Source organism: Cotesia typhae, unplaced genomic scaffold, assembly GCF_013202065.1.
Source record: "Cotesia typhae breed Kobodo isofemale line unplaced genomic scaffold, CoteBio_Ctyphae contig_4, whole genome shotgun sequence".
In the NCBI taxonomy this organism is placed as follows: domain Eukaryota; kingdom Metazoa; phylum Arthropoda; class Insecta; order Hymenoptera; family Braconidae; genus Cotesia; species Cotesia typhae.
The window spans coordinates 5,787,895-6,076,252 of record NW_027423748.1 but is presented as its reverse complement, the minus strand read 5'-3'; the positions used below and the strand labels follow the sequence as shown (position 1 = coordinate 6,076,252).

At 29.6% G+C, this 288,358-nt stretch overlaps 6 protein-coding genes and 1 long non-coding RNA gene across 8 annotated transcripts; 3 read left to right on the top strand and 4 right to left on the bottom strand.

Annotated features, from left to right (window-relative positions):
* Positions 1-56,072: 56,072 nt before the first annotated feature.
* LOC141527144 (uncharacterized) lies at positions 56,073-90,297 on the top strand. The gene is made up of 4 exons (XM_074242463.1): positions 56,073-57,186; positions 79,916-80,088; positions 86,794-86,997; positions 88,135-90,297. Exons 1-4 carry the CDS (start codon positions 56,811-56,813, stop codon positions 88,900-88,902), a joined length of 1,521 nt encoding a protein of 506 aa, XP_074098564.1. The 5' UTR covers positions 56,073-56,810; the 3' UTR covers positions 88,903-90,297.
* Positions 90,298-103,331: 13,034 nt separating this feature from the next.
* Positions 103,332-105,353, top strand: LOC141527626 (uncharacterized). Its single transcript, XM_074243197.1, has 3 exons — positions 103,332-104,139; positions 104,304-104,900; positions 105,088-105,353. Exons 1-3 carry the CDS (start codon positions 103,956-103,958, stop codon positions 105,351-105,353), a joined length of 1,047 nt encoding a protein of 348 aa, XP_074099298.1. The 5' UTR covers positions 103,332-103,955.
* Positions 105,354-106,186: 833 nt separating this feature from the next.
* Positions 106,187-113,253, bottom strand: LOC141527113 (uncharacterized). Its single transcript, XR_012479142.1, has 3 exons — positions 111,241-113,253; positions 110,902-111,132; positions 106,187-110,828 (listed from the first exon to the last, which is right to left on the bottom strand). It is a non-coding gene; the product is annotated as an uncharacterized LOC141527113 (long non-coding RNA).
* A 28,504-nt stretch (positions 113,254-141,757) lies between these two features.
* Positions 141,758-287,848, bottom strand: LOC141526937 (uncharacterized). 2 transcript variants are annotated; one of them, XM_074242096.1, is made up of 8 exons: positions 287,057-287,848; positions 276,517-277,044; positions 222,853-222,967; positions 192,561-192,685; positions 148,628-148,866; positions 147,205-147,337; positions 146,606-146,936; positions 141,758-143,256 (listed from the first exon to the last, which is right to left on the bottom strand). In XM_074242096.1, exons 2-8 carry the CDS (start codon positions 276,752-276,754, stop codon positions 142,881-142,883), a joined length of 1,557 nt encoding a protein of 518 aa, XP_074098197.1. In that variant the 5' UTR covers positions 276,755-277,044; positions 287,057-287,848; the 3' UTR covers positions 141,758-142,880. The 2 variants fall into 2 exon arrangements, with proteins under 2 accessions (XP_074098197.1, XP_074098198.1); XM_074242097.1 differs by having other exon boundaries at positions 287,169-287,848.
* Positions 188,988-191,324, top strand: LOC141527339 (uncharacterized). Its single transcript, XM_074242760.1, has 3 exons — positions 188,988-189,595; positions 189,657-189,839; positions 191,229-191,324. The coding sequence occupies exons 1-3, from the start codon at positions 189,188-189,190 to the stop codon at positions 191,322-191,324; spliced, it is 687 nt and encodes a 228-aa protein (XP_074098861.1). The 5' UTR covers positions 188,988-189,187.
* LOC141526938 (adenosine deaminase 2-like) lies at positions 205,580-209,732 on the bottom strand. Its single transcript, XM_074242098.1, has 3 exons — positions 208,771-209,732; positions 207,279-207,870; positions 205,580-207,103 (listed from the first exon to the last, which is right to left on the bottom strand). Exons 1-3 carry the CDS (start codon positions 208,994-208,996, stop codon positions 206,383-206,385), a joined length of 1,539 nt encoding a protein of 512 aa, XP_074098199.1. The 5' UTR covers positions 208,997-209,732; the 3' UTR covers positions 205,580-206,382.
* LOC141526939 (uncharacterized) lies at positions 233,524-235,830 on the bottom strand. Its single transcript, XM_074242099.1, has 2 exons — positions 234,102-235,830; positions 233,524-233,739 (listed from the first exon to the last, which is right to left on the bottom strand). Exon 1 carries the CDS (start codon positions 234,627-234,629, stop codon positions 234,108-234,110), a length of 522 nt encoding a protein of 173 aa, XP_074098200.1. The 5' UTR covers positions 234,630-235,830; the 3' UTR covers positions 233,524-233,739; positions 234,102-234,107.
* Positions 287,849-288,358: the final 510 nt, after the last annotated feature.

Genomic DNA, 288,358 nt, shown 5'->3' with positions numbered 1-288,358 from the left:
ATGAAATATGGACATAGGGACTCATGTTGTTACATAAATCGAACTCCAGCAATGCCTTTATATTGCCCCGGTGACCGTTGATGCGTTCTAGTGGTGAATAACGTGAAAATAAATAAATAAACATGATCGCGGTAACTCACAATTATTTATAACGAGTGAGGGTCCATGAAATTGCGGGGTTAGAGTGAGCGAGGCTGCTCTGTATGAAACCGTCACTTTTAATTTGAGAAGCGTGCTATACCATGTTTGACATATTTTAATTTGCGATTTATGGTATTACTACCAAACCTGTTAAAAGATCGATGATTAATCCAATGAAATATTGCTCAATTTTTACCTCTCAATATTTATCTTCCTAATTTTTATTTATTTGTTTTTTCATTTTGTTGTTTTTTTTAGCATCTATTCTGTGAAAAATTTTTAGGAAAATGTCAACTGTGAAAATTTTTTCACCAGTAGTTTTTTTCGTAAATTTAAATCATTACATAACCACATAGTTCATTAATTTCATGCCGTAAGAGTCACCTTTCAGAAACTATGACACTTATTGCTTATTGCTAGGATTTATAATGAATAAATCCACAAACAATAACGACAGACGATTGAAAATAATCGAGCAACCAGCGATCAAAATTTACAATAATAATTTTAAATTTAACGCTCGATTATGCTCGTACCTAGTGACATTTGGTGCATTAAAATCATAATACCTTATCTCATCGAGCATTTATAAATTCATATATATATATGAGTGTCGAATTCGTACCACAATTCATGGACTTCTTACATACGGTGATATGTGATGTGTAATAGGGTGATGCGTATGTTGCGACACGATGCATCTATAACAATAACCGACGAGGGTGGGCGGCGAAAATACGTGTCTCGACAGAGGAAAACAGAATTGTAGACATATATAAATATAATATAACGGGTGTACGCATCGACGAGTCCGGGTCCAAGTCGACGCAACTAAACGAGTGGCATATGAATTTATCTCCTGGCAATCTCAACGCGTTTAGAGAATAGGAAACCGAGCAGAGATAGTGTGTACTATACAAAGAAATGGACAGATGGTCGGTAAACTCACCGACGGACCGGGCAATAGCGACAGGTTGGTCCACCAGGGCACTGCCAGTATTTCGTGGTTCATTTGCGGTACCCAAGGGTCCCATTTATTATTAGAAGAGTAAAAGACAGAGTACTGCTTGTCGAAAAAGACCGAAAGTCACGTTACGAGGGTTCCAAGAGGACTCAGAAAACCCCATCATAGCATTCTATATGTAATATACTAACAGACTTTAGTATTAGGGGTTGTTTACACTGCCAAGTGTCTCTCGATTTAATTCAGTGATTATTTTTTAACGAGTTCATCTTTCAATTTTAACTACAACTGCTTTTTTTTTTTTTGATAAATCATTTTTAGATAGTGAAAAAAATTTATCAAATACATTTTTTAATCTAGTTAATTTTTTTAATCGTTACGACTTAAAAATATCATAATTTTCGAAAAAAAATTCTTAAATCAAATTCGAGGTTTTAATTTATTGATTTGAAACTTTCCTAAAGGTTTTGATTGATAAAAGTCTTCCTAAATAAAAAGACGAGATACTAGTGAAAAAATTAGACGGTAAAAATGAAAATAAAAAAATAAATTATTATAATTTAATTTTTGAATAATTTCTAGAAAATTTTAATCGTGTAATAAAAATTATCTTAGTGGGTGATTAAACTAAAAACCAATGTGAAATGAAGTTTAGGAAAGTCAAAAAATTATTTTTAATTTAGAAATTTACTTTATCGATACATCGATATTTTTTATCCTGCCACATCAGAAAATTTTTTTATCACTAAATAATTAGGAAAACGATTGACCCTGAAGTCCATTCCTGCAACTTCCCGGTAATTCCATATACCGAGGCGCTTAAAATTGCACTTGTGACGATTTGAGCTCCTCGAGATCAAAAATACAATTTATGTGTCATTTTGAGCTTTTCGAGCTAAAAAGTCTGATAAAAGTTTAATAAAACACTAATCTTAAAATTTTCAAATTGCATTTACTTGTGAATCAATAAACTGATTTTCACGCTGTTAGAAGTATGTTCTTAGTAAACATGCCGACGGTTTTTATGTAAAAAATTAATTAAAAATCTGTATAACTATCCAAACTTTTAAGCTCTGTTTGTATATGAATTTATTCTAGAATTTAAATTCTAAAAAATTTTGTTCTGAATTTCATAAATAAAATCCCAAAAGTTGAAGAAAGTTTTAAGAAACTAAAAAAACTTCCTTCGATTACATAATAATTGAATTTGATACTTAATTTCTTAAAAATTTCGACAGATAAATTTGACTTGGTCAAAGTTTAAAGAAAAATTAAAATTAGTAGATGATAAGTATTAAAGTGAGAATAGTAGCAAAAGCATTAATGGAATACCCACATAATCAGAATGCATATATAGAGCCCTATGTACACACGTCGCATAACTTAGGTGTCCTGAGAGATATTTATGTAGTCCCGCGAGCCGGAGGGATAAACTCGGGCTCAGCCACCGTTAATCCTCAGCACCGTCCCATCTGGTCAAAGTGCCGATCATAATGTCCGTGGACTATCACCTATAATTTCGGGTAATATATTACCTGGTAATTCGTTACGTATTGATGTAGATGTAACGCGCAATTATTAATCGACCCTCCAGCCAATTCTAGGCACATCCACAATCCACCATCCACCACATGTTTGCTGCAATTCAGATCCGACTATTTCGCTTCGCCAATTTTTTTTATCCATCTTTTATTAAGCGCCTCCTTATTATTTCTTATTACTGCCCTTAAATTAACATCAAATTATTTTAATCGCTTATTAATGTGCAAGGAACATATAACGTATAACATCAAGCTCCAGTTAATTATAATTGTAATTTATCAAACACTGCTACAAGACTATAATAATAAAAATAAAGTATGATTTTATTAAATGACAATAAAAGAAAATAGTAAAGAGCCAGCAATTAGATGCGAGGTTAAATACTTAGCTGGCCGAAAGTTAATCCGATTGGTGCGCGCCTGAGACAGATTAGACTCGTAATAAAGTGCTGGGGGTGTACTCACCGTGGAAACGGTCCACCAGGGAGCCACTAAGACACCACCGTTGGAAACTGGCCCGAAACAGATTTAAACTCGTTTCCTCAGGGCTCCGGAGAGGAACTTTGCCGCCTTTTAATTAGTTACCAGGCACGAGGACTGCCGCTGGCTTTTACACCGTGTTCCTACACTCTAAATGTATACATGTAATATACCTATTTTATACTGTACTCTACTGTATACATACAACGTCTTATTGTTTTTATTTCTGCGGTGTCTCTTCATCAGTTCTATACTTTTCGTTGAAAAATAAATACCTCAGTTTGTTATAAATTATTAGAGAATAATTGGGCTCGTTCAAGTTTACAAAGCTCTTGATAGATCTTGTATGCTAAAAACTAAAAGTGACTACATTCTTTCTAAAGAATATCTACAAGAAAACAATGCAAGTTATACTAATAATCTAAGCTCAGTCCAGTTAAGTACTTAGCAAAGAAAAAAAAAACTGGTTTAAAATAGTAAATATTTCCGTTCTCTTATGGTTTATCTACAGATTAAATGGAACGCACTCTGAAATGTTTTTAAAAAAAATCAAGATGATAGTACAGCTGTAATTAAAAGTAACATGCAAAATAAACCATGTTTCAGTAGTTTTTTCAAGTTAAAAGAGTAATTAACGTATTTTATCCCGCTATAAATGAAGATTCAACTCAAAATAAATACAATTGTAAAATGTACTCAGAAAAATTTACATTTGCATGAAAACTCATCTATTTTTTTTTACAAAAACAGGAAGTTTTTCCAGATCAAAAAATAGCAATTTTTTTTTGCTTTCTTATGATTTATAATTTAGACTTAAGGAAACATATTCGAAGACTTACATAAAAAAATTTATGTGATTTTATCGATGTAATAAAAAGATACCTGAGAGAGAAACTATTTTTCAATAGTTTTTAATTGAAAAATAATAAGAAATAGTAAGAAAAAAATACTAAAACTATAATCCAATACAATAAAAAAGTCTAAATGAAATTATTCACATCGTTAATACAAGATTTTTGTTTTGAAAGATTAATAATGCGCAGACACTTGAATTAGTCACGATCTTACTATTTATTTAACTCATAATTTAAAGTCGAGAGATATGAGGTAAATAAAATGTATAAATAAAACCTAGGTTGACTAATGTCGCGAGTGTAGTAGAGTAAAGTATGGTGTGTGGTATTCTATGAAGATCAAGAACAAGAACGAAAAGTATATTATGTTCTAAATAAAGTTGATAATGAAAATGAAGAAGAGTATGTCCCCGGTGACGTGAAGGTTAGGCTCGCCAGTGGAAATTACTTAACTCTCGGATGATACATAAATTAAGTTTAAATCGTAAAGGGGTCGTACCAGAGTCGCAGCCAGTTAGCGTTAGGGTGCTCCAGGGGGTCGTACACCCATCCGCCACTCTTTCGCGAAAGTACACGTTTTACTCCACTATCATTTTACCTCTTTCTATCGTAAGCTCTTCATCTACCATTATCTCGAAGCTCATTGCAACGCGACTTCATTGTGTCTAATAGAATTACCGCACTTCGTGCTGCCTTTGCTTAAACATTTTCCGATGTTATTGAAAATGTATTTTTCTCTTGACTCTGTTTTATGAGGTCTATCATCTTTCTCCTTTTACCAAGACTTAAATTTGAACTTCTTGTCTAAGCACGTGGCGTATACTCACACATAATTTTTTTTTTCAGTGTATTAAACAAAAATTGGTATTTTAATTAATCAACCAAATAAAAACCAATGTTAGATAAGCCCTTCAAAAAAGTGAATAAAAATTATGTTTATTTTAGAACTTAACTCTTTTGTAAAGAGACAATTTAGCGATCATGCGCCTCCGTTGGAAATTTTTAACATTACCTCAGGTTAAAAAATTATGCGCGGACGTGAATGACTATATCAGAACAAATATGGTCATATTGTTGTATTACATTTCAAACCATGTCTGGTCATCTATTAACAAATAAAATTTTTTAATATAGCCATAAATAAACATATCAGGTTATATCAGAAAATTTTTTCACGAGATGTAACTGAAAATGTAATTTTTCTTCACTTACTTCTTACATTGCACAGCAGAATTTTTTCTGATCAAATTTGAGTCGAATCAAGCTTGAGAAAAGCAATTACAAATGATGAAAGTATAAGGCTCGATCTTTTTTCAGTAATAAATTTTCTTCGGATATCTCGAGACAATTTCACCCCCTTTTTTGTCTTTTATCTAAATCCGGTGGTCGGGAATGGGGGATGGGAGTGAGAGGCATTACTCGCGATTCGTGGTGGAAAAAATTAGCTTATCGCGTATGATAATCCAGGTCCCTTAGGAAAACAACCCCGAAATGGGCGTGCGGCCATGGATTAGGGAACATATTTCGTAATCCGTACGACGAGAGATACCGACTGGTACTTTTGCCGGCGCAACCCCATCCGGTTCACTTGGTTGCGCCACACCGAGAATTATTATCCCTAAAGCATCCCTGTATGTATATCTCGATGATACATCGCTTCGCACGGGACTTACCGTTTAATGGACTCACGTTACCGCTGTATCTGTTCATCTACAAGTATTGGCGTAATCCAACCCAGGTTTTCGTGTTACACGAGACATCTTCAATCTTCACACGAGCATTTGCGTTATACTTTATTTTACATTATTTCTAATTCCCAAAATCACATTTTTCATTTTCGACTGTCAGTTTTTGATCACATTCCGTTCAAGGATTTATCAAACTTTTTACCCGAGAGACTGATAGAGTGATAGATAGATAGATAGAAAGCAAATCAGTTCAATAGTTTCAATGTCTATCAATACTTCAACTTTAGATCTGATTGTTAAATTCGAATCACGTTGCTAAAGTATCCAATTGAATTCTTCAAAAAAACAAAAAATATGCCAAATTATGAGTCACTTAATTTCTCGCAGAATTTAACAGTCAGGGTTCCAGTCCATGCATAGGTAAATTTTTTAATTAATTATTTATAAACAATTCATGTTCTGAGGCCAAGAATATGATTTTTATGAGTTGAATATTTATTTTTTGAGCTGTGAAAAGTATGTTTTAAATCACAAAGTTTTTTTCTACATTTTGCAGGAATAATTTTTTCTTAAAACTTTCATTCTTGTTTTGAAATATTTAATTTTAATTAATTTAAGAAATTTAGTAAGACTCTTTAATAAAGAGGAAAATTTCTTCACATAAAAATTTTACCAATTTAACGAAGCACTTTACTATTTTAAAACAAGATAATTTATCCATGAAAAAAATGACTTGATAAAAAGAAAAAAATTCTCGAAAAAAAAAATCGTTTTTAAAGTTTTATCGTTTTGATTTAAGTAGAAAAAATTTTTGAACTGAAATATTTTTCTTGGTTTAAGTAAATTTAACTTGAATTTCAAGAATTTCAAGTCGTGGTTCGGGATAATGAACCTACAAATCAATTTCTTGGTTCAAGAATTTTTCTCGGGAATCGAGTTAATTTTTGTAAGATGATTTCTTTTATTTTCTATATCATAAAAGATAAGTCTTAATACTTCCAAAATAAGATCAGGTAAAATATTTTTTTTTTTTTTTTTAATAAAAATATTTTTTTTCTAACAAGGTTTTTTTTTCAGTGAATAAAAATAAAACACAAATTTGAAAAATTAACGATTCCTTCACATAAATATTGAAAACTTTTAAAACTGTTTCATTGAATAATTTCGTTATATTTAAAAAGTTTTAGTAGTCTATGATCACATATGTTCAGACATTGCCAAAACATCGCGTACGACTCAAACATTTTATTATTTTAATCCAGCCTCCTTACTGCTCAGTAATAAGTAAATTTACATCGATAAAGTTTATGTAAATAGCGACAAAGCGTTATACTCTCTAGCGAAGTACTCTTAAATCTTATCGGCCTATTTTCTGTACTCCATCATAGTCATCATAAAAGTAATATCCACGAGAGAAGCATAGAAGTAGAGAGTGTATAAAAGTTAGCTAAAACTAAAACTAAAAGACAGAAAAAGAGGACGGGGTGAAATAAAGGTTTGGAGTGAGTGAATAAGCAGGAGATGCCGAGAATTACGAGGAAATAAATGGATGGTATTACCAGAGCTGCATACCGGCACTTTGGAAGGTGTTCAAAACGTCTGTGGCACTCGCGAGACTAGCGATATCTATATATATATATAGATATACATTTGTCAGTAATGTGAGTTTTGCAGCCAGAGGAAGAAGAAGACATCACACAGGCACGAGCAAGGAAGAAATTAAAAAACCAACAAAACTGTCTAGCCTGGACGATCTTTCTCACTTTGCAGAACGCGACCTTACATAAAGCTGTTTTCGTCTCGCTCGTGGGAAACTTACCTTGAGTACATGTTTCTCGAGGAATTCGAAGGAAAGGATACAGCGCGAAAACTCGTGTCCTTTAACCTTCTTATCCCGAGACACGATTACACTTCACGTGTACAGACTTTACTATCTCATATATGTGTGTGTGTGTGTGTGTGTGTGTGTGTGTGTGTGTGTGTGTGTGTGTGTGGGGTGTACAATCTTGGCTGGATGGAGAGTTCACATTCAATGTCCTAGTCATATCTCAAGCTTGGAAGACACTTTAATGAAAAATCATGCCGTGAATCCACGTACCGTCGGGGATGTAGCCCCGATATTTCACGCGAATGAGATTTTAGACGGAAATAAATAAGAAAATGGGATAGAAATATTGCGGCATAAAGGGGAGCTTGCAAACGGATTTTTATTTTTAAGGGAAATTCAACGAGCCCTGAGCTCTAGGGAGTTTACGCGTGGGCTTATGAAAATTTGAGGTAAGAAAGATCGCGACAGTATCGGGATGCATCGACATATTTATTATTGTTGCCGTTCGTTAAATGTAATATAAATGGTGTGGAATTTTTACGACTATGGCGTTAAAAATTTTTGTGAAATTATAAATGTTTTACAAAATAAAATCTAAGTACAATTATAAATCAGTGTATGGTAGGCAATTGGTAATAAAAATTTCCAAGTAATTTTTCTGGTTATACTGCGTAAGATTACACTTGATATAATCCGAAAAAATATCCCGTATAATTTGAATTATACTCAGTAGAATCTTGGATTATATATTTTTTTCAAAAATTGTGATATTTAACTTTTTTCTTTTTTAATTTATAAATCTTTTTAAAAATTCGTTAAATTTGTCAAAATTGTGATAATTAATTTTTTTTTTAAATTGTTCATTTTTTTGTGTATTTTTCAGAAATGCAATGCAATGCAGAAATAGAATATTTTTAAAGAGCATCTAAGCACAATTTTTCCGATAATTTGGGGTTGAAAAATTTTTGGTAAATATTTTCAAGTGGGGTCACCATTTAAATTTTTATTTTTTTGAACAAAATCTCTATTTGATTTTGTTGATAGATTTTTTTTTTGAAAAATAGGAGAAGGGGGGCAAATGGGCTCCTTAAAAAAATGTTGAAATCCTTAGTGTTTTTAGCTGGTTTTACTTTTTTTTAGTCCTTTGCTAAATATTTGACCTTAATTTGCTCTGTTCATTCGAAATAAAAAATTGAAAATGTGGGGCAAAATGGGCCACCTTCACAAAATTTTTATTTTATAGAAATAATAATTTTTTAGAATACAAAGAGCTGCAGCATATAAAGAAGGAAGCGTTTCAATGTGTAAACAGATGATTACAAGGTGTCAAAAGTACAAAAGATCAAATATCCACTCGAATGGGCTAGCTGACGATGAGTGTCAACTCATCATCTAGCTCTAGGCTCTTGACTCGACCATTTCCTTCAGCAAACAAAACACTAAACACTGCTCGTCAGAACTTGTACTAAGGATGAAGAACTCTTAAGAGGTGGCTCGTTGTCGCGGGTTCCTTATATCAACAATATAACAGTCTCGGCTTGTCAGTATGGTTACTACCTACTTACTGTGTCACAACAGCCACCACTCAAAAGCCCGGAAGTCAGCTAATGTGTTTGATCAGGGCACAAGGTACCACGAGGATTCTTATTTTTTGATTTCGACAACTCAATATCCGCTGTGAATTTTAAGCATGACTTTCGTTTTATGTTGTTCAATTGTGTTATTCAAAAGTAGATATCGTGATTAAGGCATATCGTCAGAAAATTATAAATTTTTGTATTCTTATTAAAGACATGATGATACAATTACCCTAAAAATTTGAAGTCGATTGACCACCTATAACCCGAGATGAATTCAATTAAAAATTGGATCTTTAATATTGATTGTGCATGCTATCTGCAGTTTTATACCAGTTTCTTAGTTATAAAAAAAAATAACTATCAGAAACTTTCAAAAAGCTGACAGTCTTTTAATGTTTTTGTTATGAGTTTAAAAAAAAATTTTTTGATCGTCTAATTATTTATAAATAACGGATTAAAGTTCAAGAATTTATGAAAAATTATATATCTACAGAATCGGACAATCTCTAATTTTTAATACCGTATATTCTCTAATTTTTTGATAATATTGTACCATGACAACTACCTTAACCTTTACTCTGAAGTCCCAATTTTTTGCTTTAGGAACGAGATATGATTTGATATAGTCGTATTTAAATTTTTGACTGAAGTTACTGTTGAAAATCTCTAATAGAGGGTGCATGATTACTGAATCGTCTTTTTACCAGATAGTTAGGTTTGAATTTTTATTATATATGAAAATTTGCCATACATGGCCATACCAGAAAATTTTTTCACGGGTTTTTATAATTAAAAATATGAAATAAGACACTTTACATTTATTGCAATATTTCATTTTTACGGCGATGTAAAATAAAAGGACAATTTTTAAAAACAGTTACAAAAAAATAAACATGAGTAGTATTTTATAAGGTAGACTGTAGATTGTAGGTGAGCCAATTTAAAAGGCTAATTCCAGAGCAAAAACTCACGGAAGCAGCGTTACGGACTCTGCGGGAGCAGGGAAGGGGAAGACATCAAGGGTGGCAGACGAAATTAGGCTGGCTGTTTTTTTACCCGGACGTAATTCTCGTTCTCTTGGTACAGTAGTAGGTTGCCAGCCTAGTAAAGCTATAGTATATATAGGGGTAGCTCGCGCTTCGTTCAAAAGTAAACCAATTTCGTGGCTTGTTTAAAACCCGAATACAAAGGTAGAGTGCACAGCGACATACAGTCGTGTAACTCTGTCCCTCGAGTTATTTCGCGTAGGTAACGCGCCGTGAAATTACGATGATACACGAATCGATGGAATCTCATGGGATCACGGAGACGTCGGAGAAGAAGAGGTCATTTTTTATTGAATTATTTATTTAATAATAAACAGTTATCAACTTTCTCCTTATAAACATTATTTATATCAGTCGCATCTTCGGACGCTGGCTTTAAATTTATTTCAATAACTGCTACCCGAATAACTTCAACACCACAATTGATAAAAAATTCGGTCAATTGTATCTTAAAATTCATGTGATCATTTTTAATTAACGTTGTATTTTTTTCTGTAATAACATTTTAAAAAAATTTTTCTTTTACTGATTTTAAGGACATTGTGAAACAAGCAATATAAATAAAATATATGACTTATTTTTTACATTAATGCATTTTGTTCAATAGTAATAAAAATAAAATTGATTTCTGGTCACTGATGTATGAGTAAAGCCCCACATTTTTATCTAATGTTCCTACCTTATGGTTCCAGAAAATTATGATAAAAATAATTAATATACAAAAGAGACTCTATTAGAATAAACCGCAATGTAATTTCTACCAAATGACCGATCAAATTCATTTGTTATAATTCATAATACAATCGTATGTATTATTCGAATTTATTATATACAGAAGTCAATAAAAGTATTAGGGTGGCATTGCCCTTCTATGCATAGTAGTCTTATTACATATTTTGTACAAACTCATGATTGGATTTAGTTATCATCATCAAATATGATTAATTGTCACCGATTGTAACAAATTACTGACTCTTTTTATCCTTTAATTTCATTTTTCCTCTAGAAATTTTGATGTTTCATTAATGTAAATAATGTTAAAAAAAAATACTTAGAATCAAATTTTTTTTCTATAAAATTTTTCATTACTATTATTATTATTATTATTATTGTTAGAAATAATAAAACTATTTTTTTAGTGAAATTTATTTGTGGTAGTATCCTCTGTCCATTTTAATAAAGAAATCATAAGATAAGAAAAACATAAGCAAACCCTCATGAAAAAGAAAAAAATCAGTGACACTTGGTATCAGATGCTGAATCGGTACGCGAGATGCATAACTATGTTGTATGTTGAATTTTATTTTAGTGTAATACATATACAATGCATTACAGAGTACAGGACTTGTTTGATTAGGGAGAGAAGTTGAATCGACGTGTATAGCCCGCGGGTAAGGTCCCAAGGGTCCCATAATGTGCTCCGACCTCTTTCTCTCCCTCTGTAGCATCAGTTATCGGTTTAGCCATATGTATGAACGCATGCAAAATCAAGTTCTAGAATTCGAGATATCCTAAGCGATATACCAAGACTAATGGCCATCAATTTAAACGAGTAAATAATAAAATTTACGAGATCGGAGACCTCTATATTATTATTATTTTTGTGATTATCGTGCTTAGAGTCAGCTAAAAGTTAATTTCTCAATTTGATGGTTAATATTTACTGGTGCAGATAATTTTCTTTAACTGTTGACAAAAGCCGTTTGTTTCATGCATGGTATTTAGACTGCATTCGAAACTGCTCCATCTCTAGATACATAATTAAGAAATGACCTTGTCTCTTGTGAACTATTGACATTTTTAAAGATATAAACTCATCCCGATGTTACACTCATCAAGAGCTTTCATTTGAGTACCCACATCATTTTTTTATATATTTATATGTATTATATATATGTATATATGAAAAATATATGAAAATGCATGTGGGTACTCAAATGAAAGCTCTTGACGAGTGTAACATCGGGATGAGCTTATATCTTTAAAAACATCAATAATTAAAAAAATACAGTGCAATTTACCAAAAGTCATTAATTAATAAAGTAAAATTTTATTTATTTATAGTTCACCAGTCACGGCAGCCACATAGTAACTGCAAGGTTGCTAATAAACAGTGATTAGTAATTCATAATAAATTACTATTGATTAGTAACTATGACAACTAATGACTAGTAACTAGTCACTATAACAACTAATTTTACTAACTTCTATTTTTATATTCATACGAAGATGGGACGAATAAAGTGCAAGCTCAATATGGGACGTTTAATAATTTGTCGATCGATTTAATAATAAAATAGGAATATAATAAAAGTATAAATGATATAGACCGAAAAAATAGAGTATAAAAAGCATTCATATGTATAAGAAAGACGACATCGCATACATATACTCTGGAGGGTACGTCCGAGATAGTTATTTTTATTTATGAGGAAGCCACCATGAAAAGGGAGCAGTTCACTCGCGCCCCGTTACGCTTCTGCCCCTCCGGTGGCAATATGTTGGGATTTCCACAAGTTGAATATCCACTAGGCGACAAATTTCTCGGTCTCTGTATAGATTTTTAGGGGATTTTTTCCCGTGCTTCTGTAATTGCCTTCTTTAAACCTCGAGGTTAATACAATTTAGTATTTTTAGTATGCCCTATGTTATATGTAAAATTATTTATCTTATTAAATAAGAATCAGTATAGTTATACATCATTAAATTTTTAAATTTATAAGCCTTGAAATTAAACAGAAAAAAATAAAAATGGCCATTCATAAATTTATCAGGATATATCAAAAATTTCTTTACGAAGATAGATGAATTTGATAGTATTTGGCCCTATTTTCTTCAACCCTATCATTTGTGCAGGTGTATACAAAGAGGTCATGTATGCATGAATGTGTAGCCAGTGACCATGCTTACCGCGAGATAATGACCTAATTAATTCGATCACTAATTGCCGCAGCAACCGCGAGCGTGTTACGGATAATTGGTGTGAGTTATAGATGTTCCTTCAACTGTATTATCGCTTGTGTCCTCAAGTATTCCCATTAAAATCGACAATAAGATTTAAAGTATTCAATAAATAGTCAGTACCTGTGTACAGAGGGTGAAATTTTCAGTATACACAGAAAAATAGGTTCCTTGAGCCAAGAAAATATTTTTCTTCCTAATTATTTTCTTGAGCGAAAAAAAAAATTTTTTTTTGACACAAGAAATTTCACTTATTCCGACAAAATTAATTCTCTTGTTTTAAGAAATACATATCTTGATCTAAGAAAATTTGTTTAAGTCAAGAAAATCTTCTTATTGTGAGAAAATTCGGCCTCTTGCTCCAAAAAAATTTAATTCTTGATAAAAGTAAATTTTCTTGTCTTGAGAAAATTTCTTTCTTGCTCCAAAAAATTAAATGTCTCGATTGAAGTAAATTTTAATTAATATTTTTATTGATTAACATGTCACATGGCGAGATCAAATAATATTAAATCATTTTTTTTCATCCAGTATGTATAATTGCACGCTAAAATAATATAAAATGGGTATCAAATATTCAAAAGAAAAATTTTCTCAAGGTGAGAAAATTTTTTTTCAGCTAAAGTAAGCGGCGCTGCTTCCCTAAAATATCTAAAAATCTTGATCAAATATAAAAATTTATTGTTTCAAGTATGTTTATGATAATTTGAATTAAAAAAAAAAAAAATTACTTTCACCAAGAATAGAATTTCAAGAAAAATTTTTACTTCGGCCAAAACAATTTCAGTCTTCCTCCAGGCACCCGAAAATTTTCTTGAGCCAAGAATTTTGTTCTCCAGTCAAGAAATTTTCCTTTCTGTGTAACTTTTATCTGATAGAAGGACAAAATGAATATACTGGTGATAAGATGAGATCAGCAACAGTGTTGGGATGTTAATAATTTACAAGGTATTTATGCTAAGGAAATCCCAACACCCCGGCAAATATAACGATCAGTGAGGTTAAAAATATAGTATCATGGTTGGAGGTATATATGGACTAGGAAAAGCCCATGCGAACGTAGATCCTCGGTAATGGCCTCGTCGAGTGTGTCGAATCGAAAGTCAAAGAGCCACTGTGATCCGCGTGTAATTCGTTCGGCAATAAAGAGGGTGAGAGAGGATACAGAAAGCATTGCGGTGTATTCAGTACAGGGGCTCTTTGACAGTGGAAGCACTCAGCAGTCGGGAGTCAGGAGTCGGGAAATCACAGGCGGAGTGAGCGAGACCCCAATCCAACCAAGGGCTCGAAACGTCGCCATCTATCGTTTTATTTGTTAGCAGGCTTAGCAAATCACCCCAACGAGCTTACGTGGTACTTGGGTACGAGGGTGCTAAGCCCCCGATTTGCCACCACCTTCCTCTGGTGAAAATACCGGCAGCCAACCAATGTCACGCTCACGATATATCTGCTAATTTTCTTCTGACGAACTGCGTCTTTTATTTTGGATTTCCAATTATTTTCTCCCTTAAGCTATAAGACACTAAACTGGACATTTCTATTTTTTTGTTGAGGACATAGGCTGTGTTAGTCTACTTAATGGTAAAAGACATCTGAAGAGAAGAAGAAAAGAAAAACTTCAAAATAGGAAGACGAAAATTTATAAATGAAGAAGAAAAATTAAATAAAAAAAATAAATATAAAAATTTTTTAAAATAATCCGGAAAATTTAAAGAAAACTAAAAAAAAAGGAAAATTTGTAATTAGAAAAGAAGAAAAAAAAACAAAAATTAACAATAAAGAATAGGGAAACTTACAGAAGGAAATTTAAAAATTAGAACAAAGAAAAGATAAAATAAAAAATAGAAAAATTTACAAAAGAAAAAGGAAAATTAAAAAAACTAACGGATTTCTTTTTTTGAAATTCAAAAATTGTTATTATTTAAACAAAAAAAAGCTACTTTGAAAATTTTGAAATATCTTAATGACGAAAAATTTAACACGAAATTTTGATTTTTAAAATTAAAAAATTTTTTTAAAATATATTGTTTATAAATTATTACTTTTTACGTATTCCTAAAAATTTTCTATAAAAAAAATTAAAGTCAAATCCTACACGGAAAGAACAAGATGACACTGAATATCGTCCTAAATTATACTGAGTGAAAAAAAAATTCAGATAGTATAATCCAGATTAAAATAAGTATAATCCAGATATCGAGCAGTATAATCTGGATTTTTATAGCTATTATCTGAAATTTTTTTTCACCACAGATATCACTGAGTATGATCTGGGATGATATTCAGTGTCATCTTGTTTTTTCCGGGTATAAATATAACAGTTTTCGAAATATTCGAAAAATAAATTAAAAAAGGAGTAAAATTTTGAATTTATTTAACTTTTGAAAGAAAAAAAAAATTTTTTTTTCTTAGGTAGTATTTTGTTTTATCATAATAGACATCATCTGACCCAAATTTATTCAGACCTTAAGGAATCGATTTGACCTGAAATCAGCCTCCATACATATATAAGCTTTAATTTTCCAACTTGACAAGCTGAGTTGAAAAACATCAAAATTTTCCAAAAATTGTATCATAAAGATAACTACAGTATTTAGAGTCAAAGAATCTAAAGAGTTTAATGAAAACACTAAAAAACTAAAAACTGTCAAAAAAATATAAGAAAACAATAATTGAAAATTTCTTTGTCGGATAATTAATAACAATTCAATGAAATCGACCGATGTAGTGACGCCGATAGATTTAAAATAGTCTAGAGAAATTTTATCGAATTTAAATGGGGTGTAACAATAACTTTTGGAAAGCTCATGATGCTCATAAAATAATAATTATAAAGGATAAATTCAGTCGTTGATACAATACACTCGGATATATCATAGAAAACAAGTGAGTATATCTATAGTATCTATAGGGTGACAAGTGAGCATGTGGCTCAATACCCTTATACGAGAATATCCATAGTATGTATGCTTGCTCTAAAACCAAAACCAGAGCATCGAAGCCCGTGAATCAGTGCCCAAGGTGCTCATAAATCAGTCCCCGTGGAGTAAAAATTCAACTGTGCACCCTCGTACTAGTACTCGCACTCGTACTCAGCAGTTACATACCTTCTATACTTGTCTCACTCGGTGCTATTGCTCTTCAGTGGCAGCGAAACCGCACCCCCGCGAAACTTGTCCAATGAAAGCCTCATAACGTTGGCGAACAAGTGTTATGGCATCGGTATGGCTTATAAGTGAATGCTGCGCCCTCTAATAGGAAAATACGAGCTGAGCTTGATTGTAACATTGAGGGTTGAGGGTGCCAAGAATAATCTCTCACTTTCGCTTTATGGATATTTTTTTCTACCCCAAAAACTGCGGTTTTTATGGTCGAATTTGTAACTTTAAATTGAGGTCTCCCCTTATAACTGCTTACAATCAAATAATTTTATTTTTTACGTCGTTATTCCCTAAATTTTTCAAGTTTTACACAATACAATTTATCCGAACGATTCTATTAAATTTTTAATCGATACATCGGTAAATAATCCATTAAATAACACATACTAGGCTTACAAAAGTACTTTAAACATTTTATCGGTATAACAAGCAAATACATTGTCAAAAATCACATAGTGGATGATTTATGATTGATTTAATTCCTTCAAAATTAAATTCACTTCGAGAAACAATCTAATTGATATTACCAATAAAAAAATTAAGAGGAGTTAATTTTTTTTTTTTTGTTTTAAATCAAATGAGAGTAACAAAATAATTGTTATTCGTTTAAGTATTACAAAACGCGTTCTTAGAGATTCTAAAAATTAATAGATTTTTTTTTCTTAGCTTTGTATAATAAAAAAATTTCAATATTGAAAAAAAAATTGCATCGATATTATTTTTTTAATTTTTACAATTATCATTCCTTGAAAAATTCTTTTTATTATAATTTATGAAATTAAAGTTAACAGTCATTAAAGAATTTTTAAATTTTATTTAACAAAAAAATGATTTAAAAAAAATTGGATTTTTAATTTTTTGAAATTTCTAAACGTCAATTTTTTTGCCATAATTTATTTGTTAAAAAAAATTCTAAAAATTATTAAATATCTGCTAAATTTATTTTCATATAATTTATTGTGAAAGAAATCCTAAAAATCTCAAACTATTAAGCAAAAAAATTTAAACAGCATTGTATTTTAAAATTTCTCGATAGATTGACTTCTTTAAAAGTCCTTCAGGATTGAAGTAGAATTGAAAATAAATATTACTCATTTGTCGTTGTTGATTAACTTTTTTCCACTTGATTGAGCACTTGAAAATTCTTTATCAAAAATGATTTTCATTGATTAAAAAAATTATTGAATTTTTGAAAACTTAATAATGAATTAGATTTAATTAATACTCGGTTGAAAGTTACTGTCTCTGCAAAAATTCGTTTTCATCAAACATCAACAATACTATACTTAAAAATAAATTGATAAAATTTTTTCTCCAGACGAATAATTTTACGTCATTTTGCTTATAGCCTTGTATATCGTACTTGTACAGGACACTAAAAATATTGAAAAGTGATGGAATTAACGGCGATAATGGCAATAAGCATAAAAGGAGTAATCATTACTAAAGTATGAAAATAAGAGTAAAAATTTCGAAAATAAGAAAGCTGCGAAATTATATATCATGACTGGTAACGATCGAACCTTATACCCGAGAATGGCGCTCACAAATAAGACGTTTCATTCCCGCCTTATTCACGAAACATCCTATTATAGGCAGTCACTTTTTATTAGGGGCATATGATGACACCCGACACAGATATATAAAAGTTTTAAATCGCCGGTGTGTGGTCTCTTTTTTTTTATTTATTTATTTTTTTCATTTTTCATTGGCTCTACTTTATAAAATGAAATGTAATTCGGATGCGGGATATATTTGATGATTACTCGTGTTATTTAATGACAGGGTTTTATTGATTGCGAAAGTTGCGTGTCTCAAATTGACTATAAAAACATCTGTCTTCAAAATCCTTATTCATTAAATACATATCAACATCCCTGAAAACACTTTTGTAATCAATATTCTTACCGGGGAAAAGCCACATTATTTTTTATTATCATTTATGGTTGAAGAAGTGAATAAGAAACACTGGACACTGGATCTGATTTCTTACTCAGAAGTACTCATTTAATAACACTTGAGTAACAGTATTTGGTATTAATACATACTTTCATCTCACCTCTTCAATTTTTTGTAACTCCATTTGTAGGTTGTACGATGTTGTTGACTTTTCGTGGAAAAATGTAAATAAGAACGTGACTAATGTAAATAATAATAGTAGGACTCCGGATACTCGGTTACGAACCCTAAATTTGTAATGAAGTCATTTTATAATAAACTCCATGTATCGCGTTACTAATGCCAAAAGGGCGCTTAAAAAAATTTTTTTTCAATCCAACTATGCTAAAAATGTTTATTTCAGAAGCAAAGATAATGATAATGGAGACGGCATCGGAGTAAAGCCTAGCTAAATTGATATTTTAGTTTCTTCTTTAATCAAATACATATTCTCTTCAAATAAAATGAGTAGAAGTCATTATTTTTACCAGTGTTATAAATGTTCTTTTTTTTTTAAGGTTAATAATTAATTATTATTAAAAAAAAAATTACATGCTCTTTTAGCTTTAAAATTTTTTTGTCAGAGCCAAAAGAGCGTATACAAAAAAATTTTTTTATTTACTTTTCTTACAGATCTAAATGTTATAAACATTTTTAGATCGGTTCGAGGAAAAAAATTGTTTTTATACGCCCTTTTGGCTCTGCAGACAAGTTTATAGAGAAATAAAGTGAAAATTTATTTTTTTATTCTTAAATATAGCCTAATGTGGCCAGTTATAAAGATTGGCTGTGTTAGAAATTTAACTTCTGAACCAAGTATAAAGAAATTTTTAATTAAAAATCCTGCCCAGAAGAAATTATTAAGGTAGAAAAATCGCTATTTCTCAAGATTACTTGGTTAAATAAAATGTATTTAAAATCAAATTTAAAGGCGTGATTTTTGTGAAAAAAAAATTACTTGACCAAATTGAAAACTATTTTGTCCCCTCTCCCAATGATTCATTTTAATGAATTTTGATATATGTAAACTAACTTACAAATTTTTATAAAAAATTATTTTTTTTTGTCCGATGATATATAGAGCCTGATCTAACCATATCAGAAATTTTTTTCAGAAATTTTATTCTCTTTTTAGCGTGCTTTTATTTGCTTGACATACGAGAATCCGTCTTGTAATTTTCAGTGATTCTTAGACGTCTAAGTAATTAAAAATTTGCACACGGATTAAGCACCTACGACGATACAATGATTTTATAATTTTAAACCTAATGTCTAAAATTCCAAAATATTAGAACAAAAATGCATAACTTTTTTCCTTGAAATAATCCTTCTGATGAAATTTTTTTCCAAGCTATCCAAGAAATACTTGAAAAAATAAAAAGAACGAAGCGGAATGAGGGTGTGAAGACAAACCAATTAGAGTCTGGGCTATTGAATTATATGTAATGTAATGATTATTGTCAGTCGAGAGATATATTGTATATTGTATGTAATTTTGTAAAGAGTATGTTGTTGGAAAGATGCTGGGCAGCGCTAGTGGCGAGCTGGCGAGTGTCAAGTCGAGAATGGAGGCTAGCTGTAACAAATGGATATTTCCTCGAGGGGTGCCGTTCCAAGTTCCACGGCAACGTCTAACAAGGTGTTGGACGCCCCGGGACGTCGTACGAGAACTTTCATCTCGACCGCGCCACGGTGAATTGACTTTATCTTCATCTCAATCCTCTTTTACTTCGCGCCTAGTCTACCGAGTGAATTACGTGCTCGAATTGATATTACCGCTGGATCTAATCCAATCTATTTTATTCTTTTTTTGTCCTTAGCTATTACATTTTCGATCTATGCCTTCTACAACAGTCGAAATATATATTCTTATTAATTATAAATGATAATCATCAACATTCATTATGACGACACATCTTTTGATATTTTTAAAGCGTCGAGAAGCATAAAATATTATTCAATTTATTATTAAAAATATTAATTAATAATAATTTTTAAAAAATTGTATAGAAGTTTTTTTTTAGCAAAATTATGTTTTTAAATTTGATTTAAGAAAAATAATATTTAATCAAGAAAATTGTTTTAAAAAAATAAATGTTTTGGTCAAATTTGACACAAATGTTTGTGTTACTGACTGTTTTTACAAACTAATATTAGTTCCACATTCTAGTGTGTTTAATCAACCCATAAGAATGTAGTTTTACACACTAGAGTGTAATATTCCACAAAAAAATTTTTACACGTTATACAATGACGAAAAATTTTTTACAGTGCGTTAAAGTGGCGATTTTCTGATAGCGACGATATTTCGATATAAGCTTTAGGTTTGTGACGGGAAGGTTCAAAACAAGCGTAATTTCAACCTCCGAGAAGAAGCCAAGGACGGAAATTTAGGCTCATTTTCGAACATTCGCGTCACAAACATTAAAGCGAGCATAGAAAAAAGTTGTTGTTAAAATCGCCACGAAACGGCCAAATGACATACAATATTTTTTGTTATTATCACTCCAAAGTTTAACTTTTGAGGAATAGAAAATAAATAATGACATATTTAAATTTTATGAAGTTTTACAAGGACAAAAAAACTTAATTTTATATTAATTAATTTTTTATTAATATTTATTTATGGCGTGGTTGTTATTTTATTAACATTAGGTCCTCTTCGTAATAAACTGCCAGCAGCTAGATGATTAGTGCCACTCAATAGTAACTAAGTTTAAAATTTACTTAAAATCATAATAAAAATTTCGATATAAAAAATTTTATACTATTTAGAAAATTTTTTCGATAGAACTTGCGAAAAAAATTTATTATAATTTATATAAATACTTTTTGTCCGTGATTAATTTCAATTAAAATTTACATTAAATTCCACTTCAAGGCTTAATAGAACAAAATTCTTTAAATATCGAGCAATGGTTTAATAATTTTTTATAATTTTTTTTTAAACATCTTCGAAATGGACTCGTAAGCTGGCAATTTTAACAGACAATAAAGAATGACAGCTCTCGTTCGATAAATGAATAAAATAATAACTTAATCAGAGTAGAGTTAATGAGTTCCTTGCAGCCGATAGCTTACAATATCCTTATGAATTAGTTAAATTATTGTTTCACCATTACATTATATATTACAGACATTGTGTAGTTGTACAGTATATTAAATAAGTAGGGTACAGCAATAATGATTAGCAATAAATCGTTAAAAATTAAGATGCCAATATACTAGAGGCTGACACCTTTTTAAATTTGTATTGTGGCTTTAAAGCCGTAAACCATTCACATTTATATGTACAGTGGTATTATATATATATATGAATCGAATGTCCGACCGTTGTGGTTTAAGTTAAAGGAAACAAAATGAATCATAAAATAACAGTAATAACAATAACGTTTGTCGGATGTAAAGAAGGAGTATAGATAGATATGGAAAAAAAAAAAAAAAAAAAAACCAAGTGGAAATCGAATGTACATGAACATTGAACATTGAACATCTTACTAACCAATTTATTTTAATTTGGTGTAATTTTTTAGTCCTTTATTTCTTAACTAATTCGTTTCAACTGGTCCATTTATCTTCCTTAATGCCCTCACTGTCTTGAATTTTATTACGTACAGTAAGTACCGCTGTATACGGGCAGCATATGAGAAAATAAAATTACAAAAGCATAATCTTTATATTATTCTGAAAATTCAGGAGTGTAGTGCAAAGAAATATTTTTATTCGTTAATTTAAGTTCACGTGAAACGATTTAAAAGATGAGAGAGACACACTGTAATTTTGTACGTACGATGGGCGTCAATGAAGACCCCATAGAGATGAACAAGAGCAAGAGTGTGGTGCAGGCTCTCAAGACTCGAGACATTAAAAATTTTCTTGGTTTTTGATGCACTGCAATGTGCCAGATTGGGGCATAAAAGCTACTGTAGTAAGTCCCAAGAGCTCACTCACTCGTTTGCTTGCTCGTATAACGTTTAACATTTAAGCCTTTAGAAGGTTGTAACGACTGAAACCCCCTGTAATTATTGTTCAGGCGCGGCGCCTTGAGGTCTTCATTACGTCCGGAAACATCCTTGTTATTTCTCTGTACGCCGCGCGAATCATCAAATAATAAAACTACACTTACTCTCTGCTTTAGCTTTTACATCACTCGCTTTTCGGTGGGTTGTATGCTTCATTTATTTATGTTACATTCTATGGTAATGTCGAGCAAAATGTATGCTGATACATATTTATGTAGGAGGAAATTATTATATCTAAAAATTTATAAACTGGGTAAAAATTAGCTTAGGTCGGTCAAACTAAAAAGTTAAAAATATTAATAGACCAAAAAACCGATTTAATAGAAAACCAAACAACAAACTAGAAAATAATTTTTAATAAGTTTAAAATAAAAATAGAAGTTCAAGATATTTTTATAATGACTCAATTTTTACCAATATTCGTTATTAAAATATTTACTAAAATTAGTTTATTATTTCAAAAGGAATTTTTGTTAAATTTGGTATCATTAGAAAGGTCTAGACAAGAATTCGTGGCTTTTTACAGTCTTAGATATTTTTTAATGATGTTTTTTAATGATAATTTTTTATGTTAAGTTTTTGGAAAAATTTTGAATAGTTTTTTGGTTCTCTAAATTTGTTCCGTCATATTTGCCTATTAAACTGTATATAATTGATCATGTCATAACACTATAATTTTTTTAATTTATCTAAAAATTCTCAAACTATGTATAGTGTGATTATAAATATTAAAAAATCGTTAAGCCAAAGTTTTCTTATTTATAATCCGTAAATATCGGCAGTCACATAGTTATTATTACAACCCGTGCTTTTTTACGATGAAGTTAATCGTTTTGTTAATCACTCTATTTTAATTTTTTCTATTGAAGCGTGTTTTTTAGTTATTTTTTTTAATTCACCTTCAATAAACGATATCAAAATTGAAAATAATACAGAAATTTTCTATCAGTGATTTTTTTATACGAAATTTTAATGTGAATTAGTGTGTAATGTCAATGCTTAAAAAAATGATATATATTTAAAAAAAAAAAGTTTATGATAGATAAAATGAAAATCAATGTTCAAATAGTAATACTATAATATGGAAGATACTATATAGGAAAATAAAGAAGATAATAACGAATCATTGCAATTCTTGGTGTTTGTCGCAAATAATTTTAATTTTGTGGCTAATAAAAAAGACGTTTCCCGGTGGCAGTGAAATCGAATCAAAATGAACCTCTGAGGATTGACGTCGGAATTAATTTTCCTCGGTTTTAGCTCGTCCTGGGTCGTCCGGTCCTCTCGGAATCGATAGTCTCGCTTATACACGACGGCTCGATAGGATAGGAGACGCGAGGACGAGAATGAGGACGGGAACGTACGAGAGGTGGAACATTTCTCGTTCCTCGTTCCTCGTCTCGATTTAGTTCTCTCGCAAAGAGAGCAAGCAAGCACGAGGAGCAGGAGACGAAGGCCGAGCGAGGAATTCGTACGGGACGCCATATTTCAGTTAAAGCGCGCGAGGGTGGCGTTCAATGCCTCCGCTCGGGGTTGCTATGGCAATTAATTACCTTCATCCCTTCCCGAGCTCACGACACCCTTCTATAACGGGCACCACAGAGAAATACCGACGCGCACAGCGAATCAGGAATTTCCTACTCTGCTGCTGTACGTGGTAATAGACGTCTCTCGCTTACTTTATACTTTATACTATATATACTAGACCAAAGTTATCTACACTCAATTTCCTTTCAAATTTCTACGCTATGCTGCTATAAACTTGTCCTTGTCGAATTTCACTTTATTCCGCATTTATAACTTAATTCGTATAATTAGCTACCTTAAATAATTATTTTTTCTGGTTTTACTTCTTATTTTATCCTTATTCGTATGTCATCAAATATTTTAAGATGGAATTCCAATTACGAATATTCAACTACAGTGTTCGACTAAGAATGATAGTTTGGTGAAAAATATGCTCAAAATTAGCAACATATAGACATATATAGCAATATATAGAAATTTATGACCATTTGTGATAAATTTATGGCAACTATAATAGTGTAAGGCAATAGATTGAAGTTTATGGCTGATATACGGCGATATATGTGCACAAAAAACAAATTTCTTGCGTCAAGAAAATTTTAAGGAAAACAAAAGTTATTTTGGAGCAAAAAGAAATTTTCTTGGCTCAAGAAACTTTGACTTCATTCAAGAAATTTTTAACCGTCCTTAATATTTTCTTGATTCAAGAAAATTTACACTCCAGTCAAGAATTTTTTTTTCAGTGTGCTAATATATGGCAATTTATGGCAATACATGACATTTATGGAAAATGTATGGCAGTCTATGGCAATATACGACCATTGATTGCAAACATAGAGCAATATATGATAATTTATGGTAAATGTATGGCAAAATATGGCAATCTACGTTCAATATTTAAAAGTATGGGACCATATATTACAATGTATGGCAAAAATGTGACAATATATGGTATTTTGTGTTAAGTATATGGCAATATGTGGTAATGTATAGGATTTTCAGAAAATTTATACATTCTCACTGGAGTATTATTGAAACATTATCTAAATTTTCTGAAAAAAAAGAACCGAAATTTATCAAAGGAAATAAAAGAGAATTATTTTTATTTAGCGGGGTATTATTTCAGTCCACTAATAGTAAAGTAGATGAGATCGTAACTTTTCTTGTATTGTAGGCGCGGAGATAATAGTGTAACTGATAGCAGTGGCTAACTGTGTATTCTTCTTAACTAGCCCACGGCATTTCTATTCTTCCAATCTCCCCAAAGTTAATTTTCGGTTTCCCTAAGCTATCATCGTTTTGCTTCCTGGATTTACGTTGATGAAAACAAAAATATATTATCTCCTCTTCCGAAGACTTACGCGATAAATCCCTCCTTCGCCTTCGCTCATCAAATAATCAATACAGAAGAGAAGGCAGATAAAACAACTTTCAATTAGACATAATTTTTGGCGAAAAATTCATAACTTTTTATTTATGATTGACGAGACATATTCCACTTTGTCGTATAAATGGTGGAAGCGAGAAAGTTGTACTATACAGTATATATAGAAACATCTAGTGTTCAATCACCATAAATAACTCACTTGAAATCATTAAGAAGAATATGCTTTCTCCATTGTGTTTTATGTGTTTTATGTAAAAGTGGAGCATGATTGGATGTAATATAATTTATTTTACATTAATTTCGACGACATAATTAGTTCTTAAATTAATTGTGTCTGTTTTATAACAATAACAAAGTTGGTTTTCATTGTTGGCATTCAGATGTTTATTGAGAATTTTTTTTTATATTAAACAAATATCCGTGAAAAATTTTTTTAATCTGACCATATATACACTGATAAAAAAAATTAACTTGACTCACGAGCCAAAATTCTTGAAACAAGAAAATTTTCTTAGACCAAAAATAATTTTTCTAACTCAAAAATTTATTTTCTTGACTCAAAAAAATCATTTTCTTAAAAATGGTATTCTTGGTTCAAGATTTTGGCTCTTGAGTCGTTAATTTTCTTATCAGTGTAGACATATCAAGCTCTATAAAGCCAGATATTTTCCTAATATATGGCCTAGTATATCCTGACACGATTTCATTTGTCCATATCCAGTCTGATATATTCATCAATGCCCATATATAATTTTTTTATCAAGTTAGTGTTAAAAATATCCAACAGAGGGCGAATCATCTTTGAATTGTCTCCTTACTAGAGAGTTCACTTTTAAAATATTAGTTATGTTTTCCATTTATTCTGAACAGCTTGTCTAACACTGGTTTTTAACGTAATGCAATTCTAAATCAATTTTTGTATAATATGGCATGCTCGTTGACGCAAACATGACCAAAAAAAATTGTAATAAATTTTTATCAATGTATATTTGTTTATTGTTTAATGGCTGGGGAGTCGAAGCTCTAAACAAAGAGAAAATACAGACAGGTCATGCTTAGTCTAAAAATGAAAATACAATTATATATATGGCCATATTTAATCATATACAAAATTGTTTTTCATAGAAATAAAAAGAAAATGTGCAAAAATATTCAACAATTAGCTAAACTATTTGACCTTTTTCAGCGAAACATAATTGAAGCCTACATCTTAATAATTTGACAAAAGATTTTTCTCTTCCTTGTCCACATATCTAAGTAAAAGTATTCGCGGTTAAAGTCGATAGATACATAAATTGTAAAAATCCGTGGTGAGACGACGCTATCTCGATGAAGAGCCAAAAGGGAACCGCCGGCGCAACGTATCAATCTAAATTACAAATTCCACCGCACAATGGACTCGGTTAGACGTGGTGCTGCTAGAGAGGGAAGATGACAAGAAAGGGGGTGTGTGAGTGGGAAGAAAGGATAAAGAGGAGGAGAAGAAGGAAGAATAACGTTAATACAAAGCCTCGAGGAGGATTCTGTTGAAGCGCTCACTCCTCGCGCTGAGTGAGGAGTGAGGAGCATATTAACTTAATTTATTTGTCTTTTATTTGGCTGTCAGACCGCCGACAGACAAGCAGTGGCGTCACTTCTGCTAGAAATCTTTATTTTCTCAGATGCCGACAGAAGACTAATGCTAAAAATAATTTATCAAGGCTTATCACTATTATGTTATTAACGTCGCTGTAAATATTGTGTAATAGGTATAAGTGCTTTAACTTCACTTTGTATGATGTAATTTTGGAATTAACGAGAATATACACTCATACGAAGAATATGATAAAGAATCCGAGGATAAGATGGAAATATCTTGCAATTCGAGGTCCATAAAAGTCAAGTTTACGCCAATAGCGATAATGCTTGTAATCCAAATATAATTCTTGGTGAATCAGGACCCTTCTTCTGTTACAGGAGTTTGTCTGAGCAGCAGGGGATCTTTTTCACCCTCATACTTTCCGAGTGCTTGTGGTTGGCTTTTGTATGCCAACGTGTTACTAAGCCATCAGCTAGTATGTATTGCATTAGAGTCATGTATATAAGTCAGACATCAATAAGGGTGAGTGTGTTGTTGATTCCCCGCGACGGCGATGGGAGAATAAGTGACGAGGGATGACAATATACATATTATAGCCGATTTAAAGCTTAATTAATACGTTTGCTGGTGAGTGGTAGTTGTTTTTATAAGGGTAGTATTAGTGGTATAAAATTGAGAGCATTATTGGTGATCAGAATAGAATTTTTGATAAGAAACTTGAGACAAGAGTGGGATTTTTTTGGAGTAACTTATTGCTTTTACATAAATCATTAGAGTGGTTAAATTTGATCGATCGGTCGAAAGAAATTGAATTTCTATCATTCAAGTTTGTAAGTATTATCCATAGAAACTAAAAAAAAATTAACAATTTATACTTAATATATTAATTATTTATCATGAGTAATTTTTGATTTTTTTAATTTGGCTTAGAATTAATTTTTATTTTATTTATTTATTTACTCATATTTAAATGCCCAGGCAAAAAGCCAAATGGCAATATAAGTGAAATTAAAGGCGAACTTAGATGAGTATTTTCTATAAGTGCAAAATTTCTATAACTCGTTTCTTATTTTTGAAATTATTGATAGAAAGAAATTTTGAAAAGGATTGATTTTCTGAAAAAATTGATAGGTATTTTTTTTTTGATTCATTTGTATGAAATTAGTCAACCTATCACCATATGAAATACATAAATTGAAGATATATAAAATCATATCAATAGAAAATCAATCTAACTTTGGAACAGAATTTAATTACTGTTTCTAATGCTCTGCAAGTGATAACTTTTGACTACCTCCCGCCATCTATCGACAGTCACGAAACTTAATACCAACAAAAAAAAATAAATCAAAGATTTCATCAACTATAAGTACTATTATAAATGATGAATATCAAACCGGCTTTGAGTTCTGAAAATATTGTTTTAACAAAAAATTGTTTATTGTTATTTAAAATGTCTTCAATTTTTTTTTTTTTTTCCAAAAAAAAAATGATTTAAAATAAATACTAGAATTTAAAAAATAAGATGAAAATATTTTATTCAATATTTTTCAATCACTGATGATTGATGATAAATAGTGTTAGATTGTTTTCATGCATGGGTACGTAAAAAATCTAACACGTATTTCCCCGGATCATTAATAACAGCCAAATATAATTTTAGTTTTTAGTTATATGATATAATCATAAGAAATAACGTTTTTACATTGTGATTCATGATTTTGAATTCATAAATGTCTTAAGGCCATAGTTCCTTGAATTCAAGAAAAGTACTTTACACGTGTGATTGCGATGAGTATGACTAGACGCAAAATAAAAATACGTGACCGATCACCTTCTCTGAAAGGACAGTGAGCGGTTGGGTTGATGATTTGAATCTTTCAGCGAAAATTCATTTCCCTATTATTTCAGGCCGTCAACCCGGAGACGTATGAATCGTTTACAATCTCACCCCGTCGAGATTGTTATTAAGCGATCTATACTTTTAAGATGACAATGTGAGAAAAAACAACCGAAAATCGATCGGGACACTTTAAATTTATTTATGCAACGGTGTATACCCGTGTCCTTAAACTTTTCGTCTCTTTGTGCTACAATGGGTATCGTAGGCGTGCCAGTCGCGTGCCAAGCATCCATCATCCCTTTAAACGATGCTTCGACTCTTATATACAAGTGCTCCCGAATGGGCATGTAAACTAATGTGTCAATGTATACATAACAATAATGAGTCTGGATAGTCTTGTATGAGAGAAAATTAACACAGGGATCACATCTATAACATGGGATTTCAGTTGTTTAAGATAAATAATAAATAATGCTGCTGATAAACAATGTTAATGATGTTGACGACATGGTCACGTGCGGGGCTCGAGGACCAAACATATCCTTTAATTCATTGGTAAATATTTTGATGTACTGTATATTTTATCTATAAATACAATAAATATGAAATATTTCTTTTGCTGTTTTACGGAAAATTTCTCATGTGTTTTATGATGGAACACTTCGAAAAATCGAGAGTAAGTTTGGAGTAAATATTTAAATTATGGAAGTTAACAAATAAAACTGTCTGTTTAGGGAGAAAATCTGAAGTTTTTTCTCTCATCCGCGGACTGACTTTAAAGTGAACGCCCAAGTATAAAATTTTTACACTATAAAATAAATTTTTATTTATCTGAAACAAGTTTTATACGTCAAATTGCTAACAAATAATGCTTTAAACAATTTATCTCAAGGTTTAGTTTGAAAATATTAATTATATTGCCCACTTCAAAAGCGTAGCGTATGAGGTGATGTTCTACTCTCTATTATATCTTACAAAAACCAAGTGATTTTTTGGAATAAAATGGTCTCTACTTATTTTTTATCGCACTTGTAGTATAATATTTACAAATAAATGTCATAGAAAATAATAGTTTCAACACTTATGACCTTTTGCTTTTTAAATAAATAAAAAAAAAAATGTTTTCGATAAATCCTAACATAAAAAGCGAAAAATAATGAATTATTGACTTTACTTTTATAGTACTAAAATTATATGACGCATGGCAACTTTTAGAATTTCTTAACAAATAATTTTTTATAGAAAAAAATTTATCAAAAAATGCTACTTGATGAAATTCAAAAAATTCTACAACTTCGACCAAGAATATATATTACCTTCGATTTTTATAGTTTACTATCGTTTGTTAAGTTTGATTAAAACATTCATCTATACCTGCTACTAAAATGTGTTTTGATTGGTCAGTTATAGAAGGAGAATTTGGTCAAATTAAAGAGAGTAGTGAAATGTAAAGTTAACAATAATTTAGTTTTCTCAAATTTTGGATCTCCTGAATTTAATTTTAATTTCAAGAACTTTTTCTTTCACATTTAATATTTCCGATTTAAGAGACACGTATTTCAAAATATATGTATTTTTTAATTTCTACAACATCGCCGGATTTTGACCTATAATATTGGTATGAACTGTTTTTTTTTTTTTTTTTTTTTTTTTTTTTGAATAAATTTAACGGTATTCAAAAGAATCTTCACCAATTTTACTCTAACTTTATTTACGTAAACGTCATTTTTTAGACTTATTTCATTTTACAAAAAAAGTGCAAGTACAAAATTTGTGGAGAATCTAATTTCTTACAAAATGATTCCTTGATTTTATATCGCTAAAATACTCAGTTTCAAATCGTGCAAAACGATGCAAAAATTTATTTCACCATTCTAGAATGTTTGTAGAGAAAAACCTTTTAGCATTGAAATTGAGGGATGTATGGGACATATGAGATGTGAGTACCGTTTGTATTGAATTTAACGTAAATCTCGAATGCCCATGGAAGGTGAATTTGGACAGAAAACAAGTTCCGTACACGTAGAAGGAAAAAGGGCCATAAATATAATTAGTAGGGAGAGTAAAACGGAATTAAATTCAGGTGGATTCGAGGGCTGAATAGTGTTCAGTTAATGTAAAGGAGTGTGAGAAGGGTTGCTGGAAGAGATGAAGGGTGGCAGTGCGCGCGCAGGAGATAGCTACCAGTGATTTAAAATGACAAGCGCAGCTAGCGGGGGCAGTTCCCGGGGGTGCAGTGCCTCACGCTTGGCTACCTCTGCCTGGTTTCCATGCTTCGCGATTAAAAAAACTTTCGCCCCGGGCACTGCGGAGTCTCGCGAATTTATTAGCTATGGCCCGTAACCCCTCAGTTTCTCTCGTCCGTTACACGACCACGAATTTCGACGATTGCACCTGCTTTGTTAATTTCTCATCCACTTTTATTTACTTATAAATTTACACGATTGTCCAAGCTCGCGATATCATTCATAATTTATAATTATAATCAAATTTATTCATTTAGAATGATAAATTGGAAAGTCGTTCTCACATCAACATCAAAGGTCTCCTTCGACTCGACCTCACTTCCTCCGATAACGGCGTCGTTGAGTCTACCATCATCTCATTGACCAGCTATATCCGTCTTCGTTCTATCATTTTTCTCTACACGCTGCTTATTCTTACTCACATTTTTATCTTTTACCCATTTATTATCCCACATTTTATGAAGAATATTAATTATTCTCTCGATAATTACCGCTATCAGTATCATCCTCATTCAACACCACTTTCTGCTTCTTTAATAAACTCTTCATCATCACGTGATGCTCGATGCAACCGGAAATGCATATTTTGCAATTACAATGGAAGATAATACTCTAATAATAAAGCAATGAGGATGATACACAAATATGTTTATATTTTATACTTGGAATCGTTCAAAATTCAATAAAATAATTGATGATAGTTTAGTATTGGATATAATGTATAAATATTATTAGGTATGAACATATGAGGAGCTGATTTTCAAAAAGGTATCTTTTCATATTTTAAAAAAGCAGTTTTTTGAACTTTTTAATATTAATTACTTCAATAATTATAAAGATTTCGGACTAAAAATCGAATTGTAGCTTTATAACCGATAGCACTTTGTAGCTAAATTAAAAAAGTTCAATAAAAATATTTATAATTGAAGATAACCAGTTTTTTATCTCGATTAATCAAAAATGAAAAGATACCCTTTTGAAATTCAACTCTTCATATATGATCCTATGCATTGTTAATAAATGTTAAAGAATTGACGCATTATAATGATTAAATTCAAATCATATACAGAAAAAAAAGTCTTGAGTCAAGCGTGAATTTTCTTAAATCAAGAAAATATTAAGGAAGATTGAAAATTTTTTGAACGAAGATAAATTTTTTTAAGCCAAGAAAATTTTTTCTTGCTCCAAAATAACTTCGGTCTTCCTTATAATTTTCCTGGTTCAAGAAAATTTTTTTTTCTGTGTAAGTAATCAGTTTATCGGCTATGTAGGAGCCTTATGTTATGTTTATCCGTGATCAAATAATTTATTGAATAGTACGATTTACATTTAATTTAAATAAAGCTTCTGATTTGTTCAATCATAACAACGAAAAAAGATACAAATAATTTTCCATTAAGAAATAAATAAATTAAATAACTAATTTCAACAAATACTACAAATAAGAAATTCTTGTCTAGACAATATTTTTTGTTTGTTTTAGAATTATTATTATTATTATTATTATTATTTATAGTCAATATACAATGTATACTTTTTTTGCTTATTATAATTACAAATAAATATGTCTCTCAGAGTACAAATATAAATCCATTTAAAAATATAATCTCATTTATGACTAAAATTTACGAGTTGTAGCAGTAATAACATATTGTAAAACAGAAACAATAACAAAAAAGCAATTGAAAGTTAGTTTTATGTTTGTAAATCAGCATCCCGGTTAGAGATATTACAGTTAACGGGAAAACGTCAATATAACCACAATAAGATAATACAATGGGTTGGTGGTTGGTTTACGATCGACAAGACGACGTAGCAAATAGCTTAATCGCAGCAAAACCAGGAAGAGCCCCAGGGAATTCGTTTAAAGTCGTCTGCGTAAATCCTCAACTCTCGCGGAAGCTGCAGCTTTCATTTGCAAGACCGGATGCCTTTAGCTCACACTTGTATTGAGTTTACGCTGTCCGACGTGCATACTAAATGGGAATATATCTTGAAACACGCCGTAGGGCTATAGGATTATCTCACCAGCAACATTTACATCCAGGACAAGAAGTTGTGCTTGCTTCTATATAAACCGGGTCTCCTTATTCTATTCTGTCGAGCAGAGGTGAAATCCAAACTAAGGGACACTCTCTGGGGGGCCGTACATTTTCTCATTCTGGCCCTTTCTCTGTTTCTGTTTTTCTGGCAATAGTTGGAGATGCTCCATTAATCATTAATCATTCTGAACAATCATTGCAATCAGATTATCATTGTCCGCAGATTTATAAACCGAATTTTATGTGTTCGGATTCAGGGTTTCCATTGTCGTTTTTTCCGAGTCAAAATAGAATCAATTTATTATTTCAAATATCCACAGATTATTGGGTGCTTAGAAAGAGGAACTTGATAATATTAATATAGAAAATTGCCACAAAATTATTTAATATATAAATTACATCCCAAATTGTGTTGCATCATTAATCAAAAAAAGATTTAAATTTAGGTTTGATAAAAAAGAAAAAAATTATTACATCGCGTGACAAAAGCCAAAAGCTTTAAATTTACAAAATATTGAAACAACAAAAAGGGGGAGAAAGACGGGCTGGCAAAAAGTCATAAGGAAAAACAAAGAGAATCAATTGTTATCGTTATTGTGATTGACAAAAAAAAATTAAGTCAGTGCTAGTTGGATAATATGAAAAATTTCATTATTTCATGCGGGGGCGTGAACAATGAAAATCTCAGTTTTAAACAATAGTTTCTATGCACTCAAAGTTTTGCTTGAACCTTTTATTTATAATGTAGAAATTATCTCCAATAGGATCTTACAAAAAGTCCTTCCCAACATAGGAGTGCGAGAGTAATAATTGTCAAAAAATTGACATTCTTCAAATACAATTCCTACAGATATAAAATTTGATAGAATCATAGATAAAAGCAAAATTCGTCGCACTTTAAGCTAGGCCGATTTCAACTTCACTTATGAAACCTGCAATTACTTTAACTGAAACTTTCAATGCTTATGTTAAATTTTTTTCTTCAAGTTAATTATTATTCATTTTCGGAAGGAAACCACGGGAATGTTATAGTGATTGCACGTTGAGAGTTACAATGAATATTAGCTAGAATAATCACATGGATAAAAGGTACAGGCCAATCCGATGGAATTTGGAATCTGTGCAAGTCAAAACAATACTCCAATTTAATTTCAAGTCTAGATCTAAAAATACAATTCTATTCAATTTTAAATACAATGCTAAGTGTCCAGCGAAGCGGGCAGGTAACAGCTAGTAATAAAAATAGTTGCTGAAATGAGGCGAATAAATTATTTCAATTATAAAGCACTCTCTAATGCTTTGCATCATGATGTAAAAGTCGTGCAAAATTTAATTTTTCTCAATTGTGTTAACATTAATTAAACAAGTCAGATACTTTCAATCATTAACGTTAATAACTTGAAGGACATGCATTGCGAGAAATGGGTGTTAATGAAAACTTGCATTGATATGCATTGTCTTCGCAGAAAGAATTCATGACATTACAATCTGAATCCTCAGCGCAATATCCACCGATAAGAGACTTGCATATATTAGTCCCGAGTGTCATTGAATTAGATTTACAAACGCATTTTTTATCAATGCTGCATTTTCTACGCATTTCATCGTCACAATCCGCATTTTACAATTAACAGCTGAGTTTTCTGGAAACAAAAAAGTTTCTATATAAAAAGTTTACAATTTATTTACTGCTTACCTATTTTCCAATCGTACCTAAAATACATTGACTGCTCGAAACAGGCACATATTGATGTTTACATTCACAACGATTAAAAATACAGATTGAATTGGCATGTTGACAATCTTCGTGACTCCGACAACTTCCACCAATCAGCGATAAACCCGCAGTTTGATTAAGGATTAATTAAGGATTCCCTTGAGTGCGCAAATTTTTCAAACTGTATTTCCGAAGCTATTACTCGGATCGAATTGAAACTTCAGGACAATGTTTCAGAGATATAGAATTTAATGAGACAACAAAAAAATCGATTTTTTGAAACCATGAAACCCATCTAACCCCTTAACAATAAGAGTATTTGATTGACAAACATATTGACCTCGAATGCAGTAAAAATTATAACGAATCTAGATTTGTAAGATTTCTATTTCATAATTTCTGGCACCCATCATTCACTTCGTTAGTAAAAAAGATAAATAAGTAAGATTTAATTTTTTATTTACTTAGCATACACAGTTCACTAGATAGAGCCAGCAAACCGGATTTACATTGGCAATAATGGTTGGAACAATATGAATTCCTAGGCTGACAGTCATCGTCAGTGACACAGAATCCATCAAGAACTGGAAAGCATGTTGATTCATTCACAGAGATGTGATTGGGCTTATAGATACACCTCTTATCACGAGAGCATTCTTTGTGTTCTTTATCTCTGCATTCGAAATCAGCATTGCAATACCTTCCTAAAGTAACTGAAAACAAAAGCACGGTTTGATAACTATTGTCGGAGCTCAGGCATAGAGAAGAATGATTTCTTACCCAATCCACACCTATATTGAGCCATGGGAGCGAAATTTGTTTTGCATTGACACACATTGTCAACACAAACAGAATTATCAGGTACGCATTATCCATCATTATCGCAATAGCCTCCCAAAAGTGGTGCACAAAATGTGTCGTTCAATCTCATAGCATTTTCTGTGCAATCGCAAAACTGATTCAGATAACATTCAGAGTTCCTTATATCACCGCACTCTGCATCATGTTTACACGGTTTTTCCAAGTATACTGAAACAAAATTTTTTGTTAACTAAAAAATCGAGCCCGCTTCAGTCAAAATTGTTATTATCAACAATTTAATTAATTTTTACTAAGTTTATGCATTTATATTGAAACCGTTGCCATGGTAGTAACCGTTGTTAAATTGGTTACCATTGCAACGAAAAGCGACCACAACGAAAACGTCACATCAACTTTTTAATAAAGGATTAATAGGGACAATTATATTAATTGAAATCGTAAGTACCATTTGCTTGAGCAAAATTCTTGTGAAAGAACCTTGTGCAAAACCCATAGCCACTATAGCGTCTTTTTATATCTACGTAGCTGACACAAGATTTTTCAGCAAGAAAGTTGCTCAAGAATTGTGCATGACTTGATCATGGCATCTGAAGCATGAATGTTGAAGACACCTCCAATATAATACATTTAAAGAGATTGCCATATATTTCTTGTACCAGAATCTTGCAGTAAATACTTGCGCAATACATTTTCAAGGTGTGTGATACTCATCACTCATATCATTCCTTCCTCGCCAGTTTTATCTTGAGCAAGCCATGCACAAGGTACATACAGCATGATTCTGTTGATAAACTTCTTCTAGAAAGGAATTAAGAACTTTACCAACAAATATGTGTTAGAACGTTGACAATTGTCTTTCTAAATGTTTTAGTCATAATCTGGTTCAAAGTTTTTGTATAAGACTGGTACAAGTTGAATCTTGCAGAAATATTTGTGGTAAGACCTACAGTCGAAAAATGACGCTAGCTTCTATCGAACATGAGATGGATTGTTGAATGGGTATAAATATAAACATAACTGACAAAAATGGTAAAACTTACTATCGGTACAATATTTATCTTCGATATTTTTGAATCCAGGTCCACATTTACATTTATCATCAATGCAAAGAGAGTTTTCGATAGCGCATGGTTCATTTTTCCAACAGAATGCATTCACTTCTGGTAAGCATGCTGAATCATTTACTGCAATATTATTTGGCCTACATACACATTCGTTGTCTATAGAACATTTTGCATGGACTATGTTGTTACATTCCTCATCTTTCCTACAAAATTTGAACAATTTCTTTGGGAAAAAAAAAAAAAAAAAAAAAAAAAAATTGAGAAATTGACAGTTTCTATAACAATGATCGAAACCTAAACTAAATCAATATTTTCTGGTTCAAGAATACTAACTTGGTTCACATGCATTAGTTAATGTTGGTTAAAAATCAAATTTACATTTACATTGAGAATTTTTGCAAATGGAATTATAAATTAAACAATCACTATCGTACAGACAAATTTCGTTTAACGGCGACATGCATTTCGAATTATTGACTGCAACGAAATTTGATTGACACCCGCAGATGTTTTTGCTCGTACAAACAGCATGAAATACTTTCTAACAGTCCAAAGAAGATTCGCAGCTATCACTCAAAAGCACTGGAACATTTCACAATCCAGTTATATTAATCGCTGAAATGAGATCGTTTTGCAATTCCAATATCGAATGCACTGATGTAATACAATTTACGACAAAGTTTACCTTCTTTGACACATCTATATTCGTGTTGGTGTGGACCCCATCCTATTTTCAAGCATTTATCCAATTCAATACAACATGGGGATTTAGCGTTTATATCACGCTGAAGAAACATTAATTAAGAATGCGTAATTTTGTAACAATTTAATAAGTTTTTCAACAATTGATAATACTTACTTGCTCTGTATGGTAAGCGCAAAAAATACTCTCACTATCTTCATAATTACTATTGATAATTTTGACATTTATCATTAATGTAATGAAAATCCAAAATAAAATTAATTTTAACAATGAAGTTTTACTCGCCATTCTTTACTATGATTGTAAAAAATTATAATTAAATGATAAATTTTTAACATGAAAAATGTATTTCATACACGATGATTAAAAGCGTATTATCAAGTTACTCTCCACATATCAATAATAATAAAATTAAAAAATATCAAGTTACTTTGAAAGATAAAACACTAATGATAGTACTTAAGGCAATGATAATAATGTGTACAAAAATAACGAAGTTTCACAGTTTAACATGTATTATTTGAGTCCAACAATTAAATACTTGTGTTTCAAAATTCAAAAATGAATCTTTACTAATAAATAAAGAAGTGTTATTTTTTTGTTAATTCTTAATTAAAAAAACTACTAATGGGCCAATGCGTTTATATGCAAGTATACTTATCAGTGATAAGTTATCACTCTGATGGTTTAGATCGTTAATATGTTGAATCAATTTCAAAAAATTTAGTGGGCGAGAAATATTTATCATGAAGTAAAATTTATTTTTATATCGTAACGTTCTTTATGCATCTTAAGGGAGTAGAGGGTTCCAGATTAAAAAAAAATTTTTTTTATTAATTTTTTTGAGAAAAAAGTTTGAGTAAATTCACGAAAACTTTTGTTCATTATTAAGTATGTTTTTAAGAACATTCTGTAAAATTTTTATTTTGACAGAAACCCTCGAGGAAAAATGTAGGAGAGATTCCGAAGGCTGCAAAAACCTCAATATTTATTCTAAACTCGATTTTTGAAAAACGGAGTAAAACCAATAACTTCCCAACTTTTGGAAAATTTTATTTTTGGTCTGACAAAGTATTCAAATAATAAAAAAAGGAAGACGGACTGATAAAAAGTAAGAAAGGTAAAATAAAGGATATTGACTATTATCGTTATTGTATTTGACAAATAAGTCAGTAATATATTGAATAACATATAAATTTCTTATTTATAAATTTAACTTTTGATGAGGTGCTCATCTCTTACTAGATAACATTTTTTTTGATGAACGTATACGTCTATAGACTGATATGTTTCTGAAATTATGAAAATTTATTATTTTTTTCATACGAAATTGAAAAATTAATTTTTTTTTGATTGTGTAAACAGTAAAAAAAACAGATACGTACTTTCATAATTTACGTTAGTAATTTGTAGGACATAGATTGTCTGATATAGGTGTTAATGTAAACTTGCATTGACATTGATTGTCAATGCAGACTGAATTAATGACAGCACAATCTGTATTCTCAGCGCAATATCCGCCTACAAGAGAATTACATCCATGAGACCCGCGTGCAATTGAATTAGATTTACAAACGCACTTTTTATCAGTGCTGCATTCTCTACGCATTTGATCGCCACAGTCCGCATTGTTTCTGCAATCAACAGCTGAGCTTCCTGGTAACAGAAAATTTTTTATTTAAACACTTGAAAATTCATTTATTGCTCACCTATTTTAAAATATTACCCAAGATACATTGATTACTCGAAACCGGCACATATTGGAGTTGGTACTCACAACGACCAGAATTACAGACTGAATTGGCAAGTCGACAGTCGTTATGACTCAGGCAACTTCCATCTATCAGTGATAAGCACGCAGTTTGATTAACAGCAAGAGTATTTGATCGACAAACACATTGACCTCCAATGCATTCTGAATTGTAGAGATTCTTGCAACCAGCTTTCGACTCACAAGCCATTCCCAATTTGGTTGCGGCTAAACTACAATTGTCACTGCTCGCAAAAAATCCAGACTTACATCTGCATATATTTTGAACACACCTCGAATTTTTTGGCAAACATTCCGTGTAAGCCGAACATGCTCCACCCAATTTAGGACCGCATGAAAATTCATCCAACATCATTGAGTTTTTGTTGCAATACAACGTTTGTTGTTCGAACAACATTCTCCATTTACTATTTTATCGCAATCACTGTTCACTTCACAAGGTTTTCCTAGGTACGCTGATACAAATAGCAAAAAAAAAAAAAAGATTAAATCGGAAGATATATAACCAAACCTATAATCAAGGAGATCTGATTGTTCATGAAAAAAATTTTCTGTTATGCCTTCGTATGACTTCATATGACCACATATGCTCATAAATAATTTTTTGACTTAAATGAGCCTTAATACTAGTTTGTATCTCCTTAAATTGTCTTAAATTTGTTTCTAAGGCTTAAATTAGTCTTAGACAAATTTGTATTGTCACGTTATAGAATAATAATTATTTTTTGACTCTCTTGAAGAACTTATCTGACATTGATTATTAATAGGGCACGGATGTTGGCATATGTTCAATTGTTTAAATTTAAAGTTAAACATACAACAGTCATTTGAACGGTGGCGAAATTCTGGGCCCTACTTTATTCAACTACTAAACGGATTTTTTTCCGTGTACGGAAAAAAGAAGATTAACTGGATCTCATGTCTGATGAAACCTAGTTCCATCTATAGTGAAAAAATTTACAGGTGAAAACTACTTGTATGTTGATTGTCGTGGGTATAATCTTCGTTGAACTGAGTTTCATCTGGATTGAATTGAGTTCAACGAAGATTTTACCCACTATAATCTACATGGAAGTAGTTACCATCATTTTAGGAGAAAATTGAAAAATTTAATAATATCAATTATTTTTTTAATCCTCAAATATAGTCGGACATAAAATTTTTAGGCTGTATCAGGAAACATACAACCTTAAAATCGTGTTCCAATAGGGAAATCAATTATAAATGATCATATTAGAAAATTTTTTTACGAGCAGATTTGATAATCGTAAGCTTTGTTGTGACATTGAAACTTACCTTGAAGGCACTCGTTAATTTGAGGTGAGAATTTGAATCCAAGTTTACATTGACATGTAGAATCGATGCAGATAGAGTTTTTAGTCGCACAAGTTTCGTTTTTCCAACAAAATCCGTTTACGATTGGCAAGCATCTTTCATTCACGGCAATATTATTCGCTCTGCATACACATTTATTATTGTTTTCGCACTTTGCGTGCATGACATAATTGCAGTCGTCGTTCGAAGCACAAAATCCGCTTAATTCTGTATCATGAATACCAAAATAAATAATTCAATATTTGATGTTATCGAGGAGGAGATTCAATTAAAACTTACGTGGTGATGAGCATGTTAAACTGTCAACTACAATTAATCCTGCTTCACATACACATTTATTATTTTCTGAACATTTTGAAAAGCTTATTTTATCGCAGTCGTACGCCGATTTGCAGGATCCTCCCAGAATTGCTGAAACTAATTTTCCGCATTATTAAATAATATTCTATCTTAATAAATAGATAATATTTTAGAAATTAGCGATTGTTTTAAGATTAATTACTATAATGTATTATACTTGACTTGAGGCATCTTTTTTGAAGGCGAAATGCTCCCCTTCCTATTGATTTGCACACATGTTCAGAGTTACAACACTGGTGATTCGAATCGCACTGTAGGAAAAATGAAAGTGATAAAAAATATCAATTCGTGATAAGAAATTTGCGACTAGATTGATCAAAAATATTATTTAAAAAAAAAGTATCGTGATGAATATGATTATAAATAAATGCTTACATTTTCCATGAGCTCAGCGCAATGCTGGTGAGAGTTTCTAATTATCTCACCTTTTAATAAATTGCTGCACATAATAATTGACGTAATTAATATAGCGAAAATCCGACGTTGTAGCTTAAATATCATTTTTCTTTTGTTGTATAAGCAACTGTTTTTTATAAACTAAAGTTATTCTATTAAAGTACAGGCTCGTTTGTGAAGGATTTGAGTAATTATACTCTTATAATTATCTATTTAATGAAACACATTTGAGGAAATACTGTTATAAGACCAAAAGTGGTTTTTTTTTTTTTTTTTTCAATTAGTCGTTGTATTTTAATTACTTTGTTTTTAAAAAAAAATTTTTCGTAATTACCGACACAGAAATGACTAAATACTTATATAATTTCATATATATTTTTGATAATTTGATTCCAGTCAAAATTATTAAACAGCGATTATATTTCTAGCTAAAATTTGTCATTAGATGGATTATAAAAGCGTCTTCTCCGATCGAGGTGCTACTAAACGCATGATATAAATATATATGAATATAAATATATATACCGCAGACCCTTGCTATTTTGAAAACAAACTCACTTCTATTCAGGGGGTTAAAAACTCACACGAACCCCAAAGAATACCAGCTGCGTGTCGAATTGCTGGATCACCCCCACATGGCACCCTTCTTGCAAGCTTATATGAATATCACCATATATTTTGATCGGTAAACTCTTGTGGCGGATACGCAAATAGTCTCCAGACTCCACTACGAGCATATTAACATAGATATCCCAGATCTCATTGATGCTCCTTACTTCCACAAGCTTTTCCGATGCAATGTATATTTTCTTCTGCACTGCCGCGGGGTATATTTGTATTTGTACGTTCACTTATATTACTCTCTCTTTCTCACTGTCTCCCTCTAATGGAGCTTATAACACGTGCCGGCACGTGGCACTGGGTTAAGTAAACTATCGATTATAAGATTTTACGCTAAGTAGCTATAGGATTACCACTGATGATTGCCGATAAATCTACTGGATTTGTTGCTCTTTTCAGTCGACATTTTGTATGTTAACGAGATCGGTTTGTATATAGACAGACTTGAAATACCGAATCTTTAATCTTCTTGGTTGATCTAGAGCACGACCTAAAAAAAAAAATGTATACATTTTTTTATCCAATAGCAAAATCACAATACAAATTATTTTTAAATATATCACCTATAGTATTAAAAGAATAAGCAAAATTTTGTGGCCAATGTAATGATATGATAAAATGGATTTTTATGGTTAAATTTGGTATCGTTGGAAAAGTCTCGACCTGGAGTTGTGCCTTTCTATGATTTTATATCATTCTCACCAATAGTCAATTTATCATGATAAGAATTTAGGCTGCATTCGACATTGTATCTTGTAATCTATTGACATTTTTAAAGATATAAGCTCATCCCGATGTTACTCTCCTCAAGACCTTTCATTTAAGTACCCACATCATTATTTCCTATATTTATATATATTACATATATGTATATATGAAAAATATATGAAAATGCATATGGGTACTCAAATAAAAGCTCTTGATGAGTGTAACGTCGGGATGAGCTGATATCTTTAAAAACCTCAATAGTTTAATAATTTAATAATGTAAAATTTTATTTATTTATAGTTCAATGGAAAATGTGACAAGACAAATTTATGAATCAACAAACTATTTAAAACAGCTCCAAAAACTTAACACAAAAAATTGAATATCTCTTAAAAATATATAAAACCCCAAAAAGCACAAATTTTTATCAAGATCTTTATGATGATACCAAATTATATATAAAAATTCCTTTTAAAATAATAATATACTTGTGACAAAATCTTTCTTAATCTTTTAATTTTATTTAAAGAATAAATTACTTTTGCTGAAAAAATATCAAATCCAATTCACGTCGATATACCTGTTACAAATTTTCTTCGCTCTTTTAATTACATAGATTATTATTATTATTATTATTTAAAAAAAATTATAACGTATTATAATCGATGAGAAAAGCAAGAAATTATCCCATTCGATTATGAAAAAAAATAATCTGCATGACTAATGTAGTAAAATAAATATTCATTTAATTATCCATGAGTAATCGGTAGGCACGTTTCTATACCGATCAATTCATTATTACGATTTATACACATAACAGTATACAATCAATTCGAATTATACTGTTTATAAAGATAGATGAAAATAAAATGAAACAATTTTAACGGCGATTAGAATTAGTGCACGAGGCTTTAAGTGTCGACGACCGGGAGTGTTTTCCCATGACGCAAAACGGGCCGTAGTGAATTGCGTGTGCCGTAGATTCGATGTGGTTACTGGAAAGCTCGCTAAATGATTTGGGAATTGATCTATTCTGACACTGTTTATTTTTTATCTAGCACTGTACTGACACTGCTGCTGCTGCTGCTGCTGCTGCTGCTGCTGCTGCTGCTGCTGCTGCTGCTGGATAACTATTTTTTCATTCAAGCCGGTCATGAGAAAAAATATAACTACACACTGACAAATTCGATCTATATTAGGGTGACATTTTTTAGAGCTCCTACAAAAAAGTTGTTTCCTTTAACCATTAAAAAAAAAACCAATGCAATTTTAATTATGTCGATTCATAATAAATAATAGATTCTAATTAAAAATTAATAAATTAATAAATTAAGAAACATGTCTATATTAATATCCATTGAAAAACGTAATTGTCCCGATCACACCTGCACAGGTGATATCTAAATGGACAAACTAGCCCATACATACGTGCGGGAATAATTATTTTCATCGAACACAAACGATACTCGAGTATATAGATAGCAGATGTAGAGAAAGTTTACGAGCAAGAAGCAAATTATGTTGCTTAACAATCGTATAATGAAATTATTGCTCTTTGACATGAATGTATAACGATTAGTGTGGGTATCGGATAATAAAAAACCCCGGCCGATAATGATAAATAATAACGCTGAATGCTGAATCGGAAAGATATTAATTTAATTTTCTGTTGTGTGTCTGTGTGAGATATATAATACGGAATTCAATAGTTATTTCATTAAACTCGAATTCTGTTGGACAGGATGCAACGGGTCACTTAAGAGCTGACCTTGCGGCTACGCTCAAAGGTCTTATCGTTCTTTTGCGGACCCTTCTTTACATTTTTTCCTCTTATACTCCTCTTGTCAGTTTGTCTTCTCTCATACATACACGAAAATACACAGAGCATACTCCCAGCACACTATGAGTAATCATAGGATATTAATTTATGTGCGTGTGGGTGTGTTTATAATGAGAGAAATTAATTGAACTCCCGTCATAGTCATATCAGTCTGAATATATTATATATTACTCACTTGTGAATATGTTTTCCATTATACTTCCTGCTTTTGATACCGAAATAGAATAAACATATTTTTTTTTTTTTTTCGATAATAGAATGACCGAGATAAATAATTAATGAATTAAGATTTATATTTATAGTGGAAATGTAGATACTGATATGACTAAACATTTCAATCAACGTACTATGGATGGGATAGCTGAATTATTTTTGCGCTAGACATTTCTGGCAGTCTTATTTTAAAAAATGGTGAATGTAAAATTTATAGATTTTTTTTTCTTAAAAAAAAATTTTTATTCTGAGCGCTTAAGTATGAAATTAGCGGGTCAACCACTTTCCTAATTTTTTTATTAATAAATCTTTTATGTATAATTCGAATTTTACATAAATATGGCAACCGATTTTCGCCATAGTTCCCCATAAACTCTCATTAAAATCAGAATAAATTTAGAAAAATCGATTGACGCAAAATCCAAAAATTTGATGGGTAAAGTTCAGGTAATTTTCGACTCAAGCTCTTTCTGCAAAATGTTATGATCACCTTCAGAAAAAAAGCTCAAGGGTTAGCTGGCTGTCCGTATAATCTTACGATACGAAGGATGGTGCCATCGTGTGGTACGTTTCAGTTAAGTATATATTTTATCCATAACGTGTTCGCCATTACCCTACACAACAGTGTACCGGGGCCACGGGCTAAGTAACGGCCCGACGAGGACGAGGACGAGGAGTCGAGAGCTGTAATGCGATGTGTGTGCACCATAAGTGGCCATCAGCCAACATAAACAATCGCCGTAGTAAGTATAAGGTGAGGAGTGCCCTCTCTTTCCCCTATCCTCTGCAGTAATTCGCCTTCTCCTTTTACTTCTCAGCTCCTTTGCTCTCCCAACTTATTCTTGTCTCTCTCCCTCCCTATCATACACTTTATTATTCTTTTAGCATGTACACCGGATATACCGATCTCCCTCGAGTTGACTGTAATGGAGCCATTATCGCTGGATAACTTCATCATCGAGCATTGGCGTCGGCTTTTTCGTATATTTATTCTAAACGACCCGGTCAAAATATTTTTATACACTCAATATATTACCCTCGGGTTTTATTATCTCCTCCATTGTTTCAAGATGGTATCCTTTTATAGATCGAAGAGAAGAGAAGAGAAGAAAAGAGAATTTTTATGTTACAAAGATTGTAATAACATAATTATAACGATTTCTGAGACAAACCCAAGCCCACTTCCCGGACCTGGACCGGCGAAATTGAAAAATTCAGATAGTTGTTTCTTTACGTCGTTATCGCACATTCAATGTCTGATCGCACCGATTATCGCCATCGATTTTATATATAATATAATATATATCTCGTTTCAGATAAATTATTATAATCGTTTTTGTGAAAATAATATTCTGCGGTCGTTTCAATCGCATTAACTGGAAACTTGTGGTTTCAGGCGAGTTAAAAAAAATATGTAATCAAGTAAATGAGAGTGGTTTATTGCTGAAATTATACAGTATAAAAATCCAGCTGGTGAAAAATATAAAATATATAGAGGGTAGATTGATACATACAATTAAATTGTAAATTAAGAAAATGAGTTCAATTTTAATTGATAAATTATTTCACTTTTTTGGGGTATGCTGATGAAAAAACTAATTCTTTAAAATTATTATTATTATGGTTCAAAAACGTTTTTATACTAAAAAAAAAATTAACCTGATTAAAGAAAAAAACGTCTTGAAAAGTTTCATCGTCTTGAATCGAAACGAAAAATTATAAGATAAAGATACATTTTTTAGTTCACAAACTTTTCAACTTAACTAAACGCGACAAAATTCCTCTAAATTTTTTTTTTTTGTTTTCTTTTTAATCAGTGTTTGAATAGATATATAATAAATGTAATGACATTTACTATATAAATTTGTGAAATTTTTGCCAAATTCGAGATCGAAACTAGTTTAATTTCCAAACGATTACTAATAAATTTTTACTTAAAAAATAAGAACTGCCATCTTCTATTAATTGTTTAAAAATTGGCAAATGCGATGAAGCTTTTCTGATATTTAATAGAACTTCAATATTTATAAACCTGGACAGATTAAAAAAAAATGCCATTCAGCCACACCTGAAATGGAAGGTAGATTTCGAAGAGCTACCATTTCTAAACGTATTGACAATTTTCGTTCATTTTAGGGCTCATGCAAGCTAATCGTCCAAGGAATCTATACAGTAAATTTCATTAGGATCTGTTGAGAATTCTTGATAGAATAACATTCATAACTCGGTTGTACTACACATGGCCTGACAATGATTCAATTACATTCTTAAGTCAGATACAATAACGAAAGATTGTCAAGATGTCAATTAAAGGTAATTTCATGAGCTTTCGCATGAGTTTATTAAAAATAAGCCACCTCTTTTCAATCGAAAGTTATAAATCAATAAATTCATATGCACCAAGTTTCACCATATTTTTGAGCCATACTCGACTTAATTTTGACGTAAGGACCAATGCAACAGATAGATTTCAATTGAATCTACCTAATAAAATCAAGTTAACTTACAACGGGATTTAAAATTAATTGCGCTCACAAGCTCGCATCCAATTTATATAGCTATTAAGGCCGTCTTGGTAAAAATTTCTCACATATGCCTACGTAAAAAGTTGTTTTGCAAACGAACGCGTATTATATGTCATTTGTCAACCTCATACTTTTTAAAAACAAAAATAAAAAATTCGTCTTATTTTAGTACCCTGACTTAAGTCGTCTATGGAAGATTGACCACCTCTGATGGTAATGGAGTCGTGATTACAAAGCACGGTACACGCTAGCCCAGCCCCCAGTTTATATCAATATCTTCTGTTCACTAATACTAATTCAATTCTTATCGAATAGCAATCTTCAATGTACCACTCCTTTATATATGTTATATCTCAGATCGATTTACAATTAACGTTTTAAATCGAAAATTAATAACATAATTTTGGTTACGTAATCATAAATTCTAGTGGGTCTACAATCAAATAAAAATTTGACTACTTGAGTTTATTCAGAGTCCCACGGTGATTTGCAAATCAAAAGTTTTACTTTTATCCCAGGTCTCTTTATTGACTGGATATTATTGGAGAAGAGGTGGATTGTAAAAAACTCCTATGGAGATGTGGCTCGAGAAAAACGACGAGTCAGCACAAGGGCTAAGAAAACGAGGGAAAAAGCGCGAGGGAGCTACCACTAAGGTGAAATAAACTGTATTGGGTATTTTATTTTCTTCCAGTACTATTGGTTAACCTCACGTTCGATTCGCTGATTCTTTTTTTTTTCTTTTTCTCTATTTTAAGTTAACTTCAACCATTTTATTCACACGTCAGCTTTTCGTTAGTTTTTACATACACTTTCTTTGGAGTTTTAGTAGAATAGGGGTGATAAAGAAAATGATATGAATCTGAACAATTTAAAAGATATTGCGGTTTATTTCTTTGAAAAAATTTTGAAAAGTCAGAAATTTATTTCTTAGAGATTGGTTTAATTATTTAAAGCTCTTAATTAGTTATTTATCGGGGTGATTTTATTTTGGCCAAAAATTCCGTTTTTTTCTTAACTCCAAGTAGATTAATAGAAGCGTACTGAAAATGGCGTTTGGTAAAATGAAAAAATGATTTTCTTTTTAAGAACTAATTTAAAATTACAAAAATCGAGACATAAAAATAAATTGACTATACTTCAATTTTTGAAGCTTTGAGCGCTTCTGTTAAAATTTTTATTATCGACAATTTAATCAATCAATATTTTTAAAAATTTAACTCATTAATATTTAACCGTTGCTATAGTAACCGTTGCTATGGTAAACGTTGCTAAAGTGGTCATCATAGCAATGAAAAGCGACAATAATGAAAACGTCACATCAACTTTTCAACAAAGAACTAAAATCGTAAGCCCGTTGGGTTACAAAAATTTGGTTTCAAAATGTTTTTTTTTCTTTTTTAGTAACAGATCGTAGAAAAATATTAAAATTGAAAACAGTATCTAGCTTTTAATAAAAAGAAGTCTATTCGAATTTATTTCTTGTTTTTAATCAAATAATTCTTACAAAACAAGTGCCTAAGTACTGAATGTTTTTTATATTTCAAACTAATTTTAAAATATGTGTGTTTATTTCCAGTTATGAAGTCATAATAGAATTTATGTAATTTTATGATGATCGATATTACGAAATCATCACGAACTCCTATCATTTATCTTGCAAAAAAAAAAAAAAAAGACAAATACTTCCTCTTATTCACAGTGAATTTTGCTCCAGTGATAAAATTAATTCGTGTTATTATGATGCTCATTCTAGCGTAAACGATAAAAATCTCACTGGAAATACTGTAAATTACAATGTTCATACAAATCCTATAAATTTTGCATTTCGCTGCTCACATCACTATATCACCATTTAAGGATAAATTCTTTTCTTCTTATTCGATCTTACCCATACCAGTCATGTTCAAAAATAATCTTCTTCTCCTTACTCTTCAGTAGAAAAAAAAAAAAGTTAAAGATGATCGTTTAGCCCCACGTTCCCTCGACGTTTAAAGACACGAGACATGAATGTTAATTATAAAATAATGAACAATAAAATTAAAGATATATTGAGTGTATAATATAATAATATAATAATATAAGCAGGATAATTTAAAAATTACAAGTAACTCTTAACGCCGTAAAAAATATTTTAAACTTTGACCCTCGACTCAACTGTTGGCTGTTGGAGTTGGACGTGCAATAGCCACAGCCACGACGTAATAAGAGTGTGTGATTAGCGTTATTTACCGGCAGTTAAGTATTAACTCATAAATCAAGTTAAGAATGTATTGTACATCTACGTGCTCTATCTCTATCTGTATGCTCATATCTTCTTGCTCATATCCACGTACACATCTTCATCTCCGGTTTAGTTCTTCATTCTTCGAGAACTTGCTTGATATACTCTCCGATTCTCCGCAGTATATATTTAAGACTGCCGTATGTATATACCTACATAAGTATAAAGACATCTGAATAAAATACCTACCATCATGCATGAAGACGGCTCAAGTCGATAAGATAGCTTTTCTAGGGTGATTTTTACTTTTTTTCGACTCATGAGTACCAAGTCGTTATACCTCGTTGATTATTAGTTGCAAATTTTTTAACAGGCTCACCATCTTAGGCAATATGCGATATACGGTCTGTTACCTCGAAGGGTGGTTTTCCGCTTATATTTATACCAAGACGAGCCTAAATAAATATCTGTATGTATGTGGGCTGCATGAGCGACACTGGTGTTTTAGCATTCGAAGCACGTCATCTAGCCAGATGTACATCATTCGCCCTGCCGCTAATCAGAACTAACCGTCGCCGCGTGCTCTGGGTTGTGATTTCGTGAATAAAAGGCCACTGAGAAATATGTTGCATGCAGAGTTGTATTACCGCAGCCATCTTGCGGTTTTATTGATGCTATAGTGGGTGTTACTAAAAGATTATAGTCTACACTTTGGAAATACTGAGTTAATTAATTAAGATAGATAATCATCTGATGTTTTCCGTACATAATTTTTGGAATATGTTGATGTGTCCATGTATAGCTTGATATGAATAATTGGTCATATCAGGTAGATTAATTAAATAGACATATAGAGTTTAATATAGCTTGGTATGCCTACATTAGAGCTGTTATGGTCATATGCCCATATATGATTTTTCAACCAAAAGTTGTTGACATTTTCCGATAGATGGCGCATGATAGTTAAATCTTTTCCTTACTAGAGAGTAAAGATTGGTGTTTTATGTTACAAAATAAAAATTATTGTTTTTAACCTACCTCTAGGGACTATCTGACAGTTATTTTTGGTACATGTAAAAATAAAAAAGATAACGATAAAAAGTAAATTATAATCTAAACTTTTGAGACTTGCTAATTGACTGAATGTTTACATAGTCTCAATGTACCTCAGTATTACACTAGTACGATTAACGAGAGCGGCAGTTAATTAGTCACGGACTCCAGGACACTGCAAAAGCCCCAGGCGTACTTCGTCACTCACTTACCCTCTTTCTCTAGTACTATTTAAAGTAATACATTGCCGCTGTACATTAATTCTTAGTGATTTACACAGTTAACTTACCCAGCACCGTAGAGGTAATCTTACAACTCAGTGCATTTAAATCCGAACAAACCACCCCTTGATTGCCGATCATCCCTTCTCTTTTAATGAACATGAAAATGGCTTTTTCTTCACAAACGCGAAAATAAAAAATAATTAAAATGATATTAAATGAAATTTAAGTGCAATAAAACTTTAAGATTAAAATATATAATTAGTTTTAATGAAATTTCATAATCTTTTAGCAGGCATTTATTTTTTTACGATCCCGTGAAGAACTTTAAGATAATGTAACCCCCACTTTAAGTGTAATCTTTTCTTCTTCTACTACTTTTACGCGAGCTAAATAATTTAAAGAATAATAAATGAATGAACAGTTTAAAAACTCTTTTAAATTAATTTTTATTTCTTGCAACATAAATGTTTTTAATGACATGACGTTAATTTTTAACTTCCCGCTCAGAAAATTGAAAATTTTCAAAAGTTGGGAACTACGGTCATCTCCAAATATCAATTTTTAGTATTTTTAAAAAAGTCAAAAAAAGTAGTAAAAAAAATTTTTTTTTTTTTTTTTTTTTTTTTTCAAGCAGTCGTCATTTTGTGAAAAAATTTTTTTTCAATTTTTCCCTAGTTCATGGCATAGCGACATTACTCTAGACTAATAATCTTTTTTATTTTTTTACTTTAGATTGCTAGGAGGGTTGGAATCGTGAGCATGGTCACGTACCAATTTTTTGAGATTCCCCACTTTATCAGCTGCTAATTTTTTAAACTTGTATTCAATTTTTTTCATTTTGTAATTTTTTTTTTGTATTTTTGTAATATTAATAAATAATTTATAAAAATATTGGATGGTAAAAATATTGGTTACCTTTTTTTTACGGCATTCAAAAAAATTACCTGAAATTCATACTTCTAGATTAGAATTATTTTATTACAATCATCTCCTAAAATTAACAATTTTTGCTTAATTGAATACGTTAATAGGCATACAAATTTTTAGACAAAATTGGAAAATTATGATAACTTATATTTTCATTCTTAAACACAGAAAAAAAATTAACTTGAATCAAGTGAAAAATTCTTGAACCAAGAAAATAATTTTGAAAAGTTTCACTGTCTTGAATTAAGACGAAAAATTCTTGAATCAAGAAAAATTTAATTAAACCAAGAAAATTTTCTTAGCTTAAGAATTTTTCTACTCAAACTAAGAAGATGAAGTTCTTCAAAATTATTTACTTAATGCAAGTAAATTTTTTTTTCTGTGCATAAAACCTTACATGGCTTTATATGTCAAGATCAAATTATATTAGGCCATATATTGCCAAATCAGCAAATTTTCTTTCAAATACATTTTTGTATGCTGCATGATAATGTGATGGCTAATTAAGCTCCGTTTTTTTTAGTTGACCTTCAATAGATTATAAAAATTATATTAAGGTTTTTAATGAAAAGTAGTCGTAAATTTTAAACTTTTAATTCGAATAAAAGTTTAAAGACTACACTAATGTTTTAATATCATAGTTAGTCAATCCTGAATATTTACCAAAAAAATGCGCATACTTAAAAATTTTCCCCTCTTTGTACTTATAATTTACGAAGTAACATTTTAACTATAAGTATAAGCATAAGTATCCAGACGGTTTGTTCTTTATACTTTTCTGTACTGGTTCTTGGTAGTTACCCTTTTAACCCAGCATTTCTCATGCTGCAGAGAAGTAAACTTGGACGACGACGACGATTAAAACGCTTTAGTAATTAACTAGGTCTCTTCACCTCGAGCAGTAACAGTTATCGTCTGTACCCTCTCTACTCTTTACTCTAGCCAAAGCACTTCTGAACCGGCAAAAGAGCATCACCGGCAAAAGACTCTCTTTGCTCTTCAACCCCTCGAGAGACTAGCTGTAGATATATAGATATATTATACATATATATACTAGTAGAAAGAGGCTTCTCGAGGCTGGTGAGCATCCCCTCTTGCTTGACTCGCTGCCTATCTTCTGACGGTTATTTAGGGGTGGCTTGTGGTTAGAGGGTTGCCTGGGCAACTGCAGAGGAGCCGCTCTCGCGTTTCCACGGTAACCTACACCTCGCCCTCTACTCATTCATTTTTTTCTTCGCACACCTTATCATCCCTCCTCTTTCTCCTATTGCTTGCTCCAAGCTTACTCAGGAAATTCAATTCGAAAAAAAGATCTACATCACAACTTTGAATTTTTTTTTTATTTTTATTTGACAAATTGCTGTAAATAAGGAGGCTATTAGAGAAAAATTATTGAGAGTAGGTTTATGAAATAGTGTTTTTTTTTTTATTTTAAAATTTTATTGAAAATTTGTGATTTTTATCAAAAAATTAGCAAAAATATCGGTTCTATAATTCTTGATCCTCCGACAAAATATCCCTGGAGAAAATATCTCTAAAGTAAATATCCCTGGACAAAATGTCTTTAATAATTAAATTACCAATATATAAGCTCGTTACCGTGTTGTGCTCTTTTATCATGGATTTTATGTGATATTTTGTCGCGGATATTTTGTCAGAGGCTCAAGACGCTTGGTACAAAAATATCATAATGGGCATAGTTAAAAAAAATTCTATGCTATAAATTTTTGCATAGAAAATTTTGCAGGAGTAATTTTTAAAATCGTGTTTTTTATAAACAATATTTTTTTAACAATAAATTTTTTCTTCATTCATGTTAGAACATCAATGTTCGCTAAATACCAAAACTAAAATAAAATAAACTGAATTTTACTTAGTTAACACGGTTAAATTTTCTTGTTTTGACAGCCTCTTTCTTTTTTTAAGTAAAGAACTGTCAGAAATTAAAAATATTAACAAACACTTTGGTCACTGTGTAAACTCACATTGTTTTAAAGCTCATTAATTTTTGAACAAACAGCTGCTTTTTACATTGCAATTATCAATATAGGGTAAAAAAGAGGAAAATGGTGGTGCTCTCATTACTTTTGCTGTGTACCTGTTTCCTGCCAATATAATAAGAATATACATTCTCCATGGAAGAAGACTCGTTCAATAATGCATTATATTCTGGAAAAAAAGAATTGTTATTTATTTGTTTAAACACATTAACAATCAAGTTACTTTTAAAAAACTCATGAATTTTAAACTCACGAAAATTTTGTTTATTTAAAATTTTTTCGCTTATTAATAAAAACTAATATTTTTTTTTAAATCAAAATTAATGTTATTTTTCACAGCTTGGTAAACACTCAATTTGTTTTACTTTTTCTTTATAAAAGTTAACATTCTTACAATGCAATAAAATTAAACTGAATTGTAAAAAGTCACTTTAATTTCTAGCGTATTAATAATATTGATATCGCTGTTACATCATTCATGAGTGTAACTATATTTATACCCATCCCTCAATTTTCTGTTATACATTTCTCAGCCTTCCTTCAAACTAAAAATGACTTGTCATTTTTCGAATCACTCCCATTTATAAAATAATGTAGTTGAATTCTATAAAAAAAAAACATAAGGGTGTTTGAGTTTTTTAAATTGAGAAATATATAAAATAAAAAGTGAACAGAGAAGAGTACTGATGAAGAAAAAGGATGCTCGTATTATGTATAAGTTAGAAAAAATTTATCGAGCGCAATATTTCACATTTTAGGTGAAAACCCGGTGAAATAAAACAGGGCACGCGCTTGCTATACATCAAATTTCCGTGGAGACTTGTTCTTTCTCTTCACTACATGTATATAACAGACAATACATATTATATATACTCCAGTCAAGTCTTTATGTTGGCTTTATTATAAAACTTAACAATACACGTCATGACGGAAATGGGAAATGCGCTTATGAATATAGTGTTTCTCCCCCCACTCTAAAATTGTACATCATGCATAAGGAAATTATAATATTATATACATCTTCATCAGTTTATTCAGCCAATTATGTTTATCATCGTTCCATAAAAAATCTCAACTGCCTACAATTTAATTTACAGAAATAATAAAAATTATCATAATCATAACTATTTGTATACAGATGTATTTAATCTGAGAACATAAAGTAATACACGTTATACATTTATATGTAGGAAGGGTCGAGCAGGGTAGAAGGGGTTGGAAGTAAAGAATGAGAAAAATGAAAAACAAGGGTTAATTTTAATTTCCCAATTTTTCTCCTCCGTAGCCTCACGGACGCTCGGGATTCGGGGCAAGGGGTAAAGGTAATTTTCTCCCCAGAAGAGAATAGACGTAATTACTTAACGCCTCCGAGCCACCCTCAGCTCCCTCCACCCTCCCAACCCCTCACTTATTAAAAGAGGATCGTACCCTCGAGGCTCGCTCCGAAGCAGTAAAGAGGTGGTATGTATACGCCCCTTCACCAGAGAATCACAACAAAAAAAAGGTTTTTTTAATTTTACAAACTAAAACTTTATTCATTTTTTTTATGTGCACTCTTCAAAGAACGCCATAATATTTTATGGTGGAAATTTTTAACTTCCTGCTGAGAAAATTCAAAATTTTTGAATTTTCAAATGAAAAAAAAACATCAAAATATATCATTTTCATAATTTTTATCATTTTTATTATAAATCCGCCGTGAAGAAGAACAGTTTGAAAAAAGATAAATTTTTCGATTTTTTACATCATTTTAATTTCATCTAAAATAGGTGGAGCCCCACTTCTCTGTAATTACCAAAGGTTTTTTTAGAAGAAATACATTTGTATCTTGTTTAAAAATAACAGAATAATTTAAAGAAAAAAAATTGAAATTTGAGAAACCTACTTTGAAAAAAATTTATTTGGTTCAAGAAGATTATTTTTAAGAGAATCGATTGTCTCGATTCAATAATTTATCGACTTGCCTTAGCTTAGAAAATTCAAAATCTGAAATAAAAGAGTATATTTTCTCAGTAAAATATAATCAAATTCTACAACTAAGTAAAGCAAACAATAATTTGTTTTACCTTCACGAATTTTATATTCTTATAAAAAAATTTATAAAAAAATTATAAAAAAAAAAAAAAAAAAAAAAAAGCCCAATAGACCGTGGGTAAATAATTTTCATTCGAAAAAATCAATAAAATTAAAGCATGTAATACATTGAATTCTAAAGCAAAGTGAAGTCCGGAGCAGAAAATTTCTCAGTCTGTAAAAAATATCACTGGGATTTAAACATAAACCCGAGTGACGGAGGGTGATTTTGGTCAGAACAAAGGTGCCAGGGAGGAGCCATCTTGCGGCTGAATTCGGGGCACCCGTCAATTGATTCACCCCACCACTTTCCGGTATCACGATGCACCGGTCATGTATCTATACAACACGATATACTACATGCCCACTACACCTCGAAAGGAGCCGTATCTACACTGAATAGGCGTCGATTCAATTCACCGTGAATAACAAAAAAAAAAACAATCTCCGGGCGTGCCACAATCGGGAACAGAGCTCCGCGATTGGCCCGGAAGATCGCGGATCCCCGGAACCCGCGAGCGGCTGAACCAATCGAGAGCGACTCGGGGTGGAAGCTCAAACGGGTTTTAATCTGCCGAAGCACTCTGGTGGGGAATTATTCAGTCCGGCGTCTAGTCAGATAGTATTGTGCCGTTGGCTCGTGCCCCGTGTACTAGTGGTCCGATCCTGGCACACAGGACTCATTTACACTCTGTTGTCAATCCTTAATTATGTGTCAATTCAGTTTTATTGGTAGGATAACAGTAATTATTTAATTTTAAATTCTCATATTTTTACCAGGACTAAGTTTTCAGTGTTCAGTTTATCAAGGATTTATTCTCAATTGTCCAGTGATTTTACCTCCATGCCATTGATAATAATATTGATGGTTTTTCAACAAATAAATTAGGAAAATAATTTACAAAATTTGTTGTTAAATCTTTGGTTAAATTCGTTGAAAAATTATAAAATTTACTAAGTGAAATTAAAGTGCTAAATCGTGCTTGGATTTTACAAACATGGAGTTATTATTTATTGTTTAAAAATAATAATAGTAATAATAATGATTGTTGATTTTTATTCGAACCAAAAAGATAAATAATTCTTCAATTGAACAATTGAAGTTTTTAGTGGAACGGAGCACGTGGTCTAGTCTGTAAAAGTGACATCTGTTCTAAGTGCGAAATGCTGGTGAACATGTGAATTTTTTCCACGTACCGTCGGACGGAACTGGAAAGTACAATCGATGGAGACCAGGATATAATTTTTGAAAATTGATCGTTTATAATTGAGCAGAACTAACGAGTGGTTGAGAAATTAAATGTTGGGAAAAGAAAATTCCTCGAAAATCGTTTGATCAGAAGTGAGTCGATAGATGCGAAGGATTTTTGCCGGTTAAGATAAAGGTTGTCAAGTTGGTGCCGAATATGGTCCTGGAACCAGGAGGTGGCCTGTCGTTTCCACCGCCTCCTGGTGGTGGAACGCCGGGAACCGGAGCGTCTTTGCTGGCCCCGGCAGCGAGGCTGTTCCAAAGGGCGACCCCGGTCTTCCCGTTCCATTTGGCGGGATGGCCCCCACACCACTCGGTATTGGGCAATGTGCAGAGCCAAGTCCAGCAGACAATGCAGGCCCAGCATCAGGCTGCCGCGGCCGCTGTTAGGTTCCTTAGTCATCATCATCCCCACCACTCTCATCCGGCCTTAGGTAGCCATACGCTTGTGCCCGGAATTAACGCGCACCATCCTGCGGCTCATCATCTTCATCACCCCGGTGATCATCCGGATGACGATGACGACAAAAAAGGTACTTTCTTCTTTTTGGTTATTTATTTGTAGAGAGGAAAATCTTTCAAAAGTTTTACACATTTTTTTTTTATTTTAGAGGTTATAAATTTTACTTAAAAAGGGTTTACACTTTTTTCTCTCTCGCCCTCTATTGGTCAAACGGAAGTATCTTTTTTATACTTGTACAACAAATGGAATCTTAAATCCATTTTATGCATAAATAAATTAAAATTTTTCAAAAAAGCGCATCGCTCTTTGATAGACAATTAAATTATCTATCGAGCGAAGCGTTTTTGTTGAAATTTCATCTTATACATAAGCAAAATATGTTTGAAAATTAACTATCAACCGTTCTTAAGATATTCAATTAAGTTCGATAAGCTGGAAGCTGAGAATAGTGAAATTTACATAAATATCCAAAGAAAATTTTGGAGAACTCTAGCCGGGAATCGAACCCACAAACTCTTGAATATATATCAAGTGTTTAAACCACTGAACCACCCGGTGATATTAAAATTAATTCTATTTTCAAATTCAAAGTGTTTTTTATAAATCTAAATGCACAAAATATTTTTCTGACAAATATTTTTGGCTTAAAATTTTTCTCTTGGATCAAATTAGTTTTTCATGCATGTAAATCATATTTTTTTGAATTTTTATGCACATAAATTCAAGATTAATATATGACAAAAATTAATCTAAGAGAGATTAAATAGTTTCAGAAAGTGTCAAATTTTTTGTTCTCACAATAAATTCATCAAATCTAAAAAAAAAAATTTAATTAAATGCTTGTTGCCTATGAAATTTATTGCAATCATAAAATAATGTTAAAGCTATAGTATAGGAATTTAATGGGAATGATTGTCATGAACCTCTATCTAATGGTTACTATACATCAGTAATTTTAAAATGTCAAGATGATTGACAATAATCGCAAGTACTTTCCGTGGAATAACAATTACTATCGACAATTTAAATAACCATTTGCATAATTTGCACCAATAATTGTATCCTAGCTGACAATATTTATTACATCGATGGTTACCGGGGCTCAAAAGTCACTCGGCACTTATATTTTAATATTAACTATGAGGTGAAAAGTCGAATCAAAATACCCTTCATTCAACAAACATTATTATATACAAAACAGATCATTAAAGATTGTGATGATGACTACTATAACAAAGTGACTTTCACCGATAAATATTATCCTTAACAATTAAAAAAAAAATAATATTTCATTCGTGACTTGTAATTGAATCCTGAAAAATTTTCTGAGCAAACTTTGATCTTCTGATATTCATCAACTTTACAGACAATATAATAATTAATAATAGTCTATAATTACAATTTGTTAGTAACTTTCTTACTTAAAATTTATAAATATGTAAAATCATCAACATTACTCAACACTTTTATTATAATATAATTATAATTATGATAATTTTTTCGGTGAATAAAAAGATACAATGAAAAGAAAAGTAATATATACCTGATACTCAATAATAGATGAGACCATTAACTCGAACAATATTTGTCAGAAAATCAGCAGAACATTGTTCGCCCAGAAAATGCTCCCTTGGGATTCTGGTAACATGGTCAATCATAAGATCGTTCTCGGTAGCCTCAGCCTCTTGGGATCACTTACGAAACACGGCTCCCTATTTACACTATCCTCCTCTTACTCTCACTCTGGATCTTTTATTTTTCTTTTCTTTTTTCTTGCTATACCTTTTTTGCTCTTCAGTCTTCAGCCGCCGACGGACCGGTCGCTGAAATACGAGGGTGAAAATAGCTTTTTTACGTGATCTCATTTGAGCTTCCTTAACTTTTATTTTTTATATATTTTATACATTTAGATACATGTATCTGCTGAAAAAGTTTAACCACAAGTTAACCTCATTATTTTTTATTAATCATCGTCTATTGTTCATTTTTAATTGTTAGTGTTTTACCTTCTACATCGACTTTTGGTCCGTAGAATTCTTAGAGTTTGAATTTTCAGATCAATGCGACAAATTTTTAGTATTATAATTAATTTCATTCTTAAATGGATATCTTAGAACAATTATTTGCCTTTTAAATAAGTATTTTAATTTTTTTACAATAGTGTAAGTGAAATTTTTCCGTTTCCAACGATAATATCGCAAAGTTAAACTTCCTACCACTAAAATATTTCTTGTTCTACCACACTGATAGAAGAATTTCTTAGCATTTAAGAAATCATTTCTTAAATATCATTTCTCAGTATTTAGAAAATATTTCTTAGTATTTTAGAAATATTTCTTAATATTTATAATATTTCTTAAGTACTAAGAAATATTTTTTAAATACTAAGAAATGATGTTTAAGAAATGATTTTTCAAATCCAAAGAAATCTTAAATATTAAGAAATCCTTTTATCAGTGCATTGTCATTTTATTTTATTATTACATCAATATTTATTTATTATTATATCAAATTTATAAGTAATCACTATACTGAAAAAAAAATTCTTGACGGGAAGGTAAATTTTCTTGGCTTAAGAAAATATTAAGGAAGATTGAAAATTTCTCGAATAAAGTCAAAGTTTTTTGAGCCAAGAAAATTTCTTCTTGCTTCAAAATAATTTTTGTCTTCTTTAAAATTTTCTTTGTACAAAAAATTTTTTTTCTGTGTATATGGCTGTTGAGAAATTTGAATTATGAATAATAGAAATTTGGCTTAATGATATTCCGATATATTTAATCACAACTTCAAAATTTGGGTACTTTTTGAAATGAATGAAGAAAATAATATTGTTATGAAAGAAACAATTACCAATTATTCAATCGAAAATGTGACGAAACAATTTTTTAAAACAAACAAACTATTCAAAGCTGCTCCGAAAACTTAAAACAAGAAATTCATTATCACAATAAAAATATATAAAATAGAAAAAAAAATCTATTTCATAATAAAAATACGTCCGTTACAAAATTTTTCTTATTCTCTTAATTACATGGTTCAATACTAGACATTTAACCACATTTATACGGTGAAAATAAAACAAAAAAATAAGCAAGTTTTATCTAGCGCAAAATTCGAATTTATTTAGAACTATTTCAAAAATTAAACATTTTTATGAAAATTCAACAAAGATCAAATTCATGATAGAAAAAATTTTTTTTACTCTGAAATGTTATGTCAATTAATATTATTTGTTGAAAGAAAATCGTTTTTAAGTAACCGTAGATCCTTATTGTTATTATTCTAACTATTATGAAATTCATAGTTTAAAATTGGATGTTTGAAGAGGAATAACATTTTTAGTTGTTGTTTATTAAATAATTCAAATACAATTAAATGGTGGAATTATACAAATTATTGTTGTTAACAAATCATACTGAAAGGATAATGGCAGTTTATTGTGTATGAATATATATTGTATATGTGTATATGTATATATTAAATAAAATATTTCAAAATTATTAGTTTAAGGGTGACTCTCGTCGTTGCGTGTTTTCCCATCCATGCCAATTACTTATTATATTCTCTCTACTTCTCTCACGTTAATAATTTCTTAGATTACCTATCCAAAGGCATTTTGCTTATTATGCGATCAACTTGAGAAATATATTTTACTTTAAAACCGAAATTTTATCCCTCGCTTAAACATAGTTATTTTCATTACTAAATTGTCAGGAGTGCCGATTAAAATTATCTCTTTCAATTATTCCAATAAATGTAATCCGCAAATCGTCTGTTTTATCAATTTAATAATAATATTTAAAACATTTGTAAGTGTTCTGAATTTAACTTCTCAAAGTTATTCTTTTTTTTGGAGGTTCAAAAGTCCAAAATTGAAATTTTTAGTTTGTAAAAATCAATTTTTTAAATTTATCTTGACGTAAAATTTGAAAATTTTTATAAAATTATTCTTTATTAATATTTTTCAATCATACTTAAAAAAAAAAAAATAATTTCTTTATTAGACTATTGTTCATTCAAAATTGAAATAAATTTTCAAATTTTTTTTCAACTAAAGCTAAACTCATCTTTTCGACAATTTTCATCAAATTAATTAACAAAAAAATTTTGAATACAGTTTAAAAATATTTTCAATTTTTTTGTTTATTTTTTCAGAGCAAAAAAAAAATTAATTTTGAGTATCCAAAAATTAATCCTTTGAATTATCAAAAATTTGAGTGACTATACCATTGTTAATAATTTTAAAAAAGTAATTCATTACGAAAAATAATTTTAATATTTTAGAGCTCTATAATTCCACTCGGAAATTAAAAAAAAAAAAATATTTTCAAACGTCTAAAAAAATCAAACAGGTATTTAATGCACCATCAACTTTTCTAGAACAAAAATTTTTATGAATTAAAAAAAAACCAAACAAAATTAAGTGTAACTAACACATGTGAGAAAGCACCTGCCTAGAGAAAAATAAGATGTCCGAGAATTTTCCGGTCCTAATCTATAATTTTCCATTTAAATTAATAAATAGACAACAAGAGACTCAAAATTGAACAATAAATCAAGCAACATTTTAGTTTGACACCAAAAAATCCAGTTAATTATGTCAGTATTCCAGCGTAATATATTAAGTCGGAGCTTCAATTCTGACATCCTTTGTTAATTCATTTTGAAGTCTCTATATATTTATACCCATACCTATATATCTATATAATAAATAAGCTTTCTACCGTCTCTTATAAAGCCTAATCGTTAAATAATGACAGGATGCTCCCACCCTTTTAAATATATCACCTTATAAGTAAACTTAGTGAGCTCAACAAAAACGGATTCCAATGAAATAAGATTCCAGATTGAATTTCCCTCGGGATCCAGTCATTACTTTTCCATAACACACATATTACATATATTGATTGCTACAAAACACTCAAAGCACAATCAACACTAAAAAATAAATATGGGATTTTTATTTTATTAATTGAGGATGACATTAAGCCTCATCAAGTGAAACCCAAGAGGCGCCATCGTGTTTTTTTTCGCATTCCTGTTTTTTCTAAAAATCCAAGTTCATGCACCATACAAAAGGGTTTGATTCCCGCTGTGGCGTGCATTGTGCAGCCGTTATTGCTGGATTGGTGTTAGGTTATGTTAAGTTATGTTATTGTTGTTAGTAGTGGTGGATGCTGATGCTGGATGCTATTAATGTTGCGAGAGTTGCGGGGAAGAAAAATCTTACAGGAAGAACAAAACAAGCCGGCTCGGGGGTAATAACTTAATTTAAACTAAACTACGGTTTAATAATTCTTGGCCAAGCCGTCCATGGAAGATGCAACGGGCAACCAGCAATTTAAGAGCCGCCGTTAACTGCCGGTCGTTAGTCCCTTTTCAAAACTTCTTTCTTTCTCTTTTACCTTATACCTTATATCTACCTTATACCTACCTATACATTTACTGGGTATATACGTACCAGTTGTATCAGTGTATAATGTATGGTACTCAACCGTGTTTATGTGCACTACACACATAACAGAGTATCTTCATATATTGAGTTTTATCTTTCTTCAGCACACAGTAATTTATATTTATATAAAGAATCCCCTCACTCTTAAGCTAAGGACTATGTACATTGTACATAATACTTATGGTGTACACACGGTGTCTCTTGATCTTTATAGTTTATTTGTTTTCTTTTTATTGTGGTTATGATATACATTGTGAAAATTTTTAGTTCATTTTTGTACATACTGTTTATGGTATTTTTTTTTTTTTTTTTTTTTTTTTTTTTTTTTTTTTATGAGTTATTGGACTCTTTGAGACTTTTTCATGATTTTTATAAAAATTTATTGAGTAAAATTTGGAATTCTGCGAGCTTTTTTGAAGGTAACTATTTGTCTTGGTTCAAAAAATTTTTGTCTTGAATTTTAACTCTTGATTTAGAAGATTTTTAACTTCAATCGGTAACTATTGTAAATTGATTTAAAATTATATCTCCAACAATTTTTGGTTTTGAGAACATCGTTCAAATAAGTTGGTAATATTTTGAACCAACGTTACTGCATATTTTCCTTCAAAAAAATAAATTTGTTCCAGAAACTTTCTTTTTATCCCAAAATTACGTTTATTGATTCAAAGTGAAGTTCTTGATATTAAAAAACTGCATATCTTGAAGCAAACGTGGAATTTTGAAGAAAATATTTTTCCTTCAGTCATTAGTCGTAGTTTTTTCTACTGAAAATTTGGTAAAGATTATTTAATAGAGTTACTACAAAATTTGAGATCAAATGCATGAAAAATGTTCAAAAAATGTTAAAAATAAGCCTTAATTTAAGAAATTCTTAAAAGCGTTAATTTCACACTAAAATTTGGCACACGAAACAGTTATAAATATTATAATATTTTCGTAAAATTTTTTGGTGTTCTTATGAACACAAAATTTATGTGAGAATCAGTAATATTCTACAACAGATCCAGTGTATTATACCGAGCTAATTTGTAAATGCCAGTTGCGTGTCTCTTGTTTGCGCCCTTGGGCAGTGAATATTGCCCCCGAGATCGGCAAATTGAATCGTTGAAATCTCACCAGCAAAATTGTTACTAACGATGAAATAAAAAACAGGATCCTGTGTCAAAGCTAGACATTGTAAGGATTCTGTGTGGATATTATTTATAATTACAACAAACACGGAACATCTTATTTTCGTATTATTTTGTCAATACTCCATATGGTGTTTATGTATGAGGTACGAGATGAAGATGGTAATGATCATTCGATGATGGTAATAGTTATTGCTATTATACTAATTTTCTATTATTTTCTCGTTATAATCTGGTTCTAAGACATGACATCGTTATTGGAAGACAGGTGGCGTGTATTTTGACAGCTACAGGTACAGGTGGTTATAACACACGCACTCAATTCCCGATGTAAGCGATAGCTAGATTTATTATAGGGCATACAATGATAACGTGAGCTATCACCAGCCGCTCAGAGGAGAGAGTAATAACAATCGAGGGAATATTTGGATTTAGATCTGCATGTCAGATAAATTTAGCATGAGACGAGATTATTAAGAGCCTTCGAATTTCTAACTTAATATTAGGATTCGGATCGAAGAAACAAATTTTTATAATTATTTGAGAGAATAAAAACTTACTTAAATTTTAGTGTAAGGAAAATTATTTTTTTCTTATTAGTTATTAAAATTTTAAAGAATAAAAAGTTTAGGCTTTATAACTTAAGATTAATCTTAAATTTACTCATCAAAAAAAGAGCTCAATAAACTTCAAATTGGAGTAGTTCCGCAACTACTTATAATTGTAAGCTTAATTGCATTTTTTTCTTTAAAAATATTTTTGTATACAATTTTTGTTGCAATAAATTTTGACAATTGCCAATTAAGTAAAAGACTTATAAATTAAAAATTAGAATAAATTCGTTTTCGTATGCGACCTATATCTTTAAAATTTACTTTTTGGTACAAAAATATTCTTAAAAATCGGTGGACTCTATTGGATCATTTTTGTGGTGCGGCCGAAGATTATTTTTACAGATTGTCTTAAGTAAAATGATGATAACATTTATTTGGCTCGCGAATTAACTGACAGATTTTATTTCACGAACAAAATAATTGTTACATTGTTTTTTTATTTTTTTGTGGTATGAAAAAAATTGTGTCACAATGAATCAATGATCAACTTGAATAATTTTAACGTTTTACAAATTTTGTACAGCTGAAAATTTTATAATCTGTTCTACACTTGATTCAATTCATGCTAAATGAATTTGATACTATTGAATCAATGACACCTCGGAATTTGCATGCGTAAACCAGTAGCTTAGTATAGTATAGCAGTTTCAACATTCTATATCCAGTAATATTGAAAATAAATATTCTATAAAAATCCATTAGAATATTACGATAATAAAGAATTTATAAGCATACATATTTTGTCTATCAAAAGCGATAACAATTGAAACTAACTGATTAAAATCTTTTTAAAGCAGGAGTACATAATTAATAATTATAATTAAAATCCGATTACTTTTTAATAAATAAAACTTATTTCTTGATTTAAACTTCTATTCACACATAAGTTTTTCAAATTAGTTTTTCAAATAGTTAATATTTCATACTATTCATTTTATGTATCACATACTTTATAATTATGGAAAATGAACTTTTTCTATTTACAACGTTCAAAATTTCGACTCCATTTTTCATGTTATTATTAAGAAGTAATTATTCAAAGAATAAATTAAATAAAAAAAAAAACGAATTTTCTCATCAAAGAAAAATTAACAAAAATACTTAATTAACATAAATAAAATGAAATATTATATAAATTAATTTATTTTTGAAGTGACCGTCACTGCATAAAAATAATACAGTTGTATATTATTGTATCTATTGCCAGTAATTAATCATTTTTTATGATAACTTTTTTTTCCCCTTGATCCCCATGTCGTTATATTATGTTTTGACAGTGATGCCGATGTCTGCTCGTCTAATTTCTTATCGTGTTCACTCTCCGTGACGAACCAGCTCAGACTCTGTATACACTCGGGTAGTGTGCGTATCCATATTGGATTATAATATGTTATGTTATGTTATGTTATGTGTTATGTTTTATTAAGCACAGTGGAATAAAGAGCCTGAATGAGTATATTATAAACTGAAAAATAAAAAAAAATTAAAAAATAAGAAACTAATACAGAGAAATAAAATAAGCCAAGGAAAACATTAATTAAATAGTCTGGAGCGCGCGCACGCGGGTGGGTTTGTTACGCCCGACGGAGCATAGATACGGTGTATTTATATGCTCCGCTAATTGTCTTTAATGATAATGATCTTGAATTACAATTGTTCGCGAATTCGCACCAATATATAACAGAGAAAGAGTCAGTGAGAGTGAGATGTGGATGCATATAAATATATACACGCATAATGTTAGCTTATATCAATTCGAGTCACGGCGGAAATTAAAACGAGTTCTACGAAGTACACTTCTTCGATTTATGTATGACTCTGTATTTAACGATATATATTAAAACATGTCTCAAATATTATTTATTATATATTTTACCGATAATTATACGCTTTCATTATATTTGTATGTGTGAGGATGTATAGGTAGATAAGTGATATATTTTTTACAAATTATGTTACTTTTTAATTATACAAATTTCTTTATCATATTTATGGGAGCTGTTTATTTCATAAAATTAAATAAAGATAAGTGAGTGTATTTATGGAAACGACTTCAAACGCTCGTTGATACAATATACAATATATAATACTAGTGAGATTGTGATAATTTTAATTTGACTCATATTTAATTAACTATTTTCTTACTTAGTGATTATCTTTAGCATTTTTTTTATTTAAATAATGACAATTTTCTAATAATTATTTTACTTGTTAAATAAATCATCACAAGAATTAATTTTGAATAAATTAAAAGTTTGAATCGATCTTTGAGGATGCATTGAGCGAGTAGTTCCGCAGCAGCTCATAGGTGTCGAGGAGTAGCCCAGTATTTTCATTTGCAAAGCGATAAATTAAAAACTTATAAACCGTTCATTTAGCTTTCTAATTTTTGTTCTAGAAATTTGGAGATATATTTTTCTTATTAATTAGGATTCATTACATGTAATCGATCATCGATTCTTGATAACTATAATTATTTTTGACTAATTTATGTCTATAAACCACTTTGATTTAAATTCTTACTGACATACTCTAAATTTTTAGCATTTTCACGATTTTGACAGGGCAAATATTTATCTATGAGTGAGTTGAAAGTAAATTTTAGACTGTCTAAGCTGTCATTTGGAATTATTCCAAAATTAAGTTTTCCATCTTTGTTAAAAAAAGCTTAGGGAAATTATTAAAAATGCAACTAAGAACTTTTAAAGTTTACTCTCGACAACGTAATTATAAACATCCAGAAAATTTGACTCTGATAATTTTCCACAAAGCAAAAAATTTTATTTTGACTCTCTCATCTTCAAGAAATATTTCGGTTTTCTTTTTATAATTTAGTTAAGACTTTAAATTTATCAATTAACCTAGTTTTCTACACGTATACTAAAATTGCAGAAGATTGATTAAGTATAAAAATTTATTTCATCTTTTTCATAACGAATTGCAGTTAAATTTCAACTAAAAATATTAGAGCAAATGAAAATCGTTTAAATTTAACATTCAATAAATTAAATGAAACAATTATTTTACTATAATTACAATGCATATAAAACCAGTTTAGATATCTTTAATAGATAATAATGATAAAATAGATTAATTCCAGATTCACTGGTATTTATTCAATTATTCTCTTACTGTATGATTGTGTATGTCATTTTGTTATTAAAATCAAAAGGATTTTTGAAAAAGTGCCTGACTTGTTAAATAAAACCGTAGAAAAACTAATTTGTAAGTAAAATGAAAGCTGAAATTGTTTTCTAATATGCATTGAGCATTTTGAACAATGATTTGAGTTCATGAAAAAATTCATTACATATGATATATCATATTCTGGCAAAATATTTATATTCTTTGGCTATTTTGGACTGAAAATCTACAATTAATGAAATAATCGTTAAAATTTTGAATGTACTTAAAATTAAAAAGTAGTATTACATGAACCTTTGTTTCCATCATGAACATAAAACCAGTCTGAATATTTTCAATACATTTTATCTAATGTTATTGAATAAAAAAAAAAAAAAAAAAAGAGAGAGAGTAAAAAATACAGTTATCTCAACAACTTTTATTCAATAAACAATATTTTATAATTATTGACTCTTTTCTCAAAGTAACAAAGAATGCCGTAAAATTTCCGTCACACCCTATCTCTCCAACTTTTCTGATGATCATTCAGTAATTATAAATATATATATAATCTCATATATGGTTACGAGTGTATATGTGGATATACTTGTATAAGGAAGGAAAATTATTATATCGACGTGAACATGAATGTACAAGCGTGATAAAATTATCTCGTAATTCTTTGATTGAAAATTAACATCTGCTTCTGTGCATGAATAAATAAAGATGAACACTAAATAAATATATATGTATATATTTATATATTTATACATATATTTATATCGATAAAATAAAATATTTTTAGCATTTAATTGGTATAATTAAAATTTATATTCTCTGGTTTAATTAAGAGATAAAAAATACAAACTATTTCTTATTCTATCCATATTTAACAGCGGGTAATTCGCAATACATTTACATTCATAAAATTAATTATTATTTACGTAACGCATTGATTCGGTAAATTTATTGAATATTAATTACATACAATAAACATTTGATTATCTTATTTATATGCATATTATTAAAAATAATTATAGCTTAGTCTATAGTTTTAATTACTAGCTTTAATTAATAATCAAAAAAAGGTCACAGGAAAAATAAATATACAGCAATACTTTTATAGAATTAACTAAATAGAATAATATGACAAATGGTTATTTATTAATGTATACACGCCTACGAAATAATTTTTAGTTTTAATAAAAAATAATCTTCACACATACACACACTTATATGTATGTGTATGTATGTGTCTGCTTCACCCTCAAAGCATTCAATAATCATTCACGTAGGTTTTATGGAGGAAAATAAAAAAAAAAGACTCGAATGTGCACGCGATTCATGTCGAGTGAAAAAGTGAATATAAAATGAAATGTTATAAATAAAAGAGCGAAGAAATAAAATTGAGAGGATAAAAATATTTTTTAAATCCAGAGGCATGAAAAGATCAATATCGACATTATGTTGCATCGACTGAGCAGTTATATGTACAAATGATCCGATTTTCTCGGATCGATTCTGATAATGATGCCACTAATTTAAAACAATCGGCCGCGCCAGCCCGTGAACGCGCGCGATACTCTAGAGTTATTGGAGTCAAGCTCACGCAATGGAGATAATATTCTTTGGGAAATGACACGCCAGGGGGTAACAACCCATAGTTAGTAATTGGGCTATCCGAGTCACGGCACGCAATACTTTCTTTAACCCTTCAAGTCGCTCTCGGCAGGACACGGTCATTTTTTAAAATCGCTAAGAAAATTTCAGGTGTGTTGTGAAAAGTTTTTTATTATTGAATAAATTTTGGAAGCAAAACAGTGATTGAATTTAAAAAAGATTTAACGATAAAATCGATTTAACGAAAATAAAAAAAACTATATAATTATTTAGTATTTCAAAAAAATTACTTCTAACCCTGCCGCCCCAAAGTTCACTCAGAAAAGAAAAAGTACTGTGCATGTATTGTAAATGAACTTTATTAACTCAAGAAATCGCTTGATTTTTGTAAGGCGAGTGTACACGGAAAGAACAAGATGACACTGGATGTCATCGCGGATTATACTCAGTGATATCTGTGGTGAAAAAAAATTGCAGATAGTAGTTACTATAATCCAGATTATACTGGGTGATATCTGGATTATACTCAATGTAATCTGGATTATACTAGCTACTATCTGAAATTTTTTTTCACTCAGTATAATCTGGGACGATATCCAGGGTCATCTTGTTCTTTCCGTGTAGAGCACAACCTCATCCGCTTCGGTTGTAAGGCGTGCAAAAAATCAGCATACTTCCCCTACATTTTCATAGATGGGTCGAGTAAGTAGTTCTGCGACGGCTATTAGGTGGCGACAGATTGATAAAAATTTCCACTTGCAAACCAGTATATCCAAAAAAGACCTTTGAAAAAAATTACAAATGCAATGGTCAAAAATTTGAAATGAAAAAATTATTGTCAAAATTGTCTTTCATAAAATCTATTGTAATTTTTGATAGTTATAAAATTAAATTTAAATACCAGAAAGTTAAAAATTTAAGAAAATTCTTTAAAAAATTCACTTAACATTAAAGTACCTTTTATTAATAATCGATCTGTCGAAAAAAGGTGAAATTAATTTGAAAAAATTTTAATTTTAAATACCGTAAATTTGAATCGCCCCAATTAAATAACAATTTATAGTTTTTTTATTATTATTTTTGCTCTTCACTCGAGTGAGATTCCTGCGTGCTTGGGTTAAACAACGACGGCTCAATTTAACGCTCGAAAAATGTAAAATACTTTGGCCATCAGGGAGAGGCTGAGGTAAAACTTAAAGAGGTAGTAGGTAACTCCCCCTGGGCATTGCAGTACCGACGACGACGATGACGATGACGTTCTGAGTCTTGTAAAGCATCACACGCCATTCGCAGGCATTAATATATAATTAACTGGTTCTCTTGTAGATGGTATCTCGATAATAAAAAAATAAATAAAATTAACTGGCTTATCGTTCTACTCGAAACTTTATCCTCGTAAAATTACATCAATGTATTGATTGCTCAATCGTGTAAATTTAATTCATTAATTTACAATATATAATATCATACCCATAACCGGCTCCTATGTTTATAGATAGAGATAACTATTTAATTATTGTCTTTCCTAGTGTTGTTCTGGCAATTTAATTTACACGTCAACTTTTCACGGTATTATATACTCGCAACTATATTACTTTGTGATTTCTATCTTTCAATTTTTTTAAATAACCAAAACAAAGTCTACATGACAATGGATTATCTGTTTTGTTAATTTTTTGACTTAAGCAGATAATTTTTTACTCGGAAAATATCCACTTTTGATCAATTTTACCATATATTAGTCATACATGTCCATAAATAATTTTTTAACTAAATGTAGTATTGAGAATCGCCGACAGATGGTGCTTGATCGCTAAATCGTCTCTATACAAGAGTTAGTTGTTCTAAAATAAGTGTTATTTTTTGGACTTTTCCAAGGAGCTTATCTGACATTGGTTTTAAGTTTAATCAACTACTAAATTAATTTTTGTTTCATGAAATACTCTAATTAATGTACACATTTCTAAAATTTAAAAACAATTGAAAAACCATAAAAAATGGATAACCTCTCTAATCTAATCAGATCTAAGTTTTAATAAATTCTTTCGAACAAAAATTTATTTACACACACAACTCGAATTTCAAAAATTAGACCGAAATCAATAACTTCCCTTTAATGGAAAATTTTCAATTTTCTTAGCGGTAAGTTAAAAATATACATAACATTTAATATAAATTTTTCATGTATACCTACATGTTCTCATGAATATATCAAACAAACATTTTTTTTCCATAGACGTTCAAACCTAAAAATTACTTTATAGTTGAAAATCTACGGTCCGTCTTTTGATTTGTTTACCTGATATTTCTCATCAACTCCGATATTCAAAACCAAAAACAAGAGTAAAACCAAAGTAGTTTAAAAAAAAAGCTAAAACCAGGTGTACCGTGTGACGACGTTTACACGGTGTGTACCTGAGCAACCGATGAGGGGAATATGACCAGTATATAATTACATAGTGACGTACCGACGTTCTTTAACGACGCTCAAACGAGAATACGGGAGATAAGGACGCGAGATCAACAGACGGCTGACTACTACACCCAGAAGTCTCTTTTTTTTTATCTCCTGGCGCTTGCACACTGTCTACTCTTATTATTGCGTGTTAACTACGTCTGCAATGTTTGAATATCTATGCAGGCATATGTGGGGTGTAGTATTAAGGACGAAGACCATCATCACATCACAATCATAATCATAACGATCGTTTGACACTAGATGATTGTCTTGTTTCTGCTGGCAATCATCATCCTCATCATCCACTTTGTCCCGAGGACAAGTGATGCTTCTCTAAATATAACTCTACTTGTCCTCTGTCCACTGTTTTCTTTTACCTGCAGTATAATGCTCAAACTTTTTGCACTTCCGATGAAGAAACAAACAACTAAAAAGGATGTTTATGATAATCTATCGAGCTGGATGGATGAAGCTCGTAAGATGAGCTCTTAATGGCATGGTAGTGGTACGGATGGAAGTAGCTGCCGGCAATAGTTTCATTAGCTGGATATTTAATTCAAACTCATCGGCGCTGATGTGATAGAGGCCCGAGGTACGGGTTGATGGACAGAAGAGCAAGTGAGCCAGTGAACTAGTTGCGAGGTACTGATAGAAGGGTAAGGGGTCACGGGATTCCTGGTGGACGTAGATTATACGTGTGTAAGTGGAAACAAGTGTGTGAGCGAGGGGCATTCGTGCCTGTACTGAGAGGGGGTTAAACTGGGCGTCAGGAGGATTGATGGTGTCTAGATGCAAATGCAGTCTACTTGGCACGCAACCCGATCCGTGTATCCCACCTACCGACGCCTTATGCCAGTTAACGCCTTACAGCTTAATAATCCCTTCTCTAACTCCTCGCACACTAGCTTTCTTTCTTTATTTTTTGAATTAGTTATTACTACTTTGGTTTGATGGCTCGTTTTTTCGGTCGATTAGGAGATTCGAGATCCGAATAGATCGTAATGAGTGACCATGGATTGTTAATAATATCTTTGAAGATTTTTTTTTTGTCAAAGTAGATTTTAAGTTTGGTAAATCGAAAGTTTAGAGTTTAATTGTTTGAACGATAATGATTTATACACTGATGAAAAAATTAACTTGACTCAAGAGCAAAAATCTTGAACCAAGAATACTATTTTGGAGAAAATGATTTTCTGGAGTTAAGAGAATAAATTCTTGAAACAAGAAAATTAATTAGTCAATATAAAAAAAAAAAAAAAAATCAGAAAACTTACATTTGAAAATATTTTCTTTAGTTATGATAGAAATCATGAAAAGTCAAAAAAAAAAATATTTAATTACAGTTTCGTAACTTTTAATGTTGAAAATACAGAGAAAAGTAATTTTAATTTTGTATCTGATGTATATTATACACTTAACACTTACTACACTATGGCACCATAAATACTAAAATTTTTAACAGTTAATAGTATTGAAAGTATATTCCAGCTTTACAATAGTAGTATCGTAAATTTTCCTAGAAATTATTTTCCGTCTAGAAAATTTTTATTCAAAATAATCGCATTTAACATTTCCATAATTGTAATTAATGCACTGGACAATAAATTAATATAAAATGTTTTAAAATGAATAGAGCAGCCTATCTGTACCAAAAATCATGATGAGAATTTAAATAATAAAAGCTTGAGAATAATTGTAATAATTGATCGTGAAATTTAGCATTGTCATGAGCGGGAACAAACGCAAAATGGCGAATTCAGAGGTAAGGATGTAAGGTGTATTGTGAAATTGTTGGTGCTGGAGTACATAACATGTAAAATAGAGATACTCTCTTAGCTCCCCCGAGAGCTCTACTCGAGGATGTCGTTTCGCTGCTAATGACTTTGTTGGCTCGCGCTTAACAAGACTACCCTCTAAACGTGCAGTCGACACTCTGCTGGCACTTACGGGTCTCGGGTAAATCAGTGATTACCACCGGCATGGAAACTGTTGGCTTATCTTTACCCCCAAGACTCCGTTAACCACTGGAATATATATATGCACATACAGAATTTACACCCAAAATTATAAACTTACTGAGCGCATCAGTGTACTGCTATAATATACTCGAGGTTCTATCCTCTAGTCTATCGAGCCCCTAGTCCGGGTGTTTATTCAAGCCGTGCCAAAAAAAATGTTTTTTCATTGTATGTTTCATTTTTCTAGTGACAGTATATCTTTTTTATCGTGAGCGATAAAACAGTTATGAATTTACGCGTATCATAAATATAATCCAAATTTTTATGTTTATAAGTTCTTCAAAAATATTACATGGAGTATTTTAATACACTAAAAAAAATTGCCCTATTTAAGAAAATAACTCATGCAAAAAAAATTAGTCTAATGAATTTTATTTTAAAACTAATATTTCATTTATTCAAATGAATTCATCAACAAAACCATCTTAATTTTTTATAATATTTATAAAATTTCACTTTTGCAGGTAAATGTTTTTTGCAGCAATAAGTTATTACAAAAATTAATTTTCTGCAAAAAAAAAGTATTTATTACTTGACCATTTTCATATTTATTTTATTATTACTTTACGATTTTCAAGGCAAAAAATTCTTGAATCAAGACAACGGTACAAATATGAGATCAAAATTAGAATAATTTGCTTAACTAATGTCAAAATTCAAGCGTTGAATTCTAAATCAACTCTCAAATACCTAATTGAAAATTTTGAAGCCCAAACTTGAATTTACTTTTCGACTTCAAAATAATTTTTAAAATAACTAGTTTTTCTTTTCTTTTTCACTGTATTTGAGTAACTAATCATATACCATTGTTTGTTCTTCAATTAATAATTACGATTAATCTTGAAAAATTAATTACATAATAATAAATTTTTCTGCGAAGCCGTAATCGTTAAAATAATAAATTATTTTAGACACTATTTTTCACTCCTAATTAAAGCATTATGAAAAAAATTTACGACAATAATTTCAGTATAACAATAGAGACATTATCTAAAATGAATCATGAACATATTATAATTAATTAAACCTCACCTATACCGACTGACATAATCGACTTATTTGCGATAAGAAGTGATCGTTAATACAAATATTAACGAACAATCGCACGTGGTCTATGGGTTTGCTTATATACAAGTACACACGTTTTTACGTGATCACAAAACAGCGTACATAATCTATCGCGTGTACACGCGACACTTACTAACTTGCATTTATATGTAAGACACACACAAACTAATGCTTATTACAAAGTCTCACTGACATTCTTGAGTTTTTCAAACGAAAACACGCCTCAGTAATTTTTCTTTCATCGATGCTTGAATTAACCATCAACTTAAAAATAACAAGCGATTTTTACAAAAAATGTGAAATATTATTCTTAGAAATATTTAATTATTATTCCACATATTTAACCTCTAGCGTGATCGCAAAAATAAATAATTACAACATATCCATATCACACATCTGATTTAAAACATTTCACGCCAAGTTTAAAATTTGCCATGCGTTTACCTTTTTAATTCATAATTTGTCTCCTTATGTTCGGCAACAAGATTATATTTATATCTATACGTATAAGTTATTATTTTATTCTCTCTTGACATTATAAGCGATTTTTCAGCGTCTTAGGTAAAAAGTAACATAAAGGTGTGCAGCGATGTTGGACTAAAAAATTTATAAATTTACCTCGAGGGTTTTCTACCCACGAGACGATCTCTCAAGCTGCCACTGTGCGCCTGGTACCGACGATGTCTCCTTTTGGATTATGGATTATCAATAATGAGAGTCCCGATCGATATCCATCGTGTGGTACTTGCTGGTTACGACTTGTTTTACAACGAGCACCCGAGATCAGTGTGCAAATAAATCGTGTCTAATTATCAGGATTAATGTAGCTCATAAAAATTTTTCATTCTCACACATAACTCTTAATGCTACGGTACCACAGTGCTGCGGCATCTGCAGAATCCGAATCAACGATAATGTATGTCTTTATAAAGACATGTATATAACGTGTAATAAGAGACAGTGGTGTTATTATATGGCTTATGCTCGTGACTTATCACTTTTATGTGTTTTGCTTTAAAGTTTTATGAAGAGCTTTTTTTTAGTTATTTAGGAATTTTTTCAGAGATTAAAACGCTAATTTGGTATGAAAGCTAATAAAAAAGCATGGCTTCATATAAAACATAATTTTTTTTAAATAATGTTATTTTTATAAACCTTATGTATGATCATGTGTAACTCATGTTTATGGATCATATATGATTTATGTAGAGATGATATGTGATCAAGCACGATTTCCTATAAAGCGTATTTTTTTATCTGATGAATTATTCATAAAAAATCATATATGGTTAAAGTATCAATCATATATGATTTACATATAGATCATATACAGCTTCTGTATGGATCATATTTAATCAAAAAAAGTTTGGAAAATCCAAAAGTGCACGACTCATAATGCTCATTTAATTACGAAATATTAATAAAATAAAGAATGAAAAAAAAAATATATACAAATCTATAGATCCATTATAGTGGATTTTACAGACAGTAAAATTTTTTGAACTATTTTGATGTTCTTTTCCGCTTTTATTGCAATAAATCAATTTTTAAAAAATGTAAAATTAATCTCCATTAAATTATCTTGAGAATAGTATGCAAAATATATTACATCGCACCATGAGTCGTGCAATGTGGTTCGTAATAAAAAATTATTTTTTTCACCAATGGTTGATTGATCATGATCTTATATGATTTTCAGATAGGTCAAACATGTTCAAGTATAGCTTTACATAAAAAATCATTTTTTCTTAGATATGTGTTATTCATGAAAAATAATATTTGGTCATATATGACTTATGCATGAATTATGTATGATTCTCATACAAATAATATGTGTTCAAACGAATGAATTCATTTATAAAAAGCGATGTTTTTACTCATGCCCAATTTATATAAAATCGTTTATGTTCAGATGTGATTTACCAATAAATCATTCTAAATGAAAAATGGAAAATTTACATGAAACTATTTATGATTTTATATGGTTGTGTATGATTTATAGAAAACACGTAATATCATTCGGAAAAACTATTTGTATTCAGTAGTTTTTTTTCTCGACTTTCTACTCATAAATAGTAATGTACGTTCAGATGTAATCACATATGAACCATCGGCATTGATACATATATAAATTCCATACAACTTCAGATATGATTGTTTTTGATACATGTTTGAACATATAGATCATGTATATTCGTGCAGGATCATATTTATGAAGAAAATTGAATTTGTTTTCAATTGTACATACTTAAAACTCACATAAGATCATATAAAAAAATATTTTTCTGCTGCCGAGCAGTTTATAAGAGAGCATTATTTTTGTAAATAATAATTTAATTTTTCACGCTTTATTAAATTAGCACATCTGTACATTATTTTAATGAATAAGTTATTAATTGTAAATAACAACATAATTAAATGAGAAATAATAACTCCACAATTACAACGGTAAACAGAACAAATAATATAATTAATTCATTATCAAAGATACGTGTCAGCTCTTTAACATTTAACATATAATATAACTGAATGTGTCATATTATTAAAAGAACAAAAAGGATGTTATGTACTACTAAAAGAAATAACTAATTTATTTGATTGGAGAAAATAGCAAATGAAATTGAGTTTCCATGATCTATAATATTGCCAAAGTTAAATAATAACTCAACTTCCATGACATTCTTATTGTTATTTTATCTGCGTATCACGTATATATAAAACGAAAAATGTACAATTTTATTATGTATCTACTACGCTTACTCGTTCTGCGCGATAAATATCGCGCATATTTTCGTGTCGCCGTCGCTATCTCCATTTAATCTCAATAAAAGATTTTCCGGTTGTTATTCGATTGCTGTTATTGTTTGTACATTCATATGACAACGAATAAAAAAAAGAAGTAATTGTTTAAAAATTTAATTTCGTTAACCATTAACCGCATTGCTATTATCTGTAATTTAAGTAACTATCGACGACTTACAAATGGCTAGTATCAACGATTTAAATAATTTAAAGACTCAGCTATTCCAATTATTTATAATTATAACAATTTTCTACTGCTATAAAAACTGTACAATTTAACGTTTTTGCAGAGTTAATATTTAGAGCATGAATAAATAAAATTGTTTCATAAAGTGGCAATTTTTTAAATAAAACAAAATGGAAATTTTCTTGTTTATTTTATTGCTGTTATTAAATCAAAAATTTAAATAAAAACAAATTTATGGACAAAAAAACGTGAATTTTTTTTTTCATATTTTATATTTAAATTTACATTTATTTTTATGCTGAAATTAATTAAAAAAATTTTAATCTTGTAACTGCAATAAATTTTTTCTTCACTGAAAAAAAATGAACTTTTTTTAACGGTAAAAAATTTGATAAAAAAAAAATTATTTTAAACAAAATTTCAGTTTGATTCAAGACAAAAAATTCTAAAAAATAATTTTTTGACTAAAGATTCTTTAAATTAAATTTTTAATCACTGTTTGCACTCAGTGGAATCGTCAGAGGGAAACAAGAAATAATTATATCAGCTATGAATTAAAATATAAAAAGACTGATTAACAGGAGCAATAAAAATGAATGATAAAATTGATAACTCTATCCCTTGTAACAACTTTGCCTCTCAACGTTAATACCCTATAGTACTCAAAATTATGTTGATTTGATATTTAATGGTTGATTTTTTTGTTAGATTTTTATTTAATAGCCAGAAGCGCCAATAAGAATAATAAAATAACCGGAGAGGGAAAATAAAAGATATAAGTCCATTGGAAGCTGGGGGTCAATCATAATTCTCAATCTTTTATTCAATTCCCCGTGCCGGCATTAGCATACATATGAGAGCAAAACAATCGTCCTTTCTGAGATCCCCCGACATTGATAATGCCTCTTTTCTGGACCCAAGTTGATCGTATTCATAAAATCATGAAATTCCATGTTTATTCAATATAAAATAAGTATAATACATGTATCTTCATCTTCATATAAGTATAGATATAAATCATCTACATATGCATACGAGATAGAAAAGTGAGGTTTGTTATTTTTTCAATTGTTACATATTATATCGTTTTGTCGGTTATCTAATCCCAGGGTCAGGTTTTATTACACATTAATTCTTAATGAAACTCCGCCGATTCACTAAAATCCTTTGTCTTGTTCTACTTTAATAATCATTATCAATTTTCTATTATTTGTTTTCTGATAGTGATATTGATTTTAATTAAGCAATTTAACTAGCTATCCAACTAATTATAACTTAAGATTATCTCGGAAAGTTTCCATTGTAAATTTTAATGAATTGTAATTGAAGTTTTTATAAAAGTTATATTGAAGGAAGAATTAATCTTGAGTCAATGAAAAAAAAATAGACCTGAGAAAATTGTTTTCAAGAATTTCTTGAATTGAGTTAGAAATTTTTTTTTAACCGGGAAAAAATTTTATGATATGGTCAGATAAAGTCTGATCTGGTCATATATGGCCATATCAAGCTATATGAGAATAAGAAAATAGTTTTTTAATTTTTTATTTATTACATTGTAATTTGTTTGATTGAATTTATTTATTCCATTAATTACATTATTAAACTTACAATGAATATCACATAAGCTCCGTAAAAGAGTAGAAAATGATTTTTATTTCGTAATTTTAAGACCTTAAAATCAGCTCTCTTATCATGAGACGATTCAGCGATCATGCGCCATCTTTCAGAAACTTTCAACACGACCTTCGGTCGAAAAATTAATTTTGCTCAAACCAGTAACATTTTCTTGGGCTAAGATTTTTTTCTATTAAATTAACTTAATTTTTATGTCAAAGTTAATAGTTGATAGTTAATTTTTATTTTAGTTACATTTGATCAGTAATATGCTGAGTATGCTTATCCCTAAGTACTTGAAAATTTCAGATTTAATTTATTTTTCTTTAGAATCGTGCGTTAGTTCATTTTTTAATTATTGTAATGTAACCTTATTTTGAAATTGTGATAATAAAAATTTCTTGAATTCTTTAATTTATTTTCTAAAGCATGTTATTAAACTTAAAAACAATTTTAACCCTACTTTACAATATTGAATATTCTGAGCTCATCAATGAGCTTATTCTCCATTATCATACACTTATAGTGTGTTTTTGGATAAAATCCAACAGGCTATGGGCCCAAGCCTATTAAAAATAGCTAATAAAATTAATTTAATTCTTTTATGGAACAAAATTCTTTTATGGAAAAAAAAAACTATTTATTTTAGGTTTTTTATTTTTTTTTTAAGTAAAATAAATTAATTTATTTTGTTATTTTTATTGAAGGATGTGATGCCGAGTCCGATGAGGGTGGAAGCAAAAGAAGGAGGAGTCGAACAAATTTCAATAGTTGGCAACTGGAAGAACTCGAACGTGCATTCTTGTCGAGCCATTATCCAGACGTTTTTATGCGTGAAGCGTTGGCTGTTAGACTCGACTTGAAGGAGAGTAGAGTTGCTGTAAGTATTTACATATAGTACGGTTACTTAAGCTTTTTTTCCACTTCATTTGTAACTACTGTGAACAAGATTCAAACAAAAACAAAACAATTATGTCGTTAAATTAATAAAAATTATCTGTGCATTATAAGCGTAAGGTAAAAACTGGGTAATAGGTAATATGTAATAGCTGATAGGTGCTACTTTAACGTTACCTTTCACGCTTTAAGATTTATTTATCGTTATTACAATGTTTTCTGCATTCAATTACCAAACAGCTATGTGTAAAATTTCGTTTAACAAGATTGTAAATTGTATTTTAATTGTTAAAAGATTTATTCGGAATGGGAATGAAAATTTATCTGAATAATTTCGGAAATAAAATTGTTATGACAGATAGGAAACGCGGTACTTGACGTGATATTTTCTCATCAGGACTGCAAGTGAAAATGAAATAGCGGAGGGCTATTTTTCCACCGCAATAATAAATTTTATTTATTGTAGTTGGTACTCATACTAACTGAGGCATTAAACATAAAAATGTTGGATTAGCTTTAGCTTATCATAGCAGAACTTGGAATTCATGAAATGCTACTTAAAATGTATAAACTTTAAATTTAAAAACTTTCAACTGCGTAATAACGTTCCGTCATAAAAATTTTAGTTACTTGTATGTTCACCGGTCATGCGGAACTTAATTTTCAATGAAAATCAAACTGAAGAATTTTTGTACAAATGTACACAAAAAGAACAAAATTACATTGCATATCCTCCTATATGTTACTCAGTATTATCTGTGGTGAAAAAAAATTTCAGATAATATCAAATATAATCCAGATTAGACTAAATTATTTTTTTATTATACTCAGTGTAATCTTCGATACGAATCTACGAAATTTCTATTTGATTTTATTGATATATTTTTTTTTTTTGAAAAATACATAAAAAAATGAATTATTTAAAAAAAGATTGATTATCGCAATTTTCACAAATTTTCAAAAAAATTTAGAAATTAAAAAAGAAAAAAATTGAACATCACAATTTTCGAGAAAACTATATAATCCAAGATTCTACTGAGTATAATTCAAATTATACGGGATATTTTTTCGGATTATATCCAGTGTAATCTTACGCGATACAACCAGAAAAATTACTTGATCAAATCGGAGATTACACTGAGTATAATACAGAAATAATTTAGTCTAATCTGGATTATATTTGATATTAAGAGTCCGCTTATGAGGCGTGCAATTGAGAACAGAACAAAAGAATTTTTTTTCAACTTTTAAATTAAAGAACTTATTCTTCATAATTTTTTAAATCTGAATTTTAGATCCGCTAAAATAAAAAAAAATTAAAAAATAGGAATAAATAAATTTTTTTAATTTTATGATAAAAAATAGATAAAGTTACTTTTGTACTTCTATTGATATAGCGACGCAGTCGTAAATAAAACAATAAAAAATGCCATCTTTAATTTAAATACCCGTCAATATTTTGACACCCAGAAGATGAATAGACATTTAATGCTCATTAATAACAAGTAAAAGATTCAGCTCACACAAAATAGACATAGAGAAAAGCGAGATGGGTCGATGCGATACGCGATAACTGATGATTTTATTCGGGACTCGATTATAGTGTTCAAAACTAAAAGACTATACAATAAAACTAAACTGAAACTAACTCTATAGCACAGATTGATGCTAGAGATACGAACAGACTTAGGGGTAACTTTGGCCGTTCGACCCTTAACCTCGAGGTGGGTCCCGATTTTTCGGGCTATCTCCATTGCTCATTGCTCATTCTCTCCTGGGGGTAGTTGGTCCATCTGCTCGACGGGTGGCTCAAGTGGCTCGAGACTTCTGTACTCCGTCATATATACCTCGGAAAAACCAAATACCAAATGTGTCCGAGGTTCCGAGGGTGTTCGAGTGGAAAAGGTCCATCCGGGTTTGATCCTGCCATGATAACATACATACACTCACTATACTCCGGATCGAATAAATTCGATAGAGACCTTCACTTTTATTCGGCCCCTTTTCGTAACAATACTATTTTTTCTACTTGCATTTCAGAACAACCGCAATTACACATCGCTGATTTTCTGGTTGATACGTTCGATCAAATTACCCTCAAGTACCAACTTTAATTCAAGTGTAATTCAGCTTTCAACTTCAAATATCCGGGAAAAATTTTTGTGATATGGCTAATTTTTCTATCTGGCTAAATATGAAACGAAACTTTTTCAAAATTATCAAGTCAAATTTTTTATATTACAGAAATGTTATCGTTCTATATCTCGAGAAGAATCAATCTTAGCGGTTCGGTTTGAAGGGCCTTTTTTATAAAAAATTAAATTTCTTGTGTTTGTCTTTTGGATTCTTTCACTTGATCCAAGAAAATATTTTTCTTCCTAATTATTTTCTTGAGCGAAAAAAAAATTTTTTTTTTGACACAAGATATTTAACTTATTCCAACAAAATTAATTTTCGTGCTTTAATAAATACGTATCTTGATCCAAAAAAATTTTTTTAGGTCACGAAAATCTTCTTGTTTTGAAAAAATTCAGCCTCTTGTTCCAGAAAATTCAGTTCAGGTCATACATGAACATATCAGGACATATCGGAAAATTTTTTACTGTTATTAAAAAAAATAAAAAGTAAAATTTTATCTTTACTCGTACTATTTATTACAGTTTAACTGCATTATAAACTCAACAATTTAACTATCGGTATATACATCCTATAATTGCAATAATGGGTGTACTATTAGACGAAATAACTCTATAACCCTACCTATTTGCTTTAAACTCTTTCTTTCCCGTAAGACAAGTAATAATAATAACTATATAAACTCTATATATTCTCTACTCCATTTTGCATTCTTCATAAGCATTGACTTTTTTGATTGGTTGTGAGTTGAAGTTTAAAACAAAATACAAGAATACGATGGACGATGACATTAAGGCAAATTTTAGACAGAGATCAAAATATATTCATGTGTAGAAACAGTACAGGATGCAGGGCGACCCTCAATTTCACGGCCGGCCGGGTGAGGTTTTATTTCATTAAACATACATCAACCCACGATACGATAAACTTAACATTATCAGTCTAAATGTTAGTATTAGTAGTACTAGTTCAGCACACATATTATTTTGTTATTGCTTTAACAAGACGTATGGCCTGAGTCCAATCGCCGTGTGTTCATATTATTAGACACGCTTTGAGGACTCAAAGAAAAAAAAAGAAAAATCTGCTCTATAAATATTTACTATTTATTTACTTGGTAAAATTATGGCAGAATTTATATAGAAAAAAAAAATGCTTGGCTCAAGAAAAATATTTTTTTGAAATTTTTAGTCTTGTTTTTTTATATTCAGTTCGAATTAATTGAAGAAATTCACATGCAAATCAAGAAAATCAAATTTTTAGACGATATGTAAGTTATTCAGAAGAATTTTATTCTCGCGCATCATTTAATAATGTTTTTAAACAAAATGCAACTGCACTTCGCTGATGAATTTCTATCTTTTAATAAAATACACGGAATCGTTTGTAACAGACTTTACCGACTTGTTTCAAAAATCTCGATATAATAAACAAATTCTCGGATTTCTGATACTTCTTGTATCATTATATTAGAAAAGTTTTGATTACTTTTCAGAATATCTAGAAATAAAAACTCTGAGTTTTTTTTTCAATCTTTCTCAGTGTTTTGGATTGAAAAATTAGTTCTTGAAGCAAAGCTATACTTACCAAAAAAAAAATTTTTTTTTATATCTATTTTTTATAAACCTCATAAAAAACAATGTAAATGCTCAAAAAAAAATATTTAACATTATAATTATCTTCCTAGGTTGAAGTATTAAAAATTTTGAAATTAAAAAATTTCTATTTTATATATATCGACTGAAAATAATATGGTATAAATCGTCACAATAATTACTGACCGAAGATATGAATTTTCTAAGCCAAGAAGTCAAAATTCAAGTAAAGAAATTCTCGTAACGAGATTTCAAAATAATTTTGTTTCTTAGATCAAGATTACTTTTCTATTAGTGTACAAAAGACTGCAAATTTATTGAAAAAAAAAAAAAAAAAAAAATAATAACCCATACAAAGTTGCCGTTAATGGAAACAATCCCAACCATCGGCCGATATCTGGCAGCCAACGATTGGCCAGTTATAGGGATATGTCAACGGGCCATACTTGGTTAAACGCTGGTCGCCGTCTATTGCGGACATTAATGTTTTGCAATTAATATCCATTTATCGCCCAAAGTCTGGCTGTTCTTGGCCAATTTGTTATTTTATAATAACACAAATTTGGGTTTTCGGAGATGCATTACGCGAAGTATAATATTTAAAAATGAAAAAGATATTGTAATGTTTATTTAAGATTATTATTGATACAAATAGAAGTTATATATAAACTTATATAAATAAATAAAAAAAATATATAAACTTTTATACAAGATTATCGTAAATCTAAACAAAAATAATGAGTAAATAAAACAAGACAATAAAAATTTTAAATGTGATTTTGAAGTTTGACTTGAGAAAAGAATGGCATAATTTTTTAAACAAACATATAACTATTGGAAGGATCAACTATCCCTTATTAGAAAAAGAGATTTAAAAAGATTAAAATTGTTTGAAAAAATTGAAAAAGATTTGATTTTTACTACTACATAGATATACACTTTACATTGAGGTAATCTTTTTGAATCTCTTTTTCTAATAAGGGATTAGCCTAAATAGGTTTGGTGCAAATTAAATTTAGAATAAAAAAATAATCGTCTTCAGACATTTAAAAACTTTATACAAAAATCGACAAAATTGAGTACTAATAAATTTCATAATCTGTATATGCAGTAATAAAATATATTTCAATAATTCAAATAGCTAAGTAGAATTTTTCAGTTAGATTCCAGCATGCAGCGCAGCCGGTAATGATTGAGACTTTCACGCAGACGAACCAGGTTCGATTTCCACTTCCACTTAACCTTCAAAATTTTTTCAGAATATCCGACTAGGATCGATGCTCCTGTGCTACATCTTCTACTACTTGACTTCATAACGCCAATACGACTATAGGAATCAAAAATTCTACGGCATATCGGCTAAATTTTTAATTTTTTTTTTTTTATTTTAACATACTCAGCCGATGATCAGCCATTAACGGCCCGATAACTTTTTTTACAATCGGCCGATAATCAACTGCCGTTAATGGGCCGTTGTTATCATTTGGACATTCAGCCGTCCGTGGGCCATTAAAAGTCGCCAATGATCGGCCGTCAACCAGTATCCTTCGCCCGTCGATGGGCCATCCGAGGGCCGGTTTTCGAACTTTGTATGGGAAACTAATTAATCTTTTGATGCATGTTGATTACAAAAAATTTTCAACAATTTCTAGTTGTACATAGTAAACTTTGCGAGTGGTAAAAAAACCTTAAAATTTTTTGCCACCTCATAAGTGAAGGATAATGTCCATAATATGACAAGTCAGATTGTCAAAACGTTCTTCTGAATGAATGAAGGGGTTAAATATAGTAGAATGAATAGATTACTTGACTGACAAGTAGTACTACACTAAAATACAGGGACGATCATGAGCACGGCGATTTGTTTGTCACGAGTGGTGACATGTAGCCGTATGTCTTTTCTTCGCAGCGCTATCTCGATCAACGGCATCTAGATTAGATACCAACCAGATGGACTGATCTTTAGCGGAGATATCCTGCATAATAGAGTCGGGTTGATTGTACAATAAATCGTGAGTAGCGAGCGTTAATTTAGATGTCCAGTCAGTGGTGATAGTGTTTAAGGAATAAACCAGCAGCTCCTATTAGTCAGTACGAAATTAAATGGTTTTAGATATGTATGTATAGACATATAAGGGATAGTTTTAAGTTTTGAGAAATAAAAATGAACACGGATAAGGAGTGTTGAGGAGACGTAGTGTATCGATCGGGACTTCGCGTGAGACTTGCGCTGCTGGTACTTACTTATATTATACATTAAGCGTCGACTACATGGACAAGCAACCCTCTCTTAGTTAGAAGTAATGTCTTAATTTTATTTTATTTTCTATAACTATTTCCTCACCTTTTATTTCACTCAATAGAGAGTAAATTTTTCACGCCCAGTATCAAAATACTTACACACAAAATAATCCTTGCTTTCTAAAAAATATCCTGATATGGTTATATGTGGCCTGATGTGGCTAAATATAAAAATGAAAAAAATAATGTTCATTATAATTTTTATTTTTTTTAGTTATGAATACTTCAGTTAACTTTTTATCAAACAAATTATATTTTTAATTCATTTAATTAAAAATTCATGTCAGATAAGCTCTTCATGAAAATCAAAAAATGATTTTTAGTTTAGGAATTAATTATGCTTCAAATTTAACTTTCTTGTAACGAAACGATTCAACGATCATACGCCATCTATTGGAAATTTTTAGCACTATCGAAAATTATCAATAAAAAATGAGTCTATTATTCATTTAGTAATTTTCAAACTGCAAAATAAATAATCAAACATTAAAAGCCAAGAAAAAAAATGAAATTAAGAAAATTTGGCGATAACTTAATTGATTGAGGTTATTATGGCCAAAAAATGGCAAAGCTTCTTTTCTCATCAATTAACTCTCGATTTTTTAATATTATTGTTGTCATTGTACTGATGGTAGTCGTTATTAATATTGTTTTAGGTATGGTTTCAAAACCGGCGCGCCAAGTGGAGGAAAAAGGAGCACACGAAAAAAGGACCTGGCAGGCCGGCGCACAATGCACACCCACAGAGTTGTAGTGGTGAACCGATCCCCCCGGAAGAGTTGAGAAGAAAAGAACGCGAGAGGCGACAAAAGAAACTTCTAAAGACTCTCGAACGTCAGCAGCGAAAACTCGCCGCCAAGGTACGTCTTAAAACTTTTCTAGATTTTAAACTTTTTCATTTGTCAGACATTTATTCCCGTTTTTTTTTTTTTTATCATTTTTATGATGATTATGATGAAAAAAATTATGATTTGACAGAGCAAAAAAATGGAAATTTCTGTTTAATCGTGAAATAGAAATTACGCTTTAATTGTTTTAAAAAAAATTTTGACAGCGAATTCTCTTATTTATTAATTTATTTTGAATTATGCAATGACAAATCAACTTTTAGTAATTAATACATTTTAAGAATTAATTGGTTTTTAAATTATCCCCGGTAAATACTTAGTAGGCCACATGAAATTAAAATGAAGTAATCATTAATCAATAATTACATAGTTGGAAATAATAATTAATTGCAAGTATGCTAATAAAATAATTGTTTGCATAAATAAATAAATAATAACAAATAAATGATTGATCAGTTGCACATTTGATGTTTTACATTGAACTAGATTGATGGTAACGCTATTTATTGCTATTTAATTATGAATATCAATGCAGCTTAATTATTGATTAAAATTTGAAAAAACTCGAGCTAATATTTATTTTACATAATTGAATATTTAAAACTGTTGTAATTGATGTTAACAGGGATCTTTTAATCTACAGAAATTTTTTGCCATCCATTAATTACACAATAGTTGTTGACATTTTAGAGTGTATGCGATAAAAAAAATTAAAATTTTTCGAAGTTAATAACTTGACAAGTTGAGAGAAAACTGAACGCGGTAAATATTTAAATCATCCCAGATTATATTGGATAAAAAAAAATTTCAGATAGTAGCTAATATAATCCAGATTACAATGAGTATAATCCAGATATCACCCAGTATAATCTGGATTATACTAGCTACTATCTGAAAATTTTTTTCACCACAGATGTCACTGAGTATAATTTAGGATGATATCCAGTGTCATCTTATTCTTTCCGTGTGCGTCAAAAAATTTTGACGCATAATTTTTTAGTTTGTAAATAACAATATTTTTCTAAAGCTAAGATATCTTTTTCTCCGCTCTACATAAAAACACAGCTGTTAAGTTCATAAAAAATTCAAAAAATAAACTAGTAAAAATTAACAAAAAAATAATTTTATCTGTTTCTCTAACAAATCCAGGGTATCACAGTGGACTTAACGACCTTGAGAGCCGAATGGGAATCCCGAAGTGCAGCGAACGCCAGTGGAAATCCTCTAAGTGGACATTTGAGCGGTTCATTTAGTCACTTGGGCAGTTTAAACGACGGTAGCAGTGTATCAGGCTCAGGGAATGACGCTAATGAAGAGATCGACGTTGTCGGTGGATTAGATTCATGCAGCGACACCGAGAGCGAGCGGATGGACTCGGCGGCAGACGGCTCGATTGATGGGGAGAGCTATCCGAGGCTGAGTGACCAGAACGACCCATCAGTAATGAGAATAACAACGGCAACGACACATTCATTAAACGAGCATCAGCGGTCTAATGGAGCACTTAATCTCAATCTAAATCTGGACTTGAATCATCAGCAGGGAATCCGTCACTGGGGCTTGAGTCTTCTCGAGCGACGGAGGGAATTGGTCAGCTTGAGCGCCAATGGTCTGCACCGTTCCACGGATAGCCCTCGCGGGTGTCTCAGCTTGTTAAGGGGCCAAGTCGTGGATGTTACCAACGACGACGAAGTCCAGAGCGGCAGCATTGATCTCTCGGTCAAGGGTCGCGACGAACGACGGAGATTGAATCCCTTTTCTATAGACAGCCTACTTGGTAATAATAATAATTTACGGTCAAGCACTTCTCCCCAGAATCGCTCCTCAACTCCTTCTTCAACTTTGTCGAATGGCAGACAGTCAACCTCCCCGACTTCCCCGGCCGTGTCTCTCACAACCTCACCCTCAACGACGTAGTCCCCTTCCTTCAAGTTGTATATAATTAACTTTAACGTATAAATAAACAAGTGATCAACGACAAAGATTGGAGACTGAATAATTATTATTATTATTAGTTTTTAATTCTTTTGGACTTTGCTAGTTGATGGTTTATATGAAAATCAACTACGTGGGATTAGTAGTTCTGAATTTTTTTGGGAAAACTAATATACACACTGAGAAAAAATAAAAAAAAAAAAAAACAAAAATATTTTTCTTATCAAAATACAAAGTATAAAATCTTTATTTTGCTCAGATTAATACCGAGTTTAGTTACAAGAGTAATACACTGCATAAACTGAAAAAAAAAAAAAAAAAAAAAAAAAGAATTTTAATCAAGAAAAAAATGCTTTAATCAAGAAAATAACTTTGAAGACTTTCATTGTCTTTAATCGAGACGAAAGATTTATTCAATTAAGAATTTTTCTGCTAAAATCAAAACTATCGACTTCTTTAAAATTATTTTCTTGATTTAAGTTAATTTTTTTTTTTACTGAGAAAAACAATACTTCTATTAAGAATTTATGCTCGTGACACTAGAGTACATATTCGTAAAAATTTGTGAAAATATACTTTTTTATCTAAAGAATTTGTTGTTCAAAAATTGCGAATCTCGGAAAAAATAGACCCGGAAAAAATTTTAAAGTTATGAAAAATTCACATTATTTCATTAAAATTATTATAAAATACAAATTATAACAATAATAATATTTTCTTTTGCAACAAAAAATGGAGCAATCATTTTGGGGGTGCTTGTTTTTCAGGAAAATTGTAGGTGTGATATTTTATAATAATTTTAATGAAACAACATAAATTTTTTATAACTAAAATTTTTTCCGGCCTATTTTTTCGATTACCAAAAAATTGCATAGAATTTTAAACTGATGAAACAGTCAAAATGTTAATTTTAAATTTGCGTAAGATACTTAACTAAAAAGGAAAGTTTTTTACTGTCAATTAATAATAAATTTTTCCGATCTAAAAAGACTTATAGGGATTAAATAAACGCTTTAAAAAGTGATAGGATAAAATATTTTACAGAATTGCTTACATAACCAGAAATTGCACAAAATTTTCATCTTATTTCTGTCCTAAAAATTGATTTAAAGTAAATTATTGCTTTATGAAGCAAAATTCGAGTATGTAAATTGGACAAGATGTAAATATAACAGAACTATTTTTCCCGTGTAATTAAAATTAAAGAAAAAAAAATAAATATTATCAAATTGACATATCTGAGAATTAAATAAAAAAATGTATTTATGAATGAAACCAATGAGTCTTAGTTTTCATATAAACCAAGTAGTCAACTAGTTATTGTTTTATCGACATGTAAGTGTGCAATAATATAGAAGGAATGAATGAGTCAAGAGTTTATTATTTAATTAAAATAAATTTATGGATTACAAGATTTAAATCTTCGAATATAATTATAAATATATATATATATATATATATATATATATATATATATATATATATATATATATATATATATATATATATATATATATATATATATATATATATATATATATATAAATGATAAATATATGATATAATTATTATAAATTAAATTAATAATTATAATAATATTAAAATTAATATTAATAAAAAAAATAATAATTATAGTGAACGTCAGAGATAATAACAAACGACGAGAAATTGTATTTATAATGTAAATAGTAATTTAATTTAATTTTCGTAATGAAATAAAAGTATTCATGTATTTAGTACATGGATTTATATAACAATGCGAGGCATCATTATTTAAAGCAATAGAACACGAGACACATGAAGCCTGTTTTCGAACGTTTTAACGAAGTTGTTGATTTCGATCGTTAGTAAGAGTGATTTGAACAAAAATAGATAATAATTGTACTAATGATATTGATTATTATATTAATAAATAAAACAGTGAAATGTGTTGATTTTATAATTATATATACGAAGACAATTGTAAAATAAATTTTTTGACATTTAATTCAGAAGATGCCATAGAAAATTGAGGACATTAAAACAGATATTATTTACCACTATATCCGTTATAAATATATTAATTTATTCTAAAAAAAAATTAAACGAAAATTTAAAAAATAAGTGCTTTGAATTGTCTTATTATTTACTTCCTTCATTCCCAGTACGATAATTTTGAAATTTAAGGGTAAATTTTAGAATTTAATTTTTTAAGCCTGTCATTTTTCAGGATTCCTATTACATTTTTCAATCATTTTATTCTTAAAATTATTCAAATAAGTAGAAAAACAACAAAGAACACCTTCAAATTTTTGTAAACTTTGGAAATACATCAGGTAAATACTTCTACGGTGGCCGATAGGTGGCAAACGGTAGTCCAACGTTTTCACTTGCAAAGCGGTAAATTTAGTAGTTAAAAATTGTTGATAAATTTGAGTTTTTGGTATATTTAGTAGATTTCAGAGAAATTTAACCTTTGCATTTGTCCTAATGACGAAACTTTTGAAAAATATTTCGTAAAAGTTTTCACTTTCAAGAAATTTCCAATCTTCCTTAAGATTTTCTTGATTTAAGAAAATTTACGCTTGACTCAAGACTTTCTTTCTTTTTGTGTGGTATTTTAGTTTTAACGCTACTGTTAAAGTATTGAATTTCATTTTAAACACACAAACAGAAATAATAATATTCAGTTCCTGAAATTATTTTTAAAATAATCTCTGAGTTGTTCAGTTCTAATTTTGTACAACTTCTTTTATTACAATTTTTACAAGATTTCGCATCTATTTAATTATTAAAAATTATATTTATAAAAAAATGAACTTTTTTTACCTGAACAAAAAAATAAAATTTTCTGTTTACTTTTTTATTAAATTAAATGTTTTTATTTTGATACCAATGAGTTGATTAACGATTAAATCTGCTTTCATTTTAAGTATCATTTATTATTTTTGTATTGCTAACATCAAATTATTAATCTCATGAGACAAAAAGTCACTTTTTGTGTTATCAGCTATCAACAAATAAATAAGGTTGGTTAATCAAAATGTCTTTGTATTCGCCGTCATAATACGTAATCAATAAGCTTCTTATTAATTCTCGACATTTTTATCTAAGCATGATTCGGCGAAGCATTTTCAGATATACATTACGATTAAACCAATTAATATTTTGAATTGAATCTCTTCAATTAATTAACATTAATTACCATAATCATAATGATCAACCATTAAATAAGCTTGGATATAATTAGAATTTTCTTTATAAAGAATCATGGAAAATTTTCTATAAAATAGAACAACATAATTCTGTAAAAAAGTCTACAACTTTAACAAACAATTTTTTAGTATTTAAAACGTCAGATAAAATAATTTCATTCCGAGTTATAGTAAACTTTAACTTAAACACTTGCAAGTGTTTTTGCTGATAATAAGCTAATTTAAAGTATTATGTATCAACTTAATAACACCATTTTAAAGAGGCATTAAGAAAATAATATTTTAACGTCAATTTTTAATTAAATAATTATTTAAAACTTGTTTTACGACTTTATCAATTATTGCTTATTCAAATGCATTGAGTCATCAAAATGTCGCCATACTTGTGATCACATTATTACCAACAACATTTTAATTTGTAAATAATATTTCATTTTTTTTTTTTAATTTCATACAAGTTTGTGTATATACTTGAGTCACCAGAATAAATTAATGATTGAACTTTAATATTTTTTTTATCGTAAAATCTCACAGAAAATTTTAAAAATATTTATTGAAAAGTTATTTTAATTTTTTTATTTCCAAATTTTTATTCGATTTCGCTTTCCCTTTTGTCTTATAACTCCTTAATTAATTTTTGAAAATGATATAACAACAATAAAGCAATTTAGTAAAGTGTAAACTGAACAATAGGAAAGGCTGGTTAAACAATTTGTAATTTTTTCTATTTCTTCATCAAAAGCATCATCAGAGAGATGAAGATACACGAGGGTACTACAGAATGCCAGCAGATGAGGAGCCAAGGTAATTGAGTCCTTAACAAAGATATGCTCGTAGCTCTTGTAGAGAATAGTGCTTTAAAGCCCTTCTCACTCTCTCTAATCTCTAGTCTCTTGTCTCTTGTCTCTACCCGTGTCTCTTGTGTTTCACGTGTGTCCATGTACACATATGTGTGTGTTTACCGTCGCTTCGGGCAATAAGAACAAGCGTATTATGTGAAATACATGTACAATATATATGGCTAATAATATTATTGCGCGGTTATGCCTTGAGCACAATGGGCCTTTGTCGTGGCGTCACAACACGGCCCGCGTAAACTCTCGATGCTGTATACTTCGCTGGCAATCGCTCTAACCCGGACGTAAATTACAACCAGCAACTCATTGTATGCTTGTATGAACATTCCCTTTACTGAACACCGATATGATTAATATGGCGTATTATACAGGCATGTGTGTTGTGTGGTGTTCACATGTGTGGGTAAATTTCATTACTTTTAATAGAATAAATGCGTCTAAAAAGGGAAATTCACTGTTTTATCTCTACAAACAATTATTTTCGACGTTTCTAAATTCACTCTGACTTTTTTAATTAATTGATGTGTTATTAATTAAATTCAATATCTAATCGATTGTTGGATTCGATCCATAGAAAAAAAAATCGTCTTATTATTTTTCGCATCAATGTTATTTGTTTCAGTTTAATAATTGATTTTCTTATTCTTAATAAATTATATTAATATAAGCAAAGCCTTATTACTTGGAAATAAATATTTGTTTCCACTAAATAATATTTAGTAGTAGGTACTGAATATTTATTTGGTGGAAATAAATGGGCTTTAATAAATGATTTAGTAACTATTACTAAATTTTATTAAATCGAACTAAATCCTTCTATCAGTGATATAAGCTGTATGGAGCGTCCATGCCAAATCAGACGGTTTGAAAAATTTTGATTTTTGATTTTCTCAATTTTTTTAGTACTTATCATAAAACCCACCCGGGCAAATTTTTTTATGGCTCATTTAAAAAATATCAAATTATTAAAAAAATTGCTCTTCTTTCGGTTTTTGACTCTCAATTTTTCTACCAATTTTCTATTCAGAAATGTTTTGTTATTTTCAAACTTTTTTTTTTTTTACGTAGTTTTCAGAGAAAAATAATAAAAAATTATACACGAAATGTTAATGCTGTGTTTCTGAGATACTCGTACATAAAAGACAACATAAAAAATTTTTCAAATTTTTTTTTGATTAAATTTATTCAAACAAATTAAAAACTTTTCAAATGCTTACTAATCAAAAGTTCAAACACTGTAAATTAAATTAAAAAAGAAATGATGTCGAATAAAAAATAGGTATAAGTAAAAAATAAATAATATTGTTGATCTCCGGATATTTAATCCGGAGCGCATATATGTGGGTGGTGCCACCCGAGCAGGTCCTGTCGGAGATCAAGACTCTTGATAGTGGATCTGGGAAATATCCTCTGGGAAATATCGGTATCGACAGTCGATCGAGCACAAATGGTTTATGCGAGCTCGCGACCTCCGACCCGTTGTAATAACTGCGCACAAGCCCCCAACGATCCTAACCAGCTTTAACATCATCTGCTCGTTCATCTGTAAGATCGAACTGGATCTCCTTAACTTTGATCACGAACCATTCGGGCTGGCCTCTCCCTCAAGTTATAAATCTTCTATAAACTGTTCCACAAAACTTCAACTAAAACAAAACAGTCTAAATCATCATCATTATTATTATACACATAATAATAACAGCAAAATAATTCACATGTGAATTGACTGTAGAATTATTCGTATATGAAATTTTTTACCAGCTGCTGAAGTTGTCTTTAAATATTTATAAATTTTTGTCATTAATGTAAAAAAAGGTACATTGAAAAAATGTAGACTCTCACTTACTGAAAATTTATAATTTTTTATTGAAAAAAAAAATTTCCACAAACCTTAGACTCACATCGCAACATCGACGTTGTACGGAAAATCGTCCCTTTGCAGCCTAATGATGTAAATAACTATTCTCGACCCAAAAACACGTTTTTTCAAACCAAGAACATTTTTTGGAAGATCTAAGTTGCAATGGAATGAGAAGGAATTTTTCTCGAGGTAATAAAAATTTCTTAGCTCAATATAACTTTCCTTTAATAGAATTTTCATTTTCCCAAATATTATTACAGTTACGCAAAATATTTATAATCAAAGTTTTAGCGGTAAAAAATTGTATGCAAACAACGCACAAAATAAAAATTAACAAAAAAATATTAACTTCTAGACTCCAGCTGTAAGATGATAAAATTCCTAACCTGGCTCTGAGACGCATCATTATGCATATATTCGTCGCGTCATATCGATTTCTCGTTCATCGAACTATCGATTAAACTTCTAACAAGTTCAAAGGATTACTTAATAATAATGTGTATGCAAAATGAATGTATATATAATGGAGAAGGGCAATAAAAAAGTGAATTTAAAAGAAAAGTATCGAGCGCAAGTCCTCGATGGATGCAATGCAAATTACGTTGCTTATTTTTTTTAATACATATATAATGTATATTTAAAGATTCAAAAGAAATTGCCCAGAATTACGCAGCAAAAAATTAAATACGAACTGTCAAAATTTCAATGTAAATTAAAGAATTGAATAAATATTAATAGGCGAAGAAAAAATTATTTTATTTTATGTTAAATAGCCCGGAGTTATTTAGCTCAAGCCTTACGAACTACGGCGTAAACATTTAGTATCCTTTGCAAATCTATTTGACATAAATAACTTGCGAGCTATTTAATTAAAAAAAAAAAATTTCATTGCGTGCAGTGTTCTCATAAAAATGTTAAATATCACTTGAACTCTATAATTTTATGTCTACAAACACGTTAATGATTTCAATATTATTTTTGAAAAAAAAAAAAACTAAAATGGCAATTAGTTTTTAATGTGGATTCATTTAATATCACTGACAAGTATGTAATTCAAGTAGAGGATATAAATAATGAAAAATGAGTTACCAAAAAATTCGTACTTGCAACTTTTTTTTTCCAGTATTGAAAAAAAGTAAAATGTATATTATCTCACTTCTTTAGATTTATTCTCGAATTCTCATTCTTTCTTCCAGGGGCGTACAGATTAAAGATAAAAAATTAATAGCCACTTTCGGCTTGAAGCTATACAAAACCAAGATAATATAATATTTCTCCCTAACTGGTGGGAACAAATTTTATTACATAAAATTTCATTTACCCTCGATATCTATAGATTTAAGATACATACAAATGCTCCACTAAGTAATAAACATATTAATAAAATTTTATGAAAATCTGATTTTTATGCATTATTAATTTTCAAGTAACAGTAAATTGAAACAATAACAAAACACTTGAATTAAAAATCAGAATAATTTTATAAATGTAAATATATTAATGACTCATTTTATGGATTTAAAAATTGAATTGATTTATCACTTATTGAAAAATTAAAGTGACGTTTACATTATTGTATTTTTTCGTTGCTATGGTAACCCTTTAGGCAATAGTTACCATGGAAACGGTTAACATAGCAACGATTACCATAGCAACGATTACCACAGTAACGATTAGATAATAATGAATAAAATTTGTAAAAATTTTGATTAGTTAAATTGTGGATAATAATCACTTTGACAGAAGCGTGCAATGCGCACTCGACATTTCTATACAAAAAAAAAATTAATTTGAATCAAGAGAAAAATTCTTAAACCAAGAAAATAATTTTAATGAGTTTCATTGTCTTGGATCAAGACGAAAAATTCTTGAATGAAGTAAAATTTATTTAAACCAATTTTTCTACTCAAATCAAGAAGATGAAATTCTTCAAAATTATTTAATTGATTCAAGTAAATTTTTTTTTCTGTGTAGTATGCACTGATAGAAGAATTTCTTAGCATTTAAGAAGATTTCTTAGTATTTAAAAAATCATTTCTTAAACATCATTTCTTAGTTTTTAAAAAATATGTTTTAATATTTAAGAAATATTTCTTCTCAGTGTGATGAATTGTTCATAAGCAAAAACAGGTAAAAATTTATATTTTTGAGAAGAAAAGTAATCATCTGTTTTATCACTGTGTTAATTATTGACATAGAATACTTAATATTATATTTTTTTTTCTGCGAAATTTTTCTTAAACACATTTATACATATTTTTTACATAAAAGGCATCAATTATGGTTACGATCTCTCAAATTATACGATAGAAACCTATTTCATAATAAAATTCAAGCTCATTATGATGAAAACAGATATCCTTCTGTCAAAAAAAAATTTATCAACTTGTACATTTTAACAAGTTCGTAAATCGAGAAATAATTGGCTGGACACAATAAATATATAAAAACAAAAAAAAATTCTTTATCTTTCATATCAAGGGTCAACAACACTATACAAATTAATTTCGGGTTCTCTGGATTGCAACTTTTGACTTTTTACTCTTTAACTATAAATTATATCTATACTTAAAATAATTTCAGTAGTCGAACACTAGAAGGTTTATTGATGTTATAAATTAGAGATTCTTCCAGAACAATCCAGCAACTGTCTTAATTTTTTTCACACACGCCATTAAAAAGTATTCAAAATTTTTAAGTAAAAGAATTTTAAGATTAAATTTTTATCGTTTAGGCAAGTGATCAAAATCCACCACAAACAATGATTATTTATTCGAGTAAATAAAAACTAAACTCGACATTTATCTCGAGCAAACTGAGCGACTTACGGCGTGATCGATTACGGACCTTAAAAAATAATCGGAATCAATTTGCAGTGTGTGTTGCCCGGAGGCTTTGGATTCTCATATCGAGCAATAAGCCAAAGAAACACGATTATTTTCACTTTTGATCGCTTAAACCGTTTTACCAATGAAATAAAAATTTAATATTACCACCAAGTTTAAGTTTCTCTGCAGACAGCAGCAGCATCTTCAATAAGATTTTAAAGCCCGCTAAGATACGCTACCCTTGCCACTGGCTCTCTTCTTCTCCCTCTTTTCGTTTTTGTCCTGCTCTCTCTCGTTCTCGGTCCCTCTCGCGGGAAATTCTGAACTGTACCCTGGGTAATATTAACGATAACTATCTCGAGACGATTCTCCGAGGTTCTGCACACGAGAACGGAGAGTAGACATATATATGTACGTAATAATATTTGTATGTGTATGTAATGCAAGATCTACAATCCTGTGCATGGTGCACTCGTACCTTGATGGCGGCCAGCCAGAAGTAAATCTAAGGTTTACGAGCCAGTACCGCCTCTTACTAGCACCTCCTCGAGTGCTGCCCACAGTTATACACGCGCCCTCTAACTGACCAAGGCTGTATAAGAGCAAGAGCTAAGAACCTTAGACGCGATATATATGTATATATATTTCTTATAATAAATCCTCTGGTTCACACCACGCCACATCACATAACGTAAAGGACCATGCCACGAATATTTCACTCATGTAAAAAGTCATTTACATTTTTTTCATTACTATTATTATTTATGAATTTTTTGTTACTTTGTTGCAGCCCGTTACGGCTAAAAGTTTAAATCAAATGAATAATAACATATTGTGTGCCTCAAGCGCCAAGTGTCGAGGCTATGCTCTTTACTTACTCTGCACCCGCTTTTAGATCGAGTTATCGGCTTTGTCGTGTTAAATTGTATATCGTATGTGAAATTTGTTGTATATTATAGCTAAATGATATAATAACTACACATAGTGTATATACTTATGGACAAAGTAATGATCGATAAATAAGTTTGATAAATTTTTAAAGTGATGGTGTTATCACTGTAATTTTCAAAAAGAAAATGATTTTAAAGATAAAAAGAGGAGTTATCAGTAAAAATTATCGTACAATTACTGTGTTGCTGTCTTTATTCAAAATGAATGATAACTGCAAAATTTTCGGAACCAATTTTTGCAGGAATTATCGGATGTTTTATTGATTTGAGCGCACAATTTGATACTTTTTTTCTCTAAAATTCCTGTGTGTGAGATTCTTCTATTGACAAATCGATCTTTAAAAAAATCTAGAAAAATTTACTGTGTTTTAAAATGGTAAGCTATTTACGGTCGGATTCAGTTATTCACAATGTTTTTCTCTACTAACAAAAAAAATTGTTTGACATTAAAAAAAAAAAATTGTTCTATATTAAAAAAAAAAAAATGTCGATCAAATGTAGAAAGTTTGATTATGAGATTTTTAAAATGAAAGTTTTTATGGTTGAACATACATGAAATTCTTTTTTTTTATAATAACAAAAACTTTATCGAAGAGGAAAGTAAAGACATTTGAAAATAAATTACCTTAATTAAAATGAACTATTCATTGATCGTCCTAATCTTCGTCAAGAAAATCCTGCTAAAAGAAAAAAATAAAATTTGTTTTTAAAAGTTATGTAAAATTAAAAATTTCACTCTTTTTTTAAGTTTTTTAATTGTATCTTTTAAAAATTTCGAAAACTATTATAGCTACATAAATAAGCATGACTTAATTTCAAAAAGAAGACTTAGAGAAGCAGAAAAAAATTTTTCAAATGATTGTAAGCTTGCAGAACTCTGGAATTAAAAAAAAAAAATGTATAAATCAAAAGTCAACATGAAAATATTTGGCTCAATTTTTTTTTTATCATATTATCCATTCAACTGAACTTAAAATACTTTTAAGTTTACAGAAAGATGTTGTTTTTTCTCGTAAGATATTAATTTCTGAATTTTGATATGAGAAAAAGCTTTTCTTTTTTTTTTTTTTTTTTTTTTTTTTTTATATCTTCTAAATACAATGAAGCAAAGCAAAGCAAATGTTTGATGTTCTTGTCTATTAAACAAAATCTGTACATTCCACGTTTCAAAAAAGAAAAAACAAGACTACTACAACAATCTTGTAATTTATTGACCTTCTGATAATTTAAAACTCACAACCTTATTCATATTTGAATTAACAAAATAACATTGTATTACATAGTTGTACAAAACAGATTAGGTAAATTATTGTGAATACTTTATCGGGTTTACTGTACATTAAATTGATGGATGGGCAGGGCAAATATAGGAAGGAATGGATCAACATTAAAGAAGGGAGTTTCCTGGATATTTTAAAGAAATCTCACGATGCGCATCAGAGACTCTTGGCGTCTTCTTTCTGAAGGTTCGTAATATTGGATCTGAAGAGTGTACATGTCTACAGACCACCACATCCATGATAGAGTTTGTATTGTAGAAGACAAGAACGCGTGGTCGTATAGTATGTGCTTGAGTAATATAGTTATTATCCGACAAGGGGGTACCCCGAGGCTGGAGAAGAAAGCGACGAACCCCGCATTAAAAACCAATTTTTAGTCCCGAAAAAACCTCCGTCCTAACGTAATAACAGGCTTGGTAATCTATAGTAGGTTTTCTGTCCTGAGACTACATACTACATACTGCATACCTATACTAGCGCTAGTACTAATACTAATACTGATACAAGACGAGGCTCGATACCAATTCTGATACTTATATATCGTCTTCATATATTCGCGACATATATGTATACGCTACGCGTATGTGTACACTTGGCTCTCCAGAGAGAGTTTAAAAGGATAATCAAGCGAAATTGATGCTCCTCCAGCCTCCGGTCCTCACTTTTTTCACTTAAAAATATACACAATATATATATTTTAAAGTTATTCCGAACAGCTGTCAAACGTTGTAGTTTCTTAAGGCTGGCCATTTTTTTCAGGAGCTTCATTTGAAACTACCGGAACACTAAGTAATAAGTGAAAAATTGTTTTATCGTTAATTCTTGAGGGGACATTCGTTTTTGCATGCATCATTTGAGATATAAGTATTTGATTATAATGTCCATAAAATGAAATGCCAATAAATTGTTTTAATAACGACTTAATTATAATAAAAAAAAAGGTTTAAGAAAAATATTCTCTTTCAAATTTTAATCTTATGCTTTGAGTGATTCGGTTCTATTAAATTAGTAGAATTGAACTAAGAATTCAAAAATTTACGAATTGAATAAAGAAAAAATTAAGAATAGTGAAAAAAAAGTTGCTAGTTTAAGAACTTTACAAATCACTCTTCTACTTTTAAACAGAATAACCCATACGTTAGCCAACAATTTATTTTTCTTGAATTGAAATAATCACTAATAATTATTCAAGATATCACCCATTTGGTTCACGAATATCAACAGTATTTGGAACTTCGTTACTAATAAGGTCAAGTAGAACTTTTTTTTTATATTTTGAATGAATAAACTTGTTTTTAAATCACGATTATGAATTTTTTTAAGGAAACCACAGTTATTGATCATTTTGGGAAATTTCGCTTGATTAATCTCAAATAAGCTCCTTAGCTTTTATATTAAAATTTAACTCTCTTGTAAAGAGAAGATCCAGCGATCATGTGTCATCTGTCGGAAAGTGTCAGCACTACATTTTATCGAAAAAAAATATATATTGGCATATCCGGTCATGTCAAGTCAACACTGAGAAAAAAAAATACTTTTACTCAATTAACAATTTTTTGGTTCAAGAAACTCGATGACGATCGAATATTCTATAATTATTAATTATTAATTTCTGAAGAGAAGAGCATCAATATTTATCTTTGGATAATAGATAAACAAGAGGATAGCTTTATTTAAATTAAGTAAAAATTATTTCACTCAATTTAACAAGCTCTTGAAAATTTTCAAGAACATAAATTCTTGAAACAAGAAAATTTTCTTAATAAAAGTGTTTTTTTCTCAGTGAAGTATGGGCATATCAAAACACATGTAGATATCAAATTTTCTTATAGTCATACGTGAACTTTTTTATGCGTCGGAACAAATTTAAGTCAAAATCTTTTCTATAATACTAAATTTAATGTGAAAAAATTTTCCTTATTCTCTCGACTCAGCGGATAAAAAATTTATTTAACAACTGAAAATAATTTGAGGTGTGGATTTTCGAGTTGCCCAACCTATCATCTCTTTTTGCCATCAACCATGCCTCTCAGAATCATCTATTCAATTAATAACCGCGAACTTTAACAACCGGCGCGCAAAACAATTAAAATGATTAAATTTATCGTTATCGCGTTGCATAATTCATTGGTATGAGCGGCTATTATAGAGTTTCTATCGAATTCGGATTGTTACCGAATTGGTGACCGGACAAACAGTAAATTTCTATTAACAGCCACGTTGGCTGGCGTTCGAAACAATTGCCCATTAAATCGAATGCTCCCGCGGTAGATAATAACTAGCAATAATCGTTGGGTCACCAATGGGTCGGTAGACTTCTCCAATACAGAACACAGAATAGAGTATTGTTAAAGTGAAAGAGATAATCAGATAGTCTCCAGTTATCCATGTGGAAGAGAATAATAGAGAGAAACTGCAATAAGTTTCCTATCCCGGATAGGACGGGAACGACCGAGGAGAATTCCAGCTCTACCCTCAACTACTCACACTCATCCATACATTTACACTCACAATATATGTATACATTTACATTAACATTTCTATTCTCTCGACTGGATATGTTGGAGGTATATGATAGGAAATAAGCGAGCATCGGTAATGAGAGGCCAATTAGAACACCCCGTCGATGGAATTATCCCTTGGAACGTTCGAAATTCAAACTGGCTGCTGCCGCGAGAGTTGGTCACGGTAATGTTTGTTAGGCACGCAAACTTACCTACTAAACCGGCCCGCTTCTGTATAAAAGTCCATCACCCTCTGCATTTTGCAACACTCAAAACATATATCTATATATTAGGGTGATTCAAAAAAAAAGAATATTTTTTTTTTCGTTTGGTACTCTGAAAAATAGGTTCCTAGACACCTCTAAGAAAGCCTCTCCAAGCATGAGTTCTTAATTGTAACGGGAAGGTCCTCCTTCTTACAGTTTTCTATTTTTTCTTATTATCAGATAGAAAAATTTATATCTCGCTTCCAACTACTTGAAAAAATATCTTGTTCCTTAGATTTTGTAGGAAATTGAATGCTCTACAAAAAGGTCTCTTACGATTTTTTTCGTAAACCCAACCGTTTAAAAGATATTAACGGTTAAAGTTTGATTATTTTTGGGAAAATTTTTTATTTCTTATGAATTTTATAACTCAATGAAAAAAATCATTATGAATGATGAAACTCATAGTTTTGTAGGAAATTTACTGCTCTATAAAAATGGTCTCTTATGATTTTTCGATCAAGTTGAGCGTTTACGAGATATTCATCGTCAAACATCAATGCATATCAATTTTTCTAGTTTTTGATCAATAATTCGAAAAATTTCAATTTATTCTGTGAGTTTCAAGGAAATTTAGACAAATTTGAGTTTTTATTATAAAAGCAACTCCTATAGATGTTTTCTGTTCAAAAATTCATTTGAAAGTTTTTATTCTAATAATATTTTTTTAATTTTATCTTTAATAATTTAAAATCTTAATCGCGTTGTCATTTATTATTATGAAATTTGTTCAGTGCGTATTTTTAAATTGTTTTTCACAAAATATACATAAAATTTTCGTTCGAGGGGATTTTTGTTTTGAATTCCATTTCTTCTTCTGTTTGTCTTCTGAAACTAACGCCATCTATGTTTTTTACTCTCAACTATCTTCAGTATCTACCCATTTAATACCGTATTTTCAGTGTTCCTAAAACTGATCATCTTGAATACGTAATAAAATAATTCATTTTAAATAAGTCTTATAATCATCACATAAATTTATTTATCATCAATTAACCTACAATGAATAAAGAAATACGTTTTATCGGAATACCTCTACAAAGAATTTCGGAACGTAAGTTACCAAAAGTGAAAGAGGTTATGCGTGTGTTTTTCTACCAACTTAAAATTTTAAAGTATTCAATCAAACAAAGTGCTAAAAATTCAGTTGACCAAGTTATTGAACTGTGGAGAAAAATTAGATTCCAACTAGTGGAGCTCATAATGCAGTCAAAAAATTTCTTCGCTATCACAGTCAATGGTTAAAATTACAAAAAAATTTCGATAAAAAGAATTCAGCACAAAACCAAAAGGAAATGAAATTTCAGACTGATCTTGAACAATTATTCGACATTGTGAGCGAAAAATCCTTAAAAGTGCTTGATGATAATATTAGAAAGTTGTATTTGGATAAAAAATTCGGTACCCATAAAGAGATTCTTTCTAATAATGTACCTGTATCAAACTTAACCACAACTATGATGGGAATAGATGAGAGTAGTAAGTATCTGAGATATTTAATTATTATAAAGTCAGGTAGTAGTGTAACTTTTCATAGATGACTAGATGACATTTGACTAGACAATTTTTGGAGTCCTTTCTTAATTATTTGTCATCAAAATGAATAAATTCTATACATTTTCTTCGTTTAATTTATAAAACAGATCTTATTCCAGACTTAGATCAACCGTCTACCAGTCATGCGATTGTTCCAAGTGAAAAATCGGAGTCGTTCTCTACGTATACATTAAGTGGAGTTACAAATTTTGGATCTGATTCAGAGTATGAACCTCCAATTCCGACAAAACGAGCAAAACTTGATGTCTTAACTCCTGAAGTCATTTTTGGACTCGACCGAGCTAATGTCAGCAGTAGAAATGCGATGTTTATTATTGCTCCGGTTTTACTAGCAGTAGGTATTAAAATTGAAGATACAACGCTCAGTTATAGTTCAATTCAACGAGCTCGTATGCTTCAAAGAGAAGACATTGCTAAAGGACTTAATGACAACTTTAAGACACACGATAAATACGTTGTGCATTGGGACGAAAAAATGCTGAATGACCTTGTTGGATCAAAATCTGTGGAACGGCTACCAGTTATTTTAACTGCATTTGGTACCGAACAATTACTTGGGGTTCCAAAAATGAATTCTGGGACGGCAGACAATCAAACATCAGCCATTTTATCGACATTGAGTGAATGGGGTATTACTAATTATGTTAAGGCGATGTGTTTTGACACGACGGCAGTTAATACAGGTAACTTATCAATGATAATTTAATCTAAAAAATATTTAATTATTAACGTTCTAGTTTAATTTTTATTGCTTACTGAATTTCACTTTTGAAATTATTGAGAATTATTTACTCATTTGGATTTTAAATATAATCTACTATTTGTTGAAAATATTAAATTTAACGATAGTTATCTATTTTCTTTATACAGGAATTCATAACGGTACATGTAAGGCAATTGAAAAGACTTTGGGAAGAGAGTTAATCTGGTTACCATGTCGTCACCACATTTTTGAGATCATATTGAGAAGTGCATTTGAAGTATATTGGCCTGTGTCATCTGAGCCAAACGTACCAATGTTCGGAAGATTTAAAAAATCATGGGATGAAATAAATAAAACTAATTATAAATCTGGAATTGAAGATACTGTTGTTGCTGATATCATTTTGGATAAAAAAATGAAATATCTAGTTTAATTGCACAATCCTTACAGGTATGATTTAACTGCGATTTTAAGAAAAAAAAATTTTCTTGTTTCTGACAAATTTTTAATTGTTTTTGATAGTTACTACAACCCCGAGATGACTATAAAGAATTGTTGGAATTGTCGTTGATTTTCCTTGGAGAAATGCCTCAAGAAGAAATTTTTTCAAACGTCCTGGTGCAATTCATCATGCTAGGTGGATGGCGAAGGCAATTTACAGTTTAAAAATGTTTCTATTCAGAAATGAATTTAAACTTTCTAATAAAGAATTGGACGGTCTTCGGCAAATTTGTATATTTATAGTTACACTGTATTTAAAAGCTTGGTTTTCATCAACTTCTGCAACAACTGCTGCTAATCATGACTTGCAGTTTTTGAAAAATTTATTCGAGTACAAAAATATCAATTCATTGATTTCTTCAGCAACTTGTGAAAAAATGATTTTGCATTTATGGTATTTAAGTGATGAACTTGCCATTTTATCATTATTTGACGATACCGTTTCATTGGAAGTAAAAAAATATTGTTGGAGCTGTTAATACTCGTAACGGTACAGATTCTAAAGCTAAAAATTTATAATTGATAAAAACGATTTGAATTCATTAACGCAAAAAGTCTGAGTGACTTTGTTTCTAAAAAGTCTTTAAATCTCTTTAAAATCTTTGATTTACCATATGACTTCCTTGATAAAGATATTGAATCGTGGCCTACTAATGACAGTTACATTGAAAATAAAGAATACTTTAACCAATTGAAAGTTGTTAATGATTCAGCAGAACGAGCTGTTGCATTAGTTAGTGAGTATAATCAATGCTTGACAAAAATGAAGAGCAATTCCAATACTTATTGCAAATTATCAAAGAACATCGAAAAAACTACCCAAACTGCAATAGAGGAAATTATTTACAGTAAAAGTGTACCGTTATGTTGACAATATTGAAAATTATATGGCAGTTGATAATTAAATAAATAAATTCTTCGATAAAAAAGTGAAACACATGTGAAACACACTAAATTGAATTATATATTTAAAAAAATGCACTAATTTTTTGTTTTAATGTAATCAAACATGTCCAAGACTAAAAAAACTAATTAAAAAAATAGTTCATAACATATTTCTATTCATAGAAACTCAAATTTGTCTAAATTTCCTTGAAACTCACAGAATAAATTGAAATTTTTCGAATTATTGATCAAAAACTAGAAAAATTGATATGCATTGATGTTTGACGATGAATATCTCGTAAACGCTCAACTTGATCGAAAAATCATAAGAGACCATTTTTATAGAGCAGTAAATTTCCTACAAAACTATGAGTTTCATCATTCATAATGATTTTTTTCATTGAGTTATAAAATTCATAAGAAATAAAAAATTTTCCCAAAAATAATCAAACTTTAACCGTTAATATCTTTTAAACGGTTGGGTTTACGAAAAAATCGTAAGAGACCTTTTTTGTAGAGCATTCAATTTCCTACAAAATCTAAGGAACAAGATATTTTTTCAAGTAGTTGGAAGCGAGATATAAATTTTTCTATCTGATAATAAGAAAAAATAGAAAACTGTAAGAAGGAGGACCTTCCCGTTACAATTAAGAACTCATGATTGGAGAGGCTTTCTTAGAGGTGTCTAGGAACCTATTTTTCAGAGTACCAAACGAAAAAAAAAATATTCTTTTTTTTTGAATCACCCTACTATATATATATATATATTTATTATGTGTCGTGATTTTTATTCATTGGATCTAAAAAATAATTGCTTAATTCATTCAGTTTTATTTTTATTTAAAATTTATTACGATTAATTAATTAAAAAATTTATGTCCAGTAAAATAATTAACAAAATGTATATACAAAAAATAATTATGGTAATTATTTTTTCGGGTTATAAAATAAAATGAAACATTTTTTTTTATTGACAAACATAATTTAAATTGTTATACACATTTTGATTAAAAAATAATTTACACAACCCAACTAAATTTATTGTTAATAGTTTTTTTCGTTAATCTACCGATCTACTGCAATAACTCAGGTGTTTTGAGTTTCAAATAATAATAAAAATAAATAAAATATTGTACCAAGCGAAAAAAAAAAAAATAAATAAAAAAAGAAAAGAAGAAGCAGTTTTTAGTGGTTAGTGGTGGTGATGTAATGTATTTATACATGTGCATGCGCAGGTATGAAACTACTTGTTCTTTTATCTTCTCTCATACTTGCATGGGCTTGTTACTTCTTCAGTTTCGCTCAATTTGCACTTGCGTATAATTAACCGTAGTATGAAAAATGGTCGGCCACGTGCTACTGTACCGACGCCGAGCTAAGATTTATAGTTATTAATTTTATAATGGACTCGTCAAGCTCAGGACGTTCTTCGATGGTAGTATATCGTGTGTAGCGTAAGCTAAAGTGGAAAGAGTATGATGTGGTTCTCTGGCTGATCGCAAGTACGAGGATAACTTGTACACACGCTGCCAACACATATGACCCACCAGTTTAACACCCCACGACTAATAGAGACATTTAACTGCTAAATCACTCGGTTAATTATTATGTACCGCAAGCTATTTATAAATATCGACTATCTGATTATGAGATTACTTTTTTGTAAATAGAGCGCGATTAAGGACTGAGTAGGATTGGGGATCAAGACAGGAAATTAAGAGTGCGGAATTGTTGCTGATAAGAAATTTTGATACAAATACGATGATTCAACGATAAAATTGTGTTGCAGTCGATCAATTTTACGGTTCTAAATTTTTTGTCTTGGATTCTGATTTCTTGGCTTAGCAGATTCATATCTTCGATAGGTAAGTATTGTGACTCTTTAAAACTACGTTACCTTCAGTCGATATAGAAAATTCTTCAGCAAAGAAATATTCTTGAAAAATAATAGTAAATTTATTTTTTTACTAAAAACTTGTTACTTTTAAATTGAAAAAAAAAATAAACTTTTTTTTTTTTCAGAATATAATTTTTGATTTGGCCTGATATAAAAATTTAACTGTATCAGGCCATACAGAATTTAGGATTTATGTTGTCTAGAAATTGGTTGCCCAATTCCGTGCCCCTCTGCCGTACCCCAATTCAGTAAAAAAAAAAAACTCTTAAAAAAAAAAGGTTATTAATTAATACGTATACAAAAATTTCGTAAGTACAAAAGACTTGATTACAAAGAAAAGAAAAAAATACAATAAATAAACCGAAATGTTTTCTGTCGAAGAAAAGAGGCGGAACGAATTCTCGGAATGAAATTCAATCGCTGACTCGCTCGAGTTCACCAAAAGGACCAAATTAATTATGATCTACGGATGGATGACGGATCAATTTAGATATATATGTCCAGCCCATAAGCCTCAATAGGCTGCTTTGTTTATTTTTTGTTACAATAATTATGTTGTTTTTTTGCTTAGTCAGGTAACCTACGTCCTACCGCCACATATGTCTGCAATATGTAATATGTTATGTCAAATTCCAGTGATCCCACGGTAGAAATTGCGAGGGTTTAAATTTTAAATGTCTGACCATGATCTGGACTATATCTACTTCCGCTTTCTCGGTTATGAAACATTATACATTATAAACAATAACCCATTTCCGGCTCAACAAAAAATACTTTTTATTAAATATTTACAGCTATTTATATCTTTATAAAATTTATTAACGACCGATAAATATATATTTATATACATTATTAAATTTTTTTTAGACTTTTAAGGTAAATATGTTGCGTAACACATAATACTGTCTAAAATTTTTGTGCTGTTCATTTTTAAAAAAATGTCCAAAAAATCGAGAATAAAAAAAAAATAATAATAATAAGAAATTTTGATGGAAGAAAATACAATAAATACCGAGAAAAAAAGTAAAAATGATGACTCGGAAAAAGTAAAATAAAAAATAAAAGAAATGTACGAAAAATTTTCTCAACACAGGTGTGAACTATTTAAAGTAAGGTGTCGGCTCGTCAGCACAACAGGAGAGATGATTCTTAGGTGGTTATATAGGTGTTGGTAAGGGGAAAAGAGGGAGTAACCAAGGATCATTTATTATCTCAAGATTGAATTTCTCCTCGAGGTCCAGCTTGAGAGCCGCTTCGGTTTTAATTAAAATATCGTTATGAGTAGGCGTGGATACAAACTGTGGGACTATTCTCTCAGTAATATTTTTTTTTTATTCATTTCTCATTTTTCAATAATAAAATCAAAAAATGAAAAAGCAAAAGCCAAAGCCAAAGAAGGAAAGAAAATACAGAGATAAAAAATAATAATAACAAAACTAAACTAAACGAGAAGACACACAACAGAATAAAATGTCTGATGAAATTTCCGCGAAGCGAATTATTATAAACGTTTATTGCTTTTTCTCGCGATCGTGGGTTTAATTAAAAATTAATCGCTGTAAATTAATTTAAAGGCAAAAAGAAGGGCATGAATTAAGAGGTGGATAACGATTTATATGTGTAAAAAATCTATATGTATACTAATATAGGCATACTATACGTATACATAAGTATAACGGCGTTGGAAAGGGTGGAGCGGGCATTTGTAAGGGGCGTGACTGTTAAGTTAGCCGATCGTTGGTAAGGCAACGTGTTCGATAATCGAAAAACTCTCAGGTCGATATAAAACAAAAGACCGGCTGGTTATTCTCTCGCTCTCTCACTCTTTCTCTCTTTTTTCCCTTTTTTAAGTCGTTAAGAAGCTCCATCGGTGCCTCCTTGTCTCCCTCGATCATAACCATCTTAGGCCAGAGATTAAGAGAGAGAAAGTGGTAATATGTTTAATATATAAACGATCTTTATATTGAAAGAGAGTAAAAATTATGTTAATGCGAATTTGAGGAGATAAAACCAGACTATAAGGTATCAATATTGTGTTGGGCTAAATAATATCAGTTATAATATCGTGTGGAAACGAAAATCCGAACAAAAACAGTTTCACTGTTAAAAATTGCGCTAAGTCCACGTTCATAAAACTCATCTTAATAACATCTGCACTTTGCAAAAAAAATAAGACTCGTTACAATAATTTTCATTCTATACAAAAAAAAAGTTAAATACAAAAAAATACCAAGAAACCGTCATAATGTTGAAAAAATTGAAAAAAATTTGTTGAAAATTTAAAAATTAAGAAAAAATTTTTTTATCGTACTCGGCGCGCGTCATTGAGTACCCCAAATTTTTTCAGGATACAAGAACATCCTTTTAATGTTTCAACATTTATAAGTAAGTCAACCTATAAAATGCATAAATGTAATTAATGAAATATTATTTTATGATACGTTTAACAAAAGTTAGGTAAAATCAACATGGCATACGTATTTTATTTGAAATTTTTAAATTCTCCGCACATCGTTTATGATTTCAATAAAACGCCCTCTCCTGTTCGGTTATGCAATTTGCTTACAAGTGAATACGCCTGCATACGTTGACTCTGTAGTGGAATCACTGCGAAAATTGAGTTGACTAAAAAATAAAACATATGGCCGACTAAATTGAGAAAATGCGGTGTGATAGCCAATCAAAATGTGTTAATTACAATTAAACGAAGCACGATCAAGTTTCTTCATGAAAGCTTAATGACGGAACTGAAAAAAATTGAATTAAAAAATTTTGTGTTATTTCAGATATCTTCACCAGACTACCATATTGACAGTTATTTTCACTAAAAATCTGAAAAAAATTTTCGAAACGGATTTTTTCACTGAAACTGATATTAATCCAGTAAGCAGTGTTTTTAATTCGTTGAGTATACTTCACTGATGTGAATCTATAAACATAATAATGTATGAAATCATATATTATATAATTAGAGCTGATAAGATATAATATATATATATATATATATATATTATATAATTATACATATTTACATTACATAAATTCAAGCGAAATCGTTTTTTCTCGGGTTGAAATTCGTTCGAAAAAATTTGGGGTACTCAATGACGCGCGCCAAGTACGATAAAAAAATTTTTTCTTAATTTTTAAATTTTCAACAAATTTTTTTCAATTTTTTCAACATTATGACGGTTTCTTGGTATTTTTTTGTATTTAACTTTTTTTTGTATAGAATGAAAATTATTGTAACGAGTCTTATTTTTTTTGCAAAGTGCAGATGTTATTGAGATGAGTTTTATGAACGTGGACTTGGCGCAATTTTTTACAGTGAAACTGTTTTTGTTCGGATTTCATATCTTTTTGTTAAGTGTAATTTTTTGCTCGCCTCTTAATACATTCTTAATTTTAAAATGGAACTTTTCCCGCGCAAAATTAGAAATATGTAAATAAATTAATTAATGCAGGTAAAGCTATTATCATATAAAAGGTTATTTTATCGTTAATTTTGAAAATCAAATCCTAACAAAAAAATTAAAATTCTGTTTCTCTCATAGTAGCTAGTAGCATTAAAAAACTTAACGTGACTGACCCGTGTAAACTCTTCGGTTTCAATCAATTAACTAGCTTATCAATGGGGATTTAAAATTTTTTATGTATATATAGTTAAAGTTTAACATTTTTTTAAATTAAAAAACTTGTTAATCTAGATTTAATGCTCTACTACACATAAATTTAACAATAACAATAATTATTTTGGTAATGATAAACAATGATAATGATACTTTTAACATCAATTTATCATTACCGATATAATAAATTTCATTTTTATAATGATTATCATTGTTATTGTTACAATGACATTATTGTTAATAAAGGGGACAATGCATCATACGCATAATTGTAATACCTATGGCCTAAAAATTACAATTATTTGAAATCCGCTCAATTGAATAACAATGCCACCTACAGGCAACGACTACAAAGTCGTAGAATGTGTACACTATGCAATGAGAATTGCCTAAATCTTGAACTGCTGGCCTGAAGGAAGAAAGTAAAACTCAAACAATCTTTAGCCTGTTGTGTATTTAGTCTAGTTAATAAATGAAATTCAATAGAAAGAATAGGTTTGAAAACCATCCACATATGAAGTTGTTTGATAGTTTGTTCTAGAAATTTTGTATTTATAAAGTATTTTAACATTCTTAATTTCAAAATTAAATTTTTCCCGCGCAAAATTGAAAATTCATAAATGAATAAATTAATGCAGGCAAAGCTATTCTAATATGATAGGTTGTTTATTCGTTAATTTTGATAATCAAATCCTAATAAAAAAATTGAAATTCTGTTTCTCTCATAGTAGCTAGTAGCATTAAAAAACTTAACGTGACTGATCCGCGTAAACTTCGCGGTTAAAAGCGATTAACTATCTTATTAATAGGGATTTTACATTTTTATTTATATACAGTAAAAATTTTAACATTTTTTTGAATTACAAAAGTTGTTGATTTGGATTTAATACTCTAATACACATTAATTTAATAATAACAATAATTCATTCAGTAATAATAATGATAATGATATTTTTAACCTCAATTTGGTATTACCGATATAATTAATTTCAGTCTTATAATTTTTATTATTAGTGTTATTATTATTATGACATTGTTGTAAGTAAATGACACAATACACCATGCGCATAATTGTAAGACTTTTCACCTAAAGATTACAATTATTTGAAATCCATTTGATTGGATAACAATGCAACCTATCGGCAACGATCACAAAATCATAGAATGGTACACTATCCAATGGGAACAACCTCTGATTATGATTGTTCATGTACAAAAAACCTTTGTTCCAACTTCAAATTGTTTATTTCTTGTTTAATTAACATTTTTAATAAGCTGAATATTTGTATTCTAAATATTTGCACTGCGCATGCGTCAACTTTACGTTTAGACTTTCAGCGCGGACTTTTGAAAATTATATTGACCAGCACAGTGATTAGAGTAAGTGTATTTTTCTTGTAATTTCAATTATAGAGGTCACAGGACAAAAGGGCAACGTGTAGTTTTTAATAATTTTATAATAAGTTTTATTTTAATAAAGTAATGAAATTTTTTGTCAATTGTTATGGATTTTTTTTTTTTTTTTTTTTTTTAATAGTTCGTAGTATTCATGAAAATAGAATTGATGAAAATAAAAAAAAATGTACATGCATTGATTAACAATTCTCTCGATATTTTGAAAAAATTTAGAATGAAATGAATATTTATTAGTTATTTATTTATTTACTTAATGACATTGATATTGGCTGACGTCTAACAATTTTTTTTTAATTACTTGAATTAATTAAATAGTAATTCCTAAAAAATTACACTCGTAAATTTTTTAATTTTTTACACATGAGATGTGCTTGTCACTATAATTTTCAAAAGACCGCGCTAAAAGTCTATATACGTAAAGTTGACGCATGCGCCGTGCAAATATTTAGAATGCATACATACAGCTAATTAAAAATGTTAATTAAACAACAAATAAAAAATGTGAAGTAGGAACAAATGTTAAATATACATGAACAATCAAAAATAGAGGCTTGATGACCCAAATTGCTACCAAAATATTAAAAAATGTGACAGGGGGGCTAACTTAAAGGTACATTATTAATAAATTCTTTTTAAAATAAATAAATGGAAAACGATCAAATGTTGAGAGTGAATAATAAAGAACAAACGAAAAGCTGAAAACGTGATAGAAGAAAAAATCAAAAATTAAAAGAAAAAAATTTGGGATTCTAACTTCAGTGAGCTATCCCGTTGAATCTACAGTTTATGTAGAAATAATTCCAGTGCACTCTGGAGGTTGTAGATGCAAGCTGTGAATTAACTTTTTTCAGTGTAGTTGCGTATCTATAGTAAGATTACTACACATTTTTATTTTATCTAGTCTGTGGCGGTGACTTTTCTCCATGAAAAAAAAGTCAGGATCGAAATTTCTGGGCTTAATATAGTTTGTGCTGATAAAATTTAATAATTTTAAGTGAATTAAATGTTATAATTGATTATAATTAATTAATATCAGTAAAATAGAGTATGACTTACTTTTATGATATATCATTTTGGAAAAAGGAGTACCATATAATTAAATAAAATTTTGCAACCTCGAAATACCATTCTGCTTACAGTAAACACAGTCGGTAGTCTGGCGCTCCGTTTACAACGGAATTTTTGAACGGAACTTGGCGCCAGATTCTACCGAATCTGTGGATAAGAATGTTTAGTAGTTTATACGAAAAATTTTGTATTCATATAAAAATTTTAACATTATTAATTTAAGGTTTGTACTTTTCCCGCACAAAATTAAAAAGTCACAAATAAATGGATTATTGCAGGCAAAGATATTATTATATAAAAGGTCGTATGTTCGTTAATTAAAGAGCTCAAATCCTGATCAAAAAATTAGTTTTTTTTTTATAGTACTAGTAGCATTAAAGAACTTAATATGACTAAGAATCGTTTAATCTTCAGTTTTAATCAATAAACCAGATGATCAATGGGAATTTTAAATTTTTTATATACATAAAGAAATTTTTAACGCTTTTTTTTAATCAAAAAAATTGTTAATTTAGATTAAATACGTCAATGCACAATAATTAAATAATAACAATAATTATTATAGTAATAATAATAATAATAATAATAATAATAATAATAAATATTAATATTACTATTATTTGTAACATCAATTTATAATTACCGATATAATTACTTTTAATATATTGTAACTATTATTATTTTTAGCTTTGTCGATATTATAATTTTAGTATTATAACTATTATTACTTTTGGTTTTGTCGATATTACCATTATTTTAAATATTACTATTATTATTTTTATTTGTTATTATGATATGATTACAATTGAGGAGCTGATTTTCAAAAGGGAATCTTTTCATATTTTAAAAAAAGCAGTTTTTTGAATTCTTAAATATTTATTACTTCAAGAATTATGAAGATTCCTAAATCAAAATCAAATTGTAGCTTCATAACCGATAGCACTTTATAGCAAAATTAAAAAAGTTCGATAAAAATATTTAGAATTGGAGATAATCAGTTCTGTGTCTCGATTAATCAAAAATGAAAAGATACCATTTTAAAAATCAGCTCCTAAATTATCATTTATTATTATTATGATATTGTTGCTAGTAAATAAGACAATGCATCAAACGCATAACTACAATACGAATTATCTAAAAATTATGATTATTTGAAACCCGCTCAATCGAATAACAATGCCACCTACAGGAAATGACCAAAAGATCATAGAATGTACACACTGCTTAATGAGAATTCTCGAGACCCTGAACAGCTGTTATATCCGAAGAAAGTAAAACTCAAACAATGTTTAGCGTATTATCTATTTGGTCTGGTTAATAAATTAAATTAAATTAGAACAATATGTTTAACAACATACACATAGGTTGTTGGATAGTTTAGTTAGTAGTTTACTCTGTAAATTTTTTTGTATTCATAAGAAATTTGTTTACATTCTTAATTTAAAGTTTGTACTTTTCCCACGGATATGAAATGTTCATAAAATTATTATAAAAATAAATTTAACTTTTATTTTCCGTAAAGAAACTAGTAGCATCGATAAAATTTCATGAAAATTAGTCACGTATATCTTTTGGATGAGATTGATAGACTTGAATTATCAATCATAATATTTATATTTTATAAAATCGTAGGAAAAATTTTTTATATTTTTAGTATTTTAGGAAATTGTGAATTTGGATTTAATACCACAATCCTTAATAATTTAATAAAATAATCGTATTGTTCAATATTATGAATGCAATTATTTTTAACATCAATCTATTGTTATCATTATAATAACTATCAGTATTATCTTCATTTTTATTGTTATTATTAGCATGATCATTTTTATTACATATTATTATTATCATAATTATGTTGTTAGTAAATAATACGATTCATCAAACTCATAATGAATATAAGCATTATGTACAGAATATTGTCGTTTTGAATGTCCGCGCAGTTCGGTCGCAGTATAGCAGTGCCACCTATATCTGTAAAACACTCGACCAGAATTACTTAGGCAATGATCAGCTGACTATTACATAGAAACTAAACCCAAACAATGTGAGCTCTTGTAGATATTGACTCTAGTTAATAAATAATACTTAATTTAAAAAAAAGTTAATTTAAAAAAATTCATATGTAAAGTTGATAGATAGTAAATTCTAGAGATTTTATTTTAAAAAAAAAAATTTCAACATTTTATGTGATTGAAAAAATTTTCAATTCAAATTATGTACTTTTGCCGCAGAAAATTAGTGCACAAACAATTGTAACAATAAAATCACGTTAAACTTTTATTTTTCGTAGAGTAACTAATAAGCATTAATAAAATTCCATCAAGTATATCCTTTGGTTTAGATTGATAGACAAATTATCAATCATAATATTTATATTTTATAAAATCGTAAAATAAATTTCCATGGTTTTTGTAATATTGATGATTGTTACTATTTCTTTTATTTTCGATTTCGAACTTTCTAACTACAGTTTGTGTTAGAGTAACATTGACGAGCCCTAGTGAGTATCGACGCAAGCTCATAACTTTTTTTTTTTTAACTGTAGTCTCCCATCTAGTAGAGAGTTACCATACATTCTCGAATTATTTAGTCTGTGACATGTCACTTTCTCCATAAGAAAAAAGTCAAAATCTAAAAATCTGGGTCGCTATAGTTTGTGCTAGAGAATTTAATTAATTTTAAATAAAATTTATTATTTTCAATGACCATTATCAATTAATATTGATAATATAACATATAATGTATAATTATAGAGTAATATTGGAGGAAAAAAAAAGTTCTGTAGAATTAATAAAATTTTACAACCTAAAAATATCGTTCTGCTTACGGTAAACACATTCGGTAGTCTGGCGCTCCGCTTACAACGGAATTTTTGAACGGAACTTGGCGCCAGATTCTACCGAATCTGTAGATCTACCAGAAACGGTTCGTGGTTTAGTTATTATATCTACTCATTTTTATGATGGCTTATTTACAGTGGAAAAGATTTAATCAATTGACTATTTAAAATTAAAGACATATGTTAAATATCTTATTTAAGAAAAATGTATTTATTGAGAAAAGTATTCATATTCCAAGATACAATTAAAGCTGATATTTCTTGAAAGAAAATTTTTGAAGTTAAATGATTAATACACAGAAAAAAAAATTTACTTAAATCAAGTAAATAGTTTTGAAGAATTTCATCGTCTTGATTTAAGTAAAAAAATTCTTAAACTAAGAAATTTTCCTTGGTTTAGGAATTTTTTTCTGGATTTTCAGAAATTTTTGTGAGTCTATCTAAATAATTTAAAAAAACCAAATCAGGATGTAGTAGACTAAATAAATTCATGTTTTCTTTTATTTATTCCAATTAGCAACGTTTCGTCAGTATAATTCTGACTTCATCAGACAACCTATGCGTAACATTTAATAAAATTAATTAAAATAATTACAATGAACTTATTAAAATATTATAAAAATAAAAAATTAAATACCTTGAAATATTTAACAAAAACACAAAGTCATACGATACAAAATATTACGTCTGACATCCAGAAAGTACAAACAATAGTCATAGTCAAAAACCGTGTCTTGTAATTGTCAATAATTACAATCTCCTTCAAAAATTCTTAAATCTATATAAATAGTTTGATATGTCCAAACATAATTTTTAATATATTCTTATATACCCATGACAATTGGCCGTATCAGTTCATATATGGTCATTTTTGGCTCAATATGTTCTGATTTCACTTAAAATTCTCATATCAGAGTTGATAAGGTCATATTTGTACTTATATTATAATTTTTCGATAAAAGGTACTGTTAAAATTTTCCGACAGATGGCACATGATCGCTAAATTTTCTCCTCACTAGAGAGTTAATTTTTTTGAAGTAAAAATCAATTTCTTTGGTTTTAAATTTAAATACTATACCAATTTGTAATTAACGTATATATTTACTTTAAAACAGATACAAATTAAAAAAAGAATTTTTTTTTCAACTCAGATCAGAAAATTTTTTCAAAGGTAGTAATAATGAATCGATCAATGTCAAAAAATAAAATTTTTCTCCTTACATATTCAACTTGTAATTAAAGATTTGAATTAATAAGTTATTTGGTTACTTAATTATTAATTTTAACTCTAAAAATTTATTGAAAATTATTCCAAGCATTAAAATAATACCTATAAATCAAAATTTAATGATGTGCCTTAAAATTCTGAAGACCAAAAACAGATTTAATTTTTAAAAACTATCAAAAATGCAGTTATTAAATATATTAAACATACAGCTTATTAATTCAAGTTAATTTATTAAACAAATATGTTTATCTATATTCATATATTAACGCACCAATTTTAAAGGTCTTCATAACCTTTTAATGTCTCATATTTATACATGTATAAACTTTCTTTTCTTACATCTTGTTTCATGTATAATAAAACAGCCGCATAATAATGATCAACTGCATGTTTTGAAATTACTTCACAAGAGGTTACATTTATATTTGTAGCTTTTTCTTTGTTATTTTTATTTAAAACAAACTAATTTTCCATGACTACAATCATAAACAATTGACTTATCTCATTTCAGAAATTCGTGTCGATCAACTCTGGCATTAAGTCGCCAAAAAATAAATCACTGATACTATAAGAATAATTTGATGAAAAAACTCTTGATCCGGAATACCCAAATTAATGTAGAAAAATAAAAAACTCGAGGATTGAATTGAATAGTAGAGTACAAGACGTATATTAAATACTAGCTCTTATAATAACATATACTTAGCGCGTAAAATCTAGTAAATATTGTATAACTTTTTTCTAGTAAAAGATAGAAAGATCAATTTACAGATTATTCGGTCTGTTTGCAAGATACAAACCGGTGAGAATCGAGTAGGTTTCGCCTCTCTTGCCGGCGGCACCTTTAACGCCCCAAACGATAACGAGGTATTAATAATCAACCGGACCAGTTCCGCTCGAGGTGAGCCTCGTGCTCTTCTCTCTACTCTTATTCTGATCAACTCCACTTGTTTTATATTATATTATTTATACTATTTCTATATCGATGTTGTAATAGTTTTATACTGGCATGCTGGAAATTGAACTAATTTAATCTGGAGAAATGAGGGTTATTTGAAAAAATATGTGTTATATTCAAAAATGGCCAAATAAAAATCAATTCTTGAGGTGAATTAATAATTAAATAAAAAATTTTTTCGAACTAAAAATATTCCCCACGGAAAAAGTATATTTTCTGGAATGTATTCTAAACATATTCCGGACATAGCCTATTTTGTCCAAGAAATACACTAATAAAAAAATTAATTTGACTTAAGAGCCGAAATCTTGAACAAAAAATACCATTTTGAAGAAAATAATTTTCTTGAGTCAAGAGAATAAATTCTTGAAGCAAGAAAATTTCTTAATCCAAGAATTTATTCTCTTCCGAAAACCTTATGATATTATCTACTCACACAGAAAGAAAAAAAGTCTTGAGTCAAGCGTAAATTTTTTTGAATCAAGAAAATCTTAAGCAATACTGAAAACTTCTTGAACGAAGTTAAATTCTTTTAAGCAAAGAACATTTCTTCTTGCTCCAAAATAACTTCAGTCTTGCTTATAATTTTCTTGGTACAAGAATTTTTTTTTGAGCAATTGGATAATGAACAAATTTAATTATCGTAATAATTTGCACAATGTCATGATAAAAAAATGAATGTTTACCATACTGAACGAAATATTCGCACGGGTTGGCTATGGTCTAAGATTTATTCTAATAATTTTTTTTATCCAAATATTTTGTAAGACAGACACAAAAAAAAATATACAAAAACAAAGTGTGGATTTGTTGTTACTGTGGAACCAATTTTGTATCAGTTTTTTACGAATGCGACTTGAAGTATACTTGCATAAAATAATATTTTGCCAAAATACAAACAAAATTAAATTCAAAAAAATTTGTGAGAGATATTAAGACGCAGAATAATATTTTGAAGCGAATAAATGAATTTATTGTAAATATAAATATTTATTTATTTAGATTGTTTTATGTTTAAACGAGGCAATCAAACAATTTATTTCTTGTTTGTGGTAATGAGCCGAGATATATAACGGGAATTGTTACCTGAGAAGACTTATAAAACACGCGATCACCCAAAAAGACCCGGGATTCTTATCCGCTGAAGAAAAACACAAGGGTAAAAAATAAACGTGAAAAAGAATAAAAGTAAAGTAGAAGTAGAGGAATGATTCGTATTATTCGCAGTTGGATTTCGCAATATACCAGTCAAGAGTAAAGAAGTGAAGGTAAAAGAGGGTGAAAGAGAGAAAGAGGGCGAGGGGCGTGGTTGTGGGGTGATTTAACGTTCAAAGATGCGTGTCTCTATCGGTATGCCACAAAAGGAATACACGTGGGTCTTTTTACTTTAACCTACCCGAGTAAATGCGAACTAAACAACAGAGTTTATATGTATGTATACGTGAAGATATAATGGTTTACTACACACATTTTCGGACGGCAGCTTTACAGCCGTTTAGTGTTTTATGGCTGTTTTATGAACACTGCGCTTTCTTTTTCACCAACAGAGGAACAAAATATCTTGGATAGAGAAGAAATAAAAATAATTAAAGTAACCAAGAATTATTTCTTCTATAACTCCTATTTATTATGTGTACTCTTATTACTCCTTTGGCTCGTGATTCTATTAGAACGACAGATTACCAATTCTTCTATTATTGATGCAGGAAATAGAATTTATGTAATCGGTTTTCAAATTCCGGCTCCTAAAATATAACGCGGTATTGTCTTTAATGTTTATATGTGCTATCAATTCTTCTAAATGTCGGCGTTTAAATACTTTTTATGACGTCCAAATTCGTGTTATGATAATTAATTATTAGTTTAGAAAGCTGGAATTAATATTTTAATTATGATTTATCCATCGATTTTAGTGTTAGATTTTTTTAGTGGGAAGTTTTGTTTCTTCTTAAAACTCACAAAGGTTTGAACTACATTTTATAATAAATACCTCACATTATCAATGAATTTGTTAATTATAACAAAACCACACGTAAAAAATATTAATGTGGCCTCTGTATGAGAATAAAAAAATCATTTTTATAAGTAAGAAATTTCATAAATTAAAATTTTACTTACACCGATAAAAAAAAAATAATTTTTTTTACAAACAAAATTTCAAACTGTATAAAGGTTACTTTGAAAAATTTGGTAATTTTAAATTAAGCAAAAAACTTCTCGAATTAAATTAAATTTACTTAAGCCAAAAAAAATTTGTAGCTTATAGAATTTTTTGCTTGATTTAAGATTTCTAAAATTTTACAAAACATTATTGTTATTTCAAGATTCTTTCTCTTAAATAAAGTTAGTATATTATAATATACTATGAGAATTATCATTATGAGTCTAGACTGAATTTTCATCGATAAAAATATTGAGTTTTGTAGTAATAAATCAATTGAAAAAAATTATACTTTTTTTCCAATAATTTAAATATTAAGTAGAATATATTTAATGTTGAAAGTAGGTAGTTTGTAACTAAAAATTTATTATATTATGATTTATGTAGCGATGTAAAAAAATCAAAATATTAGTTATATTCAAATCATTTGAATATCATATGAAATATAATAACAAAGTAAACTTTCGAAATTTTCTTTATTAAAAAATAAATAACAAAAAAAATTTTATCTTCAATGTTTTATAAATTTTGTCGGATCAAGCTTGTTTCATCTAAATATAAAATAGAGTAACAACAAATTAATTGCATGATAATGCAATGCAAAAAATTTAGGTGATGCATTAGAGGATCTAGATATGCGGGATCGAATTCGATTAAATTCTTTTACTATTAATAAGCTATAGTCATAAATCTATCATATACAGTACAGTAATGAATCTTGTACATAACATAAATCTAAGTGTGTATCTATCGCCTATAAATTTTATAATATAAATATTGCGATAACCTAGCACAGATGATGAACTTTAAATCACTTTGATACTAAGTAGTCCAATCAATATGCTATTAGTGTTTATAATTATTTATTATTGTTTTGTTTAAGCTCCGGTTTATTATGGATGGGCTTTTACAAAATTTCTTTAAATTATAACAATCGTAGAAAAAATGTCTGGCTCTGATAACCGCAGGATCTGACGTGTAGTTGACTGGAAACTCGTTCGGAATTGAGGATGTTGATGACTCAGGTTGGTACGTCGGCTGGTAGGTCTGATGAAGGGAGGTTCAGCTCTTCCTCGGAGGTATCTGACTCGATCTCTGGTCTGGACTATGTTAATATGCTCGTTCAATAATTTCCTAGGAATCGAATCTCACATTGTAATTGATTTGCATGAATTATCTTGAAGAGTAGAGATAAGAATCGAGTGGACTGTATGATATGGAAAGAAGTAAGTTAGCAGTTCTCGAGGTTCCTCTGGTTGTAAGGCAGAGGAACCCAAAAGGCCAGGTAGTGTTTAGGTGGACTTTCCAGAGGCGGTTCAGTCAGAGCGAGGGCTGCTGAACGAAAACCTTCCAAATAACTCAGTATTGTATGTACGAAGCATTGCTCCAGAGGCGGTTCAGTCAGAGCGAGGGCTGCTGAACGAAAACCTTCCAGATAACTCGTGCATAGATAATTGAATACATTGTTCCGTAAGCGGTTCAGGACGTTCGAGAGCCTGAGCGATAAACTTACAGATAAACAATGATTTTGAAAGAGATAGCGTGCATTTCAGAATAATGAATAAATGAATTGAGTGCGTACCTTTTAGTATTTTTATGCAATAAAAATACTATACCAAATTATGTTTAGCGAAACTGCTCCTTGATGAAAGATTGATGAGAGCCGGATGATATTTCTGGAAGCTGGTGGGCTCGTTGGCTGCTAGTCGGGTTGTATGAATGGACAATTGTATCTCTTTTGGTCAGCTTGCAGATCGAGAATGTTATTGGCACGTTTGAACTTACACAAAACCACTTGACGATTTGAACGATAAAGGAAACTGGTGTGTGAACCTTTTATTGATTGATTAAGAGTTGCTATGGTTGACTTTCGGATTGCGAGCTTGGTGGGAATTGACGTAGCTGTCGCTAGGAAAGATCCTTTCGGACTGACGCTTTTGGACGTATATAGTGTACACAAGAGTACGGAGACTCTTTTCATTTTATTATTGGTGGGATAGTTCCGAGAAATATTATTAAGAAAAGTACGTTGACAAAAATATTACATATATAAAAAAAAAGGGAAAGTCGCAACGGAAAATATTCGAATGTGAACCAGATGAGCGTTGGGGTTGCGAAGAGAACAAGAGGTTGCATTCATACGACCTCAACGGCCAGAGAGTCATAAAAGTAGGTACTTGAGTCTAGCGACCCGCATGCAGGCATCCAAAACTCATAGGAGAAAATAAAGATGTTTTTAACTTTACATTTATTTTGAAGGCAAACGAATATTTTAGAAAATATTCAATTTGAGTAAATTGGTTAAAAAATTATAACTTATGAATTTAGCTGATAATTAAACAATTATTAATCATTCATTACAAATTACACTCAATGAAACTAATCTCAAATTAAAAATAAATAAACCTAGACCAAAATTAAAAACTTTTTCAATAAATGATCTAATTAAAATTTTCCACAAATTTGTTCAAAAATAAATTGTAAAAAATTTCCACCCCAGCTCGACTCGATCCCTCTATAATCAATAATTCCACCCGTATAACAATAAATAATCCCATAAATACGATAATAAAAATAAAAAACCTAAAATATTGAATTAATTACCTGTTTTATTAACGAAATAAATTTTTGGTCGCATAATCAAGGAATTTAGTGCCAGCTCGCGCTCATCCAAACAACCAATCATCCGTTGTTGCTCGGGGCAGTACCATGCACAGAGCGGGTAGAGAACGAGGAACAGAAAACAGAATCCCGAGGTACGAGGTAGAAAAGTCCGGACCGTACATGTATGACAAGTGATAAAAAGAGACAGTGAATAAGGAGAATCCCCAGGAACGTAATCTTACGTATCAATTAGCCTCACGGTCTGAGAGGCCATACCCCCCGCGGGCCTTTGACCGGGTGCCGCAACCGGCGACCACGGTTATAGTCACACACACACACACACACACACACACACACACACACACACACACACACACACACACACACACACACACACACACACACACACACACACACACACACACACACACACACACACACACACACACACACACACACACACACACACACACACACACACACACACACACACACACACACACACACACACACACACACACACACACACACACACACACACACACACACACACACACACACAGAGGCAAATATTCACACATACGTTTGTGTTTACTTGCTCTTCCGAGTTATTCACTATTACGCTCACTTTTTAACAGTGAAGACATTTGTGTGAGTGTTATGAGTTATAATATAACACCCGTAGGTGCGAGAGAGATCCTTTGGGTCGAGGTGTGAGAAGAAACGTGAAACACACGTTGAAGAATGTACACACACGCTTCCAAGGTGTATTTACAACACCAATGTCTTTATTGGAATTGAAACGATGATCAGTCTTGTGTTATGTTGTGTTGAGGGTGTATATGTGTTATATGTTGTGTGTTATTATTATTGGATGAGTAGTAAAGATGTTAAAGAACAACTCACATCTGGACGGATTAAAAAAAATTTCAAATGTTTCCCACAACAAAAATAAACACCCATTCCCAATCTATTGTTACGCGCATTATAATAAATATTAAATCCGTGAAAAATATTAAGACGGAGGTAATTGTTACGGTTCGTTAATGTCTTTATTATGAATGATTGAAATAGTCTGAGATTTTTATGGTCATTTATTTTTTCAATTTAATATTAAATTATTTTTTTTAATTAATTATTTTGTAAGATTTTTCGGCGAAATTGAAAGTGAGAAATTTTGAGAATTTGTTTCGAGGAAAAATTTGAACAGAAAAAGGGGTAGAGTGTGGAGAGGAGAACTGTGAGGGAGTGGGAGTTGGGGCAAGGAATTGAGAATTGAGTAACTTTATTATGCGGCACCCCGCGGATTCTATATCAACTTTTTCAGGTTTTATTTAGTGAGTGTATTATAGTGAGGTATATAATATAATGTAATATAATGCTGAGGCTTTTTTCTGATGACTGGCGAGTAATATATCACGGCGGTAACACCTGGATTGACCTATTGTAATAAAGATATTATATCTTTTGATGGACAATAAAAAAATTTTTTGAATCACCGATTGTGGCTCTTGTTAACATCTCTGGAATAATTGATTAATCTTAAATGAGTCGGATAAAAACACTTAGCTTGAGAAAAAGATATGCTTTATTATTTTTTGTTTAAGTTTTGTGTTTCGGGTTCATGTTTACGTGGTTAGTTAATAATTTAGTTTTTTGAGAACTTTTTTTAAGAAAGAAATAAATTGATATTGAGACACTATTTTTTAGGAAGATTATGTAATAAATTTTTATGAAAAGTAAATTCAATATTTGAAGAAAGGAATTTTTATTTTTGTGAATCAAAATATGGTTTGATAACTTTGAATTAAACGAAAAATTTTTAAATTCAAGAGAGTTAAAATGATTTTGATCAAGCATAAAAATCAAATCCAGCTTTTTTGGTATTTTGGATCTTAACAGAAAATCAGAAAATCATTGAGTAGATTTAAGCTAGTGTAATTGTGAACGCTTGATGAATATCAATTAGGAAAATCGAAATTCATATATGACACTTAATAACGAACAATTTCAAATCAATCATCTTCCAATTGAACTTTGACTATTTTAAAAAATTACTTTTTTGCTTTCGACTCAAAAGTAAATGTAAATAAAACTTTATGAACTCTTATAAGTGATAAATTTATTCTTCGATAGGCAGTGTGATATGTATAGTCAGTTGATAAACTCTTCTCAATGTCCTCAATGACAACTTTATTTTATACCTACCTGAAACGTCTCTATACACCAAGTCAACTCAATCTCTGACAGCTTTATCGAAATTTCTTTGGTTCAAAAATAAGTGACCGGCATTGATCATAGCATAAACACTATTGAACGTTTTTGATAACAAATTATTGAGCACGATAATTGTTGGAACAATAAAATTTAAATTATGATTGATTAGATAATTAACCATCATGCTTGATAAAGTAACTTTAATCTTTTTGATTTACATTTTTTTTCAGACACTGAAAGAATTTAAATCGAATAATTAATATGAAATTAGTAACGACTTTTTCTAAATTTGCTTTGCGTCTAATTATGATCCAATGATGAATTTTAAGAATATAAAGAGAAATCTTGTAATTTTTTCGTAGATCTCTGATAATGGATTTGAGAAATTTGTCGAGGGCCGAAATTCTTCCTTTTGTAATTAGTAAAGAGATAGTTTTAGTTTTTTCTTAAGAATTAGTAATTTGGAAAAAAATATTTTTAATTTTTCAGTTAGTTAAGTAATTATAATTCTATTATTCTTAATAAATCATTCTGAAATTTAACATAAGTTAAATGGGATTTGACGGATAGAAACATTTTTTTAACAATAGCCACCAAATAATTTGACCTCTAAATTTATAATATGAAGAACATAATATTGTTATGATTCTATTTTTCAAAAAAAATTCGTCATCAAATTTTGTAGGTTATAGCATCTAAGAACTTCCGGTCAAATTTTGAAATTTAAGCGGAGATGCCAAAGCTTCTGTTAAAAAATTCTATGAAAATCAAATAAATCTCTTACACCCAAAATATTTCAGGAAATGCCTTAACACAGCTTCTGTTAAAAGTAAAACTCAAAATTCCAATTTTAAAAGGTTTCTCACGGAAATTGAATTTTAGTACACCTTAATATGTAATTAAGGTGAGAGATAATTTTTCATGAGGGTTATCATGTATATTTTGACATAATCACAAATTTATAAAAGCATATACAATTCTTTTTCCAATTAACTCAGTATAAGCTCAAATGAATTACTTTCAAGCAGATTGCAAAAAAAATTCATATCCCTTTATCAAAATAACCCTTCTAATTGATCAATCAATCACCGTATTTAACAACAACGAATTTAGTAAAAATGAAAACATCCGGTCTTATTCACCGCCTGTAAGCCCCTCTGTAACCGCAAAAGAGCTCGTTTACACTTCGAAACACCTCACATCTCACGCGAAAAGCATTCTCATGCAAAACACAAAATACAAAATACAAAGTAATTGTAACACCTATAATATAATACTTCATAACATATTTGAGACAAGCCCAGGGGATGAGCCGATAAAAAACCCCAGAAGAGCCGCGAAAGGGTGAGGAGGAGAACACAACCATAATATTAAGGTTCAACCCATGAACACTGGAACAAGACAGCGAGCGGTAGAAGGTGTCGGGCAATACTTTCTAAGCGTCCGTCGCCGCTTGACGTCTTAATGCACGTCGAGAATAATCTCACCGCCAATTTATTACACTCTTTCTCATTTCTCCCCCTCCTTCCTTCATCCCTCCACCTCCACCTCCCTGTCTCCTGGTTCTCATTCCTTACTATACTCCCTTTTCGGCCAGCTCTCTTTTCACACATTATTTCTTCGCTAACATCACACGTAAGGACACTTGCTTCTTCTTCTTCTTCTTCTTCTTCTGTCTCTCTCCTTCCCCTCTGCTGCCAGTCCCGAACGCCGCCGCAGGCTCACACCTAATAGAATACTCAATTTGAATTTTAGAATAATTCCTAAACCACAACACAAAGGCTCCAAAAAAAAGGTATCTCTTCGGTTTAAAAACAGACGTCACATCACCGTTGAAGAAACACACAAGCATGATGCAAAAAAAAAGTAACCCGTTGTCGTAATAAATTTATTAATTTTATGGGATTTCGTCTTGTAAATATTAAGCCTTAAGCTTAATAATAACATAAGTATTTTTAAAAGAAGATTAGGCGTTTTATAAAATGAGCTACCGAGCGAGCGTGGATTTTCTTTAAATCTCTTAATATCCCCGAGATAATACTAAATTTTTTAATATTTTATAAAATATCATGCAAATCATTTATTTATTGATAATTTATTTTTATTAATATTTAATATTTAAATTAAAAAAGTTATTTATCACCGAATATATACATATACGCTTACGCTATTTTAAAATTATAAATGTATACTTAAAGATAAATGGACATTATTATTTTCGGCGCTTTAGCTCCTTTTACGGCATATGTATAACGTCTTATTGAAAAAAGATAAAAAGAAAACTAAAAATTAAATAAATCAAGGTTAGAAAAAATAGAATAAGAGGGCGTTAATCCTGTCGGTCGCTTAGCCGGTAAATCTCTCGCTCGTATAATAATTTAATAACGGATACACAGGCGCTAGGTATGCGACCTCGGCCCTGCTGGTGCTTCTTTACTTATATTAATCTTATATTTAGTTCTTAGTTTTCTATTTAGTTGGTTGTTGCTTCGGTTGATACGCGGATAGTCGATGTGGATGATGCAGATAGCGGAGAACTCTTGGTAGATGAAGCAAAGAGCTGGTGGATGGTCGATGAAGATGCAGAGGACGACAATGATGATGATGATGATGATGATGATGATGATGATGATGAAGATGATGAAAAAGAATAAGAAGCTCAGCTGTTATTCTACATCCATAAATAATCGTTCCTGGATTAAAAAGGTATAACAACTATCGCGGTATGGACTCCCAGCGCGTCGTTATCCTCCGGTCCCATGGCCAGTGAGCACTGAAATTATTACCCTAAAATTAAAACAAGGTTTTTTTGGTGGAATAAATAAATAATTCTTTTTTTACAATCGGGATTTGATAATCGATTGCTTGAATCGTCATTAATGAACAGGCGGGATGCGAGATGGTAGAAATTAAAAAAAACAGTACAGAGAATTTTATGTTACTTTTACATAATTTGTTTTTGTCAGCAGTAACGCGGATTTATGCTTCTAGTTACGGATATTTATAGCTGAGTTTTCTAGAATCGATCCATAAATTGTAACATTTAAATGTTACATCAGAAATAATGGCAAAATAATAGTTGTACTGAAGTTCATCGGGAGATAAATGTACATTTAGTTGACGCATGAACACAGCTGAGACTATACTTCTATTATTTCACTTTTGAGTGTTGTTCCAAATCGCTAGGTGGCGCGGTAGTTTGGTTTCTCGCAAGTAAAGTCGAACTGTTTTCAAATAAACTTTTCAAAATACACGGAGAGATTATTATGGCTCCGTCAATAATCTTTGTATTATAGTTTTAATAATTTATGTGATAGTAATTCTTTACAATAACGTGATTGTAAGATTTTTTACCCAAATGGTTACAACTACAATAGAATGTGGTTAAATCTAGAACTCTTTCAATTGAACATTTAATTATGACCATCTAATTATGAGTTACAAAATTTCAAAGCTTAGAAAAAAACTTCTATCAGCCTTTTAAGCTCGAAGAGTTCAAAAGTATAAAAAAGCTATTTCTCTGAGCTCGGAGAGCTCAAAATTATACACAAATTGTATTTTTGAATTCACAAAGCTCAAAAACGTCATAAGTGCAATTTTAAGCGCCCAGGTATGAAATTACCGGGAAGTTACGGGGATGGCCTTCAGGGTCAACCGTTTTCTTAATTTTTTTTATAAGATTGTCTTTATTTATTTTCTATCGCACTTGTAGAATAACATTTACACATTAATGTCATGGAAAAACACTAGTTTCAATACTTACGATATTTTTAAAAGACATTTTGCGTTTTAAATAAATAAAAAAAATATTTCAAAAAATTACTCTGTGGACTAATTTAATCAAGTCTATTTTTTTTTATACGCTTCAGTATTATTTAAAACTAAGTACTTTTGAAGATCACGGTCTAATTCAATGTGGTTTAATTATGATTAGCAATAAACTAAAATTCACTTGTAAATAAGGTTCGTTTACAACACATGTAAAGTACCTTTCTTTTAAATCTTTCGAAAGATTTAAAAGTATTTGTATTTTATTTCAATCAATTCTATCATGGAAAATGAGATTATGAGGCGTGCACTTTTAGATTTTTTAAACTTTTTTTTTCAATCGACTTTCATCAGGTAATTTAAAATTGAAAATATATTGAGGTTCTAAATGTCAAATTGTTGTATCCCAAACTCTTATTTTGAATGAAATAAAAGAGATAACAGCTTTGATCATACAGGAATATACAATGCTATACTAGGTGCGAAACTCAACCGTATCTCTCAATAAATATTAAAATTATAAATAGAACAATATTGTTTCCAAAAAAATAATTTTTTTCTCACAAAACTTGTTATCTGTGTAAATATTTTTGATGAACTCGAGTACAATTGAAAGAGTAGGATTTGATCCCAGACCCCAGACAATGGAGAAGAAGAGCCGGCAAAGAAAATAAAAATGAGGATGATGAGTAAGAAAAAATAGTAGATTAAAAGAGTGAAGATAGAGTTTGAAAATAAGCGAAGGCAACGACGCGGCAGCTGTTGGGCAAATTAAGTGATCATCTCGTCATCATCAAGTGATGCCGCCTCGAAAGGAAGTCTCAACATCATATATATAGTTTTCTCTTTCTTACATACTTGTTTATTATCTTTTAGACTGGACTCTGTCCCATGTTTGAGGCGGTGCCGAGCTTTGTGAAATTAGCATTGGAAGATCGTAAAGGAAGAAGGCACTCCTCCACCACCTCCTCCCAACTCTGATGGTTTATATCACCGTTCCAGTCCTCAGCATTCTGCACAAGAGGTAATGATAACGTAATCGATATAAAAACTTTTATTTATAAGTTTTATTACATGGATAAGGATGAATAAAGATAATGAATTAAGGGATGAATCCAGATGATAATAATTGAGACGTTTGATCAAGAGCTTGATAACAAGTATTTATATTTTGTTTTTAATTTATTTAATAAGCACCAGTAAAAGTGAGATCGTATTATTTACGAGCATCGAGGAATTATTTTTGTAATTACACAGAGTTTCATTTAACGAACCCGCTATTTAGGATTTACTTACCTGCTGTTTAACGATGGCTGTTAGTCAGAATCTGAAATCGTAAAAATTCATTAGCTATCTGATTGTGAGTAATTTTGTTTAGGGTTGTGGAAAATAAAAGTGCACGATAAAATGTTCATTGAATTTTTAATTAAAAATAAAATGCATTGATAATTTATGGGATGAAGGAAAGAAAAAGAGATTTTTTATTTTTGACGTATTTTATAATTTAAATATTTTGCGGTATTACGGACGCCACCCAGCGCTCAAAAGTTGAACTTTTGGAGCGAGTATAACAAAAAAAAAAAAAATTTTGTTTTCAAGAAAAAATGTTTCGTACTACAGATATTTTTCTATTGCTTCATAAGTCAAATTTTTAGCTTACTTTAATGATTTTTTCATTTCTATTATCCTAACTAAATTTTAGAAAATTCTAGAATTAATCTTTATTGAATTATATGTACAATAATATACAAGTTGTGTTTGTTTAGTGTACTAATAATAGTATAAAAACATATAAATAGTTACACAAAAAGTGATTGAATGACAATGATATGTGAGAGAAATAAAATCACCTGCTCTATGAGGCGTACAAAAGTATATTTGATGAAATGTTAAGCGTAAACCTTGATCTTTTTATCTGAAATTGTGTTTTTAGGCAATATATTTTTGGTGATCTATGTGAGACAATTACCCTCGAATCCCAGTATACTACGGTGTGTATAGCAGCAAGTTTATTACACCCTCAGCAGGTCCGTAGACTGACAATTCCCGTCATTCTCTAGATGCTTTACAAAGCCACAAGAATATATGTTCAACGACTTTGTTCCTTTAGCCAGGCTAAAAAGAACCCACTAAATTTATCAACCAATTTTCGAGGATCAGACCCACTAAATCGTCAGGTCACAATCAAATTACTCTGCTACTGAAAATTTTGTCATTTCAACACTTGTTTTGATTTTTTTTTTAAATTATATAATTTTTAACTCGAAAATTCAAACTTAAAATGTCGAAAAATTTTTTTTAATTTTGTAAAACAGAAATATTTTTTTTTTTTCCATAAAAAAATTTTTTTGATATTATTTTATTTATAGCCATATACAATTTTTTTTATGTCTAGATATGAAAATCAGCCATATTTATCGCCATAAAATTTTTTTTCACTAGCTGCTGTGTCTATAATATTTTATTTCATTCGATTTAAATTTACATTCAAAGGAAAATAAACAATTTATCGATTAAAAATTTTGATTGCCTGGGATTTAAAAATTTATATTTAGACAGATAGGTTCGTGAATAAATATATATGAACCGATTTATTGAGATACTTTTAAATGGATACAAACAACATTTAATACTTTGAAAGAATAAAAATAAATGGGAATAATGCAAACAAAAAATAATAAAAATGGCGAGCACCGAAAAGAGTGGCCCCCTAGAGGGTGTACAATTTCACGGGTTGAACCCGTATTACAATTTTTAACGCACGAAAGGGGATGGACTGTGGCTATCTCGATAGCTCTTCTCATACCAATATAAACAAAAAACACATATCAAATACATCCAGCACACATGTATCGCGCAATCATACCATATACAATACAAGTGAAAGAAATAATAGTAAAAACAAAATAAAAAAACAAAAAAGACACCTTCATATTACACGTTCGTCAGTGCTCGGAAATTGCACGCGGGTACCGCTCGTTCTGGTGCAAAAGGCTACGTGATAAGCGGCTAGTTTGCGCTGTCTGCTGAACGCCACAAAAGCATTAAAAAAAAAAAAATAAATAAAAATGAAAATAAATAAAAAAATTGAAAGATAAAAAGTGGTTGGAAAAATCCACCTGAACGATGAAGTTAAAAAATGAAGAAAATTAACAGCAAGAAAGGCCAATTGTAAATACGAATGCTGGCAACAGATAAAAAGTTTTATGCCAAGATAGACAGAGGTATAGTCGGTTGGTAATTTATACAGATATAAATAGTTATAGGTGGTAAATATGTTTTTTTTTTTTTTTTAATTTTTTTACTACGGTTATTATTAATGATATAATTTAATGAAATAATTATTGTTTGAAAAATTTACTTTGACATTTGCTAATAAATTAAACAATTGATCACTGAAAATATTTACATGCTAACTGATAATAACTACGAGATCCCATGCTCCGATAGTAACACGCTTGCACCGAACGTGTTAAATAAATTTCAAATTCATCATACTTCAGTACTATTGCAGTCACATTTCTCCTCGCAACTGTTATTCATTAACTAGTTGTATTATCGCTCTACTTAACACGATCATTAATATCTCTTAATTAAAAATGTCATGCTTATTTCAAAAGAAAACATTGGCAGGATGTAAAGAATGTATTATCATGTAGGAAAAAAATTTAAATAAAGAAATGAATTTGGGGTTTATCCGTAGATATATTTTTTCATAAATTGTTGAACTTTATTTCGTTATTTATAAATAATTAGACGTTCAAAAATTTTTTTTTGAATAATAACAATATCTTGAATCAATTTTCCCGGCCTTAAACCAAAAGAAAAAAATATTTGAGCCAAGTAAATCTCGACCTTGCTTGAAAGCGATTATATACTCTGTCGGCTAATTTTTTCGACTTAAGAGGATGTAAATATTTTTAAACTAGACTAAAATTTTGAAGAAATATATATCTGCTTGAACGGAATTATTTTTTGTTTCTGTGTAAAAGTTTTTTCAACTGACGGATAAATGAATCCCTTAAACTTATCTCAGTGTCGGCTTAATAAAATAAATTTATCAGAAGGTGAGGAAAAACTCTTTACTGAGAGTTACTATGACAACGAGGATCGGTAAATCCAGAGAGCAAGACCGTCTTGTTCTATATTACTGCAAAACCTTTTAGCAGCCAAGTAAAGAGCTGTATGAGAGCCAGGACAAAAAGTAGACGAAGGGAAAGAGAAAAAGGCTCACACGCTAAGCCGAGAGATTTGTACGGACCACGTTGGTTGGTCGGTTCATTGTTTCAGCATTGCAGCGTCAGCCATATAACTCTCTGCTCTCTTCTGCATCGTAACCATATCTAGTGCCTCTATATATACCAGTGTAGGTGTAATATTCTACGCTTCTCCTTTGGCTGTCTTTTTCTGACAGACCCAAGACCAAATTTTGTCCTCACTAAATCCATTTTTTCTGACAAAGATGGAACTAAGTACCAAAAACAAGAGCGAGTAGTAAAGCTAGATCCAAAGCGAGCCCAAAAAACAATGACAATGAAAACGCTGGTGAGGACCAGACAAATATACACTTTAGTTAAGTTTGCGTATACACGGTTAGGTATTATATAATATAGGTGTCGTGTAGAAAGAGATGAAATACAGGAACATTTGACAGTCGTTTTTCTTAAACGGTCGATGTTTCAAGCTCGATGAATTCAACATCTAAATCGTAACTCGCTATTGGCTGCACGGCGATAAAACTAAAGTGGAAAGCTTATACGATCACTGGGAACTGGCAAGTAGTCAGATACACAATCTTGAATACATACCATACCATATACCTTACACCAGCACCAGTAACAGTACATTCGGATGTCTGATGTGTGAATTCACCCTCCACGATGGCTGAGAGAAGTCGTGTCTCATCTTACTACCCGGCTTCATCAGTTTCAAGGCGTCGTAATTTTTAGTGTGACAATAATTTAATTTCCTGACTCTCTAACGATTGCATAAGCTCGTAAATATAATAACGATTTTAGTTTTACTGCACTGAGAGAACAATTTGTTCGAATCAAATGAGACTCGTTTCTTAAAAAGAAATCTCTTATTTTTAAATACCACCAACTGATAATTATTTGAAGCAATTGAATGCATTTATTCGGGTTTATTCAGTGTATCTATTTAAATGAAATAGTTATTTGTTTATAGTTGACAAATATTTATATGTTTCAGTCAAATCAGATTTATTAACTACAAACAATTGTGATATTTGAATGTTACACTGATAAAAAAATTAACTTGACTCAAAAGCCAAAATGTTGAATCAAGAATGCCATAAAAATGTCTTCATTTAAAATTAGTAAGCCGATTAATTACATTAATTAAAGTTGGGAATTAATTTATTTGAGATAGTATTGATAAATTAAGTGAGTGTTAAAATGGGTACAATAACAGTAAGGGGAGGGGGGGTAAACAAAGAGCAAAGTAAAAGTATATAAATGAGAGTTATCTACTTGTCAGCCAGCTCAAATAGTCTTGTCTACTTTTTAAAAACATATAATTAACCGACTTGGTTAAAATACCACCGAGTTTTATTTTTTTTTTTTAAATAAATCAAAATAGCCACCGATTCACTAAATAATTAAGATGAGCCATCACTCTTAAATGAATAATGTACCCTAAATTTTTTAAAACAAAAAAAAAGTGTTACGTAAATTATAAATTTTGTTATTTCAAATGGCCGTTAAAATTTTTTAAAACATCAGCGCCATAATTTTATTTATTTTATTTATTTTACTTCTGGTATATATTCTATAGAGGTGCATGACACCTATGCATAGACACCAGAAAAATATAACGATATTTAATAGGATATACAAAATAAAATAGTATTAAAGTTTAATAATACTAAAGTTAAATAATAATGAGTCAATGCAATGTACATAGTATAAAGTTTTCCTAAGATTGATTATACAATAATTTGCAATATACTACAATATTTCAATTTATCGTTCAATAGATCTAACCCACTTCCTAAAATTCTTGGTGAAAGAGATCTAAGTACCCTTCTAGTGTAAAGAATGTATGTAAAAAATAAAATTAATTTTTAAATTAATCAATAACATTTTTAAGGAAATTTCCGAAAAATTTACTCATTAAATAATTATTAACATTTGTCTAAATAAAATGACTAAGGTCTTCTAGCATTTGAAAACCCGCGGTTATGCGCCGATCAACTGCGCAAGCGATGTTGCCAAGTCAAATACAAAACTTTAAGAACGGAAGTTCTTCGTGATTTTTCATAAAAAAATATAAAATCTCTCCGTAATACGTTCGGAAACATACTTTTTTTATTATTTTAATCGAAAGTTTATCATTTTTTCAATCAAATTCAATGAAAATAAAATTGTTTTAATATCGATAATTGCATTAAATTCTTAACCAAATACACGACTGGTGGAATTTCCATTTACCTACATGTAAAAATTACAATCTTCAAACCTAATTGTTTTATTAAATATCCCGGAAATATACTATTTTAATTTTTTTATTATTTATTAAGCTATGTAGATTGAATGTACAAATTTTTAGGAAGATTTAAAAATTTGACTACTTCGCGTGGATCTCTTTAATAACTTTTTTTTACAATCAAGAGCTTTTAGATTATTGGGAAGTAGTGAAATATTTTATTGCCACAAAAAATGCATTTTTAGGACTTTAGAAGTTTTATTATTTTTTGGTAAAATTATCTGTCTATTTGGTGTATTCATCAACCTCTCCGAGTGCATTAATTTACACTCAAGAAAATAATAAGTTAGCGCATTCACAACAAAATACTGATTGATTTTTAAAAGTACTAACATTTAATTTTACTTATGAATTTATTCTATAAATTTACAATTTTATTTTATTGAATTGATCGTAAATATAACAAGTGTTAATTATTGATTGTAGAGCGCTGGTAATTGCAAAAAATATGAAATAATTATTAGAACGATGTTATCTAGAGACCGAAAGACTGAACGTGCAGCAGAGACATAATTTATCCATTTACTTATTACTAATAAATAAAAGCAACTGAAGAGAGTTCGGAGAAGAAGGATGAAAAAATAATAATAGCTTAACCTATTACGGTATTTTATTTATTAAGATATATTACCGATTGTTGAATAGATAATCTTATTTTAATTAACTGTATAAAGAATAAAGTAAATGAAGGAGAAGGAGAGAGCGAAAAAGAGATGAAGTAGAAAATAAGAAGCAATTTCCTTGAAGTGCAGTATGCCGCGGTAAAAGAGAGCGAGAGATAGAGATAGAGAGTGTGTGATAGTGTGGGTTATTGTACATTCATCACGAGTTATTAAACAAGGTAACAAAAGGAGACGGGACTCTCGGGCGCGTAAAAAAGGCGGAGAGATAGAATCGCCTAACTAGTATACTCCAAGCGATGATAGATGGCCCCAGGATTAAGCATCATGGCCTCCACTCGGACTAAACTCCGACTTATTCGTATTCTCTCTTAGGTCTTACTTTCTCGCACTTGCTTTTATCTCCTACACCTTTTCTCCATCTCCAAGACCTAACCGCCTTTTGCCCTTAACGGTCTCAGATCTATTGCCCTCTACTACTTGTTTATATATTATATTATATTATTTCTTATTCGTTGTTCCAAGTGGATAAAAAACTTGATAAGACCATAAGCTAGGGATTACTTAAATTATATTGTAATATATTGGATGCAAGCTCTGCAACTTCTTACTTCGCATCGAGATATATTTCTTGTCTCCTCTTCTAATGCTCATTTTTTTGAGGTGAAAAAAAAAGCATTTAACGTTGTAGTTATTATTATTATCGATAAAATACTTGATTCGAAAATATTATAGAGCTTTTAGAATTAAATACACAGTAAAAAATTTTTCGTTATTGTGTTGAGTGTTAAAATTTGTGTGTAGAATTTAACATCCTCATGTAATGATTTAACACACTAGAATGTTAAGTTCTACACATTAGAGTGTAATATTCTACACATAAATTTTAACTCTCTACACAATGACGAAAATTTTTTTACTGTGTAAGAAATTAGTTATTTCTTGCACAGTAAAAAATTTGCGTCATTGCGCCAAAAATTTTGTGTTAAAAATTTTTCTGTTGAACATTTAACACTCTTAGACGTAAATTTAACATTTACTGTTTTAAATTAACACACAAAAGTGTTAAATTAACACAAAAAAGTTTTAAATATTTAACACAACATTTTTTGACGCATTGACGCAAAATTTTTTACTGTGTGTCATGAAAATGAGCTTAATGTAATTGACAAGTTCAAGAACCATTAGCTTGTATAGAAGAACCATTTTTCGATCGTATACAGCACAAAAGGCGTCAAGTTAGCATTGACACAATCCATTGTGGACTGAAATTATTATTAATTGCTCGGAATCTAATCAAGCAACACAATTTAGCACGATAAATAAATCTTGTGCTTGAATAATGAGTTAATGCTTGATGGACGAGTCGATGCTAGCTTAATAGACCTTAAAGCACTCTTATGCTTCTCATTATAAGTCGTGTGATATTTAGAAAACGGTTGACTCTGTAGAGCATCCGTGGAAATTACTACTATTTTCGAACTTAACTACAATATCTTTTGAACATATTATTTAATTTGAATTTTTTTGACAATATTTAAGAACGTATTTTGAGTATATAAAGTGAATACGGTTTTAAGTCAATTAGTAATAAATTAAGTCAGTTAGTAATGAAATAAGCTTGGCTAAAATATAATGTGTATAATTTTTTTTATTATTAAAATCACTTATTTTAGTAATTAAAATTAATAATAATAATTTGATAAAAAAGTAAATTATTCATGAAATAAGTATGTTTGATTTTGAAATAAGAAATATTGCGTACACTTAATGTTAATGTTGCATAAATACAAACTTAATCTTATATATATTCATAAAAACTTAACATCTTCATTAATTATTATTTAATTACTATTATCGTAACGATGATAATTTTAATAAAAATTTAGGTCGATCAGCCGCGGTATCTAAAAAATTCTGATGGCCTGAATAAGACATCCGGTTAGTTGGTTAGTTCTCAGTCTACTATCGATTTCACGGGGTAAAGAGACAAATACTTATATATCATGTATGCTTCCTCTCTCTTTTTTTCTTATTTGTCTAAGTTTACTATAATTTTAGTCCTGTCAATCAACCACGCCTGGTTTTTGAACTACAATAACGTTTCCGACCATTATTATGCAATAACGATCACTTTTTAAGTATATAATCATTAATTTAACGAAAACTTCAAAGCGATTGATAACTACTAATTTTTTTTTTTTTTTTTTAAGTTTAAAAAATATTTTCATTAATAAAATGCTCAGAATCAAATTATCTTTCAAAAGGTTATTAATAATATAAGTTTTAAAAGTATACCGACATCATATCCAATTACAATTACCATCACGATCAAGTATTATATGCTTCGAAAGTCGTCGATTAAACCTCGTCATTAATTGAATTGAAATTCGGTTAAGCTTCTAAACTCAATTTAAATATATGATTAAAATACTTGCAATTAATCATTGACGTTAATGCAGTTATTGTTCATAACATAATTTTATTAAAATTGCAATAATTAATTTAATTAATCAATAGTTTAACATAAAATCTATTGCGAACATAACGAACATTAATGGCAATTATTATTGGCTTTAAAATTTTTTATTGTTTCATAATCATTTTGAAATATTACTATAGTCATAATTATTGTAATTATTATTTTTCATGGAGCAGTTATAATTTGAATAATTAATTTTATGACACATATTTTTTGTCGTTAGTATATTATTGTAAATTCATATTTAAATCTAAGTTATATTTTTTGCATTAATTTAGTTGTAGCTCAAAAATATAGCGATAAAAAATTCCAAACAAGCTCAAGAAGTTAAATTAATTTTATAAAAAATTTCCATGTTTTTAATTTCAATAAATGTGACAGAAATCCGAGTTGAATTAGTACAAAAATTTCAGGTTTCACCCTGCAAATAAAGAGGTCGAATAATAAGCCAAATTAAAGGTTACAAAATTTCGAAATTAGCCAACCATCTTCATTTTTAATTAACAAGAGCCAAAGATGATACCGTGTTGTAATATATAATTTCTGACACGTAAATTTAAACAATTACACATTGTGCAATGGCCGTTATGGCTACTGAGACCTTTGGCTTCTTCTCGAGCAGCGAAAAAATGATTAAAAATAATAAATATCCAATCGAGAATAGGTTGATGCCCCGAATAAGAGAAATATCTATCAAAAAATGCAAAATTAAATAAATATATAAACATAAACAAAAGCGAGCTAAAAAAGTTTCAATTCACAATAAATACCGTGTCTGCGGATCGGTATATAACTAACTCTGAATCGTTAGAAAATCAATCGACCAAATCACTAGTCACGAGTGAGATTTATAATTTATCGATTCCGACGTATGATCATGAATTCATGACTAATGGGCGTGCAAGGAAATTATATACGTGGGATTGTCGAATGAATGTTTTAAACACACTGTACACGAGTTAATACAAGCCGAGAGCTGCACTACGAGCTACGAGTGGTTGCCGCCGAGGGACTAATGTACAACTCTGCTAAGTTAAATTATAAAGAGTTAGAATAATATAATGCAACGGCTGTGCGCTTATAATAAGTGTCTTAAAATTAAAATTAACCTCAACCAGGCACCAATTTCTCGAAAATAAAATAAAATTTATATTTATACATACAACGAGCACCCATTTATTATTTATTATATATTCAATAAATCTTGCACACATTTGAAATTAATTCGAATAGCATATTACTATTTAATGAATTCCATTAATTACCGAAGCAATTATACCCTCCGTACTTGTACTAGCTTAATTAAATGTTGTAAAAGCTCAATGCTTCTATTATGCCAATGCCATCTACTGGATGCCGTTAAAGTAAATTGTATAAAAAATTATTCACTTTTAATCATTTTAATTTTTAGAATTATTAAATACTTTTTATATTTTGATGTTAATGAAATATTTGTTTGAAAAACGGTCCAAAATTTTTTTAACAAAAAAAAACAGTAAGGATAGTGAGAAAATTTTCAATCAGTCGCCATTTTTTTTAAAATGAAAATTTTCAAAATTCCATACATAAGACGATAACTTCATCCTTACTCATTAAAATGCAATTTGGGTTTTTATTTTCAGATGATTCATTTTTGAGTTAGCGAACCGACCATGGAAGGGGAAATTTTTACTAGTGTTCTACGAGATTGTTAATAACTTTGTAATAATTAAACATTTTATAATAAAAATTTAGGGTAATAATCTTTAATGTACCCTTAATAAAATAAAAAAAATCCGATCCCCAAATTCCTTTATTTTCTCTGTCAAAAAAATTCCCGAAAATCACATCTTTTTTTCGATCGTCACAGTGGTGTTCCAAAAGTACTATTCATTTGCAAAATGAAATTTAATAATTTTTAAAAAATACAACAGCTTCTGTCTCACGAGAAAAAATGTATTCTAAAACCCATCTTTATTATCCATCATTATAAAAATTTTTCCATCATTCTATAATCACTAATCATAAAAAATTAGAAATAATATAATCATACAATAAAGTAGTCGCTAGTCATCAAATATTAAATATTTATTTATTTATAAATAATCATCGTTAGTTAAAATCTTTTATTACATATTTATCTACGATCAGTTACATGGTATTACATGGAGCTACTTAATTTATACAAAACAATTTTTATATTATTCATATTTAATACTTTATTCCACTTGTTAGAATATTTTTGTTACACTACCAACACAAAATGGTCAGTAACAAAATTACACGTATTCTATTACATACTCCCTTCATTAATAGAGAATATAATTCAACACATACACAAAAATTCAAACATTCACTTGCTTGAAAATAATCTCTCATCCTTTACTTATTTTTCAATAGTTATATTTATTATGATAATTATTAAAATTATTTTTATTAATATTACAATTAATATTATTAACCCTTCTATATATTTTGATATGTCGCGGATTCTACTTTAGAATCTTAGAATCCGTGATGTTGCGCCTTCGGTTATTATCATCACCACATAGATTGTATCTTTCACTAGTCACTATTAACAACCAGAAAATTATTATTCAACACCCTGTCAATTGTCTGCAATGTAAACACAACAATTAACATTTATAATAATCGAACATTGTATATATTTATATTTATTAATAATTTATTGTTAAGTATTCATCGTCATTATTGTTATTAATATTATTTACTCGGTACATCGCATTTCTCGATACAATTTGAGCGTTAATTAAAAAAATATCAAACGATAAATCGGCTAAAAATTGGCAGTAGTCAGAACACGTATCAAGTATCGAAAAAAGAATAAGTTATTATCGATACAATATTAATATTTTTTTATAGAAATATTTCATGTTCATTATTATTAATATTTACATTTTTTTATTAATTATTAATCATTAATCATTAAATATTACTCATTCATAATTATCATTAATCACTTGAGTTTTTTAATTGAAGGGATTGAAAATATCTTTAGAGAGTTTTTCATCAACAATTATCAGCAACATTGACACAGATCTCATTATTGCCAGCCACCACCCGGGAAACTTTACGTCAGAGGATAATACAGAGTACAGTCGGTAAGACTCGCAAGGTAATTTACAGCGTGGACTCATCCTCTTCTCGGAGTTATCTCGGGGTAGGTGGCGGTGGTGGTGGTCATACGGCGCTACCGGTATAGAAGTTCACCTTTCCAGCGATTCCAGCAGCGCGTGGCTTCCTCTTCTCGCATTCGAGCGTACTGAAGGTATTCTGAGCAATCTGGGACTTTCTCTTGGGGTTCTGAAGGGTCATGCTTCTCTGGCTGGAGTTAGAGCTAGAGCTGGTACCGGGTTCTGATACCCTGAGAATTCCAGAGTGGATGGTACCGAAGTTTTGGTACATTGCCTGAGCTTGGATTGCTGATACTGTCGGGCTGTTTTGATGCTTCAGGGTGATCGGAACAGTTTGACCCGCCATGCTGTTATAGCGGTTAAACCCCAGTGGTGCGTCCAGAAGGCACTCGCTTTTAGTGTTGTCTGCGTAGGTCACATGTCTGAAAATTAATTTTTTTTGTTAATCATTTATTTAGCTGATTGGTCAATAATAGTAACGTCAATCCTGAAAAAATGATTTTACCTGATCATATGTAATCATTTATGATTATATATCGAGAATATATGATCGTCGATCAGGCAAAATCATTTTTTCCCCGGAAGTCAGTATGTTAATGTGGGCAGTCATAAATTATGAAGAAAAAAACTGGTAAAATGATATTTTGATATTTTTAGTCACAACTCGTTTAATGAAAAATTTTATTAATTATAAATTTCTTATGAAATTCAGATTTTGAAATAAATATAATTCGATGATGACAGCGTAAAATGATTGTAATTTTTTTATAAAAATCCAGAAAAGAAACAATCCGACGAATTTCGTAAATTTTATTTCATTTGTCAATTGCGAACTCTAAATTATATGAAAATTTTCCTACAATAGTAATTTTTAATCTTTCAATAGTCAAAAACTAATTATCTCTGAGAGTCAAATAAAACCTTGACAAGCCACACGGAAAAAACATTGTAGGAAAAATCACAATTGACAAATCATAATCATAAAAATTTGTATATCAACTATTTTTAAACGCATTTTTACGTTTCAACATTGTCAATTTCGAAAGTGAAAATATTGAAGTGTGGTTCTAGATTACAATGCGACAATTGTAATTTTTGAAGTTATACTTCTTTAGGCGCGTTATGAAAAATTGATGAGAGTGAAATTTTACGATGCGCGCGCACACCGTGACACAAAATTAACAGAAATGTAGTTGCCCACTAAATCGCTCATTAAGTTGAGGAAAAAATGCTACCAACAAAACAGAAATAGAACCTCTATTAGTGGCGCATGTTGGCACGCACGCCGCTTGTGTTCACTGTGTATTTATATCCGAACAAAAACAGTTTCACTGTAAAAAAATCGTGCCAAGTCCACGTTCATAAGACTATTAAGAAAAAAAAAATTTTATTTCTTTACAAAAAGATATAAAATAAAAAATTAAAAAATCCAAGTAACCGATATGGTTGTATATGATTTTCGAAAATTAAAAAAAAATTTTTGTAAATTTAAAAATTAAAAGAAACAATTTTGGAACGTATTTAGTGTGCGTAGTTACGAAATATTTCACTTTTTATGAAATTCCTAAATTGTATCTACTAAGACACTTAAAAAAAATTGAAGTACACAATAACGCACACCAAGTACGTTCCAAAATTGTTTCTTTTAATTTTTAAATTTATAAAAATTTTTTTTTAATTTTCGAAAATCATATACAACCATATCGGTTACTTGGATTTTTTAATTTTTTATTTTATATCTTTTTGTAAAGAAATAAAATTTTTTTTTTCTTAATAGTCTTATGAACGTGGACTTGGCACGATTTTTTTACAGTGAAACTGTTTTTGTTCGGATTTTGGTTTTTTTTGTAATTATAATAAAAATTGACAATTTTAATTTAATACATTTCCGGTGGCAAACTATCCCCTTTAAGCTATAGTTCATGTAAAAGTTATTCTTGCGCCGCCTGGTGTGTGTAATTGCAAGCTGTCAAATATCTTTTTTTCACTGTAGTTTTCCATCTATCATAAGATTAGCATGCATCGTTATATTATTTAGTCTCTGGCCGTCCGCTTTTTACATAAGAAAAAAGTTAAAATCTAAAAATCTGGGTCGCTATAGTTTGTGCTGATTATTTTTAATAATTTTAAATAGAAATTATAAAGATAATTGATAATAATCAAGTAATACGCGTAATAAAAAGCATGAACTACTATTATAAAATATCATATAAAAAAAAAAATCAAATTAAATTTGAAAAAAAACTTGTAACCTCAAAAAACGATTCTGCTTACGGTATATACACACTCGGTAGTCTGGCTTGAGAACGGAACTTGGCGCCAGACTCTACCGAATCTGTTGATTTATATTATTTATCCACATGCTTTGAGTTTCTACATTTAAAACACGTGTTATAATCAGAAGTGATTTGAATTAAATATTTAAATCAATACTAATTAATATTAGAAAATATTTGTGAAAAAACTGTGCTCATCAACCTTCCTAAGTGCTCCAATACAATTTAGATTAACTCTATCTGTATGTATTATTTAGTAATATAAATGACAAAATTATTATTTAATATAATTCATACTAAATATTATTAAATTATTAACGTTAAATATTTATTATTAATTATTTAATATTTAAAAAAAAAAAGAAATAAATTTAATAAAACATTAAGTGAAAAATTTGTGATAAAAAATCAAAATTGAACATCAAATTTAAATATTAATTTCTAATATTTATTATTAAATTGAGTGAATAATATAATAAAATAATTAATAATTAATAATAATAAACATAATTTAAAAACAACATTCGAATAATAATAGAATTTATGTTACACTTAATGTAAGAGAATAATAATAAATATTTATTTATTTAATTTTTCAAATGTAAACTGAACTTTATTGACTATAATAACTCCTTTTCCAGTCTTGGATTATTTTATTGTAATTAATTATTTGCATAAAATCAAAAACTATTTTTTTTTAAATGTTAAAAGTATTAAAAAACTATTAAAATTATTATGCCAAAGAAGTATAACTTCTTACATGTGTACATAAGTACACGCACCCTTTTTTTTCTATTACTATTTCTTTTCGTGTAAAAATTCAGATCAATATCTTTCCAATCATCTTGAATTGAACTTAAAGCAACCCATTTCCTTATATAAATACACCGAAGACAAAATTTCTTTCATTCTCTTCAACATATAGATTAGTTTCTGACTTTCAAAAGAATTAGATATTGAAACTAGAACTTTTTCTATTCCCCAATCCTTAAAATCGAGATTATATAGATTTTATGTCTCTTAACAGTCATGTGTCTCTAATTTTATACGTGTAACTCAAAGTAACTATTTGACATTCATGTAAATGAACTTGTAATTGCATCCGACGTGATTGATATGTCTTCTTTTCAATCATATTCAAATTTAATTGATTTCAAACTAACAATTAAGTACAAAATGGGTGGACATTAAAATTTGACATCAGAGTAGAACAGTTGCAATTTAACAATCATCTCCTAACTAAAGACATGTTGACAATAATTGTCTAAGTTCTTTGTTATCCACATGTCAATCTATTTTGCTATTAACCTGCCGTCAACATGCCACTAAACTATTTTGCGGAATGATACCTATCTGACAACGAAGTTTGGAGACTAAATTTTGCTTGAAAATGACAGTATATCATGAATAATGAAATGTTAATTGCAACTTTTGTTTTCATTAGAACTCGTATGATTGAATATCACGGCAAAAAAAAATTGAAATAATATTATACCTAGTTTCTTGGCTGATAACATGTTCCTTGCTGTCGTTAAAGGCGATCATATTCTGTCTGGAGTCCGGTAAAATCCTTGAATCCATGAGTCCTTCTTTATCAGCAAACCCGCTAAGTCTTGAATCGACAATACTGGGATCCGCTTTATCTATGAAAGTAAACCGTGGATCCACGAGGTTCTGCGTATCCGGATAAGCTGGCAACATGTGCGAAAGATCTGCCTTATCGACGTAACTAATCGCTTGTGGATTGGACGCACATATATCGGGGGCTGATTTACAGAGGAGTGATGTGCCTTCTTCGGTCAGACGCTGCGGGCCTAAAATTACATCTGAAAAGATATCGAAGTTATTGACTCTTCTAAAACTATTTCTCTTAAATATTAGAGACAGAATTCTAATTAATAAGTCATTTAGGAAATTAATGATAATGATCGCGGGATTGAAGAAGTTATTGATTTTAATATGTAATATCTAAGCGGGCAGTTATGGAACGTTTTAGAGAATCGATCGGAGAAAGATTCTGTGGTTTATTGGACTAATACTAATACCCATACCCAGTGAACAAAGATATTGCGGTGGTTGAATATTTGAGATTACCTTTTGTTGGCGGATCGAAATTCCGTGCTTGCGTTGCTCCAGGAGATTTTTGATGAGCTCTTACGAGGTATTCCGAAGATAATCCGCGTTGTTCTCTCAACTTTCTAGCGGCTCCGGGAACTATGACTTGAACCTGAAGACAATTAAGTAACTTTTAATAATCAATTATTAATAATAACTCCTATTAAATTTTGTTATAAAAGTTTCAAGGTGATTTGGCGGTTGAAAGAGAACATAAAACTATATTAGGAAAAACTTAACCTGTGAAATTATTTATGATGCAAGAATAAAAACATATATGGGGTATTCCATGGTGACTGGAAAATTTATCTCATAACATAGAAGAATAACTAATTAACAACATCCCTTTATCAAAAACCTCGATTACTTTTTAAGTTTCTCATAATTATCAAACCAATAACTTCCCGATTTTCTTATAAGAAGGATCGACCTCTATAGATGAAAGTTAAAAACACGTTAACTAGACTCGTGATACAAAATACAACACTAATTCATCGAATTCTTAAACAAATAAAAAAAGCCCGGTCTCGAAATATTAATTTGTTTGGGAGAAATCGTTGGTACATACAAAATGGTAAATCCTCATAATTTCTTAGCCTATAATGTCTTGGCAAATATACCTCGGCAATCATAACTCAGACAATAATATATCGTTTGTGTTAGCCTATTTTCGAGCACAAAAACACCCAAAAACCATGTTAAAAGGGCACAACATAATTACGCGCGTTTGTGTTGCATCGAGATATTTATGTCGGAGATGTTATTGTCTCGATACGTTATTTCTGAAATATAAAGAGGGATAACCATACAATATAAGGTAACATCAGGAAGTCCACGTAAAATTTTTTTTTTTCAAAATAGCAACATGGAATGATTTTAAAAAGTGTAAGTGTTTTCTCGGTGTACATCTACTTCTATTATTGTATAAGTGCAATATGATTGTGATAGAGGCAAGTGAAGATCACAAAATTGTTTAACCTTGACGAGTCAGGTGTATAGGACAACCTCACGCACTTCGCGCTATGAAGTGTTCAATAGAAAGTCCCTTTTGATTTACGTAAAGACTTAGTCATGTAACTTTGTATTAGAGAAAAAGAGACAGAGATTATTTTTGATGTTTTTTTTTTTTTTTTTTTTTTTTTTTTTTTTTTTCAATTATTACTTATTATTATTTCCATCAAATGCTCTAAATCTGTACTTTTGATCAAGTAAAAATACGTGTAGCCATTAGTTAATACAAAATCTATATCTTTATATCAAGGAAAATCTTTCGGTAATTGCTTCCAAAAGACACACACTCCATATCTATCCACATTCTAGTACCTCGCTTGTACTCTCTTAAAATCCTCTATTGTCATCATCTTTCTGTTGAACTCAATAAGACTTTGAAAGGTATACATACCATTTCTTCGACGGTCGGAAAGCGTGCCATGTATCCTGAGACGGTTAGAAGAGCTGCAATTTCAGCTAGTATTAAAGCAAGTCCTGAAAGCTGTAAACACCAGCCATATTGATACTTCGGAAGTCCATTATCCTCCGTAGAGCCGGATGTTGATGAAAAGCTGTATCTTGTAGGCGATTCGTAAGAAGCGTCTGAAAGTGCTGATGCCAGAACTATCAAACCGCCACCGAGAGAAAGACCTGCAAAAATAAATAACAAATATGAATAAATTTATTGTTGAGTTCAGTATTTTAAGCCGAAAAGATCATTATAATAATCAGTTATATCAGTCGTAACACGGAACAACAAAGTAACGAGGTTTGTTATTTTAGTATCAAACGATATCATTTGTAAAATTACTGTTGATATCGGTGTGTGGTTTATAGCTATAATTGCTTTTAGTGGGAGATAAGATCTTGAAGAAAAACGAGAGACAGCGCAATAAACTTTTTTCGCGTCGCGAGAGTTTAAGAAAAGGAAAAAATAGAGGATATCGATAGCAATTTGCAGTTGGAACAATTTCCTGGTTAGCTCTCCATGGGGACTTGGATCTCGTTTTTATCACAATCCTATCGTTTTTACTTTTTAGACTTATTCTACTCCTGTTTTCCTCTTTCTTATTTAAACTTTTAAGTAATACCGCAATTAAATATACTACCGTTGAATATCTGATAAGAATAAATCTCTCATCGGTGAAATTAAAGACTGGAATCACAGCCCGAGTGACGTCATACTAATTAAAGATGAAATTATGTCACGTTTAATTTAATTTTATTATAATTTGTTTAGTAGTTGATTAAACTAGAAAACTAATGTGAGATAAGCTTTCAATTACATAAGCGGAATGATAATAGCTTAGCTTTTAGTTTTCTTTTAATAACATCATTACCTACATACAAAAGCAATGCTTTTATACACTGCAAGAAAAATACTTTCATTAAGAATAAACATTTTTGGCACAAGAATATATTTTCCGGAAATTTTGGAAAATGTATCTTATTGTCTGAAAAAATCATTTAATTGATTGAAATAATTTTTGTTAATTCAAATAAAAAAATAAATATATTAAATTGTTCTTTTTTAAAAATCCTTTTATAGATACAATTTTTTTTTTCTAATTATAGTTAAAAACTTACAAATTTTATTTTTGTTTGAGGTTTTGCAATGTCGGTTATTGTTAAGAACTTTTTTTCTATGACCTATGATACGAGTAGTTTAAAAAATTACTTTTCTTTTTTAGAAACTAACACCTTAACCTTTACTGTCTGGTATGGAACGAATTCAGCGATCATGCGCCATCTGTCGGAAATTTTTAACCCTACATTCGATCAAAAAGTTATTTATATACTGTTTATTTAAGAATAAATTATAGAATTGTAATAAAATATCTTCTGTTAATTCTATGTTATAAAATTAACGCCAGAATAAATAACAACAAAATCATAAAATTATTTTACGAGTACTACAACCAAGTACATTGTATTTAGCTATTTTTTCGAGTAAGCTTAATGAACAAACGTCTAGTCAGCACCTAAAAGTAATTTCCATCCGCGATAAATTTTCCTGCACCTCATTCAAAGTTCTACAAGTGTGAGTGTATTTACAAACTGACTAAATTTACATCAATTTAACTATGTCAGTGCTCCATTATCCAACGTAACGTGTCAATTACTAGTTTGATTGATCCCACAGTTTACCCGTCTAACTTTTAATGAAGAGTTTTTGCGGCATCAAAGTTCTTCCAAATCAATCAATTTGTTTCATGATATCTCTTAATTGAAGTTACTGGTTCTGATAAATCCTAGTTTGACAGATTTATCAAGTAGTTTCTCGATATCTTTAATTATAAACGAGTCTTAATTATCCTACTCTGTCGCCCATTTTATTTTATTCGACAACTTGTTCACTTTTCTCGTCATTACTTTAAAACTTTTCACGAATGCTAATTATCAATAAAAAGATCAAACATTTTATCATACAAATATATCGGACTTGGGAACAAAAAGGATTTTTTTAATTGAAAAATATGCATATTTTCACACACGCAAGCAATAAATTTATTGGATCCAAGTGTTTTATAGAATCTGTCATCGTTTGGCTAAAGCGAAACCAAAAGCTCGTAGTCTGCATAAAAACGACATGACCCGACTATGAAATATTGTTTTCTAAAAATCCTTGCGCGGTGTAATAATGTTGATAAATATAGAGATAGATAGACGCTGAGAAAATCTTCCTGTCTCATGAGACTAACTCGTTGCAGTATAGGGTCTTTACTATCTTCTGCACGCATTATCCCACTTTGAAACATTTTCTTTCATCTTCTGACTTTTACTTGAAAATCTCTGGTGCTTCTTTTATTTATTTTTTTTTCCCTTCCTTCTTTTTATCTACCTACATGCTTCCTCCATCCGGCTGGCATAAAATGAGAGTAACGTAAAAATTTGCATTGTCGTAAAACCAGAGTTTAAGGTCGGGAGCGTATAAACGCGCACAATCTCTTAGTCCCTGCTCGCGTTGAATATCTTGGGTTTTCCGCATTGCCTAGCGCATGTCATTGTATATGCCATGCCATAGAGGAAGGAAATGTGAATGTCTGACCCCATGACGACCATTTTTACTGATGTTGATCGTCTTCATTGCAAGCTACGCTCTTTTTTTTTTTATCTTTTATTTTTCTACTAGTTTTGTTCGAGGAGACCTCGCTGTACCTGAGGCTGAGGCCGAGAAATACTGTAACTTGTCTTTCTTCTTATCTTTAGCTCACATTTTTTTATCGTGTATTGTTACTTTTACTTTTATTGTCATTGTTGTGCTTATTTTCTAGTGTCATACGCAGTAAAAAATTTTTTTATCTCATTTAATAAAGTTATTTTTTATATTTTCAGTCTCAAAATTTTAATAATTGTCAGACAATTATTAAATTGCAATATTCTACTATGCAATTGGCTGACAATTGAAAATTTTATAACTTCCCACTTTGACTAAATTAACAGTGTTCAAAAAAAATTTTTTGCACAAATAAAAATATGAAAAATATTTTAGAGCAAATTTTCATAAAAATTATTTGATCAGATAAAAAAAAATGAAAAATTCAAAAATTATTAATATTGACTATTGACTATTGACGTCCAATAGAACGAAGAATTATTGACGTGTTGTTATCTGAAGTTGTATAGTTTGTGTTTGTTCATGCAGAAATATCGCACAAGTTTGAGTTGGTAAAGAAGAAAAAGCAGAAGAAAAAGAAAAAATCCAGTTGATTGTCCTGAGAATAAAAATGTAAAAAAGAAATCAGGTAAAGTGACATCTTCATAGATTTCTTTCATGAAGAATCTTTATGGTCATTGGGGTCGGTGGGAATAGAGACAGTCAGATTGTGAGGCGGAGGGTGTTACAGAGCACTCGTTAGAGACCAAAATCTAGTGGGAAAAAAAATAATAGTGTATGAAGGAGAAAACTCTTGAGATTTTCAGAGAAATTGCAATTGGATATCCGTTTTTCATTCTGAATGTTTTATACAGCTTTTTTCAGGGTGTCCAGGGTCAAGCAGTCCTCAAATAATCCAGTGTCCAACGTAGAACTCTAGTCTGCTTTTATTAACAGTGAATAAGATGAAGAAGTTGCGGTCCGAGAAAGAGGAGGAGGAGAATAAAAATAAGAATAAGAAAGAAAAAGTAGTGAACAGCGGCGTCAAGTTGAATCGACCGACGAGAGTGGTAACAATGGACAGCGGTGAATGAAATGAGAACAATAGCTTTACTGCTGGTTAGCTGAGGATTCTTTCTTTTCATTAAAATTAATGGCCACTCGTTACCGAATACCAATTGTTACAGAATGAAAACTCTCTGATATACTTAACTTAGTTTTAAAGGAATCAAAGATCGCCTACTTTATGAAATATTATAATCGAAGTTACTTAATTTTTATTAGGTAGTTTTTGAATTGGTATTAAAACACAAATCATGTCGTTTAATGTAAAAAATTTTCTTGGGTTTCAATTAGTCTTTTAGTATTTGATTGAATTCACTGCACTGAAAAAAAAGTTTGAATCCTATTGGTATACACTTTTTTAAAGAATTGGTATTGCGAATATGATATAAAAAAGTTTAAGTATTATCGCAATACTCTGTTTAAGTAAGTGACTTATATTCCGGCCACATTGTATAACAAAAAATTCTGATAAATCATTTATAATTTGTACGATCTAATCATTACTAAAATTATTATTTTATCTTTAAAGATTTTAAAAACTAATTACACAAATGTAAATATGTACCTTGTCATATTTAAATAAATGGGATCACTGTCATTTTTTTAATCTACAGCAATATTTTTCTCCATAACCTTTCTTTTTTAATTCTGTTAATTTATGAGTGTAAAGATTTGAGTGTAGTGCTATTATGAGTTTTGCGGTGGCACCAAAACTTGGTTTAAGTGTATGACAAACGAATTTCAGTGTAGTGCTTAAATATATTGCGTTGAGACTGAAACATTGTACAAGAATATTCCCAATATCATGTATTGTAATATCACCAAAATTTATAAGTGTGGGATTCATGCTTTTTTTCAGTGAATCACTTACTCTATTTAGAATAATGAATAAAAAAATTTATATTGGAAGATACTTCTGATGAATACAGCAATTAATAATACTTTTTTGCAATCTGCAATTTAAAGACGACGATTTTGTTGTAAGAAAAGTGTGTAAAAAATTTTTTTTTCAATATTTTAAGACCATAAAATCACAACTTTTAGAGTTGTAAAGCTCTAACACTACTAAAAAATTCAATTCACAACAATTTTTAAGATTTTGATTGTGTATTTGCCGTAAAATATAATAATTTACATATGGGTAATATCTATGCAATAATTCGTAATAAAAGAGAGTTGAAATTCTCAAAACAACTCTGAGAATTTATTTCTCTCCAATTACCTGCCTGTCATAAACAAAGTTCAAATTCACAAGAATCCAGCAATCGTTATTATCAGTCCGATCCACGTGAACATTTAGATCAGGCGCACAAAACTTTGGCCCGATACAATGCTCAACAACTAGATCGCAATTACGTGTAATTTATCAGAGAATAGCGGACGCCATTTTGGTACAAAGACTTTATCAAACTTATTCAAAGTTTCAACCACGAGAACAATATAACGTGGATGTTTCAGTGAGAACTAATCTCCGTACACTGTATTAAAGTTTCTCTATCTCAAATATTACATCGTGAGAGCTGAATCGAAATAGTAGCGCATGTCTTCGTTATATTAAACGACGATCAAAGCTGTCATGTAAAGCATCAAATTTTCAGTAAATATAATTACAGGAAACTAATGAAAAAAATTTGTTTTATTTTAACATTGCTCGTGAAATTTTTAATATGGCCTGATGTGTGGCCACATAAAAGAAATCTGGAAAACGGTCGACCCTGCAGGCCATCCCTGGACGTTCCCGCTACGTACACAAACGCTTGAGAAATAATCACGAAATTCTACTGGTTGTAATTTTTAATTGCGATATCTTCCGAATGATTTAATCGTTTTTGATGGGACGTGCAGCATTTGACGCAGTTTTTGAAGCTCAAAAAAATGTATTTCTTATAAAATACGTATAATCACTCAATTTTTTTTTTTTAGTTTAGTTTGAGATAATCTTGATAATACTAAGCTTTATTACGAGAACTAATTTTATAACAAAGTTATTTTCAGCGCAAAATTTTATTAATTTAATTAATTATAATTTACAGTCAATAAATGAACAAATTTCGTTTTAATCTCAATTTTAATTTTGTTTAATGTAGGATAGACGTAATACATCTTCAGAGACAAATTTATCTTGTACTTTCAACTATTTATAATCTGCTAGAGTAATTTAATATTTAATGAGAAGAGTGAGTCACCTGATATAGCAATACGTGTCAAAGGTAATACCGAAAGTGTAGCTTTTTTAGAACTGATACGAGTTAGATAGGAAAAGTGGCTTAGAAGTTTCCAAGTGGCTGGAAAAGGGTGTACCTTGTCGAGAGAAGCTAAGTTGACGTTGTGAGAGTGACTGGGAGTGGAGTACAAAATTCCATTTCTCGGTGTAGGTCCTACTTAGGTCGTATGAGTACGAGAGAGCGTATTTGATCTGTGCCGGGAAAAAGTTATTTACTTCCATGAGAGATCTTGAGAGGGAGAAACGAAGAAAGATCATGCTTATATTTCTCCTTCTCTTGCTCTAGCTTCTGCTCTTTTTGTCTCTACCTGTCATCTTTTCTTTCTCGGCTCACATACTCGAGCTTTCAGTCTTTCGAGTAGACCCGCCAACGCCTTCTTTCTCGGTAAATATTTGCCGTGAGATTGAGGAGAAGGCATGGGGGGAGGAAAGCTGGTATGGACAAATAGAGAACGGAGTGTGGTACGTGCAAGGAAAATAAAATGGATAGTATGACGAGGAGCCAGAAAAAATCAGATGATGGCATGTGAAGTCGCCGGGTGAAAATGCGTTGGCATTTTTCTGGCAACTTTCTTCCGTTTTTTACGAGTCAATTGTGATTGAATCCATTTCGGAATCTGGATGTTTGCTTTTCACTTTATTGGGTCAAGTTTTTGTTAATTTAATTTGAACTGTTTCAATAGGAGTGACGTTTCATAAAAATAAATTCCAGTCATGGAAAGAAAGAAAAAAATAAATCCCCTTTAAATATAACACGTGTTTTCGGAAATCTACAAGCGCAATCGAAGATCCAGACATTCAGTAACTTTGAAGTCAGAAATATATAGAATACGAGTATTTGGCATTATATACTGCTGGTAGGGTGGAACTAAAGGAGGGCTGAGTATAAGGTCGTAGAGATGATGAATGTGGTTCAACGTTTGGACCCCAGTGAGCCGGGGCGAGATATCGTGATTTAGAAACGTTGAGAAAACCAGCCAGAGCTTGTAAAAGAGTGTGCCTTTTAAAGTATGGACTCGATGTCACGAAGAACGTTTATTGTATGCTCTAATGCTCGCTCTCGAGAGAAAAGATTTTTATTTTTGAATTATTGTCAATAAAATCAAGAACCTAAAACTATTACGGTAATCAAGACACTGAATTTATACACCCTTGTTATTTATTTCAGCTGAAAATTTAATTTTACACCGAAATAATTTATGTATTAATAGTTTAAATTTTTAATAAATCATTTGAGGATTTCATTCATAATTTTTAAGGATTTTTGCTGAAGAAGTTTCATTTCTGAAATGTGTACTCCGTACACACGCTCTTTTTTTTTTGACAAATAAATGTTTATAAAAAAAAATTTCTAATAATTGCGACCATGCTGTTGGATTTTGTATTTTCTAAAAAATAGTATTATCTTTATTTATATATTTATTCTATGCGTGTATTTGTCACTGAACTTCTCCGAAACGACTGGACCAATTTTAATGAAATTTTTTGTGTGTCTTTAGGTGGATTCGAGAATGGTTTAGATTCACAATTAAGCACACGGAAAAATGTTTATTTAGTTGACTTTTTATTTATCAACTGTTCTTGATCTTGGAATGTTTTACATTAGATCTGAGAGACAGCGCTGTGATCGCAGTATTAAATATTCCAAAATATTTTATATTAATTTCAGTCTGACCCGACTACAAAAATTACGATGTGACATTTTTTTTTTTTTTACAATTATTTCAACTTTGTTTTTTGAATAAAAAATGAAGTTCAATTGAAAAAATTAAAATTAATTACGAAAAAAAATTATGCTAACATCGTTAAAAAGAAAAAAACTTCCAAAAAAACGAAAATAATTGAAACTGAGATTAATGAAAAATAAAAAACTAAATTCGAAACTTAGTATCACTTTGAACTTTTTTGGACATGTATAAATAAGGGTATTTGGTTAGAACATGAGCTAGAGAGAACACTTTCCTGACTCTATAATGAGGGTATAATTAAACCAATTAATAGTTGTCTGGTTCTCGACGTTACCTTCTTGGAAATATAGATCGTCATGTCGTTATTACGCACGAGAATCCTCAAGACTCCACTTTATATCTTTTAGCATCTTCTCCTTCTCTCATGGAGTAGTAGCGTTCTCGTTGGGTTTCGGGTTGCGGGTACGGAACGACATGTGTCTCCTTAACGAAATGTTGATTACACCTCAAGAAACTTTGAATTTACTATTTAAAAGTCATGTTCTCTTGATATTCCGTAAGCTCACTACATTTCTTCTTCACTAGTAATTTCGTTATAGCGTTATTACTCCCTGTGCTTATACTTATTGGAGTTTGTGTGCTCATGTGTAATTTACTTTCATTATAATTACTTCTATTTGCCTCTCTACTGAACAAAATGAAATTATCGTTAATATATACTGTTACCAGAATATTTCAATAATTATTAATCTCATCATTCTAGTCCCAACTCGCTTCTAATTTTCATTTTAATCTCTCAAATAACAAGTACAATGAGGAAAATTATAGCAATTATTCTTGGAAAATTATAGGTAAAGATAAATTTTTGAGAGAAATATCTTTCTATCTCATAAATTCTTTTTTGAGAAATAGACAAAGAAATAAACTTTTTTGAGAAACAATTTATAGTCAGCAAAAATTTTATTTTTTTATTCATTTCACACTAACACTGTTTGAACTATTTTTTTAATGTAAAAAATGTTGTTCAAAATTGACAAAAAATTCATTAGGCATTTTTTTTTAAGCACCTCTAAAAAATTTTGTTTATTACTTTTGAAGAGAGTTGAACTTAATCTAGAAAAAAGACATACCTAAAAAATAAATTTTTCATGCTATTGATTACCGATGAAAATTGTGACCTCCAGAATGTACACACATAATTGTCTGATAGTTAGATGGCCTACAATGCACGGCAGCTGATAATTCTTAAAAAATAATTTCGTAAATTTTTATAATAAAGATACAATTCATTTATTATTGTCACTGCAAAAAATCATATTACTTATTACAACCATTATTTTATTATACATTTTATTTTTTCATATTGTTGTAAAAAAAATTATTAATTTACATAATTGAATGGAATCATCTACTGGAATTATAAGATTGTGAAAAGTGTCAAAATTGGATTTTTATACTGAAGATTATTTATTAAATTACAAATAGTCTCACACATTCTCAGATTGATAAACTAAATCAAAAATGTATTTGTTTGATTAAAAAGTCAAGCTTCAGTTAGCAGATCTCGGTTCCAAGAAATATTGTTTTTTTATTTTTTAAACAGTTAATTTCTCTTTTTTTTTATAAAAAAATTTTAATTTTTATAAAAATTTTTTTTTATAGCCTAAGCTTTTATCTGATTTTTTTGAATTAATAAAATTAACTTATTCATCTTTTTCCCTTATTTTGAAATTCGCAATCAAAATTTGAAATAACCTCAATTGTGAAAAGTTGAGAGTCAAAGAATTGAAAGTGAATTCGAAAGAATTCTAAACTTTGACAAAGAGTTGAGTGGAAAACTTGCCGATTACATTCTTGTTTCAACGGAAATAGAAAATAGAGAACGCATATTGGACAATCTCGGAAAAAGATGGGATCGAACTTTTTCCACTACACGGTGACTAAATAAAAGTTGTAAGGAAGAAAGACTGAATGGCAGTGGTTATTTAAATCGACCATCGCGTGGTCTAGTGTTTCCAAGTTTGCTTTTTCTTTTATTCTTATTCTTATTCTTCATACCCGTACCGGTGCATGCAAAAATTCAGCGCCCGAACTTTTTGAACACATCCTAACTACTGTATAAAAGCCAACTTTATTCCTCATTCTTCTACTTCTTTACTTCACTTTGCTTAAAAAACTCGTGAACACATTCGCGAAATATAACTTATGAATATAACACATAGCATAATTCACATCTATAAATTTTTTCCAACCCTTTTGTTATTTATATTTATAATTCTATGATTCGTGCGATTTTATTGTTGCACGGAGAGGGACGTTATATTATCCAGTAGAGTGTGTGTAAATAAAAGTAACTGTTGCATAAATAACTTCAGTGAATAAATATTTTCATTACTAACTATCAGAATAATAAATTTGAATTCAAACGCACGAATGAGTTTCATTTATTAAATATTAATTAATGTGGGATACAAAATCGGATATTGCCAAGAGGATGATGTTTCTAGCTTAAAGAAAATTCAATCACGATGTTGTGAATTTTTATCAGTTTTTATAATATTTTTATTTATTTATTTTTAACACCGGGTTACTTCACTGTCCCAACAGTGATGTTTATTAATTTTTGTTATATACTAACGTTTCATAAAAATCGTGAATGTAAATTAATGTTAAATCAATCAAGCCGTGTTCAGTTTATTTATTAAATTTACTACACTGATAAAAAAATTATTAGATTCAAAATAAAAAATCTTAAACTATCAAAATCATTTTGAAAAATTTGATTATCGTAAAAGTAAATTTTTCTTGATCCAATGTTTTTGATTCACGATGATCAACCTTTTCAGAATGAATTACGTTTGTAAAAATGAAATTCAAACATATTTAGCTAATGCCAGAAAAAAAAATTTTAATTATTAAATAAAAATGCTGTGGCTTACAATGCCAAAACTTTATATTTTTCACTAAGTAAATCAAAGTATCTAATTTTTATAAATATTTTCCTTTATGTTTAGGCTCATTTAAATGTGAGTGAATCGTCGAAGGAAACTTCAAATTTTTATTATTAAATTCGGCTTACAAACTAAAAAAATAGGAATTTTTGTAGTTTTTTAACAAAATTTTATGATAAAGCATTTTTTTGAAAATAATTGATTTTTTTGAAACTATTAATGTTAGAATAATTCAAATCAAACAATACGAAGACTTATTTACGATTTTTTAAAAATCTGGTATTTTGATAAAAAACTAAAAATTTTCAAAAACTGAAGATTTATAAGTATTTATTGTTTTTCATTTTAATTAATTTTATTATGGAAAATGAGATTATGAGTACTTTTGGATTTTCCAAACTTCTTTAGCTTAAAAATAGCGGGAAATTATATTTTTTTTCTTTTCCAGCAGAAAAAAAATGTTTACTACTTTCACTTATATTATATTTTTTATTTACAATTTTTAGTGCTTAAAAAAATGGAATACTTTCAAAACAATGAAATGAAAAAGTTGAATTTGTGACTTTTTTTCCGGTTAAAAATAGTAAAGATTTCACGTCTGCGTAGTTCATCATAATTTTTTCATTTCTTGATCGAAATTATAATTTGAAGCAAAAATGTATTGTATCAACAATTGTGCATGCTCAAAAAAAAAAAAATATACGAAAATTTTCTACCAAAAACAATATCAAAAAATAATCAAGATCAACCTTGACACAATTAACCTTGTAAATTCGTGAGTATATTTGAAATAAACATTGTATTCTCTTTTCACTGTAAGTATATTTCATAAAATACAATTGCAATTCATTTAATGATAATAACAAAAGTTTCGTGAGGTAGTTTGTTCCGCTAGGTAGTTCTCAAATCTCATTACCCGCATGACTTAATATAAAAATAATTCGTAATTGAATTTTCTAAATTCCAGGGAATTCCTTGGTTGCATAATTCCGGTGAATTTCAGAACCAACTGAAAGAGAAATAACTCGAGATAGAAATGAGATAGAAAGATAAAGACCCGAAGATTAAGATGGCGAGACTGAAATATAGATATGAAGAGAAAGACGAAAGACAGACCTTGGAAACGTAAGCAGAAAATGAAATTAATGGTAGCTGTCGCGGTTCTCAAGTTTGCTTCAAGTCCAAATATAGTTTCTGGAACACCTCCCTACATTCACAAGTAAATATAATCATGTACCCCCGTATCAGAGTAATTATTCTTATCCTACTCTTCTCGCTCCATATATTCGCTTATGTGTGGTGTCTCTGCTGACTATTATAATTTCATTGTTTTCAAAGTAAAACTTTTTTTGCCGTATCGAATTGGTGTCGGTAGTTCGTTAAGTTCAAAAACTCGAGGGACAACAGTAACAGTATCAGTGAGGTGAAATTTCTGCTGTAGAAAGCTTTACATTTAAATCCGTTTTCCGATAAAAAAAATTAAAAACTTTAGGTACAACTACAAAAAACTAAAATGAAATAAAAATAAAAAAAAAACACATAAATACTGGCGGTCAATTACGGGAAGCAATTTTTCGCAAAACCACCAACCAATCAATTTTAAAAAACGAGTACCGTCTTATTAATGTGAACGACCAACTTACTTTTATATATATTTATTTTAAAATGGAAAAGTTAAGAAAAAGTTTCTTAAAATAACTTTTTTTTTTTCTGTACGATAATATTCTCAATAAATTATACAGAAATAACATTAAAATTTAGTAATATTAATAATATTATACTATATATAATATTATTATTATTATATTATATTTAGCCATATATAATAGCTAAATTTGTCATTAAAGACAAATTTTTTGGGAACTGGGGGAAATAAAGGATAAAGGGGAAAGGGGAGGACCTTTACTCAGTAGGAATTTTCGGTAACTGAAAATTATATTGTAAACGAGTATAATAATTATTTTTATAAATATTAATTTATGTAGTTTATAACATAATTCTTACAGATTTTTGCACGTCTCATAACCGAAGCGGATGGAACTAAAATTGTGTTTTTTTATTTTCTATCGCACTTGTAGAACAATATTTACACATAAAAAAATTGTTCCAACACTTATGACATTTTTAAAAGACATTTTGATTTTTAAATAAATAAAAAAATATTATTCCGTGGACGTCCAGTGTACTAAAATAATAAATCTTACGGGTTTTGTACACAGATTTAAATAATTAAACTTTACCTAATAGAGAAAAACTCTTGAACTAAGAAATTCATTTTTCTTGAGTCTAGAATTTTTCACAAAAATCATCTCAATTAGAAATTACATTATATTTATTTATTGATTTATTCTCGTTACAAAAAAATTCTATAGAGATGCGTATAGCACCTGTGCATAGAACGAATACATATTAAATTATAATAATAATAATTCTCTTATCAATAATCACCTAATACAGTGCAAGCTAAAATAATATCGGCCTAGTAAGTTTAACTGAACAAAATTTACCCTATTTAAAAATGGATTTTATAAATTTTTATAGTTTTCATAAATTTTATAAATAACATTAGTGATGAAAATGTTTGTCATGAAATATGTGAATAAATGATTTTATTATTAAATAAATAAAATATAAAATAATGAGGAAAATAAAAATAAAAATGTATGATAAAAAGAATTTTTCACGGAATAAAGAATTGAAGTAATATCAAATTCCATTAATGTTTTAACGTCAACGCGATCCATTGATGTAATAACTGGAATGGGATCAACATAACTATAAGTCAGTAGAAACACTCAGTATGTCGTCAGCCGTAAGTGAATGCCATTGATTAAATTAATTAACGGTGCAGTTAAAAAAGGGCATAATTAAAATTTTTCCACCTTGAATCTCATTATTACGACGCATGTTTTTACGGATGAGAGTCATCTCCGAGATTCGCATAACGACCTCGTTATCGCTGTCATGTGAGCTAGCTTAATTTTTTCGAGCCCTGCACTTATGACACTCGTGCTTCGTCTTTAGGTCAAGACACTTAAGCCAGCATTTTGTTTTTTTATTTTTTTTTTTTTACTTACATTAAATTGTCGGTACACATATATAAAATTTTTTTTAGGATCTAGAAATTTTGTATATGGAGAAATTTTGAATTAATTAAAATTTTCATCAAAAAAAAAAAAAAAAATTAATAACGCGACCAATAATTACAATAAGTTTATAAAATAATTTTCCTGGCCACGAATGAATTCTGGCATACATCTAACAGCTGATTATTGAGTTGAATATTGAAATTAATATAGTGAGTTTTATGGGCATGAATGCTTATATTGATGTTAATTCAAAGCCCGACTAATTAAAAGTTAAAAAGTTATTGAAATCGAATGGAATATCGGGCGTATTCGAGGACAATTCTATTGGCAGTGCTTTGTTTTGACACTAGAGCCGCATAATTCTCGGCATTGTCCGCTTTCTACGCTACCAAGTCGAGCTGTTTGCGATAATTAGGCATATCGGACGTTTGCAGAATCGCGTCGTTTGTCAGTCGACATCCCCTTTTCCCCTTTTACCCCTGACAACAACACAGCAGCCTCTCGAGACCCATTCAAAACCGCGCGTACTCCATACTCTTGTGCCATGCTATGTGCTGTACTGATTCTCTGCGCGTCCGTACTTGCTAATCTTTTTGATTTCATTCCTCTCCGTGACTATATATTAAATATTACATATTGTTTGTCTATTGTATTTACATACGCATAGAATACAACAAAAATATTTGCTGTGTAAATTATTTATTTTATTGATACAAAAATTGACTTGATTTAAGACAAAAATCTCAAATCAAGAAGATCATTTTATAAAATTGGATTATCTTGAATGGAGCCGAAAATTCTTTTTTATCCTGCCTAGGCCCAAAATTCGGATTCTATCCATTTTATCTGAGACCCAAGTGATACTTTATATCCTCGGTTTACCCATTAGTGCGCATGTGCGACACTATGCGCGTCAGTACTCACACGCATCAAGCTTCAGAACAGCTGTCACAACGCCATTAGTGCAATATCTCGGCAATAATAACACATCAATTGTGATATAATTTACGTGATTTAGTTAATAATTTAAAAAGTTAAATAGTTATAAAATAATTAAAAACACTAAGATGAGCTCATCTGAAACGTCAGCGATGAGTGACAATGACGAAGAGGGTACTGACTACATTCAAGCTGAAGCCCAAAATATCACCAACAATTTGGTCGCAGCGAAATCCAGCGAAGAATATAATCGAACTTATCGAAAATTCATGGATTGGACAATTGAAAAAAAAATTAAAAATCTTACTGAAGATGTATTTTTGGTGTACTTCAATCAACTTTCTAAAAATTTCGCACCATCAACTCTGTGGTCTAAATATTCAATGATTAAGACATTGGTTAACCTAAAACATGGAATTGACTTGCAAAAATTTACGAAGCTTATAACTTTTTTGAAAAATAACTCAAAAGGTTTCCGATAAAAAAAATCCAAGATATTGACATGGGATGAAATTAATAAATTTCTGGATACAGCTGCCGATGAAACTTGTCTAGTTCAGAAAGTAAGTTTTATAATAATAATAATAATAATAATAATAATTTAAAATTAAGTTAGCTGACATTTAAAAATTTTTTATAATTTTTTTAAAACTATCAGTGCAATTTTTTATAAATATTTTGAGTTCTAATTTAATAAGAGAAAAAGAAATCAAAATATTAAAAACGTCAGTTAACTTTATTATTAATAATAATAATAAAAATAATAATAATAAAATATATACAATTTATTTACAACTTTTTTTTCTATTTACAAATATATATTTACACAAATTATAATTTTGTAACTAAATTACTATGTTTCAGGTCATTTTAATTCTAGGATTTTGTGGAGCGATGCGATGCAAAGAACTTGGTCTCTTGAATCATAATGATGTCGAAGATGTTGGGTCTAAATTTATCGTATCTGTTCGAGACACCAAAAATTATTACCCACGATCTTTTGTGATCATGGATAAATACTACGACCTTGTCAAAAAATACATTGCTTTACGGCCTGAAAACTGCACGAGTGAAAAATTCCTTTTGTGTTACAGAAATGGACGTTGCATTCGTCAACCAATGGGTAAAAACAACATTTGTATCGTACCCCAAAAAATTACAAGGTTTTTGTATTTACCCGATCCGGAAGGTTATACGGGACATTGTTTTCGTCGTACTTCAACGACACTGCTAGCGAACTCTGGAGCCAGTTTAACCACTATTAAACAACATGGAGGATGGCGGTCTACCACTGTCGCTCTAAGTTACATTGAAAATTCAGTGCAAAACAAGACAAGAACATTCAATAAAATAATCAATTCAGAAAACCAGCAGCCACTTAATGAAAAAAACGTACACCAATCTCAAGAAACTTATCCGCCAGTCAAAAGGACTCGATTTTCAGGCGTTTCAAGTAACGTAGATCTGCAAGATCCACAACCGTCTACTTCTACTTTCACATCTGCTCATGAATTAATTGCTGAAGAAGAAAGCGTACCTTCACCTACACGCATTGAAGAAGATATTGATGGCTTAGACTTCGACATTCCGTTTGAAGCGATACCACAAAAGAATCCGAATTTTCGGTTGACAGCTGAAGCTTCAAAACAACCTTTAAAAAAAAGTAAAGAGTCTAAGAAGGAAACAAGAGAAGTATTGAGTGAATTAAAAAATGAAAAAATTTCAAGTGCTTTTAATTTGATGTCCCCTACTGTAAGATTTGAGAACTGCAATATTAACAGCATTAATATTTATACCAAGAATAATGATGATCTTTCGTAATTATGAAATGCGATCGAAACAAATAATTATTTTCTTATCGAGAGAATAATTGTATTTCGTTGTTTCCAAAGAAAGCTAATTTTGAACTTGTGATTATTAAAGTTAATATATAGTTATTTAAGTCACTGAGGTTTAAATAAACAAAGAATTTATGTACGTGTTACTTTAAAAGCTATCAGATGATATAATTTAAAAAATTATATAATTTAAAATAATGATAAAGTTAATAATGTTATTTAAATATAAAATGTGATTTTCTAATAAACTTTTCGAACTGTTGATAAGAAAAATAATTGTATTTTGTTTTTTTCAACGAAAATATCAAGATTATAAAACAATATAATATAATTTAAAATGAGTATTTTTGAGGTGGGGGGGCTCCGCCCCCCAACCCCCCACTCAACCCCCCGCCGGGGCTTCGCCCCTGGACCCCACCGGGGCTTCGCCCGTGCACGAATCACTGAGTTTAACCATTAAACTTTTTTACGAATTTTGGGCCTGGCAGGATAAAAAATAGTATGTGCAACATCGGACCAAAGTACTACATTTCTGTCCCGGGTATTTGCCACATACCCGGGACAGAAAGTAGTACTTTGGTCCCATGTTACACAATATACTATTTACTTCCTACACACATAAAACAAATTTCTTGCGCCAAGAAAATTTTAAGGAAATCAAAAGTTATTTTGGAGCAAGAAGTAATTTTCTTGGCTCAAGAAATTTATCTTGTCTCAAGAGACTTTGACTTCATTCAAGAAATTTTCAATCATCCTTGATATTTTCTTGAACTAAGAAAATTTACACTCCAGTCAAGAATTATTTTTTTTTCAGTGTAAGAGACCAAGAACATCTCGAAATATCGCGTATCTCACCAAACAATTTTTTAATCAGATGATTAGCTTACATTAGCATGCGCCAGTGTATTTTGCATTCCGGTTTATACATTTTTATAATTATGTAATTATAATTGTGGTAACAATTGACGATATTTATTTAGAAGCTATTGACGCAAGGATGTAAATGAAACTGAGCAATATTTTAATTTTGCAGTGTCATATATTTGTGTTTATGAGGTAGATAACTTTGTATAGTTGTATATAATATAAGCTTGGAGCTTAAAATAACGACAATTGTAAATGTTAATACTGAGGTTGTTAGAGAAGCCTAGAGTCTGACTTTTAGTATAATTTTAAATGTCTTAATCGTTATTATATATTACTATTATGATTATGGTAAATACACAGATTATTTTTGCTAAATATTTTGAGTATTATTGTTATTCTGAAGTAAAGTAGAGAATTCAATATGAATTTTTATTTATTTAATTATTTAAATTCTATTATTTATAATAAATTAAATAGCGAAGTAATTCATACTGACATTTACAACAATTTTTTTTTTTACGTTTAATATTTTTTTCCAAACGAAATTTAAATTTCACGATTAATCAATTAATCAATCAACATAAAATGAGGAAACTTAATGTTAAACTATCACTTGAAAACAATTATCAATGATAAATTTCTGACTTAAACGTAATTGTGATTTATAAATGGTTCAAATCTTCAATCTGCTTTCCAATAAGATCCATTTTCGTTTTGTAACCCTTAAAAATAAAAAATTAATACACTAGCTTATACTTTTATGATTATTTAAGAATAATTTAAAAGTACCAGATTAGTGATCCGAAGATGTGAAGAGTAAAAGCGACTGTGGGAGTGTTGTTTTTGAAATTCTCTTAATCTGTGGTGAATCAAGTTGTAACAATCGTATAACATCAAAAGCAGTTCATGAGCTTTATCGATACGAATTTTTATTTTAAAATTTTATTTATTTTATTTCTGTATCCTGAGCCCTTTCTTTCATCAAAGAAAAGTTATACAGATCCTTGGAAATAGCTTCTAGAAGTATGTTCGTGAAGTAAGAATAATCAGAGCCCATTAAACACCAATACAGAGGTTCTGGTTCTTTTTCATTGTACAATTTTTTTTCTTTTTCAATCAATTTCAATATGCGTTGGTGTAATTGCTCATAATCTTCGTCATTAAATCGTTGTGGCATTAGTTGTGGTTTCCGAATTAGTTGTTTTTTACCTAGTAAATTAGATTTATTATATGAAGAGAATTTTATGGTATCAACGATCATTGTATTGCAATTTTTAAAAGAAAAATAGAAAAATTACATTATTAATGTAATGTGGCCCTTCGTGATGAAAACTGGAAAAATTACAGTTTCTGATTGTAATTATTACAAATTTTATAAGAATTACATTGTAGAATGTAATTTTATATTAGTATTTATAATGTAATTTTTCGATTTTTCTTCTTTCCATATAATTCTTACAATAGCGCGGTAGTAAGATTTTCTATCAAGATTATCTTTGTTTATAGTTAATAAATTTTATTAATTGTCAATAATTGATTTTTTAACACTACACAGTGAAAAATTTTGCGTCAATGCGTCAAAAAATTTTGTGTTAAATATTTAACAATTTCTTGTGTTAATTTAATACAGTAAATGTTAAATTTACACATAAAAGTGTTAAATATTTAACACAAAAAATTTTAAAACAAAATTTTTTGACGCAGCGACGCAAAATTTTTTACTGTGTAGCAGATTTAATATTTGCTAACTATTACTAAATATTCACTAACTTTTAATAAAAATTTTTCCAAGTCCTTGAATAAAAAGTAAGTATAAAAGTTTAACTCTGACACTTTTGATGCCTCCACAATTTTAATAAAAAAATAAAATTAATAACATAACAATGATTGCGAGGATCGATCCTGTTACTCAAGTAACTGGATTTTTTTTTGCGGCAAAAGGTTATGACATTATTTGTTTATAAATAATCTTCAAATCGCATCATGAAAAGGACATATTCACTTGAATAAAAATTTACTTACTGTTTATAAATATTTGTTTATTAATTAAATTCTAATAAATCTTTTTTTTTTCCAAAAATACATCTATTAATAGTTGACAAATATTTAATCATATTTAATTAATCAACAAATTTTTACCAAATAAAATGATTTATTAACAATTCATAAATTCTTCTATATCAATGTATAAATTGTAAAAACTATAATCCAAAGATTGTTGATTCTATTATATTATATTAAATTCACTCGTCAGTTTTATAGCACTCGTTATTGATAAAATTTTATTTTATAATTCTTTTTTTTTAAATTAAATTCTTCATCAAGAAAAATGAAAGAGTGCTTTAATTTTTACATTTTATAAATGAGCTGTTTTTAACTTTTATTTTTTTTTTTTAACGATTATTTTGATAAAATAATAGATCAATTAAATATTATATATGAAATTCACCTTTTTTCAAAAGAGCTGCTCTTGCTCCCTTCATATCATCTTTGACAAGATTCATATCACCACCTTGATAAGCTTTATTCTCCATATATTGTTTTGATGTGCTTGGTAGTGAAAAATTTTTATTTTCATAAATTTTTTCATTAGAAATGAATGATTTGTCATTATTTTCTAAAGTCAATTTTTGAACTTCGTTAGAAGCAAATTCATCATCTACCGATATTATTTCACCGTCAACTTCAACATAACGTTTTGTAACTTCACAATTTGGTAAATTACTTTTTTCTTTTATTAAGGTTGAAAAATAAGATACACCAGAATCAGTTCCTCGATTGTCCATGTCTTCTTCTACTCGGGTATTTCTTAGGAACAAGATCCTTCATCAACCACTAAAACGCAACTGGACTAAGTTGTTTTATTGCTCTACCAAATCCGCGATTATTACGATACAAGTTAATGAGAGTGACGTCAATCCAGCCTTTTGTTGTTTTTGAGCCGATTTTCTTCATCGCTATGAATGACTGTATTGTTGCCATCAACTTCAATTTAACCTGTCCAATGCTTCGAAAATCTTAAGAGCTTTTCACAGTGTATTCAAATCATGTTCATTGTTTATTACATTCAATTAATTAATTAATTAATTAATTATATAGCTTGTCTGAAGACAAAATATTTAAATGCTTCGATGTTACGGAAAAATTTTAGTATTATTAAACATAATTTTTTTATTGTTTTTTTTTATTATGTTTTTTCTTTTTTCATAACAATAATTCTGATTAGAATAAGAAGATTTCATGTAACTTATTAAAACAATACAAATCTAGTTGTCACCAAATATTGATTTGTGTTAATAAAATCATTTGTACTGAGCCAAATACCCAATAATACCGAAAATTTTTAATTTTTGTTTTGAAAAAAAATTATTAAAAAAAAACAGTTCTGTAGTTATGTCTATGTATAAAACAGCCTGTAGTTATGTCTATGTACAGTAAAACCTGGTTATAAGTTACATCGGATGATCTACTCACTCTCACGGCAGTTATATCTATATATGAAATTTTCCATGTGAGTAAAAGAGAGAAAGAAATATAACTTATAACCAGGTTGTACTGTATTGGTATAAGAGCAAAAGCTACACCTCTACACTTATGAGCGTGAGTGCGATTGAGTCGCCATATTGTTTGTTTTCAACGCGTCAAATTACATTGTAGGTGAAAAATGACAGAGAATTTCAATTATTGTATGCTCAGAATTTTTTTGCACTTTTTTAAAAAAATTTTTTTATTAATCTGTAATTTATTTATTTAACGTGCTTTTGTCCTGTAATTTTAACAACATGATAAATATAATAATAAAATAGTTTTTAAATTATATTCATGTAAAAATTAGTAAATTTAATAAATAGATTTTTAACTCATGAGGAAATATTGTAATTACTAAACATAAAATTTTAATTTTTTTTTTAATAACTCGATATTGAATTTTAAGCTATGTTCGTATAAGAAAATGTTACTAGATTTACAGAATATTTTATAGTGTAGAAAAAGACAATCGTTGAAATCAATCAATACCGAAATTAATAGATTTACTAATTTTAAAGGTTTTCTTAACAAAAAAATTATAATAAACATTTTTTTAAAGTTCCACATCAAGAAATTTTTAAGAAGTTTAAAAGCAATTTTCTAAGAATGATTTTTAAATAATTATCTGTTAAAAAAAAAAAAAAAAATTTTTAATTCTATAATGAAAAATAATCACAAAAAAAATGGCATACTGCGAAACTGCAGTGCCTGTATATGGAAGTGACAAATTACCTCGTCTAACCTATCCGATTGCCCCCCAAATTTGGTAAATCGCGGTAGTTCGAGGAATGACGTGAAGACTCTACCGTGCAGGCGTACAAGTTCGTAGCGTCTCCATAGAAGACGGATACGAAGCTATACGCGCAATCGGGAGCCGAACACAAGTTACTTATGGCGACCACGTGACGACCACTGAGCAGATCTGCCATATATCTATAATCTATACCTAGCGATCAATGTTCAGCTGTGCCATCACTAGCACACACTTCCAATTGACGACTCGTCTGATTTTATATATATTCAATCTACCCTAATAATGAGCGATTGCGAGAAGTTTTTTTATTAGTCTATGGCATAAGCCACCTGAAATCATTTTGTCGTATTTCGAAGCAAATAATTTCTGTACGAGCAATCGGCGGTATATAATCGACAATCTGGTGCAGTAGGGAACTGTCAATTCTGCGCGCGCATACTTGATTCTCCCACCAGGCTTACCGCTTATTTCAAATGAATTTAAAAAGACGGACTTCGGTTGTAATTTATTTTACTAGAATTTAAATTTGCGCGCGCAAGCATATAGTAGTAGCTATGGCACGAACTTCAACCAAATCAAAATTTCAATTTTTGCTATTTCTTTAGAACTAAAATCTGAGAAAAAAAGGCTCATTTTCAAGTTTTTTAGTTTTATTCTCAGCGATTTCATTTTTTATCAATGAAAATTAATCTCTGTAATTTCTGCCAAAAATACTTAGATATTGAAGGTGTACAATTTTGGTTTTTGTGTTTTAGATGAGCCATTATCAAGTTATAATTTACGTCAGTGACATACCAACCTTTGGAGAAATTCCATTCACTCGCTATTTATTCATGTAAAACATTTAATAAAAAATAAAATTAGGACCAGAATGATCTCTGAATTAATTAAATTTATATTTGTAATGATTATTTTTATTAAATATGACAACCGTACAATAATTATTATCATTATTTTCAAACTAACTTAAGACTTATCTTTTTTATAATTTTATTATAGGCCTTTGAACTTTTTTTTTTCAATCTTAAAGAATTTGATTCTTATTTTAAAATTAATATTGCATCGAAATAGTATAAATAAATCATCACATGGCAACTTTGACTATAAATAATTAAAAATAGTTTAAAGTAATGCAATTAAAAAATAAAAACATTGAAAAATTCGCATCTGAAAATAATCCCTGTTGATAAAATTTAAAATATTTTTAAGAAATGTAAAATGTAAATCTAGACATATTTAGCAGTTGTAATGTTTATTGTATTTTCAACACTTTTGATGCACTGATCAGTAGATTTCAATTTTTTTTCCAAATCCTAGTTTATGAAACAAGAAAAAAAAACAAACAAATTATTAGTGAACGTCATCAATTGTTTATTATTGTTAGAATAAAATAATTACAAATGCAATAAGCTCGTATAAAGAAAATTTCACATTCGGAATCGGCGTAATTATGATCTCAAAAGATAACAGAGTTATGTGGGGCAAGTGTGCGCATTTAAGCATTCAAACTAGTGTCAAAATTAAACGATAAGCATTAATGAAAAATAAAAACATGTCTCCAATGGAGTATTTATTGAGGTAATAATTAAATTTAAAATCAAAGTATGACACCTTAACACTTCAGAAAAAAAACGGATTAAAATTAAACGCGCACTATTACCCTGTACACAGTAAAATATGTTGTGTAAAATCAATACAATTTCTGTGTTAAATACGGTCCACTCAAAATTAGTGTTAAAATTCAACACACTTTGTGTTAAATTGACACGAACTTTGGGTTTAAATAACACAAAGTATGTTGAATTTTAACACGAATTTTGTGTGAACCGTATTTAACACAATATGTTTTACTGTGTACTGCGGGTAAGTGTGTGCATTCGTGTGGGGTAAATTTGCGCAACTAAGGGAAGTTCGTCGATTTTTAATGCCCTAAACAGATTAATTCTAATTCTAATTCAGGCATAATATTACTTCAAATTTTATGCTAAATAAAAAGCTCAGATACATTATTGATAAAAAAAAAATTAATTCACTTCAGTTACTATGCAGAAAAAAAAAATTTCTTGAACCAAGAAAATTATAAGGAAGACTGAGGCTATTTTGGAGCAAGAAGAAATTTTCTTGGCTTAAAAAAATTTAACTTCATTCAAAAAATTTTAACTTCATTCAAGAAATTTTCAGTCTTCTTTAAGATTTTCTTGATTTAAAAAAATTTACGCTTGACTCAAAACTTTTTTTCTTTTTGGGTATCCGAAGTACAATGACAGCAAATTTTACCTGTACGGCATCAGATTCTTAATATTTTCTTCTTCGAGTAAACAAATGATACCGTATGGATTTTTCTTGGATAAGCTAATTTTCCACCAACAAACCTTTAATTTGCCTACACATATAATAAGCTTCCCCTTCCCCATCCATAAATAAAAGGATTGCACACACTTATCACACTTTATCCAAGACTCTACTGATCAAAAAATTTTAATTTTGGAAAAATGTTTTTTTTTTTTTTTTTCCACCATTATATTTTTAAAACAATATTACATCAATTCCGAAAAATACGCTCTTATAGCTTCTATAACTTGAAATAATTAATCAAATGCAATGTATAAACCTCAATATATGACATAATGAGTCGAAATTTCCAGCAAAATTTATTCTGTTCTATAAATTTTGTAAAAGTTAAATGAATACGTTGTAGAGATTGACTAATTACCATCATTAGTTCATATGAATCAAGCATACGGCATCTTGTTTTTAATAGTTCAAAATTTTTATCTCCGACCATAACTAGAATTTATCATCGATAAATAATAAGTCATTAAGTATAAATATTATTTCCTTTCAGATATAGATACCTTGAAGGGATAAACAATACCCAAAATCAGCATTTACAATTTTCATCAAGTTATTGCACGTTGTTAAGTAGTACGAACTAACCATACTCCAAAAATTAAAATTTGCTTCATTTGTATCGTGCATTTTTTTTTCTGTTCTCATCAACCACAATAAATAGTACTGAAGTAGTACAAATGTCTTCTCATTGTGAAAAGACTGCTGTTGTTGCTGTAATGTACTTATGATTTTTGATTCTAAGTCACCTGCCGAGATAAGTAATTTAATCAATGGTTATTGTATCAAAATTTGATCCAAAAATTCACAATTTTTCTGATAATAAAATATTTAATTAAGACACGATTTGAATAAAATTCTACCTTTGTCGAATTGAAGGGCTGATTTTTCAGAAGTCAATTTACTGTCCATAGTGGTTTGTATTTTTTTTTATTCAAAATCTTTAGAATTGAATTCTGTATTCTGAACTAACACTCTTTATTAATTAACTTCTTCTCAGGCTGACTGTCAAACTTAAACTGGATTAAATGGTTATTTAACTCTTCCTTATATTGAAAACAAGAATGAACATATTTGATAAATGACGTCAACCCAGCTTTATTGTCAATTATCTCTGTCAATAACTATTGATTATTAGTTGCATTAACATCATTGTTGTTATTCTGAAGCTGATCAATTTACTATTTTGCAATAGATACACAGAAACGTTACATAAGAGAGGTAGGGTACTGCCGATAATTTTTAAAGAATTATATTACGAGGACTTAAGCCCCGTAGTTTAAATCAGCGTGTAATAAAAAATCGTTATTTTAATTTGTATGTTTTATTTTTTTTCAATGTAATTTTATAATTATTTAAAAATCACTCAAATCATTAACCTTACTTCCTATATCTCTCAAGGGTTGTATCAATGTAGCAAAATAGAAACTTTTTAAGCTTGTAATGATACTTTTGATAGTATTTTGTCTATTTATCAATTTACAATGTAAATGAAGAATTTTTTTTTCATTCATTCATTTATTTTAAACGTAACCCAAATCAACGAGCATTTTGGGAAGAAAAAATTCTTTAAAAAAACATGGATATTTTTGTGTCAAGAAATTAATTTGTTAAAAATTTTATTTCATAGTTGAAAAAATCAAAATTTTTCGCACAGAAATTTTCTTCTTAAAATTTGGAAAAAACAATTTTTGATTAAAATTCCCAAGTGGTTCATCTAAAATTGTTTTTCTCCAAATCTAGAAAATTTTTTTAACAAGAAAATTGCTATACAAAATTTTGATTTTTTCAGCTAAGAAATAAAACTGTTTAGAACTTTCAACTATTTTAGAAATATTTTTTTAAAGTAAATTGGTTACTCTGAAAAAGAAAAAGTGTTGTTCCTATTAAAATAAAAACTATTGTCATGATCAGAATATCGGTATTTTGCTCAGAACAATATCGAATTTAATTGGAAAAATAATACGCTACAGTGGTGGTATAAACTATTGAAATCAATTAATTAATTATTGTCAATAAAAGATAAAGGTACGTATTCTTGACGGGGATCCAATTATTGACGCCTCATCTTATTTCATAGTTTTATTATTTAGGATGTTAATAGTGATCGTACAAATTTAGAAACAATCTTCATAATTCAAGAAACTTACAAAAATAATTTTATTAGTAAAAAAATCAAATATTCACTAATAATATTTTAAAAATAAAAAAAATTAATTACCGACTTGTCTATTATTGTTTCCGTAAAAAATTTCCAGCATTCCCCAAAAATGAACTTGATAAGTAACATAAATGAAATACAAATACATATACAATAAATCCCAACTATTCACGCACATGCATACATACATTCATGTAATGTTCCACATTTGGGGTGACTAGTACCATTCCAAGACATGTATCATATACACATACACCCGTAAGAGTAAATATACATGCACAGACATCCCATCTCGACGCGAATGATATGTTGCCAGTGGGTCAAGTTATTTAATCCCGTAAACATAAACTAAACGAGGGACGCGATGGGAATTTATGCTTGCTGCTGTGTGCCAGGGGGATGCCAGCGTCCTAGTAAATATCCTAGTAAATATCCGCTCTAGGTAACAGAGAAATATACTAACCAATAAAGATAAAAGAGAAAAGTGAAGAGCTTGAGAACCGATACCGATACCGATACTGATCCTGATACGAACGGCAGATAGATAAACTAACGTGAGCTCAGACGGCTGGTAGATCTCCATCCATTGAGCCATAGAGGATCTATAATGCCCTGGGGTGCTTTAATTTGAAATATTCAAAGCTCTAGACTGTTCTTCTTAACCGGTAGCCCAAACAAGCTCGAAAACTTTGAAATGCTACCTCAAAACATTTTAGCTGGGTGTTTTGCCTCAGGAAACATTGTGGAGAAGTTTCGGGTTGTGGATGCTCTAGACGAGGCTTTCAGAACATAACAATGTTCGATTAACCGGAATACGCTCAGAGAAAGCTCTGGCCACCTATATATACGTATACATTGTCTGTACTCTTGACTTCGGGCTCTCCGGACTACAGACTCTGGAGTCTTGTTTCACAATCGCGAGTCAAGTTTGTCGACTGTAATCTCCTGGCTGCCTGAGATTACTGCTACACACTTATCGATTACAATTTACCCTGTGTTACTCAGGATTTAATTCTGATGTACTGAGAGAAGGTTTGAGGCTGCAATTGATGAATATTTCGAATTAATGATTTTGAATTTCCGAGATGTTACTGCGGTTTATCAAATCGAATTTTGGTGTATGGGTGATTGTGGTTGCTCTTAAATCAAGTTCAATATTGGGTTTATTTAGTGATAAAGATGAACAACTGGGCTGGATGTTACTGTAAATGTTTGAGTGGTTGTATTTATACGGCTGTAAATGATTGAATAGTTAAATTTAGGACTATTGAAATAATTGGAACGGAAATTTGAATTTGTTGATGGCAGAGGAAATTTTTGGAATTGATAATCAAGAGATCCTCCATGGAAAAATTTTATAAGTCAAATATAAGCGAAATACATGAAAATATATATCATTTATAAAAAATATACAATTGAAATATATTTTATTTACATAACTTTTAGCCGATTTTCATATATTTAAAATATACGCTCGAAGTAATGTTATTATAGACGCAAGATATATATTATATAACTAATAAAAAACGCAATAGAAGTTTAAAAAAATATACGTCTTGTATATTTGCTATATATAAAAAAATATAATTGGGAGGATATATTATAATTATTTGTTGCGTATATTTGAAAATATATTTTCAATATATTTGACATATAAATTTTTTCTATCGGAGATGATTATTTGATTCTGTTGTAAGGGGAAACAGGTATACTCATGGTATGAAGAATAATAGATATCAAATGCACATTACAAAAAATTTGGTGAGTGAATGCGAAGTGAATGATTTTGAATTGATTCGTTTTCACTGCGAATGAAATGCAATCTGAGAAGGATTTTATTTATATTATCAATGAAAAAAACTCTGCAAAATAAATTCTTTGTTTTTTTATTGAATAAAAATAAAAAAATTGTTGTTTTTATTTAAATTAATGGTAATATTTATGAATAGTTTTCATAAAATTTTAATATGAAAAAATACCATTTTTTATTTGTGTTAAATTTTATAAATATTATTATTATTATTAATTTATAAAGAAAAATAAATTATGTACGACTTTGAAAGTAAATATGTAAAAAAAAGTAAAAGAGATTTTTATGGTAATGAAAAGAGTACAATGGTAAAATAAAATAAATGAAAAAAAATAAAAATGAAGAGGAATTTAGAAGATGAGACAGAGGGTAAGGATGAAAGTGCTTGTGCGATTTAATAAAGCAGGCAAATTCGCACGAAAAGGAGCATCGATCAGCCTGGTTCATACTCATACAGGTCTCGTCGGAGACAAGAAAAAAGCGCTACTTAGCATAGAAAACTCATTATCTAAGTTGAGAGAATTCGATGTTACATGGCGCCAAAATTCTGCTCATACTTTGTCTCTTTTTCTTTATCTCTCTTGTCCTCATCGTCACTCTTTTTATTTCGCTGAATAGTTTAGTTTTAAACTATACTGTTACCATCCACTCCACTTAGTTTCGTGCTCAAGCTCAAGCTTACAGCGCTTGATATGACGAATTACCTCGAAATGTTTGAACCCCTATTTGTTTCTGTAAACTCTTTTGAAAGCGTCCAACATTCGTCCAAATAGTTCTCTGAAAATTCCTCGTTTAACTTCGTCGTAACTCAGCTTGGTCAGAGTTACATTAAAACCCCGAAATTCAAGTTGGAAAAGTTGTTTCCACCCATTCATCAGGGCAGAACTCTCTACTCAGTTCTCGCTCTATAAATGCACACAAAATATCTGACAACCTTTTGTTGCTCTCTATGGGATTTTTAGGTTTCATTTTATGTTATTTACTATTATTATTATTATTATTATTATATAATTCTTTTTTTCTTTGGGTTATTTAGTTCATACTTCTTTGTGTGATTTTGAGAAAAAGAGAAAGTTAAGCTTGGAGTATTTACGTCAAGATGACGATGAAAGTGGATTTTATTGAAATGCTAAATCCAAAGGAGTTTTCTGTGACGAAGTCAATTTTATTTTCTTCCTTGATACAGTGATAATATTACCAAAGCTTTAAAATCCCATTAAGCTTAGCTAAAGCTGTGTTATATACGGTATAGTATTTTTAATATATATTCGATGTAATGATGCATCAGGAGATTTTCTCTGGATAAAGGTAATAGCTTTAGTCATAAACAATGTGGATACTAGTGATGTGATGAGTATAAGTACTCTCTGAATTTTAAACAGTGACTAATCAAATGGTTTATTCATAGCTGTAAAATTAGTTTATAATGTAAACTTTACATACACTATTTTTAGAGATTTTCGTTGTTCTAAATTTAGAAAATAATCTGTCAGACATAAATTGAAGGACTCAGTTTTAATCGGGGCCTGATTTCTGACCTTTTCAAGTTTAAACAGAAAAAAAAATGTAGCTCACTCAATTAACAACTGTTTCTATAAATTAAATAAAAAAAAAAAAATTATATAAGCTCTTTAAAATGTACATGCGTAGGCGAATAAATGACGTGACAAAGTATCATAAGATTTATTTACAATAAAAAGTAACAGGTAATAGTTAAAGACATAAACAATGAAAATGGTCGTGATAAGTATCGTGTCAGATGTCATGAAGATGAATCCATTCATTACATTATTCCTTACGCTTTTCTTATATGTTCACAAGTTATGTACTTCTATCTTTCTCTTCTTTTTCCACATAACTTAGCGGCGAGTGCAAATCTCCGGAGGTGAACTTTTAAATTATGAGCCAGAAAAATAAAAAAATCAGCAATGCTAAGGTGAAGAAGAGAAAGGTTAGCTTTTTAAAAAGTCCCTATGGATTATTATAAAGTATTGTTGATTTACTGTGTTCAAGTCGAAAATTAATTCATACTTTTTGTTGATTCTTGAATTGTTAGCTTTTCTGTTTTCCGGTTTTGTTACTAAACTATTTGATTTTCTTTTTCTCTTCAAAAAGAATTTTTCCCGATTTTTTTAACTACCAAGTGATTTTTTTTGTTTTTTTTTGCGAAAGTTGTACCATAAATAGTTGGTGAAATTTTCAGTTTATTCCTCGATGAAGATCCGGAAGTAAATGGAACGACGATTTCAGTGCACGCGATTCGAAAAACGGAGGTCATTTGATTGGTGGTCGAAAACATGAAATCGTTAAAAGGAATGCGCAGTCAAGTAAAAAGATATTCCCAAGGTTTCTTTTATCGTGAAAAACGATCGTGAATGTGAAGGAATGAACGAAAAGGGTTTCGTGGTTTTTTAAACCTTAAAAAATTAAAAAAAAATATTTATGCTCGGAAGTTATAACTTGTAACATTTTTATGGGCTTTTTGGTAGTGTTATTTTCTGTTTTAACAACTCAATTTATATAACAAGTAAGACATATAATTTCTGTTGACAAAAACATAAAATAGCGGTTCCGGGTATATTTCTTAATACCGGGAGCCATTAGATGTAGATTAATTTGTGGAGATTAAGGAAAGAGAAAGAGAAATGAATAAGATGCAGTGCAAAAAGTTATAACGAATGAGAAAAATAAGAGAACATAAGACAACGCGAGCACTTTGGAAATTCACCGTGCGTTTAGTTTTTTGGTGAGTCATTATGGATTTTTTTTTAGCTTCGCCGCTTTTTCTCTCTGCTCATCGTCTTCACTTCTCTTACAGTCTGTCTACCACATGTACTTTCAGGTTCTACCACTGGATCCTCAACCATTTTCTCCTTCCCCTTTAAGCACTTTGGATAATGTGCGCTCTCTGCTACATTAACCTCGACTTATCTCTTATCTTGCTTCCACGCATGCACTCACTGTTAGATTTTGAAATATTTTTGGTAAATATTTATACTGTTGATTGTAAATCGTTGCTGGATAATGGATCGGAGAATGGATCGGGTATAGTTTTGAAATATTTGAGGGCAACTACCAATAAAGTAATAGTTGAAGTCTATTAGAACATTTTTCTCGATTTTTATTATATGTAAAGAGCAATTTTTATCTTGGAAACATTCTAGAATGTTAAATTCAATGACGATGTTATCTATACTAATAAATGGAGAGCCAGCTTTTTTTCGGATATACTACAAAAACTACCGATCGGAATAATACTTATACCATTAGATGCAGCGTATTTCGGAGAAGGTTTTAGTATATGATATGTTCTTCCACCATGGATATGATTATCCAGAACCTATATTATTTAACTTATAAATAATGACTTTTTATTGTAACTAAATTTATCCTATTCGATTGTCATGTGTAAAATAAATTTTTTAATTCTATTGGTTACGGAAAAAAAGGTTCACTTGAGCCAAGAAAGTATTTTTCTTGCTAATTATTTTCTTGAGCGAAAAAAAAAATTTTTTTTTTCTGACACGAGAAATTTCATTTATTCCAACAAAATTAATTCTCTGCCTTTAAGAAATACGTATCTTGATCCAAGAAAATTTATTTCAGTGAAGAAAATCTTCTTATTTTGAGGGAATTGAGCCTCTTGCTCTAAAAAATTAAATATCTCGATAGAAGTAAGTTTTCATTAATATTATTATTAATAAATTATCTTGAGCCAAAAATTGAGTCAAAAATTTTCTTCTCTAGTCAAGAAATTTTACTTTCTGTGTAGATTTCTTCATTTATGAGACCTGCAATTTCTTTAACTGAAATTTTTAATGCTCATTACAATTTTTTTTTTTTTTTTTTATATCTATTATTATTCATTTTTGTACGAAAGACACGGAAATGTTATAATGATTGCACATTGAACGTTACAATTAATATTAGCTAGAATAATTAGATGGATAAAAGTTACATGTCAATTCTATAGAATTTGGAATCTGTGCAAGTCGAAACAATACTCTAATTAAATTTCAAGTCTATATCCAAGAATGCAATTCTATAAAGCGCCCAGCGGAGCGAGGAAGTAACTACTTGTTAGATATAAATCATGTACCTTTTGATTTTTGAAATTTTTTTTTTTAAATAATTTTATAAATCTACATAGAAATTCTTGTTCACTGCTCATACTGTCACTGAGCCGATAACAATAAAGAGAAATTAAGGTTGATTAACTTGAACAAAATAATTGGCATCAACGTGATGAGAAAGTTGAGGACAAGGATAAAATCGACTGTGGTTGTCACTACAGGAGTCCGGAAGTGGTGATAGGTGTGGCCCGTAACTCGGTCTACAGGGGATCGTACCAGCCGTCCTATAATTTCTCATGTCGACTGACTAAGCATTTCCCATCGAAGTACTTCGTGTATATCTATATCTATATCTATGACTTCTCGGTATGAACCGAATTGTCGAGAGTTCCCTCCACCTCAACTCACCCCAGCATGAGCAAGCCCCAAGGACCCTCACCCTCTTCTCTGATACTCCGCATAACTTCTCTTCGATGCCACTTAACCTCCTGGCCCATCAGCAGCGCATTCATACCGGCATTTCGACTTCCAGGCATTATTGCCGAGACTGTCTTGTCCGATAGCTTTTTGACGTGATCGACCCTCGCTAATTGCTCGTCCCGCTGCTGCTCATATTTTCCCATTCAGCTCGCCATGCCAACGAAACTTTCTGTCAAGAAATCTTTCAATAAAAAAGCGAAAAAATAAAATTTCTGCGAAAAAAATCCATTGAGATAAAGAGCTCTCGGAGATATTCCGCTCTCGACATTTTTTGCGGATCGATATAGCAAAAAAGTTAAAAGAAAATGAACTCTAAAGATTTAACCAATCATCAAAATGTCGCGGGCAGATATTTTTTTGTGGGGTCACATAATTTTAGAGCGATTTAATCTAGTTTTCTGATTGCTCAAAACAGCCACGCGTTACAATATTGGAGTTTGAAATTGTTTATGTACAGTGAAAAAAAAGTTTAGTTTAATTTAAGTAAATTGATTATGTAAATAAATATAATTTGATGTTTGATGATGAGAAGATATTTATTATGCCGGAGAAACAGTCAATAGACTGCTTTGCTGTCTTGGTAGATATTGATTTTATGTAAAATCGAGTGTGTAATTTAAATATTCAATAAAACGTTTTTGTAAAAAGTTATTCGATAAGTTTATATTTTTGTTTTTGTATTGGTACTTCAACTATAAATTGCACTATAAAATAATAATAATAATCTGAAGTGTAGAACGAAATCTGCGAGTAATTGATGAAAATTTTCATAGAGCGCTTTAAAATATATACACTGTTCACAAAAATAAAGAGAATAAAAAAAAATGCAAATTTTTTTTAGATTTTTGACGGGCTGTATTTGAGTGGAAAATGCTCGTATCGAAAAAATGAAAGATGCATTTTAAAGCTTCGAGACTCTAGTTTTCAGATCTTGAGGTCAAAATTTTTTAGGAATTACGGTTTTAACATGATCCGAAGAATTAGAGCAAAAAAAAATTTTCCAAATTTTTGAATTTTTTTTTTCGCTCTACGGGCTCGGAAAAATTTTTTCAGACAAAGCGACCTCATGGAGCAGATGGCCTGTTTATTCAGCTTTAATTTCATTTTTTATTTATCTTGATACGACCATTTGTTGCGAAGAGACCCTTACGTCTTTAACCGTTAATATCTCTGCAACCAGTAATCGAACAGCAAAAAAAAGGACAGTTTTGGAAACTGGAATCTGATTCTATTACATCAAATTTTAATGAAGAACAAAAGAAAATTTGGCTTTTTTTTAATTAAGCCCCAGAAAATTTTTATCGAAATAATCATATAATACAAAATAAACGATATAATATAACATAATTAAAGGTCGATAGAATGAAATTCAAGCTGAGTTAATAAATTCACGAATTATATCCAGTTTAATTTCATATTTGCGCACAAAGTATTTCTATCAAAAAAGTTTGTATGATATAAAAGCAAATGTAGATAGAGATAAAACACATTTATATCTATAAACAACTTCTATGAAAATAGAAGACATAAAATTTGGTTGAACAGAAAAGTTGTTGAAACTACAGCTCAGTGATCGCCTCACTTTCAAAACAGTTACAATTATGCTCAAACAATTTATAATTTTGAGCATCTGAATCGGTCTTACCTAGATACGTATTACACAGGTTAAGTATGATTATATGGAATGCATCGTTCCAGTTTTACACGGCTTGAGTAGAGAGCCTCAGTTAAATGTTATTACATTTAGCCTCTAAGGATAATTTTCCTCATTTGTTCGTGCTCAAACCGCTGTTGCAACGTGAATTCATGCCCCTACCTACTATGAGTTGCCCAGTTTTATTTCTCAGCATAAGAGAGGACAAGGAATAACTTCACTACATGCAGTAGCTGAGAAAATCTCGATAAGTTATTGTTATTACTCAGTGATCAAATATTCTCTAAAGTTAAAAATGTGCAATACTTAGGTATTATTATTGATGACAATAATGCAGTTTTTTATTTATTACCACTTAACGGTAATTTTTAAAGAAATTGGAAATTAAAATTAAAATCAATTCCTGCTTTTTCGACTATTGATAAAATTTATATATATTAACAAAAATCCTATTGTGCAAATTGAATAATAGAATAATCTTATCAAATTAGTGTATTGTCATCGATTTTCGATAAATCTACAAAGTTTAAATCTGACCGTCTAAAGTGGGTCAAAATAACGCCCAAAACAGTCGGTGACAAACAAACATACATACAGATGAAACTAATAAAAAAAGCGTATAAAAATACCAAGGCAAATTACTGAGAAATATATAACTTATACGGGTTATAACTGGAATAATACTTTACCGAATATGAGAAGGAATAAAAATAGAATAAAATATTTTAGATGGGATTTGAAAGAGTATTTGAAAAAAATGTTTTATTTCTAAATTTGTTATTGAATGATTGTGAAACGAATGTGATAAATTGAATTGAAATATATTAATATTGTAAATGCTTGTATAGTAGCCAATGGCTAAAGATATTATTACTATTATTATTATTATTATTATCATTGTAGTATCAGAAATACTGGATAGGATATTGATGTTGTTAATATCTAAAAAGGATATCACAGGTCAGGTAATTTAAGTGTTGTGTTTATTAGGAAAGAATACAGAGGTCTGTCTACAATGAATAGTTCTTCAGGACGATCTTCTCAAGTCCTTTTTCTTAATTACTCTACCTACTACTTGGGCCTCTCATCCCACTCAGTCATACTTTTACAATGCGCAAAACTAACTTAAACTTAAAGTTCCCACGCATTTCCAAAATACTTTTAAAATTCACTCTCACAATTTTACTTACGGCAATCTTACCTATCTGTCAAAACATCTGCAAACAGCATGTTCGACGTACTTACTTAAATCTTATAATTTACGATACCCTAAACCCTTGGTTACAAAAGTGAAATCTCTACAATGATCATAAAACTAAAAAAAATAAGCTACAGTCTATTTTTACAACTCTACATCATTATTAAATTATATAAATAGAATTTTCCATTGTAAGAAGTGAGAAGAGAAATAGAAGAGAAAATAGCCGAGATGAGACTGGAAAGTTACAATTTATGAAGTAAATAAAATGAACAAGTTACTGAAGGTTTTAATTGTCTAGGACTCACAAGTTTAAACTTAATTATCATGAACAGATTTACTCAGCAACTAAATCAAATAACTTTAATTAATTTCTCGTTTTTTGTTTCTACTTATATTAAATAGTCGGATTGGGTTCCACGCGAAGGGGAGCTGAAGTATTTTAGCATTTATTAGCTGTTTTAAAGGTTCAGAATTTTTAATTACCAGTGTCAGATTACTATGTTGAATGAAACTGAAGCATAAATATTGAATTACCCCAGTAAAAGTTCGATAACAAAGTCGAGTTCTTGGTTATTTTAGAAATAATTAATTCTGTAGTTTGATATTTATTCAATAAAGTTGTAAAAAGGTAAAAACTTTGGTACGTGATATTTAATACATTATTTAGAAACTTTACATTTTATGTTTAATAATGCTCAATACAAGATGGACTCAGGAATAAATTATCTCACATTGAATCAAAATAATTTTTTTTTTGAACAATTTTCATTATGACTATGTCATACTTTTCGTTACTAATGCCAGAAGGGTGAAGGTACCGATAATTATTATTTTAGCTCTGCATAATAAAAAACGGATAAAAAAGTTATTTTCTTCAATCAACTCGGAAATTTCGAAATTATAAAAATTCACTGAAAATTTGGAGTGTACAATTTTTTTGACCTACGCTAAAACAATAATAGATTGCAATAGTTAATCAGAGAATTAAAATTGCCCTTCGTAGGCATAGACCAAGAATAATTTCTTACTTCAAGAATTTATTCTCTTGACTCAAGAAAATCATTTTCTTCAAAATGGTATTCTTGGTTCAAGAGTTTGGCTCTTAAGTCAATTCAATTTTTTTTCTATCAGTGTGGGGATTATACCAGTAAACTTACAGTAAAAATACGTATTTTGACTGTCAGAATACTTGCTCAATAATATTTTGTATTCAGGAGGACAAAATAATTTATTTTCAGTAAAATATCAATAACTTTATGTTAAACAAGACTTAATCATAAATCGTAATCCTCTATTTGATGCAGCAAAAAATCACGAAGCCTTACTTACCATTAAACGAATAAATAAATAAAATGAGTATATTATTACAGAAAATTTTCACAATAATAAACCCGTGTTCTCGAAATTAAATGAAAACTCATCGTGATCACGATGAAAGCGTGTATTGAAAAAAATGCTCTACTCTTTGTCGTGCTTTCACAATAACCCGAACAAAATATGTTGAAGCCTGTTTTCGGAAAATCTAAAAAATGCCACGCTGAGTTTTAATGAAAAAATTTTATTTATTTACAGAATTCATCAATATTTGTTTTTTTATTTACTTTTGTCAAATAAACTGAACGAATAGACTTTTTTTTTTTTGTGAACATGAACCACTTGATTTCACATCGGCATTCAATACTTTAAATCGTTTAATATGAATTCAAATATTCTTTTCACGCTGAATAATTTTGACTGTGTTAATAAAATTTAATAAAAATAAAAATAAATAAAAAGGTCTTTCAGAGAAGATGAAGCAATTACTCAACAATAAAACAAAATAAAATAATTACATAATTTGGTATTGTCTGAACACAGATGGCTGATAAGTAGTGTATGTATTAGTAGCAGAGAAGTGTAAGTGATAAAAATAAAAAGTAACTCCGTGTAAATTCACGGTGGATGAAAATAAAGAAGTTATCGGTAGCGATTTCCAAGCAAGATAAAAATAATATATAAGTTTAAAGGACGAGAAGAAAGGACTTGCTCGGTGGAAAGAAAGCACTGGTAGCGATAGATATAACGATAGTAAATTCAGGAGGAACGAGCAGAGGAGTTGAGCAAAGATTCCTCGGCATTCGGCGTAGGTGGTAGTAAGTAGAGTAGAGACGAAATCTGCGGCCTTAGACCGCCGAGGCTAAATCAGACTAATCCAAAGCCAAGTTTTATCCCACCCTCTTGCTTCCGTATATCTCGAACCCTCATCTCTCGTTCTTGTACCCTCACACCCCAAAAGCCGGCACCGACTCGCTCCAGTCTATCGCTATATCTTGCGCCGGAGGAGACTTAAGCTATCTCTTTGTGTCACTTTCTTTCCTCGGACACACAATTACGAGCTGAACGAGATATTTCCTGGACATCCGGAGTCCTTTAATCACATCTAAAAGTCAAGGAACTAAAATAACAAATCCTCATTCTGAAAAAAAAAACTTTATTTAAAAATACGCTCAGAATTTTACAGTAATTTACTCTATTGAGATCAAATACTAAAACAGGTTGCTTATAAATGGTTTATTATTTTTCTTTTTTTATTCTCTAAAGTCTTCTTAATTGGTTCTATTTATTAGTAATAATGATAAGCAAGTAGATAAGTTTTGTTGTATTTATTTAAAATAAAAGTCAGTGGGATTTTAACCGAGTTGGTTAATTATACACTGATACAACAACTATCTTCATTCAAGAAAAATATTCTAGGTTCAAGAAAATTATTTTGAAGAGAACTAGTCTTACTTCAAGAAATTCTTGTCTCGAATTCATGTTTTTTAGATTTAGAGGTCTAATCACTCCGATCCATAACATTTTTACATGGTTCAGATTTTGAATACAATTTGAATCGATTTGACCCAGTAGATTTTAAGAAATCTCAAAAAAACTACAAAAAAAATTTTCTCAAATATTGTTTTCTTGGAATAACTTTTAAACGGCTTTATCGATCAATTCCAAAAACTAATCAGCTCTTAACGTCAAAAAACCACGTTAATCGCTCTCAGCCCGGTCAAAATCGGTTGATTCGTTCGTGAGTTATCGTTGTCGGAAGAAAACCTAAAAAAGTGTTTTTTTTAGAAAAGTATTACTTCGAAATTCTTAGTTCGATCAATTTAATCTTAAAGGTTCTTTATGAAGCTTCAAAAACTGTGTCGAATGCTGCCAACTGCGTCAAAATCGGTTTATTCATTCAAAGGTTATTGCGGTTTGAATATTCAAAAAATAGTGTTATATTAAAGTTCTATCAGACTTTTGAGCTCGGAGAAGTCAAAATGACACGGACATTATTTTTTTGAGTTCGAAAAGCTTTTAATTAAGAATAATTGTATTCGTCGGCTGACAAGCGACTCGGAATTAATTAAATTAAGAAAAAAGTATAATCGGATTTTTATGGATAAGTACCGAGTACAGAGAGAACGCGGAATGGCACATAATTACGGGTGAATAATTAACCGTTAGTAATGATTAAGAGGAATCGACCGGATGGTATAGAACTGAAGAGTATATAAAAATGAAGAGTAGTTCAAACCGAGGTCAAGGGTCACATTGCTCGTTAATACGCTCAGCAGAATTCAATTAAATGAATTCGCTTTGGGAATTCAACACTGATTACCGCAAGCTTCTTTCCAGCGGACCTGGAAAAAAGAATTTCTTGGATAAAGCAAAAGACAAAAAATTAAAATTTTAAACTATATACACTAGATGAAAACTCAAACTTCTTTTCTAGCGACGTTTTCCCTCGTTACACTTGTGAACACTTTTCTCTAGCTTTAGTTTTCTTCGTGGACTTACTGTAAGAAAAGTCGACTCTCTTCTTCGTTCTTCTTGTTTTATTTTCTTTTCTTTACTTATTATTGCTCTCCTTCTACTTTTTGTTTTCATTTTGCTGTACATTCTTAGAGAACTAAAATGTCCTTGCCTTTTTTTTTTCCATTCCTTTCATATTTTGAAATACTTTACCTGTTTTAAATATTTTTAATTCTTTTAAATTCTGTCCATGCGATACTTGGACTATTTTTTTTTTTTTAATAATTTAATTATTATCATGCTAAGGTATTTTATTTAATGAAGGAAATTCACGGCATTATTTAAATTTTTCATTATCAGACACAGCAAAGACTAGTATGACAAAATGACGTATGGCGCGCCTCATAAGCAAAGCGGATCAGGTTGTGCTCTACACTCGCTTTACAAAAATCAAGCGATTTCTTGAACTAAAATTGTCTTTATTTGTTTTCTATCGCACTTGTAGAACAATATTTACACACTAATATCATGGAAAAACTCTTGTTTCAACACTTATGACATTTTGCTTTTTAAATAAATAAAAAAAATTATTCCATGAACGTCCGGCATTCAAATGTATGTAAGGAAACTGGCGGGGTCACGATAACTGCCAAAAAACTTAACTGATCAAGTCTATTTATTTTTTATACGCTTCAGTATGATTTAAAACTAAATCCTTTCGAAGATGACGACCTAATTCAATGTAGTTTATTTATAATTAGCAATAAATTATAGTTTGTATATCTCTATCTATTAGGGTGGGTCAAAAAAATCGAATAATTTATTTTTGATTTTATACTCTGAAAAATAGGTTCGTAGACACCTAAAAAGAATTCTCTCCAAGTATAAGCTCTTAATTATAACGGGAAGGTCCTCCGCTTTGCGGGTTTCTATTTTTTTCGAATAATCAGATAAAAAAATTTATATCTCGCTTCCAACTGCTTGGAAAAATATTCCGTGGCATAGATTTTGTGAGAAATTGAATGCTTTACAAAAAAGGTCTCTTATGACTTTTTCAAAAACTCAACCGATTAAAAGATATTCATAGTTGAAGTTTGGCTATTTTAAGGAAAATATTCGTTTTTATTATGAATTTTATAAGTCGATGAAAAAAATTATTTCGGATTGCGGAACTCATGATTTTGTAGGAAATTTACTGCTCTACAAAAATGGTCTCTTATGATTTTTGATTAAGTGAAGCCGTTACGAGATATTCATCGTCAAACATTAACGAATATCAATATTTCCAGTTTTTGATCAATAATTCGATAAATTTTAACTTAAACTATGAGTTTCAGGAAAATTTACATAAATTTGAGTTTCGATCGATAAAGAAATGTTATAATAAGTTAGATAAAGAATTATTGGAATTATCATTGATTTTCCTTGGAGAAATGCCTCAAGAAAAGATTTCTTTCAAACGTCCTGGTGCTGTTCATCATGCTAGATGGATGGCTAAGGCCATTTATAGTTTGAAAATGTATCTATTCAGAGATGAATTCAAACTCTCTCAGAAAGAATTGCATGGTCTTCGTCATTTCTGTATTTTTATAGTCACATTGTATTTAAAAGCTTGGTTTTCATCAACTTCTGCAACAACTGCTGCTTATCATGACTTGCAGTTTATGAAAAATTTATTGGAGTACAAACATATCAATCCTTTGATTTCTTCAGCTACGTGTGAAAAAATGATTTCGCACTTATGGTATTTGAGCGATGAACTTGCCATTTTATCACTGTTTGACGATGGCGTTCCATTAGAAGTAAAAAAAGTATTGTTGAAGCTGTTAATACTCGTGAAGGTACAGATTCTAAAGCTAAAAGATTTGTAATTGCTAAAAAGATTTGAATTCATTGGCGCAGAGAACTCTGAGTGACTTTGTGTCTAAAAAGTCATTAAATCTTTTCAAAATCTTCGATCTACCGTATGACTTTCTTGATGTCGATGTTGAATTATGGCCTACTAATGAGAGTTATCTCGAAAATAAAGAATACTTTCAACAACTAAAAGTTGTCAATGATTCAGCAGAGCGAGCTGTTGCATTAGTCAGTGAATATAATCAATGCTTGACAAAAATGAAGAACAATTCCAGTACTTATTGCAAGTTGTCAAAGAACATCAAAAACATTCCCAAATTGTAATAAAAGAAATTATTTATAGTAATAGCGTACTGTTATGTTAAAAATATAGACAATTATATTGCAATTGATAATTCAATAAAAAATTTATCTATAAAAAAGTTAAATACTGGTTGTTTCTCACTTGATTCAATACTTTTCATATTAAATTTGACAAAGAAATATGTCATTCACTTCAAATTAAACTAATCATTGGCTATATGTCGAAAAAAATGCTCTAATTTCTTGTTTTAATGCAATCAAACAAGCTCAAGACTGAAAACAATATTAAAAAAATTGTTTATAACATTTCTTTATCGATCGAAACTCAAATTTATGTAAATTTTCCTGAAACTCATAGTTTAAATTAAAATTTATCGAATTATTGATCAAAAACTGGAAATATTGATATTCGTTAATGTTTGACGATGAATATCTCGTAACGGCTTCACTTAATCAAAAATCATAAGAGACCATTTTTGTAGAGCAGTAAATTTCCTACAAAATCATGAGTTCCGCAATCCGAAATAATTTTTTTCATCGACTTATAAAATTCATAATAAAAACGAATATTTTCCTTAAAATAGCCAAACTTCAACTATGAATATCTTTTAATCGGTTGAGTTTTTGAAAAAGTCATAAGAGACCTTTTTTGTAAAGCATTCAATTTCTCACAAAATCTATGCCACGGAATATTTTTCCAAGCAGTTGGAAGCGAGATATAAATTTTTTTATCTGATTATTCGAAAAAAATAGAAACCCGCAAAGCGGAGGACCTTCCCGTTATAATTAAGAGCTTATACTTGGAGAGAATTCTTTTTAGGTGTCTACGAACCTATTTTTCAGAGTATAAAGTCAAAAATAAATTATTCGATTTTTTTGACCCACCCTACTATCTATGCAAATAAGGTTCGTTTACAATACATGCGCAATCCCTTTTCTTTTCTGGGTGGACAATGTTGCGAAAGATTTAAAAGTATTTTTAATCAATTTCATTATGGAAAATGAGATTCTGAGGCGTGCACTTTTAGATATTCCAAACTTTATGTCAAATATAGCGATGAAAAAATTTTGGAATGTGACCATATGTGACCTAATTTGGTTCCATCAGGCTATGTGTGAGAAAAAAAATTATTTTTCATTTTTTTTAAATAGATATGTTAATTAAGATTTTTTTTATAAATAAATTATATTAAAAAAATTGATTTACCATATATTTTATTTTTGTACGAGGACGAATAATTTATTATTAATTAATTGTTTTTTTTTTTTTTTTTTTTTTTTTTTAAGCATTTTTACACTGAAATTTATTCTCAGATCAATAATTCAACGATGCTAAAACGCTTCGAAAATTTCGGCGTCAAATATTCACTAGATCCCGGGTATCACAAAATAATTCCTGCAAAACCCTAGCTTACATCATATAGAGTTAATTCTACGACATTTTGGGATGACTTTCGACCATACACTATACAATGCTTCGGCCCGGATAAAGAAGATGATAAACGATAAAGTCAATGCATTGAAAACTAGAGAATGAAATCTTGGGTCTCGGATTCTGTGAATTCTTGGTATCTTCTGAATGAATAAAAGTAGTCGGTGTTGTCTATCGAGGGAGCACTTGAGAGGATGAAATCAGTGATTGTGAGCACAAAAAATCGTACTATAGTAAAGTGGATAGTTGAATTGAGTTTGCGGATAGTCGAGGAGTTCAACTACTATTAAATATTGCTTGTCTTTTTATAAAATAACTTTTTTTAATGAGGACATTTTTTACAATGTAAACAGAAATTTTCTTCAAAAATTGACGTTAAATTCACTCTCATCATTGAACTTAATGCAGCTTGAAATTTATTACCATTTTTGCATTAAAAGTTACGAAAAAATTCATTTATTTTTTGGTCGACTAGATAAAATTTAAGGAAAACCTTGAAATTGAATAATTGTCTTCAAATAAAATTACTAATAGTTAATAAATCTTTCTATTAGTACAGATATTTGGTTTTTTTTTTTTTTTTTTTTTCAATTTTTTTTGTCAACAATTTCAATGGTTGATATGCGGTATCGGTATCAGTAATAAAGTAAGTAATAAAAGTAAACGTACATCGTTTGTGGTTCCACGCAAGAAACCTCAAGTGTATACATTACACATTTACATTAGGCCCTTTCTCGTGAATAGAAATAAAGGACTACTTAGATTATATAGAGAAGAGCCGAAAATAAGGTGAGATTACGGGCCATGTCAGTATATCTGTATATATATGAAAAGGTTTGTGGTTTAACGTGCTTTTCGTGGCAGAAAGAGTGGTAAGATCAAGCTCACATTATTGGATAGATGGGGGAAGTGAGTAGCGGGTCTGATACACAACGACACTTTTCGTCTTGAAGAGTAACAAAAAAAGTAAGATGGAGATGGAGAGCTTTTGATACGTGACCAGCAACCCGATAAACTTTCCCGTTTACTTTCTGTCCTTTCAACACTTGGAGGCTCCAGAGAGCATAGTTTCTTTTCTTTGGTGCGTTTTTTTGGCTGGAATCTATACAAGGGTTCTTACTCTTTATTTGTTTGCTCGGGTGGTTTATTCAGTTGTTCTTTTGTTTCTAGTATATATATAGTATTCTCAGAAGTGAGGTTGTTACTTTACTTACCGCCGAGGAGAAACAGCCCGCAAGCGATCAGGGTCTTGTGATCGGCCAGGCAGTGCCCGATCAGCGCCGAGAAAGTTCCCAAGAAAATTAACACCGCAGCTACGGCTTGGAAAGGCGCTGATATTCTGAAACAGAAACAAGTTAACTGATTGTTTTCTGTTAGTTTTCTTAGTGGCTTAAGTGATTATTTGTTTATTGTTAATTCAAGAAAATAATGTAATTGTGAATGACAGTAACTAAAAAAATGACATTAAAAGTAATTCTTCAATATTATTAGTATTTCATTGTTATACAGAGTCAAAAGGGCGTATAGAAAAAATTTCTTTTTCTCTAATCAACGTAGGAATTTATAAATGTAAAAATTTGATTGAAAACGCAAGAAAATTTTTTTTTTCGACGAAAAAAAATTTTTATAGCCAAATCGCGAGTATGGAAAAATTGTCAAAATAGCTTCCAAGGATCACAGAACATTGAGATATGATACGAAAAATTGATTTTTGAAAGTCAGACTCAAAATAATATCAAAGTCTGATTTAAAAAAATTTTTAATTTTTTGTATTTTATGGAAATTAATTGAAAAAATTTTAAATAAAATTTACATGTTCTCGTTAAATAAATTAAAAATTTTTCAAAATTGGGATGTGTTAGTGTTTTAAGTCTAACTACCGTTAAATTTTTCGTAAAATCTCGACATTTTGAGGTCTTTAGAAGGTATTTTGACTATTTTTTCATACACGCTCTTTTAGCTTTAAAATTTTTTTTCTTAAAGTCAAAAGGGTATATGTTGGAAAAAAATTTTTTTAACATTTTTCAATCAGTTTTTTACTCTTATACATTGCCAAGTTTGAAGAAAAAATTTTTTTCATATACTTTTTTGGTTTTTTTTTTTTTTATGGTGAACAAAACATATTTTTTGTTAATACATAGTAAATAATATAAACAAATTTTGTTTAATCTATAGCTTACAAAGTATGAAGAATAATTGAAATTAAAGAATCCAATTATTCATATCACGAGCTTGTAAAATGAAATATTTTATCCACTTTTACAATTTAGTCTTCATAAAAATAATTTATTACTCAGAAAAAAATGTAACACGTACTCAATTTGTTAATTTGGTTGTACCCTTGTAAAAAATGAAAAAAATTTTAACAGAGATGAGTTACGGGTAAGACACTGTATAGTGTGTGCATGTGAATAAATAAACGTCGCATTATCCAGCAAAATATCAGCATAAAATAGTTATGCATACGCGAGAGGAAATACGTATGTAGCATACAGTACACATACATGTACCAAGACAGTCACATGTACAATGTGCATAATGTATATAAGAATATAAAATAGTGAAAAAGAGATTCAGACGCAAGAGTGAAGCGAAAACTGAAGAAAATAATAATAACAACGATGATAATAATAATATTAATAAAAATAATAACAACAATAATGAAAATTTTAAAGTTGCCGTGAGCATGCAAAAGCATTCACTACAATAATTTTCTTCATTACTGGCTGTGTCGCATACTATATACCCGGTAGCAACTTACTCTCAGATATAACACGAGATAGAACGGGAACAAAATACAGAAGGTAAGGTAGACAAGAAATGTTGTATGAAAGAAGAAAAGGGACGTAGTCATACAAGTATTACTATATCGAAGTAAATGCAGCGAATCTCTTCTCTTATTTCTCGTATTTTCTATACCACATTTCTATGGGTTTATCATTTCACCGTATTTTGATTTTATAGAAGTTTTTGATAGTATTTTATTTTACACTATCTATTTTTTTACGTGAGAAAACGATTACAACAACGATTAAAATACTAATAGATAATAATTGATGATAAAATAAAAACCTCAAATTTAATTAAAGTTTTCATGTTATTCAATATTAAAGTACATTTTTTAAAAATATAAACGAATAAAAAATTATCAATTTTACCATATAAAAAAAATAGAATTGAACATTTTTAAAAACCACAACGACAAGGCTTTAATTTTCTGTGAAAAATTTACTGATATGTTCATATATAATTTTTCAAATGTCCTCAGATGTCCACGGATGGTCGGACATGAAAATCAGACAATGGATAGGAATATTAGGATATAATTGACATAATATGACTTAATATGTCCTGATATGACTTGATAAGTCCACTTCAGGCCTGACATAATCATATATGCCCATAAATTATTTTTCGATCATGTGTGGTTTTTAAAATTCCCGGCGGAGGGCTTGTGATCACAAAATCATCTCCGCAGAAAAGATTTAAGTTTGAAAAATTAATTTCTTAATTTTTTTTTTATTTTTTAAGGATTTTATTTAACATTATTTCTTTAGTTTAATAAAAAACTAAATTTTTTTTTTTTTTTAATAAAACACTATTTGACGTACATTTGTTGAAAAAATAAAAAAATGAACAATTATTTAAGTAAGTATAATTTTTTTTTTCCTCTAAAAGCATGAGGTGACTTTTCCTACCAAAATTTTTTAAATTATCTCAATTCAAAGCATACCCGTCCTACATACTTTAACTTCCAATAAAATATATAAACCCATAATTTCTTATTCAGGAAAAGGTCAGCGATATTAAATCGCAGGATCACAGGAGAATATTTTATTAAACAAATAAATATTTCAACCTATACACTCGCAACTGTATCAGAATTCATAACAACTTCCACATGAAGTTTGATTCGGAATAAAACAAATTTTTTCCCAATATCAATATTAAAAATTTTGAATGAAATTTTTTTTCCCAACATCAAATTAACAATAATAAAAAGATGCGCGCAGTAGCCTATCGGTTCCGGCCCTTGCTTTTCAAAATGCATTGGACCGGGTTCGAGTCCGGCGTATACCAATGAATATTTTCAATATTTAAGTGTATTATTCTGCTGAGCCTAAAAAAGTTTAAAACGAGTTCCAATCTCAAAAGTTCCACTCATGTTAATAGTAAGTCGCTCATGATTTTAGTAGTTTATGCGACTTTAAATAAAAAAAAAAAAAAAAAAAAAAAAAAAAAAAAATATTAAAAAATTTTAAAACTCAAATTTTCATTTGAGATTTTATGCATCAATAGCTAATAATTACGTCTAAAACTTTCAATTAAATTACGGAAAATAAATTACCTGAATGCTGTCATCAGTCGGTAAAAAATTCAAAAAGTCAACGAATAAATTATAACGAGACAAAATAATCGATCAGATGTAGCAAAGTTGGGAGTCGCAGTGATGGGTAAATATACATAACAAAGTTATCAAGAGCAGTAAATTTGTTTATAAATAAATAGAACGGAACACATATAACGATAATGATATCAATTTTCTCGGGACGTAGACAACTTGTAAAATTATCGAAATTGTTTCACAGCAGCCTGTACAATATTGTCCACACGGTAGGTACTCAGCTCTGCAGTGAGTGCTCAGAATATATATAATATATAATAGTATAGAGGCCAGTGCAGAATACAGTACATAATACACAGTAGTTTCCTATATCGTAGACTCAACACTACCCCTCGTGGGCTCTTCGTCACTTACGCGCGGACGTAACCAGGCCGCAGTCGTTAATAACGCGACGAAGCTTGCACACGCTTACCCATTGTCACAGTAAATAACAATAAAACTCTATTAATGTGGTAGTACCAGTAGTTACCGTTGCTGGCAGACGGCCAGAAACATACCGACGTGGCTATTCACCCCGTGGAATACACGTCGCGATTACGTTGCGTCGGTGATGGTGCTGTGCTCTATACAGAGACGTGTTATGCACCCAAGCAAGCAAGTTATACCCGCATCCCTTTCGCCCTTAGCATATGGTATATAATATATAACTTATGGCATATAGCTTACACTCTCTGTTTGGCTCTTCACTCTGATCTATCTCGTAATTTAGGCTATGTATCTGTATCTATATCTGTATCTGTATTTGTATCTATGTTTATGTAGGAGGATATGGAGTCTACAGGTATCCTTGATTCCTTAGTCTGGTTCACGTACGCTCGACGTGCCTACGTGAATCTTCTATAATTCAGTACGGTTCTGGCACTTTATGCGAGCTTTGCATTTCTCGGAACGGCAACGCTAAATCGTTTCTTCTCCTCGTTTCTGAGTAAACGGGACTCACTTGTATGCATCGGAACCAACCAAACTCAACAAGATCTTGAAACTTTCATCTTCACACTTTAGCATTCAACCGAATGTAGAAACGCCTTACGCTAAATATTCACTTAGATATTCATATTTATTTATATTTCATTTATTAATTTATTTATGTATGTACATACAAATTTATGCTAATGTTATAAATGCGTTTTGAATGATATATAAGGACTGTCATATGCTTTATGCTGTAAAGCGTCTTTAATAAGAAAATTTCTTTTATTTTTGTTATTATTTTGAATTTGTAAGACTAATTATTTAATATTTAGAGCGCTCGATGCGTAATTAAGAAGGTCTTGGTTCGATCCCTGATTTAGTACGGACCCAAGACTTTTTTTTTTTAATTTTTTTTTTTTAGGCATTAAACTTATTAATTATAACAAATATAGTACCGTATACTAATTACTTTTATTAATATTATAATTGTTCCACAACATATAAATATTTACAATTCACTAAAAACTATTGAAAAAAAAAAATGTTATTAAAATAAAAAGCAATATTTTCACTTACATAAATTTTCAACGTTTATTTCATCCTTTAAAAAATTATTCCGAATAATCGTGATAGTACTACAGAAAAAGAATCTACTCTCGTTTTTTTTTTATTTTCTGCTATTTCGTTTAATGCAAATTACAATACGTGCCTCGCAAAAAGTACATCGATACCTGATTCAAGGTGAATGTGAAAGAATTTCTAATGTAGTTTGTACATGAACTAGGAATTTTTCCTATTTACTGAAGCCGAATGAATTCAATAATGTATATCTTATCGATTCATTCATTCATTTATTCACTTACTACTCTTCCGTTTTTACGCTCCAGAAATTTGATCGCAAAATTGCAAAATTTTCAACTCAATCAAATAATTAAAATCTAACTGTACAAATTATAAATTTATAATTATATCAACATGAATAATTTATAATTATACTTTGCCGAGATTACAAATATTTTTGTTGATTTAAAAAAAAAAATATTTTGTTGCAGTAACATAAATCAGTTACATAAAAAGTGACGAAAACAAATTCATTTTGTCGAAAAAAGAAATAAATTCTTTTATCATAATAAAATTATCTAGCTATAATAACGAAATAATTTTGTTGTGACAATAAACAGATATTGTTGTAGCACCAAAGTGATTTTATTAAAACAACATATTGATTCAGTGGTGTTACAAACTGATTTGTTAGTGTAACTAGGCTCACTTTGTTAATATAACTGATCAATATATTACCATAAGTAAACTCATTTGTTAGGACAACATATTTTTCTGTCATCCTGTCTTTTGTTATTTCAACAAATAACTTTTTGTTTTTATTTTCATGTCAATATTCTCTATCGAAGTAAACGTAGAAACGTGTAATTATTAGGAAAGTTTGTTCGAATCGAAACAGTCTATTAGTCCTGTAGAGCTATGAACTGAGACGAACGTATTGGTAACCAGACTGGAGCTGCCAAACTATCTGACTCTCCATATAACTACTCTCGACATTTGACCACCGGGCAATCCAATATCACATGGTCAGCCATTCTGGCTTTTCCTCTTTACTGGGTACGGCCAAAACTATTAATTTTCAACCGTAGTCAGCTGGCTTGTTGAACGAATAATTCAATTTTATACTAACTGTGTTTATGCTAAAGGGTTTGTGGTCACTGCCGTTATATTGAATTATTTCAATAATCTATTGCCGTGGTTTATGAAATTCCATTATGAAATTTCGCCGGTGATTATTTTTGCGCGCCGGTTAAAGCTCTTCTTCCATCATGTTTTATCGATCCGTTCATTCATTTATAAGAAATTTAATTATTAATAATTAATAATTATCTGTGATATTTTTTTTCACGTCAAAAATATGAATCTTTTTTTTTTTTCTTAAATTTTTATCTAAAAATTTTACCGGTAAATTTTATAGTAGATTAAGTAAAATCTTTTGATTTTACTGTAATTTTAAAAATTAAATTAGTAAAAATAACTTTTAATGTAATTACTTTTTGCCGATATACTACAGTAAAAATTAATGGTATTTTTCTGTATTTTTTACATTGTATTTGTGAATAATTATTAAAAGAATTGTAACTGGATCAAGAATTGCCGAATGTCCCACGATTACTGTGATTTTAACGGTAATTTTAAAAGAAAATTTCTTTCCATATATATAGACAGGGTTATTTTTTGTATTTATCATCTCTCCGAATCCACTCGTAACAGAAAGAATGACTAGATATATAATACTCAACCACAGCGTCTAAAAAAACAAGGGCCTGTATGATATGTGAGAAAAAAATAACAAAAATCATGCACAAGCTAAAAAGAATAGTCGCGTTCTCACTCTCCGCTTCATTCTTATGAAACAAATACTTTATACATATACATATATGTATGAAGAAAAAACACCGGCGGAGTATGATACGTCAGAAATAAATAAAGAGTAAATATTGAGATTAGTGGAGTCTGACAAAACCAGTAGCCACTTAGATTTTTCACTCTTTTACACTTTTCACTACTCACTACCCCACACTTTATCTGTTTGATTTAGAGTGTCAAGTAACATTAACGTCATTTTAAATTTTTAGTGTCAAGACACCGCATAATTATCGTAATTATTTTACACAAAAGATAATTACTTTTATTTCTGTCATAATTTATACTTCGCATTAATTTAAGTATGTGTAATATGTTAAATTACGGCGGCATATCAAAATGTCAGAAGCTTATTAAACCTTAACCACGTCTGCTAATATATGTGGATTTTCTGTACGCTTATGGAATTTTCAACTGCCCATTGGACCGTTCGCCATTAATCGTAGCTCCATCGCGAGGGAGCCATTAGCACTTTGTGAAAAAAGCATCAAATAATTTACGCTTTTACGTCGCTACCACTGAAAAATATAAAATCATACTTTAAGTATTTTGAGTGTTTTTTTTTTTAATAGACTTTTCAAGATGTATGTGTTTTTCCGATGGCTATAAATATTTTTTTGAGTTGATTTATTGGAAAATGTTTATTTATTTTTTAAATATTTTGATAACGCTTTACTAAATTTCGTAAAATGAACTTTTTTCTAGTTTTTTTGAATTTGCAGGTTTCAATGAACAATAGAAATTATTAAGATGGAATTTCATACTACAAGATTGCGTTACATTGAGTAGAATTTAGGAATAATATTTAAAAAAAAACAGAGGAATTAGATCTTAAAAAAAAAAAAAGAAAAAAAAATTTTATTTGTGAACGCTAGTTTTTTCAATACATTATTTTCTTTATTAATTTCCTATTTTTTTTAATTTGTTTGTTCTGAACCAAATGAAAAGACAAAGCTAATGCGATTTCGCTGTAAAAAATCAATTTTTCCCCTAATTATTAAAAAATGGTTTTCTACTCAAGAATTAATTTTTTCTATGTGGGAAATTCAAATTAAATTCAATAAAAATTCTAAATTACGTAGCATACCTTTTTTAATTTTTATTAATAAGAAAAACCGTGGATTATTTTTCCGATATTTTTGACACTAAAAATTAACTTTTCAACTAATTATTAGTTCTAAGTATGATAATTTAATAAAATTTTGTAAAATTACGCGTGACTATAATTTATTAATAAAAATGTTATGTAAAGAATTAACATGATAATTAGGGGCGTGAACTTTTAAACTTCTTAAATTTTTTTCATAAAAATAATAATAAAAGTATTTGCGGGAAACAAAATGAAAAAAGCGGAATTCCCATTAATTTCGGATTAAGGCTTTTTTATTTGTGAAGAATAAAAACCCCGAAAAGAAAGGAATTTTTTGTTTTAGGTAGAACTTTATGGAAGAGCTTACGTGGATATTTGCTCAACGTGATAGAAACCTGTGGGTAGAATCTGGTTCTTGTTTCTCTTACACTAGAGTCGCACCACACTTACTTTCCTCTCTTTCAGACAACAGTTAACAGCTAACGTTTTCTCCTGCTCACCACTTTATTCTTTTGTGCATGTACATGCTACACGGAAATAATGTTGAGTGGTTGACTTTTCTGGAGTTAAGTAGCCGATAGAAATGCATAGCGGCGCTGTATGAGAGGCTCACACAAACTCAATGAGCAAGTTTACTTCTCCTGCCGCTTATACTCTGGTCACTTTGGAACTTTATTTTACTTTGCTTAGACGTTCAACGATCTAAGTAACAGAGTTCCGGATTAAGGTCACTTTGATTCAGTAGGTTATTGATATAAAAGAGCCCGGAACGCTTCTTAACTCTCACAGATGATGCGGAACAATTTACGAACTTTAAAAAGCGCATTTTTGATGTTATACCAACATTCAAAAGATTCTAATTTATTTTGTCTTCATCAAATTTTGGTCACAATCATGACAATCAAAATAAGAATTCATGTACCCAAGAAAAATAATTTTCTGATGGGTAAATTTAGATTTAGATGTAGATTTTGTTTATTTTATGTCAAGGAACAGGTCAAACGGCAATTTCAATTAAATATTAAAGTAAATATTCAAGTAAATTTTTTAAATGCAATAAAGTTATATAAAGTAACGTAAAAAATTAAAATATTAACAAATGAATACAGTCTGACATAGCTGACTTGATTCGATTTGATTAGATTCGTTTTGATTCAACTAATAATTTTAAGGCACCAATAAAGAGATTCAACCTTGAGCAGAATGAAGTCCAAACTACTCGTGCAAAAAAAATTCTGATTTAAAATAAATTTAAAATTGAAATTCATATTTTGACACAAACGTGAATTAGTTTTGAGATCAATCTAAATTTGAAATTGATTTGTAAGTAGAAATTAGTACGCCTGTAGAAATCTCGATCCTGCTTTAAAATATTAATTAAGACTTGAAAATATTTAGGATAAATTTTATTTATAAAATATTCTTAAGTCTTTATTATAATTATAATTATCTAGATTTATGAAATAACCAAACACTTTACTTTTGAAGACTTTTAAACTACTAGAATTCACAATGTCACTCAGTATTTCTTTCCAAAGCTCGATCACTGTTACGATGTAGGATTTCTCGAAGTACGATGTAGCAAAATTTGGTATTTTGAAAGATGTGTCTCTTAGCAGCAAGCCTGTCAGACCGTCGAACATCTGACTCTTCTACAAACAGGTCAGGTAAATTAGCCTACGTATAAAAATAAAAAGGCCATTCGGCAGCCGAAATGGAAGTAGATTTCATAGTGAATAAAAAAAAAACTTCTAGGATCGTATACAAAAAAAAATCATGCTTATGTCCATAAGGTACATCGTTAAAACGCCTGAATAGATATTGTATATCTGAAGTTATCAATAGCCGTTACAATTTTGACCCTTGTATATTTATTATGACTAAAATAATAATTTCTAAATTATTAATAAAATAATTATCCACTATAAAATGAATGCAAAAGTAAAATTTCATTAGATAGACAGAATGAGTAGGTAATTTTTGCCCTAGACCGATAGTTAGATATGCAAATTAAAACTCATTCATTAAGTTTTCAGATGCAATTAAAAAAAATTTACAATCTATCGCATTTAATAGTTATTTTGCAAAAAAACAGTTCAAGTATCAATTTTTGAATACTTTAAAGAATTCAAACTTTAAAGAATTAAAAATTTACTGAAAGTTTCATAATTTTACATTTCAAAATTTAAGATAAAGCACTCTCTGATGCTTCGCATCATGAATCGTGCAATATTAAATCGTAAAAATTCGTCTGTTGAAAATTATAGTTTTTTTTTCCGTGTATTAAGAATTTTTTTTAAAAGGAATCAACTTTACTGCTATAAATAAATAATGAAAACTATATTACTCAAGTAAAATAAAATAGTCGCAATGAATAACAATAATCATTTATTTTTATGTTGTTTTACTTTATTTAATAGCAGAGATAACGAAAAAATTAAACAGCACTCAGCGCTGTTTTACGAGTCTTTGGTGTTGAGTATCGTGTTTCATTAAAGTACTAGTCTTTCCGTGATCACCTTGCATTATCCCAGCGTTGTCGAATTTCTAGCGGCTTACTCTGTTTAAGCTTTCAGCTAGAATTTCACATAATTACAAAATTCGATTTACCGTCTCAGTTTCTTCGTTTAACCTAATAATGCTATCAAATTTTCACAGTTACAAAATTAATTTATTAATTACTATCTTAATTAATAATTCACCAACTACTACCGGAAATATATTTATGATTAATACACAAGATGTAATCAATTTAGCGACAATGTTATTTGAAATTCTTCATCGCATATCTTACTTAATGAAAAGTAAATAACAGACGTTATTATAATGTTATGTTTATGATCTTTATAAACTCGTTGGAGTACAATATTAATCGTAAAAAGTTAAGTAACATTGTTAACGGAGGGTAAAAGCATGCGGGTAATCCTTATACGCGAAATTAACGTTTATGTTTGGGTAAAGCTGGAAAATCTATGTCATGAGGGTGCATTCTGAGTTTCAGATTGAATGCACCAGACATTTTCGCTCCGTTTCACTACCTCGTCACAGTAATAGCATTACTGGCAAGTAATTTACGTCACCACTACTCGACTCAAACGAGATACGACGTTGATAACTTTCATCACTCGATTTTGTTGTTTATGAAACTTCACATTTATTTTCTTCATATATTTACTTCGTTCGTTTTGGATTTTTACTTTTTTTTGTACAAAAAAAAAAACTTGATTTAACAGCCAGTCCTTACGATTGCAGCTTTATATTTCTCTCCGAAACAAAAGAGAGTTTTGAAAAAAACGCTCTGCTACATAATAAATTTTTTAATTATCTACTACGCACCAGAGCGTTTTTTTTTTCGAAATTCTTTTTTGTTTGAAAGAAAAACGTAAAACTGCAATAGCTTTATAATCATGAGTGCAACAAGGCCGGTAACGTTTCTTACAGTGAGTGAAACGTGAGAAAAAGAAGGGATCGGCTGTTAAGAAAATTTTTCTTTAAAATAATAATTTTTTTTTATACTAACATAAAAAAATTTTATATTTTGTTTACTTCAAATAATGTAAACTAGAAATAATAAATGTCAACGCTACTACGGATTAGCAAAATTTTTAGATTCTTTTGAAGTGATAATTTAAAAGAAGATATCCGAAAAAATTGTATTTGTATTAATTTTCTATATGTTGATATGTTTCAATTTTTATTTTTTTAAAATAAATATATATATAATTTGTGTAGTAAAAAAATTATTGAGATATGAAAAATAAAGATTTTTAAAAACAAAACTAGTTAAAAAACTAGATTGGTATTTTTAAATACACGATTACTATCCAAGGTGATAGTAATAACTATAACATTTTTTTTATTTATTCAAAAAGCAAAATATTTTTTAAAAATGTCATAAGTGTTGAAACTAGAGTTTTTCGATGATATTTATGAGTGAATATTGTTCTACAAGTGCAATAAAAAATCAATGGAGACAATTTTAGTTCAAGAAATCACTTAATTTTTGTAAGGCGAATGTAGAGCACAATCTCATCCGCTTCGCTTATGAGGCGTGCAATAATCAAGAAAAACATTAACTTTTTTGTATCATTTGAAAAAAACTTAAAAAAGGTTGTGAGTATTATAGATTTAAAAATTAATAGCGCATAATAACCATAAATCTCTTGAATGTTTTCAGGTATTACTCCATGTACAAAAGAACAAAACAACCTATCAAAAATTGGATGTCCTAATTCATAGCAAGATAACGGTACATTCACCGCTCTGCAAATAGCTTTGTAGTTCACATTTATTTGCATCCCTATCTGGATCTTCAGTGGCAGAATAAGTTTGTTTCTCCCAATATTTATGTCATTTCGGTCTGTATCTTACTTTTACATGGGCATTGTTTCGCTTTACTATTGTCTATAGTTAGGTAGGAATATTGCGAACCATTTGAATAGCTAACGATGAAAACGCATTGATGCCCTACTCTGAAAGTTTCTTCGGCTCCGAACAACAACTCGACGTAATACTTATATATTGCAGTGAACCTCATTGCTTTGCTTTATTGTAGCTATGTATTCATTTATTTCTCCTCTCGTTGCTCTGTATATACTCTACTCACCTTTTATTTAAATTTCCATTTCCAATTGATCAATAATTATCATAATTATTTGTTATCAAAACTTCGCCCCTCCCTTCTGTCGTTCCACTAAATAACAACATAGAAGTAATTATCACAGATTGACAGCAAAGAGACAAGTGTGTTTTTCTAACCCAATTGTTTTACTCGGGCCGTAACACCTCCCCGCGTGAAAAACGACTGTCACGTCAATTTTAAAAACTGACACCGTATTACATGAAAAATCATGCATGAGCAAATAGGAAATTAAACTTTGTATAATATATTTAAAAATAAAAAATAGAACACGTTGAATAAAAAAGAAAAAAAAAAGAATTGAGCGATAAATTTATTTTTTTTTGTTTCGCTATACTTATTCAAAGTCAATATATTAACGGAGCAAATTTTTTTTAGCTCGTTTCTTTTATTATACTCTTAACCTGTCACGGTTTTAATTAAAAATCCGTTTCCATGGCACATAGCCCTCTGGGAAAGAACGTCGATGCCAGAATAGGAAAAAAGAAAATCTGTTCTTGCGCTGGCAATCGAATGCTCGGTGATCCGAGCCCAGACCTGAGCTAATTTGTCGTCGTCTTTCAATTATTGCTTTGCAAAAAGAGAAGAACAAGGATAAAAAAAACTGGTAATGAGGGACCGAAAGAGAAAAAAAATGTTACCTTTGTAATTCATTGCTTGATTTTTTTAATGAATTACTTATTTCGAGCTACTGATTAATAAGTGCCTTAATTTATTTTTCAATGCTTTTTAATGAGTGATTTCTTTAATAAAAAAATCATTTTAAAAATTTAAATATTTATCATTTGAGAAGAAATACAAGTCTATTATTTAGTTGAGAAAATGGAAGGTACACTGATAAAAAAGTGATTTTAATTTGGCATCAAGGTGATGCTATTTTTGGCTCAGTAATATATTGTGTTTAAGGGTCGAAAGTGTATTGGATGTAATATATCAGATACAGTTTAGAATTTTTTTTTCGCGTAATAATTCTATTATTGATTAGTACTTTGAGGTTTTTAAGTTCAATAGAATTTCGATTACAATTATAGAGATGACAATACATAAAACTAAAAATCTTTTTCATTTTTCAAGATAAAATTTGAAAGTAAATCAATAATATTGACGACGTTTGCACGGAAAAAATTTTCCTTAAAAATTACCGTTAAATTTTTTTTGAAATTTTTAAATAAAATTTATGAAAAAATTATTTATTTTATAGTAAATTAGATCAAATTTATGGAAAACCTAAAAATTTTACGATAGACTACGGTAAAATTTGTTAAAAAAAATTAATAAATAATTTCATTTACCGAAAAATTATACAGCCGTGTCATCCGTCTCACAATTACCATAAAATTAATGGTAATTTTAAAAGAAAATGTTTTTCAGGCTACCCTAGTAAATAAAAAATTATAAATGTTTACAAAAGTTCTGAAGAACATAATTGTGGATAAAATAATTGAGATGTAAAGTTGAAAAATTGTTTTACTGAGAAACAAACAAATTCCAACTCAAGCTTCACAAAGCGATTGACAGCTACTTTATATAATATTTAAAATGCAATGGAATGGATGAAATATTTTACAAATCCCTCAAATTTTTTACTTTCCCAATAAATTCCGCCCATTTTTCGAACCAAATTCCGAGAGCCCGTTGCTTCTTGTGATCATCCATCGCGCTGTAAATTATGGAATTAATCGCCAGCTGTTTCAACGCCCTTAAATCGGCACCTCGAGGCATTATTCCCATGAAAGCTTCATAAAAATCATAGCTGAGTCCCTTGGATCCCCACAAGCCAGAATCATCATTCGAAATGACAACGGGGTAGTTTTCAGCGAACAACATACTGGCGGGATGATTGCGTAGATCTGGAGTTAGTTTTAAAACTTGATTCGAAACTGGACACATTTCAAGAGGGATATTTTTTTCTTTAGCTAGTCTTAAGATCTCCGGGTGCTTCAGAATCGCAAGACCATGCCCGATTCGCGAGGTATTCAGCAGAACTGCGTCTAAGACATTTTCATCTGAAACGAAACCGTTCCAATTAGTTTCTCCGGCATGGAAGAAAAATTTTATTTCACTATTTATTTTTGTCAGTTGTTCGACAAAATTTTTCAAAGGCATTCTTCTGTCCTCGTAGCCATCCATGTCTAAGCCTGCGAAAAATTCTGGGAATTCGCTCTTCATTTCGATAGCTTTGCTAATGGATTCTTCGATTTTTCGTGGAGATGCTATGTTTTTTATTGCTGAAAGTGAAAATATCACTTTGACGCCAAAGAAATGAGGATGGTCTCTTTTGAACCTGCAGAAAATAAAATATAATTTAATTAACAAATTTTTGTCTCGTAAAGCGAAGCCGAAAAAAATCTTTGGTCTAATCTGATATGGCTACATATAACTTTTGATATGTCTTATGACCTGACACGATAATTGGCCAATTAAAAAATAAATTTTTATCATGTTCAACAAAGCTTTACCTGTCTGCTGCTTCTTGATAAATCTTCATAACGTCCATTTGTCCATATTCAGTCCCATTTAAATCATAAAGTGTCGATAACGAAGCACGCAGTTCCAAGTACAATATATTGTCATCGTAAAACTCTTGAAGAGCCTGGTAAAAACTATCCTCAAAAACTGGCCTATAAGTCACCATTGAACTAAGAACCTTGTAAACTTTAAGGAATTTAATCCAGGCGAAATAATTATCAGGATAAGCAGCATCTGGATTATCGGTGATCAACGAAAGTTCTCGGCGAATTTGTGTGTTGACGTCATCAAGTGAAGCCGCACTTTTGCGAACATCTTTCAGCAATTTCCAGTCGCAGTCACTGGGAGGCGCAGCAAAAAACTTGAGTTTTAAGCTTCCCGTCTGATTACATATATATAAATTGTCTCGGTACGTAACGTTATTATACAGCCAGTTCTCAGAGACGAGGGATAAATCATGCGTATGAAGAACTGCGCCCTTGGGCATCATTTTAATAACACGAAATACCTTTGATTTTTCAATTTTGCTTTGTACTTGTATGAAATTTCTCGCTGGGTAAAATTTTGTTTGATCTTCAAACGCTGCAAACATTTAATTTTAGAATATTAAAACTCTATAGTCCAAAGATAAATTAAATAACTTAAATGTTTATTAAAGAACATTAAATTGCTACGATGTTTAGAAGTTAATTATTTTTAATGATCAATTTAAAAAAATATTTGACTTTAAAAATTATTTCAATACAAAGCTCTGAATTGATAGAATAACGTGATACAATACTTCAATTTCAGTTATATTTATCACAGCTTCTTTTACTACATTGTTATTGCAAGTATAAATAACGAACTATCGTATACTGCAAATGTCAATAACATGGCATCCGTAGACTTCCCGTTATTTTTTATTCACGCGATAAAATAATATCACATTCTTTCCGCATACGATTACATTTTTTAATTACAAAACTTTTTCTCGGTTATCTTTACAGTCATTGAAATATCGAAAGATGCATTTTAAAAAATTTATCTAAAATCTACAGAGATAGTAATGTTTTAAATTACTATCCACTAAAAAAATTTTTTTAACTTCAAAAGAAATCACTTAAATAAACTATAATTTTAAGCATTTTTTGTTTAATAATTTCTTTTTTTTTTTTCGTCATAAATGTTAAACATACTTGATGGAAAATTTCCGCTAATAATTTTTTTTCTTACACAAAAAATATTGTAAAAAAAATTGAATTTTTTATAGAATTATTATTTTTCACGCGTTAGTTTTAATAGATAGTTCAATTTTACAAATGAATTTAAAAACATAGTCAATTCATTTCCACTACAATTTTTAAAGCATTATTTAAAAAAAAAAAAAAAAAAATAATACATAGCCTGAAACCGATAATTACATGGATAGTCAACAACTTCAAGGTCTAAGATGCAATTACCAATAAAAGCAAGATAATTTAAAAATAACTTTGTTGCTACCTTGATCAATTTCTTCCTTCTTAAAGTTACCCAATACCTCATTAGCTAACAGCTCATCAGAGCTGAGTAATAAATTGCTGCCTATAAAATTATTTTTTTCTGCACTCAATATCGCTGCACGTTTATTCCAATAATCTCCATTATCAGCTACTGGTGTTGCTTTAATGAGATTAATTAATCCCAACAAGAAAATTATCGACTCAATAAATTTATTCATGACTGACATTAATTAATAAATCGATGTCGATAATAGAGTTATATTTACTTCTAAACTGACTGATAGACTCTACAAGACTGCTTTGGATGACGAGTAAATTGTTGATAAATAATTCCACAAATGACACGTATTAAATCACAGATTTGATTGGTAATGTGTGGGGGTATATAATTAGTTGATACTTGCGCATGTCGTAGTGGTTTGATTGTGAGTGAGTGTGCATAGTCAGTTTTACTGCATGTGTGAAAATAGTTTTGTACAAAAATGGTTATAGGATGGCTAATGGAAGGGGACTAGTCTTTCATTATCTTAACTTTTATAAATAAATAAATGTGATTTTTACTTGTATACAACCTTAGTGTGTTTTTACAAGGAGAGGGTGGGGATTATTTTTACTTCCACTTTTGTCTCTCATCTATTCTTACTATGTTTTTATACATTAGTAACTACCACATTTATTTCCTTCTTTTCCCTCACCCTCTCGGTGAGGTAGATTTCTACCCCACCTTAATGCGTTCGAGGTAGCGGCTGTGGCCGACTTACAGGTACTGTACGCATTTGCCTGTGCCTGCCCATTTAAGCTTTAGCACAGTGACCAAGGAAAACCACAGAAAACCTGATCAGTACAGTTCGGCTACTAGAGCGACCCTCAGCGGTTGTTATTGAAATCAATTTTCTAACAACCGCTGGGGCTCGAACCCGCGCCTATCGGCACGATATCCGTACAGACTAACGCATTAGTCCGCACGGCTATCGCGGCCGACTATCTTAACTTTTATAATTTTATGTTTAAAAAAATTACTATTTACTCATGAATTTTTACAATATGAACATCGTAATCCTCTCAAATGATCTAAGATCTTTTTCTAAAAAAAATTAATTTATTAAAATGTTTAACAAATTCTTGAGTCAAGAAATTTTTGTCTAGACATAATTTTTATTTTTTTTTAAATCTAAAAAGCTTATTAACGATTGATTTCTGGTTTGATTAACTACTATTATAATTTTTATTTAATACTACATGTTAATTGATATTCACATTTTCAGAAAAATTGAAAAATTACAATAAATTATTTTTTATGTTTCATATGTAGAACGTGATATGGCAATATATGACCAAATCAGACTGTATATGATCATATCCGGTCATGTATCGTCAGATATCAAAATTTGCAGAAATATGATTAAGAAAATTTTTTTGAGTTAATTTATATAAAAAATAAATAAAATTTAAATGAGTAACACATGAAAAATATATGCCTAGATTCCAGAAAAATAAAAAACCAATTGCTTAGCTAGCTAATAATAGCCACTAAAATCTTGTTCGCGTTCAGTAAAAAGAAAGAAAGAGAACATTGAAAAACGGCGTCCCGCCCAAATAGCAGGTACAAGGGCTCATCAGTGCAATGTGTTCTGTACCCTCCCAGCACGACAGAAATTTCTTCTCATAGGAGTGTTTATTTTGTCCTTCGGTTTATATACATTTATTTGCATGTACAAATAAAGCAGTATCATCACATTGCTACCTAGCATCGTGTTTACTGTGAGTATAATTAAAACTGAAAGCAAGTAATGCCCAGTATTAAATACATGGACTTGTTATAATTTAACTTTAAAATTTTTTATTCGTATTTTTATTTTCGCGGCGCAAATATTTACAGTGCAAAAGATTTTGGTCATTAAATATTATGCGCATCGCGAGTTTGCTTCGAAATAAACTGATAATTATGCGTGAAGTATGAAAAGAGTTTTTAGAAAAATACGCGATGAAAATTATAAGAAGATAGCACAAAAAAATTTACACTTGTTTATCTCACAATAAATCTTACCGAGATATGTGCTTATAACATTAAATTTTTTAGAAAAACTATGATGAAATTTTCTAGCTTTATTATTTAGTTATAGGTCGAAACTTGCAAGAATCGGGCCACGATTCATTATTGGTTCAAATTAAGGCGCGCGCGTAGCATATTATTTAAATTTCTACTAATTTATTATATATATTATTTCTTTACTTTGGTAATGAAAACTCACTTCCGATTTTTTACAGCCAAAAGTTGAAAATTGTTGCTCCAAAATGAATTTTTCCATCAATCATCTCAAATTAAAAAATAAAGAAGAAAACGGTTTTTAAAAAATAGGAAACACAAAAAAATTGAATTAAGTTGTACAAACTTTCATTCTGTTACCTGAAAATGAAAAACTCAGTTAAAATTAAATTTTCCTTGAAATTAATGAAAATAATTAAAAAATGAACACTCGTAAACTCGCTGAGAAGGAATGTTGACACACACTTCTCTGTTTCGCCCAGTTGTCAAAGGAACAGCCAGTTGAGCAGTATAATAATATAACGAGTTTGGTTGTTCAGCGAAAGTAAAGGATATATAGAGGAATAGAAGACCAGTCTTTGTGTGTATAATGAAGGTACATAGACAGGGACAAGAGAGCAAGAGTGAGAAAGGGTGAGGGGGTGAGAGGGCGAGACAGCGCTAGAGGACCAGAGAGAAGGCTGTCAACGACAGGGTAAGCTCAGGACTCCGTTTGTCTGGGGTACCGCTCGCTACGCCCGCATAAAATCATCGTACGTCGGACGTACGTGTCATGCCTTCAGGGCTGTGGCGAGCATTCTAAATAGGGGTAGCGGCCTAGTTAGTCACTGAGATGATCTTTACATATCCATTACCTAGATGAATCTTAATCCATATCGATTCCTGTCAATCATTTTCGGCTCATTAATTATGCTCTTACTCCATCTCCTACTCTTGATCCTTCTCCTCCTTCCGATCCCCGGATTCTTGGCAATTAAATCCGTGTACAATATCTCCTGCATAGTAATTGATTACTCAAGCTCGTCTGCATAGATAATTTTACCAAGTTAATTTTGCGTGGAAAGAATATTTGCCTAAAAACAAGTCTTTTTAAATGACAGTAATGCTCTGCGAAACCTAACTGTATTGTTTAATTAAACGCACTTGAATTATAATTTTTTGTAGTCATTTTGTACACGCCTTATGGTGTGTTAAAATCTATCGTTTGCTTATCGCGTCAAAGCTTAATACATACATTATGTATGTTAAAATAACGCATCGAATTTTGGAGTGAAGTTGTAGCGTGGTAAATATTCCGCGATTCCTGATCTACATACAATTCTACTACTGATTATTCGCAAATACAACGTAAAAAATATGAAAAAGTGCCATTTATATGTACTGTATACTAAAAAAAAAAAAAAAAAAATTAACTTGAATCAAGAGAACAATTCTCGAACCAAGAAAATAATTTTGAAGAGTTTCATTGTCTTCAATTAAAACGAAAAATTCTTAAATTAAGGAAATTTACTTAAACCAAGAAAAATTTCTTAGTTTAAGAATTTTTCCCCTCAAATCAAGAAGATGAAGAAGTTCTTCAAAATTATTTACTTTATTCAAGTTAATTTGTTTTTCTGTGTAGTGTGCCGGTCAAAAATAATAAACGTGGAAATTTAAGAAGAAGAATAATCATTTTTACTATTTTGGTATCAAAATTTACAGTAAAATAAAATGTTTTTACTGAAACTACTAAAAAATTTACCAAAATCTTCAGTCAAACCGAATCCAAATAACGGCACTATCTGCTTACTTTGAAGTAGCGCTGCGATCACTTTTGATGTTTCAGCTACATAAAAAATATTCTTCCATAAATTTGAAAAAGGTATTATTACTGTTATTAAAAAATGATAGAGCAGCATTCTAGCATCTCACAATTATTATACGGTCCAGTAATTTTCCTCACAAACTTAACAGTGAATTATAAAGAAAATTGCTTTTGGTGCAATTTTACGGATTTGATAACGAATATATTTTCAATGATTTGAAGAAAAATTAAAAAAAAGAGCTCTCAAATATGTTCTATTGAGGAATTTTATTCTTTCATGTTTGCATAATTTGTCGGATTAAAGAGCAGTTACGTTTAGCGAACGCCGTTAACATTGAATGGTTCCGAGCTATAATGACAATTAAACACCATTTACGCACTAAATTTGTAATGAGTTGTAAAAATTTATTTTACGATACCGATAAAAGTGTATCAGGTAAATTTAATTTTATTCTGATCAATGTTTACACCCAAGGTTTGATAATGGGCTTTTTCCATGAATTTGGTATTTATTATGAGTTCAACAGATGATGTAATAAAATAATAAAACTGCTTTCAGTTTGAATATCGATTTTAATTATTCAAACATATGTCTCACTTTGAAAATTACCGGTCTGCTATTACGTGAATTTAATGATCAATTGTAAAATTTTATTAATTATTATAATTTAGTGATTATTTTAATCTTAGTAAAATAGAAAATGTTTAAATATTTACGGAAAGTGAGTCTTATTAAGCAAACTTTACACTTTTTGTGTCAATAACTTTTTTTGGATTTTTTAGCTAAGAAATTTCTTGGTTTAAGTGACTTTTACTCTATTCAAAAATTTTTCGCTTTAATTTAAGATAGTAAAACTCTTCAAAATAATTACTTTCCTTCGAGAATTCTTCTTTTAAATCTAATTAATTAATTTTTTTGAAGTTATACTTCTTTTGGCGCGTTGGAGAAAATTGATGAGGGTGAATTTTTACGATGCGCGCGCACACCGACTCCCAAATTTAACAGTATGAAATTAGTTCTAGGTGGCATGAAAGTCGATAGCTATGTTCAAGTTGTATATTCTAGTATTTTTGTACTTAGAAGTTCTAAGTTAGAATAGGGATGCACGATTCCAAAAGAAAAATCGATCTCGAGAATCGCGATAATTTTTATCGAAAGAATTGATCCTTGATAAAATCGAGTGTGAAAGAATCGATCCACTGATAATCGATCGTTTGAATGAAGGCGTAATTTTCAAGTTTAAAAAATTCCATATCATTATAATGAACTAATTTAAAAATTAATATGGCTTATACTAATGCATTTTCAATTATTAAAATAGACATTTCTTCTAGATTGAAAATAATATTTTATTGCACTTAATAACAGTGAATTATAATTTTTTTACTAAATGTTTTCTAATACATTTAAATGTATTCTAATACATTCTAATGTATTTAAATGAGTTAATTAATTATTAATTAAATTGATTTAATTAAATATTAATAATGCTATTAAATATTAATCAAATAAAAAGTATTATTAGTTAAATGTATATTTTAATAAAAAAATAAATATTTTTTTCTAGTTTCAAAAAGAATAATAAAATTATTAAAAGAAAGTAAAATTAAGTTTTTCTTATTAGAAATACCATTCCGCTGTTGGTAGGGATTTAAGGAACAATATTTGCTATAAATGGTCAGCACTTAATCGATTTCTGATAGCATTTCCAATATGACTAGCAATAGAAAAAAGTCTTTCACACGGGACAGAAGTTGCAGGAATCGTGAGGTGTTCCAAGGCTATCGATGATAAAACTGGTGCAGATTTTTTTTTCTCGGTTCAAAACTCAATTGCGTTTTCATCTTCTTGAGAAGGACTATCGATAAATTTTTTTTTCTAATACGATTATAAAAATTTTCAATGACACAGAATTTATTAGATATTTCACCATATTTGTATTTTATTTATATAGTAAATGAGTTAAAAAATTACACTTGTTGATTTGAATAATTTCTATAAGTGGGATTTTTTCTCATTTTAACTGCTACAATTAATTTGTTATAATATTTAAAAAAAATTTTATCTCAATTTTAGAATCAAGTTTTTAAATTACTTAAAAAATACTTTCTTTCAAAATTCCCGGTCATCGTCGCCATTTTATTTTTAGACGATCGATTCCGACTCTGAAGAATCGATCTAAATAATCGAATCGACAACAGGAAAAGATCGATTCTAGTAAGAATCGATTTTGAATCGTGCATCCCTAAGTTAGAACACGTGTTTCGTTACAGTATAATCAAACAGTGTGAATAAATAAACGTTATTTTGATGTTTTTATTAAATCAATTTTATACACGACGGTGATAGTATATACTAATAATTTATTAGTATACATGTATATATATTAGTATATATATATATATATATATATATATATATATATATATATATATATATATATATATATATATATGTATATATATATAAATTGAATATTAGTGATAAAACTGATTTAAATAAACTATTTTGCGTGCATTTATAGATTTAAGGTTGATTGTCGGTATGTATAATTTATTTATATCATTAATAAAAAATTATTACGTTATTATTATTTAAAAAATAATTTTTTTATGTTTTGTTTTATTTCTGATACATTAATAAGTTTTAAGTATAAATAAAAAAAATTAATTTATTTTCTATACATGTTTATATAAACCCTAAATACTGAGTGTTCATACTGTTTTTGATCTTAACTATTCGTTAAATTTGATTTATTGATATTTTAATTATTTTTTTTATATTCTTATTATAACAAACAAATTTTATTAAGTAACTCTAAAAATTACGAGCACTCAGCTTAACATTTATTTATTTATTTAGTTGCTATTTATCACAATGCAAACGATACTACAAATATTATTACTCCTTGCATTGATATGACAGTCAGACAGTCCGAATTTGTAAGTTCATCAAAGTCGACCGTAGGTGAATTTTGTGTAGCGGAGTGTGTAATGGAAGATGGTCATAAAATTGTTTTAGTTGCAATTTATATTTCTCCAAATCAAAAAGTTGAAGACATTATTTATTTTTTGAAAAGAACATTATTTCCATTCACAACAACTGGAGCATCTTATATGGGTAAAAATGAGGTTAAGTTACCTATGATTTTGAGTGGAGACTTTAATATAAACTTTAATTTAAAGACTTCTGAGCCACTGATAAAATTTTTTAATGACGATTTAAATCTATCAATTAATAATGACACTTCAGTTTCAACAACACGGCATGGCACCACTATTGATGTGTATTTACAAGGTACTTATCTACAGTTTCAACAAGACTATTTATATCATATTTTAGCTACCACAAACCTCTTGTTACTCACGTCCCTATTCAGTCACTACGAGAAGAATCTACAAGTATAAAATAGTTTATTTAAAATATTTATAAATATATTTAATTCATAGTCATAATGATTGTATATTTTTACTATGTAGTCATATTTTCACGTAAATAAAACGTTTTTCATTTACATGTAATCTTTTTAATTAATTTTAGTATAATATTTATCGTTAATCACCACTGAATTTTAGTTATTTTTTTTCTATACGCCAAAGAAGTATAACTTCTAACGCGTGTACATGAGTACACACACTCTTTTTTTTTTTTTTTTAGTGCACTGTTATAAGAATTCATTACCGTTAATAAATTTATAAATAGAAAAACAATTTATTTATTTATTAAGTATAACGGATTGTTTTATTTAAGTTTAATAAATATTTGTTTATAAAAAATGTATCAGCGGTTAATAAAGCAGATAAGTAAGTTGTACATGCGTAAAAATTGCCAAAAAAAATTATTTAATTAATAAAAATTGCCGAAGATTATACAACAACCAATTTATCACAATTTTTTAAATAAAAAAAAAAAAAAAGGACTTTAAATTGCGCGTATACATCCGCGTTCTAATTCTAAACCAATAAGGAGTCAGGGTCCATGTTTTTAAGTTATTTCGATACTTAGCCAACTTTAATCAACCATTAATTTTAATACATAGGATATTACAGAAAATTCATTTTTTCAATGTTAAACTCGGTAAAATTTAATAATAGACTACGGTAAATTTTTGAAAACATTCTTTCAGTTCCTGACTAACTTAAATTTTATTAATATTTTATTGGTGTCGCTATATCCACGACTATAAACAAATTTTGCTATAAGTGATCATTTACAATTTAAAAATTTAATTAATACAATAATTAATTTATTTAAAAAATTATGATCATATTTATTCAAACAGGGCTAAATATTAATGTATGACTACACATATAACTCATTTTCTCGCATATTATATTTATATATTAGCAAAACAGTGTTGAGATTGATCATCAAAAAAATCAGAAAAAATTCTTTAAATAAAAAATACTTGAACCACTTCACGAGTGTTTCATTACACAGACTTAGAAACAACTTTCCTAAAGAAAATAAAAAAAAAAAAAAAAAACAGGATAAGTTTTAATGATTAAATAATAAAATTACCCGCTTCAATATTAAATTAAAAAAAAAAGAAGCAAAAAAAAAGACCACTCACTAAGAAAACGAATTAAAAAATAAAGATGAATTCTCTTGAGGTATAAAATTGAAAAAGGAGTAAGAAAGGAAAAATAGTTAGCAAACAACTTAAATGAAAATGAATATGAATAGAAAATACAAAATACAAAATATAAGTGGAAGGGAATGAGGTTGGAATTCTCAGGAGAGGGCTGTTGAGAGAAAGACCGAGAATTTAAGTAGTACTGCGGAAAGCAACGTACAGTGAACAGTGAACCTCATGCGCGCTCGTCCTGATCTAATTTCAGAGGAAGCCACTTAATTTAAATGGCTGGGTTCCCTCGCCACTTGCTTCCTCTTCTGGCACTTCCTTCCCCAGAAAAGTACTGCCCTATCCTATTCCATCTTCAGTTCTCCTTCCATTCAGCTCTATCCTTTATTCAAAGACTAAATTAATCGCTTCTTAAAGAACTAGAATTATGTTTTCAAGAGCAACTTTATCGTATTTTCGTGTGCATTGACTTGAAATTGCACTTTATACTATCAGTTAATTTATATCAAGACTTAAAATTCTATCCAAACTTCTTAAGAGTCGAGGTTACTTTTTAAAAGAGGTTTTATTATTGTTCTATCAACACTTAACATTTAAGTTTTAACTCTCCCGCAAGCTCGAGAAAATTACTGAAATATTTAATACTATAAATGGCTGTATTGGTAAACTTTAATACTTTCACTTAGAAATTTTATTTAATAATTACCTAAAAAAAATGTCATCAAGATTTTACATAGTATTACAATATAAAATTTGCTAAAATCAATTTTTGTAAAATTGTTTGTTAAGACGTGGTTTATTATTATTTATTATTATTGACCGAAAGTCAATAAAAAAATAGCTTTCAAAAACTCCTCTATAGTAGCATTAAAATATTACAGCAAATTGCCTGATCAATTGAAAACTTTAGATTGTACTTATAAAATAATTAGAAAAAAATTGAAAAAATTGGTTGGCATCTACTAATCATAATCAACAGATTATACTTTACTTTTTTTTTCTTTCGCTTTGCATACAACGCTGTTTCTAAATAATAACAGTGTGCATTTTTTCTTTTTTCGATTTCTTTCCTCTATGCTTACTTTATATTAATACTTTTACTAGCTGTTACCTTGTCGGAAAATTTTTAGAATTATTTTTTTTTTTAATTCATTTATTATAACTAAAGAAAATAAAAAAAAATCTGGAAATCGGTCGAGCGAAGCGAGAAATATCCCACGTAAAAATTTTAGGAAGCTATTGACGCATTTTTTTAAATTCTCTACGACTAATTTATTTTTATAGATGAAATTAGAAATTATTTAAAAGTCTACTGATTTCAGTACCAACTAGCAACTCTCCCAAAATTTTATTTTTTCAATCAAAACGAACTAAAGGATCAAAAACATCAGTAAAATTAATTTCTTCATTTATAAATTTTATTTTTTATTCAACAATTATCGTGGCTAATAACTTATGATTGTAATCCACTGACAATAAAATTTTTAAAATACAATGAAGCTTTAATCTTCTATCAAACTAAATATGAATAACATATCTACCATGAACGCAATAAAGATCAAAATTAATCGAAGTTCAACATGTCGAGCGAGATAATGTTCTCTACCAGTGAAAATTTGATGCTAATTATGATCGAATGGAATGGAACCCGAGGATTTTCATTAAATAACCTCTTCCAGTCAATGTCCCGTGCAAACAAAAGACCCGCTGATAAATAATGCTTGCGCCAAGGCAGAAATTCATAAGCGGACTGCAGTCAGAGGTATCGCTCCGAGTGGACTAGCAGTGTACGCCGGCGGGCATATGTATGACGAACATGACTCCAATTCAGTGAGTATCCGGTAATTGGAACCCGGCTAATTGTATTCGGATTTCGAGTGTGGTTGAGAGCAAACCTATATCTATTTATATGTATAGCACAGTTCAAAGAGAGACAGAGAAAGATGGCCTAGCACAACTCAGGACTCTCGCGGGACGCACGCGTCTCCAACCTCCAACAGTCTAGTTTCCTATCTGCGCGAGCGATTTTATCAAACGGCGTAACAGTGACAATCCCGCGACGCGTCACCTGTTGCTCAACCCTCGTATTCATCGGCGTATATTGCCTCGAGCATTGCTCTAAGCTCAACATTATTCTAAAATAAAAATGCTAAAAATCTCCAGCTCAAGATTGCGTTTTCTCATATCGCTTTTTAATTTTAATCGCGTGTGCGACCATTTTGAATATAAGTCTGCTGCAAAAGAATAACTTGTGCCAGCTATATCGATAATCATCCATTGATCATCCCTTGCTATCTAGGATCATTCAGCTATGACTAGTTTATTAAATTTAAATTGATTCCACTGGCAATATTTGAGCGACGGGTATTTTTTCATCGACTTTTTGGTCTCCTTTGCATTTTTTAATTTTTTATATTTTCTATGGCATTCAACTTTGCATTCCCCTGTCTCTCGGTGCTCCCTTGACAATGCTCACACCCATTTTAACGTTGCTTTCCCTTCCGTTCCACGTCAGATGACAGCCAATTTTTCTCCCGGTGATTGCATTTGCAATTCCGATGTGAAACGCGTAGTTTTCCCAACATTTTAAAGCGCATGCGTCCCTTTTAGTTGTCTGGCTGCATGTATATCGGCAAAACGTTGTGGCATTGTGTGGATATTTACATATATATACATATATAGTCTAGTTATACTCATTCGTTTCTCGTTCGTCCCAGTAGACATAGCTCTATACCAACTAACCGGATAACCACAACTCATTTGAATAATTCAATTTCTTGTTGCACTAGATGCTCGACATTTAAAAACAAGTATAGAGTCCACAGATTTTATGGTTTGTAAAAATTCTACTTCTACTCCGTTTGTAAATAGTTGCAGGCGAGGGAGATCAGAAATGGAACCGAATGTTCTGAATACAAAGGGAAAATAGATATAATGGGAGAGTATTTCAGTTTAGGGTGATTCGTAGCTTGTCTATTCGATTAAAGTTTTGAATGTTTTAGAGTTTTAGCTTCCAGTATTTTTGGTCATAAAAAACTGGTTTGGTCAAATTTGTTTCGAATGACTTTCTTTTTGGAGTTTGTCGTAAATTGATTATTTGGGGAAAAAACATTGCAGAATGTATCAATTTTGTGACTTAGATATGCTTAAAAATGTTAACTGGAATTTTTCATGATGGTTTTTTATTTGTCGAAAAATTAATATAAATTTTTCTGTTTTCAAGTTATTCAATTTTTAACAAACCTTGAAAAAAAAAAACAAATCAGAGCTTATCTGAAATATTTGATCATTTACTTTGAAAAAATATTAATTCGGAAATTTATAACATTTTAGTGTCCGCTGGGCTCGAACCCGGTTCAATGCTTTGGTAAGCAAAAGCCATACCCGATAGACTACTGCGCGCCCTTTTTCATTATTATTATACACTTCCGGCATAATTAACTTTAAAAAAGGTAAAGTAATTCTAGAGAACGAAGTTTATTAAAATAATATGGAGGAAGTATTTTGAATTAATAATTAAATTACTAAAATATTTAACTTGGAAACTAATTATAAAATTCGTTAGAGCATGATTTTATACATGTTTTGACATCTAACAAAAAAAAAGTGTACATGTCGTTTTAATTACGCAATGACCTCATTAAAACATTAAAGTATACTGTGGTTTCACGAACAAGTTCAAAATTTGACAACCTGCTGTAAAATTCAGTCTTCTGTGTAATGTTAAAATTAATTAAATTATTCAAAAGAGATCACACCGAGCCGATTCACAAAAATAATAAATTTTAAGAATTGATGTGAACATATTCTACTACATCGTTAAAGAAATATTCTACAAACTTTTGCTTCCCAGAAGTTCTCTAACAGTTATAGTGTCGTGAAAAACAAGATAAATTGGTTTAGTTTGGAAATTACTATTGTTTTGCTAATGATTTAACTTTTTTCTGAAGAGCAAGTTCCGGCTGGTTTCACATAAATGCTGGAAATTTAACCGAACTTGACTTTTTTTTTAATGTAGTTTAATGTCATATTTTTGTATGGGATCCTCGATAACGTGAAATGATATTAATTATTATTACAGTCATTAGTCATTATTATTCGTTGGATTTTATCACAAATGTTTTATGAATCTTGTTTAAATATAAAATAAAATTTGTGAAAAAAATTAATAAATGTTTGAATTAAACACACACCGTAAGAAATATTGTGTATTAGTGTTAAAAATAATTTGGGTTAAAATAAAAGAAATTTTTTACAGTGTATATTATTAAAGAATAATATAGATTATGATTTACTAAATAAAGCTCTATATTTTTAATAAGTATTGAAACAATGTTTAAACATGTAGATGAAAAAAGTCTCACATGACCATATGTGATAAATTTTGGCCATACTTCGAACTTCAGATAATAGTAATAGTAGTCACATATGATTAATGATGATTTAATCATGTAAGATCAGAAATGATCAATGACCACCTGATCATGAATAATGAGGAATAATCACTGACCACCCTATCATGCATAATCAGAAATTATCAGTGATCATCTGATCGTGTAAAATCAGGACTTATCAGTGAAAAATTACCAACGGTGATTGTATATGATCAAGTATGACCAAAAAGGATCAGTGATTAGGCATGAACAGTGATCATTGATCACCGATGATCAAATATGATCAGTGATGACCTAATCATTCATTACAAATAAATGGGTACAATCTGTAATATATCATATATGATCACTGATCAGCTATAATCTCATATAATTAATCATATATGTTTAATTATGTTTTCTGGTCATTGACCGGTGATGATATTGATCATAAGTACTTAAAAATAGTAAGAATTTACGTATGACCATATATGATCATTTTTTTCCAAGCTATCAAACAAAACAAACGTATGATCATATTTTAATAAAGTAGCAAGTAAAAATAGAAAAAAAAATTGGCATTTATAATCGAGAGCGTATCAGAAAAAGAAGTTAATTTAAACAATGTCGGGATCTTATACAACGACTTTGTTAATTCTCCACTTAGGATATCTCGACATTCTCACCGACTCATTTACCAAGATACACTAGAGAATTCCCGGTCTATTATATGTATATTCTTAGGTATATACACATCTATGGTAGCCTGTAGAGTCAATTTCACTGGCGCATAAGGAAGGATAAGGATAACGGTAGAAAGCAAGTAATACGAGAGTTGAAACTCGCCTTTGTTTCTCGCTGTTGACGTTTTGTTGTGAGCTTATGAGCTTATAAAGTATTTGTGTTAATCCACAACTCGACTGTCTACTTGTTGGATACTTTAGGTGCTAAAAGGACTGAGTAAAATCATATGAAATTACCGCGACAACTAATTTATCGTATTTGTTATTTTATTTCAATGTTTATGTTAATATTAATGGCGCATCAGTGAAACTAGAGTGAATCATTATATTACTGTATACTATTAATTACTTGCATGTTATGTTTGTATTTGAATCAATCATTGGTCACATTTTGTTGACGTTGCAAACGAACATTTAATCATTACCAGATATTCGATATCTGGGCCACGGTAATTATTATTTGAATTCTCTAGTTTCTGTAATGGCTTGTGAATCTATAGATATTAATCACAAAATATAAATTAACTCACCTCATTTTTGATACGACCAGAGGAGTGAAGTCTAGTTGGTTGAAGCCCAACTCTTGTGATGTCACGTCAGCCAGGCTATTATATCTCACGTTTGTGCACGCCGGGGTTGTTATATCTGTAAAGAAATTAGTAACATTGATGAGAAACTTAAGAGAAGTAATTATTTTGGTAATTTCAGGTTTAAATTAAACCCCTTTTCATGCTTGTAATAATATGATCGTCCGGTCACCGAGAAATTGAGCCAAGTATCTAATGGAGTTAATGAAGTCTATTCACTCAAATTTCAGTTTTATAATACTCTGATTATGATTATTATCATAAAACACCAACAATATTTCAATTTGATTACAAAAAGACGCTTTTTTCGTGTATTACACCAAGAAAAAGTTGGTTTATAGATAATTGTTCGATAAAAAAATAAATGTTTGGTAAATTAAAATTTGCATGTCTTAAAACGCTAACCTAATACGTAAACTGATCGATATGGAGTTTAAATATATATAACAAATTTTTTACATTGACTTTGAAACAATTATCAATTTTTTGATCATTTTTTATCGCACGTAAATGAAAAAAAAATATTTACTGTACATTACAATAATAAATTAAAAAGATAATTTTAATAACAAGTTAATCAAAAATAAATTACAAGAAATTGATTTTATTTATAATTCAATTTTGAAACTCGTTCAAATTTTTTCGCGGATTGTATTTTATTTATTTGAATTAAACGCCTTTTTTCGTTCCGATGCATGAAAAAAAAAATTAATAACAGATTATATTATTTTTATGTAAAAATAGCAATGAATCAATTAAAAAAAAATTTTATGTTAGGATATTATTTAAATGTTGACCTTGATCTTTAGGCTTATGATCAAGATTTCAAGAAATAAATTTGTACTAAATGAAATATCTCTAACAAACCCAGGTGGAAAAATATTATAATGTCATTATAATAATTTGTGCATTATAATGTCAATATAATGACATTATAATGCGTGTCAAAAATATTTATTTTTCCGAAACTTCCCATCAAAAATGTCAAAAATAGAAAAAATTCTGTGTTAAGATAATTAGGTTTGAGTTCTTTTTCTTGTTTTTCAATAAACAGTTATTATAAAAATTCAAGATGATATAATAATTATTAATTAATAAATTAATTTAGCTCAAATTTCAGCGTTTCAAGGTCAAGAAAAAATATTTTGGCGCAGTGTTCCCGAATTGTTGTACAATTTTTTTGTGAAATTTGAGTAAACTTAATTATCTTAAAGCAGAGTTTTTGGTATTTTTTAGATTTTTTATAGGAAATTTTGGAAAAATAAAATTTTTTTTGACACGAATTATAATGACGTTATAACGTCATTATAATGACATTATAATATTTTTCCACCTGGGAATATAACAGAAAATGTATTTTTCATGAAAAATAATCTGTATTGTAATAGTAATTCCATTGAATAATTCATAAAAAAATTTTTTCGGGATTAATTTCAATGAAAATTTATATTTAATATTCCAACATCAGAACTCGATGTAAATAAATGATCGACTTTATAAATATCATTTAAAAAAAGAAAAAATTGGATAAAAGTAAAGCAGAAAATGGAAACCGTGCCATTCACAAAAAAACACGTCAAAAAAGTTCAATAAATAATCTCTTTTGATAGCAATCTATTATTATTAGAGTATTATGTAAAGCAGTGCAAAAAGTACTATCGTAATCTGGGACGTTAAATATAATCCCAGAATAAAACGGGCATAAAAAATTTTTCACCACGAGAACCTGCTTTTAATCTCCTTTAAATTATATCGCAATATGAGAAAATATTTCAATATTAAAAAGAACAAAAAAAAACATTAATAAAACTTTTCCACTATTTATGCTAAAAAGTATTGGATTATTTATTGAATATTATCTATAGCAATAAAAATTCACTTCTCGAAGTCGTTAGTGTGAAAAATTTCTACTTCACCGAAATATCGGCCACTAAAATTGATTTTTACTTACAAAATAAACTCTTGATAATAAAAAGTCAATAAATTTGATGTAATAAATTCAGTCATTTATAATACATCAGTATAATAATATTTACTATCTACTCGTTTCACTGAAAAAATGAGATATACGTATTCGTATAGGATGTAAAAAAATTATGCACCGAGATATTTCTTGTACGAGACAACAGGCATAAAGCATTCTATCGATTTTACCATCTCATTTCCCGGAGGAGCGTCTTTCGTGTTATATACATGATATATTCTTGCATCCCAACACCCTACACCCTACACAGTGCACTCTATACCCTACTCTTTACATCGAAGTTCCTATATATTCACGGACTTTTTTCCTCTGTATTATATTCCACTGATCCATAGTTAATGAGGCGAGAACAGACGCTTGGGGATATCTGATAAGCAGGGATTCAATGATGTAGACCGGAGTGTGTTCATCCGAGTATTTTGTACCGATAAAAGCACAAGTTTGTTGACATACAAACATACCAAGGCTAGTTCTACGTCTTTATTTTTCAGCTTTATTTTATTATATTCTATATTCTACTAGCAATTCCTGTCAAATTCGCTAGATATTAGTCTCAGAAAACTTAAATTCTTGGGTAATTTTTAATTTTTAATTTACAATCTAGGATAAAAAGTTAAATATTGCAGAAAATACTAGTAAATATACCATTCGGCAGCCGAAATGGAAGTAGATTTTATTTTATTATTTATCAATCAAAATTACAATTAGATTTTGACGTATGATTTTTATTGTAATCATTACAATCAAAGTTTTCTAATAAAAAAAATTAAAATAAAAATTTTATAAAACGAATGCAATAGCGAATTTCATAATTGGTTAGCGGATTAGGACGAAATTTCAGGACTACATATATGATGTGGTAATCAAATTGAAGCTCATTTAAAGAGCTTTCAGATGCCATTTACAGAGATTCGATAAATTGTCCCATTCAAAAGTTATTCAAGTAAGAAAGAGAAGAAATATGAATTTAAAAAATTTTGAAATTCTGGCATTCCTGAATCACTTGACCAATTAAGCTCATCTTCGAACTTGACTTCGGTATTTATCTGTAGAGTAAGTATGTTAAGTTTGATAAAGATCCGTTGTAAATTGGAGATATACATACATATGTAAACTTTTGAGCGATGTATATTTTCTGATTCAGCTCGTCGAGTTTAGCAAGATTTTTCAAAAGTTCCGTCATGAGGACCAATGCAATAGTTAGATTTTTATGAAATCTACTGAAATTAATCACTGTATTTTAATTTAAGCCTAAATACTTTCTTATAAAATTTATAATCCAAAATTTTTCACATAAAAACCGAATTTAGCTTTTTATGAACATTTAAACAAATTCCGAATTCATCCGAAGATTTAAATAAATTTATAAAAACTGTAAGAATATGAAAACTATCAATGAAGAGATTTAAAAATTAATTGACGTAAACATTTCTAGAAAAAAAAAAAAAAAATTAGGAAAGTTACAACAAATTATTTTTTTACTCTCATGTATGATCTGATATGACTATACATTATTTGCATACTAATATTAGTACGCCAAGATGGTTATACTTAAATAGATTTCATGTCCATTAACATTACAATTTAATTAGTGAATTATTTTTTCGGTCATACATTATGCTATCTTGTTTTATATTGTATTTTGTGACCCTGTTATATCACTAGCTTATTGCTTTTCAGCCTCCATAGAGGAAATGAATAAATAAATTAACTTATGATTTTAATATCAGTCCATATAAGGCTATCTTTGACGATATATAATAATTTCTAACCATATGTAAACACTTTCCATTTATGACCAAATCAAAAATTTTTTTCAGACGTGGTATTTATGATTATGTTCATATTTTATCTCGAGTGCATCAAGTCAAGAGAGACATCACCAGCAATGACGTAAAAATAGTCTCATTTTGTGCTCAAGAGACACCGAGAAAACAAAGTACTACAAAACAAGGTGACATTCTTGATGACTCTAGCAGACATGTCGCGTAAATTTCTTCAGGAAAGTCCTTGACAGTTTACCACTTGAAAATTGCATTAGTTCACTAGTAACAAAGCGCGCTACTTTATCCTTTCGTAGTTAATGTAATATAAAATAAATTTAATAAAAAATAACTTTCAGAAGAATAAGAGTTTAGAATTGAAATATAATGATTTGGTTACTTTTTAATAGTTAAAATTAAAAAAGTTGAGCTCCTCGGGTTCATTTAATCGAGACGGTATTAGCAATTAATTTTCAGAGTATGATTTGTGGGATCGTATACTGGAATCTTAGTTTATTGGCTAGCATTACTATACGGTGGTTAGTGGTCAGTTTATGCTCGTACCAGGTAATCACGTGATAGGAAGGAAGAGACGGGGTAGATTGAGGTTTAATTAAATAGTCACTCAAACTATCCTTAGGTTCATTAGATTTTATTATATTATTAATTGAATTAAAGATTTTATTGCTGGTATTTAGAACTATATTTTTATGATAATTGCACTCGTTAAAATGCGATGCATTTTTGGATTTTCCAAACTTTTTTTTATTAGCTTGAAAATCACAGTAAGTTTTAAAAGAAATTAGAAACATCTGCTCATTTGTTTATCTTTGTCTATATTTACAAAGAAAGTTTATCTTTTTGGCTGCTTAATGGTTACTCAAATTGTAAATTTGTTCGAAGCTAAAATTAAAGAAAAAATATTTTGAATTTATTTATGAAACATAAATCTTTCAATTAAGATAATTTTTCAGCAGACGGTTAAAAACATTTCATTATTTTTATTGGTAGAGTATAATTTTATGGATTAAAATAGTTATTTAAGAACAGATATTCAACTATTCAATCGTTATAATTTTAATATGAGCTGCAGAAAATTATTGAGACTTTATTTTTTAAAAAAGGCAATTTGTCACGTTGGTAGCGATGCATACATTTTTCTCTTTTCTTAACTGTTTATGAAATTAGAATAAGTAGACATCTGACAATTTTTCATCAAAAATTAAAAAAAAAAAACATATTTTTCAAAAGTTACATTTATAATTTCTCAAAAAAAATTTTTTTTTAATTTTTCTCTAGAAAAATCTTTAAAATGTTTGTAAATTTAAATTATGTATTTATCAATTCTTTTTTTTTTTGTATTCATATTAGTTGTTGAAAACCATGAATGAATTTTTTTTTTTTTTTAGTATAGCCCAATATAATCTGAAATGAAAATTGACCAAGTCAGAAAATTTCTTTATGGAAGACTGTAATTTTTTTTTTTTTTTTCCTTAAAAAAACAATTCTAATTCATTTTTTCACAAAAAATAAAATAAATTTAATTAAATTGTAAACTCCTCTACACAATTTATTGTTTCATAATAACATAAATTTACGAAAGAAAAATCTTATATTAACGATTATAAATTCAAACCAATATTCTGATAAAATTCCTCTCAAACATCTGACTATACATGTTTACAAAAGTAAAGTTTACTGCAATTTAAATTTCCTTAAAACTTGATAACTAACTTAAAATTTCCCTAAGACCTTTTAGCGATGAATAAACAGCAATCTTCTGGCTTAAATATTAAATTTCTAGTACTTTATCTTTTCGGAACCCTTATTTGTCAGTACAAAGTAATTTCTGTGCGTAATGATAACAAAAGTAAAGTAAGCAGCAAACGGCTGACTATTTTCTGAGATTTCTACTGAAAGATTTGAAGTCCTGAGATGTGGAGGCAGGATCGAGAGCATAATTTTTATTTTCGCAGTGCACGCATCAGGAGAGAAGTGGAGTTGCGGCCAATTTTAGTGAGTGCACCTTAAAATAATCATTGGGAGTGGCATACACATTCGCAATGACATGCATATGTATAGATGCCGTAGGTATAAGCTTAGGGAAATTCCTCCATCCGTAGCATACCACTACTAGTGATAGTAAGCACCAGTAGTTACATCCTCTGCTCAGACGGCGTTCATGCGCGGAATATATCCATTTCTCTATCACCGCACGGCAGAGCCAGACAAGTTTACATACCGAGGGAGAGAAAGATAGAATAAGATAGGATAGTTCAAGAGGTTCTCGGGAGAAAGACGCCACCGTCTGTACGCCAGCTATACAATATTCATGCCGCGATATTGCATCTTGAGTGGTGCCATTAGGGTGTGGAGCATCGTCTCACAATCTTCAAGAGTAATAGTTTGTTGTATGTTTGTTTTTGCCGGGTCGCTTTGATGATCAAGAGAATGTTTGCTCCCTTAAATCATAAATAATGATTTAATAATAAAATGTTTGTTTTACTAGAGGATTATTCATTTGTTTTCGTTTGTAACATGTTTTATTTAATATTCAACCTTTAATTTATCTTTTCTGTTCGAAAATATTTTTTAATAAATGGAAAATAATTTATTTTAAGCTTAATCCACAAATTTTTTACAGTATAAGCGATAATGAATTTATTCATGGTATTAATTTTGAATTTGCAGAAAAGTTAATTGAAAAATGTTAATTACTTTAGCCGAAGAAATATAAATATATTTTAATTAAATATGATTTTATCGCATGTAAAATATTATTGCGAAGGAAAATTAATATTCGTTGTGGGATTAAAACGTTTTAATTTACGGGGAAATGAAATTGATGTTCTATTATGAACTATAAATGCAATTGGAGGTAACTTGAGTCTGAGTGGTTAAACACTTATAAAAAATGAACTTGATTCAAGATAAAAAATATTGAAATAAAAAAATCATTTTGAAAAGTTTCATATCTTGAATAAAGATAAATAAGGTTTTAATTAAGTAAAATTTACTTAAGAAGAATTTGTTAGTTCAAGAACTTTTCTGCTTGCGGTTTAAGATGATCGATGTAACTTTTATTTTTATATTCTTAAACACGAATTTAGCATTAATATATTTGATTAAATGAAATACTTCTCATTGCTTACTGTTTCAAACTGGAATTAATTTAAAGTTTATCTTAATTCAACAGCTGGTCTCAGCTATTAAGAAAAGTGTCATGGTGCAATATTGTCAAAAAATTAGAGATTATACATGCTGCAAAAGTATATAAGCTGGTAGATAAGTAATCCATAATATTTGCCGTGGAGACGCTTTTTAGTTCTATTGATTATTATAAATCTAAAAAATAATTTCTTTCAATCTTCATAACAGGTATTTTTACAATTTATTTACACTGACTGGAAATATGGGTCGTTAATAACAGTAGTGAACTATTGAAATGGAAAAATTTCGATGGAAAACTCATGCTCATAATTCATAACATACAATTTTGAAATACTTGAAAGGCACGACCTTGAAGGAATTTTTCTCCATTTCAGCATATCTGAATGGCATCGGTGCCATGGGATTATATTCCGAAAGCGTTTTGGTAACTCCGTGCCACCGCGTCAACAGTGAGGGTACGCCTCCGAATAAGCAGGAACCACGGCACAATTCAACAGCACACTACTGTACTATTTGCTTTTCACCACTGTTATCGTCGTTCCCTTTTCCTCCCATTAATGTTCCCAAGTCGTTTACTCGTCTGGGAATCTCAAATCGCTTCCACTCTCGCGAATACGCTGCATACAAATCGTCTTCTACAAATTTAATCGATACCAAACAATTTGTATAATCATACATATATTCATCCCCCATTAAATAAAGCATTTTGTAATTAAATTTTTACACTTATTTCAATTCATTTTTTTTAACTGTTATAATTCCTATTTAATGACACTCATTACTCGTGTCAATAAGAAGCATAAGAAAAATTATTTATTTATTAACTTGAAAACTTATTTAATTAAAAAACTCTTTGACAAAACGAAAAATTCTGTTTTTTTTTCCTTGGTGTAATTTTTTTTAAAGACTTCCTGAATCGCGAGTTCGGAGGGTAGTCTGATTTTTTGATTGGTTGAATATAACAGTTTATTAAATTTTAAGAGCTTCTAAGTTCTGTTCAAAAAAAAATTTTTTTTGAAGGGTCGCTAAATATTTTTAAAAATTTTCACAAACGTAAAAAATTGAATAATTTTTTTTTTTAATTTTTTCTCGTCAGTTTATTATTATTTTATATCCTACACAGAAAAAAAAATTACTTGAATCAATTAAATAATTTTGAAGAATTTCATCTTCCTGATTTGAGTAAAAAAAATTCTCAAACTAAGAAATTTTTCTTGGTTTAAGTAAATTTTACTTAGTTCAAGAATTTTTTTGTCTTGATTCAAGAAAATGAAACTTTTTAAAATTATTTTCTTCGTTCTAGAATTATTCTCTTGATTCAAGTTAATTTTTTTTTTTTTAGTAAAAAAATTATATAGATTGAAAATATTTATAAGATGACTTATTGATTCTTGAAGGTCACTCAAGATTTTTTTAATTTTCAAAGTAGAGTATTTGAAATGTTCTTCTATAAAATAATACAATGATGAGAAAAAAATCCAGTTTTTGATGATTTTGAAAATTTTTTAGTATCGGAAACGATTTCTAAAATAATTCGTTAAGGTTGATCTTTGTAGAGATTTTTTAAAACATGATAAACTAACATAGTTTCAAAGGAGATGATAGATAGAAACAGTTGGTTTGTTTGGGTTATTATAATGAGCATATTGAAGTCAAATGATTAAAATTAGTCAGGCATTTCTCATGTTACAGAAAACTTTTATGAATGATGTTTTTTAATAATTTTACTGACGTTAAATCGATTACATCAGGCAAATCTCTGAAAAAAGTATATTTAAAAATGCCTGAATTATATTTCTGCTCTGTTATTTTGCTAGCAAGAAAAAAGTAACGAAAATAGCGCCGATGGAAATTATGGAAATTGTTTCCGTAGTATCTAGGAACATTTTTCGTGTGTAGAAAAAGTATTTATATAAAATTTCCCTCCGTGCATAATTTATTCAGAATTACTTTAACGATAAAAAAATTGTTGGGTGTGTCGATATGAGTGCATGGTAATAAGACACAAAAGTAACAAAAATATGGGCCGGAGTTGGAGTGTATATCCACACAAGTAAAACAGCGCCGAAGCCAGATGAGAGTGCGAAAATAATTACGTTCCGACTGATTGCTAGTCCCTCTTAAATTGTCAGGTTTCATTGGAGACTCGTATCGCGCCCTAAATTCTAACCAACGGCAACATGTTAAGAGCTTTTCGTTTTACCATTCGGCTCTTTATGCTTTATAGAATTCCGTGGTTTCTTCCTCTTCTCTTAACACTCATCCCTCTTTCGCCGTACCGTAGGTTTGCTCGTAATCCTTGCTGATGCAGTGTACAGCTTTTTTTCTCTCTCTGCCGCGCACCATTCTTTACCATGCAGAAAACCCAGCGAGACTCAATTCCGATGCCAGGAAATTTGATTTCGCGAACCCAATTGTAACTTAGCTGTCTGATTTATAGTTCTAACATTTTATGGTGATGCATCTATTTTATTAATATGATAAAGAAATAATTAATTGTCAACAGAAAAAAAAAATGATGGGAATTCAGATTTAAGTAAAAATTGCTTTTATTTTTGGAGAATGCATATTGCAATAATATTAATACAATTTTTCTTTACAAATAAAAATTTAGCACTGATGAAAATTGAATAAATGTTGTAATCTGATATATCAACAAATTTTAATTAAAGCTCAGCAAAACGGGCAATCAACAGAAAGTATTTAATTAAAAAATCAAATAAAAATATTCATAAATGATTACATAAATCGCATTACAAATTAATTACAATAAACGTCCATAAAAGCTAAAGTAATTATTTATTTGTTATCGTTATCATTGTCGTTATAAAGTTATTAAATTTTAAAGAAACACGTAGTTAAAAACTAATGAGTATTTTTTTCAATACATTAGAGATTTTCCGGCCATAGGTAGATCAAACTCATTTTAAATTTTTACATCAAAAATTGACTTTCATTTATAAAAATGTAAAATTGTTAAATGGCATAAAATAAAGTTAAGATGCTTATCGGCTGACGTTTAAAACTTATTTTAATATTTCAATATTATTGCCTCGAAAGAAAAATTACTTCTTTATTTTATCGCATAGACGAAGAAATCCACTTGTCAAAATATCAACTATTAAAAAATAACTTTGTATCTTATCAAATAATAATACACAGAAAAAAAAAATTAACTTAAATCAAGAGAAAAATTCTTAAACCAAGAAAACAATTTTGAAGAGTTTCATTGTCTTGGATAAAGACGAAAAATTCTTAAATCTTTAATATTAAAATAGAGATGAAATGTATGTGAAACCAATTTATTCGTGATATGATTGGTTGAAAATAACTATTCTCATTATGATTGGTTGAAAGTGAATATAATATACATAAACGACACATAAATATATCATGACAACAAATATAAGGCGCGCGCTTGCGCGCGCAAATTTAAATTCTAGTCAAGTAAAATTTACTTAAACCAGGAAGAATTTCTTAGTTTAAGAGTTTTTCTTTTCAAATCAAGAAGATGAAATTCTTCAAAATTATTTACTTGATTCAAGTAAATTTTTTTTTCTGTATATTTTTAAAGATATAAATTCATCCTGATGTTAGACTCATTTAGCCCTTTCATTTGAGAACCCACATTAATTTTCTATTTATTTCTCAAATAATTGTTGTATTAAGGGGGTATTCTGGTCTAGAAACATGAATTTCAGGTAATTTTTGAAATGTCGTAAAAAAAAGACAATTAATATTTTTACTATACATTTTTTTATTAGTTGTTTGTTAACATTAGAAGAATACAAAAAAAAATTAAAAACTAAAAAAAGTACAAAATTTTTAAAATTATAAGCTGACGGAGTGGGGGCTCTTTAAAAATTTCCACGTGACTATGACCATGATTTTAACCCTCCTAGTAATCTGAAACTAAAAAAAAAAAAAAGATTATTAATCAAGAATAATGTCGCAATGGTCGGAAGTAGGGAAAAGTTTGAAAAAAAATTTTTCACAAAATGGCGACTGTTTAAAAAAATTTTTTTCGACCACTTTTTCTGACGGTTTTGAATTTTTTAAAAATAGTTAAAATAAAAATTTGGGGATAGGGCTAGTTCCAACCATAGACAAGCCAATAAAGAAGACTCTATAAAAATTCCAAGTAAATCGGTCCAGTAGAGAACCTGAAAAATCGTGGTCATCGTTCCGAAAAAGACAGTTTTGAGAAAAACTCGTTTAAAGTTTCGCGTAAAGTTTTTTCTAGTCTAAGTCATATAATGATATTTTAAACTTACATTGATTTAATCTGTCATTCCTGCCTCATACATTGGACCTTCCTCGACTTCAAAGAAACTATTTTCTGCATTTCTTTCTTCATATCGAGCAGTTCTGGCCTCCTTTGAAGCGATGGATGCTCGTGTTTCGGAGCGGTCAATCCGGGCGTTGTCGCGTTTGCCAGCAAATGAATGAGCTTCTGGTCCAATTTTTATTCCCATCAGCTCCATCATTTTTAAAATAGGAATAAAGCCTTCATTGAAAATACAAACGCTAATAAATGTCGCTATCTCGATAATATGAAGTCCAGAATGAATGTGTTTCGGAGCGAAAGTCCAAATCAGAGAGTTCAGAGACTCATTATTATTCTGCGTTTCTGAACCTAAACATCGGGTTTTTTTTTGGACAAATGGGTTACCATCGTAAGGATCCATATCGAGAATACCCTTGAATGTTTTAGTGTCACCATCTCCAATGTATTTAGCATATTTCACTCCGTGATTTTCATTTGATCGACAGAACATTTCGACAATAGCATCAACTTCCATTTTGCCTGCACTTCCTTTATGGTTTATTGTACATAATTCTTCATGACTTTCATACCAATCGTTATACGCAGCAATATCAGAATATTTTTTATTTTTCCAAACATTACAGCCTTGACAGAAACTAGATTTGACAACAGTATCAACAACCTTCTTGCAATTTTTGCTACAAGTGTAGTTACTCCAAATAGAGAATTAAAACCCCTTTTTTTTCCATGTCCCATCGCCAGAAACAGTAAACTCCATAGAACAAGCATTAGGATCACTAGCTGATATTAACTCTTTTTCTTCATTCACAGCTTTGGAAATAATGAGGTTATAAACTGTACATGCGGCCAAATGGATGTTTTCGATGCAAGCGTAGTATGTACTGATTGATAATCCTTGACAGATATCCATGATACTGCAGAAGATATTTATTCCCTCCCTGCCAACTCCCAAAAGCCGCATAGCAAAAATAATTCTTCGGTTTACTTCAAAGGATTTGTCGACGAATGGACATGATGGTATATATTGAACACTATCGCAACCACATTGTAATGAAATTTTAAAACCTAATCCACGAAAAGATGTGCGTGAAAATTTAATCTCTTTTTTACATTGAGCGCACAAAACTAAAGAAGAAATCATCGAGAAAACCGTGAAAAACTCCAATACACAGTAGCCGTAATTATTTTCAATGATCACCTCTTCATCATTAGATTTTTTTAGTTTTGCTGCTGATGCACTTGTAAAATTGGTGTCTTCTTGTGCCGTGTATCGATTACCGTGAAATTGCCTTTTCTTCTGACGATGTGGACGCGTACGCCTTTCCGCGGAAGATTTTCTATCCATTTTATTTTTAAACAATATTTTTAACTGTTATTATTTAACTCACAGCACATACGTCCACGTGGTTCAGAGGTTAGAATTCAACTGTTAGCAGCTGGATGCAAGTGAATACTAAATGTATCAGATACGGGTCACCTCAGGTTCTCATATAATTATATATGTGTATAACTATATATATATATATATATATATATATATATATATTTATATAGAGGAACAAATGGTTTTACTCAGAATAGGGATTCAGGTAGACGGAGAATCCCTAATGTCTTTTGTTCGATTAGTTGCGACCGAACAAGTTTGGATGCCAGGTCAGAAAAATACTTATATCTCCGAAAATAATTTAAATTTTGAAAAATCCTCTTGTACACATATTCTTAAATAGTTAAACTTTGAAAAAAAAAAAAAAAAACATTTTCGATTTTTTGAAATTTCTAGACCAGAATACCCCCTTAAATTCAAGTCTGACTGCTGAGAATTCACAATGATCATTTATGAAATTTTGTACTAAATTTTGATTGTTGGAAAAAAAAAAAAAAAAAAAAATTACAGATAAAAAACTCTTTGTTACTTGCTAAATAATTTAATCATCAGCAATACGCTTGCGTGACAGATTTATACTAACAATGAATAAATAATCCACGTTAAGATCGATTTTTTATTCACCTGTATATTTTAAAAATAAAAATCTAAAGCCAAACAACATCGAATCAGTAAATAAATAAATAAACGTGATATCGCTAAAAGCATTTAATAAAAATTCGATGCGACCTGCAATTTACGTCATAATAGATTGGTTGTTTATTTAGTAATTCATATATTTTAACGTCGATGCGAAGTTCTGTAAACAAATAGCTCAATTTGGGTTTTATAGTTGACAATTTATAGGCAATTTTTTTGAGTAGAGTGTAGAGCATATACACAGCCGGGTTGTAAAAAAATAAGCACAAGGAAAATGAGGTGGGAGGAGAAGAGGATAAGAAAACGAGTGCGAATGTAATAAAAAAAAATGCTTTGTGTTCGAGGCGAGTCTCTTCAATGGCAAGATGGCCGACCAAACAAAGCGCTGAGGATGACGTTGTTTACGAGCTGCGATTGTTTTTGAAAAGAATAAGAATAAAGCAACGAGGTATAAAGGAAACTAGAGAAAATAAGATAGTAGCAAGGTGTATCGGGAACACTCGCCCGGGAAAGTAGCTTACGAATATAATAAAAATAAAATAAAACAACTGTATAGATACAAGGCTAAATTTATTCCTGGAGCAATGAGACGGGATACAACCATTGAAACTAAATTTAATAAATTAAGAAAGTTTGTTGTAACTTGTAAGAGTGGTATTTTCTATAGAAAATTAACTTGTTCCGAGAGAAAAATTCTTGAGTCAAGAAAATCTTTTTGAAAAGTTTAATTGTCTTGAATCGAGATAAAAAATTTTTTGATCAAGTGAAATTTATTCAAATCAAGAAAAATTTCTAACGATTTGTCTACATAAATAAAAACAGTAAACCTCTTAAAAATGATTTCTTTGGTTCAAGAAATTTTTTCTTGAATCAAGTTAGAGTTTTTGGATGTACTTGATTGTTAGTAAAAGATGAAATTTTTAAAAATAATGAAGAAAAAAAATCATTTTTACAAAAATTAAAAAAATAATTTAGCGTAAATTTTATTATTGAGTTTCCTTACATCAGACCTTACATGGACGTATCAAAAAATTTTTTCACGCGGATAATTAATTTTGGAGATAGGTTAATTGAAGACAATAACTCAGTGATTAAAAGGCAAAGAATATTAATATTTAGCGTTAGCGCTAGCTTGAAATTCAGTAAAATTAAGATAATTGAACAATGGCGATTAATCGTTTTACGAGCTTTGGAGCATTCATGCCGATTCAAGCGCATAATAATAATCTCTACTCGATGTTTTATAGAAGCAATAAATGTCTTATACCAGAGTCGACTCTGATCTAAAAGCATCACGACAAAAGAACTTTATTTGTTTTATTTAATTACCATCGTATTGTATACTTGTCTTTATTGTTTATTAATATCTCTCGTTTTATACCCCAGTAGAATTTATTTTTCTCAATTTTTTTTTTATTATTTAGTTAAGTATACAGCTATTGCAATTTTTATCACTGCCCTCAGACATTAAATAATTAATGGGGAATTACTTTCTTAATTTAATAAAAAAGTTCATTAAAATAATATCAAACTTTTTATAGATTATTTTCTTAATAGCCGTCGGGATTAAATCTCAGGCTAATGTCTGTGTTCAATTTCAATAAATTTTTAAATGTATTCTCTTTTTTTTTAAATCCAAAAATTATAAAAAAAAATGTTTATTTTTAATATTGCAAACAGTATTGACAGTGAATTGATATCGAATTTCTCAACGACAATGTTATTTTTATCCGAAATAACAGAATAAGTTCTGACAGTATTTGATAACTTCGAAGCAGAAATTTACAAAGAATATTTTGTTACCCTCATATATTGGTGATTCGATTCGGTTGGATCTCCCTTCAACACAAACACAATCCAATATTTCCTATTTGGTGTTTGTAAATTTGTTATTTTGTTATTTTCGTAGATCGTTCATCGTTCATGGTCCATTGGTCGATCGCTTGATTCCCAACAGCGAAAAATAGTAAGCGGAATTGATGTGTAAAGGCCATCGGTGACTTCCCACCGTGGCCGGCATGATGAACTGAACGAGAGATAGAACATTAAAGGCAATTTCAATCAAGTCGATTGAATCACCAACACTTTGCCCAAAGGCGCACACTGTCTTTGTCTTCTTCATTAATGGATCCTCGCTACATCCATCTCGCCATCTAACAGTCTCTCAATCTCTCCATCTCTCTACATATATATGTCTGCACTACATGTCTACATACTACACAACAAGTTTACTGTCGTTATACTATTACTGTTACTCTGTACCTCCAGGTCATCATTCGGATTTCTTACCCACAATCAAAAAGCAATTCGACTTATAACCACCAGCAACTTACAGCCAATATATAACTATCGAAAATTCAAAATTGTAATTTAAGAAATTTTAGTTCAATAATTTTTTGGTATTTTTACGTCAAAATATTTGTTTTCCGTTTAATCAACACAAAAAAGTGTTCAATATTTAACATAAAAATTTTTAACACAAAAAAAAAAAAAGACTCGTTATTTTACACTGTACAGTACAAGCAAATATTACGGTCTTAGTTAAGAAGAAAAGGATAAAAAAAAAGACTAAGGATAATACAGAGAGTTAGACCACACAATAAAATAGTTTTAACATTATAGTTAGTCTGCGACTAAACTCTGTCAAGTAACGACACTTCTCTCGACACGATTCCTTCTATAAAAATAAAGATTTTATTTGAATCCTTCTATGTAGATAATAATATTGTCTTTTCTCTTTATTTATCATTTATCCTATCCATAACTTTCTACAATTTATAATTTACTAGCTTTTAGTTACGGCTTCGCTCTCGTTAAAGCTTTTAGATAAATATCAAAGATCATTACACATTCCAATAGAACTGAATCAATGTGATTCTAATTTTTTGACAAACATTTTTTTTATCTTTTGTAAAAAATGAATTTTTTTATTTTAATCAAAAGTAACCTATGTTACTTCTAATACCTCCAAGAATATGTGTACAAAGTTTTATGACACGCTTTTTTTTTAAAACTTCGTTCCAAAAAAAAAAACATCATGGGACTTTATAAATTGATGCTTCAAAAACATCAACAAAAAATGAGATAAGTATTTATTTTATTGACTTTCAAATTAAAAAGCATACTCTCAAAATTATTTTCATAAATTCGCGGCAATAAATAATAAAAAAAAAAAGAAAATTGACTTTTCAATTTTCTATAGTTAAAAAACGTCAAAGCTTCGTATCAAGTAATGACCATAAATCCACCGAAAATCAATCACTGGATTCTCCAGTCACGAACTATTTGAATTGATACCAACACGAGAACAACAGCGAGTATTAGCTGAGTCACAATAGGTCCCTCGAAAATCGCCCGAAATCTGTAAACTCTTACCCTAGATCCTCTTATCCCGAAGAGATCTAGTCAAATTGTGGTCGCTGTGAAACTCTGCCCGTTATGAGAAGAGAAGCCCTGAAATTTGGTGAAGCTGTAGCTGGATAGCTACCAAACCGCAAGCTTCGTGGTTACTCGGAATCACAGCACACATGCACTCTTGCACACATACAGACTTAAACATCGAGGTCGTGGTCGCAGGTTGTAGGTTTTCCGATCGTAACATTAGTCTGATGTGTTCTCTAAGCGACAGGCATCTCTGATTCCAATTCTCTGATTTCTAAGGAAACACCGGAACTGAGATTGCTGTCGAATCAGGATAAGGATGATGAGAATGATAATGCTCTTATTTGAACACCGTAATATCAGCAGAGTCATCAGCTTGATATCGAGGTCATCTGCCTCAAGATAGATCCAATCAGAATTAAGGCGGCCAACAGAAGCTGCATCAAAGTTTGCGTCATGATAGTAATAATTAATGTATTGATTACGGGCAACCGCCGGGAGTATCAGTCTCGTCAGAAATTAAATGGTTTTATGTAGATACATCAGCTTATTCCTGATTAGTGATACTGATATTTAAGTTAAATATTATTCTTAAGGTTTGTTATATTTACGCTGTAAAAATTTGCGGAATAAGTGGGCAGTGGATGATTTTTAATTGATTTATTCCCATTATTAAAAAAAAAATTCCGCGGAGTAAATTCTTCGTTTATTTTTTTTGTTGAATCAAATTTAAAAAATAGTTCCCAGGTGGAAAAATATTATAATGTTATTATAATGATTTGCACATTATAATGTCATTATAATGATTTGCGCATTATAATGTCATTATAATGATTTGCGCATTATAACGTCATTATAATGACGTTATAACGTCATTATAATGCGTGTCAAAAAATTTTTATTTTTCCAAAATTTCCCATAAAAAATCTAAAAAATACCAAAAACTCTGCTTTAAGATAATTAAGTTTGAGCTGGAACCAGTCATAGCGAGAGAGGTCAATTGATAACTTTAAAATAAAATTTTCTGAAGGATCAGGAACTCAGCACTAACACGTTTTTTCCATAAGCTTTACTTAAACGATTAAATCAAAGGAGGTTTACTCAAATTTCACAAAAAAATTGTACAACAATTCGGGAACACTGCGCCAAAATATTTTTTCTTGACCTTGAAACGCTGAAATTTGAGCTAAATTAATTTATTAATTAATAATTATTATATCATCTTGAATTTTTATAATAACTGTTTATTGAAAAACAAGAAAAATAACTCAAACCTAATTATCTTAACACAGAGTTTTTGGTATTTTTGACATTTTTGATGGGAAGTTTCGGAAAAATAAATATTTTTGACACGCATTATAATGTCATTACTCATTATAATGACATTATAATGCGTAAATCATTATAATGACATTATAATGCGCAGATCATTATAATGACATTATAATATTTTTCCACCTGGGTTAGAACAAATAAATTTTGATATTCAAAAAAACTGCATCGATATTTTTTTCATTTAATTTTTACTAGCAGCATTTTTTTAATAAAACTTTGCCATAATCATTCTATTTATTTAAACGTAGCAATCTTAATAATTTATTACTTTTAACTTTTTATGTTAAGATTTATCAAAATAACTTGAAGACGAAAATAATCTTTATGAATATTTAATTCAATATTCCAAAAAAGTCGAATTTTGTAAAAAAATATAATTGAATAATTCAGTAATTTTTCTAGCAATTAAAAAATAATTACAGTTTATTGGGGAAATAAAGTTTTAAAGTCTTCAATAACTAATATTGTTGAGAGAAATTTAATTAATCTCAATGACAATGGAAAATAGATTAAAAAAAAAATTTAATTATTGGAGTAATTCATTTCACTATTAAGGATCATAACAATTACTTTAATAATTGAAATTAAAAAAAAAAAAAGAATTTATTTTTCAAGTCAAAAAATTAAGAAGCAAAAAATTTTAATTGAATTATTCATGAAAATTTAATGCATTGAAATTTCAAATTTCATTAAATAAAATTATCCAATACTAATAAAATGCATTTGATGAAAAAAAAAATTGAAAAATCAAAATTTCAACTTTTAAGATCTATAAAAGTTGATAAAAAACAAATAAGAATGATTAGCGAAGAAATTGAACAGACTCTTTAATTGATTGATGAAAATTTTTATAAAAAATAACTTATTTAAATGACTTATTTTCGTTAACGTTGTTGAAAATTTTGTTTAAATATCTAGGAGCCTAGATTGTTATAAATTTTTTCCAGAAATTAAATATGGATGAAGTATGGATTTGAGGTATTCGAGGTGACTATTTGTTGACGCTGTTTATAAGTACGAACTCGACTGTGTATATAGTGTGTAGTGTATATTGTATAGATAGCGAGATGTTGAGAACTCAATTAAAAACAGAATAGCACGTCGACGTGTTGGGTAAGGGCTATGTTTAGAAGCACAGAGCGCAATGAATCGTGGATGCGATCAACTGGAAACATTGGATTCACGCCAAACGCGTTTACTGCTACTGGTATAGTGACTATACTCTACCATTCTATAGCTAGCGGTATATACACTATCATTGCTGCTATACTGCGACTAATGGGACTAATACTTGTGAGTTTCCCTTCAGTGGAAACCACTCTCTTCTCACTAGACACTGTTTCCCGACACGCAGAAAACGCGTATCGTCAAAGCTGTTAATAGTACTTGATAGTAAATTCTCTCTTGTAGCACATCAAGTTAACGGCTTATTGAGCATTTATACTCAGATGTTACTTGATCATGATCAATTGTGAGACTCGATCATGATAACATCTTTAAATAATTATGTTAATTAAAAATTTATTATTATTTTTGTAAGACTATAATTTTTTAATTATTTAACTTTTTCTATGAATACAAAATTTTTCCTAGTTTTAGATGTATGCAAACTGTCAAAGAGAAAAAAAATTAACTTGACTTAATAGTATAATATTTTTCTTTAAAATTTCAATCTTGTTTCAAAATATTAACATCTGTTAATAAATTATTTTATAATCATGAGTACCGGCTGTTAATAAATAATTTTCAAATTATAAGAAACTAGTTATTATTTTAAATCTTGAATATTTATAACTAAATTATCGGTTCCATGATAATTGATCCTCCGAAAAAATATCCCGGACAAAATATCCCCATGACAAAACATCCCCGACAATTGATACCAAACAGACAGAACTTATTAAAAAAATTATAAATAACAAAAATAAACACACACATAACATTCAAATTAAGCGAGTAAAATAACATTAAAATTAACATTAATATTAAGATTAACGTTTTTGTGTGTTTATTCGATATTAGACCAACACAAACGCGGGTAATCGTGTTGCGCCCTTTTAACATGGTTTTTGTGTGTGTTTATTCGATATTAGACCATCACATACGCTTTTAATCGTGCTGTACCCTTCAACCTTTTTTTTTTTTAATTTTCGAAAACTATAACGAATTCGAAGGATCAATAAGCCTGATATCAAATTATCAACGCTCAATACTTTTAGGTTATCTGATTAATAATAATCTTCAATTACATATGTCCATTGGATAAATCTTTACACCCAGTAATTATTAAATAGATTTAATTTTTTTCTAATTAAAATTTTATTTATTGATGCAATCAATAATAGTTAAACGTGATAACAGTCTTCTAATTAAAAAATTTTTATTTAATTTATTCAGTAGTATTTTCTTTATGTATTTAAATATGAAAAATCACAACTTTTAAAAGTTGACCTGAATCAAAGTGAGTATTCTTTACAAGTTACGAAAATTTTCATCTCTATTGAAAATGTAGATAATTAGTTAAAACGGAACAAAGGTTGAAAACTTAACAGATTTATATACTAGTATATGAATCATGTATAAAATTTCTACATTTTTTTTTATGTCAAGATGAATTAATGAAATTAGTGAAGCTGATGTCAAGATTTATTGTAAAAGAGTTTTGGATTAATTTACTTTTCAAAAGAGTATTTGAACTGTAGATTGAAATTTATGGTAGAATGGTTTCAAAGCTCATCGTCTGCCAGGAAAGGGAAGATTTGGTGACCGCTCGGCAGCGTACAAGTTACTTCGCCGGGAAAGGTAAACGTGTAAAACGTACATCATGTTTGTTTGGCTGAACGTGGTCAAAGTAAAAAACTATCCGAGTATTTCGGTGAGAAATTCTAATCTTTTTTATTTCCAACTCACAAGAAATCCATTTTAGGTTTAAAATGCTTCTGAGAGGATTCATTAAATCAAAATAAATCTGACATTTACATTCTACATTAACTTTTTTTTGTCATACATTCAACACTCCGACAGGCAATTATTCCTGACATAATTTATTGATACTTATTTTTTTTGATATCCTGAATCGAAAAATAAAAAACGTTGAAAACAACTAGCAACCGATAGCATACAGTATTTTATTCAACGAGTTTCATTCAATTATAAATAAACTTTGATTCTATCAACTAAATGACAGTTTTACGCATTTATAATTTATTAACATTTAACTGATTCTGTATTTAAACTCAAAGCTCGAAGGCTTATCAAATATTGATAAAAATTAAATATGTATTTCATTTTGGCGTTTCTATTTATTTCAATTTATTTTTCAATAAATGTCGATAATCATACGTTCACAATAAAATTTTATCTGCTATGTTAAACGCTACTTTAAAATTTATATTTGTGAATAAAAGTATTGAGTTAAATAAATTATTGTATTTTTATGCAAAAAAAATTTTTTATCGAAAAGTTTATTTTATGTATGACGTTGATTTGTTTTTAAATATGATTTATTTGAAATGTAATTTGTAAAATGTCAAAATATAAGTATGAAGGTTATTTTTACCAAATTTTATCAAGTCTGATAAAATATTTATAAATTTTTTTTGGTCAGAAAACTAATGTAGATTAATTAAACTAAGAAGATCATTTAATGAGACAAACTAAATTTTCCTGAGACTAGAATTTAATTTGCGCCTGACTGTAGACTGCATATATTTTTATGCTTATGATATATTCGACCAGTCACATCACGAATAAATTGATTTCACATACATTTCATCTCTATTTTAATATTAAGGTAGGAAATTCAGTCTTTAGAATAAATCTTAAATTTTTGTAGCAAGAAACTCAAATTTTCTGAAAATAGACAAAAAAAATTTTTTTTCCACCGAATATAAAATTTTTTTTAAGCAAGAGAATTCATTTTCTTAATTTTTCTATCGACAATAGATTTCGTGAATTAAAAAAAAATTTTTTTTTAATGAAGAAAGTAAATTTTTTTAGGATCAAATAATTACTTGAAATTAACAAAATTTTTTTTTTCTTTCGATGGAGATAAAAAAATTTTGTAAAAAATTGATTTCAGTTTTCGATATTGTCCATCAATTTGCTTTACGATCATTACTTGTCAAGAAATTCTTATTATTATTGTCAATAAATAAATATAATATATCTAGTAGAAGATAAATTTATTGATGATAGATGAATGCTTATTTAGAGCACCTGTCACTGAGTATTCATCAGCGGAAATTATAAAAAAATAAAAAATAATATTTTTTTCATCTTCGACAAACTACTAATATGACCAGCTATACATATACATATATGTATCTAATATAGTGCCTATACAGATGGGAGCAACTCTGATGTAGTCGTTACAGCATCAGAATGATAAAGAGAACTCGCCTCGACATTTGGTCTGAGCGAGAGTACTGTAGAACCACACGGAAATGTGTGCAGTATATGACACCGCTGCAGCATGCATGAGACCAGGATGGATATGGATGAGAGTGATAGTGATAGAGCGACAGTATGCTTTCCAGTACTACAACGATAGTACAGCGTGGCACGCCAGGAAGGAGGCCGGTGAACTGTGTGCTGGGTGGGCGGTATAATATTGATTTTACAGCAACAACCGGCATCACTATTTCATACGATATAACTACTCCACGCTTAACTCCAACTTAATAAATTTCAATACAGACACTCTCCCAGACAAATGAGACTCTATCAAGATCCTTTTATTTTTTCTACAAAAATTTTTCATTTTTTCTTTTGAAAATGTTATTTGTACAAAAATGGTAATTTATTTTAAAGTATCCAAAGGTGACAGGACAATACATTCGTTATGCTTCAATGTGCATTAAGCCCTTATGACGTTCTTAGATTTATTGAGCTTGTCCGTTCATGCTGATGAGGGTAATAGAATGAATTGCACTTTTGACGTACCGATGACTCGATAGAAAAGAAAATTTAGGATAATCGGATTTTGGTAATTAAAATAAATTTTATGAAAAATTCCCAAGGTCGTAAATAATAAAGAATAATACTGAATAATTTACAACACTTTAAAGTATGAAGATTAAAAATTTAAGGAAGTTTCACAGAAAGTGTCAATGTAATGGATGTTTTGTGATGGTCATTTTGAATACTTAATGAGGTAATAATACTTTAGCTTGGCTAGTGTCATCGTCATCACGTTATTATTATATACTGTGAGCTTGAATGATAATTATCAAGAAGAATACAATAGAGAGAAGCGTCACGGCGTTATTGATCGCGATGCATCGTCAAATTTCACCGTCACTGATAAAACATTAATGAAGTACGTGAGATGCATCCACGTAATTTTATTTATAGTCAACGAGATTTCGGTTTATTGTGGACCGAAAGGAAGTCAGGCAGTAAACCACAGACTATTATTATGCTTACTTATTTATGCTTGATTATCATTATTTATTATTCATCATTAATTTCAGGAGTTTGTTCTTGGGGACATAATTGAGTGGCAGTCATTAATTGTTCTTCTAGTTTTTTGTTTATGTTCGGATTCAATTAAATTTATAGTTTTGGTGATTGAAAAAGTTTTGTTTTTATTTGAGCGGAGTTAAATTTTGCATGTAAATTAAAATTAAATGTTTGGAAAATTTCAAGTCTTTAATTGTGATCGACAATTATACTTCTTTGATTTAGATAGTTTTTAATTACATTTTATATCGAAATTTTTTTTTTTTGGTGAATTAATTTTTTTTTGACGTTGTCTAGTCTTTATCAGATTCATGAAAAAAATGTGACAGATCGAAAATTTTAGATATGTTGAGATTATAAAAATCTGGTCATGAATCATCATTCAGTAAATTAAGTTAATTAATACTTAATCATTGTCACACATGGCCAAAAAAAGTTTATTAATTTTAACACAAATAAACTTTCAATTTCATAAAAAAATTTTTATGCCGATAAAATATAAGCACTAAAAATTAATTTTGAGAGCTCGCTCATCGCAGATTCCTATTTCCGATTTAAATGACATAGGAAACATTTTTTTTTTAATTTTTAAATTTTGTATGATTTATTGAAAAATTGAATTTGTTAGTTACTAAAAATCAAAATAGTAATATAACATAATAAAGCTTCATTGAAAAAATAAAATTAGATATTTAACTTATTTTTATAGTATTTTAAAGTTTAACTGAGTAACTTTTCCAGCTGAGCGGGATTTTAGTTCAGTGAAATGTCGTAAAATGCGAATCGCTTTAAGCTGTAATATATTGGATATTGCGAACTATCGGTGTAGTAAATTTAAAATATGAGACGTTAAAATTAATGTTACAAACGCAATGAAAAAGTTCGATTGATGGAAACCGTAATATTCGTTATTTACTGCATATATTGTGTCGTAATTATCATTTTATTATCAGTATCGAGTAAAATGGTTTTCTTTTTTAATCACCGAAATTTAAACCTTTTGGCTGAATCAGACATCAAAACTATCAAATATCACACCATTGTTTAATATTAATTCGATATTCTAAGCTCGAGTAATTTTATTTCTAAAATTCATTATTAAATATTTTCTAGTATTTAGAATTTATTTTCTAGTTATCAAATATATTGACGATTGTATCATCAACGATCATTTAATTTTAATGAAGTAAAAAATCATTTAGTGTACGTAGTAATTTAATTTTGCATTAAGGAATTAAAATTACATGACTAGACAAGTTGAGATATGAGTAATTCAGGTATTTAAATTATTTTTAATGAGCCTTCACTAGCCCGACGATGAAAATTTTCATGTTAGTCCTGACCCCCACCTTTAAAAGTGGAATACCTAAGACGCACAAAATCTGTAGAGGGGATAAGGCCCAGTCTATTTAAAATCAGAAAGCTAACATAAACGGCATCATTCGTGCAACAGCCGTGCAGCAGAACAGTTACAAAATATTTAAAAGTATTTCTTAAACTGCTTGTTTTTAAAATGTATATTCAAGAGACTTTGTCGTTTGACTTTTTGCAGAAATATACAAAATTCAAAGTGATATTCTAATAAATCGTGAAACAAAACCGATTTATTAAAGTGAAAAAACCAGTCAGTGTTTTATAAAAAGTGAACTAACATTCTTTCCATTAAAAACAAATTTGTAATTCTAACCATGGCTCAAGAATTAAATTTGCAACGAGGTCATGAATTGAACCTCAGACTCTGCCGTTCAACTGAGTCTGGATCAAGTGTTCAAATCGACGAGGACTATTATTTCACCACCAAACGCCGTTCAAATCCAAAAGGTCATTCATGCATATACATAGCTCTGAAAAACGAGTGGTATTGGGTCGTGGATTATTTGTTGTCTCGTGGGGACCATTTTGACGCTGTGGATTTCTCTGGAAAGTTTGCAGGATTCACCGCTTTGCATCACGCGTGTTTAGAAGAAAATGAAAACTCCATAGTGTCGAAGTTATTAAAAATCTACGAAGTTAATCCATCAGTAAAAGCTACCGATGGCGTTGAACCAATTCAATTGGCTGCGTTTCTGGGACGATTTGATATCATCAAAATTCTTCTAGATTTCGGAGCGAGTATCGACACGGAGTTGAGTTTCTCTCTTTTCAAAAAGTACGGGGTCAATAGTCAAAAGTGGAATATGAGCTTCGAAGAGAAAATGACACTGTTTACTTACATTGTCATCAACAATGACTGTAGCTCACCATATTCATATCCGATGGCTTTGTTTCTCATCCATGAACCAACTTTGTCGATACGTGATAGCAACAATCGAACATTGTTGATGCATGGAATTGAGAATGAACGATGGGTTCTAATGATGTCCGTGCTGCAGAAATTGAACGAGCAGGAACTGAACCGACGTGATGATTTTGGCTACACAGCAATTCATTTGATTCTAGACAAAATGATTGCTAAAAAATATCAAATGAATGGACCCGCAGTAAAAGAAGATTTGAGCTGTTGGTTGCAAATGTTAATCTACAATGGAGCAGATGTTAATGTGATGGTCAATGGTGATCCAGCATCATTACCTATTCACATTGCAGCCTACCATGGATTCTACACTTCAATGATGTTATTGTTGGAGGTACAACCAATCTTCTTCTCGTCTTTGGCTAGACCTTTGTTCTATTTTACTAAAGGTCTGGAGGATTTTAATGACAGAGACGATCAAGATGAAAACTCTCATCGGTTCCTTATTGCGACGCGAAACCAGATCGTCGAGGATATCCTTCTGAAGCGTTTTTTCAAGTTTCCAGTACATTCGGAAGAAGGCAAATTGATGGATCAGTTGGTGAAAAAAGATAGTGATGTCAAGGAATTAGTGAAAAGGTTTGATGACAAGTGCAAAGACTTGAATTCCGACCTTAAAAACTTAAAGGCTAGTTTCGGAGATCAAGAGATGTCACTTCATGATGTTGTGACGGCGCCTCAAAAAAAATATTTTGAAGTCGCGAAAGGCCAAAAATCTCTGTTAACTATCGAATCTAGTTTTTCCGATCACTTCAGAAAACTATCTACTTTTGCCAAAAGCCGATTGGAAAAATGCAAAGAAAGGATCCAAATTTTGGAAAAGTGGCAGCATGTAGCAACACCAATGATGAAATCTTTGTTGTTGCCGTATGATTGTGTACTTCATATTGTGGAATATATGGCAAATCAAGATTTGGAGAACTTGACTGAAGCGTGCAGTGTAGTGTGATTTGTAATTAATTGCAAAAAAATATTAAAATTATGTATTTTAAAATAATTAATATAACTTATTGTATATTTGTAAAATAGTTAAATTGACCATTATGTATATTAATTTTTTTTATATTAAAAGACTTCTACATTTTTCAAATTTATATTGTACATTTTTTGTTAATAAAATAAACGATTGTAAATTAAACATTTTTTTTATTGAAAAAAAATGTAAACTTTTACATTGAAAAAGTTATTATATAGTTTAACATTGTTAAAAAATAATAAATAATATTGAATGAAAATTGTAATGAGTTTAGGCTCTAAATAAAATAATATTATTTAAAATAAACACTTTTTGTATTCATTATTTCAGAAATCAATTTATTTACAATAATTTATAATTTTGCTATTGTTGCATGTATTTTAACTCTGTAAGTACTAATTTTATTTTAAAGGCTCTAATTTAACTTATAAATTATTCTTAAATATTTTACTTGTCAATTAATAAGTTTTTTAATTGTTTTCAGCAATCGTAATTATCAAAAAAATGTATTTTTCTTCAAAAAAAATCAAATGATGCAATACGTTATTTATTAGCTTTTCTTTAATTGTAAATTTTCATCGATATAAATTTTAAATTAAATTTTTTTTATTATTTTTTCGATAACGATGATGATGGTGGTGTTGATGATGATGTTGGTGTTGATGATGATGCTGGTGTTGATGATGATGCTGATGGTGATGATGATGGTGGTGGTGGCGATGATGATGCTGGTGGTGATGATGATCCTGGTGATGATGAAGACTTAAGGAATATTTACTGATTGTATAGCAAAAATAATAATTCAATAATTATATAGCAAAAAATGAATTTCAAAAAACGATAATAAAAGCTATATATATGTCACGTCAATGTTGAAGAAGTTAAAGTATAATCATAAACAATTCCAACTTTAGTGTTTATAATTTATGTTTCAACAATTTGCGTATTTGTTAATATTTACTGAATATCTTAAATTATGATAATGATAATTCTGTTTAAATTTTTCTTTATATGTATATACTTAATGTTTTAATAATTCGTTTGAATACTTACCTATTTTAAATTTTATCTCTTAGCTTGAAGTTAGTGACTTTCGATATTTTACATGAGTGGAAGTAAGTGAGCGATAGTCTGTAAAGAGAGAGAGAGAGAGAGAGAGAGAGAGAGAGAGAGAGAGAGAGAGAGAGAGAGAGAGAGAGCACTAGTGCGTGAGAAAGAAACCAATAGCCATAAACTATTAGTGTCTTTTTCTTGCCGATCAACATCCTTAATTATTTGAACGCATCATAAAATTTTATCATTTAGTTGTATCTCAAAAATTTTCGGCTTTACGAACTTAAATCAGTGAAAACGAGTGTTTAAACTATCGCGTTTTCATTAATATCTATTCTTGCCTAATTGTTAGAATTCTTATTCATATTTTTTTACCCCGATTTCTTATGCATTGTGCTGACGTCCAAGAAGGTTCTCAATTATCTACTTATTCATTCAAGGGTATCGGCATCCTAATTCACAAACAAATGTATCCAGTCTAGACGAATTACGGGAATTTCCCCAGATCCACTTTAAAGCCGAACGACAATACTATTGTTATGTTCACTCATTCATCCTCTTTTTCTTCATTTTAATAGAAAAGAATTGTTAATAAATAAATATAAGAATGTACTTACTCATTTTTCGAGACGAATACATAGTTACTGATTTAAAAATAATTTAAAAATGATACTTGAAGCACGTTGTGTTTTATTAATCTTCTCAGCAATTTTATTAAATTGCAAATAAGTTAGTACAGAGTTAAATGTTAAAATTACCGAGTATAATCTTATTTTTAAGACAATCGATGAAAATTCAAGTGTACACAGAAAGAAAAATGTAAGAACTGTTCCAATGAAAATATTTATTTAAAAAATAGCGTGGCAATCACTTCTATAATACACTGAAATTTAAATAAATTAAAAACAAAAAAATTTCTAATACAAAAATAATAAAATTTTAAAAATAATTCACCAAATTTTGCAACAGAATTCAAATTGACACTATAATTCAAAACGTGAGAAAATCAATATCGAAAGCGCCAAAAGTAGTTTAGACTGAGACAGTCTCTTACTGCCTCTACTCTCCATAGTTTTCAGTTAAATTGAATCAATTATTTTTTTTTTATTAAAAATTGTAACAATTTTATGACTATTATTTTAACTAATTAATTATTTACAGCATTTTTTTGATAGTTGAAGGAATAAAATTGAAGAATTATTATTTGGATATTAATTTCAAATTGTGTTGTTTTACTGAATAAGGCAGCACTGTACATCAAGGTACGTTGACATGAATTCAAAAACTATTGTATTAACAATATTTATTACAGTAACAGACGATCATAATATCAATTATTATTACTATTATTATGATTATATCTCCTGTATCCTCAAGATTCGTTAATAGTTTATGGCTTAATTAATAATCTTAGCTATGGCAAAAAATTCCAAAGTAAAAAATTTGTTAAAAAAATCAATTGAATTATTTGCTTGGCTTGTTTTCAAATATTCACAGCATATAGTCAAAAATTTCGACAAGTACTGTATATTTTCTCGAACCTTTTCCGTCAAATAGTCTTAAAGCCACGTGGTGCCCTTGATGTTTGCCGAGCGGTCCACGTGGTGCCCTCGATGTTGTATTGGCTGAGCGGTTCAATGTGTTGGTCCATTCGTACAATTCAAATAGCAAGGCGCGGGTTCGATCCCCAGTAAGCCGAAAGATTTTTCACATTTTCATGCTGATATCTTTCGGTTCTCGGAGATTTGCTCCAGCGCCGCCTAGATTTAGGGCAAGTTCTTAACTAAAACAGCTTCCCTACCACATAATTCCAAAAAAAAAAAAAAAAAAAAAAATACAGTACGAAAGTACAGCAGCCGAATGGGAAAATACCTACACGGAAAAAACGAGATTTAACTAGTTTCCATGTTGGACGGATCCTAGTTCCATCTACAGTAAAAAAAATTTACAAATGGCTACTACTTCTATGTAGATTGTAGTAGGTCCAATTTTCGTAGATTTCAGTTCAATCCAACATGGGATTCAGAGCCATCTGAGATTTATTTGTCTCAGATGGTTGTCAATACCGCGCGCATGCTCGTCGGACTGACGAATTCATCGTACATAGAAGTGACTTCTATGTACGATGTAAAATTGTAAAAATGTAAGTAAAATTTTTTTTACTGTAGATGGAACTAGGATCCGTCCAACATGAAAACTAGTTAAATCTCGTTTTTTCTTTATAAAGAATACTACTACTACTACTATTAAAGCCACGTGGTCTTACAGTGTATATTTTAGTTAACGTTTTTTCAAATTTTTGTAACCACGTGAAATAAACGAGAAATGTATTTATGTAATGTTAAAAAAATTTATAATTATATTTGTAAATATAATAAAAATTAACAATCAGTTTTAATTTAAATAAAAAAAAAGTGACATAATCTCTCTTATTTTACCGTGATTGGTAATAAGTGATCAGATTCCCTAGGGTAATAGTAAAGTGATCTATTTTAGTAATTTTCTAATTTTTGAAAACGTCACTGAGCTAGATCATTAATTTTCTGCAGCAAATCTAAATCTGTTTTCATTAAATTAATACACATCCTTATCATGACAATTACAAAAATTTTCGAAAGTACCTACGATTATCCGCCCGTTCTTTCAGCTCTTCGAAACAAAGAGCATTTATTGGTTAATAATCTTCTCCAGCAAGGAGCGCATTTTGGAGCAATAAACTTTACTGGAAGATTTGCAGGATTTACAGCCTTGCACCATGCATGCATTTTCGGTGATCTAGAATTAGTGACTCAATTGCTCGATCAGTACCACGTAGATCCTTCAGTATCAGCTTCCGATGGCATAGAATCGATTCAATTAGCCGCATTTCTCGGGCGTTTTGATATTGTGCTAAAAATTTTACAATTTGGCGTCAATGTTGATACAGAATTAACTTTCTGTCATTATAAAAAATATGCTATCAAGAGTCACAAATGGAATGCTAATTTTGGCGATAAAATGACATTGTTCACTTACGCAATCTTTAACAGTCATTCTCGCACTCAATTCTACTCTTATTCTAAAATAATGTTGATACATTTTCGGCCAAACTTAGCAATCTATGACAAAAACAACAAAACGTTGCTGATGCACGCTATCGAAAATGATCAGTATTGTTTGATGACATGCATGTTAAGAATGTTAACTTTGAGGGAGATAAATCAACGTGATAATCGAAATTTCACTGCTGTTCATACGTCAGTTCTTAAAGAAACACTCAAGAAATTTGACAACCAGATAGACAAGGCTAAAGCAGATCATAAGCTAAGTTGTTATTTAAGAGATTTGTACAACTTTGGAGCAGATATTAATGCAACGATCAATAATGACCAAAAAACGCGACCTATTTATCTCGCAGCTGTTTATGGATTTCATGATACAGTGAAGTTTTTAATGAGAATGCAAAGTTTCTTTATGGAATTGGATAGGCCACTATTTTACGTCACTCAAAGCTGTAATGAGTATAAGGCCAATAACAGCCTCTTGATATGGATGGGACCATATCAAAAATTCGCCGATGATAGAAAAGGTTTGTTGTGGATTGATAACAACTATATGAAGACAATTGAAGTGATTATGGAAGAAATATATGTGAGAAGTTTGAATGGTTATCCAGTGCGCCAAGAGGAGCTAAAATTAATGGAACAGCTTGTGGATAAAGACTTTGCCATTAAGAAATTTGTCCAAAAGCTTAAGACACGTTATCAAAATTTGGAATCTGAGATGAAGGAGATTGAAGTTCAGTTTGGGGGAAATAAAATGTCTATTTATGAAGCTTTAACTGCGTCACAGAATAAATATTTTCAGGTGGCGAAAAGTAAAAAATATGCCGACTTTGAAGTTAATGTGTGTCTTCCGGGAAATATTTTGATTTTTGTAGATTTGATTCGGGGGCGGTTACAAGCGACAAGAAACAGAATTTATATTCTTGAAAAGTGGAAGGTTATTGCTGGTTATATGATGATAACTCTACTTTTGCCTTATGATTGTGTCTTGGAAGTCATAAAGTATTTGAACAATAATGATTTGAAGAATTTGATTAAAGCGTACACAGTAAAAAATTTTTTGACATATTGACGCAAAATCTTTTACTGTGTATTAGAATAACAATAACTTTTTCAAATAATTACGGGATTTTAGTTAGATATATGTTATCTGGAATCATATTATCATTATATTAGCATATACATTAGAATTGCAAAGATTTCTTTTACTGATTTTTGGGCCCGAGACAATTCATCTCCGATAAATCATCCTCACGACAATTAATTCGCACGACAATCGATACAATATTAATTAATACCCGACAATTTGTCCTTCATAGATTAAATTGGGTTTTAGTTTATAAGATAAATAATCACTAAGAATCTTACAGCGTATTTACTACAATTAAATGAAAAAACATATATATTTAGACAAACACATTAACCCTTTAATGTTTTGATATTTTTAACTCATTTGAGGGTCTAGTACATTATTTATTATTTCATGTGACATATCATTCAACGTGCAAAGCTGCTTAACGATGTATTGAAAACGATTCAAAACGCTGTAAGAGTTTACGAGAGTTTAATGTCTTAAATTATTGTTCACATATCCGTTAATTAAATAATTGAATTATTGAACGTGATCATGAGAAAAATATTTTATTGCATTTTAGGAATTTGATGAGACTGATTTTCTATATTCTCTCTCTCTCTCTTTTTTTTTTTTTTTTAAGGAAGAAAATTTTAGAACGATTAACTAACGATTAATGATTAGTAATTACGCAATAAAAAAAATTTTTGTACAATAATCTTGTACATTTATAAGAATATCAACTTGATTCAAGATTTTTTCTCTTGAATTAAGTCAACTTTTTTATTATGTTATTTATGTTGAAATAACAATGAAATTTAGAATAGATATTATCATTATTTAAAAAAAATTAAAATAAGCTTGTGAAAAACTTTTGAAGATAAAAATTCTTTCAAATTTTAAACATTTTCTAGTTCTGCGACATGTATTAAAGTATGATAATTTTTACAATCGATAAATTAATTATGTTTATTCGAATGCTGCTAAGGAAAATTTTAAGTAGTTGTAATTATCTTTAAGCTATTTAAGAAAATAAATTCAAATTAAATTGAAATAGCCATATATTTTATTCAACATCAAACTTTCTTCCATACTTCTTAATCTTTTTTAAAAAATTAATGCTCAATTTACATTTGATAAACATTTTATAATTAATTTATTTTTTTATTTTTCAGGAAAACTTTTCATTTAATTGTAACATCAAATGTCTCTAGAATGACTCAGAAATTGTTAGAAAACATTCATTAATCACTTCATGAAAGCCACAAAATTCACGGAACGTCCTAAAATCTTCTTCAAAATAAACCCTTACAAAATATTTCTCTTTACAATTACAAACTCATAAGATCTCCAACCTTAAGTGTGTTAAATTATCACTCGCAAAGCGATGTGTTCACTGTAATTCATAATCTCACAAAATTATACTCCAAGTAGTTACACAAGGTTGTTATTTTTTCTTTGATGTCCGCGTACTTATGCACCATCGTACACACATTCATAAATTTATATCTCAGTACTTATGTACACAGATGTTCTTGAAGTGTCCTCTCAACTGTAATAGTAATATAAAGCTTTTCATATTTTTATGTTAAGAATAACTTTTTTATTGCAGATCAAAAGCTTTGTACTGTCGACTTGTATTAATGTTAAAAAACAAAAATAAAAAAAATCTGACGAAAGATGTCGAGGGTACATTGTAAGACTTCGTTGATGCATCTATAAAATGAACATAACTAAACCAAGTCACTGCATTTTGAAACTTGGAACTCTCGGGCAGTCTTTCACAAGAACTATGTACTAAAAAGACTTGGCTAGATTTCGTCTAGCCTAACAAGCTTAATATGCGTCAAAGTTCTCTTGGAAGTTACCGCCTGGCTCCTGTACTTCGTATTCGTGCAACTAAGCCCATTTAGGTATACCTTGTGCTTTACTTGGATGATAGTGCGTGATATAGTTACGGAAATGCCAAAAGGGTTGCTATATCTATGTTAAATAGATGGCAAACGGGTTACATGGTAATAAAAATGGTTAAAGGCAACCTTGTATATGGATACGATGTAGGATGCAGTAATAATGTAGCTAATATTCACCCTCAAAAATATCACTTGAAATTTGGAATGTTGCGGTAACGAGTGCTTTGTACCTTCGCAGTTCGTACATCAGTCGTTTGAAATGTAGATTATTCGAGCATATATGATTAAAAATGTTTTTTTTTTTTTTTTTTTTTTGTGGTAATAAAAAACTATCAAAGGACTTTTTGGACGTGGAAATTAATTTACTCACGTGTTATTAATCCGCGAGTGGGGTTTAAAACAAAATCTACAGCGGTACGCGGATTCAAATCCGAAATGAAAACAAGGGCTTATATTTTTTTAATAAATTATTTATGTTGAGCTTTTCATTGGATTAACTATTTACGCTAATGAATAGATGCGACGGATTTGGAAGTTTTTATGGAGGGATGGAAAATTTTTTATTAAAGATGTACTAACAGTATGGTGAGTAGAAATTTTTATGATCACTATTTTGTTTCTTTGGTGTTCGATATTATTAAATTATTAGTTGGTTAAAAAATTATTAGGAAGTATTTTTTAAATTTTACTATGGATTTATTTTTAAAATTGAATCAATGTAAAAATAATATTTCAGGAATATCGATGTTATTCTTTTTAAAGACATATGATATGAAAATTTCAATCTACAATATAAAAAATATATTTATCGTAAAAACAGATTATTTTATAACAAATAAGATCATATTATATTTAATAAACCAGGTAATAAAAACTTTTTCAAAGAATAGGAGGTCAAGAGTATTGATGTTTTCATATTTTTTATTAAAATTTAGCCATTGAAATTTATGAATAAAAATAATAATTTATGCAACAAAATAGTAAGTATAAAAACACAGTACATAGTATATAATGTACTAGAGATATAATATATATCGCGGAGGAAAAGATATACATTTCTTTATAATGAGCTTTCCCTCATTATGAATTCAGCATATTTTGTCAACGTTTATTAAAGGTAGTGCTCGTTATTGGAGGCGAGACCGTTTTTCATTCCATGATCAAAGACTTATATAATTTACTCACCAAGTATTAGTCGTCTTTATAGTCATTACTTTCAATGAAAATAGGACGCATTATTATTATACTAAGCGTCGCGCCACTTTACATTTACACTAGGTTTAACAAAATTTTTAAACTTTTAAGTCTATTGAAGCCTTGGTTTGTAACTATATACTTCAGAGAATAGACATGCTGTAAGAATTTATGCAGAAAAAATACTTTTTGATTCAAGAAAAATATTCTATTTACAATTTTTATCTTATTTCAAGATACTCACTTCAAATGAATTTAATTCATTAAATTAAGTTATTAATAAAAAAAAAAAAAGAACAGAACAAATATTTATTTATTATTTTTTTTATATACCCGTATTATACACTGAGAAAAAAAATTTATTTTGAAAAATATGGACATTTCTGTTACAAGAAATAAATTTGTTGGAAATTTTCAACAATTTTATTTTTGAGCTGAAGAAATCAAAAAATTTTTCTCACAGTAACTTCCTTGTTGAAAAAAAGTTTTCTAGATTTGAGAAAAAACAATTTTGGATGAAAATTCTCAAGCTGTTAACCTGAAATTATTTTTCAACAAGAATGTTACTGTAAATAAAGTTTTGATTTCTTAGTTGAAAAAATTTTCTATTTAAATCAACAAGATAAAGTTCAAAATTATTTATTTGATTTAAGTTAATTTTTTCTCTGTGTATAAATAAAAAACCATCTATGATTGAGAGAATAATTACGTATTTTTTCGATACTTTCGTGATCATAAATATTTTTATATTTTTGCCATTGGGCCATTGCCTTGGCATACAAATTAAATAAATAAATAAATAATAAATAATATATCATGAATAATCTGTTTTCATACGAGTACCCAAAAAAATTCTGAAGAACTGTTTTTTTTTCGGCCTCATAAGCGAAGCGGATGAGGTTGTGCTCTACACTCTCCTTACAAAAATCAAGCGATTTCTTGAACTAAAATTATCTCTAATTATTTTCTATCGCACTTATAGAACAATATTTACACTTAAATGTCATGGAAAAACACTAATTTCAACACTTATGACATTTTTAAAAGACATTTTGCTTTTTAAATAAATAAAAAAACTGTTTGAAAAATTATTCCGTGGACGTCCGGATGTCAAATATATGTATGAAACCTAGCGTGGTCACGATAACTGCCGAAAAACTTAACTGGCCTATGTAAATAAGGTTTTTTTACAACACATGCGCAGTACCTTTTCTTTTCTGGGTGGACAGTGGCGCGAAAGATTTAAAATTATTTTTTGTATTTTATTTTAATCAATTTTGTTATGGAAAATGAAATTATGAGACATGCACTTTTGGATTTTACAAAATTTTTTTGCAATTTACACTATTTAACAATTATTAAAAACTATTTTGAATCAATAATTACTCTTTACTTCATGTCAATGTATAAAATTACTTTTTTAAGTTAAAATTTGATAAAAGAACAGCCCGAACGTTGTTTATTTTTTTAACGTTTCTACAACCATAAACAAATATGTGAGTAAATAAATAATTGTCATGACAACATGAATGTTAATAAAAAATAAATAATATCAACTAGTTCCATTTAAATAACACAGATGGCATTAAAAGCGCTAAATTTGAATTACTCCTTTCTTACACTTTCTTTGCAGGCTGCTCAATTTGCAGGCTGCTCAAGTGCAGGAATTACACTTTGCAGGCTACTCAAGTGCAGGAATTACACTTTCTTTGCAGGCTGCTCAATTTTTGAGCTATCCAATTGCACAACTTGCTCGTACAATCAACTAGCTTGAATCAAGACAACTGATTCTCTTCACAAATATTTTTGTGAGTCAAGAACATCTTTTGAAGCATGTAATTTTTTTCCGAGCCGAGAAAATAAAGTATCTATAATAATAAATGACCCATTGCTTGATTTAATATTTCTATAAAATTATCATAAAAGCACAATCTCATTGAATTTAATTAAATTTTATTAAATTGAATTGAATTTAATTTAATTTAATTTGATGTCAGTTTGATTAGAAAAGTGTAAAATGAAAATAAAATTCCTTATTGCAGATTGCACGTAATGCAAAAAACGGCCTGAGAGCAAGAGCAGCTAATCGTGGATTCGTGAGCTTTTAGTGGTCAGCATGAGCGATCGTCTCTGGAGGGCTCAAAACTTTTAGATGATTTCGCATTGAAACCTCCGGAGACATTATACAGAACCGTGAAAAAAGATAAATTAAATTACGAACAAAAAAGAGAAAAAATAGGAGCAGAGTGAACACCCTGAACAGTGAGACGTATAAAGAAGAAAGATTACTATTACTACTTACAGGAAGTAGTATAGCTGTTGGTTTGGTACGTGCTGCACGCTGTAACTTGTCGGCATTAAGCCAATTAAGATGACGCATGGCTGAAACTTTTGTCGACGGGACAACGACGTACGAGTCGAAAGAGATCCCGACGTTCAGTAGAGACGATCAATTTTGAGGTACATTTCTTTTCTTTTATTTGGTGAGGTCTTACTCTCTTTTAATCTCACTAGAATTCAAATTTGCGCGCGCAAGCGCGCGCCTAACTATAGCGTTTACATATATTTTCATGCTCATGATATATTCGACCAATCACGTTACGAATAGTTTGATGCCACATACATTTCATCTCAATTTTATATAAGGATTTTATTCTTTTCGTCTCGATTAGAAGTGTGTAATTCACTTTCGGAAACTTTTTATAATATTCTGAAATTTATTTCTAAACTTTTAAACTTATTGTTTTTTAACGGTGCAAATTTTTCAGAAATATTTTTATAGTAAACATTTATCACTTTTGCGTTGATGGTAATAGTTACTATATTTTTTTTTCCATCGAAAACGGTAACTATTACTATCTTGTATTGTTAATATTGATATCAATATTGTATATATTATAATATTTATGGTAAATATCATCATAATGCCAAAATTAGAAATTTTACCATCATTTGATAATTCCTGAAACTGAAATCAGTTTGTTGAATCACAAAATCAATTTATTGCTCTCACTAAATTACTTCGTTACTGCAACAAAATGATTTTTTCGCTGTTACAAAGTGATTTTGTTGCTGTAACAAAGCGATTTTGTTGCAATAACAAAACTAGTTTGTTGCTTTTTAAATTTATTCTTATAAAATTCACTGTAACAAATTTATATGTTATTCCAAGAAATTTATTTGTTACTCCAACAAATTCTCTTTATTACTTTAATAGAATAATTTTGCTGTTTCAACAAAAAAATTTGTTTTACCAACTAAAGTATTTTGTCGAATCAACTAAAAAATTTTGCTGTCGTAACAAAACTGTTTTGTTGTCATAACAATGTTGGATTGAATAACTTTTTTTTTTTTTTTTTTTTTTTTTTTTTTTTTTTTTCTTGCAATTATTGTCAATTTTGAGTAAAGCTTCAATTTGAAATTTAATCTCCCACCTAGTTATAATTTATTCCTAATAGTACTTTTTATATCACATACAACATATAAACATTAAACATTGAATTTCTATTAAATTAATTGAAAATTTTCATTATCAAATATATGCAATGCCCAAAGGGTTAAATAACATATTCACAAAAATGAATAAATTTCTGTTAAATGTACGTATATATGTATACATATAATTGAATTGAAAAATTTAATCAATTGAGTGCTTAGGAAAAATTCACAATGATTATTTAAATAATCAAAATTTTTGTTAATTTTTGAATCCTATGCATGCGAATTACACATCAATGGTTAGTACATATTTACATAATTATTAAATAGATATTAATTAATGAAATTATTACTACCGAGTGAACGACTGAATCGAGTAATCAGTGAGTTAAATCAATATATTTGTACACAATTATTGTCCTCATTTTGCCGTCAAAATACAATAAAATTGAAACACTTTTCTCGTAATTAAAAATTATTGGAATTATTTTTACTGACGAACAAAATTTGTCCATTTTAAGAGAACCGACCTCACAGATTACCGCTATACAATAGCTCAGTGAGTATAAGGCAACGAAACAGGATAGGGAGCGTAAAGCTACGAGACAAAGACAAAGACAAAGTATCCGGAATCTGTTCTGAACTCACGTAACACTATTCTCTTGCAGTAGCTAGGGTTGCGTTCGGTCATTAATTGAGAGGTATTGTTTGAAGTTATAGTACATCATTAGTTAGCTGGTGTAACCGTAGTCGCAGTCGCACTCCCGGATAAACCACACCGAGCACCACTTTCATCTTGTTTCTCATTCTCTCATTCTCAGAACAGGTAAACTCTTAAACTTGTCCACTGTTATTATCATTAAGTCACCAGCCACCGGTTATTAATCTTTAAAGTTACTTGGAGGTAAATAAAGAAGTTGGTTGTCGCTGATACTATATTTTTATCTTTTGAAAAACAAAAGATAATTCTTTGGTTAAAAAAAAAAAAAAAAAAAAAAAAAAAAAATTTTAATAAAAGTTAATTCTAAAGGTCATTTTTCGCTATTTTGAAGCTTAAATTATACAAAAATTTGCTTTTTTCAAAGTTTTGAATTGGGGAAAATTTTGAATTAAAATATCTCTAACAAATAAACTAATTTTAAAGCAGTCCGTTGCGATCGCCTTATTTTTTGAAGGTCGAAAGCTGATTGAATTTTGGAAATTAAAGGTATTAGTAGCTTAAAGCTATTTCAAAAAAATTTTATCCATACAAATTACAAATTCAGATTGACGGATATTTTTTAAGAATAGTAAAAAAAAAGTTTACAGTATTTCAAAAATTCAAGAAATGATGAATATTCAATTTTAAAAAATAAAACAGAAATTTATAACTTTCCCAAGTTTTAAAATTTTTCATAGCGGGAACTTAACGTTAGATAAATATTTCAGTTAATAAGTGATATAAATTTTCAATTTTTTTATTTTAAATTCTCGAAAAAAAATTTTTTTCTCTATTAATAAATAATAACTCCAAACTTTACGCCTTGACTTTAAAATTAAAGATGGCTGCCGTCCAAGCAATTCTGACGGTGGTTTTAATAAACACATATTAGTATCTAATAAAATTTTATTAAATATAAATTTTTTATATATTTAAATTTTACGATAAAAATTAATGTGAAAAATCTGAATTTAAAAATATGACTCAATAAATTGTTTAATAAGTTTAAAAAGCGCTGCTTCATTTCCTTTTGGACAATGACAAACATTACAAGTTGACTTATTATTTTTATATGTCTGAGTAAAATGACATAACATATAGACAGACAGACGATTGAACAAGGTTGATAATGACCACGAAACGAACTCATTTAACGACGCCTATCTATGTATCACTTCCGGTTAGTTAACCTTGTTGAAAAGCCGAGCCGTAGTATGACCCAGCATGGTCTTGCTCTCCTTCCAAGCCACTGAGCTATAATCCGGCGCAGTGGTTGTCTGGAATTCACCGCGAGATCGAATCCAATGTTCATAGCGCACAGTGCATTCTTTTTTACATCCCATTTTGCTCTATACAATCTTTCAACATTTTTACTCGGTACCAGTACTTCCATGAAATATCGATCCAAGAGCTCTATAAATTCCTTTGAAATTCTACAGCTCGCTATTAAATGAAACGCTGAGTACCCATTTAAATGAATTTGATAAAATAATCTGTTTTTAATTACTATTGATGCCGATTCCATTGATGTTTTTTCAAATATCAAGGACCAGCTTTAAATATTCCCGACTTAGAGCCCTCAATTCCCGGAGGGAAATTACCATTTCACCTATTATGTTATTTCGTAATTAATGCGTATCTCTTTCATTTCATTTGTTAATTCTCTAATTGATAATTTATAACAAAAACTGCTCGCTAACGTAATTGCACTCTGGTACAAATGATTCATTTTTAATGATATTTGATATGCAAGTATAATAGTATTGATGTATTTCATTGCTATTAACTCGGTTATATGAGTAATAAGGATTTATTATATTATTTATAATTTATAGAATAACAAAGTTTGTAATTAAACATCGTTTGGTAATTAGTGCTCTACATAAATGTCATTAGTGTGTAATTATATACTAAAGTAGACAATCAAATTTTGTCGCAAAAATAATACTCGAGATTGATAATTGATGTTGTATTATGTTTATCCAACAATGAACGGATTTAAAATTATGTACTTTGACTACGCATCAACAAAGTTAAATCCATAATTAAGTTAGTTAATTATATTTATTTACGCATGAACTGAGTGGGTAAGGTTTTTGGCATTCGTGTATCAGCACACACACGCCGCTCGTTATGCCAACTTTTTCATACCCCAAGTCCGAATTTACGTAGTTAAATAATACACTTTTGAGTTTAATGTTCATCCATCATTGTTTAAATCAGGTCCAAAAGGAATTAATTAAATAAAAAATCAGATTGATCAGACCATAATCATGAGACATGAGTATCAACACGTCGTTATTAATACTTTTAGATTTATTAGACACTTTTAGATTTTTCTATGGTAACTACACGGTGTGAAAAATGTATTCCATGTATATTGTTGTTGTTTCATTACTGCGTCTTAAATTACTGAGTTGCAGAGCTGAAAAATTGATAAAAAGTTCCCAGTGGTTAGTTTCCGAAGTGAGCGATGTAAGCGGCAAAACTTAGGAGTGTCGATACGGAGAGCAACAAATTTAAAGATAAAATTCTCGAGTTTTTAATAATGTTTTAAAACTTTCCAGGCGCTAGTATAGGCTGAGCATCCAACTTGATTTTCACTCCGCCCATAAAGTTCTCAAGTTTTTTTCAAATCGATTTGAGCTTTATCTACGAAACAATTTAAAACTGTATGAAATGATAAGCATAAATTTATTTTCATGTGTTTCTAACTAATTAAAAAATGCAATAGCTCATACATGTAAAGTAAATAAAAACATGAACTTTAATTTGATTTTTTTTTACAGAGAAAAAATAAATAATGAGAACATAGACTTAGTTCATTGTTCTACGCAGAACATTTTTTTGTTAAGAGTACAAATATAAATTCACTTACGTTGATTGGCTTCTTTTATTGAGTTTAAAAATTTGTGCATATGCATTCAAACTCAGCAGATTATTTGTAGGATAGCTTCGTTTAAAACTAGTGAACTTTTATGACATGAAAGAGTGGTATTGAGTAGAGCAGAAACAAGGATAAGATCTAGAAGAGTTATGAAAAACTAACTGGGTTCTTTCTTGTTTTTCTGTCTTGAATGATCGATTGAAAATCTGTCAGAGGATTACTAACTTTTCGCGATTCCGTGGAGAATATCCAGCTTCAAAATCCAACCAAATACAGAAAGTAGTAAACTGATAAAATGTCAAGTCTATTTTTCATGATTGAACCTTTTTACAAACTACCCAAGCATTCTAATCATAAATACAATCTTATTTTATTGAGAATTACAATCGTTTCTTGTTAAAAAATGTTTGGAAAGGCTGAAAGTGCACAGCTCATAATTGATAGTGCTCATTGAATTTTTAATAAAAAATATGTTGTATTGCTAATTCATATTCTTAAATTGAAAAGAAGAATATTTATTACTGTCAATTATAAAAATAATTTATACTTCATAAATTCCGAGATGTTTTTCTTACTGAATTAAGTTCCAGAAAAAAGTAAATTGCTGAGTGAAAATTTTTTTAAACAATCGAAAAAAACAATAGTACTAAAATTTATTTTTTTCATTTTTAAACTCTATATGTAACCTTAAAGACAAAATAAAAATTAAGAACACATCAAATTATTTATCAGAAATAAATTATTTAATTAGATAAATAATTTTTTTCTTCAATTACAAAATTCTCTAATTTAAAATTTTCACAAAAGTCATTATTTTTTATTTCACCAAACTTCAATATCTATAACTAATTTTTTTTTTTTAATTAAAACTTTGAATATCAAGGCATAAGTTACGAAGATGAAATAATTATTTTTTAAGAAAATTAAATCCGAAAATTATTTTAGATTTTCCATTTCTCTGAATTGAATCAAAACAATATATTATTTGTACCTTCCAGGACATTTGATCTTTTGTTGTCACTTTGTTTCTCCACTCGAATTCTCAAAACCCGATGATAACTTTAGGAGGATTCGGTGGCCCTCGTAACGTTCAATTTGTCGGCAGCGTAAAAGTTATTTGTCGGACTGGACCTACTGCACGGAACACGTAAAAACGTCTTGGAAATAGTCTGAGAGTTTGGTGGTGACAGTGGATCCGAAAGGAAAGTTACTGAAATAAAATGATAAAAGTGAAAAAAGATAAAAATCGAATGAATAAATAAAAAAAAAGAACAATAAAAAATAAAAAAAAAAGAAAAAAAAGAAGAGAGAAGAAGAGAAGAAAATAAATAAATAAAAGTATAAGAAAAAGCAGATAAAGAATCGTATATAGAGGGAAGCAAAAGCAATGAGGAAAAATTTACCGCTAGATCGGAAGTAATCCCTTTCTCGAGGCGGGTCCAACTTGGTAAGTTCGATCGATTAAAGAGAAACGAGAGTTGTAGCACTACGATAGTATGAGGAGGGTGGTCGGTGCGAAGCTGATGCTGATGCTGATAGATGTGAAGGTACTGGTGGTGTAGTTGCCGATGGTGATGCTGGTGGAGCCGGAGGTGGGGGTGGAGGTAGTATAGTGGTGACCAGACGATATCCAACGGCCGTTCGCTTAATTGCTCGAAACGATAAATTCTTAGGGGCGGTAGCTACCACCACTGTTCCACCGCTATTTCAGTTTCTGTAAAGCCATATTAATTTTCGCCATAGTTCCACCCTCTTCTATGTTCCTCTTCTATATCCATCCCCTTCTCCCTCTATTATATATTTCTCCTATATCCTTCCTCTCTTTTATACCACCATGTTCAACGAACGATCCGTGTGAAATCGTTGCATAGCCACGTAACGACTGCTGGCTTTGGATTTCGTAAAACGATCTCGCTAATTCACCAATCGGATATATTACAATATCATTATTTTATTACTGTTGTTATTATCATTTTTATTTGTTCGTTCAACCAAATATTTCACCGAGTGGTTAAAATTTTTGGTCTGAAGATTTTCTATCACTGAGAAAAATTAGTTTGTCTCACTTTGGTGAGACTGAGAAGTAAATTAAGATTAAAATTTTTTATTTCTCGATATTCAAATTGTCATTGAAAATTTTTTAACTGATAAATTTTTGACCCGACATAAATAATCTTGGAAAGTAATAGATAGATAAAAATTTATCATCGTTACTCCACTGAAAAAAAAAATTCTTGACTGGAGTGTTAATTTTCTTGGCTCAAGAAAATATCAAAGAAGATTGAAAATTTCTTGAATGAAGTCAAAGTTTCTTGAGGCAAGATAAATTTCTTGAGCCAAAAAAATTTCTTCTTGCTCCAAAATAACTTGTGTGTTCCTTAAAATTTTCTTGGCACAAGAAATTTGTTTTTTGTGTGTAATATTATTGCCATTAATTATTCACTTGTTGAAAAATTAAGTATCTTTTCTAACTTCCCACTAAAAAAAATTGAAAATTGTTTTAAATTCGGGAAGTTATGAAGTTTATCCTGTTTTGAGAAAATCAAGTTTTTATCAGGTCATAACAGATCAGCAAATCACAATTTTTCATTAATTTGGAATTTGAAATAAAAAAAGTCAAGTAAAAAATAAAAAATTTTTTATTCCAACATATTTCTATATTCTTTGTTCTCCAAAAACTGCCTAAAATATTGCAAACTATATCAATATAAAATTATATTTAAAACATATTACAACTCAAAAATTTAAGAAAATTTTTCTTTTTTTTTTTTTTTTTTTTTTCAAATTATTTGGTTTTAATTGTTTAAAACACTTAAAAACTGTATTTTAAATTATAATGAGCTTAAAAAAGATCAAAATTGATATCAGCTCAAAATTATACCGAAATTTCGAAAATGACCAATAAGTTTAATTATATTCCGTATTTTTGTTTGTTTTTTAATTTTTCTTTTAGAGATCAATGTTGTTAAAGTTAATTGAAAGTTTTCTTTGAACTATACCTATATGAATTATACTGCGTCTATTAAATCTCGGGTCTCTGAATTACCGTTTTCAATCCGCAAATACCTTTAAGAGCAAATAAGGAGTTTAATATAATAATTGCTAGCAAACATATACTCAACAACGGTAATAAGTACAGCTAGCTGGAATTGATTAATTAATATATCGCAGCTCACTATTCTTATAATGATACTCAATTGCTGGCTAGAATAATTAGTAGCATCAATTTAATTTGATTAGGATCTCAATGCCAGAGCGAAATTTGTAAAAACGGTTCAAACTTTAACAAATAATAGATTGTAGATGGATAATAGCTTTGGAAAATGTTTCTGTCTAGCCCAGATCTCGATATATACAAATAAACGCTATTACTTAAAATTGATAAATAGATTGAATTCCAACGTTAACAATCGGATGGTTCAGAACATGAAACAGAGGCAAGTAAATAAAAAAACCGCAGAACGGTTGGTGGTAATAAAATTCCATCGTCTGTTTTTATTCTTTTGTTTTTTTCCGAATTCGTCAATATGTTGGTGTTCATTACAATTGTTCGTACGGATGCTGTTTCAAGTATCTACGAGACTCGTGGAATTCTTTGTGGTAAAATGAAAAATTTTTCAATTGAAATCATTTATGAACGTGAAAGAGAGCAGAAGGAAAAGAAAAAGAAAAAAAGAGAATATAGTAGAAAGAATAGAGGAAAAAAAAAAGAATGATAAGTAAAAAAGTTGAATATTTGCTCGTCGCAAAATCCATTCGGAGTGCGCACTTGCGAAAGTTTATCCTCGTAATCGAAACTTTTTTTAGTCAGTTTCGTTAACTTTCACTATTTTTCCTTGTTCTCTTGCCCTATCTTGTCTCTTTCTTTTGTTTTTCTTTTTTGAGGATTTAATGGCGCAAAAATAGTGCATTAAAAAATAAATTACTTGAGTAAAAAAGCGAGTTCTTGTACCAGAAGGCTTTTTTTATGAAAAAATTTATATTGTAAATTTTTGACTGTGATATGCGGAAAAAAAATTACAAACATATATAGTTTTCGTCCGCTTTTACGGACGAAAAATATCAACCACTAAAGACTTGCAGCGATAAAATAAAAGTAAAAAATAAATCTCGGAATTCATTCATGAATAATGTAAGAAATCAAAAGATTTGTTGGTGGAAAGCTAACATACATAATATAGATATATACATTTTAATGTTGAATATGAAAATATTTTCCGCTTATAAATGCTACACACCGGATGAAAGTCGTTTAAGCTTTTTTCATTTGCAATCTCTCGTACACCTACACCAACCGCGGAGACGTATTAAACGTTTTGACGCAAAGTTTTTATGCGCCACAGGGGATCTCTGCGAAGGATTACCACAACGCGAGGACTTACCCACTCATCGTTTGTGGAGGGAAAAAAATAGTAATAAATGACCGGGAAAAAGGAGAATCCCTCGAATACATAAGTTTGTAAGAAATACTGTCATTATTTGAAGCTAAGCCGGGGAGGAATTTTGCAATTAAGGGAATAAAGAGCAAGAACTTAGATTTGTTATCAAACAAATCTTTTAGATTAAACTATATTGTTTTTTTATGGGGTGTTTATGCCTCGAAGCTTTCTCGTCAATAAATTATTTTCATTTGTTACACTGTTAATCATTTATTTCATCCTGCTTTTGAGAGTTTGTTTTATTGGTGTTAACTCAATTGGTAGGAAGTGAGTTTTAGATTAAATGGGGTGTGATAATAATTTTATCGGTCTTGAACAAAATAAAGTATTAATTTTCAGTCAGTAAAATTGATTTTTTGGACAACAATGAAATGGAAAAATTTATTGTGTTGATGTCAACAGAGTTGAACTCTAAAGAAAAAATCATACGAGGGGCAAGCATAAAAACCCGCATAGGATGGTATTTTGAATGACCAAAAGAAATTTCCATAAAATAAAACGTGAAATTTTATTGACTACAAAAATTTTAAATATTAAATTTTCAACGAATATTGTACTAAAAAATTTTTCATCCGTCTATTTGTTGAAATAATAGAGAGCGTTAAAGATGGATCAGCAATCGATATCAACATTAAAATGTTTAGTCATATTTTAAATGTAAAATGTATTAAAAACATTTCAAAAAAAAAAAATCGTTCTGAAATACGTCAAGAAAAAAAAATTTTTTTTTTTAATGTCTTGTTATGTAATTTTTTGTAATTTAATTAATGCGCTTTTTTTTTTAGCAAACTGCCATTTTTTGTTTTATTTAAAGTTTGGATCTATGAATGTAATTGAAATCACGATTAATGATTTTTTCATTGACCGATATTTAAAAATTTTTTATTTCTTTTGATTTCTAAAGGGAGAAATTATTTATCTTTCTTGGGATATACAAAAATCATGACAAAACCAATTAAAAAATATTCCCTTGCCAAAACGATATTTTATATAGCAAACGTACATGAAACGTTTTAATTGGATTTCAAAATTTGCTGTCAAAAACCGATGAAAATACACTACTAATATACCGACAAATTCTTCAATATCCTCGCACATATGGACGTTTAATGGAAGCGAAATTCTATTATTTTTTTATAAAAATCCAAAATTGAGTTACGGTTGTCAGCTCTTCATAATTTGAAGTTTTATATTAATTAAAAAAAATGAAGTATAAATTTTATTTTATTTGGCCATGGTTGAAATTTCAAATCTTCAATTTATGTAAAACAATAATTTTAAGAAATAAAAATAATTTTTTCCTCAAATTTTGTATTTTTAATGTTTTGTCAGGAATTTCATTACTGTCAAACAATATAGTGAAAAAAAAAAAAATTGCTGAGTATTTTGTTTTTCAGAGGAGATTAAGCGAGTAATATTCTCTCGGTGGATGCAGCTCAACTGGCTCGGCGCAGAATGCGAGCGGAATTTAAAGTAGAATATCCCCGGAAATTAGGAAGATTTGATCGGTCGCCGGAATTACAAATTACTTCATTATGATAACTCTCAAGGGGTATATTTGAAGTAAGTCGATTTATTACCACTTTAAAAAATTCCTTTTTTTATCTTACAAATTGTTTTTTCTCCACTGCATTAACTACTGTGTTTCTAACTTTCATCAACATGTATGTACGCATAAATATAAATCATAGCGCACATTCGTTAAAACAAACAAATTTCCCCCTCTAAGCAAACACTCGAATGTATATATATCTATACATAATCTGTCCAAATTATCATTTTTATTTATATTCTGGGTCACAGAGAAGCGAAAAAAAATGTTTGCATACGACATGAAACAAAACGAAAAAGATTTAGTAGAAAAAAAGGGGAATTTTTTTTTTAAATTCAAAACACCTCTAGCGATTCCCTTGTCCTCACTCATTGTCATCTGCCCTGAAAGGAGTTATTCCATGGTCATGAATAATATACTCCTGGCAGCTCGGGATTATCCGGGAATTCATATAGAAAAATCAAACATGAGAAAAAAATTTTCACGTACAAATTAAATTATATTATTTTTATTTTTGTTATGATGAAAAATTTAATGCATTTTTCGTAGATTTCAATGCAAGCATATGGGAAAAAATTTATCAAATGCTAGCTTGATTTTAATTTTTCCATTGTAGTGAACAAAAATATTGTAAACTGTTTTACATGCAAAGAATAAAACAACTTTGAAACGTAATTTTTTTTTAAAACACAAAAAATTCGAAAGCTAAAAGTTTCTAGATGGCTTATAATTATTTTTTTTTGTTAAAAAAAAATATTTATAAAACACAGTACAAGAATTTAATAACAAAAGCAATTAGATCTTCATCTTGACAGCGGAATTAATTTGGTATGTTACAATAAAATTATAAAAGAATTCGAAGATTGTGTTAAGTATTTTTCAAAATAATATTTTTTTAATCCTCAAGTCAGGTGGACCAAAACTACGAGAAATGAGAGTATGAGTGCGAGTTGAGTGAATGTATGGGAATTAATATATAAACACAGTTTGCTATTGCAGCAGTTAAATCCTCAGGGAGACAAGCGAGTAGACGGAAAGAGCATTTTCCCACGGCTGGACGCTCGGTAAAACTTTCGAATTTAATTCGATTAGAGTCGTCGACTTGCTCTAGAGCTTTCACAAGTGAGAAGTAGAGGGAGTAATGCCGAGATAAAAAGAATGAAGAAAAGACCAAAAAATAGCGCCTTTTTTTATTTTATTTATTTTCTCACTTTTTTTTTCTCCCACTCTAGGTTATTCCCTTGTCTTGAGCTACCTCGGCAATTATTTTCTTCAGTAGACGACGCGAAAAAAGTTGATCATAACACAGTTCTAGGTGTAATGATTAGACTGGGCCAAAAAAAAACGAACAATTTTTTTTCTTAACGGTACTGTGAAAATATTGTTCATAATAACAAAACAAAAATTATCCGGAAAACTTGAGCCCTTAATATTAATATTAAAAGGTGTATCGTTACAATTATTGATTTTTAACAACTACCGCATTTTTTACACAAAATTTGAAATCTTCAATTTTAAAAATTTTTCCATTTAAAATTGTTCGATGAGAATTGGGAATGGAAGTTAAAAAATAAAAGTTCGTTTCGTCTTTTTTAACCTTAGCATTCAATTTTTTTTTTTCGTTATTATGAACAATATTTTCACAGTATCGTTAAGAAAAAAAATCGTTCGTTTTTATTGGCTCAATCCAGTAATGATATTAACTCGCTTATTCCGAGGCAGTGTCAAGTCGAGAAAAGTATTTAATTGAAATGACTTTCATTCCATTTAAATGGTTTATTGTTATTCAATCGGAAGTTCTCTATTTTATCATTTTATTTGATAGATTAACAAAGTCATTTTATTTCTTTGTACCATTTTATTCGTGTTTTATTTGTTAAACGGTTTGATTGAACATAATACCGGCTGATAGACTGGAATATGGGTGACTGAATTGCGATTGATTGGGGATAGTTGTCAGGAACATTGTTTCGGATCAACTACATTGAAATTTTTCTGACAATTGTTCAAATATCTCGATAAACTATGTTTATTTTTACAATTTTATTTTTAATCGTATAAATATGGTGTAAAACATGATCTATGACCTGTTATTCTTTAGAAATATTTGGTACATAAATTGGTTATCAAATTATTTATCTTCGCATAAAACACATGTAGGCAATAATATTTATTCGTAATACTTTTACTTACAATATGACTCGAAAAAAATATTATTGACTCACAGCAATGATCCGTTAACTTAATAAATTGTATTTAAGAATGTTCAGTACTGACATGGCTAAAAATTATGTAAAGTCATAAATGGCTTTTAATATAATTTTTATTTTTTTTTTTTGAGGTAAATATTTTGGAGACCATGGCCAATTTTTACATTGGTTAAAACGCATTTTGGAAACAATGGCCAAAATAAAAAAAAAAAAAATTGAATAATTCATCAGAATTGCAACCGTTAGAAAAATTAAATGACGCGTAACATTAGATTAAAACACCCTTTTTCTTCCATCCCAAAAGAAATGGATTTGAGTAGAGTAGATGTGTACAGAGTATACATAAAAACGTAAGAGGTTGTCTTCTCGACAGAATCGTAAGTGCGATTCCATTCGAAAATGTCGACAGTTTCATTTTATCGTCTCGCTGTTTTCATTTTTCGCGCCGTTTACTTGACTGTCGCTGTTACATTTTATTTCGTTCCATCCAAGTAAAGTATTTGTCAATTTTTTTTCTTTCTACCCTTCCCATCCCACTCCGACCGTTTTTTTCCTTTTTTTTCCGTTATGTATAATGCCATTTGTTTAACGTTCACCCTCGTGCGCCTAAAAATGAACCGATAACGATAAATTTACCGTAATGGAGATATTTGAGGATCGCTCGGCACCTTTTGACGCCAGTCAATTGGAGTTCGCAGTTATCAGAGGGTTGTTTTTGACGGGGGGAAAAAAAAAAGAAGGATAGTTTCAGCATTCAATGGACATTGGATAGTGTTATTGAAGTTAAGGGAGATTCTGCTACCTCTGCTCTACTCCTTATGGTATGCTAGCTTGTGCTTCTCCGGGGACTCGTTATCTGTCGACTCATTTTTGTTGACTTTTTTGGCCTAAAAGCCCACTAAACTGTTTTAATATCCCATTTATCTTTATATTTGTTAAATGCATTATTTATTAAAGTACCAAAAATGATCATTAACAATTTTTTCATGGGTCCAGAATTTTATTAGCAAGTGAGTGTTTAAGACACGCATATGATTTTTTCTGATATGATAATTTTTGGTCTATTAAACCTCAATAACATTTACTAAAAATTTTCTTACAACAATCGTCTCTTTAGCAGCAGGAAAAAGTCATTATAAAGTTTCCAAAATTTATCTTTTGGATGAAAATTATTATGATAATTTTCTACCTGTTTTTGAATTCAATATTCCTTAGTGAGCCATGAGTTGAAAAAAAAAAACTAACAAATACATAAGTTAAATGATCAAACCTTTTTACATGAAGCACTCAAAAAATGAATTGATGACGTTAGAAAATATTTGCTAGTATACCATCTTGATGCTCTGTATTTATAGCGGTACACAAATAAAATTTTATATGGATGATTGAACGCAGAACTGACTGGCATGTTTCCGCAGAAAATGCCAGAAATAACTGGGACACGTGTCAAAAAAAGGATAATAAAAAAACATAAAGCGGGTGAGGGTTCGGGTGATGGCGATGGCGAGGAAGAATGGAAAACAGAGTGGAGAGAAAAAAATTGTTGAGTGGGGCGGGTGATATTGTAAAACAATTGATAGATAGCCCCAACGAGACAGGGGGTTGAAGTGAGGTTGGTTTCGGGCATTTATCTTGCTATCTCATTCCATCTCGAGTGTCCTGGTTAGACCGCCTTGCGGACCGATAAGTCGTCTCGCCAATGAAGACAAATCGTTCACGTCCCGCAGTTTTACCAGAGTGTAATTAATCGTAAGAGAGACAAGTAACGAGCCACCGAAAGGGTGGGAAACTGAGCAGCTTTCAGACGTGTCTAACCTGAACCACGTCTTCAACTTCACTCCTTTGTGTTTATTGAATAAGTTAACAATTATTGGCTAATTTATCGACTTTCTTTCTAGTCACTCGCCTTATTCCAGGCGGATTGTGCCAAGGATGGTGCGAAATTTAACTTTCGAAAGGTGACTGGTTTTTGGATCGGATTCAAAGTGTGGAAAATAAATTGCTGATCCTGATTTATAGAGAAGATTTTGATATAAATATTCCATAAAAAGATTAAAAACAGTCAATGATTTGAGATTACATACTACAAAAAGTTTTGAAGTATAATTTTTAATATTTTGAACATTGGGTTGAAAATTTTTGAATTGAAACATTATTAAATTTTTTATCTTGAAATAGCAAGTCAAAAAAATTTCAAAATCATTTTAAAGAATTTATTATTCTGATAATAAATATACTGATAAATAGTATTCTGGTAGAAATATCCGATAAAAAAAATATCTGACGTCAAAATTATTTCAGGGGTACTTTTTTTTTGTACTAAATTCCTAAAAAAAAAAAAAGGGGGGGGGGCATTTAATAATAAGGATCGTAATCTACCATTTATTTGTACCTTTCACCTTATACCTTTTCCATCATTAGTTTCCTGAAAAAATGCGTTTGAATAAGAGGTCAAGGGCAAAGCATGAGATTCCTCAGAAAACTTTATTTTTTTTCGAAAAAATGTGCTATATCTGGAAAAAGTGTATTTAATGTTTTTAAAAAAAAAAAAAAAAAAAAAAAAAAAAAAAAACATTCTTGACTAATGATAAAAAAAAATAAGCAATATTTATCGTTTAAATTTTAGTCAATTGGATTTAAATTAATCAGTTTATGTACATCTAAAATTTTTAAAATTTTTTCTAAAGCCAATCAAATTTTTCCTGATTCTAATTCTTCAAATCATTCAGTATTTGAGAAGAGAAGTTTTTTTGAAAAAAGTATTATCAAAATTAATTGGTCTGAAGCTTCCTTTGATCCGAATATATAATCGCCTTAAGCTTAAATTCCTCTACTCGAAATAACCGACAACACAAATTATAAATCGTGTTTCTTTCATAAAAATCGGAAAAAGAAGATTACTGTATCAGGAAAAATTCATTTTATCTCTATAATAAATTTAATAATAATCGATCGGATAAATTGCTTCCTAAGATATTAAACTTTTATTGAAAACGATAGACCCAAGTTATTTTATAAGTGTTTCATACAAACGTAATAAAAATTTATAAATATGAGGATTATTAAGCATTACATTAAAGATTATTTGAACCATCGAAAAACAGAAACTAAAATTTTAAATCAATAAAAATAACCATAATAATCAACAATAATAATAAATTTATAACGAGAAAAAACATTTTTTCATTTAATAATAAAACATTCATTAGCAAATAAATGGAACCATTAATACTGAAAATTAAACAGCAATTACCAATATCTGCATACTATTTTATATTATTTACAGTCAGTAAATAATGTCATACATTAAATTATCGAGCTCTTTCTCTCTTAACATTCGCACAATAATAAATGAATATATTTGGACCTATTAAATCACAAATAATCAACGGCAACAAAAAATTATTAAATAATTATTCATTACTTACATATCGTGATGTTTGGAGGCTTAATTATCTTCGGGCAAACTTTAAAAAGTCCAAGTTTAAATTTGACACTAACAGCAGATGCAAGTTGTCTCGGAATGTGCGGAAGCGATAGTTTTTCTTCAGTGTGGAGCCACGCAGGTCCAAGAAGTGCAGTGGTAAGAGCTGCAAGCGCTGCCAAACCGCAAACAATTCCACACCGGGTCATCCGAGAACCGCTCGAACTTTCGGAACAACACATTTTACCCTTTTACTTTTTTCACTTCGCATCCACTATTCTTTTCTATTTTATTTGTTTTACTTTTTCAAGCACTCCACGACCCTTGTAAGTTCTGAGCTGTTTATTTTAATTCACTATTTTTAATTAATTTGATCGATTTATTAACCGAACGCACACTTTTTCATCTTTTAATTTATTATTCATTATTCATTATTCATTAGTAATTAAATGGTGTAGTTTTTTTCATTTTCTCTCTCATTGTCAATTTATATTAATCAACTTTACTACACATATTGTTAAATAAATTAATCCTGGAATTTTTAGAACCAATTTATTTTTTATCCTATTTAACTTTAATTGCGAATCATTTTAATATCTCTGATTTTATAAATGTTTTAAGTGTTAATTATGAAAAGGATAGACTGCATTGTTGCTATTAAAAATTATATATTTAAAATAATAGAAAAAGTCTGATAAATTTTCACAATCTGTAAGTAGAAAAAATAAATTACAACTTCCCGTCAATTCTATACTCAAAATTGCACTTATTACGTTTTTGAGCTCTTCGAGCTCTATGTAATCTTTCTCATTTGAATGCTACAATTTTTTCTTTCCATGGATTAAAATACTATTTCAAACAGTGATATTCGTTATGTGAATGTCGAAAATGTTAAAGTATAATAATTAAGAATTTTGACTTTGCTATTTGTCATTCCGTACCTAAAAAATGATCGCATGATATATAAAATACAGTTACTAAATTTCTAATACAAGTAACGTCAATATTTAGAAAGTAAAATGGTAAATTTTAAATGCAACGCTAAAAATCAAACTATAATTATTGACTTTACTTGGACTGGTAAAATATATATTTTAAGAGTAGAATTTTTACAGTTTCAAATGTTAAATTCTCCCAAAGTGAGACCCTCATCTTCTCATCTGAGTTCTCTTTCTCCTCATAGTATGGGTTGTATATTGAAACGGCAATTTTTACTGTTTGAAACTATAAAAATCCGAGTGAATTTTACAGTTTACTTTTTTCCGTGTATATATTCTTGTATTGTTATCGCAAAATAGTGTAACAAATTGAAGAAATACTACAATTTATGAAAGTTAATCCAATTTGACATGAATCATCACACGTACTGGCGCCCAACGTGAGATGCAATGTGGAAATTTTTCATAAAATTCTCCAAAAATATTGAGAAATATTACTGAAAAGTTATAAATGATATAATTTTATCAATATTCGTTAAAAAAAAAAATAAAAAAGGAACAATGAATTTTTCAATATTTTTTGAAGAAATCCTGAATATAATTCAAGTTTTTGAAGAAGTTTTTGATTTTGACATGAATTATCAATTGAATTTCTGAATCTAAGCAAGAAAACGAAAAAAATATGTATTTACTGGGATTACCGTGGACCTTGAGACCTTGAGTAAGGATCCTAGTCGAATTTCCACCAATGAAAGCGAATAACCCAAGCTCGATAATCGAATTATCCAAGTTCCATCGGGCTTAACTTTATCGTGGATTTCCTAACTGGCGACTTCCAGTCCAGCACGTGCCGTGATAGTCTGCTGAACCGGATAACGAATTCCTCAGGGTGTTCGTGTATATGCTCTACATTTTTTCTGGATTTTTAATATATATATACATAGATATTCACTTGAGTCATTTCAATATATTTAAGGGAAGAGTGAGCTCGGAAAATTTTTTATCTCCAGCTCAGTTCTTTCAATTAATCAACTAGATATAGAGTTTTTTCCAGACCTTCAATCTTCATTGTCATTCTTATCCGGAAAATGAAAATCTCCTGCTAGAGCGAGGGAGGAAAAATTTTCATTTCTATGCTATTTTTTCTCTCTTAGACTATGAATGAGGATTTAATATTAAATGAAATTTTTTTTAAATAAATTAGCACACTTTTCTGAAATCAATAGAAGGATGGAATGAAAATAAATTTATTCATTTTTCATTTAATAATTTTTCCATGGACGGATCTGTAAAGTGTTTGTGTGTGCAAAAAAAGTAATTTACAAAATTCTATACAATTAGATTAGTTTTTCCTGCTTGTAGAGCCAAGTTTTACAATTTCGATTAAAAAAAACTTTCATTTACCGTTACTATTATTAATATAATTTTGTGGATAGCAACGGAGCGAGTGAAAAATCAATATCGCACTTGAGATGAAACGGAATTATATAGATGGTATTAATCTGTTAAATTTTGTTCAAGTATTGATCTGAATTCAGTCAAGTATTTCACGTATATATAGTTTATGTAGTTCATATAGATTGCTAAAGTTTGTTAGCATCGATTTATTTTTTTACGGTGTTATGCTGCACTTTATATTATTTTTGTTGCCGTGTTATTTTGTTTTCTTTAGTTCACTTTCTCCAACAGCTTATAAAGTGACAGCTGCACTTGGCATCGGTTAAGTTGTTGGAACCTTTAATTTTTCTTATAGTTTTTCGCACTCTGCTATTAACTCAAATATTGAAAAAGCTGTTGTAAGTTTCTTATAAGGCCAAATTATTGTTATGCGCTGGTTCACTGCGTGAAAAATCTTTTTCGAGCATATTGTGATGCCTCTTGTTTGTAGATTTTTCTAACGTTATCTTTTAAAGTATCAAGACGCGCAAAGCGTGGATGATGTGTTTAGATGATAAGCTAGATTAACAAAATCAAGAAAATAATTTTTTTTCAATGAAATTATTTTTTTAACTCGTAAAACTTCACTTTCTTATAAAAAAATTTTTTTATCATGAAATTTTATTTACAAAAAAGATTGATTACTAAAAAATTTTTAATTTATTGTAATCTCTATCAAAAAAATCCATATGGGAAACCAGCCTGGATTCTCACATGGCATTTTCGAATATATTTCTATGTGGTTCCCTATATAGGAAGCCACACGGAAAAAATAAAAAAGCAATGATTACTGTTTCGTACAAATATTAGGGAAATGTTCATAGACAGTAAAGAGTGCTGTACGAGACACGACTGGTTAGTCCCAGAACACGAGTCAGTACTATGCAGACAATAGACAGTACTTTTTATACAGCGCTCTTTACTGTCCCAAATACTTTAACCTTATTTTCTTCAAAAACAGTACTGAGTACTGTACAAAACAGTAATCAATGCTGTTTTTTTTTCTCCGTGAAGGGTAAGATCCTACATAGATTCCCATTTTAATCAGGCGAAAAAAAAATTCATTTAAAAAATTAAAAATAACTAAGAAGCAATTGCTATTGATTAATTGTTAATTGAAACTAATTCTGAAAAACGAATTTCGTAATTTTATTTAGTGAAAACACTGCTCACGCCTGATAGATTTGAACCCGGTACCTCATGGTTGAAAGTCTTCTGCACTCCTCACTGGCCCAAGTCACTTTCTTACAAGGTCTATGTTTATTCCACTTACATAAATTCACTATAGAAATCCATTCTTCCTATAAGGATTCCTATGGGTTCCTCTACGAATCCATACTTTCCTACATGGATTCCCTTGGATAAGGATTCCCAATGAATCCATGAGTTTATTTGGGTATCCATGGATACCCATATAAACTCATGTGATTTTTTTGATAGAGATAAAAATAGAAGTTAATATTGTTATACAGAATAACAATTGAATAAATTAAAAGTTGATAAAAATTTACACGTTGAATAAAAATGATTAAACTGAAATGTTTGAAACAAAATAAATTTTTTTTTTTCACACACCCCTTTTCCGTATACATTTTTATTTACTCTTTCTTTTGAATACACAAATACATACATTTATATCGAATTATTTTTGTTGGCTCAAAAAACGTAACACTAAAATCGAGAATGATTTTGTCAGCGCATCAAATGTCGCGATTTCAGTATTTACTTGTTTTAAAAACTGTCACGTTTTCAGAGTTTTATTTTAGTTTTTTAAATGTTATTCTCATTTGCAAAGCACTCTGACACTAGATCTACAGTGAACACTGTAGCTCGGTGCGCTCAGCGGCTTCGATCAATTGCCTGACATTTCGGGAAATTGCCGTTTGGCTCCGAGCAATACGCGTATAGAATACGGCTGCATGTGCGTGCTGTATTTATAAGCGCCTGTGTAGGTCTAGGTGCTCGAGTTGAGTGCTGCTATGAAATGTTAACGATTTCCATCCACATACTATTCCGATTGTTACCATCATTCAATTCTTATGATATCAGTGCGATTGGGTAGAGATACAAATAGATACCGAATCTAGTTGATAAGAAAATCCAATTAATTCCATTCCAAAGCCAATACTATTATTCTTAATCATAAATGTTGCATTTTTAAATATGTTATTTTTTTTTTAACATGATTTCCTAGTGAAGGTTAATTAAAGAAAATTTGGAAAGTCCAAAAGTGCACGACTTATAATGCTCACTTGATTGTAAAAAAATAGAAAAGTTATAGTGTTTGCATGCCTGTTAAGTACGTTCCGAATTTTAAAATTTTATTCAAAATACATCTTCAACAATTAAACACAAAATTATTTATTTATTTATGTATTCTTCAAATTTAGTATTTATTAAATGAAATATTTTTAAAAAATTAGTTTCCTCTGAAGTTCTATCGTAATTACGTACCGACTTTATAAAGTAGTTTTTTTAATGTAAAAAAAAAGATTTTATAAGTAAATTGTATTTTCTTGTCGTATAAATTTACGTTTAAGAGAATAAACAATGTGGTTGATCAAAGGATAAAGTATTATGTGTGACTGCTAGACGAAATATGTTAATTATTAATTATAATCTAACAAAACGACGTTGAGCAAAGATTTTCAAAAAGTTAACCCCATTAATCATAAGAAAGGATTGAATAGAATATTTTATTAAAAAATTGTTGTTTTAAAAGCTATGTTTGCAAGCCCATTAACACTTGAGAAGTTGAACGTCATGTCATTAAAAACAATTTTTTTTTTGTAAAAATCTGAATCAATCCACATTGGAGTGTTTTAAATTCGTTCATCATTCAACTCTCTTGATTTTTCATATTATTCATGTGTATGCTATCAATTTTACTACTTCAATTCACACAAATTTTATTCAGTAAAGTGTAAAGAACTTTTGAACGTATGTATATACATGAAAAAAAAATGAACATGTGATTTTATTAGTATCCCATTGAAAACCACTCCAGCAAAAAAAAGCTAAAAAAACCCGGCAATTATCATTGAATTTGCTATTTGTTTAGTGATAATTAGAGTTAAAAAAAAAGTTTATTTCAGGGATTAGTCGATAATTGTCTATTACTAAAGTCCAGCTTGTGGGAGAAGATTGTCTGGTGTCTTAGTAGAAACTTATTTTTTTCTCAGTCATTTAACTTTTCGAGTTCTTGCTTACTCTCTTTCAACCCTTATTCACATCTACGTCGGGAATGTATCCTAGGCACGATCCCGGAGGGTGATTACCAACCTACCAACCTCGTTAGTAGATTCCCTCGTTTTTTCTAAAGTGTTTTATCTTCTCTCGTTTTATTTTTTCGATTTTTTTTATTTCACTCTTACTCGTACTCGTACCCGTACTCGTACTCTCCATACTATCCCATTTGTGATACTTTGGCAATCAAAATTCATTCCCTCACAACCAAAAGCAAAAGCAAACGTTTTAACCATTTATTTTTCTATTTTCTTTTATTTCATAACTAAAAATCCATTAGCCAAACTTTTTTTACTAAAATCGACAGTTACCTTTTACCTTTTTTAGATTTTTCCCGCATTAATATTTTACCCTACCGACTTTTTTATTTTTGTTTTTATTTTAATGCTCATTTTGTCTGGCATTACCTTTTTCGCTTTTAGATACCCACATTGCTCTACACCTTACTTTTATCATTTTATTTATAATGAATAATGGATACGAGGCACCTTTTACAGGCATTCAACAAATTATTAATGATAACTAAAGACCCAAGTCTGGAGTCAAGAGTCTCTGCGGTTGAGAAAAGAGTGTGAAGAAAAATTATTGTTGAAAAAAATTATACGAGAGATACTCCTCGATATAATAAATAAAAAAATAACCTAAATAAAATAAGTTATTTACAATGGGTGAAAAAATTTCACTTTCACCGTCATCACATAAGATCCCAAGGTCTCGAGGGGCGCGAAAATGTTTGCAGAAACTTTCCGAGCATCGATATTACAGCTCAGTCTTCTTTTTTCGCAACAAAACCTCTCGGGAAAGTTGAACCGTACAATTCAGTGATGTCCTCAGGGCCTTACATTATTTCTCTACTTTCTCAGGTGTAAAGACTAAATTATATTAGATTTACTCACCCAATAATTAAACACACATATATATATATCTATAAAACGCCTAAGTTGAGGAAAATTAATTAGTTAATTTTCAACAATAACTAAGTGGTACAATTTCGAAAATAAAACTAATTAATCAGCGGATATCAAAGTTAAACATTTTAATTGCAGAAATATTGCTAGCAGTCCGGATAGGAGTAACGAGAAACTTTTAAATCCGTAACAAAAGTAAAACCATACAACTCAGTAAATAATAATAATGATAAAAAAAATCTACTATAAAATAATAGCAATAAAGTATCAGACTGGTTTTTATAAAACAAAAGCTGTGAGAGGAAAGTTAAAATAAATAAAATGATTATCGTATTTGCCAGTGTTGGTGAAGGCTTTTCCGCAAGTGAGAGCCAACGATCGTGAACTCGTTGGCCAAGCGGAAGCAGAGATCTAGAGACCTAGCATGAGAATCCGGGAAAAAAGCAAGTCCAAGACTTTTTTCCACCTCTCTTAACATTTCATCCTCAAACTCACCAGCACTTGTTAAACTAAGTACTCCTACTTGAACTATTACCATCGGCATCACCACTACAGAAATCATTACTCTAGTTAAACTTTTAATTGCCCACTTCTTAAGAAAATAATATACTGAAAAAAAGTGCGAGAAAAAAATTGAAATATTTGCTGCTTTTAAGTGTGAACTACTCATAAATATTGAGATTTTTTATTTAATAAATTATGGATTAATTAAATCACTAATACCGTCAATAATAATAATAACTGCTGGCTTATATTGAAACAGTGGTGAGCACATATTACTTTTAGCTGGTTGTCATTCAACTCTGATACAAAACACGTTAATATACACGTCGTACGACAATAACAGTCACAGAAAATTTCCCGGTGGGAGTGGCTGGATATTTAATTGAAAAACGTGTTATATTCGAGATTTCCCGAGAGAATATGGGGATGGAAAATAGTCGGGTGTATTGGGACGATCAAGAGTTTGTGTATTTCCTCCTACTCAACTAGAAAATCTCAACTGTTAAAACTTGAATTCATATCGAACGTTCTATTCACTCTCGACTCAAGCACGACTTACTCTGCTTTTATTTTTGATTGCTTTTTAATATTTTTCTGTCAAGACGCTAGACAAAAGTTATCGATTCATTGGAGAATTCATCATAAACTGATCAAACATAAAGAAATAATTAAATTAAATGTCTTGATTCTTATTTTCATAATTGAAAGCTGATAATTGTATTAGTATTCAGATTCACAATCAAATAGTAATTATTTGATTTTAAGTCTCAATCCAGACACTCTGATGGGTTATCAAAATAATAGTTAGATTAAACTCGCAATATTAATTTATGAGTAGTAGTAATTGACCGACTACATCAAATAACTCTGTAATTTTGTAACGCTGTAATAAATAGAAATTTTTGATCGGCTAATAATAATTCACAATAACATCAGCTTTTATCGACCAGGATATTACCCGATTTAATTAACGTAAAATAGCAAATGGCAGTGAAGAATAATACATTATGATAATCAATATATTAATTAATACGATGATCAAACCAGGCACCGCGTCAGATATCTCATAGAAAATAAAGTACCAATAAAAATAATATTTATGTTCAGTACATATATAATGTATAACTATTTATCGCACTCTGTCAGTCAAAATTTTAAATGCCTTTCAATTTTTTAATATTTACTTATATTAATGAAATGTCAATTAATGTGACTGCCGTGATTTGTGAACTATAAATAAATAAAAAATTTTGCTTCATTAAATAATGACTTTTGTTAAATTGCACTGTCCTTTCTTAACTATTGAAATTTTTAAAAATCTAAGCTCATGCCGATGTTATATTCATCAAGAGCTTTCATTTGAGTACCCACATGTATTTTGATATATTTTTCATATAAACACATACGTAATATATATAAATATATGAAAAATTGATGTGGGTACTTAAATGAAAGGTCTTGATGAGTGGAATGTCAGGGTGAGCTCACATCTTTAAAAATGTCAATAGTTCACAAGATACAAGGTTATTTCTTAATTATGTATCTAGAGATAAAGCATTTTCGAAAGCAGCCTTAATAAATAAATACTTATCATAATAAATTGACTATTGGTGAGAATGATATGGAACCTTGAAATAGTAAAAATTTAAGTCAAGACTTTTTCAACGACACCAAATTCAACCATAAAAACCCATTTTATCATATAAATACACTGGCCACAAAATTTTGCTAATTCTCTTAGTAATAGAGATTATGTAAATTCTGATAATGATACTTTTAAAATCTTTGTTCTTTTTTCTTTTTGATAATTTGTATAAACATTAGTATGAGCTACCTAAAAATTTTTCAACTATTTTTTTTTACATCAGCCATTGTTAAACATTGAATTTAGATGATAAAAAAATGAAATATCAAAATTACTGTATTTTAGTAGAAAAATATTGACCAATTTCGAAATGTCGATGAATAAAAAATTTCTCTCAACAATTTGTACTGAAAAGAATTTTTCATTTTCAGATTTCGAATAATAAAAGCTCATTATCAAAGAAGCTTAGTCTACGGAACTTGAATCTTCAATTCAATCTATTCCGTCTCCTCCTATTTCCATAAACTCCCTCCGAAATCGCGATTCATTCAACGACTCGACACTCAATCTCGAGTCTAACAATATGAAATTATTCCTTTAATCTCAATCGGAAACGTGAGATGGTATCACTCCAACATGCACGATAGACTCGTATCATATTGGATTTGGATTTTGGATGAAAAAGATTTTTTATGTGAATATCAAAATGATGAGTGCGAAACGAACAACCCGATCTAGGAAAAAGGGACTATTTTATCATATAACCTGCTGCGCAGAACATCTCGTAGAAAGTATATAAAATATGCTTTCATTTATACATATCTCTATATATTCTTATATATGTATGATGAGACACATTTATACATATATGGAGACATAAATGTATTTTGATACTCGATATGAATGAATATAGAGATATCCAATAGAATAGAATATTTTCAACGTGCAATATGAGACAATGAACGAGTGAAATGTCACTTGCCAGGAAATTCCCCATATGACACGTCACACCTTCCCACACATCCTCACACTGCGCGCCGAATGTTACGAGTTTTTGAGGTGATAAACTCGTTTATCTTCAAGCTAGCCACATAACATAACCACATATCCCTACTGTTGATATATATATATATATATATATATATATATATATATATATATATATATATATATATATATATATATATATATATATATATGTTATATTCACGCTTTACCATTAAAATTAATATTAACCCATTTTCGAAATTCACATCCAGATGTATCAAATAAATTTGTGAGATCACGAGAACTTTTAATAATTCTTCAAGTCAAATACAATTAAATTATAATTGTTATGATATTTTGTCACTATTTATATTGTGACTGTCGCGAGCACTGAAAAATTATTTAAAAAAACGCATGTAATTAATTAATTAATGAATATTAAATAGAAATATCAGAACAAAAGCTTATTTTTGTTTTTTAATTAAATAGCGAATTTTTTTTTCTTTTTAATTAATTAGATGGATTATTTTTCGCTAAAGTGGTATGTTATCTTTTTATTTTGTAGTGCTTGACGAGTCTCAATAATTCGTTGGTTTATTTTAAAACACAGAAACTACATTTATTACATTTTTTCAAACTTTTAATATTAGAAAGTAGTTTACGCACTAAATTGATAAAAAAATGGCTTTTTTTAAAGAAAATTGATTAAAAAAATTTTTAAGATTAAAATTATTGCATTGTTTACTAAGGGTTATAAAAAATACACTTACACTAACAAGAAATACGTGTAAAAATATTATTTACTGTGTTTTAAACTAAGCAGCCGAACAACGATTTTTATTTTTCGTATAAGAAAATCTTATCCATGATTTTATTATTATTAACATTACCTATTTGTAATGACAAATTTTCATTTACATCAATTATCAAAATAATTACCTTAAAAATCTCAAAAAAATTTTAATTTAAAACCAAAACTGAACTAAAAAAAAATAACATAAAACGATTAAAAAAATTACACGTAATTGAGATTGATAAAAAATTTAATCACCAACAGTAATCTTTTAATTCCAAGCACTGTATTTAAACTATAAATGGATTGATAAAAAGCAGAGCAACGAATAAGGACAAAATGATCCGACGCGTACGGAAGCCAGAGGCACACTGTCCTATCGTAAATGCTCGCGTCACCCCCATGCAGTCGCAGATTCACCCCTCAGCTGCCAGCAAAACCATTTCTACGCTACTACGACTACGTCTGGCGACTCTTGCGCCCCCGCGGCCTACAGTCAATCCCGCTACGCTCCACGCTGTACTGCGATGAACATTGCGCTCGTTAAGCGCACGCATTCCCTCGGAAAATTTCTATATACATATATAAATTCTTCAACATGCCAATGTGTATGAAATAGAGGTATCGCAGCATTCTGTAGTGCCACCCTCCCTCAACTCCCCTGTATACTCAATATAATTATGTTATAACAGGCATCGCAGGTGCTGTTCCGTTAAATTGGCGATATGCTGCCAAAGGGTCCACAAAATTTAACGTGACGTCTCTCCAATGGTTCGGGCACATGTCTCGTCTGTATATAATATTTTGGTACATATTATAGATATATCTACTTGCATTATATTATATATATTATATTATATTTTTTAATATATAATATAATATAATATTTTTCTCGCATATTCTATACACTCACATTAAGAAGTTCCTCTCCCTAATCCTTTCTCAAACCTTTCCCACAAAAATATCCTGTTACGTGAATGTTGGAACGTAATGATTCACGTAATGATTATCCGTAACTCCTATTCTTTCCCGCTTCACAGCATTATTTTCGAATTTGAAATTATATAATATTACAAATATTATATGCATTATATTATATATATATATATATATATATATATATATATATATATATATATATATATATATATATATATATATATATATTAGGTGGTCCTTATGTTGGGTTTTTGAAATTTTTTTCACGATAGTTCAAAATCGGTTCAAAATCTATAAAAAAAAAAATCATGCCAAGTTATAGCTCTTAATTTTAATATTAATCCGCGCCCCCGACGGTCAAAGTTTTAAAGGAAAATAACATGGGAAAAGTTATATTTTTACTTTGGAATTTTTACGTCATAAACTAACCAACAAATCACATCAAAAATATTTTTTCTAATGCAAAATTTAACGGTCTACAAAAAGGTCTCTTATCATTTTTTTATAAT

Excerpts from the sequence above, each read along its gene's own strand:
- LOC141526937 (XM_074242096.1), bottom strand. The coding sequence starts at position 276,754 with ATGTGTTGTTCCGAAAGTTCGAGCGGTTCTCGGATGACCCGGTGTGGA. Across the intron at positions 192,686-222,852 it reads CTGGTCGTATCAAAAATGAG|AATATCAGCGCCTTTCCAAG; the intron begins GTGAGTTAATTT and ends TTTCTGTTTCAG. Across the intron at positions 146,937-147,204 it reads TTTCGATCCGCCAACAAAAG|ATGTAATTTTAGGCCCGCAG; the intron begins GTAATCTCAAAT and ends ATATCTTTTCAG.
- LOC141527626 (XM_074243197.1), top strand. The coding sequence starts at position 103,956 with ATGAAATTTCAGACTGATCTTGAACAATTATTCGACATTGTGAGCGAA. Across the intron at positions 104,140-104,303 it reads GATGGGAATAGATGAGAGTA|ATCTTATTCCAGACTTAGAT; the intron begins GTAAGTATCTGA and ends TTTATAAAACAG. Across the intron at positions 104,901-105,087 it reads CACGACGGCAGTTAATACAG|GAATTCATAACGGTACATGT; the intron begins GTAACTTATCAA and ends TTCTTTATACAG.
- LOC141527339 (XM_074242760.1), top strand. The coding sequence starts at position 189,188 with ATGCCTCAAGAAAAGATTTCTTTCAAACGTCCTGGTGCTGTTCATCAT. Across the intron at positions 189,596-189,656 it reads AGCTGTTAATACTCGTGAAG|AGAACTCTGAGTGACTTTGT; the intron begins GTACAGATTCTA and ends TCATTGGCGCAG. Across the intron at positions 189,840-191,228 it reads CAGAGCGAGCTGTTGCATTA|ATCAATAATTCAACGATGCT; the intron begins GTCAGTGAATAT and ends ATTTATTCTCAG.
- LOC141526939 (XM_074242099.1), bottom strand. The coding sequence starts at position 234,629 with ATGGAAGTTGATGCTATTGTCGAAATGTTCTGTCGATCAAATGAAAAT.
- LOC141526938 (XM_074242098.1), bottom strand. The coding sequence starts at position 208,996 with ATGTCAGTCATGAATAAATTTATTGAGTCGATAATTTTCTTGTTGGGA. Across the intron at positions 207,871-208,770 it reads GAAGGAAGAAATTGATCAAG|CGTTTGAAGATCAAACAAAA; the intron begins GTAGCAACAAAG and ends AAATGTTTGCAG. Across the intron at positions 207,104-207,278 it reads TATCAAGAAGCAGCAGACAG|GTTCAAAAGAGACCATCCTC; the intron begins GTAAAGCTTTGT and ends TATTTTCTGCAG.
- LOC141527144 (XM_074242463.1), top strand. The coding sequence starts at position 56,811 with ATGGTCCTGGAACCAGGAGGTGGCCTGTCGTTTCCACCGCCTCCTGGT. Across the intron at positions 80,089-86,793 it reads TGAAGGAGAGTAGAGTTGCT|GTATGGTTTCAAAACCGGCG; the intron begins GTAAGTATTTAC and ends ATATTGTTTTAG. Across the intron at positions 86,998-88,134 it reads AGCGAAAACTCGCCGCCAAG|GGTATCACAGTGGACTTAAC; the intron begins GTACGTCTTAAA and ends TAACAAATCCAG.